Source organism: Ceratotherium simum, chromosome 3, assembly GCF_057802395.1.
Source record: "Ceratotherium simum simum isolate JZ-2026a chromosome 3, ASM5780239v1, whole genome shotgun sequence".
NCBI lineage: Eukaryota > Metazoa > Chordata > Mammalia > Perissodactyla > Rhinocerotidae > Ceratotherium > Ceratotherium simum.
This window is the reverse complement of record NC_141902.1, coordinates 80406482-80650274: the sequence shown is the minus strand read 5'-3', so window position 1 is coordinate 80650274 and position 243793 is coordinate 80406482. Positions and strand designations below refer to the sequence as shown.

At 40.0% G+C, this 243793-nt stretch overlaps 3 protein-coding genes and 2 long non-coding RNA genes across 14 annotated transcripts; 2 read left to right on the top strand and 3 right to left on the bottom strand.

Annotated features, from left to right (window-relative positions):
• Positions 1–901: 901 nt before the first annotated feature.
• On the bottom strand, positions 902–8216 carry LOC147917667 (uncharacterized). The gene is made up of 2 exons (XR_015551619.1): positions 4012–8216; positions 902–3239 (listed from the first exon to the last, which is right to left on the bottom strand). It is a non-coding gene; the product is annotated as an uncharacterized LOC147917667 (long non-coding RNA).
• Positions 8217–15225: 7009 nt separating this feature from the next.
• Positions 15226–117059, bottom strand: CERS3 (ceramide synthase 3). The gene is made up of 11 exons (XM_087428856.1): positions 116954–117059; positions 90938–91111; positions 80567–80681; positions 75265–75383; positions 69229–69286; positions 68235–68285; positions 63798–63890; positions 60794–60922; positions 57254–57360; positions 46092–46245; positions 15226–17725 (listed from the first exon to the last, which is right to left on the bottom strand). Exons 2-11 carry the CDS (start codon positions 91108–91110, stop codon positions 17570–17572), a joined length of 1155 nt encoding a protein of 384 aa, XP_087284982.1. The 5' UTR covers position 91111; positions 116954–117059; the 3' UTR covers positions 15226–17569.
• A 20620-nt stretch (positions 117060–137679) lies between these two features.
• On the bottom strand, positions 137680–155787 carry LINS1 (lines homolog 1). Of its 8 annotated transcripts, none has more exons than XM_087428852.1 (8): positions 155765–155783; positions 147928–148132; positions 144384–144884; positions 144177–144266; positions 143176–143317; positions 142146–142736; positions 140816–140987; positions 137680–138567 (listed from the first exon to the last, which is right to left on the bottom strand). In XM_087428852.1, exons 3-8 carry the CDS (start codon positions 144780–144782, stop codon positions 137682–137684), a joined length of 2280 nt encoding a protein of 759 aa, XP_087284978.1. In that variant the 5' UTR covers positions 144783–144884; positions 147928–148132; positions 155765–155783; the 3' UTR covers positions 137680–137681. The 8 variants fall into 8 exon arrangements, with proteins under 8 accessions (XP_087284978.1, XP_087284976.1, XP_087284977.1 ...); XM_087428850.1 differs by lacking the exon at positions 155765–155783 and adding an exon at positions 154815–155143; XM_087428851.1 differs by lacking the exon at positions 155765–155783 and adding an exon at positions 149033–149294.
• Positions 155263–208621, top strand: ASB7 (ankyrin repeat and SOCS box containing 7). 3 transcript variants are annotated; one of them, XM_087428859.1, is made up of 6 exons: positions 155263–155697; positions 155919–156013; positions 162806–162927; positions 164882–165143; positions 186362–186967; positions 202436–202637. In XM_087428859.1, the coding sequence occupies exons 4-6, from the start codon at positions 164933–164935 to the stop codon at positions 202576–202578; spliced, it is 960 nt and encodes a 319-aa protein (XP_087284985.1). In that variant the 5' UTR covers positions 155263–155697; positions 155919–156013; positions 162806–162927; positions 164882–164932; the 3' UTR covers positions 202579–202637. The 3 variants fall into 3 exon arrangements, with proteins under 3 accessions (XP_087284985.1, XP_087284984.1, XP_004431948.1); XM_087428858.1 differs by having other exon boundaries at positions 155263–155750; XM_004431891.3 differs by lacking the exon at positions 202436–202637 and adding an exon at positions 205234–208621 and having other exon boundaries at positions 155270–155750.
• Positions 208622–210947: 2326 nt separating this feature from the next.
• On the top strand, positions 210948–220941 carry LOC147917666 (uncharacterized). The gene is made up of 4 exons (XR_015551618.1): positions 210948–215104; positions 215192–215445; positions 218335–219946; positions 220776–220941. It is a non-coding gene; the product is annotated as an uncharacterized LOC147917666 (long non-coding RNA).
• The last annotated feature ends 22852 nt before the right edge of the window (positions 220942–243793 follow it).

The window sequence follows — 243793 nt, the reverse complement described above, 5'->3', positions numbered from 1 at the left end:
CTATGTCTTGACTGTGGTGATGATTCTACAGATGTACACATTTGTCAAAACTCATTTAACCATACACTCAAAATAGGTGCATTTTACAGTATGAAATTATATCTCAATAAACTTGTAATTTAAAAAGAAAAAAATAAAGTGCATTTGTTATTAGATGTGCTGATAGATCTTGTTATTTAATGTGTTTAAAAAGAAGCACATGTGTTATTATATTACAACTTTATTTTTTGGAATATTTTGATAACTTCATTTCAATACAATAGATTGCCTTTGTAACCCTATGTCTTTTATTTTATACATTAAAAAAAGAAAGAATCTTCGAACACCATAGGAAGGAAGAGAAAATAATTGAAAGAATAACAACATGGGTGAATACAATAGATTCTTTCTCTGTTCAAGTTTTCTAAATTGTGTTTGATAATTGAAGCAAAAATTCTAACCTCTGATATCGTTCTCAAAGTATACAGAGGAAATATTTAAGACAATTATATTGTAAATGAGAGATGGTAAAAAGACACAGAAGGAGATAAGATTCTCGCACTTCACTTGAACTTGTAAAATGTCAACACTAGTGATAAATTATGTCTGTATAATGTAACACTCAGAGCAAACAATAAACAAAACAGGAAAGTAAAAACAAGAAGGAATCCTCCAAATTTCTCTTTACAAACTCAGTACATACTTATACAAAAACCATTAAGAACACGAAATAGAGGGCTGGCCCCATGGATTAGCAGTTAAGTGCACGCGCTCTGCTACTGGCGGCCCGAGTTCGGATCCCAGGCGCGCACCGACACACCACTTCTCCGGCCATGCTGAGGCCGCGTCCCACATACAGCAACTAGAAGGATGTGCAACTATGACATACAACTATCTACTGGGGCTTTGGGGAAGAAGAAAAAAAAAAAAAAGGAGGAGGATTGGCAATAGATGTTAGCTCAGAGCCGGTCTTCCTCAGCAAAAAGAGGAGGATTAGCACGGATGTTAGCTCAGGGCTGATCTCCCTCACCAAAAAAAAAAAAAAGAACACGAAATAGAAAACTGTAGAAAAATATTTTTATGAAAATCCATGCTAAAATCTTAAACAAAATGTTAGCAAAAAAAAAGATCTGTCAGTAAATTAAAAAACAACACACTGTGACCAAGAGGAGTTGGCCCCCTGAATGCCAGGTTAGCCCTATAGTAAGAAACTGGTATTATCAGATTAACAGGGCAAAGAGCAATGACTAGATTGGCACCCCAAGAAATGCAATTCAACACCCATGCCTGATTTTTTTAAGTTAAAAAAAAGCCTTAGGAAGAGCTGAAAATCTATTAGAAACATGAGTGAAATGTCAGGTTACACAGCTAACGTACAAAAATCAGTAGCTTTTACAAATATTAAAAAAAAAGAAAATATAAAGGAAGTAAAAATGTTATTTACAATAATAATAAAAAAGATACATTACCTCAGTATAAAGGAAATGTTTAGGGTCTATATGAACAAAATCTCCCAGTTCTACCTAGAGACATAAAAGAGAATTTAACTAAATAGGAACACACAGCTTAGTCTTGGATAGGAAGATTCAAAATGGTAATTTGTCAACTCCCCTAAATTAATTATAAATTCAAAGCAACCTCAAAATAGTATAGTCAGGATTTGGGGGGGAACCTAACAAAAAACTCTAGAATTCATCCAGTTTCTAGTTTATAATAAAATAAATGTTGGGAATAAAATAAACTAAAATAAAAATGTTAGATGGGCCAGTGAAATTCAGAAATAAGAATAAAGATGGGTCACTAACCAAACCATATTAAAACATATTATAAAGTTATACAAATTAAAACAATTTGGTATAGGATAAGTACTTTGGTGAAGCAGAATGGAAGTTCAGATAGGGCCAAGAGACACAAAATACATATGGAAATTTAAGGGTAGCATTTCAAACACAAGAAAAAAGAAATAGCATTCAGCAAATGCCTTGAGGGACAGTTAACAAACCATTAAAAAGAAAGAAAGAAAGAAAAAAGAATCCCTCCCTACCTCGCCTCTTACACTAAAATAAATGCCAGACAGAGCAAAGAATCAATGAATCCATGTAAGTTGTAAAAAGAAGCATGAATGGTTTTATGTATGATTTTATTTAGGGAAGACTTTCCAAGCAGGAAGCAGACTCTGTAGACTGTTAAGGAAAAGATTGAAATATTTTATTACAGAAAAAAATTAAAATTCATATATGCCTCCTCTTACCCCAAACACTGCTTATGAAGTCATAAGACCAAAGGCAAACCAGGAAAATTTTATGTTACATATGATAGAAAAGAAGCCAATCCCCTTAATTTAGAGTGAGCTCATAGACACCTATTGTTACTGCCCAACGTGGGGCCTTCTGCTGGACACAAGACATGCCAATAGTCAAGAGGCAATGAGGTACAGGACTTTTTTATTACAGCTTGCCAGCAAGAGGGAAGATGGCCAACTAATGTCTGAAAAACACCATCTTAAGGAGCACAAAGTCTTACAGCAGTTATATAGGCTGCTGGGTTATAGGGGAGGGGGTTAGGAATGTTGACCTTCTGGTCTTACAGACTGGGAGTCGCCACACCAGATCTTTCAGTTTTCATTGATGATGGCTATTAGCATAGATTCTCTGGTCGGGGGTCATCACATTCCTAAGGAACTCAAAAGAACAAAGTTATCATCTTATTGTAGCTGGGAGGTACATGCACAAGCAGGGGGCGTAAAATCTACAGAGCAGTCAGATCTCCTGGAGGGTGCAGATCCAGCTGGGTTAGTTTGTCAGAGGTCATTCAAAGTTACAATAGGGTTTCTTTTCTACAATGGCTTGCCTCATGTCAACCTTGTCCTGAGCAGTATCAGTTCACCCTTTGCTGTTTTATCCCTCAATCTTGAGGGATATCTTGTTGTTCCATCTTAATGAACCAGTCTCTTAGTAAGACAGTGATGCAGGTGGGCTCCCAAAGTTAGGCCTATATTGTGGAAGCAAGTAACCAGGTAATTAATAAGACAAAAAGAAAAACAAAGTTATTGGTGGGAGCAAATTATAAACCATTTTCCGAGTTCAGAGGACAGCCAGTCAAGAAGATTTCTAGATGTCCGAGTCAAAGCATCTTTTGCAGCTTAAATGTCTCTGATGATGTCATCGGGTATTCAGGTAACTTTCTGAGTGGCTTACATTAGCAACAGGCATGAATCTCTCTTAAGTTTATATCAAGTCCACCAGCTTCAGTTTGTAAGCCTTCAGGAAAAAGGGCAGGTTCAGTTCGCAGTGATTCCAAATGAAAATGACAGAAAAAAATTGAAAACATTAGTTTGGAGATTTGTAGCCAGGTATTTCAAGAGACTAGAAGAATTCAGGATCCAGTCCAGTTAACAGATATAAAACATAAACCTCAAAGACAATTATCAGAACATCCACAAATGTGTATTACAGTTTCTATTGAAACATAATTTTTCTCTCTAAAATCACCCTCATTTTTACCAAGGATAGTTGAATTAAGACTAACTGGTTTACAAAATAAGTTTAGTTTCAATGAACTTGGCCCAATTATTTACATAAGTACAGCAAGAATAGCCACTGATTATATAGGCTCTTTTAAATCTGCTCTGCTGGAACTTTTTGTAAGGAATCTCAGATTGAACTTCAAAGGCCTCTCGAGGTCAGGAAAGCCAAGCCAAGGACTTTGTCATCAGACTCCACCTGAAATACCTACAGATTTGGGTGAATTCCTCTCTTCTCGAGGTCTCCCAAAATATTTTGAGGTTCCTTGCATCTGCTAGATAAGTGACATTCCTTACTTATCCAGTAGGTGCTGCTTGGAACACTGAACATAAGGTACCAGGCCAATAATTCCACGTGGCTTTATTCCATCAAGTCCCATCTTTGTCTCTCAAAAGCTGTCTTGTCACATTCCAGTCAAAGCTTTGGTAATATGGCATGTTATGAGGAGAACAGATTCTTATTCAACTTATGCAAATAACTATAATACCATGAAAATAACAATACTCACTCACTACGAGTTTCCAAATCCTGGAGGGATCAGGTAGGGAGAAAGAGATAGATGTTTCAATTCTGCTTACAAATGTATAATTTACCAAAGTGCCATAAGTTATAGCTAGCTCAGGAGAAAACAGAAAAAGTTTTTCTTAAATCTGAAAAAACAAAACACTAAAAAATCAGCAATATTTCAAATGAAAAATCATAAAAATTATAATCATTCTCATCAGTTCATTCAGTCCTGTGTAATCAATTCTTGATCTTAATCTTCTATTAGCAGTTTTATGAAGTCAGCAGTTTCTCTGTTAGAATTCTGTTGTTTCTTACTCAGTTCAGTTTTATGATCTGAAAGTTTATCAAAAGCCTGTATTCTAGAGTAAGTGCCACAGTCCTTTCCACGAATTTCTCTGAAGATGAAATATATTTTGCAAAAGCATCAGAGCAAAGAAATAACTGTGTGTAACCAACAAGACTCCAAAAAGGCAATTGACAAAAAAAATTTGGTTAATTTTTGTCACATACACTACTTTAAAATAATAACCAGAACCAGACTGATAACCAGGACAGATCAACATTTCAGTAATGTTGTACAATTTCAAAACACCTATATCAATAACATTCACCCACATAATACCACCTAATCACTTATTTGACAATGCTTCCCATATAATTTAACATACCAAATAAGCCTAATAAGTTTAGCCTCTTCCTCCTTATAGGAAGAGAACAAACTTCTTTGAGAATTCCCAGGGCCCTTTGAAAATTCTCAAAGAAAAAAAGGCAAAAAAAGACTTTATTTACGACGTGAATTTTGGGGAGCCTGTCAAAAACATAAACAGTCAAGGGCAAACAGAGCATTAACAGTCCAAAAAGCCTTAATAGAGAGACCTCAGTCTTTTGAACATAGGAAATTATTTTAAGTTTTTTCTGTCTTTTAGGTAGACTTACTCAAAGGTAAAGAAAAATCCTCTTATAACCTCTTTATCAAGTTCAAGAAAATTATCCTTTTAAGAGAAAGAAGACCAAATTTTAATTTTGTACCAGCTTACTTTTGATATTAAAACTTATTTACTTAATTGGATTTACTTTAATCCCAGCCAACTTGACCACGCATAGAACTCTTTTTCCAGAATTCCTCTTCCATAAACCTTCTATGACTTTCTTTTTACATTCAGAATTTGTCCCATGCCTTCCTTTCTTCCCTTCTAGTACTTTGGGACAAAGTTATCTTTCTTAACCAACCATTCCATTCTTTGTATCTTTTTTTATGGAAAATGTACATCTTACTTTCCTTGTATACAGAGCTGTTTTCCTTATTAATTTTTACTAACTTTAATCACATACATTAATTAGAATTTTTTAATCCTTATAGACTTTGACTTCTAGGTAAAACTAAGTAAACAGTTACAAACTTTCTTTTACATCAGCATTCTGTGGCTTGGCAAATTTATTTCTTGGCAAATTATTGGCAAACACTTTTCATAATTTCTGGAAACATGTTACTTTATAGTACAATCTCTTAATAAAACACAAGACATGTTTACTAATAGACCCAAAACACCTTTTAGTTTTTCTGTAATAAGCCAAAAGTAGATAAACTTAGATATGTTTAGCAATAATGTTTCAGTATTTTATCTTATTTGAAAATGACCCAGATACTCAACAAACTTTTATCATTAATTTAGCAAAAACTCTAAAGTTTTGTTACCAAAAAGAATTTGGAAGCTGTTTTTTCCAATATACAGATCGTAAAACATAATTATTGTACCCAAAAACTCTTACTTATTTTCATCCATCTAAAGCATTTGTTTCCAACAATTGTCAATCAAACCAACAAACTTAAACCAGCTTCCATTTACCAAAGATTAATTTATATCACGTTAACTTGAAAGACGTTTGGGTTAATTTCTATTACATTTAGAATTTATGTAAGTGCTTACTTTAAGCCGATTAAAGAGAGCTCTTAATTTTGACCATACCATCCGGAGGTAAAATATCACACATTTGTAACATACCTATAGACACATACAGAGTCTCCACAGCTATGGTTTTAAAATTACTGCCATGAATCAGGTACAGTAATACAAAGCTCCCTAGGTATGAATCCAAATTTTTGTTTTAAGCCTTTTTACTATTATTTGTGGAGAAGACACTCGAGATGCTAGATTTTTGGCCAGGGTGCTCTTATGGCCGTTTTTGGCCTTTTTACTCTTTTTTTTCCTTCAGTCCTAGGAATTGGTGTTGAGCTAGATAACACTTCCCAGAGAGGCGAGGTGATAATCCTTTCCCCGATAAAGGAACCGGGTGGAATCTGGACTGCTTCCAGAGCTGCTTTTAAAGGACAATTGCTCTTAATTTCTCAGAAATTGGGTTGTAACTGAAATGACATTATAGGTTGACCTACCTGTCCAACTTCATCACAAAGGTGCAGAGAAACCACTCAAGTTTTCCCCAAGATGAAGTTTCTGGGGCATAACCCATCCAATAGAAATGGTTTCCAATCAGTTAAAATGCATCCGAGGGGTGAGTCTCTGGGGATGCTTGGGGCATTCCCCATGGCGGTAAAGCCAGTGTCCCACTGACAGCAGCCCAGAGAAGGGTGCAGAGCCCCACTGTGGGCTTCAATACAGCTATAAGATTTAGTCAAGTCCCACTCAGCCCAGGCACTTAGTCCTCAAGCCGGCACGAGGCAAGCGAGGGAGGCAAGAGGCAAAAGCATGGAGTGGGCTGGTGGGCTGGGCCTCTCAAAGTCGAGATTGAGAGTTAAGTCCCTGGCAAAGGTTTTCAAGTTTTCAATTTTACAGAAGGTTCAGCTTCTGCTCAGGTCCAGCCTGAACTTAACCTCGACTTGGTGACAACAGAGGAGGTGAGGAACAGAAAAAGAAGGGAAAGAAGTGATCAGGCCTCGCCCTCACGGCTTCTTCCCAAGAGTTATCAAGATAAGGGTCACACAAACAACAGTTCCTGTGCCAGGGCACACAACCCCGGCAGGACAGTTTACAGAATAAATTACAGAACTCCTGTCCCCATAACTGACTCAGTAGGCGCCTAAAATACTCAACGCGTTCTTGTCAGGAGACAAAACAGTGTTCCAGATTTCAGTCAAATGACCAAGGGCCAACCTGGACTCACTCCAGGTGCCCCAAAACCAGAGGAGAGCTCCCAGGGGTGCAGCTTGGACTCTCCAAAACCAGAAGCCAGAGGAGAGCTTACAGGGGTGGAGCTCAGACTCTCCTAAACCAGAAGCTGCAGCCTTGTCAGTCAAAAGACTGACCCATGGGCCAACCTTAAATCACTCCAGGCGCCAAACAGATTAACAGAAACCAGAAACCAGAGCCGTCAAGAGAAGGCACCTCTAGGGGTCTCTGGGGTGATCAGGCCCAGAAACCAGAGGTGAGCTCCCAGGGGTGGAGCCTTGACTCTTTAAAGATTTCTTTCTTGATTCAAAAGCTCAAAAGGAGCCCAAAGTGGCCACTGTAACTTTAAATTATCCTGGGTTATCTTGCCAGCTGTTTACAGTTATGTCCATTTAAGGGGGCTTTTCCCAAGGTGGCGCAACGAACAAGGTAATTTCTAAAGAAAGTTTTTTATGATCACCGAGAAACTCAGTCCCCAAACAGCCAATTTTAAGCTATTTACCAACACAGACACAGACAAACCAGACATACCAGCGAACTAGTTCCCAGATTTAGGGTATAAAGTCCTACAACTGTTCCCACTCCAAGTGCACGCCCAAATGGTCCCATTGGAACCCAGATGGCCCTGCTGCAAACAGAAGTACCCCAGACAGCCCTGTGTAAACGGAAGGACCCCAGATGGAGGAGGAGAGAGTTCATGAGTGTCCTCAAGTGACTTACCCTATTCCAGATTGAGCCCGTGCACTCACCAGATGTAGCCGTTTTTCTTCCTACCACAATCAGCGTTAGGAGGCATCCGGCGTCAGTACGGGAAAACAGGTAGGGCAGATCCCCGAGACCAAGAGAGCCTCGGTGGCCGCTAGGGACTTACCCAACAGGTTGCCCATCCAAGGTCGGCTGGCCATGAGCAGGACTTAACATCCCATCTGGGTCACCAAATTGTTACCACCCAAGCGTGGGGCCTTCTGCTCGCCACAAGACATGCCAATAGTCAAGAGGCAAGGTGGTAGGAGAAAAAGGACTTTTTTATTACAGCTTGCCAGCAAGAGGGAAGACGGCCGACTAATGTCTGAAAAAAAACCATCTTAAGGAGCACAAATTCTTACAGCAGTTATATAGGCTGCTGGGTTATAGGGGAGGGGGTTAGGAATGTTGACCTTCTGGTCTTACAGACTGGGAGTTGCCACACCAGATCTTTCAGTTTTCATTGATGATGGCTATTAGCATAGATTCTCTGGTCGGGGGTCATCACATTCCTAAGGAACTCAAAAGAACAAAGTTATCATCTTATCGCAGCTGGGAGGTACATGCACAAGCAGAGGTCATAAAATCTACAGAGCAGTTAGATCTCCTGGAGGGTGCAGATCCAGCTGAGTTACTCAGAGGTCATTCAAAGTTACAACAGGGTTTCCAATGGCTTCCCTCATGTCAACCTTGTCTTGAGCCGGTATCACTATAAGGAAAAGAACACTGACCCAATAGAAAAATGGGTAAGCAAATCAAACAAAGGCAAATGCTGCATCTCCTTCACATTAAAGAGATGTGAATCAGAGCAACAATAAGATATTAAACCTTTAGACTGGCAAAAAGGTCAAAGGTTGATGATTCCCATTTCAGAAAAATGGCTATTCTCAAACACTGTCGGTAAAACTTAAATTTGTACAACTTTTTTGGAAGGCAATTTGTATCTATTGAAATGAAAACTGCATGTGTCTTTTGACCCAGAAATCCCACTAGTAGACATTTACCCTGCGGTAATTAGGAACAATAAGAAGAGTTAACATTTATTGAGTGCTTGCTATATGAAGGAGGGGTAAAAAATGCTTTATGTGAATCATTTCATTTAATCCTCAAAATGACACAATGCAGAAAGTTCTGTGCCCATTTTACAGATGAGTAAACTGAAGGTGAAGAGATCAAGAGACTTGCCCAAGGTTACACAGTAAGTAATACAGTAGGGATCTTAACCCAGGCAGCATGGGTTAGGTACTTCCTCCCAAGGATGTTCATGGCAATATTGTAAGAGCTAAAAACTAGAAACAATTCAAATGTCCAACAATATGAGACTTGTTAAATACTTGATGATAAATTTCTGAGGATTACTGGGCAGCTCTTATAGAAATGAAGTAGATCTCTACGTGCTGATATGGAAAGATGTCTATAACGCACTGATGAGAAAAAAGCAAAGAGCAGAACAATGTGTAGACTTAAAGTGCCAATTTTTGTGTTTAAAAAGTACATCGTAGGGGCCGGCCAGGTGGCGTAGTGGTTAAGTTCACGTGCTCCGTTTCAGCGGCCTGGGGTTCACAGGTTCAGATCCTGGGCGTGGACATACTCACTGCTCATCAAGCCATGCCGAGGTGGAATCCCACATAGAAGAGCTACAGCTCTACAACTATGCTACACAACTATGTACGGGGGCTTTGGGGAGACAAAAAAAAGAGAAAGAGGAAGATTGGCAACAGATGTTAGCCAGGGCTAATCTTCCTATAAATAAATAAACAAACAAATAAATAAAAAGTATATTGTATAGTGCTGCCAATAGCCTATAAGGATGGAGCCTTACCACAAATAGTTAAAGGCGCCCCCTCTGGGTGCTCACAGTTCTAGAGCACACACAGAAGGTGCTTCTATGTTTTTGTTTTCCCCTCATCCGGGCACATTAGAGCAAAGTTAACCTAAGTATTTACTGAGAACCCAAACCACCTGCCCTCACGCAGCTCACTGTCCCCATTAACATGACTACTCCATTGTCTTCAGTAGCATAAATTTATTATTCCAGAAGACTTTTGCCAGGCAAATAACTGTACTTGTCATTCTAGGACCTTCTCACAAGACTCATCAACTCTTCAACTGAAAGCATCAACAGATAGTTTACTGCATAAGAAACATTTGACTCTTTGAACCCCTCACCTCAAAATCTCAGTGTTGCTGCTTTCACCAGTCCTAAATTGTTATATCATGATCCTTAGCTGATCCTAAGCAAGCCTTGGCACTAAAGGACCCATAAACCAAACCTCAGAGTCTCAGTACGATCCGACCTTCCCCATCCCCCACTGAGCGTTGCCAAGCCTCTCTAGGTGCCCTGTCTTACTGCCATGAGCAATTAGCACGGGTCTGTCTTAGCAACAGGCTGTGTTGGGGATGGTTGTGGAGCCAGCATTCCACAACAGATTCATGCTAAAATAGGTATAAGAATGTTTCTGGATGGAATCACAATGAATGTTGAGTGTTTCCCTTTGAAAGAAAGACTGTGCAGAGAGCTTTTCACTTTTAATTTGATACATTTTAACATTGTTTTTGCATTATTGGAATTCTGTAACTATGCACGTGTATTACTTTTATTACTATTATTTTAAATGCCAATAGAGATTATCTGGTAGTGAGATTGTAGGCTTTCATGTATACTTAAAAGATATTTACGGTATTAAAAGTTTTTATAAAAAAGAAGGGGCTCTGGTCAATAACATCAGCTGTCTCAGGAGGTAAGGACTTGAAAGTAGCTAGCTTTTTCTTTTTCTTTTTCATTTTAACAACTTAAAAAAATTGTAATATACATACAGAAAAGTATACAAATCATAAGTATACAGTTTAATGATTTATCACAAACCGAACACACTCATGTAACCACCACCCAGATCAAGAAGCAGAAGGTCACTAGCACCCCAAAGCCCCCCTTGGGCCCCATCCAGGCACAGTCCCTCCCTCTCTAAAGGTAACCACTACCCTGAACTTTTACCATCATAGATTGGTTTTGTCTGTTTTTAAACTTTATAAACAATGGAATCATAAAATATGTATTCATTTTCCATTAGATTTTTCTGCAAAACATTAAGATTGTAAGACGAAGCCACATTGTTGCAAATACCAGTTTGTTCATTTTCAGTGCTATATAGTATCCCGTAGTATAAATATGCCACAATTTACTTATCCATCCTACTGTTGAGGGACATTTGGGAAGTGTTCTGTTTGAGCTATCACGAACATTGCTGATATGAACATTCACGTGCATTATTTTGGCGTTCATATGCATGCCTTTTGGATATGTACCTGGGAGTAAAACTGCTGGGTTATAATATGTGCATATATTCAATTTTAGGAAATGATGACAAACTGTTTTTCAAAGTGGCTATAACTATTTTCACTCCTCCAACAGTGTGTGAGTTGCTACTGTTCCGTGTGATACCATGTGCCATTTGGTACTATCAGCCTTTCTAATGATTAATGAGATTGAGCATCTTTTCATGTGCTTTTTGGATCTTTAGATGTGGTACTTTGCAAAGTGTCTGGTTAAGTGCCTTGCTCATTTTTTTTACTGAGTTGTCAGTTTTTGGGGGATTTTTTGGTAGGAGTTGTGTATAAATTCTGGATGTGAGCCCCTTCTTAGTTATAAGTGTTGCAAATATTTTCTCCCACTCTATGGCTTGCTTTTTCATTCTCTTAATGGTGTCTATTGAGAAATAGAAGTTCTTTATTTTCATTTAATCTGATTCATTAATATTTTCTTTTATGGATAATACTTTATGTTTTAAGAACTCTTTATTCAGCTTAAGGTCATGAAGATGTCCTCTTAGGTTTCCCTTTCGAAGATTTATTATTTTACCTTTCACATCTAGAAGTACAAAAAACCTGGAATTTATTTTGTGTGTGGTGTTAAGCAGGGGTCAAGTTTGATTTTTATCTTTAAAGATATACAAATGTCCTTGTATGCATGAGTTTGTTCCAGCACTTTATACACTTTTATTGTTCTGTCTATCCTTCTACCGATTTCCCACTGCTTTACTGTCTCTTTATAATAAGTCCTGGTTCTTAGTAGAATGAGTTCTCCCACTTCATTCTTTTTAAGGTTGTCTTGGCCAGTCGTGTTCCTTCGCATTTCTGTATAAATTTATACACACACGCACACATACACACACAAACACATACACAAAGTGTGTTTGGTTTTTTTGCATTTACATTTGCAATAACACTTTTTGTTCTTTATTTTGAGCCTTATAATTTTTATTTCTTGAAATATTACATTGGCTAAAATGAAAAATACAAGTTGAATATATTCAGGATGATGGGCATCCTTGAATGGACATACCTGTTTCAGTCATAATCCCAGGGGGAAAGCTTTCAATATTTCGCCAGTACAGCATTATATGAAGCTGGCTTTACGCTTTTTGAAGATGCTGTTTATCAGATTAAGGAAGCTCCTTCCTACTTTTCTGTTAATTTTTTTTTTTTTTAATAAATGAATGTTGAATTTTATCTAAGGCTTTTGAAGATAGGGCTTTTTCCTTTATTCTTTTAAAATGGTGAATAACATTGATTTTCAAATAGTAAACCAACCACGAGTTCCTGAAATAAATCCCACTTGTTTTAATGCACTATCTTCTTGACATGTTACAGAGTTCAGTTTGCTTTTGTTTATGAACTTTGCACCTATGTTCATGAATGATTTAGCCTATAGTTGTTGGGTTTTTTTCTCCTAAAATTCTCATCAGATTTTAGTATCAAGATTATGCCAGCCTTATAAAACAAGCGTGGAAGTGTTCCTTCCTTTTGTCTCTGGAAAAGTTTGTGTAATACTTGTGTTCATTCTTCCTTAAATATTGGAAGAACTCACTGGATAAGCCATCTAGGCCTAAAGATTGTTTTTGTTGGGGGGGGCAGATTTAAAATTTCAGATTTCATTTTGTTTTGTATAGAAGACTATTTAGATATCTATTTATTCTTGTGTGCATTTCTGACAAGTATTTTTCTGGGAAATTAAACATTTTATTTATTAAATCTTAAACATCTTCAAATTTATTGACATAAAGTTGCTCATAATATTCTTGTATTATCTGTTCAACATCAGCTTGACCTATAGTGACAGATCATTTTCGTTCCTAATATTGGTTATTTGTCTTTCTTGATCAATCTTGCTAGGATTTTATAAACTTTTTCTTTTAAAGAACGAACTTTTGGTTTTTTGATACTTTATATGATACATTTCCTATTTTATTAATTTCCTTTTTTACTTTTCTTTTGCTAAGGAAGATTCACCTGAACTAACATCTGTTGCCAATCTTCCTCTTTTTTTGTATGTGAGCTGCTGCCATAGCATGGCCACTGACAGAAGAGTGGTGTAGGTCCATGCCTGGGAACTGAACCTCGGTCGCTGAAGCGGAGAGCGCCAAACTTAACCACTAGGCCACCGGGCTGGCCCCTTTCTTACTATTTTTGATACATTTAGAGCATTGATTTTCATCAGCCTTTTTCTTCACTTATAAAATCTTTTAATATTATAAGTGTTCCTCTAAATTTGTCATTAGTTGAATCTTACATACATTTTATTATTTTTTATTAATAGTTCAGTTTAAAATGTTTTATTACCATTGTGATTTCTTCTTTGTTATATAGTTTATCTAGAAGTGCACTGCTTAAATTAAAAATACGTGGTGATTTTTCTATTTATCTTGTTGTTGATAGATTTCTAGTTTAATTCACTGTGATCAGTGATCATACTGTATGTGACTGAAAACCTTTGACGTGTTTTGGGATTTGCTTTAAAGCCTATCATATGGTCAACCTGGGTAAATATTCCATGTGCACTTGAAATGTTCCATGTGTATTCTGCAATTGTTGGGTGCACTATTCTGTATATGTCAGTTAGGTCAATTTCGTTCATTTCATTGTTCAAATCTTCTATGTCCCTATTGCTTTTTGGTCTGCTTGTTCTATCAGTTACTGAAGGGTATGTTAAAACCACTCAAACACAATTATGACTTTGTTACTCCTCTTACTCTGTAAAATTTTTATTTATACTTTTTAAAGCTATATTATTCAGTGTATACAGATTTATCTTTTTTGTATTTCCTGGTGGATTCATCCCTTTCACTGTTATGAAACATTCCTCTTAATACCCACAAGTTCTTCTTGCCTGTGTCTGACGTTAGAGTAGCCACGTCAGCTTTTTGAGGAGAGAGTTTGCATAGTATACCTTTCTCTGTCCTATTACTTTCCACTTTTCTTTCTCCTTATATTTATGGTGTATCTCTTATAAGTAACATATAGCTGGGATTTTTTTTTTTTTTTGCTGAGGAAGATTCACCCTGAGATAACATCTGTGGCAGTCTTCCTCTATTTTGTATGTGGGTCGCCGCCACAGCATGTCTGCCTATGAGTGGTGTGGGTCTGCGCCCAGGAACGGAACCCAGGCTGCCGAAATGGCGCATGCCGAACTTAACCACTAGACCTCAGGGCCGGCCCTACTTGGGATTTTTAAAAATCCAATCTGGTACTCTTTGTTTTTACATTGGATGTAACGACTAATAAATTTGGGTTTAAAGCTACCATTGTACTAACCATTGCAAAACGCGCACAATGTTTTCTATTTGTCTTGCCTGTTCTTACGTATCCTTTTCTCCTTTATTATTTTATTTGGATTTATTTTGGATTAAATATTTTATATCATTGCATTTTTCCATCTATTAGTGTATGAAACTGCTAGTAGGAATAAAAACCAGGTGGGGTCACACAGAATCCTGACTGCTCTTCAGAAGCACCTGGACTCAGTGAAAATACAGATTTCTGTTTCTCATGCCAGAAGTACTAAATCAAAATGTGAGGCAGGCAACAGGCCAGGTATGTTTTAAGCTCCACAGGTGATTCTGATGGACAGCCAGTGGAACCATCAATCTAGACCCCATTTCCTCCTCCACATTTGAGGGTAGGTATAGAAAAGGTGGCTGAGAAAATACTTTTAGGATCAGCCCCCTTTCCTAGCACTTTGACAGTGCCTTGTGCCACAGCGCCCAGATGCCATGACCCAGGTGGACTCCAGCCCACAGGTAACTGTCTGTCTACACTGGCCATGGCCAAGAGGCTCACCCCAGTCAGGCCCGATCTGCTACTTCTTGTCTGGTGTCTGGTACCCAAGGCCAGCTGCTCTAATGTCCTAACTTGCCTCTGTTCTCCTCACTGTTTCCTCTGATTCCTGGCAGGGCATCTCTAGAGGACTGCCAAATCTCTGTTTCCACTACGTGGTAAGACCAGTGATGCTCTCCAAGAAGCCACGCAATGTGTGTGCTGATTCCACTCAATCACCATGCATGCTGGATTCTGTCTTTGTTTTATTGCAAGTCATTACCATTACAATAATATTGGTGGCACGGTGGACTGCATTTTTATAAAGTCATCTGGTGTAGAGCCTTTATTTACTGTAGAAAGAGAAGTTACCTTTAAAATTAACCACAAAAGTCCTAAAGGATGTACAAAAACACCTCTTAAGAGGTAGTCTAGTGCTTCCAGCTGCATCAGAGAGAGTTGAAATGGTCATATCACAATTTTATCTGTAACATTCAAATAAGAAATAAAGAACTGGAGGATAAAGCAGCAAATAAACAATTTTTAACTTTAAGCAAGAAGATATTTGGTACAGAGACAAGACCAAAATATATCAAGGAAAAAAAAAGTCTGTTAACTGGAAACAAGAAAATAATATCTTAGTGTGATCTTCTTCCACCAATAATAATATTATTATTATTATTAATAATAATTCAACAGCTACGCCCCAAAATGAGTAGAGGCATTTGAGATTTATAATATATTATACATATAATGCATGTGTTATTGTACTCATAAAGCAAATATTATGCAGAGAAAACTTGACACATGTTTTTCTATTGTTCTAACAATTTCTCAAAAACAGATTTTGTTGAATAAAGAATTCTGAAGGGTTTTTGGTTTTGGTTTAGCCTAAAGGTTTTAAAAACATCTTTTTATTAAAAAACAAAAAACGCAGACACTTTTTCTGTGTACAGCCCTTCCCACTCCAGGGCCACAGCCACCCTGGTGGAGCCTGTGTGGATGCTCTACTAGGCCACAGTCCCAGCTCCCACTTGGTTTATAACACAGGTCCTGAGCAAAACAGGATGAAGGTGCAAAATGTGACCAAAAAATGTGAGAGACTGGGGTGGGGAGGGGGAGGTTGCATATTCTGCTCAGGCTCTTTCTCTGCAAGGCTCTGCCTCTCTCCAGTCAGTAGAAACCTAAGATGTCTCTGAGATCTGCCCTGCACACTGGGCTCAGGAGATGCACCCACTGTGGGGGCCAAGAGTGCTACTGACCCGCCAGCCCCTATCCATCCTCAGGTGGCCCCAGGAGCTATCACTGACGCTAACACCTGTCCTTGGACATTGCTCAGGGCTATTTTCCAGCCTTTTGTTTTGTTCTGTTTTACTGTGATGCAGTCTGCTTGGGTTGGGTAGCAGAGATGAAATAGTGTAGCATCCTCTTTCTGTTTCCAAGATTTCCTTTTGGTCAGGAGCTCACACGTAGGTCAGCCCCAGAGGCTCAGGCTTCCTGGGTGATAATGGTTCAGTGAGCAACCTGACCTGCTCTGACTCCCCCAGAGAGGCCCCAGGTGGACCCAACGGCCACTGAAGCTCAGGGAGGGGCTCAGGGCAGCAGCAGGGAAAACAGTGAGAGACCAGCAAAAGACAAGAAGGAATGGCACCCAAACTACCTCCCCTGGGCCACTGGGCCTAAGGGAGGAGAATTCCTGGGAATTTGAGAATTACCTTTGGGCTGCTAACAAATAAATAGTCATCAAATAAAATGGAAACAACCTTCTAGGTATTTGCATTTCCAGGTATCTCTAGACACATTTAAAAGGAATGTTTTTTAAGATCGTGTCTTTCATTCAGGCCCATTCAGTGCCATGTTTAGCCAGGTTTCTCTCTCCCCAGCAGAGCTGGAATCACAGTGAAACGAGGGTCAGGTAACAAGAACACCCCAGTTGGCAGCCTGCACGTTCACTTCTGATATTATCTCATGGGATCCTTCCTCCGACCCTACCTGTGAGGTAGGCAGGGCAGGGGGCACTGTCCCACTGGAGAGATGGAGCACCAAGGCTTGGAAGGTTTAAAACCTGCAAGTGGCCCGTGAGCCCTGGAAATCCAGTTCCTGGTTCGGGCCTTCTGCCACTGTCCCATCGCCACCTCTAGCTCATTCTTGGGAGATGAGCTATTCTCTGTGGCCAAACACACCCAGAAAAAGTGGGTCAACTCAGTGCTTCTTTAACCATCCTGAGGAGAGGTAAGGTGGGAAGGAGAAAAGCCTGCAATGAAGTGAGCTCCTAAAAAAGCCAAACGTCTGAAATGCGTGAATGAACACAACCAGAACTGAAACGGTTCTCTGGAGAAATCTTGAAATCTTTGGCCAGTCTGAGTCCTAACTGCAGTAAAATCCATGGGGATGCTTATATTTAACATTTTAACACAAGTTAACGACATTTTGTTAAACACATCTTGTGGGGGTGGGGAGGAAGGTGGTGGTCAGGAAAAGGGAAGGGCAGAATCTGGGGTCCCTGGGGTCCTATAGGCCACAGAGATGGGGGGAGCACTTCCAGCCTCCAGGAACCCTTGCAGTGCACTGTGCCCCAGGAGCTATGTGGGTTTCAAGCTAATGGCCATGCTGACCATTGGGAATGAGGGTCCTGTTGGCTCCGAGGCCGTTCTTCAAAGAGTCTTTCTCTTTGCCTTTGATATTCTCTTCCTCCTCTTCCTCCTCCTCCTCTTCCTCCTCATCCTCATTGTCACTCCTCACATCCTGCATGTCCTAGACAAAGGAAAGAATGGGCTGTGAGTGACGACCTTCCAGTAAGTCTTGAGTGAATAAGTAAACAAATGGGCCTAATTTAGAGGTATGGCTCCCTTCAAAGAAAACCCAAGATCCAAACAACTAAACATCCACCAAGACAGAACATGTCATGGGTCATAAAACAAACCTTAATAAACTTAAAGATTTGAAATTATACAAAGTATGATTCAGGTCATAATGGAATTAAGCTAGAAATTAATATCAAAAAAATAATAGGAAAATCTCAAAACATTTGGAAATTAAATAACACACATAAATAACGGATCAAAGAGTAAGTCTCAAAATATTTTGAGAAAATATTTTGAACTAAAATGAAAACACAACATATGAAAATTTGTTAAATGTAGCTAAAATAGTGCTTATAAGGAAATTTATAGCATTAAATGTCTATATTAGAAAAGACTCAAATAATTCGAGCTTCCACCTTAAGAAACTAGAAAAAAAGAAGAGCAAACTAAGCCCAAAGCAAGCAAAAGGAAGGAAATAATAAAGGTATGAAATTGAAAACAGAAAAAACAATAGAGTAAAGCAATAAAATCAAAACCTGTTGCTTTGAAAAGATCTACAAAATTGATAAATCACTAGCAAGATTGACAAAGAAAAAAAGAAGGCACAAATTGCCAGAAAATAAAAAGGGGATATGACTATCAATACTGCAGATATTACAAGAATAATAACAGAAAACTATGAACAACTGGATGCATATATATTTGACAATTTAGATGAAGTGGACCAATTCCTGAAAACTACAAACTACCCAAATTCACCCAAGATGACATAGGTAAACTGGATGGTCTTATAACTATGAAAGAAAATAAATTTGTACTTAAAAGTCTTCTTTTTTTTTTTTTTTTTTTTTTTAGATTTTATTTATTTTATTTCTTCCCCCAAAGCCCCAGTGGTTAGTTGTATGTCGTAGCTGCACATCCTTCTAGTTGCTGTATGCGGGACTCGGCCTCAGGATGAACGGAGAAGTGGTGCCTCGATGCGCACCCGGGATCCGAACCCGGGCCACCAGCATCGCAGCGCGCGCACTTAACCACCAAGCCACAGGGCCGGCCCAAAAGTCTTCTGAATAAGTATATCATCAGGCCTAAATGATTTCACTGGCAAATTCTATGAAACATATAAAGAAGAAATAACACCAAATCTCCATAATCTCTTCCAGAATATAGAAGAGGCAACACTTCCCAATTTATTTTATGAGGCCAGAATTACCCTGATACCAAAACCAGAAAAAGACAGTATAAGAAAAGACAACCTCAGATCAATATCTCTAACAAACATAGACACAAAAATCCTCAACAAAATAATCCAAATCAAAAGCACCAATGTGTAAAAATAATAATATACCACAATGACATGAGATTTGTCCCAGCAATGCAAGGCTGGTTCAATATTTGGAAATCAGTGAATGTAACCCATTATATTAATAATCCAAAAGGAAAAAATAGATGATCGTATCAATTGATGTAGAAAAATCATACAACAAAATTCAACATCCATTCATGATTAAAAAAAGAAAAACTTCTCAGCAAAGAAGGATAGAAGCTAACACCATACTTAATGGTTTAATGGTGAACGACTAAATGCTTTCCCCCTAAGATTAGGAATAAGGTAAGGAGGTACACTTTCACCACTCCTATTCAACATTGTACTGGAAGTCCTAGTCAATGTAATAAGGTAAGAAAAAGAAATAAAAGTCATATAGATTGGGAAGAAAAATAAAAGTGTTCTTATTAGCAGATGACATGATTATCTATGTAGAAAATCCTAAAGAATCTACAAAAAAACTCCTAGAATTAATAAGTGAGTTTAGCACTAAGGCTGCAGGATACAAGGTCAACACACAAAATCACACACAAACACACAATCTTGATTTCTAAACACTAACGTAGAATCCTGAAAAATGTCCTCAAAGATATTAGGTCCTAATCCCTGGAACCTGTGAATGTTATCTTATATGGTAAAGCTTTTGCAGATAAGACTAACTTAAGGATCTTGAGATAAGAAGATTATCCTGGATTATCCAGGTGGGCCCTAAATGCCATCAAAAGTGCCTTTATAAGAAAAGCAGAGGGAGATTTGACACAGAGGAGAGGCAATATGAAAACAGAGGTAGAGACTGGAGTGATGTAGATATAAGCCAACAAATGCTGGCAGCCACCAGAAGTTGGAAGAACAAAGAACAGATTCTCCCCTAGAGCCTCTGGAGGGAACACAGAGGAACACAGCCTTGCCGCACCTTGATTTGGGTGCAAAACTGATTATAGACTTCTGGCCTCCAGAACTGTGAGAGAATAAAGTTGTGTTGTTTTAAGCCACCAACTTTGTGTAATTTGTCACAGCAGCCATAGGAAGCTAATATGACTAGCAACATCCAACTAAAAACTGAAATTTAAAAATCAGTAACATTCACAATAGTTTCAAAAAATAAAATACTTGTTCACACAAAAATAAATGTTTATAACAGCTCTATTCATAACTGCCAAAAGTTGGCAGCAACCCAAATGTCCTTCAACCAGTAAATGGATAAATTGTGGTATATCCATACAATGAAATACTACTTACCAATAAACAGGAACAGACTATTGACATTTATAAGAAGTCAGATGAATCTCAAAGGCATTATGCTGAGTGAAAAAAAAAGTTAGTTTTAAAAGGTTACCTACTGTATGACCTAGTAATGTCATTTACATGACATTCTTGAGAAGATAAAACTATACAGATGAAGAACAGATAAGTGGCTGCCAGGAGCTGGGGTGGAGTAAGGAGTTATTTGGGGTTATGGAATTGTTCTATATCTTGATTATGGGGATGGCTACACAAATCTACACCTGTGTTAAAATTCATAGAATTGTATACCAACAGAAAAAATCAATTTTACTGATAAGTTTAAAAATCAAACTCAAAAGTATTCTTTTTAGAAAGCAAACACTCTGATTTTCCCAATGAACATTTGCTAAGTAAAATACTACTCATATGGGCATTTTGATTGTTGGGAATTTTCATTGTTGTAATTAGGATGTTTTCTATTTTCTTTATGCAGGGACTCCTTCAAGGACAGTTCTTAATTAGAAGTATATGTTTCTCCTCTTCTCTCACAGTATTTTCTAAGGAATTTTATGAGGAAAACTCCTAGAAGAATAACATTGTCCCTGAGGAAGGGAGATGGAACTACAGATCAGACTTCACGGCAAAAGATAAAAGATGGGATGAATTATTAAAACAATACCAAGAACTCAAGCTCTGGGCAAGTTGGAGGGGGTTGCACATGACCCCTCACCCTCTAAGCCTGTTCACAAACATCTCTATTAAACCCAGCCCAGGAAAGAAACAAAATATGGGAGGTAGAGGCTGTTTTCTCATACATAATTTTTCAAGATGACATCCATAACCATATGAGTTACTTTTTCCTTTTGTGAACTGCAGACTAAAACTGACCATCTCCGGAGATTCTCGGGTATATGTAACCGAATACCTCCTCTGTGTACAACCTTCATGCAAACACAGCTTTTGAGAAAAACCAATGTACACACATTCTGCTGGCTTAATCACAGAAATGTAACTTCATGGGCTCTTTTCTGTACATTCTGCTCTTTTCCACAACAACACAGAAAGGGTCTCAAAATAAACAAGCTAACTGTAAACACTGAGGAATAAACTTGACATCTCATCAGCTAAGATGCAGCAGAGGAAGGCGCCCTTTCTGTGATATGCTGGGAGCTGGGATCAGAAGTGCTCCCCCTGCAGACGGAGTCTTTCAGGAAAGGGCCATGTTTGGCTGACATTTGCTTTCACAGATGGTGCCCCTTGGCCTCCTTTCCTTTCTCAGAAGATTTTGGTAGGGAACAGGGGGAAATTTGAATCAGAACAAAGAAACTACTTTCTCTCTAGAAAAGCAGACCAGCGTCTACCTTCCCATTTCTCCAGGACTTGAATAACTGCTTTAGCTGAGAAGTAAACTGGTCCTTGAGGATGTTCCCCATTGCCCCAAGCCACATCATCCAGCACACTGACCTCTAGGAAGAGGCCCTGGACCATATGCAGCCTTTTGGAAATTTATGGCATCTCAGAGTCACAAAGGTTGGGGAGTACTACTGACTTAATGAGGAGCGGCTAGGGATGCTGGGCAGCCTACAATGTGTGTGACATCCAAACGTCCTACCAGACCTGCGTGTAGGTGAGAACATGTTTATCATTATCCAAGCCTTGAACCTAATTCCATTTTATATTCAAGCACAGCAATTTTAATTGGTTTTAATATATTCTCAATTTTCCAGGAATGCAAATATGTACATAAATCAGAGGAAGATTATACTTTGTTTTGTTCAGAACTTCACAATTTCAGAAAACCATGTCACTGACGGCAACACTACCAGAGGCATTTGAGTCCCCAGTACAACACGCCTGTGTCAGTCTGTGCTTGCAGCTGCCCCACTCATGGTGAGTCTACATACAAGCAAGCACAGCATCTGTCCACTTGAGTGTGTTCTTGAGTGTAGTCATACACACTACACAGGACATGCGTATTTCATCAGAAATGCCTTTTATCGTATCTCTTTTTTATTACAGTTGGGGCATTACATTGTTTTCTGGAAATATGATGATAGGTGAGTTATATTACCTAGAAATTTAATTTCTGGCTAGTGAAAGGGATGTGGGTCCAATAGGATGGAGAACCACTGCCCTAGACGATGAATCAAGCTCAGAAAGGATTTCCTGGTGGTAAGCGTTAGATGAATGTATAGGTGGTTGCATGTTATGCAAGCTTGAATAATGTAAATTAGAAATTGAGTGGTATTCAAATATTAGCCAACTCTCACTCTATATTCAATTTTATTTTGTATATGCATCTATAATATAACAGCAACAGCAATGACACTCTTAAAGGGCTCTTTTTTTCACCGCCCTAAAAATCCTCTGTGCTCTGCCTATTTATCCCTCTCTCCCATCCTAACCCCTGGCAACACTGACCTTGTTAATGTCTCCATAGTTTTGTCTTTTCCAGAATGTCATACGGTTGGAATCATACAGTATGCAGCCTTTTCAGATTGGCTTCTTTCACTTAGTAATATGCATTTAAGTTTCCTTCATGTCTTTCCACGGCTTAAGAGCTTATTTTTGAAATTGCTGACTAATGTTTCATTGTCTGGATGTACCACAGGTTTATGTATCCATTCACCTACCGGTGGACATCTTCGTTGCTTCCAAGTTTGGCAGTTATGAATAAAGCTGCTGTAAGTATCCGTTCTATAAATGTCCAAATGCTGAACACTGGACTAAGCAATTAGTATAAACAATAACATTTCCTCCTCACAGCAACCCTAGGACATACGAGCCATTCTCTTTACTTTAAAAGAGAGGAAACTGAGGCTCAGAGTGGTTAAGTAACTTTGAGAAGGCCACATAGCTATGAGAGGCAGCCAGGACAAGAACCTTGCTCTGAGCTTAGACAGCTTTGAGTCACAGTGCCCTACAGAGTCTTGCTGGAGCTGTCTGCATGAATACTTGGAGAGACAGGGCACCCAGGAGGCAGCCAGCCAGTTCTGTTTGAGGTCAGGTCTCTGTATAAGAAAGCCCCCTCTGCTCTCCTCCTCCTGAGCTGAGCACCAGCTGACTCTCCACCCCTTCTCTCCCTATTCTGACTTTGCCCTTGATACCATCAGCACTGACTTTCAGGCATAAAATCTGAAATAACGAAAATCATCCCTAAGTAATTATTTTTATTATGTGAGACAAACAATGTCATGTTTTATTCTATCATATTTCGTTTAAAAAATGATGGTTGTGGGGCTTGCCAGGTGGCGCAGCGGTTAAGTCCGTGCACTCTGCATCGGGGCCCGGGGTTCGCAGGTTCCGATCCCAGGTGCGCACCGACGCACCGCCTGTCAAGCCATGCTGTGGCGGCATCCCATATAAAGTAGAGGAAGATGGGCACGGATGTTAGCCCAGGGCCAGTCTTCATCAGCAAAAAAGAGGAGGACTGGCATCAGATGTTAGCTCAGGGCTGATCTACCTCACAAAAAAAAAAAAATTGATAGTTGAGATCCACAAAACTGATTTGGCAACCTATTAATGATTTGCCACCCAGTTTGAAAAACACTGGCTAAGGTATGTTAGAAGAAAATGAGGTTTATAATCAGCTAAAATCAGAAAAGTTTAAGATATAAACCACAATCCATATTCTGCAAAGCACCTTTTCACAACTGCAAATATTTCCTAGTAATTACAACACAATAGAAATCAAAAACAAGTCAAGCTTACTCTAGGGGAACAAGGAATTTACATACTTGCTAAAAGTCAAGCCACAGTGTTTTCTGGAACACTACCTGTCTGCTTTGACAGAACGCCAAGACTGCTTGCACAAGCAGCAATGAGTCCGTCTCTCGGGACAAGCCAGTTTCTTTTCTTGCATTGCTCTTCCCTTTTATTGTTCTCTGCACACCAGCACCCCTACTCTCCCCACTTCTTAGTTGTCACTGGGCTAACAGAACTTGTCTCATGCAAACTGTTGGCCCTGAACCCTCCCATGAATCATTAAACGGCCAAGAAAATACATGCACAAACAAGTATCCAAAACCTTTGAAGAGTGCAGGCTGGATCTGGGCTTCAGCAGCCAAAGGGCTGTAGCTACTTGGTTCACAGTTCCCATACCTGCCAAAGCGTACCGCAGCACGCATGCTCACCATTACTGCCCAGCTGGGCCTCCCTTGGGAGAAGGTTTCAGTGGCCGCCATTACAGAGAGCATATTACTATTCTGATAACTTTAGATAATGTTCTTTCTAGAATTAGCAACTGACCTTTTTCCAGAAATGACCTGCGTTCTCTAGAATACGTTATTAGCAATATTATTCATTCCACAATTGGAAGCGGATGAATATAATTTTTGCAAGGTCTTTTAAAGATTTTATTTATCTATTTTTTCCCCCCAAAGCCCCAGCAGACAGTTGTATGTCATAGCTGCACATCCTTCTAGTTGCTGTATGTGGGACTCGGCCTCAGGATGGACGGAGAAGCGCTGCGTCGGTGTGCGCCCGGGATCCGAACCCGGGCCACCAGCATCAGAGCGCGCGCACTTAACCACCAAGCCACGGGGCCGGCCCCTGCAAGGTCTTTTAAAAGTTTCCTCCAGCAACTCCCTTTGGTTACACAAAAGGATGGTGAAAAGAATAAGGAACAAGTTACTTGTGTAGGAGAGACCTTGTTACTAGTCAATAGAGGTTTTGGAGCCGCCACATCATTAAACGCACCAGTGCTGGCGAATGTCGTCAGCGTGGCACTCCAAGAGGGCAGAGAAGACATGCGTTCAGAGGATGCAGTGAAATCAGAGTACCTATGAAGGGAGACCTGCAATCAGTCTGAGGGCGTCCCATACACTAGGAGAAACAGAAAACTCTGAAACTGGGACCAAAGCGAACTTCCTCAGATTAAAGTCATGTTGAAGTGAAAATTCCCCTTCAAAAGGCAGGTTCTAGGAGCAGGGGCACAGAGCTGAACTGAATCACGTCCAAAGACATTCATCCAAGCACCGGAGTATCCCTAAAATAATGGACACACTTCCAAATACTCCTACTCATCCTTTCCTCTTGGGGGGGCTCATGAAAAAAATGCTTGACCCTGTAATCTCACATGGTAATTAGCTTTGGCTGGTGCCAAATCTCTCAGACACAAAGTACCAGGACCAAGACCACAGCCCTGGCTCCCTGTAGTCCTGAGTGCAAGTCAGAGCAGTACCTAAAGTCTTTCTTTTAAGTTCTGGGGAGTTTGAATCCAAGTTGCTAAAAACATGCCCTAAGATGGGCTTATTCGCGGTTCTCTGATTCGTAGAAGGAAAACACAGCCAATTTTTGTGACTGGTCTGTATACATAGAATGTCTTCTCTTGAATTTCAGAGCTAGACTCAAAAGTTGCTTTTTAAATTGTCCCAGTTCACCAGGGAAAAATAGAATATATTCTGTTTTCCACTGATAGTTTTTATTTTCATCACACTTGCTGCTATCAATGTAGCTAATTTCCTTAAGAAATGATTTCATTTTGCTAAGGATTACAGGCTTTTAAAAATGAGCTTCTAAGAGAAAAAGGAAATTTTAGGGCTAGATGGACTCTGGAGAGTGTCTGGTCGGGCATGTTCCTTTTCCAGATGAGATAAAGCTGCAGGACTCAGCCCCACCCAGCTCAGTGACACAGGGTAGTGGAGCAGAGCTCAGACTATACTACATGGCTCCTGATATAAATGCATGGACTGCTTTCATATTCTCTGTATTTCCTAAAAAGAAGTAAAAAATGCACCAGGGTCTGTGGTAATCACCAAATTGTGATGGATGTAGAAAATGATTTAATTTCATAAATGTAATTTGCTTTGGGGATTAAAACCATTAAAATTAGCATATTCTCTAAATTGCCACATTTTTCACCCTTTAGAAATAGTTTTACATTCAATAGGCTGAAAGATCCACAACTCTAACTGGACAAGGAAATGCAAAACCATTTCGAAAAAAAATCACTAGGATTTAGGTAAGCAACACTTAGGGAATAACCACGGCAAGGTAGAGGATTAAGTATATAGCCCAGAAAATGTGTATTAAAATTGAAATGTTAAAGTTTGTTTCAAATATTAGCATCCAACAAAGAACTCATATGTACCATTATGAAGGAAAAAAATCCAATGTGACAGAAAAGCAGGCAAAGGATATGAACAGGCAATTCACAGAGGAGGCAACACTGTTGACTAATGAACTAGACAAAATGCTCCATTTTAGGAATCAGGAAAACGCAAATTAAAATGAGATAAAAATCTCACGTTCGTTAAACTGAAAAGTCTGATAATAAACAGTTGGTGAGGATGTGAGGAAAGAGAAACTCTCACACACTTGGTTTGAAAAACTGGCCACATCTAGTAAATTTGACTGAGCAATTCCACCTACAGAGAAACTCTCATACGAGGAGACCTATATAAGGACATTTATGGTAGCATTGACTGTGAACAGGAGGATGAACAGCCTGGGGAATATTCATGTGATGGAATAATACACAGGAGTTAAATGAATTGATCTACAGAGTTACACATATCAATATGAATATTATTATAATGAATGAAGAAAACAAGTTGCACAATTATATATACACTAGACCATACCACTTAGGTAAAGTTTAAAAACAAGAAAACTCGGGGCCGGCCCCGTGGCTTAGCGGTTAAGTGTGCGTGCTCCGCTACTGGCGGCCCGGGTTCAGATCCCAGGCGCGCACCGACGCACCGCTTCTCCAGCCATGTTGAGGCCGCGTCCCACATACAGCAACTAGAAGGATGTGCAACTATGACATACAACTATCTACTGGGGCTTTGGGGGGGGGAAAAAAAGGAGGATTGGCAATAGATGTTAGCTCAGGGCCGGTCTTCCTCAGCAAAAAGAGGAGGATTAGCATGGATGTTAGCTCAGGGCTGCTCTTCCTCACACACAAAAAAAAAATTAAATAAATAAATAAATAAATAAATAAAAATAAAAACAAGAAAACAATGCTCTGTTTGTGGCTATATCCAAACATAATAAGCATATAAAAGCACAGGTGGAAGGACACCAGCTTCAGGGGCCCCCTCTGCAGAGGGAGAGAGAATAGGGTGGGGTGGAATACACCAGAATATACCATCTTTCTTCTCTAGTTTCTGTTAGACGATTTCATTTAGCACACACTAGGCACTCCGTATATATTTGATGAGCGAGTGAATGAATGAATCTAATACCACAGCCTTAAATACCAATTAAATGCAGATGATTCCCAAATTTATATCCCAGAGTGGACCTCTCTTCCAGGCGCAAAGTCAAATGATGGGTAGCCAGACAATCTCCTCTCAGCTGTCTCACAGTCTTATCAGACTCTAGTCTCCTCCTCTTTCACCACCTTTTCTTGGTCTTCCATTTTCCAGCAAATGGCACCACCATTCACTCAGTTGCTCCAGGCAAAAACCTCCAGATCATTCTCAAGTCCTGCCCTTTACAGGAGCCCTCATTTCCCAGCCATTGCACTCAGCTGAGCTCTTTGATACAGGCCCCTGCGCTCTTGTCTTCAGCGATTTCCAAGCTGCCTCAAATCTTTCTAGCCAGGCTCCAGATTCTGAGCTGGCTTGGCCCGTTGGCAAGCCCCTGCCTAGGATCTTGGAGTAGCATCAGAGCGCAGCAGTCAGCCGAGCTGTGCCACACAAGCTGGCCCTCTGAGACGCAGCGGCAGAGCTCTAGGTCCTGAAAGACCCCTGCTGACCTCTGCAGCAGGACTTGTGACAGACACTTCAGATAGTTCCTGTGAGACAGTGCTGCTTCCCCAGCTCAGAGGGGCCAGACTGCCATTGTTGGCAAGATTTCTGAATAAGAAAAATTTCAAAAAGTATCCCATCTGCCCAATCCACCAGCCAGCTTTCAAAGGAAATGCATAACATCATCACCTCCCCAACCGTTACACGAGGCTGTTCTATACCTGAGTTTCCCAACTGATGTGCCGGGAAGGGGTGAAAAGATATGCTGAGATATTGATCCCCTCAGCCCTTGGGGCAGCTCCCAGAGCCCTAGTCTCCTCCTGCTTTGCCATGACCGTTTACCCCAGCGTGCTGTACAAATATCAGTTTCTCCAGTGCTCTGAGGTGATGGAGGCTAGGAGACACTGTCCTGGACTGACTACAGAACTGATGAAATGTTTCAATAAGTAGCAATCTTGGCAGACTTCCTCATACGTAGGATGGCTTGAACTAGATATGAGAAGCTGTAGTCAAAGTTTGTGTAGTCAAACTTTGATTCTGACTCCCGGGGAGAAAAAGGTATGTGCGCAGGGCAGGAGGTGAGAATTAGCTGCCTCCAGGATATGAACGGTTCTGCTGGTTTAGACCAGCATTCAACAAGGTTAAGAGGGGAAAAAATGATGAGAGGTAAACGATCACTAGTGAATTAGAAGGAAGGAATAATGACTGCTCAGCATGGTCAACATGACCTTATCTGGTGTGCCCTTCCCAACCCAACTGCACATAACAATGGAGGAATTGAAGGCTGTAGTGCAGAGAGTGCTATAAAAGTCTTCATTTTCTCTTGGTTACAACTGAACAATTAGCTACAACCTCATTCTCTCAATCCATCAGAACTTTCCAAATGCAGCTGACTTATTTCAAAATGAAATGGCTGGCAATCATTTCTGGTTATCATTGAGTAATTTTAAACTGACAATATTTACATCTGAAGAAATGCTAACTAGTTAATTACGGAGAGCTTGGCTTCTCAAAAACTAGTGTGTTTGGCTATTCCTGCATAAACCTAACTTTTCTCTGTATAGGATGACACTAGCAGGTGGGAAAGCAAGGAATAATTTGGGGACAACACCAACCACAAAGTGGAATCAACCAAAAGAGAGAGAAGTTCACCCATTCATTCCAGGGATCTCAGCCTAGGCACTCCTGACATTGTGGCCAAATAATTCTGTGTGTTCTGCCCATTATAGGAGGTTTAGCAGTAAGTATCCTCAGTCTCTGTCCACTAGATACCAGCTGTGACAACAAAAAATGTCATCAAAAGTTGCCAAATGTCCCTGGGGGCAAAATCGCCCTGGCTGAGAATCACTGATTCAAAAATATTTCTCAAGCCCCTGTGCATTGTGCAAGACATCAGGGATATAATGATCTCTGTCTTCAAATAACTTACAGTCTATTGAAAGAGCCAAACCCTAAGGAATTAAACACGTAACAATAAATATATAATTACACATTTGTAAGTGTTACGAAGTAGAGAATACCACAATACGTAGATTAGGGATCTCACTTAGATAGGGGTGATGCCAGGAAGGCCTTGCTAAGGAAATGGAACTCAGAGATTGTAACCTGAAAGTTAAGTAGGAGTGGTTGGGAAACAGTGGGGTAAAGGACATTTTAAGAAGAAGAAACAGCATGTGCAAAGGCCCTGAGATGGGAAAAATCTTGCAGCTAAAACATGGTAAGAAAGATGGAGCATGACCTAAGATGGGGTCAGGGAGCAAGCCTGGATCAGATTATGGATTTCAGAGGTCAGGGTCAGAAGTTCAAATTTACTTCTAAGTCCAACTGGAAACCACTGTGTAGCACTGATTGAGGAGTTGGGTACATATCAGTGACCAAAACAGACAAGGTGCCTGTTCTCAGAAACTTCTGCTCTAATGGGGGAGCTGGTCTATATATAACAGTTTTCCCCATTGTGCAGAAATGGCTGGAGGGAGTCCAGACTGGGCATAGGCAGAGCACTTAGGAGGCTGTGGTCACAGTCCAGGAGAGAAATGCCAATGCTTGGATTGGCATGGTAGCATTCAAGATATAGAGGGGGTATTACTTAAGAAAGAACAGTGCCCACAGGCCTCCAGGTTTGGATGGGCCTTTCAAGCTCATCTAATCTAGTTTCTATTTGATGCTGATATGCCCTTTTTAATAACTCGAGCAGAAGCTGTACATACTCCTGCCTGTACATCTCCAGTAATTCATTACCTGCTTCCTTTTTTATATGGTGCTAAAAGATCTGCCTCCTTGTCTAAAAGGAGTCGGTGTACTTCCTTCAAACATTGATCAATTTTTCAAACATTTAAAGATAGTTAACTCCTCTTCAAGCTAAATAATCCCATTTTCTTCAGTTGCTGCTCATATGACACAGTATCAAAACCCCTCACCATCCTGTGTATCTTATGAGAACATATTCCCACCATAGCCATCTCCCTGCATCGTACTACATGTGTAACACAACCAGCATCACTCAATTAATACATGATTTACCACTTTTACCTCCATCAAAAAAAAAAACAGCGAGGGGCCGGCCCGGTGGAGCAAGCGGTTAAGTGTGCACGCTCCACTTCGGCGGCCCGGGGTTCGCAGGTTCGGATCCCGGGCGCGCACTGAGGCACCGCTTGGTAAGCCATGCTGTGGTGGCATCCCATATAAAGTAGAGGAAGATGGGCACGGACGTTAGCTCAGGGCCACTCTTCCTCAAGAAAAAAAAAAAATAGGGGAGGATTGGCATCGGATGTTAGCTCAGGGCTAGTCCTCCTCACCAAAAAAAAAAAAAAAAAAGAGTGAGTACAATAAATTTAAAGTCAAGCCCTGATGTCTAGGCTTTTGGCTTTATTTTTTGTGTAATCTTTTCTTATATTTTAAGATTCCAGAATATATTATATATATCTTTATCAATTAATCATGATATGCCTACTAGTGAAGGTAAGTATCTGACCCTGTTCTGTATTTCTCAAAAATTCTTGCAAGGATTACCAAACAAAATAAACTTTGACAATGAGAAAAATATACACCAATGCTAATAGGATAAAATGCTCATTTCAAATAAATGAATAATCTGCGCCACAGCACTTCCATACACCTCTGGGAATGACATCTGCAACCACAGCTTCAATAAAATTGCAGAGTTGTGTTTTTGAAATGCTTTAACTAAACTCTGTGCTTGGGAATCTGTGGCTTTACAACAATGTCAAAAGCCCAGGAGGTCATGAATGACTCATAATGTCCCACTGTTTTTTGAATGGCTCCACATCTAAATCCACAGTTGGCAATGAAATAAAGAACAATATAATAAGCATTTTATGCTGTTTTGAAAGCAAACTTTCAGCTTTAACTGTATGAAAAAAAAGAAGTGCATTCAGTCAAAGAGTTCAATTTTCTGAACTACTATCAAAATACATTCCTTTTTGTTATATTAGTTCTTATTCTCCAAACTGACAAGGTCACAGAAAAAGACAATTCAGTTTTTCCTTTTTTTTTCCTCCTCAAAGGAGTTGCATTAAATTTAAATTGGATTCTATGAAACTTGGCTATACATGGACATTTCCTAATAGTAATCTGGAACACGAATTCTAGACCAGTGCTTCTCAAACTTTAATGTGCATCTGAATCACCTAGGGTTCTTGATAGAATACAGACTCTCCTTCAGAAGGTCTCTGTGGGCCTGGGATGTTGCACCTCTAACCAGCTCTGGGTGACGCCCAGGCTGACACTCAGGGGCCACACTGCAGTTAGCAGGCAGTTTGTTAGGCCCCAGATCCTCTCTAGATTGCTGCTCTCCATAAAAAGAAGTTGAAGCAGAGAGTCGCTAACGGTCTTTCAAGTTTTAAAATTCCATGATTTCATATAATTTTGATTTCCTTAGTCTCTATGTCATCAGTCTTTTCACTCCAGAAAGGCAATATAAAATTACAAGTATGTCTTCTTTTCTATAATAGGTGGTTGTTTTAAAATAATTAGTTAAATCATCTTGTAAAATGAGTCATGTTTTTAATTTTCCAGATAATTGTACTATTTAAAGCATTCTGTTTTTCTACAAAGAATATCGATGTGCTTGTTTCAACAGTCTGAATTTTCATTTATAAGAATTTTTTTACCATAGAACACCTATGTAACATGAAAGTCTACTGCTCTTGTTAAAATCTGCAAGATAGGAGTATTTGTTGAGGTCACTTCAACAAACTCTACAAATGTGGGGAAGAGTACAGCTATCTCTGCTTTTTAGAAAGCAGTCATCCATGTATGCTTATCTAGTGGTGGAGAAGACGCACACAGAGCTGGCTTTCTCCACCTCATCTGGTGGCTCTCAACCTGAGAGGCGGAGTGAGTCACTTAGGTTGGGGGAAGAAGAGGACTGTTAAAAATTCCAATTTCTGGGTCCCATTCCCCATGGATTCTGATTTAATTGGTCTGAGTTAGGACCTGGGCATGAGTTTTTTTTTTTTTTTAAAGATCCACAGGCCATTCTAGTCCACTGTAGTCACCATAGCCAGTATGTAACAAGGTGATCTGAAATAAAAAGTGGGACTCCCGGGAGATCGTGTTCTGGGTGCGAGCAGTATACCTTATTCTGTGTTAGCCTTAAATATGATTACAATCCTCCCCTGATTAAAATATATATAAGGCGGGCCAGCCCCGTGGCTTAGCGGTTAAGTGTGTGCGCTCCGCTACTGGCGGCACGGGTTCAGATCCCAGGCACGCACCGACGCACCACTTCTCCAGCCATGCTGAGGCCACATCCCACATACAGCAACTAGAAGGATGTGGAACTATGACATACAACTATCTACTGGGGCTTTGGCGGCGGGGGGAATTGAGGAGGATTGGCAATAGATGTTAGCTCAGGGCTGGTCTTCCTCAGCAAAAAGAGGAGGATTAGCACGGATGTTAGCTCAGGGCTGATCTTCCTCACACACACACAAAATATATATATATATATAAGGCAAAATGATCATGACTTTTTCATGAGCTGGCTTAAGTAGAATACTCCTGAATTCCTTTAATAGGCCTTTTAGACACAAGGTCCTCAGAAATGTTTATGCACCTGTCACCAAATGTCATATTATCCCATTCTTAAATGAAAGGTTCAAATGATAAGCTGATTAAGCAAAATGAAGTAACATGAAGGAATGTAACTTTCGACAAAATTCACCACCTTCACCAGACAATCCCCAAATGGAATAAATGTGGGTTGGCCCATGTGAAAAAGACTTAGAGGTTTTAATCAATTTCAAGCTCAATATGAATTAACAGCATAATGTAACTACCAGCAACTCAGTACATAACTAGGCTATACCATCAGAAGCAGAGTTTTCACAAAAAGAGACATCAGACCTGCCTGATTTTCTATTAGTCAGACCTTATCTGGAAATCTGTGTTCATTTAAAGGAGAAGCTGGATAAAATAAAACAAGAGAGTGATCAGGTGAAAAGATTCAAAGCATGCCTCACAAGGTATAGTTAAAAAGAATTAGAAGTGTTTAGCCTGCAGAAACAGAGCCATAGCAGTGGTAGTAAGGCATGATGTTGGTATCTAAGGGTTACCATGTGGTCCCATGCCACTCTGTACAGCCCTCCATAACTGAGACATTGTCAAGATCACTTTCGAGGAATGCAGTAAGAAGTCTGTCATTAAAAACACTTTAAGCACCTAAGTTTGCAAATGATTTACTTGAGGACTTCTGGCTTTGAAGAACAATGGTAGTCTGATTCCAAATTTCCCCCTCACTCTCTCAAAATAAGTATAGAATCAACATAGACACATGCCTTTAATTTTCCTGGGAAACCAAGAACACTGTTTAAATTATTTATAAGAAGAAGAAAGAAATGTACAAATCCCAATGAGCTCTCACAGCTCTCTAGCTTGTGGCTCGGAAATGGGGAAAGGGAAGTTGGAAAAATGAGCAGGGTGGGAGTACAGAACTTAGAAGCAGCACAGATAATATCACCCCTAGAAAGGAAAGGGAAACCATAAATGCACAGGCTGGGACATGGTAGTTCATAGCCCTTATTAAGGAGAAGGGGCTCCAAAGTGTGCAAGACAGGAAGTGTGTCAGCCTCAGAGAAGCAGAGCTTGTGGGGGAAAATCAGGTATATAGAGAAGAGGTGGTACACTTGGAGATGAGCAGTGAAGAGAAATAAGGAAATAAGAGAAGAAAATGAAGAATTCTGTAGAAAAGAAAGAGAAACAAGACAATGGGCTGGCTTAAAGACAGCAGTTATCCCTAGAATCGTATCATCCTCCCTTGATCACCAACTGAGAGGCTTTCATGAGTGGAAAGAGCAGTGGGTACAGCCAGCATGTTATAATTGAGTATAACATCAGGGACCCCACGGGAACAGATCACACATGAGAATATCCCCACCCCTGTCCCATATGCAGCAGAACAGAAGTAGAATTGTTACTCTAGAGCCAGCAGCTACAACATCAAGTGTGGTAGCCACTCACCACATGTGCCTTTTGAGCACTTGAAATGTGGTCAGTCCAAATTGAGATATGCTGTAAGTGTCAAATCTACACTGGATTTCAAGGACTTAGTATGAAAAAAATAATGAAAAATATCTCATTAACAACTTTTTGTGTTGATTGCTAAATCACTATATTAGCCTTAAATATGATTATGATCCTCCCCTGATTAAAATACATACCAGAAAAAAAACAAATATCTGGCAAAATTGAAATAAGATAATATTTTGCTTATATCATGTTAAATATATTATTAAAAGTAATTTCATGTTTCTTATTATTTTTAAATGCTACTACTAGATAACTTAAAATTATATTTGTAGTTCACATTATATTTTAATTGGCCTAGAGGGAAAAATCAGGAATAAAGAAGGAACAACCTAACGGTTACACTTGCTTGAAAAATGAAACAGGCTGTCTCAGGAAGCATATTAACTATCGTTATTTAGAAAATAAGATATTGTGACTTCTCCTTCTGGCCATGATGGAAAAACAGGGACTAGATTATCCTAGCATGCTAAACAACTAGAAAACTGGATAAAATACATGAAAAAATAGTTTTTAGACACTGTTCAATAAGCAGTTCAGGTCCGTGATTCCCAAGAAAAGGGAAATGAAGGCGGCGGTGGGGGGCCCTTCAACCGCCCCAGCTCACCACCTAGAGGAAGTTTCTAAGCTGATGCAGAGCAAAGAACCCAAAGGGAGCTCAGTGGTGCCAGTGAGTTGAAGGAACAGAAATTGGAGTTCAGGGCCGGCCCTGTGGCTTGGTGGTTAAGTGCGCGCGCTGCAATGCTGGTGGCCCGGGTTCGGATCCCGGGTGCGCATCGAGGCACCACTTCTCCGTCCATCCTGAGGCCGAGTCCCACATACAGCGACTGGAAGGATGTGCAGCTATGACATACAACTATCTACTGGGGCTTTGGGGGGGAAAATAAATAAATAAAATCTTTAAAAAAAAAAAAAAAAAAAAAAAAGAGAAATTGGAGTTCACCAAAGCCAAGGAGGCCAGAATGTGTAGGGCAGAATGCTGGAGAGAAGGGAGCTGCACAGAGAGAGAGCTCTAGACATCTGCAGTGGGGTCCTGTTCAGTTTTTGGCTGAGTACTGACCTGTGCATGTGTGGGAGGAAAACACCTGAGGCCAGGCAAAGAGCTGACAAAACACCCCCTGGAGCTCGTACTGGGTTGGCAATTGGTTGTCTTCTCACCAGCCAGAGTGGAAAGAACTTGTAGTATACAGGCAGCAAGGAGAATACTAAGAAGGACTCCACTTAATAGCCATAGATTAAAGGCTCATCTTTTTTTTTTTTAGCCCTGAGCTAACATCCATGCCAATCCTCCTCTTTTTGCTGAGGAAGACTGGCCCTGGGCTAATATCTGTGCCTATCTTCCTCCACTTTATATGGGACGCCGCCACAGCATGGCCTGACAAGTGGTGCATCAGTGCGCACCCGGGATCCGAACCCGGGCTGCCAGCAGCGGAGCGCACGCACTTAACCACTACGCCACCAGGCTGGCCCTAAAGGCTCACCTTCTGGTCTCATCTTAACAAAGCTTAAAAGCAGGGCTTGAAAGGATCAAACTCATCACAAGCAACTTAATTACATATAAAACCAAAATACACTATTTTTACCACATACAAAAACACTATTTAAAGGAATACAACAAAAGCTAGCATCCAACAATGTAAAATTCAAAATGTGTGGCATCCAATCAAAAATTACCAGGTTTGCCAAGAAGTTGGAAAATATGGCACATAACCAGAGAAAATCCAATTAATAGAAACAGACCCAGGAATATCAGAGATGATGGAATTAGCAGACATAGATGTTTAAAATAGCTATTATAAATACACTCCATATATTCAAAGAGGTAGAGAAAAACATGAATATAATGAGAGAAGAGAGGAAGATATAAAAAAGACCAAATGTAATTTATAGAGATGAAAAATACAATATCTGAAATAAAAAAAAAATTCAGTAGATGGGATTAACTTCTGATTAGACACTACAAAAGAAAAGATCAAAAATCTTGAAGACACAGCAATAGAAATTATTCAAAATGAAGCATAGAGGAGAAATAAAAAGAGTGAAAATGAATAGAGCATCAATGACTTGTGGGCCAATGAAGCGGTAATTGAAGTCCCAGAAGAAGAGAGCAGAGAAGGGAAGATGGAAGAAATTTTTTAAAATTTGTTGAAATCTGAATTCAATGAAAACTACAAACTCACAGATTCACAAAGCTCAACAAACTCCAAGCAGAATAAATATAAAGGAAATCACATCAAGACACATTATAATCAAATTTCTGAAAACCAGTGCTAGAGAAAAGTCTCAAAAGCAGCCCAAAGAAAAAAAACACATTTATTTAGAGTAGCAAACAGAAGAGATAATAGACCTCTCACCAGAAAGTATGTAAGCCAGAAGACAATGGAGTCCTTAAAGTAATGAATGAAAGAAAAAAGGAAAGAAAAAACCCATAGTATCCTAAACTCAGCAAAAATAACTTTTTTAAGTGAAAGGAAAAATAAAGATTTTTTCAGACAAAAAAAAACAAAACAAAACTGAGAGCATTAATCACCAGCAGATCTGCACTGAAAAAAATGAGTGTCCTCATGAGGGAAAAAGGACAGAAAAAAAATTGATACCTGATGGATACTTGTGTTTATGCAAAGGAATGAAAAGAACCAGAAATGGTAAATATGTAGGGAAATGTAAAAGACATTGAAATTTTTTTATCATTTTAGAAAATAATTGAATGTTTAAAGCAAAAAAACACAATATAATATGGTGTTTATAATATATATAACTAATATTTATATGCAAATTTATATTTTCATATATAAACATATAATATATTATATATAATTAAAATGCATGACAACGATAACACAAAGGACAGGAGTAAATAAATAAATACACAAAGCAATAAAATGAAGCCTTTGAAACATCTATAAACAACACTGTTTCTGTGCTTGGGGAAGAAAACATGATTTACCCCTACAGAGAAGGAAATGGACATATGTACAGATAGGCTGTGATTCTCTGGGTGATTATTCCCCTCAGGGAACATTTGGCAGCATCTGGAGACATTTTTGGTTGTCACAACTAGGGGTGAGAGTGCTACTAGCATCTGGTGAGTAGAGGCCACGGATGCTGCTAAACTCCTACAATGCACAGGACAGCCCCCACAACAAAGAATTCTCCAACCCAAAATGTCAGTAGAGCTACTGCTGAGAAACCCTGAGACAGAGGCAGGCCTGCTGATTTCAAGGATGCCTCCAGAACTCATATCACTCATAGGGAAGAGAGGTGAGCCTGACCTCCAGAACCTCCTGTGGAGGCTGGGGGCCAGGGAGGCTGCCTTCTCCACTGGTGATTGAGAGCAAGCAGATGAGGCATTCAGAATCACCAGATCTGCCACCTCTGATGTTTGGCTCCCAACACCTCTCCGAAACCTCTTGGAAAGGCCCAGCCTGATTCCAAACCCCGTCATAGGGCAGCATCCAGGGGCTCAGGCAACTGCAGCCTACCCACCCCTTCCCACTCTAGAAGCCTCTAAGTGGCAGGTTTTCTCACCAGGCACCTCAGCAAAGTCTTTCAGTGTCTCCTGGGTGGGCTAGGGCACAGTTACCTATGTTCCACAGGTCAAAAAGGACTTACAGCATGAGAGAAAGAAGAGTCTTTGGAGTGAGGGGAGAATAGGAAAAAATAACTAGAATTGAGACTGATTCAGAAACCATGGAATGTCTAGTTCAGTGGTTATAACACCACAGATTTCTCACAGTTTAGAGAGTAATTTCATTTATATCTTGGTATTTTATCCTTACCACAACCCTGTAAGGAAGGTGGAGCAGTTATCAACTCCAATGAGAAAACACAGGGTAAAAAAATAAACAAAGGACTTCTCCAAGGCCTCACTTCTAAGTGTTTGGGAACCCACGCCCTCTGATTCCTAGTCTGCCTCCCTACAGAGGGTAAATGCAGTCCTTTTCGTGGAGACTGGTGTTAGGTTTGGGGTAGGGCAGGCAGAGATGGGGGGCCACATGGACACTGTGGTGCACAGCCCAGAAGCCCCTTCAGGACTGAGGCTCTAATCCTCCAGCTGTGGGAGGCTCACAGCTGTGTCCCCCTCTGGTATTATCCCTGGCTGAAGGGAGCCACCTTGCCCAGAGTTACGTCCCCTCTCCGGAGGGCAGCCTACATCTGGTGACAGGTTAATGTCAAGGTACAGAGGTCCAGCCGCTTTGCCTCAAGTGGTACATCTCTGAAGGGCCACCCAGCTCTAGAGCTCTCTACGAGGTTGGCTGAGGCCTTTGTTGCAACTGCATTACAGTTCAACTTCTCCCTCTGCCTGGTCCAGCTCCCTTCACTCCCTCATAGGTGTGGAACGTCATAGTACCCCCGAAATCCTCCTGCATATGCACGCACACACGCGCGCGCACACACACACACACACAAATACTTGCAACTGATATGAGGAAGAAACAATGGCTACAGAAAGTGAGCAAGGTTGGCTTCAGGTCTCCTCTATGCCTTCACTGAGTTTTACCCTCCCCCATTACTCTCTTTTTCTGGACAGCCAAATCCTGGGGCCTTCCCAGAGCTGAACTGTCTTCACATTCTTCACACTATCTTGCACCCAGATAAGTGGGTAAAGGAGATTTTTGGGGGTGCAGGTAGATTTAGAGGCTTCTACCAAATCATGATACAAGTAGTTACCCATTGTGGCTACTACGTAGGACCAGCTCTGACCTTAGCCTACACCCGAGTTGTGGCCAGGTCTCAGTGGAGGGCTCTAGAGACTGGGTCAGTCGGCCCAACCCAGTCAAATGAGTGAGAATAGCCAATCACATTCCTTGGAAAGACATGACCAAGGTTTTCTGGTTTACACTGAAAATATTACAGAAGCATACATATAGGACCCAAGTTGCTTGGAGCAACATTGAGTCTGAAGCCTGACTGAAAAGACAAATCTTAGGGCACGCATGCTGAATGGGCTGCATAGCAAGGCAGAGAGTACTCATGCCCAGTGCTGCTCTCTTTAGGATTTCCTGAGTCTGTTACACGTGGCAAGGAGATACCACTTGCAGAAAATAGCCCCATTGGGAGTCTAGAGTTCCATGATGACATACGTGCTATTACCAAAACAGAACATGAATAAAGCCATCTGCATCGTAAATCATTCAGGCACTGAAGCCCATATGATAAATCAAAATGAAAAGTTTTAAAAACTAGTTTATTTTACCCATATCTACAACTGAATTAGTTTTCAGGAATAAGGTTTCTTTTGCGTTATATAAAGCTCTATTCTGAGACTTATGTGGTCGGGGTGAGGAGGTGGCCACAGGAGGGGGGAGCCACGGAAAATCAGGGAGATTAACGGGGACACTCTCCTCTCACACCTGCTTGCACCAATCTTTCTGGCCCAAGAGCCCATTAATAAAACTTTCATATACTGGTGTGAATGTGTAGGTTTGTTAACAAGCCATGAATTGTGCTTATCCCCTTGTCTAGGCTGATACAGAAATAGAAACTCAAGTTCCATGTAAGACATCTGTGTGTATGTTTGTTTACGTGCGTGTATGTGTGTGTCTGTTTCTCTACTAATAAAATGAAGAATATGTGTTTCTTTCAGGAATATATAAAACTTCATTCCATTTTTGTGAAATGATTTTTAAAATCATGGATACAAGAGATGTCAGAGTTGTTTTGTTTTTGTTTTTGTGTTTTGGTGAGGAACATCAGCCCTGAGCTAACATCTGCCAATCCTCCTCTTTTTGCTGAGGAAGACTGGCCCTGGGCTAACATCCATGCCCATCTTCCTCCACTTTATATGAGACGCCTGCCACAGCATGGCCTGACAAGCGGTGCGTCGGTGTGCGCCCAGGATCCGAACTGGCGAACCCTGGGCAGCTGCAGCGAAGCGTGCGCACTTAACCACTTGCGCCACTGGGCTGGCTCCCAGAGTTTTTTTTTTTATCTCTTTTTATTCGGACCTTCCCCCATGCCTCATCCTCCTTTTCAAGTTCAGCAAGATATGATCAGTGGCTTGGGGGAACATCAGGGTCGACATTTGGGACAGAAGAAAGAAAGGCAGGATTTGAGAACTCGATACTATCCTCAAAAATGCTTACATTGGACAGCTCTCATTTGAACAAGTTCCTTCGTTTTACAGTGGCTTTGCTTGACTTCCTATGGATCAAATGACTTGAGTAGTCTGGTACCTCCAAAGAACTAGTATTTTAAAAACCATTGTTAGAAAACACGTATGGCACGACATTTAAGAGTATGCACAAAGGGAGATAATAAGTGATAAATTAAGTATGGAAAATCATTGTATAATTAAATAGTTCATGGGCAATTGCAGGGAAGTGAGGTTCCCCGTTTTTAAACAGACACCTAGCAGCTGAAATCTCCTTGAGGTAACAATCCACATTCAGCTGCTGGCATCCAGCTGCTTTCTGTGCCTAGTTCCAAAGAAACAGAGGGTGTATTGAAGAAAACTGAAACAATATCTTGTTTTACTTATTTAAAAATCCTAATATAACCTTTCTCCATCAGAGGTCAATTTGCCTGGAATTAAGAGCTGAAAAGACATGCTGTTGTCATCAGCAGCAGAAAGAGGTGTTGCAGCATCTGGATGTGTGCAATCACAATGACTATCCTAACAGAAAGAAGAAATAGTTTAGAAAAAAGCAATAGAAGAATTTCCAAATAGCTTGGAAGAAGATATTGAAAACCCCAGTATAAGAAAATGCCTGGATAATGTTATCTTGGTGTAGAAAAGAGCTATTTGACTGAAAAGGTCACTGTGTGGGTTCCAGTCCTGATTCACACAGCCTTAGGAAGCCTGTTTCTCCCTCTGGGCCTCCGTTTCCCCATTTGGCAGGTGAACCCCTCCTTTCGGTTCCGTGTTGCTTCCATCTCAGACTGTGAATGTGAGGTGGGGTCTTCTCCCAAGCATTCATCTTGGTGCCCTTGTTGAGCCTGTGGGTCTATTATAGAGGCCTCCTAGTCTAGGGCAAAGCAACAGCAAATTGGCTGGGGGCAGAGAGCTGTGAAGAGCCTGGTTTACTCGTGGCTCTGTCTCTTCCTCATGACATGTTTTCTTTCTTCTATTATCTTAAAACCATGCAGATGGCTGTCTATTCTACTTTGACTTATTTAAACAACTCTACCCTTTCAGGTTTATAAAAACTCAGGTTTATAATTGCTTTAAGCCAGAAAAATCCTCTAGTGGGCATACCCTTAATGAGATTTTCTAAAGAGTGACGGCTATGAAGAGCCGGAATTCATTGATGACTCGCACAGCAATGATAACAAAGATAACTCAGCAAAGTCAATGATAAGATGATGAAGTTTGTGAGAACTGAGCATAAGCCACACTAAATATGTATACATGTGTATGTGTGTACACAGAGAAACACATATAAACACATACACATGAAATATGTCTCTCTCGCGTTCTGAGGACATATGTTCACAGTAGAGGATGACTGGGGAGGCAGAAGAGCACAGCATTAGCAACATGGGCTCTCAAGTCTCAGGCTTCATGGGCGTGAATCCCCACTCCTGTGTGACGTGGGGCAAGTAATGTACCTTCTCACTCACCTTCATTCTCTTCCTCTACAAAGTAGAGACCACAATTTTATGTGGCTGTGAGTGGTAAACTGCAACACAGTAGTAAGGATTTGAGGAAAGGGTCATGTGTCCTGGCAGACATTTAGCAGTCTCTTCTAGTTCTAAAATTATAGGGGATTCTTTATTTTGAGGCTGAGCTGAATGTATAGTGTGGAAGAATATTAAAATTTGAAACTCTTTAAGCCAAGCAACTTTGCACAGTTATTTTTGTTATCATTACAAGGTTACAAATTCTGTTGTTTCTTGAACAGATTGTTAATCTAGTGAATCTGTAAAAATATTCAAATATATGGAAATATAAACTGATAGCATTTCTATACTACCCTATTTCAACCATCAGTCTTTGTGGTATCTCTATGAAGTCTGGTTCAGCAAGGGGCTCAACACTCATATTCACTATTACCTACTAACAAGAGAGACTTGGGGGCTTCTCAGACATTACAGATTTTGTATTTCTTCCCTAACACGCTGACATCTGAGAGAGTGTGTCAAAAAGGATCATCCAGAATGTGAGTCATGAAAGTCAACGGGCAGAAGACAGCTTGGAAAACTGTCCCTGGAGCCCTTGGCTGCAAGTCAAGGACTCTGACGCCTGACCTCAGCTGCAGCACGGTCTAAGAGAAAACAAGAGAGGCCTTGATGGGGAGCTGACTGCCAGGCCACTGGGAACACACAAGCTCTCTGTGATTTGGCACAAAGAACCTTGGTAAATAATAATAACGACAACGATAATGGCAGCTAACTTTTATCCTGTGTTTACTATGTGCCAGAAACTGTTCTAAGGGTTTTCTCCAATAAGGCTGGTACTAATAACATCACCTCCATTTACAGATGAGGAAACAGGGGCAATGAATAGAAGTAATATGCCCAAGGTCATACAGCCAGTCAGTGGGAGAGTGTAGTCTGAATCCACACAGAGGCTGGACTCTTAGCTATTACCCTAACTGCTTTACTCAGAAGTGATTTGGGATTACTAAATAATTACAAAGCATTTCCTTATGCTTTTAAAAAATTCAAAATAAGTTAAAGGATTTGTGCTGTGTTTTAGCCTATTATCTTGATTACTCAATTTGTTTATGTCCTCACTATTTTTTATTCTATACAAGTATTTTAAATTAATTTCTTCCCTGAATTTGAATAAAGCATAATTAGAAAAGGCGAAGTATTACAAGTTAAGAGATTCCTTTCTATCCTTGGCTTTGCCATAAAATTGTGTGAATTTGGTTTAGGCCTCAGTCTCCTCATGTTTATTAGAGGGTTCCTTCTTTAACTAAAATAGCTCAGCGCATGTAAAATGTCATTCTGTGAACTTAAGACACACTGCCTGTCGAGTGCAGATGGCTGGGGCAGGTTGCCAAGGGGCTAGTTTCTCCATCCTGGCTTTAGTGACTGCATGCTGCAGCCCCTCCCTCCATGTCTTGGCTATGTACCAGTCTAAGATGTCACAGAGAATGCTTGAGTTGGCCAGGACCCAGTATGATATTTAGAAAGAAGAAAATAAAAGCTTAAGGATGATCAAGTTCTCTTAACTAATATTAAACAAAAGCATGCTATGCTCTTTCTAATTCCCTCTGAAAGCACTTCTCATGTTTGCAAAGAGAATGACAGGATGAATGTGTCAGCCCATCACACTTCTCGACGTGATGTGTGGGCTGGTAGTTCCATGCAAATTCATGGAGACCATAAAAAAGATTAATAAATTACTTTGTAACTTTCCACCCAAAACGGAAGGTTTTTTCCCCCAAATTATTTATTCATTTGCATATTCAAAATTACTTGTTAAAAGGGCTACCTGACATAAGGAACTTGAAGGGACAAATGCTCAATCTGTTATAAGATTTAAAACAAATTTTTAGAGGCCTATGAACTTCTGCAATCCCATTTTTTAAATATCCAAGCATTAGTCTCCTTAGTAACAATCGAGGTGTGTATTAAATGCTAAAGATTTATTAAATAGAGTTGAAAACTGACTTGTTAGTTGTTCCTCTAAGAATCTCAACTCCTGCCTCTATCCCTCTCCTCCCCTCTGCAATGCAACCATGCCTTCAAATAGCATTCTTTAAAAGCAGGCTTTATGGCTTTGGAGGAATAAGCTGATTTCACAGCCAGCTTTGCCACTGCTGTGGAAAACAGAGTGCACATGCAAGCCAGCTGCAGTCACACGAACTGCAAGGACTGGGGCTGCGGGGCCTCCACTACTGCTGTCAAATTGCAATTGGAAACAGCTTTTCCAAAGTACAGCATGAGAAATCAGGAATTCCTGTCCACAGCTCCCCAACTCACTGGGTTTTTAATCAGGCCTGGCACAACCCATTAGAGATTAGAAATACAAAAATTGTGATGAAACTAAACAAGAGTATCTTCTGGTTTCCAAGTTTTGTTCTTCCTGGATCCCTTCCAGGCCTGTAACTATTGTCACTCAACAGTCAATAATGAACAGTTTCTGCCTAGGGATAGGAGCTCCAGGAAGGCTTGACCCAAAGGCACGACAGGTTCAGGTCAGCGCCCTCCTTCACCCCAACCCCTGGATGTGCAGATTATCTAAACACTCAAATTCCTAAACTTATCTCAGTTCTTTCAACTTTATTCGTCACTTAAGAGATAAAATAACTTTTGCAGAGATCATAGAAAAACTATTTAGAACATTAATGAACCAGAGACATTCAATGAAAGTTTTCTTCTTGGCACTCCAACTTTAAGGGAGAGTCCACTCTCAAGAAAACTAGCTCGAGTCAGTAATTTTGTTTAAAAAAACAGAACAACTTTCAGGATTTGTTTTGAGATTAATCTAAATGTAGTCCAATTTCCTATATCTCTGTCTAGATCTAGAAGGTAAGAGATGGTAGAAAACCCAGAGGTCAATTATTGAAACGTCCCTTTCATTTGTCAGCTCTTCAGCGATCTTTGAGACACATTTACTAAAGTAGGAAAATGAATTAATCAGAGAATTGATCAAAAAATGAGCTTATCAAATAAATTACCATATACCTGTTATATACAAGTCACTCATTCTGATGATGATATAATGCTGTGTTAGACATGGATGGTAACACCTGAAAATGGGCCAGCTGTAACTTTCACATTGAAAGATCCTTAATTAAAACTCCCTTAGATGTACGATTTCCATACAAAGGTGCTATGATCTGATTTTTTTTTACTTGTTTTAAAGGCTCAAGTCAAATTCCGTCTACTCAATGAAACTGTCCCTGGTCCCCTTGAGTCAATTAATTTCTCTTTTATCTTTTTTTCCATAGCAAGTTTCTGCGATCTCTCTTTAGCACAGCACATTCTGTACAACAGAGGTAGTTGCAAGTAGGTGAATATAGATGGTGGACTGTTTCCCCAAAGGTAGTGATTTTCTTATTCGTTTCTTATTCATTTCTGCAGCCCTCCCCTCCCCTGTTCTGGAATTAAAGCCCAGAAATGAAGTCAAAACAACACAAAAATGTCTAAAATGTATTATTGATTTGTTATTTTTTAGGGAAGAAGTTTTCAGGAAAAAAGTATTGGCAAATGATGGACAATATTTCCGAGTAGGAGAAAGGTCAGAGGAAGAGCACTATGTACAAATTGGATGCTCAGCAAAGGTAAACATAAGGCTTTGAAATATTACTCAGCTGTCACCAATATGCTTATCCCAAACTAGAGCAAATTTAGACTCATTAGGACACTCTTTAAAAAGCAGCAATTTTTGGATAAAAATTTCTTAAAAATAACTTGTCCTCTAATAAAAGCAATTTCATAAAAGCACCTTAGAGATCCACTTAATGAAAAATCTAATTACATTTTAGAGAAATTTTTATCAATAATGATCAAACCAAGGAAAAAAAGAATTCTGGTTAACCATAAATTAACTAGAATGTTCCATAGTCTGGGCTCACCTTCAAGCTGGCAATGATGTCTTGTTAAGGCAGTAAGACTTGGACAGCTCTTACCTTCAAGAACATACATCTTATGAGCATCTTCAGGATGAAGTAACTCCAGTAAAGGTGAAGGATTTGCAGGACCATGAGCTGGAGGTTGAGGAAGATGTATGAAAAGAAAGGCTCGAGGTAGTGCATAGGCAGAATCAGCGTGCAATATAAAATCCTGGAAAACCAAACGGAGGGGAGTATTTCCTTACAGCCAAAGTACTTGTGAATTTTCAGCGAGAAAACAAATACTTTTTTCTCCCAAGGCATACAACATTTATTTCATTTCTAATGATGTTCAGGAAATTCTCAAGAGAAAACAATATGATAATATTGCCTTTTATGTCATTATTGGCACGTCACAAAAAAATACAGTCTGCCTCCTGGGAGAAAAGTTAAAGCAAATGGAATTTTTATTGCCACACTGCCTGCACTGTAATGTCTCTGTACCTCGGTTTCCTCTTTGCAAACAGAAGAGCGTACACTAACACTACACATCCACCCAGGGGGAGGCAGTGGAGATGTGCAGAACAAATGAGATAACACATGTTTACACGCTGTTATTATTGCCTTAAGACACAATTTCATTTACTTGGCATCAAAGGCGAATGGGGAATTCTACAAAAATAAAATTTCCAGATAAAAGAGGCTTTTAAAGAAGCAAAAATTCCATTATTACTCCCACTTCCACTTATAAAGTGAATTGCATACTTTACTAATTTCCTAAACAGACTCCTGGACACAATCTGAACTGCTCTCGATGACTCAGGATGCACAGTGCCTTCAGATACTATTGCAGTATGAAGGGCTATCTGTTCCCTTCCCAAACTTCATACACTACTATAATTTTAGAGTTCTTGGATAGGTCTGTGTATAAGTATATTATTCCAATTACAAAAATAATTTATTCATATAAAATTTGAAAAATAAGGAAAAGAAAGAAAATTGTCCATCATACCGTCACTTTAAACAAATAATATTGTAACTTTTGTGTATTTTCTTCGTTTTTTCCTATACACATTTATTTTGATTTTATTTTTTAAATTAACATATAGTAAAATTGACTTTTTTAGGAAAAAGTATAATTTCTATGAAGTGGTTGAACATTTTCTACAATCAGTGCAACTAATTGGGATATTTGATCCATTTCTCTGCCCATTCTTCCATTTGCCAGTAACTACAAAATAAAGTTTTATTTTACTGGTTTTTCAAAGAAAAAAAATTGTTTCCTCTACAGCTTTATGAATTACAATACATGTATAGGTTTGTGTAACCACTACCACCATTGGGATACAGAAGAGTTCCATCATCCCAAAAAACCCCCTTGCACTATCCCTTTATAGTCACACCCTCCCCCACGCCTAACACTTGGCAACCACTTACCTGCTCTCCATTCCTTTAATTTTGTCTTTTCAAGAAGGACACATAGGGCCGGCCCCGTGGCTTAGCGGTTAAGTGCGCGCGCTCCACCACTGGTGGCCCAGGGTGCGGATCCCCCGTGTGCACTGATGCACCGCTTCTCCGGCCATGCTGAGGCTGCGTCCCACATACAGCAACTAGAAGGATGTGCAACTATGACATACAACTATCTACTGGGGCTTTGGGGAAAAAAAGGAGGAGGATTGGCAATAGATATTAGCTCAGAGCCAGTCTTCCTCAGCAAAAAGAGGAGGATGAGAGTGGATATTAGCTCAGGGCTGATCTTCCTCACCAAAAAAAAAGAAGGACATATAAATGGAACCATAGCGTGTGTCAGCTTTTGAGACTGCCTTCCTTCATTCAGCATAGCGCCTTTGAGATTCACCAAGTTGTTGTGGGTATTAATAGCATGCTCCTTTTTATCACTGAGTGGTATTCCATCGTACAGATGTACCTCAGTTTATCTATTCACCCACTGAAGAGCATTTGGGCTGTTTCCAGGTTTTGACATTTATAAATAGAACTGCTATAAACGTTCATGTACAGGTTTTTGTGTGAACATAAGTTTTCACTTCTCAAGGGTAAAGGCATGGGGTGGAACTGTTGCTTATCAAGTGGTAAGCATACATTTAACTTTATGAGCAACTGAAAACCTGTTTTCCAGAGTAGCTGTATTGCATTCCCACCAACTTGGCCTTGCCCTATAGAGATTTGTGCCACTGTAGTAAAAGCAGCACTTGTGGGATTTTAGGTTCAATTCTATTTAGCTTTAAATCAAAAACATTTTACACCGCTTGGACAATTTGGTGTATACAGTCTTTCCCCAATTGAAGGTTACTTCTTTAGAAGTGTATATTCCTAAATATGATATTATTGTTTCAAGCTGTACATTAAAAGTATATAAATTCAAGGTGTATATTAAAAGCTATTAAAACTTTGCCAAATTATTTTCCAAAATTATAACAATTTATAAGGCCACAAGCAATTTATGAAAGAAGTATTTCATTGAATCTCCAACCAGTATCAGGTAGCTTTAAAATCTGCTAATTTAAAAAACAAAATAATTTCAAATTGCATTATTTGCAGTGCTTTGACAGGCCCTATGTCTGCTTAGTTGCTGTATTTCCTTTTTTGTGCGTTATCACTCAAGATTTTTGTCTATTCAAAAAACAATTATATAAACTCTGAACTCTGGCCATTATCCATTTTACTTATGCAAATATTTTTTAGAAACTTTGGAATTACAGAAAAATATAAAGAGGTTAAATAAAAATCACCTAAAATCTCACAACTCACGGGAAACCCAGTACATTTTGGTGAACATAATTCAAGACCTCTCTCCTAAAATACATTCTTTAAGGTCTTTTTTTTTTTTTTGTCCATTCCCCATCACATGATTTTATATAACAGGGATCACACTAAGCTTGTGATTTTGTACCCTGCTTTTTTCACTCAATAATGTGTTACAGAGAGCTTTCCATGTCAATGAACATATCTATATAGCAGGAGTCAGCAAACTTTTTTGTAAAGGGACAGATGGTACATATTTCAAGCCTCTGGGCCATTCAGTCTCTATTGCAACAACTCCACTCTGCCTTGTAGTGTGAAAGCAGCCATAGACAATACATCAATTGATGGGTATGGCTGTGTGCCAATAAAACTTTATTAACGCAAACAGTCAGTGGGCTGGATTTGGCCTGTGAGTCATAGTTGGCCAACCCCTACCATATACCATCCCAATAGCTGCACAGAAATTCATTTTATAGATATCATAACTTATTTACCTAATCCCTTATTGATAGACATTTGTTTCCCAAATTTTCATTACATTATAAAGAACACTCTGAGAATTACTTGTAAAAACATTTTGATAGAATCATTTGATTATTTCCTGAGAATAGCTAAAATCCTGAATCAAAGAGTATACTTATTTTTCATTTTGGAGCAATATACGAAACTGCTTTCCAGCAAGACTGTACTAGTTCATTGTCTTGCAGCCAGTGTACAAGAACACTTGCTCCTCAGATCTTGACCAACATTATATTTTCTAAGTCTCTATCTAAAACATTGCACTGCTGATATTTACATTTTTATTTCTTATGAAGTTAATATATATAGAATTGGTTATTTTGATTTATACTTTGTGAACTGCTTGTTCACGGTATCTGTGCATTTTTCTATTGAGGTGTTTACTTTTATTATTGCCTCACAAGTGCTCTTTATATATTAAGGATTTGAACATAATTTTTTATCATGTTAAACATCATCACATAGTCTGATACAACCTTGTTTATGATTCTTTTCGGCAAATCAATTTTTAAAATATTTTTGTAATCAAATTTATCAATTGTTTCTTTTATATCTAGCTTATATGTTATGCTTTAAAAGACATTTCTCACCCCCATTATTATAAAACATATTTCCCTAAAGTCCTGGCTCTATGTAGCCTTGAGTCACTTCTTTGTGCATTTTCTGAATTGTAAAATGAAAGCGATGAGTATTCATTAAATAAACATTTATTGAGCACCTACCAAAGTGCTACCTGGCACTTCACAGGAGCCAGGAATATAGCAATGAATAAAATGGACCAAAATCCCTGAACTAGCTTACATTTTGGTGCCCAGGGATTAAGGGAAATAATATATGTAAAGCCTATTTGCCATTCGGATTTGCTGAGTCTTCAAGCAATTGTGTGCCGTATTCTGTACTCTCTCAGCCTAGAATGCTCGCCCCTTTTTCAGTTGAAACTTTTTTCATCCGTCAAAGCGTGGGCTCTCTGCAGCAAAAGTCTCCATGCTACTCTGATCACCTCTGAATTTATAACTTTCCTCTAGGCTCCCCACTACCAACTTCTTTAGAGCATTTGGCCTGATTTCAACCTCCCTTGCGGTAATAGTTGCTTGTATGAGTTGATTCCTCACTAGCTGGCAAGCTTTCCAAAGGCAGAGGCCATGACGTCTTCAACTTCATCTCTGTATCCTCCCTTTACCTGGGCCAGGCCCTTGCCCCTTCCTCAGTCCCCTACTGGGAATTTGCCAAGGTCAAAATTAAGAAAGGAATCTACTTACAAATATCTCCTTTACTCATTCTACCAAAGAATATGGATAATTACCTAAACATGTAATTACTCATTGTGATCCATGCAAAGAAAGAAAGAAAAGGACAGGGACATATTGCAGAGTCCTTACTGAACTAATATTTCCCTGTTCCCTCTAGTTGAAGGGAAGACACAGAAAAGAGGCTTCCAGGTGGAGGGAACTACATGTATAAAGGCCCTCAGGTGGGAGGCATCATGGAAAATTCAAGGGCTAAGAGAAGACCAGTGTGGCTTAAGGGAGAGAAGTGACGGGGAAGAACGGTATAAGATGAAGCAGGAGAGGTGAATGGAGCCATCTCATGTTGGCCTTGCAAGTCAAGGTCAGGGGCATGGTTTTCACTGTAAGAGCTTTGGAAGGCTCTGCCGGTTAGAAAGGGGAGTGACAGACTTGGCCCAGAATCATCAGATCTGGGTTCCAGAGCTGAGGCCACTATTGTCTTGCCTCATAACCTGCACAAGTCTCTGAGCCTCACATTCCTTGGACAGGGTATAACTAACCCTACCCGTCTGACTGGGAGGCTCCAGGGGGACATACAGCTAGCTTTGCAAACTGTAGAGTCTTAGAAACGGAAGAGACTGGCATTAACATGCAAATGCCTTCAGAGAGAGCTCAGCCACTACAGAGAGGAGAGGTCAATGGCATGGGCTCTGGAGCCTGCTAGATTCGGATCAGGGCTCCTTTGTGATCTTCAGCAAGTTACTCAACCTCCTGGGCTCCAGTTTCTTCTGTAAAATGAAAACACCACCACTCACCTCATCAGGTTGTTATGAGGATTAAATGAGTTGACAAATGGAAAGAGTTCAGCATACAGTAAGCACACAAAAGATGGTAGTTATAACTATTACTATTACTACCACTCTGAGGACGACTGCTTTTCCACCACCACTCCTTTTCCTCCGCAGAGGGCTCACATCAATAGTATAGTTAGAGCAACACCCAGGATAGAGTGCTGCTGAACCAGCTGGAATTTCTGCTGAGGGGAGAGGAGGAGGGACCTGCTTTGGAGAGGGAGAGCAGGCTCAGGAGCAGTGGGGACTCTGTGCTGACTGAGCGTTCTCTGCGGGAGGACAGAGGGGACTGGAGGCCCAGGAAGTGGAGAGGAGTTCAGAAGGGAGTGGCGGTTGTAGCCCTGGAGACAGCAGGTTGTGGGGCTGCAGTTACATTTTCAGGACCTCTTTCTATTGGTCTCAGTATCCTCACTAAAGGAAGGTCCACTCTCTCAGTCTCACTTTCTTCTCCTCCTTTGCTAAAAGAAGAATAGGAAGAAGAAAAAAATAAACACATCTGCCCTTCCCAGTTTTGTCCCTAACACCTGTGCCTCATGTGTGCAGGCACACACATGAACACACAAACACTTGCACAGTTATCTCACAGGCTGAATGGAATTTCCCTTTTCACACAGAATGCCAAGAGACTCCTGACTCCTCAGTTCCCAGAACCGCTCTGCTCCGTCCGCTGGCCTTGAATCTGTCCGGATGACACACTACTACTGTGCATGTGCATTGCAAAGCTCTGCCTTTTCCCTGTCTTCAGTTTTTTTCCCATCTTCACTCTTTCAATCACTAGAGCTTAGATGGTTTGAAAAAATCCCATTGTTAGCATAAATAGTAGTTGGTTTTGCTGGGCTAGATAAGGTAGCCACCAGAAAGTTGTATTTTTCTAAAGAAAGTTGAAAGTTAAAGGTCTTTTTTTCTTGCTAATTGTAGGTGTGAGCAGTAAGCCTTTTCAGGATAGCAAATTCTGGCTCTACAGGTGAGTAACTGCCTACTTTATATTTCAGAGATGTCTTATATTTCAAAGTGACTGTGTAGGTGAAGAAAACAATAAATGCTTAGGGACGGCAAATGATGCCTGCTCTTAATCATCCAATTTAGTAATTTGATTTAAAACATATCTGTTCTGTATTTCAAATGCCCTGTTTCTAGTCTTAGTTCTTTCACAACTAGTTGTGTGATCCTGGAAATACCTTAACTCTTCACCTAAAAAATAAATAGAGGTCTAAGTGCTTCAACAATGTCAATGACATGAAAGACAAAGAAGGGGTAAGGAGCTGTTCCAGATGAATGACAACTGAATGCAATATGTGATACTGGCCCAGATCCAGTAGTGAAGGGGAAAAGCAATAAAAGGCATTATTGGATCAATTGACAAAATTGGAATATGGATGGTAGATTGCTACATTTCCTGAAATTGATAACTATACTACTATTCTGTAAAAACAAATGTCTTTGTTCTTAGGAAATACACATTGAAGTATTTAGGACTAAAAGGATATGTTGTTTGCAACTTTCAAATGGTTCATAAAAAAATGTATGTGTATGTGTGCATTGAGAGAGAGAGAGAGAAAGAATGACAAAGTAGATGGGGGAAATGCTAACTGGTCAATCTGGGTAAAGGGTGTATGTAAGAGTTCTCAGTAATACACTTGAAATTATCCTGTAAGCTTGAAATTACTTCAAATAAATAAATGAATAAAGAGGTTGGACTAAATTATGAATAACGTCCCTTATTCTAAAATACTATGGTTCAAAGAAGGGCGATTGTTGTAGCTGTCCTTTATAAATTTATAAGCAGCAAAGGAAGTGCTAAGTGTGTGGGGTGCAAGGGAAGGACCCCTCTGAAGGCAGTCTGTTGAGCGAGACCTTGAACATATGCAAGGAAATTCATTGTCTCCCATCATGGGGAGTCCAACTGGAAAGTCTAGTTCTGAGACACACATCTGCAGCAGTGGCTCAAAGGAGCAGCCCCAGTTTCAAGAGAGCCATTCTCGCATTGCACAAAGCCCCTCCTTTCCTCTGGTGGCTGCACAAAAGGCATTGCCCCCAAGAGGGCGTGGAAACTGACCGTGGCACCATTAGACTCATGATCTACCCTCAATTTATCATTCAGCACAGAGGCCCCAGGTCTTTTGAGGACAGAAAGGTTGTCTGGAAATCTTGAGAGAAAGAACTGGAGTTGTACATTACACTCAGCTTTCTCTGTATCTCGCCAGCCTCAAGCATACTTGCTTTCCTCTGAGTTTCCTTTTGTTTAGGTACAACTGTGGCCCCTCTTCTCCTCGCCTCCTGCTCTTTCCTGGGATCTTATTTAGTCAATTCTCAGTCAGTGTCAGCGGGAGTTAATTACATTGATTTTCTAAACATTGTTACAGGAACAGACAAATGTCAGATGGGCACCACCCCAGTCAGCTTTCTCCCACTCAACCCTTAGTCTCACCACAAAATGTGCAATAAAAGCAGTTGGGAAGAACAGAGCAACTAGATTGTAAATTGCCTCCCACAGTACCTCTAAAGTGTCTGCATTTTGAAATAGATCTATTATTTGCATGTTGTTTGGTCCATAGTAAATTCCCAACAAATCTGGACTCATAAAATATCCTTGAAAAACAAGTCTGCAGAGTTACAAGTTTTAGACTGATGGTTGGAGCCAGGCTAACAAGGAATTGACTTTTCCTCTTTGGCACCACCAGATGATTGTGTAATACATTCAAGCTGATGGGAAGACTATTTAAGCTAGAGCAATACACTGCAACTGATCCTTTCAAAAACCATTGAAAATCCATCTCCCAAACTTCCAATAGCTTAGTGAGGTTTTCCTCAACCTTCCAGTGAGGATCAGTCAACGTCAGTACAGAAAAGTTTTTACCAGCAAAGATTTTTTACAGTCAAGTCTGTTAATACTGGTTTATTTGCAATCCAAGTCCCTGAAGACAGCAAACAGTGGTATTGGCTGCCCTCTGTAGCCAGGCTGGTGAATTCAGTGAAATATCAAGACCAAGAAAATGCCAAATGCATGTAACTAATTCTCCTTGAAATCCAGAAATGCTGGCAAGAGAATGAAACTCTTAACTCTAGGATTTTTAAAGTCGAGGGTGTGTGGGAAAGTAACACACCAACTCCACTTCACTCAACCCCAACATGATGTTCGATTGTTTACTGGGCAAGAGGAAGCTTGCTTGTTGACTTTGAGACATCATGAGAAAGTCTGAGGCGAATGTCCTTCATTGCTAAATCAAAAGTCAACCATAGCAGCAATACTCAAAAGCTTCTCAGAGAGTTTCCCAGATGGAGAGCTTCCATGGTGTGTGCTTTTAAAATATGTCCACAAATTCTTTGAAACTACTCCCATCAAGAAATGGAATCTAATTTTCCTTCCCTCAGATCTAAGCTGGCCTTAGTGATCCGGATCCAGTGAAGAAAATGAGGTTGGAAGTGACATGACATGACTTCTAAAGCTAGGTTATAAAAGGAGATAGATACAGCATCTGCCTCTCTCTGTCTCACGCTGCTTACCCTTGAAATCCAGCTGCCATGCTATGAGGAGGTCAGGCCAATGGAGAGGCCATGTGTAGGTATTCCAGCTGACAGGCCCAGCTGAAGTCTCAACCAACAATCAGCATTAACCAGCTGATTTTATATCTATTACCTCAACCACATGAGTGAGAAAGCCTTCCAGAAAATTCCAACTCTAGCTACCATCTGACTGTCCAGTCACCATCTGACTGTAACCACATGAGTAAAAACCATCTAGCTGAGGCCAGTCAACTCACAGAACCACAAGAGATAATAAAATAAATGTTATTGTTTCAAGAGAGAGGTCTGCAAACTATGGCCTGGTGGTAAAATCTGGCCTGCAACCCATTTTTCTACAGCATGTGAGCTAAGCTGATTTTGGTACATTTTTAAAGGGTTGAAAAAGAAACAAAACAAAACGAAGGAAAATATGCAACAGAGACCACATGTGGTCCTCGAAGCCTAAAATAGTTATTCTGTGGCCCTTTATAGAAAAAATTTGCTCACCCCTGCCTTAAGCCACTAAGATTTCAGAAGGTTCATTATGCAGCTACAGATAACTGGAACATAGTAAGCAGTGTTGATGGGCAAATGCTAGGTTTAGAGGGCCACGAAAGTCACACTGAAAAGCCACAATTCAACTGTTATCTGCAAGTCAACACTTATCCTACCAATAACTGCTGTCGTACAGCATTCAAATTTCACAAACACATTTGCTCAGCCAAAGCAAAAGTGAAGGTAATGTGATTCATCAAGCAAGAAGAGTATCTTAAACATGTATCTTAGATTTGATTCCAGATTAAACTCCAAATTCTGAGAGACTCAATAATTTTAGTAATAATAGCTGGCATTTACTGAGTCCTTACCATGTGCCAGACACTGTTGTAAGCTATTTTATAGGTATTACTTCCGTAAGCCTCCTGACAACCCTTATTTCCACTTTACAGATGAGAAAACTGAGGCACAGAGAAATGATCCAGCCTGTCCAAGATCACACAGGTAGTAAGAGTGGAGCCAGGATTTGAGTCCAGGACTGACTTGCATCCATGAACTTAACCACTGCACTTTGCTGCTCCTCTCCAGAAAATATCTAATCAAGACACCCAGTCCTGGTTTGTTTTTTTTTGTTTGTTTGTTTTTTTGAGGAAGATCAGCCTTGACCTAACATCCATGCTAATCCTCCTCTTTTTGCTGAGGAAGACCAGCTCTGAGCTAACATCTATTGCCAATCCTCCTCCTTTTTTTCCCTCAAAGCCCCAGTAGATAGTTGTATGTCATAGTTGCGCATCCTTCTAGTTGCTGTATGTGGGATGTGGCCTCAGCATGGCTGGAAAAGCGGTGCGTCGGTGCACACCAGGGGTCTGAACCTGGGCCGCCAGTAGCGGAGCGCGCGCACTTAACCACTAAGCCACGGGGCCGGACCCCAGTCCTGGTTTAAAGAATGCAGCTGGCTTCCATAGGGAGGGCAGCACCCTTGGACCTATCTGACCAGACTTCCCTGGGTGCTAGTCAAGGGTGCTGTCTATCCACTAAGAATCAGGCCTGGGACCTGGGTCTCCATCTCTTTCTCCTGGAACCTAGGATCTTTAATAGCTCTAATTTTTCTAGACTAGCTCCAAACTACGGTTGGTTATAAGCTGTTCCCTCCAAACCATCAAAGTCTTCCTCACATTTTTCCTCTGGTTTCTCTCAATCAACACATGGAAAATTATGCTTGCCAAAGGAATGACTGTCAGGGGAGACACAATATACGTTCTTCATTGCCAGCCCTTGGCTAAACAAAATCAACAGACTGATAAAGAGCCAATCAATATTAAAAGGATATCCAAACCATTGTTAGGACCAGTGATCATGGAGAATGAAATGAGCATCAGTTTCCTCATCTGTGAAGTGAGAGTGGCAATACCTACTTTTATGACTTGTTGTGTAGACTAGTGCAGTGCCAAGACATATAAAGGGCCTAATCCAGCATCTGTCTGGCATTCAATTAATGGTGGTTATAATTACTGTAATTTTAACATGGGACACGCCTCTCTTTTAAAGAGCTGATAATTGTCCAATGACATTTAACTACAAAAGCTGTTAATCACAAAGAAAGATCCACAATCATGAAATACGACATAGAGTAAGAGCTGCTTCTTACTCGTTGGGTTACACATTTTCCATCTCCCTTTGTAATAAGCCTTTTCCACATTGGAAGGTGTTGTTTTAATCATTTATAAACATTGCCGGTTCATATTCTTTTCTCCAACTGAACTTGGCACAAAGAACTAGAGATCAATGTAAGAAAGAAAAGGCAATGCTCTGACTTTGGCAACGTGCCAGGGCCACCTCAGCACAGTGACCAAAGCCATGGCATAGCATCTCGTCTACTCACCAGAAAGGAAAAATAATGAGGCGGCTGATGAAAAACACAGCGGAGAAGATGAAAAACAAGATGTTACAGGTTTGCCTCCATCTGGCATAAGAAAACATCTTAGCAGACTGAAAACAAAGAAAGAAATTGCATTCAGACAAAGTGATATTAGTATAAAAATTTTAAGTTAAATATTTATAAATGAAATGGTATGATGTCTGTGACTTGCTTCAAAATAGTCTGGGTGGGGAGTGGGGTGCGGATGGGGAAATAAAGGAAACAAAATTGACTATGTTGGTAACTGTTAAAGCTGGATGATGGGTCCATTAGGTCCATTATACTCTTCTCTTTATTTTGTCATATGTTTGAAATTTTCCATAATATAATGTTAATAAAAGATATGTTAAAATGACTGTAATACCACTCCTGTCTTTCACAAGCAGTACAAGTTAGCGTAATTAATTTTAGCATGCATTTTATTTGGGCATTTGTTTAATGTCTCCATTTAACTGTGAGGAGAGCTGGATTGAAGAAGGCTGGGATATGAGTGAAGTCCTGGGATGGGCTGGGAACACTGCAATCAAGGTGGCTACTGTAAGGCGGATGACAGAAGAGGTAGAGTTAGGAGGCAACTCTTGGTGCCCTGTCCTGGTTGAAATGAAATTTTGAGCACTTGATTTTCTCTGCTTACTTTATGCTAGTCCATACTGCTTATATTATCTGTGTTGAATAAAAAGAATTACACAAAGAGTTGTTTAATGTGGTATTAGAAGGTTAATTGATGAGGATTCTCCCTTGCATTATGCAGTGGAGCCCAAGGCTGAACGGGAAAGAGTCTGGAGTTGGGGATGGAAGGTAGGTAGGAGTTGCTGAGTGCAGATCACCCCTCTAGGGAGTGTGGCTTGGGCCTGGGCTGTTCCGGAACTAAAATTGCTCCAGAAGCTCAAGGCCCCTCTACAATAAGAGAGGCAGCATATTTACATTTCAGGAAGGGTTTACATTGCATTTTCCATACTTTTCCATTCTTATCACGGGGTAAGAATATTATCGCGCTTTGGGGTTGGCAGAGGGACCACGAGGGAATAGCCTGAACTGCTGAGATAGAAGGCTAGTATGCCAGGTAGGTAGGAGATGGGTATACGGGGAGAGGCCAGAAGTTCAGAGTGCCTGGAATGGAGTGGGGAGCCATTTGAAGGGTCAGAGGCCAGGCCAGGGCAGGTAGCTAGAGATGTGCACAGACATGAAGAGAGCCCACTTGTGACAGCAAAGTAGCACCCCTTCGGGCAAATACACACATAGCCTATTCTGGACTGTGCAAAGATGGATATCAGACAGTAACCCCTCTCCTTTGCTAAGCATCAGTCAGGATACTGTTAAAAGTGTCGGGTCCTGGATCCAATCTTGAACACGTGGAAAATTAGAGAGGATCAGGAAGATACATGAAGAAGGCAAAAGGTTGCTTATGAGTAAGAACTGTAGATGTTCAAGCTGTTTTTCCTTGCAAAGAGTGAGCTAAGAAATGACCGACCAACTGTCTTGAGGAATATGAAAGATTAATAGGCTCCACCTCTAGGAAGGTCTAAACAAGGGCAAAAGTTGTACCATATCTGGGTTCAATTAGAATTTGACTGAGAGGACAAACACTAAAACAAACCACTCAAGGAAGCTGTGGAATAGGCATCCCTGGAGAATACAAAAAAATAGGCCCCATGCCACTACTTAACGTTGTCTCTACCACCAGCTGATGGAAGGTACTGGCCTTGCTCATTGAACCTCAAATTAGATCATGACTTGTGAATCAAGAATGATTCATGATCACTAACAACACAAAGCTGTTCTCATAGCTTATCCATGAAGGGACCTCTGAGTTTGACATTTCATTTTTCTTCTATTTTTTACCTAAGGACCTCAGAACATTTTCAAACAGTAATGAGCTAAACTTCACAATATACCCTAAGGGGTAGATATGACTTCTCATATTACAGCTGAGGATAGAGAGCAAAGCATTAAGTGATTTGCCCAAGTCACCTAGGGAGTTATGTTGTGTCAATGACAGGGTGGGGGAGGGCAGGCAGGGGAGGGCAAGCACAACTCAGTGTGCTTATTCCCAGTCCCAAAATCTAACTCCCTTTTAACAACACAATGAAGCTGTTTTTACAGTGAACACACACCAAAGGTAATTGAACTGAAGGGTTTAGAAGCAACAGAGTAGCATAAAATCCTTAAGTCATGGCCAATGTGGTCTTAATTACCAGGCAGGGTTACTGAGATATGATAAGAGAAGGAGGTAATTATAACAGAGATGGCTATATTCAGAGAGCAACAGATGGAAAAACTGGCACAATCCTTCTTTTGCTAAACCATTTGCTGCCTGAAGCACATACAATAGTCTTGACCTTTAGAACAGGATTTACATGTCTAATTACAATTACACACAAGAAACAAAATTCTGTACACAGCTAATATTTTAACAGTAGCCAGTTGCTTTGCAATGGCTTCAAATGGCTTCTGTTTACATCTAGAACAGTGTTTGGCAAATTACAGTCCAGCCTATGGGCTAAAGCTGGTCAGCCCTTGAGTTAAAAATGGTTTTCACATTTTTAAAGGGAAAAGAAAAAAAAAAAGGAAGAAGAAGAATATGTGATCCTATGTGGCCCACAAAGCTAGATTTACTATCTGGCCCTTTACCAAAAAGTTTGCTGAACCCTGATCTAGAAGAACAAGAGCCTACTAAATTAAATTTAATTTCTTCCATATCAACCTATATTCAATTATTAGCTCTTCAAGAGGCAATCCTGAACATAAAATGGGTTAGCATCATTTTCCCCCGCTTCATTATAAATGAGTACAGTTAAATGATGAGCTCTGGGAAAGGTGGCTCTAAGGACAGCAGGAGAGCTGGCAGTTAAGAGGACCATTGGACCACTGCCTCAGGGTAAACAGGAACCAATACATAACAGAAACATATAGAGAAAATAATTTTAATTTTGCTTTGTTTCTTATATTTTGTGTGGTATGGGATTAGGAAGACTCTTGTTTTAATGCCCCCTGCTCCAAAACATTCCTTCCTTAGAAAATAAATGTCAAATATTTAAATAAACCTCAGCTCTCATTCCTTAAAGCTGGAGGAGGATCAGTGTGGGGCAGTGCAAGCATTCAATGGGAATTCAGCTTTGGCTTATGTGAATATATGGTGCCATCCAACATTAAGAATCCATAATGTCATAAATCCCAGTTTTCCTTTTAAAAGATTAGAGTTTATTCCTTCTTCAAATATCTCAGCTTACTTCCTGAGCTAGTATCTGCATGCAACTTTCATAAGTAGAATCCCACAAATTAACCTCTCTCAAGTACCATGGAGAAAGAAAGTTGGAAACTAAAAACTAAAAGGTTTCATTTCTTTGAGCTTGAAGGATCTCGGGACCCAGAGTTATCCATGGACTTTGGGTGTTTTCAGGACAAAGAGCACTGCTAATTCACTCACAGACAATTCTTCCTGTAAGGAGTCACAGAAACCCAGGACATGGTATTGTTATTATTTTTTTAACAGCAAATGTTTACCTCCAGCCAAATGTCAGCCACATCATGCACAATCATCACGAGGGTCCCACTGCGAATATAATTAGCACACCAAGAGAAGCTCATCAAACTAATAGCAGCCAGGTGGTGGATGACATGAGCTAGAAAATCCTACATAATTAGGGGAAAATGGAAATCATTAAGCAAATACAGTTATTTCCCAATCACTGGAAGAGCTAATAATAATAATAATATTTAAAAAAACCAATAACGTACATCTGCATGTTTTGAAATTTGTAAAATGCTTTCACTTTAATTCTTAAACACAATCCTTATGAGGGAAATAAGATAAGTATTATCCTCAGTGATGAAGTCACTTAACTTAGAGACAGCATTGAATAGTTGTCATCTAAGTCCTAACATCTCCTATTCTCTCCACTGCCCCAAACTGAATATATGAACACACAGACACCCTTCATATACATAAACACATAAGCATGTTTCTGTGTACATTTACATTGTTTATTCCCTGTCTAATTCCAAAAAGGAAAAAAGACAGACATATGATATAATAAAACTGCACAATCATTAAAATTGGAGTTACTGCATATGAAATAAGTAACAAATGAAAGTGGAATAACTATATTAGTAAATCTAGGCTAAGGAGAGCTACCACAATTGAGCATAAAAACGTACAAGTTTTCTGCAAAGAAGATATACAAATAGTCAATAAGCACATGAAGAGACATTCAACTTCATTAGCCATCAGGAAAATGCAAATAAAAACCACAATGAGATGCCACTTCACACCCACTAGGATAGCTATAATAAAAAAGATGAACAATAACAAGTGTTGGTAATGATGTGGAGAATTGGAACCCTTATACATTGCTGGTAGGATTGTAAAATGGTGCGGCTGCTTTGTTGAATTGTCTGGTAGTTCCCCAAAATGTTAAACATAGAATTACCATATAGCCCAGCAATTCCACTCTTAGGTATATACTGAAGAGAAATGAAAACATATGTCCATGCAAAAACTTGTATTTGAATGTTCATAGCAGCATTATTCATAATATCCAAAAAGAGAAACAACTCAAATATCCATCAAGTGATAAATGGATAAACAAAATGTAGTATAACCACACAATGGACTACTATTCAGCAACAATAAGGAATGAAGTACTGATACATGCTTCAACATGTCACATTTAACCTTGAAAACATTATGCTAAGTGAAAGAAGCCAGACACAAAAAACCACACGTTGTATGATTCCATTTACATGAAATGTCCAGAAGAGGCAAATCCCTAGAGACAGAAAGTAGATTAGCGGTTGCCAAGGGCTGGGGAGATTAGGAGAAATGAAGATTGAGTGGTAAAAGGTATAGGATTTCTTTCTGGGGTGATGAAAATGTTCTAAAATTGACTATGGTGATGATTGCAGAGCTCTGTGAATATACTCAAAACCACTGAATTATGCACTTTAGATGGATGAATTGTATGGTATATGAATATCTCAATAAAGATGTTTAAAAAAACTTAAAGATTTCAGTTTCCATGTAGCCAAAGTAAAAGAGTAAATATGACAATAATAACAGTCTAATTTATTGAGCACTGACTGTATATCAGGAATTGCTTTATATGGATTAACTTGCTTAATCCCCACACTAACCATAGAATATAGGAACTATTTTTAGCTTCACTCTGTAGACGAGGAAATCAAGTTTAGGGAGTTTAACCAACTAGCTCGAGAGATTAATGAGAGGTGAAGCCAGGGATTCAAACCCAGGCAACCCGACTCCAGAGCCTGTGCTTTACCACCTCCCAGCAGTTTTATGTCTCTGAAGATATGCACTTACAAACATATGACATGTATCTACATTTAAGTTTTGAAAAGGTGCTCAGTGCATCTGTAAATAACAAAGAGAAATTAACTACTGAAAAGTCAAAGGTGGGAGAAAGACGGGATCATTACAGCATCAACCTACCTGGGTATATCTAGGAAGACCTTCTAAAAAATGATTATTTTCAATTCTATGCCTCGAGAAAATGACTCAACCAAGTAAATTTCAACGTATTCTTAGCCTAAACTAAAGTTAGTAACAGTTTATCTATAGCTATTATTGAATTTTATGGAAAAGGAGATCATTTCTATCAGATTTTTTCACAGTATATTCTTATACTTACATTCTATAAGTTTTCTTTTAAGATCTCCAGTTGACTGCAGTTGACTGGGCTCCTTAGCAATGGATAATGTATACCATCACCCACACAAACATCATTTAGTCAACCCAACTTGGTTTTATCTCCTTAATATTGAATTCAACTTAATTTTATTTATCATACAAATTTTGCTTTTACATAAAGGGTAGCGTGTGAAGTATATGCCAAGGGTATTCATCATTTGATCTGTGTTGCTAATGTATATGATGAAATCTTGTGGCTGCATTGAGAATAATCTAATAGTTTTCTGTACCAGCAAACAGGAATCAGTAACAACCATACAGTTCCTAAAATGCCTCACTTTGTGACCTCAGAGGATGCATTTAGCATGCCTGTGACTCAGTTTCTCTGAAAATAAAGCAAAGCTAATAATGCCTGAAGCAAAGTTTCCTCACGAGGATCCTGAATGAATTAAGGAAAAAATGTTTTCAAAGTCTTTGAATACATCAAAAGAATTATACAAAGTGGTTTGTAATCAACTAAAAGATGAGTCTGCAAAATTAAAATTACTAGCAATTTTCTGCCTTGCACCGAAGCACATTAAATTCTGAAACCAAGAGAAAGAAATGGAAAACATAAAGGAAAGTTCTTTTCTTATTGAATAAGAATGGAGCTTCAAGGTTAAAGTTTCCATAATGTTTCACTACAAATACTTACCAAGGTACCAAAGCATGAGTATAATTTGCACTATTCTATGTGCTATAAAAAGCTATAATCTGAAACTAAACACACATAAAAACATAATTTAAAGATGAGCATTTTGAGTAGGTGGATGAAACTTTTTGGAAAAATGGATAAAGTAGCTTTGTAAATAAGACACTTACCTTCCTCTTGACATCAGAGCCAAGGCTAAATACGAGAGACCAATAAAAACTCATCTCCAAAATGTAGTACCAGTACTGGGATGGCAGCAAGGGCTGAGGAAAATGAGAGTATTCACTACTTTAATGTCACCATATAAATGACTCATTTTAAGGCATTAAAACTATGTATAGGGGGCCAGCCCCACAGCTTAGCAGTGAAGCGTGCACGCTCAGCTACTGGAAGCCCGGGTTCAGATCCCGGGCACACACCAACACGCCGTTTGTCCAGCCATGCTGAGGCGGCATCCCGCATACAGCAACTAGAAGGATATGCAACTATGACATACAACTATCTACTGGGGCTTTGGGGAGAAAAAGGGTTAAAAAAAGGAGGAGGATTGGCAATAGATGTTAGCTCAGTGCCGGTCTTCCTCAGCAAAAAGAGAAGGATTGGCACGGATATTAGCTCAGGGCTGATCTTTATCACAAAAAAAAAACCATGTATACCTATTTATATTCCACAAAGTTACCCAAAATAATGATGGTTTATATTTCAACTTCCAAGAAGGAGTCGGAGGTAATATTTCAAGGCATTTTAATTCTAAAAGAGTAGACAAGAATTCCAAAATCAAGTTAAATGTTTTGTTTAAAAGTTAATAAAACTACAACGGGTGTAACTGCCTTATTTTAGATGAGTAAGAGTTAAGTTAGAAAAACAATTTAAAAATCTTTACTTAAGAACAATGGCAAGTCTGTTCTGCTGGTCCCACAATTTATCTTGTTTTATGTTTCTTAAATACTACTCAAAATATGATGTCCTAACTTCTTTTCTAGTGACAGGCTGGTGATCAGAATTGGCCCATTCTCAAATGGGACAGTAATAAAATATGTACAATTATTTAAGTACTCTAAAAATGTCTTCAGAGAAAAAGAATAAAATTTCTACTGCTAGAATTTTCCTTAATCATTTTGTAGTGTGTGTGGGGGGGTGCTTATTTTAGCTAAGTTGAGACATTATATTACTTGGTTACATTAATGCCTCCAATGAATCTCACTTTCTCATATCCATGCCCTGATATAGTGTCCTCCCACATGTGCATGAACTTATCTTGGGCTTTGGTCAAGGTGACATAAGCAAATATGATGCAAGCAGAGACTTCATAAGCACCATGGAAGAAACCTGAGCTATCCTGCTGGAGGCCACAAAGTAGAGAATCAAGGTGCCTACTGCAAAAAATATAAATGAGGGTACCAGGGACATGAGCCATCCCCTAGCCAGCCTACCAACTGACTGGAAATGCACAAATGAACTCAGCTAACACCACATGGAGCAGAAGAACTGCTCAGCTGAGCCTAGCCCAAAATGCTAACCTGAATTATGAGTAAATAAATGGTTGTTATTTTAAGGCACTAAGTTTTGGGGATGGTTTTTTATACTCCAATAGATAACTGATACTCTTGAGAAATTAAGAGTAAGTTGGAGGCAGAAGATAATAAGATTAGGGTTTGGCCTAGATAATGCTTAAGTACCTTATGGTCTAACCTTCTTTGATTCTTCAATACTAACGCTAACACATTAAGAGGAATAATTTTCTGGTCAACTCATCATCCTCGATAAGGCAATAAAAGAATGAGACAGAGTGCCTGCTTTTTTCTATGACAAATAAGCCTGTATGAGACTAACCTTCCTAGTGAGAACAACTAAAAAAATCTGGATAAAATACAGAAATAATATCTGTTTGACGGCATCAGAGAGCAATCAAAGAGTCCAGAACCCGTTAAACCAAGATTTTAAAGAGAAGAAAAAGGTATTAAAGTGAATCCTTTATTTCAAGTGAATCCTTAATTCAAGAAATACTACAGACCCTAAGCAGGATAAATTCAAATAAAACCATACTTGTGTTATAGCATAAAGTCTACATTTGCCAATTTATAAGCAGAATGGAGCCCAGAGACTAAGAAGCAGAAGAAGTTAAGTAGGACTTTTGGCAATCTCATAGTGCTAGGAAGGAAACTGGTGTTCAGGGCCAGCCAAGGAAAAGCGGTCCTGGTAAACATGGTAATCTTTTATTTAAAAGCACTGTAGGAGAACACCCTAGGAATATGGGTAAGTTGTAAATACATCTGCCCTCACTAAGACTGTAGTCCATACTGAATCAGCTCAATCACAGATATTATGAAGGTGATCTGTCTCTACTCTAACTGCCTAACAGAAGTGAAAGTAAATCCTCTCAGAAGGAAGAAAACATCATCTTGAGCATCTATAATTTTTTGTATACAATGTCTGTCATTCAGTCAAAAGTTATCAAGCATAAGGAGACAGGGAGAAGAAAGAGAACAGACCCCACAGGTAATCAAGATACTGAATTTATCAGACTTGGACTTTAAAATAACTTTAAAAATTTGGTTAAAAGGTGAAAATTTTCAGTAGAGAACTCGAATCCATTAAAAAAGAAATAAATGAAAATTTGAGAACTGAAAAATACAATAACTAAAATTGAGAACTCAAAAGATGTGTTTAACAGCAGAATAGATACTGCTGAAAAAAGCACTAGTGAACGGGGGGACATGAAAGTGGAAAATATCCAGAACTGTGAAGGGTCTGAGATTTTACCCTACTTGCAGGTTAGCTTGCCACAGTTTCATGGGTGCTGGTGGAAGATATGAGACTCCTGGATCAGAGACAAAGGATAGTTTATTACTCACAGTAATAGCAGTTGCCAGAGTATCAATATTTGGGCCAGTTCTCCCAACCCAGTTCTCATAGGGCTAAGCAAAGAGGGTCAGACGACATCTGCACATGCAGTGGGTTGTGTTACAAGAGAAGAACCTTGAACCATGGAACCTGAATCTTTCATAATGGACAGTAACTTGCCTACCCTTTGCTCCAGGAGGAGACATCATCCCTGTCTTCCAAGCTTGTTTACTATACAAACATCTTTGAAAAGATAACACAGAACAAAAGGCAGTCAATGCTTCACTTCATATGACATGCAGAAATGCAAGAGACCTGGGGAGAATTGTCTCCCAATAGACTGAAACACAGAGAGGCAAGAGGATGGAAAATAATGGAAAAAGCATAAGAGACATATGGGACCAAGTATAAAAGTCTAGCATATTAGCACACATGTAATTGACATTGAGAAAGAGAGGAGAGAGAGAAAGGAACAGAAGCAATGGCTAAGAATTTTTCCAAAACTGACTGAAGACATCAAGCCACAGATTCAACAAGTATTATGGACACCAAGGATAAATTCAAAGAAAACTACATTTATGCATAACATAATAAAACTGCTAAAAGACAAAGACAAAACAGTAAAATCAGTCAGAGAAAAAAGATATTCTGTTCAAGGAAGCAAAAATGAAATGGACAACTGAATTCGTAAAGAAAGTGATGGGATCCAGAAGACAATGGAAAGGCATCTTGAAAGTGCTGAAGAAAAACTGCTACCCTAGAATACTATATCCAGCAAAAATATCCTTTTAAAAATGAAGGCAAAATCATAACATTTCAGACAAGCAAAACAAAGAGACTTCTTCAGCCAGAAGGATAATAATTCCAGATGGAAGCCTAGACATGCAGGATGCAAGGAATAGCATAGAAAGGGCAATTTGATTTAAAAAACAATAATACTAATGACTTGTACCATTTTAAATATTTAAAGGAGGAGAGTATATGGAGTATTCTAATGATTTTTCAGTGGCTGGAAAGACGTAAGAGCAGTAATTTGTACTAGATTCTAATAATTCAAGAATGCATTTGGGGGGCCGGCCTGGTGGCGTAGTGGTTAAATTCACGTGCTCCGCTTAGGCGGCCCAAGGTTTGCAGGTTCGGATCCCAGGCGTGGACCTATGCACAGCTTATCAAGCCATGCTGTGGTAGGTGGCCCACATAAAACAGAGGAAGATGAGCACAGATGTTAGCTCAGTGCCCACTTTCCTCAGCAGAAAGAGGAGGACTGGCAACAGATGTTAGCTCAGGGCTAATTGTCCTCACCAAAAAAAAAAAAAGTAATAAATGATAATACATTAAAAAAAAGAATGCATTTGGTAATCTCTAGGATAATTACTAAAAGAATAAAAGCATGCATAACTGAAAAGCTAATAAAAGGGAAGAAATGGAATAATAATTTTTTTAAAACTTGACTGTCCCATAAACAAGTAAGGAGAGAGTACAAGAAAAGGAAATGCCTCAGGTGGTACAAATAAAAAATAAACAGTAAGATAGTAGATTTGAACTCAAATACAAAATTACCTTAACCGTAAACAAACTAATAGAATGAGACAAGTGATGGATAACGAAGGAAGAAGGATGAGTAAGCTCCACTAGAGAAGGAGCCAAAGGACTGCACAGAAGTGGACAAAGAGTAGGAAGAGGGCACTAAGACTTCACCCAGCGGGTAATCTGTGGGGCCTGAGTGATGAAGTAAGGAAGGGACTATATCAGGAGGGACTCACCTGTCTGGGATAGCCATTCCAAACCTCCAATAGGTCATATACCCAAGGCTTCTGAAAAACAAGGAACCAAGAGAGAAAAAATGTTTGTCAGAGTCAAAGGCTGATTTCAGCAGAAAACTTAAGCTCTTCCTGATGTCATTATAGGGGCAAAGATGGACAGTAAGACATACTTTTGTCATATTCCTGTTGCTCCTGATGCACGTCTCTCTTTCTGTAGATTACATGTTACTATACAACATCTCTGTGACATTTGTAACTTCTAGTGAAGCTGGGACCAAAAACAGTGCTACCTCACAGAGGAAATTACTTTTAACAAGTGAATCTTCTAATGAAATTATTTCTGAACCAATTAGATTACTGCTTCTGTAGCAATAAAAGTATCTTGAGACATCCGTGGTTATAAAATATCTTAGAAATCTTGAGAGAAATCTCTAAAAGCTGGTTAACTTCTTTTTCTGTGAAAAATTTACTATTAAGTCTATACATCACTTAAGCAGGTAATCATTTAATAATTATTTACACAGACAATGCAAAGGTAATATGGTAAGGAGAGATTTGATTTCTGATGGATGAGTAATGAAAGTCTTCATGGAACAGGTGACATTTGATATAGGACTGGAAGGAATTTGACAGGTAGAGATAAAGGAGGGAAGGACAAGCCATTTCTGGCAGAGGGGATAAAATGTGCTAAAATTCAAAAGTGAGGATGTACTAGTACGTTCAGTGGATTGTCAGGTGTCCAGTATAGTTGGTGCATGGGTTGCATGAGTGGAGATAGGGAGAGGTTAGATTTAAAAATTACCTTTGCAAATGCAAAGCTTTAAGAAGGCTTCGAAAGACAGACTGAGGAGCTGCTACTTCTCTAGGCATTAGAGTGATTAAGGTTTAAAAGCTGGTTATTTTATTGAAAGTATTATATTCTAAGAAATTCACAGGCAAGAATTTTAAAAGTTAATGACAAATTTCAATCAAAGGTATAAAAAAGACCACTTACATCATAAAGAAATACAATTCCAGCAACAGTAATCATTAAGTAAAATGCAAATCGCCAGCTGCCAAAAGAAAGAGAAGTCTTGTAAAGGTAACTGATATCTAGGGGAGAAAAACATTTTGTATGACAGAGTCTGGAAAGAATGCACATTCTGAAGTCAGACAAATCTAAGTTGATATCCTAAGTTTGCCCCTTGTTAGATGGCTACAACTTTAGGTAACCTCAGGGAGCCTTCACTTCATCTGTAAAATGGGAATAACATTACCTCAAAATGTAAAAAAAATTGAAGATAATTCGTGGAAAGTATTCATTATAGTCCCTACTACGAAGTAAGCAACAATAAGTGAAAGCCGCTATTATTGTGCCTAGTCCAGTTCCTGACACACAATAAACAATGGTCTGATATTAGTATTATCTAATCATTTATTTTATCCCCATTAATTCCCAGTGGAAAGGTTTCTATGTGGCCAGACTTTAGTCTCATCTCTAAAAAAGCAGATTTTGAAAGAAAATCTTTTTCTCATATATGGAGAAAGACCTCAAGATAAAGAGACTTAAAACACATATCAATCAATGTAATGCATCGGTCTTATTTAGATCCTGATTCAAATAAACAAAATGTAAAGAAAACTATGAGATAATCAAGGAACTCTGAACACTGATTGAATATTTGCTGTTATTGAAGAAAAATTTTTAGGTATGATACTGGTATTGCAATTATGTTTAAAATAGGGTCCTTATCTTCTAGAGATAAATACTAAAATACTTACCAATGAAATCATACAATGTCTGATATTTGCTTCAAAAGTAATCTTCAATAATAATTGGGTGAAGGTGGTCAAAAGGTACAAACTTCCAGTTACAAGATGAATAAGTGCTAGGGATGTCATGTCCCACATGATGGCTATAGCTAACACTGCTGTGTGTATGATATATATGAAAGGTGTTAAGAGAGTAAGAAGCTCTCATCACAAAGGAAAAAATTTTTTCTTTTTCCTTTTTGTATCTATATGAGACGATGGATGTTAACTAAACCTATCGTGGTAATCATTTCACAATACATGTAAGTCAAGTCATTGTAATGTACACCTTAAACTTATACAATGCTGTATGTCAATAATGTCTCAATAAAACTGAAATAAAAAGAATTATTCACCAAAAAAATCTGTGGTGGAAAAGAGAAGTAGGCAGGAGCATAGATGACACAGGATTGCCTTGAGTTGTTAATTACTAAAGTTGGTGATGAATACATGGCATATACACAGTTCTCTTATACTAGTATTTCTACTTTTGTATATGTTTATAACTTTGCAAAATAAAAAGTTTTTAAAAAATTACTGCTATTTTATCTAATGATTGCTGAAGCAACAATAATATTAAAAATAATATTTGTTCCTTACATTTGTGTAATGCCTTATAGTGCTTTCCTCAACAGACCTGTAAGATAAGTAAGAAAGAGGAACATAGGCACAAACCCATTTTGTAGATGAAAACTCAGGCTCTAAAGGCTAGGTCATTTCCCCAGCTCACACAGCTAAGCAGGAAACAGCAGAGGCAGAAGAGCAGGTCTTTGGACTCTGAATCTAGCAGTATTTCCTGAACATTGTCACTGCCTCTAAGCTAGATGACAGTTTTTCTTTGTGGCTTGTTTTGACAGAGAAAAAAGTAGGGTTCAATTACTCAGAAAGTTGAACCATAAAAATACCCAAAGGGCATTTTACAAAATGAGCCAGTTGAGACCAATCTCAACTTGTTTTATTTACGGTTGGTCCAATGAAGGCCCACACTTAGATGTAGAGAGCATTTCCTTGGCTCCCTGGACAATCTTGGCCAAATAGGAAGCACAAAAAATAGGACATGATAAGACCTGCCAGCCACAAAGGAAGCCATATGTCTAGGGCACATCTCATATTATTTGTTTCTCAAACACTTACTGACCTCTTGACTCTGTGCCGGGCACTGTGCTAAGCACACACGTGTTATCACGTTTTACCTTCACAACAACCTCATGAAGTAGGTACTATGATTAGCCCTTTTTTATGGATTGTTGCTTGACTCTCACAACAACCCTAAGAGGTACATAAGATCACTACTACCAAAGGACACTGTGGTTGAGAGAGATGGTACAACTCAGGCAAGGCTGTACAGTAACAACCAGATGCAAGAGTAAAACCCAAGTTTCACATTTTTCGGGACAAGTCCTATCAGTTGTCATTACACTGTGCCAGGGGTTCTCAAAGTATGCACCAGGGACCCTGACATCAAAATATTTTCATAATACTAATAAAATGCTATTTTCTGTTTTCACTTTCATTCCCTCACAAGCGTACAGTGGAGAGTTCCAGAGGTTATGTGACATGTGATGGCATCATTGTTCCGACAGCTGATGAAACGTGTGCTTGTGTAGTCTTATGTTTTATAAATGTCTCAGTTTTAATTTATAATACAGTAAATATCAATAGGTATAATACACATAAGTAAATGCTCTTTGGGGTCTTTAATAGCTTTTAAGAGAACAAAGGGGTTCTGAAGCCAAAAAGTTAGAGGACGGCTGCACTTCACTAATAATAAGATGAATAATGATGCATTTGTCAATGCTGTTTTACTTGCTTCAAATGGACCTAAGGTACTAAAACTTTCTTTTTTCCCCAGGAAAGGCTGAGACGAACATAATGGTGAGGGAAAAAAACTCTTGGGAAAAAATCCAGAAAGTGATTGGTTAGGTTAAGATGCTAATAGTGAAAGAAGATGAGACTGCAGGGTGAAGTCAGGGAGGAACTGGACAGAGCAAACTCAGGCCAATGGGGAGAGAAGCTGACAGGGCCAGATCTTGGGCTCAACAGCGGAGTGGCTAAATGGAGCAGGTGGTGAACCTGTCTAGACCCAGCCAGGCATGGTGGCAGTCCACCCAGCGGAAGGAGAACTCCTCCCTCCATCACTGAGGAGCTCCCTTGCCTATATACATCAGGTACTTGGAAACTTCCAGGTATTTTTATAATAAACTTCTCATTGCTAGATGGAAATGCTTATTTTAAAAGAATAGTGGTCAGATAATATGGAATTTGATTTGAGAATAAAGGATCCACTATGGATTGAAATCCTGAATGCTGTGCAACAGGGCTTAGGGGTCATTGTTAACGAAAGTAACCAAGGAAACAATACACTGAACTTAAGGTATTCAGAGGCTAATTCATCCTGATATTATAGAAGAGTGTCTGCCTGTTGGAGAGTAATTTGTAAAAGCTCAGTGTTGGGAAATAAGTTTCCTGAGATTTCCAAAATGCCTGGGTCTAGGTATCTCCTGCTATGATTCCTGTAGCACATCCCAGAGCTGACGGAATAAAGTGCAGTCCCTATACAACTAAATAGTTTGACATTTTGCTTTAGTTTATTTAATCCATAATAACTTCTAACAGTTATCTGACTTTGAGGAAATTAGTGACATTGCAAAAGAATAAGATAAAGCTTAAATTTTATTTGTTGGCCCCCTCCTATTTCCTGAATACATTGTATAATTTTCTCCATTGTACCTTTGCCTTACTTGAAACATAGAGCCCTCAAATCCTGCTTTCTTTTCTCATGGAAATCCTGACCCATTACTCAACGTCTGGCTTAGGTCTTATCTCTACAAAGCCTCACTGATGTATCCAGCCCTACTGTCGCCATCTCCTCTGAATGCCCACAGTGTATCTAAACATGACTGTGGATGGCAGGTGTACATGCCCGTGTGCCACCAGGGTGGAATAACAACAGATATGTGGTTTTGTAAGTGATAGTCTCATCTCCTTGATGAGCTGATTAAGGCTAGTGACCACGCCTTCCACTTTTATTTCCCTCTTAAAATCCACAACTCCACACAGTCTAGGATAGTGCCATGTACAGAGAAGATAGTCAACATAACCATCTGCTTTGCCTGACTGATTGATAAGGGCAACTCAAAATTCCCTTAGCTTGAACTCTGTGGCCAACTTTCCATGGACACACTGACAGCCAGATTCCCAAATGTTGGGCCCTGTCGACCCAAACACTTAATTGACGTAGGGGGTTCCTGCTTGCTAACAGGTAAGCATTAGGTAGCAGGGGGTGGTTCAACAGAGCAGAAAGAGTATCAGAAAAGGAGTCAAAGACTTGAGTGCAACAGCCCTGCCAACAGCCAGGTGACCTTAAGCAAGTTCCTTAAACTAGATGCACGTGTAGTTTCTCATTTCTTTTTTCTCTCAGTTTTAATGAGATATAATTGACAGACAGCACTGTGTAAGTTTAATAGTTTCTCATTTTTTACACAGGGCTAGCCCCACCTTCCTTGACTTGTCTCGCATCATTGGTGGGTGGGTCAAACAAACATTATTTAAAAACTGTAAGGTACTATAATGTATAAGAAATTACCAGAGAATTTCATTGGAGTATGATTCAGCTCAGAGGAGAAGAATTAGTCCCTGCCTGGGGACTTTATTTATAAAGATAGAATCATTTACTAGAAAGAATAAATGAATGACAGCAGGAAAACAGGAAGATGTAATGTGAGACCAGTTCTATTTTGTAGTGTTTTGTGGTGATGGTTTAGAGAGATTCACTTATGCCAAGCTGACATCAGTGGCAACACAATATTAACCAATCTCTCAAGAGCTAAAAATCAGAGAAAGCTAGTTAGAAAACAAACCAGGCCATACACCTCGAGCCCCTATGCAAAAGGCAATGGAAGCCTACGATGAGAAATGAGGGTTTGTTTCGAGACACCCTGAAGATTTGGTCTGTGCCTCTAAACATCACCAGCGTCACAGCTGGATGAGAGTACTCAGGAACAATAGGTAAATTAAAGGAAGCCATTAAAGCTTAGCCTCCCACAGGCTCTGTTTATTTATTTGAGAGTCTTACATCAGCTCTCTATTCATTTCACCATCAAAACAAAAATACCTGATGAAAGTCACTAGGCAATGTGAGGACTTCAAGAAATGGGCAGAAAGAAGGAATAATATTGGTGTATAGAATCTGTCATCAAACACAACCCAACCAACGTGCATTTGTCTGGATGTAAAGAAGAGGAACAAAGACAGACAATGACCTAATCTACCCTTTTTGCATAGGTATCAGTTTCTGCCACCAAGGGAGTGACCTAAAGTACCGCAATATTCTACAAGAGGGAAAAGAAACCCACAAGAAAACAGAGCTCAAATGAAACCAAAAATAAGGGCAACACAGCCTCACTGCCCTCAGAACCTATTCAAAGTAGCCAGCTCTGGCAAAAATCCTACCTGGTGCCCCAGCCCACCCTGACAAACAGACTGGGAAACCCAGAGGAACTGGCCACCCAATCCATAGGCAAGGGCTGGGGATAATGAGCCAAGTGAGACAGACGTCCTCTCAGTTAGTGTTGTAAGAGGAGAACAGACATCCTCTAAGACATTCTCTGCTCTTACAATGTGATATAGTAATTATAATGTGATTGGAAATAGGTGATAAAGTCTTGTGACCTAAGGCCAACTTCTATCCTCGAAAAGGTAAACAACAGTTAAGACATTTTAATTATGTTTTCTGGACTTGAAGAGAAGTACATAATATCTCCTCTTCATCTTAGAGAGTTCACATGTTGGCCCGGGTCATAGAGAAGGAAACTGATGCAGAGAAGGTAAATAAGTGAATAGCCTAAAACACCCAATTGGTAAGTGACAGAGCTGGGCTCGAACCATTCTTCTGTTCCAACTTCCGTGTTCTTTCTGAGATGACCATTTTTTTTTTTTTTTGTGAGGAAGATCAGCCCTGAGCTAAGATTTGTTGCCAATCCTCTTCTTTTTGCTGAGGAAGATTGGCCCTGGGCTAACATCCATGCCAATCTTTCCTCTACTTTATACGGGACGCTGCCACAGCATGACTAGATAAGTGGCGTGTAGGTCCACGCCCGGGATCCGAACCTGCGAACCCTGGGGCCGACGAAGCAGAGCGCATGAACTTACCCACTACACTACTGGCCCAGCCCCTGAGATGGCCGTTTTGCTTCGCATAAAATTGTAGCATTTCAAAAGCTTTGACTGTCCTTCTTACCAAGCTTCCTGGAATTTCTTTATCCTGCAAGGCCTCTCTTGATTCCGCCGACTCCTAAACCATCTTTCCACCTGGCGCTCTGTCAAATTACACTTCTTTGCCAGTCCATAAATATCAGTCTGAAAAGGGATGAAGTGAATAAATGAGTGACGAAGAACAGAGTCAGACTTGCAGGCAGTCAAGAGACAGTGAGATTGGGTTACAAGAACTTGTGTGCTGGAGAAGAGAGAGATTCTTCATTAGACGTTGAGCCAGTGAATTTACCTGTTTTGCTTAAGGAATCTCACACACACACACACACACACACACACACACACACACACCACCCCCCAAACAACAGAGAGAATGTTAGTATCCCAGCACTCTGAGTTACTAAGAAAGATCAATTCTCCATTAGGTGGTAGCAACCCATACATTCAAGTTGCATATGTGAGTTCACTAGGCTCAATTTTATTTAGTGCTTCCTAGGTGCTGGGTAGAGTAGTACCGTTTAAGATGTCAATCGAATCCAACCTCCTCATTTTTCCTATGGGGAAAATGGAACCCTGAGAGTTTTAGTAACTTGTCCAAGACCTAAAATTAGTAGCCAAGTAATGACAAGAACTTAGGCTGTCATGCTTTCTGTTATTTCACATGATCTTTCTAATAGCTCCAACAGGAAAAACTCAAAGAGGTGTTGGCCATGACACTCACATTTAATCAAATGTAGAGCCTATTTCAAACTAATCCAAAATAAGTCCTATCACAAAAAACAGTGATTGCAGAATATAATAATGATGATTGCTTCTCTTCTGGGAAGAAGAAGTTATAGGTTATGATTTAAAACTGGAAACAATATGGATTATGGATTAGCTCAAAGGTCACAAACTTGAAGTTCTCCTACGGCCAGACGAGAAACAGAAATGACTGAGTGGACCAGGTCTGTTTCATTGTGGAATTTTAAGTTGTGTTCTTTCAACACAGGCATGTTTTGTATGTTAAACCTACAGCACTCACCACTTCCACAATGAAATAAGCTCTGTAATTTTTTTTTAAAAACTAGCCCTCTTAACCTTTCATTTTCCAATGTGAGTACAAGAAATATTTCAGTTTCCTCTTAAATTTACTCTGAGAAAAATAAAATTATAAAACTGACCCTCAGCTTCTGTGTTGAGGAAATAAGCAGGAGCCATATGGATGCAGCCAACAGGACAGCACATGCCCTGTCCCCAAGGTGCAGCTGTGACCAAGCTCTGGCTGATGCTCCCAGAGTGAAAGTGCAGTCCCAGAATTTTGATGTGAAGTTGCTAGGTTTTTTTAATGTTGACCAATATCTCAAAGCAAATTCAAACCACCTGTGGACCAAATTGTGAGGGCCAAACAGAGCCTGCCCGTGGGCCTGACGGCTGGACACCACAGTTTGTGACCAGTCATATAGCTTCTGCTATGTTTTTGAGCATAGTTCATACAATTGTTCAGATGCACAGGGCAAAGGTAGATGAAATTCATAAAGAAGCTCTCACACTGAAGACTAATTGCAGCTTCTACATGCCTACTAAACTGCTAGCCTGTTACTAAATCTGAGATAAGGAAAGCAAAATGAAACAAAAACAGGATATGGCCCATATTACACTCGGTTTGCCTATAAACTGCCCTCTCTAATACCTATTCTTTTACAGGTCAAGGGTTCACCTGCTTTTGTTTTTGTTGTTGTTGCTGTTTTGTTTTGGCATTTTTGAGGAGACTGAGTTGTCAACTGTTTATTGGTGCTACTTCTTGCAGGCCTTGTGCTAGGCACTGGAGATCTAAGCGAACAAGACTGATATGGGCCTCCCCTCCACAGGGTAAAGTCTGTCTGGTAATGAAGTCAGAAAAAATACCCACAAAGAATTCTAACAAAATGTGATGAGCATTAAATAGGGGGAGATTAGGGTGCCATGAGACCTAACTTCATGTAGACAGTTCCTGGAAGTTACACTTAAGCTGAACCCTGAAACATGCCCCAAGAAGGAGAGGATAAAGGAGGAGAGTGTCCTGGCAGAGGGACCAGCATGTGAGGTCGTCTGGAGACGAGATCATGGGTGAGCAGGGAACACTTGTGTAGGGTAGAAACCTACAAAGTGGAGAAGGGGGAAGATGTGGCTGGGGTCACTTTAAGGAGGGCCTTGTCTGGAATTTATCTTGTGGGTTACAGGATGTTTGCATTTTTAAAGTCCCCCTTGTGCAGTGTGTAAAGAATGAAGAAGCAGGAGTGAGACAAGGTAGAGACCGTGTTCACTTTGCTCTTTTGTCCTAGGCCTCTGCTCCTTTGCTCTCACACCGAGGGCCCTGCACCCCAGAATGGAGAAATTTGAAGGTCTGGATTCACTAACCCAGACAGATCATGCTCATCACACTCCCACGCAGGAAGAAAGAACACGGCATTATTGAGGCAATACAATATGGCAGGGAACTGAAAACAGAGGATCCAGTTCTGCAACTTTCTAGCTATGTAGCCTTGAGCATTACTCTGACCCCCTGTGGAAAACAGGGTAGTAACAATGAGTGTTCACTTCCTGCCTCACAGGAACAGTTAGAGGATCTGGGCACTCCTGGAGTGAATGTGCTCTATAAACTATCACGTGCCATGTCAGTGCTGGAGATTGTGGCTGACCCCAGAAAGGAGACCGTGGACTAAAAATCATTTAAGAGAAAACATTCCTTTACTTCTAAAATAATTTGCAACATGAACAGATCCCCCAGTCAGAGGACATAAGTCACATCCTTTTGCTTGGTTCACAACAGGACATATTCTGAAATGCTGAAGCTCTATATTCTGTATGTCCATCGACTGAAAGGACTGTAGGTCTAGCTTGACTGTTTTAAAAGTTTTATTCATTCAATCATTCAAAATATCTAGTGAGCCTCTACTCACTAGTGCCAGGCACTCTTTTAGATGCTGGAGAATCAGCAGTGAGCAAAACAAAGTCCCTGCCTGCCCTCATACTAGAATTTTCCCAGATCTGAGAACAATCCAATTTTATTATCCCATCATTTCTACAGGTATCTGCTTTAAAAATGCATCTGGAAGATAGCAATCGAACATGATTTGAAGCTTTTTTCTTTTCTGTTTTGGAGCACAGATGAATCTGGGTGAAAGTCAGTCTTGGCAAACCTGGCCTTGTACACTACAATATTATTGGGATAGAAATCCTCTTGCAAACAAAAGTCTTTAGAAGTATTTTCTTATTAATACATGAAACAGTATTTACTGAACACCTACAATGCATAGAAAATTGGTGCAAAATGTTATGGGAACAGAACCCATAATGTGTGTGTTAATGTGTGGAGGTATTGTGAGATTATTTTGTTTCCACATCTGAAATCACTATGAAGTCATGCACTTTGCCTTCCTCTATAATATTCTATCTTCCTAAGTTTTAGTACCTTTAATTTATGGGCATTTTACTGGCCAACTTGTTATCTTGTTCTGCTATGCAAACACTGCCTCAATTTTGTAATCCACAAGCAATATAAATTAGGAATCTTAATTATTTTCCTTCATCTTCTTGGTTTAGGAGATAAAGCTTTCTAATACTTTGGGGTTGATGTATAACATTTCTTCTTTTACCTGATGTAAATGTCCAAATTATATCTACATTAAGCCATACTCTTGTCAACTGAGTTAGAACAATTAATACAAACACAGCTCCAGCCTTTGAAATACAGTGTTAACATTTTGTTCACAGATAAAGAAATCACTTGGGCATAGTAGAAACAGCACTGGACAGGGAGCCATGGGCCAGGTTCCAGCTTTGGATTCAGCACTTCTTAGCCTCATGACCTTGGACAGCTCATTTCCTCTTATTAGGTCTTACTTTCCTCATCTCAATCATGAAGAGGAAAGATTACCTAATTTCTAAATCTCTTTCAGCTTTTATTAGTTTTTCTTTGTCACATGGCTATTTTCTCTCTATAGCAGAGAAACTTGATCAGGACAAATTTTCTACATAATTTTAAATATCCTAAAAAGCTGACTGGAAGCCTTTGCTACAGCAAGCATAGCAAGTAACTGATAGCATAGCACTGTTTTTTATGTTTTATACAAGATATTACCAAAGTTAGTTATTCTCAAACACAAACAGAGAAGGATAATAAGGACTCTCTGAAAGAGTCCTAATTTTTCATAAACACAGCTGAATAATTTCCCTTTTGAAAAATGTAAAATGATGCTCAGTGGTAATAAAAGTATTTAGATGAACAACAGCAGACTGTTAGAGCATATGGAAATAAAGAACATGTAGCAATGGCTTGTCAGACTGTCCTCATTTTAGAAAAAAAAAAAAGAAGTCAAATACAGAAGCTGAGGGCAGAACAAATTAAAAGACAGTGCAGGTTAGCCATGAACAATTGTGGACGCGATGCCTCGCGCTACGTGGTCAAATCTCAACGTGCCTCCTTTGTGCAGAGAGCCCACCAGACCAACGATAGTAATGGTCATGGTAGAAACAACTGAATCCAGCAAATAAAGTTCACGACTTTAAAAATCTATCTATCCTAAAACTGTGGTAGTATATACTCCTGACTTTTAAAATTACTGGTGATAGCTGTCTGTATTCATCATAAAGGGTATGCCACTTTTGGAGAAGTTTTTTACGTCATCTCTCATTTTAACTATGGAGGTATAATGAAACTAGACCTGTCTAGAAACTATTTTTTTTTTTACAACTATTAGGTTAAAACATTTTTCTATGGAATGTAAACATGCAGTGCACTACATTTCATAAAGTACATCTTGTATTGTGAATACACTTCTGACTCTCCTAAAAATTCTATTTCTGGGGAGTGGGCAGGAGCATAGCATACTTCTGAGTGTGTTGAGGCCTTGGATAAAATAAAATGCTCTATTCATGAAAGCCACCCCAATGGACACTTTCATAATGTGTGTAATGTATATTGATGGGGACAGAATCATCAGCAGTGTCAGATATGGGCTACTCTGCCTTACCAATGATCTTTTGAGATTAGTATACTTTGTATATATCCTATCATTAAAAGTTAAATTTTGATCTTTATACCCAACTTATGGCATTGATTGTTAGTGTTCAATACTATAGTTGAATGCAATAGTTCAACTATTAACATTTGTTATTTTACATTATAATATTTGTTATTTTATATTACACTTGGAACACTGTATAACCTGTCTATAGAGAAAAAAAAATGAGTCAAATCATTTGCCAGTCAACTGGAACAGATATCTTGACAGATAAGGTAAGCCATAGATGACTGAAACATTAAGAAAGGAGGTTTTTAAATCCAAAAACAAAGAATTTGTACTTACTTGAGATGGTTGCCTTGTGGAATGTTTGAAAAAATTCTCTAAGATGGTATTTGGTATAATCTTTCGAACTTTCTCTTTAATGCCAAGTGTTTTTGCTAGAGGTAGAGCAATAAACCTACAAAAATATGAAAGAAAGAAAGTTCCAAATCTGAGAATGAATCCACAATGACACCAGAAAACTCAAGCTGTAAGTTTAGATTCCAAATGAAAGATCAGTCATTGGTTCATGTTGTCATTGTGCTACCAACAGCCAACATCTGCCTTGCAGAAGTTCAAGGAAAGCAAATTTTGAAAGCTTTTATACAAGCACTAACTTAAAAAAATAAACTACTTTCACAGTTCTAAAATCCATTTTATGTAAATCCAAATATATTTATACACAGGATCAAGAAATTGGGAGAAGCCATTCTACTTAGAGTTTCATTTTTAAGACTCCCAGGGATTAAAATAAACAATAGTTTTGTTATTAAGTTTTACTTGGTGATATTACCTTAAAGAAATTACTATGTTCCTATTTGAAGTTCTAACTTACAAATAAAATGGCATGACTCTTTGGGAAACAGATATCTAGGAATGGGATTGATGGGTAGTATATCAAGTATACATTTAACTTTATAAGAAACTGGCAAATTGTTTTCCAAAGTGGCTCTAACAGTTTGCATTCCCACCAATACTGTGCTAGAGTCCCAGTTAATCCATATCCCTGACAACACTTGGTACTGCCACTCTTTTTACGTTCAGCAATTCTACTAGGTGTGTAGTGGTTTTCATTGATTTTCCACTCTAATTTTTACTATTTCCTACCGTCTGCTTGTTATGAGTTTAGTTCGCTCTTCTCTTTCTAGTTTCTTAAGACACAAGGTTAGATTATTGATTTGAGATCTTTCTTCTTTTTTAAAATAGAGTTTACAGCTATAAATTTCCTTCTCAGCACTGTTTTTTGATGCATCTCATAAGTTTTGGTATGGTGCTTTCTTTTTCATTCATCTCAAAGTATTTTCTAATTTACCTTGTGATTTCTCCTCTGACCTACTGGTATTTAAAAGTATGCTATTTAACTTCTATATATTTGCTAATTTCCCAATTTCCTTCTATTAATGACTTCTAATTTCATTTCATTGTGCTTGAAAAACATACTTTGTATGATTTCAATACTTTTACACTTACTGAGACTTGTTTTATGGCCTAACATATGGTTTCTTCTGGAGAATGTTCCTTGTGCACATGAGAAGCATGTGTATTCTGCTGTTAGTGGGTAGTGTGTTCTATAGATGTCTGTTAGGTCTAGTTGGTTTATAGTGTTGATCAAGTCTTCTATTTCCTTGTTAATCTTCTGCCTAGTTGTTCTATCCACTATTGAAAGTGGAGTATTGAAGTCTACAACTATTATTGTTGAGTTATCTATTTCTCCCTTCAATTCTGTCAATTTTTGCTTCTTGTATTTTGGGACTCTGTTGTTTGTTAGGCACATATATGTTTACAATTGTTATCTCTTCTTGATAGATTTAGTATTTTTTGTGTGTGTGTGAGGAAGATCAGCCCTGAGCTAACATCCATGCCAATCCTCCTCTTTTTGCTGAGGAAGACTGGCCCTGGGCTAACATCTGTGCCTATCTTCCTCCACTTTATATGGGACGCCGCCACAGCATGGCCTGACAAGCGGTGCATCGGTATGCACCCGGGATCCGAACTCAGGCCGCCACCAGCGGGGTGCGCACACTTAACTGCTGCGCCACAGGGCCAGCCCCAATAGATTTACTCTTTTGTATTATAAAATGTCCTTTGTCTCTAGTAACAATTTTGAAGTCTATTAAAGTCTAATGTTAGTACAGCCGTTCCAGCTCTCTTTTGGTTACTATTTGCATGGTATATCTTTCTCCATCCTTTTACTTTCAACTTATATATGTCTTTGAATCTAAAGTGTGACTCTTATAGAAAGTATATAGTTGGATCATGTATTTCTATCCATTCCTCCTATTTATGCCTTTTAGTTGGAGTATTTAATCTATTTACATTTAACATAAATTACATTTAATTACTGATAAGACAGAATTTATGTCTGCCATTTTGCCATTTGTTTTCTATATTTCTTATGTCTTTTGTTTCTCTATTCTTCCATTATTATCTTTTTTTGTGTTAAATATTTTCTAGTGTACCTTTTAATTCTCTTTTTTTTTTTTTTTACTATTTTTAAGTTATTTTTTTCAGTGGTTAACCTAGGGATTATAATTAACATGTTAATTTATAACATCCTAGTTCAGAATCATAACAAAATTATTTCAGGAATATACAAAAACTCCATTACCTCCCCCCTCTGTGCTGTTATTGTCATAAATTATATATTTATAAATTGTGTTCTCATCAACACAAATTTATGATTATTGTTTTATGCAGGTGTCTTTTAAATCAGATAGGAGAAAAATCTGCTACAAACAAAAAATTCATTTATACTTCTTTTTATTTCTTATGTAGGCACCTTTACTGGTGCTCTTTATTTCTTCATGTGGATTCAAGTTACTGTCTTGTATCCTCTAATTTCAGTCTGAAGGACTTCCTTTAGTATTTTTTGTAGGATGGGTCTGCTAGCAACAAATTTGCCCAGTTTTTGTTTATCTAGCAATGTCTTAATTTCTCTTTCATTTTAAAGGGTAGTTTTGCTTGGTTAACAGTTTTTTTCTTTCAGCACTTTTTATATGTCTTCCTTTTGGCGTTTTACCTTTGTGGTTGCCGTTAAGAAATCAACTCTCAATCTTATTGAGGATCACTTGTATGTGATGGGATGCTCCTCTCTTGCTGCTTTCAAGATTCTCTCTTCGTCTTTGTCTTTTGATAGTTTGTTTGTGATATATCTAGATGTGGATCTCTTTAAGTTTACCCTATTTGGAGTTTGTTTAGCTTCTTGGATGTGTAGATTAACATTTTTCATCAAATTTTGGGAAATTTTTGGCCATTTATTTCTTCAAAAATTTTCTAGTCTGTTCACTTTCTCATCTTCTGGAACTCCCATTATGCGTATATTGCTATTCTTAATGGTGTCCCACAGGTCTCTGAGGCTCCTCATTTTTCTTCATTCTTTTTTTTTTTCCTCTTCCTCAGACTGCTGACTCTCTCCTGCCTGCTCAAATATGCTGTTGATCACCTCTAGTGAATTTTTCATATGAGTTATTGTACTTTTCAACTTCCAAATTTCTATTTCATTTCTTTTTATAATTTATTATTTCTCTTTACTGATATTCTTGACTTGGTGAGACATCGTTCTCATTCTTTCCTTTAGTTCTTAAGCATGGTTTTCTCTAGTTCTTTGAACATATTTAAAATAGCTGATTTAAAGTCTTTGTCTAATAAGTCCAACATCTAGGCTTTGTAAGGGACATTTTCTATTGATTGCTGTTTCTTCCTGTGTATGGGTCATACTTGTTTCTTTCATGTCTTATAATTTTTTGTTGAAAATTGGGTACGTTAAATAATATAATGTGGCAACTCTGGAAATCAGATTATCCCCCTTCTCAGAGTCTGTTGTTTTTGCTTTTTGTTGTTGTTGTCCATTTGTTTAGTTACTTTTTTGAGCTAATCTGTAAAGTCTGTATTCTTTGTCACGTGAGGATACTGACATCTCTATTAGGTTAGCTTAGTGGTCACCTAATGATTAGAGCATGTTAATAGCCCTGGGCACACCCAAAGCTCTACAAATTCAAGTGGCCCTCTGATTTCCAACAATATGTCAGAGCTTTTCACAGCCCCCTATGGACATCTCATTTCCCACCTTTTCCTTTTAAGCTTTTTGGTTAATCTATTTTTTGCTCCAATTGTTATCCACCACTCCAGGCAGTTTCAAAGTTAATCAATTTTCTCTAGTTGTTTCAGACAAACACTCCCAGGGAAAATGTTTTTCTCATTGTGGAGTTCTGAGTCAGGTCAAATAAAGACAGCTCTGTGAATAGTGTCTTCCAGGGAACCACCAGACAGGTCGGATAATGACAGTTCTCTGATAATGATGCTTTGAAGGAGCTCCAATTCTGTTCTGCTCCCTTCAATTGCTGTTAGGCTGCTGGTTTCCACTGAAACTGAAGGCTGTGGTTTTTCAAGGCTGTCACAGAGGTGGAAAGGGCAGGACAGGAATAGGGCAAGTTAAAATGCCACAAAGTTTGCTGTTCTTTCTAAGAGTCAGCTGTTTTTCTTAAATAACAGTTCCTGGATTGCTGTATGTCTTTTGTTAATTCTGAATTCTGAAAAATTGATTTTGACAATTTTTGCTAGTTTTCTGATTGCTTATATGGAGGAGAGAATTTTCAGAGTCCTTACTCTAACATTTTGTTAACCTCCAGTGTGTAGTTGTTTTATTTTGCATTTTGCTAATGACTAATGATGTTGAACATCTTTTCATGTGTTTACATGCCATTTGCATATCTTCTTTGGTGAAGTACCTGCTCAAATATTTTGCCCATTTTTAAAATCAAGTCATTTCTTTCTTATTGAGCTATAAGAGTTCTTTATATATTCTCAGTTTGTCTCTCTTCAGATATATGTTTTGCATATATTTTCTCCCAGCCTGTGGCTTTTCTTTTCCTTTTATTTACATCTTTTAAAAATAACTATTAAGGCACTTTTTGATAACATATAATTCATCCTTTTCAAGGATATTATTCAGTGATTTTTTCAGTAAATTTACCAAGTTGTACAATCATCACAATGAATCAGCTTCAGAACATTTTCATCATTCCACTATGATCCCTCATGAATATTTACTGTTAATCCCTCTTTCCTTTCATCCCTGCCCCAGGCAATCACTAATCTATTTTCTGTCTTTATAGCTTTGCCTTTTCTGGATATTTAATATAATGGAATCATACAACATGTGGTTGCCTGTGTCTGACTTCTTTCACTGAGCCTAATGTTTTTGAGATCCATCCATGTATTTGGATGCATTTAGAGCTCATTCCTTTTTATTGCTGAATAATAATCCATTGTATGGATATACATACATTAACAATGTCTTCTGAAGAGCAAACATTTTAGCAATTTACCAAGAGAAATAAAAGCATATACCCACACAAATTCTTTTTTTTTTTTTTTTTTTTTGTGAGGAAGGTCAGCCCTGAGCTAACATCCATGCCAATCCTCCTCTTTTTGCTGAGGAAGACTGGTCCTGGGCTAACATCCATGCTCATCTTCCTCCATTTTATATGGGACACACCACAGCATGGCCTAACAAGTGGTGCATCGGTGCGCACCCGGGATCCGAACCCGGGCCGCCAGCAGCAGAGCACATGCACTTAACCAGTATGCTGGCCCCCCACACAAATTCTTGTACTCAAATGTTCATAGCAGCTTTACTCATAAAAGCCAAAAGCTGTAAACAACCTAAATTTCCATCAACTAGTTAAAGGATAAATAAATTGTGGTATATATTGAATATATTGAAAGACTACTCAGCAATGACAAGGAATCAGTGATAAACATTACTACATGGAAAAAATCTCAAAAGTGTTATGCTAAGTGAAAAAAGTTAGACACAAAAGACTACAATCTATACGATTCCATTTATAGGCAATCCTAGAAAAGGCAAATTATACGGAAAAAGCATATAAGTGATTGCCAGGAGCTAGTAGGTAGAGAGGGGATTAACTGAAGGGAGTACAGAGGAGTTTTTCAGCTGATGGAAATCTCCTATATCATGATTGAGGTGATATTACATGACTGTATACATTTGTCAAAATACATCAAATTTTGGATGAATTTTGTATGTAAATCATATCTCGATGATGCTGATTTTCTAAAATAATGATACGTCCCTATTCTTCCTTTAGTTCTAACAAAGGTTCTATCTTCTGCCAGGTCAGTCTCTTCTAGTACTTACTTAGAAGTTTCTGTGTTTAATTAAATGCTGAAAATTTTAGTTATGAATGATCATTTAGTCCCTTAATTCTTTTTTAACCATGGGAGTTGAAAAAAAATTTTCCTAAGATAATTTGACAAAATGTATAAGCCAATCCAACTTCCAGATGGACTAAGTTCTCCTGGAAGTGGCCCATACATTTCAGAGACATACAAAAACAAACTAATTATGTGCCAGATGTACACAGAGCAATGTAGATAGATCATAAAACATAACATTGTGTTTGAGAAAAAAAAGAAACAAAATAAGGTCTTATCATCATATCATTTATGTCAACTAAAAATACATGCACTTTATGGTTATGCACATATTTTACTGGGTCATATAAACAAGCCATCAAATACATTAGAACCCAGCAGGGAGGGAGTGAGACTAGGAAATGGGGATAAACGGTAATCAATGAAAAAGTTAATTCAACTCAATCAATCAAAAGAGGTCTTACATAGATTAAAGACAGCATGCTATGATTTGAGGATTATGATTAATGAATTCCCCCTTTGCACAAAATGTCCAAATAAAACAAAACTAAGATGTCCTTAAAACTAACAGAGTCTGAAAAAACATACTTGACAGGGCTTTAGATAAATAATGGAATTGGTTCACTTATCCAACCTACTAGTTGAAAATTTTTATTGGAGAAAACAATCATCGTTTTTACTAGTAGAATAACACAAATACAAAATGATTTAATATGAAAGCATTCTCAATCATATTCATTCAACGCTATCTCCTCAAATGTTAGAAATTAGGAAAAATAAAAAAGCAAAGCAGAATTGAGCTAAAGAAGATTTATGCAGTAAGGGAATATAACAAATCGCAAAGCCAAATGACGTATAACATTCCCGTCTAGAGGGTCATGTGAGGCATAAGTATATGGATATGTATATACAGTGGGTAAATATACATATCTATAGCACACTTGCTGATATGAGGAATACATCTATATTAAAATCATTAATTTAAACAAGAAAGAGAAATATGGTCCTGTTTGTTAACATGTCCAGGCTTCAAGGACAGAAATAAAATTTTCAATAGAACAGAGGAAGTATATAAGTACAGTTTTCTACTCAACATTATCCTTACTTTTCAAATAAATCTAGAAAATCAATCACTTCATCTAATGTAAGTGTAAATAAATATGAATAGGTTCTTAATTTAAAAACTATTTTGAAAAAGGAGAAAAGAAAGAAGCACAATAAATATTTGATAAACTGAACTGAAAAGAGAAGGGAAATGACAGGTCTTAGCTCTAGAAGGACCTTAGGGATTAACTCGCTTGAACTTTCATTTTATTGATATGGACTAGGAAAAAAAAAAAAAGTCCAAGAGGAAGAAAAAAGAATGTGAACTTCTGCTCCCATGTAAATGGTTCAAAGTTAGGTTAATTACCAGGGAATGAGTCTGTTAGGTTTGCCACTATTGCAGAACTGAGCCTTTGGAAGTCCCCATTCAGACCCCCGGACAGCCCCCTCTTCATCTAGCACTATGTCAGTTACCCGTGAGCCAAAAGCCAGCAATCCCAGACTGGCCCCCCCACCCCATTTTAATATTCTTTCATAGAATAAAGGGAAGGCAGACCTAGGCAGATATTAAGTATGTGAAGTTTAAATACCTCTCCTAAATAGAAACAATAGCCTACTGGCATAAGATTGATTCCCAGTTCCTAAGGATTCAAAAGCTCTTTGAGCAGAGTTTAATCAGAGAGTTTTATACGAGAGAACAAAATATCTGAGCAATGAAGTCTCAGATAACACTTAAGTTTAATGTGCATATTTTGAGACTGCTTCAATTGAGGACAGTTAGTAACAATCCTTTTTCAACTCCTGTAAATTGCTACACCTACCTTTATTTAAAGAACGATGGACATACTATCTCATCAAGCCCTTATGTTGGGTAGAGGTGGGGAATCCATTCGTTGTACAGGTAAGTAAAAGAAAAAAGATTACCTTCTGATTTTACCAACTCCACCTCTGCCTTGGACTCTTCTGGGACCATAATTTACTCCAAGATAATGTGTTTATTCCACAAGTGTTTACATTTGAGTAGCTTAGATCCCCTTTAAATCACACTTCAGACACATAAAACAAAGCTTAGAACAGTCTGGATAAACTAGTTAGAAACTGCTATTCTAAACCAAAAAAAACAAAAAAACATCAAAATATAAGCCACAAACTAAAACTTGTAAGGAAAGGAAATCCTAAATACAAAGCAAATGTCAGTCACTTTCAAATGATGTACTTGTTTGTTCTTTATCAATTCTGTCTCTCTACTCTTGCTTTTCTAGGAAGAGACATTACTTCCTGATCTTAAATGCCTCCTGGCTAGTAGTAAAGGATAAAAATGAGCCAGTAAAATCACAACTCCTGGTCACTTCATAGAATGAGAAGGTGTAACATAAACACAGGCTAGGACAAAATAAGGAAGCTTTCTTGTGATAAATATATCATAGGATATACTGAAACACAGTGTCAAATTTACATGAATTTTTAAGATAGTTCAGAAATTTTCACATTTGCTATTATCTCTTTAGGCTATATCTTCTGTATTCCCAAGAGATATTAATTTACTCTTTTTTGCCCTCAAGAGTATTTCACTGTAAAAGTCCAAAAGGTACTGCTATAAGGGAAAATAAAAAATCAACAATCCTGAACCTAGTATCATAACACATGGGTTCAAGTCCCAGATCTACCCTTTACATACTAACTGTGTGACCTTGGCCAGGTCACTTACCTCTCATTTTCTCAACTGAGATCATACCACTTGTGATTTTATATATCTCTTAAACTCTAAGTTCTTATTAAAATTCAAGGTATAAATAATATTTTATGTATAAGTGGTTTAATCTAATGCAAATGATATAGAATCCCTGGAAAAAATATAAACATATTTCAAAAAGCATGATTTCTCTTCCAAGTTAAATTTTCCTTCCTTCTATTGCATTAAAAGTGATATGAGACTAGTGGAGCAACACATAGCTTTCTGTCAAGTCATAGAATGGAAAAAGCTAAGACTGGGTTATTGGGAGTTAAAGTTATAAGAAGATAGGAAAGATGATCTAGACTATACTTAATCCCTTGAGAAGCAGCAAGAATGGTCCTAAGAATTAAAGGAGGATTAGATTTCTTCCTGATTGTTGTTGGCACGGCCAAGACCAAGACATAACAAGGTTGTCCTCCACAGCTGTGCTGTTTTAGCAACCAAAAGAATTTTCTAGTTCACTGTCCTGATCAAAATGTAAAAAAATGGAGCTGTCCACCAAAAAGTAGGAAATTTGCAAAGCAAATAAGTAGAGGACCGGGCTGCCAAATTCAAAGATCACCAGACACTATGCAAGAAAAGCAGGTATTTCAGGATAGTAAAGAGTAATTTGCTAATTTGGAATTGCAGTGGCACAAAATTCTACTTTATTTATACATTCTTTGACAAATTCAAACATGCGAGTAAAAAGTAGAATTAACTGTCAAAAAAGAAGAACATTTTCAAGTGTTCTCAGCTATGGTTTAGTGGTGTCCAGGGGTTTTCTCTTCCTTCCAATAGCAATACACATTGTTGGCCCCAGTAAAGTTGTTATTTGTACAAAAACCTTTGGGAGAGTCCATGAAACAGAGCTGGTCAAACTAACTCTTGAGATAAGCACCCTGCAAATGGTTATATACATATGATCTGCATTACAGTTAGTCTTGGACAAAATGATCTTTATCAGATTTTGTCTTAAGTTTTTCCAACCCGTGACATTTGAATATTTTTTTTGCTCCAAAAAAATTAATGTGCTAATAACAGTTTTTTGAAATAGAGGCAACTACAGTGATTATAGATGAACATTTATCCCCTGTTATCATAACACTAGTACAGTTTCAATAAAAAGGTTGGAAATAATATCTATTTAAATTAAATTAAGAAAAAGAAAAGAAGTTTACTTTTTCTGAGAAAGCAAATTGATTTTTTTTCTTTGAGTTCTTTATACTTTGGAATGAAGGGCTGCTATTAAAACTTTCAATAAACCTTTAAAATAAACTATGCTATAAAGCAATATTAAGTTTGGACTTTAATGAGGCATTTTTGCTATTTTATAGGCATTCTAAAATGATAACGCATCTCCTGGTCATAGACTCTTCTAACGCTGCTTTTATGGAAATGCATATCCTTTGTCAGACAGGATGGTATATGAAAGACGAACTAGATTCCTGCACTGTCATTGACACTAATAAGCTCTGTGATCTTAACCTCTCTTGATCTCAATTTTCTTCACTATAAAACTAAAGCACTTGAGGAGATCGTGTTTCTAATTTTTACTTGTTCAGCTTCTAGATAACACTTGGTGTGCAATTGATTTCATGAATTCCCTCAAGAATCTGTAGCCCATTAGTGGCAACCTCTGAACAATAGATTCTTTAAGAATCTTACCAAGATTCTATTATTCTAGACTTGGGGCAAAGAAGGAGAATGGGAAGGAAAGACACACAAACGCTACTTACTTTTCAAAGAAATGTCTAATAATCAGCAAGCCAAAAGCATATGGAATTGTCATATATAAATGAGAGGGTTTTGCAAAGACGAGTCCATCGTGATCTTCAAGATCTGACCATTTTATTGTTGGAGGAAGCCAGAATCTTTCCAACCAAAACCATTCTTTAAATGTCTGAAACATTCTAGAGAGATGGAAAAAGAATACATTAGGCCTGTAAAACAAATACTAAAATTGAGATAACACTGAACACCTTTACTCAAAATACCTAAACCAGAGAGTTCTGAAAAGAAGGCAAGGACAGAACACTATTATTTAATGGGTTTCATGACTCTTCATTGCATTAAACAAGAATTACTCTGCCAATACTCTCAGAACAATTTTGGCTGTGGCATGGCAAACTGAAGTTTCACACACCACTGTTCACACTTTCACAGTTCACATATTAATATTATGGGTATGTCTTTTCCTCTTGTATGATTCTGTGATATAAAAAATAATGTAACAATAATCTCTACAACTTCAACATGCCAAAGGTCAACCTCATGAAAGCTCCAAGTATGTATAAATCTTCACTAGTATTCTAAGAACTTCTCTAGGAGATAAAGAACAAGCACATTTAACTTCATATTATAATAAGGAGTTCAAATTAGTCCATGTCAATAAATATTTGAGATTCTATTGTTTGTCAAGCACTGTGCTAGGCATTGAGGATACAAAGATTAAAAAGACAGCATTCTTGCCTTGAGGACCTTATAGTCTTGTGAGCAAGGCAGGCCTGAATAGACAACTTTGACACACTATTTTTTAGGTACAGTAAAAAAGTATATACAGGGTGCTGTGAGAACAAGATGATGGGAACTGAGCCCACCCAGGAAGTGTCAGGGAAAGATAAATGGAACAGGTGATCCTTGATATGTCTTGAATAATAAGAGGAAATAAACCAGAGAAAGTCAGGAAAATGAGGAGGAGGGAACAGACATTTTAAGGAGAGAAAGGACTATGATTCAGTAACCAGAAAAGTAGAAGAGCACAGAATCAGATGTTCTAATCTCATTGTTTAGGCTGTGACCATTTTAATCTTGACATTTTGACCTTGTGGACATTTTGATTTCATCTTTTAACAGTCAATCAGAGAAAGGAGTCAAAATGTCCTCAGATTTACAAGGTGTTCAAAATAACTTATCAAAACCACTTGATTTGTAAACGACATGGTGCCTGTGGAACACTATCAGCAGTTTGGTATTACTACAGCATAGGAATCCAAGGTGTGGGATGGTGGGTTACACATGGGTGCCCAGACAGTATCCGTTTATTGTCCTGGCATAATTATTATAACGATTATTATAATATTATGCCTCCTTTCTTTCAGAAGTGTTCCTGTTTGGGCAATAAATAAAGTGATATAGTCACTCTCATCAAAAGGCTGGTGAGACAGGTAGGACTTGGTCATAGAAGGTCTGCAATCCATGCTAAGGAGCTTGGACTTTAGCTAATGGAGCCCACTGAAGAGTATTATGCAGAGGAATAACATGGTCAGATATTTTAGAAAGGTCACTTTGGCAGCCAGGTCCCCTGTGAACCCATTATTGTCTGTGTGCCGATTAGAGGATGATGTCCCCTCTGGGCAGACATAGCCTTTCTACCCAGTGGAAAGAGGGCTGGATTTCAACCCCTACAAGCCTCCTTGCCAGGCACATATATAGCCGCTCTATTGGCAGTGGTATGGAGCATATTTCAGGAGACAGAAAGACTGGAGAGCAATTAGGAGCTTAAAGTAAGAGATGCAGTGAGAAGTAGGAAGGTTTGCACTAGAACAGTGGGATCAGGGAACTGAATATGCTGATAACAATGTCCTTCACGAGATTAGTCATGAGATCAAAACTGGGGAGAGAGAAAAAAGGAAGGCCAAGAGAGAACTGACACTGGGCGAAAAAACCCCAGGAAACTCAAGGGAGCCAAGGTCAAAGAACAAGTGTGATGGGAGTGAGACTAAGGACCCGAGAGAACAGGAAGACTCAGTCAGAGGTGAGGATTAGAGTGGAGTACTCATGCTACAGATTTCCAACTTCAGACAAGGAAGAATTCAGAGTGTGGACACCAGTATCCTTCAGAAAGATCCCCACCAAAACCAATAACTGAATCTTGGTGAGATAATTCCTTACATCGTTTCATCTCCCATCTGCTGCTCAGAGACACACTCATCCAAAGTAGCACTAACTCGGGCCTGTGTGGAGAAGGCAAAAGGTTGCCTTCTTGTTCATGTATTAATCATTTTACTATAATTTCTACCCTGGGGGAGGGTAAGTCCTGTTAATACAGTTGCAAAGTTGTGCAAATATGGTGGAGCAAAGACAATGAAGAAAGATTTAGTGAATAGTTCCCGTCTATCAGGCTTTGGGGCTACAGAAGGGAAAGGGATGACCCCAGACTTCAGGGAGCTTACAAGTGAATCAGGACTGATGTGGGTCTGGATGCCAGAGGAGGCAGTGAGAACTGAAGAGTTGTTAGGAAGGAAGAATTAACAGGCTCTGGTAAGGGAACCAAGGATTCAAGCTTGGTTGCCTGGGCCATCTGACATAACTGACCAAAAGAGGAAACTGAGAGAGGAAATCTGCTTTGCAGTGAACAGTTATGGCTCAGAACAAGAGCAGGCACAAGTCTGAGTCAAACTCCAGCTAAAATTCAAACTTCCTACAGATCGTAGAAACCAACCTAGGTCCTGGGAGTCTCTGTCATGGACAAACCTTGTACCAGGCCTTGTCCCTCACTGCATCAGAACGAGACATGCCTACAAGGGCAAACATATTTTTTCCTAGAAGTTTGCCTCAGCATGTTCATTACTTTATTGGCTCAATAATAAAAGGACAAATAACCCAATTTAAAAACGGGCAAATGATCTGAATCTATATCTCACCAAAGAAGATATACAAATGGCCAATAAGTGTCTGTGAAAAAATGCTCAACATCATTAGCATGAGGGAAATGCAAATCAAAACCACACCAGAGATACCCTTCACACCCACTAGGATGGCTATAATCAAAAGGTAACAAGTGTTGGCAGGATGTGGAGAAAATGGAACCCTCATACACTGCTGGTGGGAAAGTAAAATGGTACAGCTGCTGTAGAAAAGTCTGGCAGTTCCTTGAAACGTTAAACACAGGGTTACCATATGACCCAGCAATTCTACTCCCAGGTATATACTCGAGAATTGAAAGGATTCATGCTACAACATGGATGGCTCTTGAAAACATGCTAAGTAAAAGAAGTCAGACACAAAAGGCCACAGATTGTATGATTCCATTTATGCAAAACATCCAGAATAGGCAAATCTACGGAGACAGAAGTTAGGTTAGTAGTTCCTCAGGGTTTACAAGGTGGGTGTTGAGGGAAACAGGTAGCGACTGCTAATGGGTATAGAGTTTCTTTTTGGGGTGATGAAAATGTTCAAAAATTGAATGTGGTGTGGTTGCATAACTCTGTGAATTTACTAAAAAACATTGAATTGCACACTTTAAATGGGTGAAATGTATGGTATGTGAATTATATCTCAAAAAAAAAAGAGTTACAAAACCTCCTTCTCAGCTTCATCCCCTTTTAACCTTTATACCTTTTAATCCATGACTCATCCTGAAATTCATGCTAAAGCTCCCTATTATTTCATTTACGGGGCTTAAGTTTTACCTCCCAAATTCACCTAAGTCAAGCTTGTGCCCACGAACCCAGAAAAATAAATAAATGAAGGAAAGAATATATCCAGATTCAGACTTCAGCATGATTTCAAAGTTCATGACTTTCTGGAGAAAAAAGAATAGCATGCTTTAAAATGCAAAAACAGACTAACTCCCCTGAAGTGGAAGTGGCTCTCCCAGATGACAGCCCTTGAGCATTAGGGTGTTCAGTAGACATCCACAAGCCCACATTTTAGCTCTGGGCAGTGGGCTTGACAATCCAGGCTATCCCTCCAGCCAGCCTCTCTACCATCCCTTTATTTTCTCTCAAGATGAGAGTAGAGGCTAAGCAGAGAGAGAAACGAGGTTAAGAAAACTGGGACGGGCCCTCTCCTCTAATCCTCTCTGCCACTTCAGTCTATTAGCAAGAAATAGGTCACACTCCCTTAGCTTCCCAATAGCTGCTCCTAAGGCCACAAGCCTGTGCCAGGACCTCTGGCATCCTTCATAGTCACCTTTCCCTGACCCTAGTGTACTGGATGTGCCATTTTGGAGATAGCCCAGCATTCCAGCCCTCAGAGTAGCAGGAGAAATCACCACTGTGTGTGCAGTTGGTCAATGCCTTTCCCACTGTGAAAGTCAAGGTGGACAATTTTCCATCTGCTGGTGGTCAGCCTGGGGCGGCCCAGGCTTCGCCAAGTGGATGCTCTTCTCAGGACTTTGAGTCTGGAGCAGACAGTGATATCCAGCAGCAGCAGATGGCCTCCTGCCTAGGTGGTGGCTGCTGCTGCTGCTGAAAAAATAGTTGTCATCGTCTCTCAGCTCTCAGACGGTCTTCCTGAAACCTTGGTTTCTTGGTTTCTATGGTGATCCAGGTCTAGTCCACCACCCTTCCTCTGGTGCTGTAAGTCACTTCCAATACAGTCTTTTGTTTAAGATAGTAAGAAAGTGGTGGATTCTGTTTCCTACTACAAAGAATGCTGAGTGATACACCTAGCATTTTCCCCACCCTCCTTTAGGAGAAACTGACAGCTCCAACTCAGTTGTCTGAACCTTAAATTTAGCACAAGTGCCTGTTCTTAGGATTTTCTTCTAAAGTTTAAATGGAGAAGCAGGAATTTCCTTGAATGACTAAGGAAGGGCAGACAGCATTTGTCAGTTTCTCCCTCTGTTTAGCCTCTGATCACATCTTGCCAACAACAGGCACTCATTTGTCTCTTTTCCTTCTTCTCTCCCATTTTTTTCTCCTGCTCTGCTTAAATTTCAAGTCTGACAGTGACACTCACAGTCACTGCTTAAGGCTTTTGTCATTGTTGTTGTACAATGTAAAAGAGGCTGCTGGCCTCCGTGACACAGCCTTAAAAAGATGCTGGGTAGATGTCAAAACATTACCTACACAGTGAGTGGAACAATACCTTTATGCTGTGTTAATGGTCTACGTATTGGAATATTTAAACAATACCCAGATGGAAAGAGAAATAGAAAATATTGAGATGGAGAGATACTTGCATTTTTAAAACCTCACAAATTATTACCCTAAAAACAAAACCTGAGCATTTGCAACAACGAATCTGTCATTCAGGGACCTGCCTGTGACTCAGTCACTTTTTGGACAGGCAGAGAAGCCCACTGACTTCCACATTAAACTCACAACCTATGTCTCATCTCTATTCATTTGGCTCAACTTTAGGCCTTTCTGGCAACTGAAAAATTGTCAACTGTTGACAGCTCTCCAGTCTCTGCTTGGTTCTCTCTCGGAAGCAAATGCATTTATTCACTCTTTGGCCATTCCCAGTCCCTCTTTTTCTTATCAACTAGTCAAAGTCCCTTTTTCTCATCTCTTGTAGATTCTCTAAGTACTGAAATTCCTATTTATATAAAAATATCTGAAGAAACAACAATTTTTTTTAATATAAAAGAAATCTGAAGCTATTTTTTAAAATAAGAAATATTGGGCCGGCCCGGTGGCTTAGCGGTTAAGTGCGCGTGCTCCACTGCTGGTGGCCTGGGTTCGGATCCCGGGCGCACACCAATGCACCGCTTGTCTGGCCATGCGGAGGCTGCGTCCCACGTACAGTGACTGGAAGGATGTGCAGCTATGGCATATAACTATCTACTGGGGCTTTGGGGGAAAAAATAAATAAAATTATAAAAAAATAAAATAAATAAATATATATATTTATATATATATAAATATATATATATTTAAAATTTATATACAAAAATATATAAAAATATAAAATAAGAAATATTTGCACGAAAAATACCTGCAGTTATTCCTTTTTGATTTGGCGAAGCATCAGTAATGGAGGTGGCATCATAGCCCAGCTGTGTTTTCCCACCTGCTAATACTGAAATTTTTAAACTCTATTTTCAACTCCACCTGCCAGTAGTTTGCAGGAAGACAATCTAACTAACGTAGGTTTTTATGACTCATTATTTTCTGATCTCATGTATACAGAACCCAGCAGGGTGAAGGAAGCCTGTTGAGCCATGTTCTCAGATGAACACCATTAAATTCAACCTTAGGAGTAAAGAAATAAAACCATCTGGGCCACAAGTTTATCACTATTTGAAACGACACTTTTGTAAAGTATTAAAAAATGTGGCACTTGAACTATTGCTGAGGTAAAAACTCCAAGTCAGGCTGAGGCTTTCGACAGCTTTTGGTAATTATCCATCCAATTCCTGCTGTATATACCACATCAGCTTAGAAGATCACTCTACAGAACATATCTCTGGGATAGAGGAGAGTGACAAGAAAATATCTCTACAGAATAGAAAATGTTCACAACCTCTGAGTATTGTTATGGTTGGAGGATGTGAGAGCTGGTGAGAGCCCTGGAGACTGGGTGACCAGCTAGATTACAGTGGGACCAGGGTTCTCTGGTGAAGAGAAAGTCAGCTGCAGAAGAGCAAGGACCTTGCCCGGCCTGTTCACTATTGTACACCCAAAGCTCGCCACATTGGGCCGGCTCCGTGGCTTAGCGGTTAAGTGCGCGTGCTCTGATGCTGGCGGCCCGGGTTCGGATCCCGGGCGCGCCCCGAGGCACCACATCTCTGTCCAACCCGGGGCCGGGTCCCGCGTACAGCAACTAGAAGGATGTGAACCTACGACATACAACTATCTACTGGGGCTTTGGGGGGAAAAAATGAATAAATAAAATCTTTAAAAAAAAAAAAAAAAAAAAAAAAAAAAAAAGCTCGCCACATAGCAGACACAAAATAAGTATTTGTTGAATGAACGGATGGAAGGTTTATTGAGGCTGGAATGGATTTGTGAACCATCAAGGAGGGTTGCTATGGCCAAAAATGATATCTAATTTAATTATCTACAAACAACTTCATTTTTATTAGTTGCAAAACAATTTTTAAAATTTAAATGCAGGGGGTTAGGTAAATATGTTTATCTACATTTAGTCTGTTTGTGTTTTCTTTGGAACTAACTCTATGAACTCTGCCAAAAAACTGGTTATGCCTTTAAGATAAAACACAAAGGAAAACATTAGCAGCTACTTGATTCCTGTGAACACCGTAAGGACTGAGCCAACTGTAAATTTCAATTCTAAAAGCATTTTAAATTATGCCATTTCAAATGGATGAGACAATGTAAATGATAGAGCAACTTAACTCTGAAGGGTATTTATTATGATTAAGTTAATGCATAAAAAGCCTATAAATGCCTGGGCTTATAGCTGTAAGAAAACTGAAGAGAAAAAGAAAAAAAACCCCTACACTTTACGTAAAGAAGTAATTAACTTACAACAAGATAAAAACAATTTTAAGTAATTCTCTCATACTAAAATTTAGAATTATATCAATTTAAAGCCTCGAAGAAATTCAGAACAGACTTAGAGACTAAAAAAAGAAAAATTCAGAGTATTTGTAGCAAAAACATGGGATTGCCTCAAAGATGTCATTGATGGGTATCAGGATGTCCTAAGTATCCATTCATTCTGCATTTTAGTTACAGGTCCCCTTACCCCCACCTTCAAGTTTTACCTGGGCACGGGGCCGCCCTGCCATGTGAGACCACATTTCCCAACCTCCCTTGTGGCTAGATGTGGCTATGTGTGACTATGTCTGGGTCAATGACACAGGAGTGCAATTGATTTGGGTAATCTCCCTAAAGACCAAGCTGCATGTCCTGATTTCTCTCTGTCTTCCTTCCTGACAGCTGGAAATGGGGATGACAGAACAGGAGCAATCTTTGAAGCCAGTTAGCACATTAGCCCTGGTCCACTCAAATCCGGACTGTTTCATGCAAGAGAAATAAACTTCTATCTTACGTTAAGTCATTGAATTTTGCAATCTTTTTGTTATAACAGCTTAGACTATAACTCTAATTAATACAGAGAGAAGAATAATAAGGAAAAGGTAAATAAGAACTATACTTTATATTGCTTCCAAGTAGATTATAAAATCTAGAGACATCTGCTCATCAAAAAATACCATTCAGAGAATAAAAAGGCAAGCTCCAGACTGGGAGAAAATATTTGCAATACAAAGGACTTGTATCTAGAATACATAAGGAACTCCTGCAACTGAATTAAAAAAAGTTAATGGACTTCTTCCATAAGTCCACTGGGGGCCTGGGTTTCCATTAATATTCTGCCTAGTGAGGGGCATCCTAAGTATTTGCTCCGCCTACCAGGCTTCTTGTAGGGAGCTTGTGCCAGTTATTAATTTATTGCCTCTCAGCTCCAAATTGACCCTTTCTGCCTGCTCTGTGAAATGGATCTGGTCCTTTTACCTGTCTCCCTTTGCCAGCTGGCCCTGAAGCTTTGTCAGTAGAGGGTGATGGAGAGACATTGCAAGAGGAAAGAGTTTTGCTTCCTGGCTCTGGTGTGCTCCCAGGGAAGGCTCCAGCAGCCCCCAGCAGCCAGCAGATTCTACTGGCACCTCCCTTAGGAGTTTTGTGGCAGAGTCTGCAGTGAGACACTTCCCAATGAACAGCTGTCCCCAGCACCCTAGAGGGCAGATTTCCAGCAAGTTGCAGACTGCTGGTTTCCAGCCAGTTCTGCTGGTACTGTAGTGACTCCTCTGTGCCCTCTCCATCAGGGTCTGCACATCAGCCCTGGGGGGGCCTCTTCCTTGCTGCTCTATCTCAGCCCCAGGAGTTGTGACTACTCCTATAGCTGTGATTCCTACACTCTTTAGAGTTATTCCTACTAGCCAATCCTTCATTACTACAATCCTGATTGGACCCAGACTGGCTTAATGGAAAAGTCCAACCATCTTTATGTGCTTACTCTAACACTAATTAACAAAAGCTATTCTGAGCAAGTCAGAAAGGCCTCTGAAATTCAAATCAGAAGGGAGAGGCTTCTCATTTTTATACTGTATACTTTCAGTACTGTATGTAGAGTTTATAGATTAAACGATGACTTGATATTTCAAGAAGTGTGCTTCTGCCCTTTTGCTCCCACTGATTCTAAAGGTTAGGTTAATGTTCCGATGATCCAGCTATCACTTTCTACTAGGGCAATGCTTTTTCATTGTTAGTAAACATAATTGGGATATTTTTCCAGCAAAACTTATAAACCCCTAAAATGCCAACTAGGCACTTGGCATCTGTATGGGGTCAAGTTCTCTTTCAAGCCGGGGCTATACCCTAGTGCTATTCTCTTCAAGCCGTGTTTCTCTTGGCTCTGTAATAAACTTCACAATAGGCCTTGATCTAGGTTCCTAACTTAAATAGCCCCTTCCTAACTTAAATATTGAGCCAGTGAAGTTTAATTCCTAGAAAAGCACAAGGCGGAGTTACTGTTTGCTGTTGTGTGCAGACGAAGCCCCACTTAGGGATGGCTCTGCCAAAGACCTATTGTTCAAAGTGACTCCAGCCCTCCAGCCGTGTTTGGAGGCAGCTCCCCATCACCCTCTCCCTCTGCATACTCTCCTGTCACTGAGAAGCCTGTAGCACGGCCCTGGGCCATTGGCATCTGGTCTGTTCTTCCAGGCTCACTTGTGCCACCTTTCTCCTCACTTTGTGATCCCACAAGCCGGGTTTGCTTTCTGACCCTTGAAAGCAAAAGAGTCAGTTCTTTGCAGGCTTGCGGCATGTTCATAGACTGTTCCTTCTGTCTAGAATGCTCTTTTCACCATCTCCATCCCACTCTCTCCTTCTTATCTTACAAGGCTCAATTTAAGTGTCTCTAACATCTTTATCAAGGCTGTCCACGACCCCTACTCCCCCATTGCTCTCACAGCTAAATAAAGTACTCCTGTTAGATGCTGCCATCTCTCCCTGTTCTTTTTCTTCATAACAGGTATCAAATTTGTAATTATATATTTGTACGTTGATTTGATTAAAGTCTGGCTCCCTCTTCCAACTTCAGGATTCACAGGGCAGGGACTACACCTGTTTTGCTCACAGTAGCGTTTGTAAGTTTGCATACAGTAGGTGTACAAACAGTAAGTGCTCAGTAGGTATTAGGGGAGGCAGTATAACACAGTGGTCAAGCACATGGACTTTGGAGCCGGACAGCCTGGGTCTAAAGCTTGGTTCTGACACTTAACTAGCTATGTGCCCTTAGACAACTAACTTCACGTCAGTTTCCCTACCTACGAAACAGAGATGATAATTGTAGCTCCCTGATGGGGTTGTTAAAACGGTAAAACGAGTAAATACTTGTAAATCGCTTTATTACATGCCTGTTAAATGATACTGGAGTCAAGCTATTAAATATCATGTTTCCCTTCTTTTTTTTTTTTTAATTGCCAGCTTTTTGTGTGTGTGTGAGGAAGATCAGCCCTGAGCTAACATCCATGCCAATCCTCCTCTTTTTTTGCTGAGGAAGACCAGCCCTGAGCTAACATCTATTGCCAATCCTCCTCCTTTTTTTAACCCTTTTTCTCCCCAAAGCCCCAGTAGATAGTTGTATGTCATAGTTGCACATCCTTCTAGTTGCTGTATGTGGGACGCCACCTCAGCATGGCCGGACAAGCGGTGCGGCAGTGCATGCCTGGGATCCAAACCCAGGCCGCCAGTAGCGGAGCATGTGTACTTAACCGCCGGCCCCCAAATTTCCCTTCTAAAGAGAGGAACTAACTGAACTTTCAGGTCCTAAATTCTATAACTGACACCTATTAAACTAGAAGAAGTTATTTAAAAATAATATTCAGTGCTAACTATGATATAAATGTGTCATATATATCATTTACATATAAATGTAAGAGGCAACATAAATGATACTGCCCTTTTGAAAACTGGATAATAAATTTTAGAAGTCACTAAAATGTTCAAGCCTACAAAGGATTACATGCAAAACTGGACAAAAAAATGTTTTAACTATAATTAATAAATAACACTTCACTGTTAGTAATAATGGTTTTTTAAAATCTGGAATGTTTAAGTACATTTTAAATGTTAATTCTATGTAATAATATTCAGCTAATGCTAAAAATTATGAAATTTATCAACATGGAAAATGTTTATGACATGTTAAAAAAAGAAAACCAAAACTCAAAATTATATCTATACTATAATCATATGATGGCATATGATCTCCCTATATTATACTATTTTTATACATACACATTTATGTGTTTGTGTGTGTATGTGAATACAAAAGCTATAAGGAAACATAAAAACAATTGATATGCTAAAACGGTAAAAATTCTGGGTGTTTTAAATTTTTTTATTATTGTTTTCCCAATACACACCTAAAAGGTGTTATTACGATGATTTATTTCACATTAATATGTTTTTTTAAGAGGCTAATTCTTTTAAGTAAATGTTTCATATACAAAAGCTAATAGCTGATTTGAAGTAAAGCAAGTTTGTCACCTAGGTAAAACTCATCACGACCTTCTTACACACACAAACAGCTAACTATTGAATTCTACTGTATTCTAACAATTTCAGAGAAAATAAAAAACGCACACCCTTAGTCAACACAGGCTCTTGAGATCTATCTATAAACTGACTTCGGATTCTGGGGGTAATAAAGATAAGACAGAAAACGCAGTTTAAGGAAGCAGTATTCACCAAAACGTAATTCTTCTGGATGCCTCTTCACCTTTATCTAGGCCAGTTCATCTCTGCTCTGGCCATTATTTGACAGAGATTGCCACAGCCCAGCTCAGGACCAAGAGAGATAAATGACCAAGGAAGTTTACTTAGACTGGTAACATGGATAAGAACTTGCAGAAAAACAGGTATGACTGAAGTCAGAAGAATGTAAAGCAAAGTTACAGAATAGATAAGTCTTAGAGGAATGCAAAGAAAAGGGGTCCAAGATGATTGGGAGGAAATCCAGGCGAAAGTTACATAGGATTGATAATTCTGCCATCAAAAGTAGAATTCCCTTCCCCAGTTTTTCTTTTTTTTTTTTAGTTAACTTTAGAAGCCTAAAATGTAAATTAATAGCTGGATAACTAGGCAATGGTGTTGCAATGCAAAGAAATTTTAACCCAATTACCATCACGTCAGCATTTCCTTTCCAATTGCTATTAAGTATTTTGCTTCTTTCTACCAAGTCCTTCCCTGCAAGCTCTCCTCCCTTGCCTGGTGAGTCACCCATCTTGCTTCACAGATTACCCTGTTATTAGTCTCAGGCACATGTGAGTGATGTCGGCAAAAGCAAGGGATCGGGAACCTCAGCTGCCAGTGACTCACAGAGAAGCCTGAGGCGAGGCCCCTGATTCTGTCTCAAGTTTTCCCATTTGAGAGACTACAGAATTGGCTGAGTGTCTGCAAAGACCTCTTGTGCCTTGCTGAAGGGCGCTGCAGGAGCTTTCCTGCCATTTAGTTCCAGGTAAAAAGGGTCAGTGAAACTTCACACATCACACCAGGTAGCTCACTGTCTTTCAAACAGCTGAAAAATTTGAGAAAGATCTATGGCTCTGGAGTCAGAAAGCCCAGGTTTGAGGGCCAGCCCTATTACTTAATAGCTAAGTGGTCTTTGGCAACTCAATCTCTCCGAATCTTCATTTGCTCACCTGTTAAATGGTGCTAATTCTACCTACTGCAAAGACCTGCTGTAGATTAAGAGTGATTAGGTATGTACAAATACCTGAACACAGCAAAGTGCTGGATCAATAGTAATATTATTTTATTATTCTAACCTTATTGGGTGTGGGCAAGAATCTGATGTCAGGCTGGTTTAAATAATAAGATTAAATACTAAGTTTAAAAAGACTCTCCAAGGGAGAATAATGGGACACCCTCCTGCTCCTTCACGGCTGCCATCCCCCCATGATCTCCACATCTCTCACTGCTGGGAAAAGATAACTGGTTTTATGTCCTTCTTTCAATAAGAGAAGCCTACATAATGGGCACAAACTGTGCTAAGCAGAAAACCTGGGGAAAAGTCCTGGAGAGGATGTTTTGCACAGTGTCTAGTGCCAACCTTTTCAAGGATCAGACTCAGCTCGGGGGATGCCCAGATCTCCCCTCGCAACACACTGGGGCAAAATTTCCAGGACAGGACATGTGGGAACCCAAGGCCTATTGGCTTATCAAGAATAGGGGTTTGCAAATCTGAATGCCCATCTTCACCCGCTTCCAGCTGCATGACCTAGGTAGAGTAAGTGACGTCCTCTAAGCGTTGAATTTCTCATCTGTAAAATAGGTATAATAATTTTTATTTTTGTAAAGTCTAGATCAGGATTAAATAAGGTCATGTGTCTAAATCACTTTGTGCAATGCCTGGTATAGAGTAAGTGCCCGATAAGCTGTAGGTGTTAGTATTGTGGTCACTATTTACATTTTCTCATCAATGGCACTGTGGACTTCCAGGTGGTACCACAGTCAGCCATCATTCACTGATTTCCTACAATACCTTGATCACTGTTGAGATTACCCATACCAAGTGTTGGTGGGGCAGCAGCTTTTCTGAGGGATGAGTGTCACTTGACAGGGTAACTCACTTCCTCAGTGACAGCAGGATTTCTCACATCAGGGAACCCGTCTTGGGCAATGTCACAAAAGGAATCATTTTATGAAACAGAGTAAGACCTACAGAAGGGTATAGGGCCACATCTTGATCAAGATGGAATCTGGAGCATCCGTCTCTCTCACAGATGAAGAGGAGGCCAAGTTACTTTTAGGAAAGGACTTGGGGTTACCAAGGCACACTGAAGAAACAGCCCCAAATTTTAACATTTTAAAATATATGTTTATGTAATACTTAAAGGCAGCGTTTCTGGTCATACAGCCTGCTGCCCCTGCAGAATGAAGCACCCCTTGGGAAATAATGAGATGACAAAGATTCTAGTAATCCTCAGATGAGGGTGGGGTGCAGTGGGTGTGAGAGCCTACAGTAGAGGGCAGGAAAGTGGTGAAGGGTGCAGAAAAATAATCTCAATTACATATTCTCAATGGCTTTCTTTTTTGACTCAGAAAAAATAAAAAAAGTTAGAACAATAAAAGGCATGATTTTCCTCTGGCAAGAAGTGCCAGCATGGGGCTGGGAGACTGGGTATCTGCTGGAATCATCACTGTTTTCTCCCTTGAGCAAATAGGGATGGGTCATCTCCCTTCCTTGGCCAGGGCAACTGCTCCCTCTGTCTACCGCCACCAGCCCTTGCTATTTATTCACCAAGGGAAAATAACTCATAAGATCTCAAACTGAAAAGAATTAGTCCTTCCTGTTCAGCCTCTATCTAATGCAAGAAGCCCCTTAAAGAAAATAAAAATGTGTAACACCCAGATTTTAAGTAGATGGGGGAAGAGAGAGAGACAGAGAGACAGACAGACAGAGACAGAGAGAGAGACATGCAGGGTATCTGCAAAGTATGGAACAGAGAGGAAAGATTTCCTTTATTCATTATACTTTTTTCTGGATTAATAATGAAATCTATGGCTTTAAATTTAGAGATATCTTGCCTGCAAAAGTATCTGGAAGAAAAACCGTCCTGGGTATATTGTATGAAAACATAACATATTTAAAAATAAATATTGCTGGGGATGGTGTAGTGGTTAAGTTTGCGTGCTCCACTTTGGCGGCCTGGGGTTTCACTGGTTCCGATCCCGGGTGTGGACCTAGGCACCGCTCATCAAGCCATGCTGTGGCGGCATCCCACGTACAAAATAGAGGAAGATGGGCACAGACATTAGCTCAGGGCTAATCTTTCTCAGCAAAAAGAGGAAGATTGGCAACAGATGTTAGCTTAGGGCCAATCTTCCTCAAAAAAATAAAATAAAAAAATAATTCACACGGGCCAGCCCAGTGGCATAGTGGTTAAGTTCACATGCGCTGCTTTGGCAACCCGGGGTTCACGGGTTCAGATGCTCGGTGTGGGCCTATACACTGCCCATCAAGCCATGCTGTAGCGGCATCCCACATACAAAATAGAGGAAGATTGGCACAGATGTTACCTCAGGGACAATCTTCCTCAAGCAAAAAGAGGACGATTGGCCACAGATGTTAGCTCAGGGACAATCTTCCTCACACACAAAAAAAGAAAGAAAACACTGTGCTAACAACAATACAGAGTTCCCTAGGTAAGTGCCACATCTGGCACGGGGTCAACTCCTTCCGCCCTGGGGGAAGGTGGGACATGCGCCAATGTGATTTTCTGGTTAGTTCTCTGTTGATGCTGGTTTGGGGTTTATGGGTTCCTAAACTTTCTTTTTAAAATTTCTTCTTCTTTTAACTAAGACTTATTAGATATTTCCTCAAAATTTTTCCAAAATTTTTCTGCCAACTAAAAAATATAGTTGGCAGAAGTGCTACTGTAAAGGACTAGGCTGAATTTTGTGAAGCAGGACCACGTGTGAACCTTAAGAAGAGAGAGTGACAGAATGGAATTGGAGCTGAGTTGACTAACTTGCCAACTCCACGTGCTGTATGAGGGGATTCAGAGTTCTTCTGGGTCATTCATGTTAGTGAAACTTAAATATAAATGTCTTAAGGTTGACCTAAAAGAAAGGAATGCTCTCAAAGAAAGTGAACAAAAGGATCATATGATATTCGGCTCTAAATATCCCAAGAATAAGTATTGTCTGAAATGTACATAAGAGAGATGCTACTTTAAATCTATGTGGATTCTCTTAAAATATGCCAAGAGATGCTGTCTGAGCCTCAGTGAAGTCTTACTGTTCAGGAGGAGGGAGCCCTGGATTGCTTCTCTTCCCTGTCAAGTGAAGCTGTTTCTCAGCAAATTTTTCTTTCTACTAGTTTATGAGTTTGGGAATGTCACTCATCTGCCATCTTATGAAATCTAAGCAATTTCAAACTTTGCCATGCTGTTAGGTGGATGTTTATGGGGTGTGGCAATAGAAGAGGAGTCACATTTACATATTCCATAGCAGTTCTGAAATTGCTCAGCCTTTGTCACTCTGTCATGCATCAGTCAGTGATACCATTAACCACTAACTGTGTACCAAGGGCACTGAGCTTGATGATCAGCAGCAGCCCCACCCTTACACCCTCACCTTATTTTAAAAGACCTCTGGCCCTCCTCTGGCCACACCTCTCTCCCATGGGGTGAGGAGTCCATAGGCCCAAGAGGACATGCCCACTGCACCCCATGCTCCATTTCTAGACTTGCTAGGGATCTACAACCCTAGAATTCCCTGCCCAAACAGCTCGGAGCCCACATCCAAGGTCTGCATGGGCCCTTCCCCAGTCTGTCCTCCTAAAAATGACAGCACAATGTACTTTTAGGCTTAGAGATGGCCAAAAGGAGACATCTGGGGAGGGGAAGAGAGGACCTATGCTTGGACACACACACAGGGGTTTCTGCACACATATGTACTAGGCTTCTAGCCAAGCAGGACAGGACTGGTGCTGGGAGGAGGGACGGGGCCAGGCTGAGGGCCAGATGCCTCCCTATGTATCTAGCCTGGGCCCCTCCAATGTTAGGGGCCCAGAGCCTGTCCACAGGGCCTCAGAGTAAGTCTGCAACTCTAGAAGTCCCAGGAATTCTGGAAGCCAAGGATCTGTTGGCTGTGCAGCCACCAGAGGGGCTGGTAGATTGACCAAGACAGAAATCCTCATATAACTCCTGACTGTCCAGCTGGACCACTCCTTCCCAGAGAAAGCACCTTCTTGGTTAACAGGAAGTAGTTATTCACTCTGGCTTACTAATGCTTCCCAGTCCTCTTCACCAGCAGGCTACCTCTTCAGTATTGACTCTCACTTGACTAGAAAGTAAGCAGGGGAAACACATTTCTGATTGACTGGTTTTACCTTCAGCAAAACTTTTGGTAATAAGGTGTAGAAAATTAAAGGCTGAAAGAAGGGAGGTGCATTGGTCATGATCCCCTTCTGAGTTCTCTACTGACCCACTAGGAATTGGTTATGCTGGGAGAGTGGGGAGGTGGGGCAAAGCCCCATGTAAGCAAGGACTGTTGGTACAGGGGAAAGTGTAAGGGATGTGAGTCAGATTTCACTGCCATTCACACCTGGTTTTGCAGAAAATTGGGAATAATAACATCACCTTTTCACAGACCATTACAGAAATCAACGAGATGATTAAAATTATAACAACTATAAAATATATCACAGTTTATAAAGTTTCTTCCACAAGCATTCACTCATTGAATTCTCACAACAATAATAATTATTAATACTCTCAATTTACAGGTGAAAAATGGAGCTTAGAGGAATAAAGCAACTTGCTCAAGGTGACACAGAGCCACACTCAAATTTAGGCATTGAGAGTAAAAATGCTACTTCTCTTTACATCACTTGATTTTCCCTTTCATCAAGTCAGTATTTGTGAACATGATTTGTGAACTCTTCACCATACATATGATCCTATTTTATTTTCATTTTTGATGATTTTACACAAATGTGATTTTTTTTTTTTTTTTTTTGTGAGGATGATCAGCCCTGAGCTAACATCCGTGCTAATCCTCCTCTTTCTGCTGAGGAAGACTGGCCCTGAGCTAACATCTATTGCCAATCCTCCTCCTTTTTTCCCCCAAAGCCCCAGTAGATAGTTGTATGTCATAGTTGCACATCCTTCTAGTTGCTGTATGTGGGACGCGGCCTCAGCATGGCCGGAGAAGCGGTGCATCAGTGTGCGCCCGGGATCCGAACCCGGGCCGCCAGTAGCGGAGTGCGCGCACTTAACCACTAAGCCACTGGGCCGGCCCCTACACAAATGTGATTTTGAAGGTTCTTGTCCTACAGGTAAGAGATTGGAAGCTGGAAACCTGCAGGACAGAGCCAACCTTCCTCCCTCCCGATCAGAGCAGCAGGGGTGGGGGAATGGAAGGAGGAAGGTGGGAGTGAGGCCAGAGCACAGGTGGCAGATACCATCCAAGATTCTGAGGCCCTTCACCACCTGGTGCTGTCCAATGAAACTGTCATTCAACAGCTCTCCTTTCAGAAAGAAAAGAATACGAATCTACAGTATTTCATACAGAATAATATGGTACTTGCCTTGCCCAAACACCACTCAACCTCAGAACATGAAAAACAATACCACATAATAAACTTTTGAATCACAGATGTAATTTACCAAGATCAAAATTAAGAAAAACCAATAGAGGTAAAATAAAAAAAAATGTAAATAATGATAATTACCTTGAGTGTATATGATAGCTTACTACCAAGGAGCTGAAATACCGTCTGTCTGTATGTATATATACGTGTATATATATATATTTATATATATATATATTTATAAAAGTGTCGTGTTTACTTTCACAACATCCCTGCAGACGCAGAAAAGGGAAAAGTAATTAATAGACTATACAATTATACCTGTAAGTTTCCTTCTAACTCTAAAACTTTAAGTCAGAGTTACATACCAGTGGTAGAACTTAGTGCCGGTCAAATTGGGCCTACCAATCAGTTTTGTTTGACCTGTAGAGTGCTTGAAAACAACTCGAGCCGACATTTAAAATTCAGGAATTTTCACACAAAAATCCAGATTTGTAGCTTCACCCGAAAAATCAGAAGATCCGGCAATAATCACAGGAGCTGCCAGCGTTCAGTGAGGCATAAGCTTACTAGCCTGGTCCACTCTAATTTCAGTTACCTGACTGGCTTTCTAAGGCATTTAACTTTGTGACTCCTCATGTCTCTAAGATTTATCGATATGAGTTATGTCTTCAAAGTCAGTGTAACTTGAGTAAAGATAATAAGGGCCTAGCATGGCCTGGTATAATGATTATGGTTATATTACAGCACACAGTTTTTCAAAGGGTCAGTTGTGACACATTAGTGCACTGGTTCTCAACCCCAGCTCTACAAGGGAATTCCCTAGGAGAGATTTTTAAGCTATGCTCTCCCCTTGTCCAGACCAATTAAATCAGGATCTCTGAAGATGCTGACCTGGCATCAGTATTGTTATTGTTGCTTGAGAAATATAATTATTGAAGTATAGCATACAAATAGCAAAGTAAGAAATAAAAGTGAACACATCTGTCTTATAACTAGCAGCCAGACCAAGAAACAGAATATTGCCAGCACCTCAGAGCTCCCTCCTAGTCGCTGCCCCACCTTCCCCAACTATCCTATCCTATCTTCTAGCACCATGGATTAATGTTGCCTGTTCTTGAACTGTATATAAATGGAATCACACTGAATGCATTCCTTTGCATCTGGATTCTTTCCCTCAACATTTATGACTGAAATGCATCCAGGCTGATGCACATAACGGTAGCTGACGCATTCTCATTGGTGTTTAGTATTCCACAGTACGACTATAACACAATCTATTTTTCCATTCTACTGTTGATAAAAATTTGGGTTGTTTCGACTTTGGGGCTACAACAAATAATGCTGCTATCTCTGAACATTCTTGAACATGTCTTTTGGTAAACATATATATGCATTTCTAGGGCATTTACATAGGAGGGGAAAAGCTAGGCCATAAGGCATATGTATACTCAGGCTTAATAAATCGTGTTGAACAGTTTTCCAAAGCTGTTGTGCCTACATCAGTGTATGAGAGTTCTAGCTGCTTCACATCCTCGCCTATGCATATATCGCCTGTCTTTTAAATTTTAGCCTTTCCGGTAGGTGTGTAGTGGTACTTCACGGTGGTTTTAATTTGCATTCCCCTAATGGCTTATAAGGTTGAGCATGTTTCATGTTTCTTGCCCATTTGGATATGCTTTTTTGTGAAGTACCTGTTCAAATCTCTTGCCCATTTTTCTCATTATGTTAGTCTATCTTTTTAAATGGACTTATTTATTTGTTCTGGATATGACTCCTTTTGGTTATATGTATGGCAAATGTCTCCTTCCCCATTGCAGCTTGTCTTTTACTCTTTTAATGGTATGCTTTGATAGAAAGAAGTTCTTAGTTTTAATATAGTCCAATTTACAGATCTTTTTCATTATATTAGTACCTTTTGTGTTTTGTTTAAGAAATCACAGCCTATCCCAAGATCATTAATATATTCTGTTTTGTCATCTAGAATAATGCTGTCCGATAGAAATATAGTGGGAGCCAAAATGTAGTTTAAAATTTTCTAGTAGCACATTTTAAAAAGTAAAAAGAAATAGCGACATTAATTTTAATAATATATTTTATTTAACCCAATCTATCCAAAATATTATCATTTCAACATGTGATCAATATAAAAATTACTGAGATATTTTGAATTCTTCCTCTATAGTAAGTTTTTCAAATCTGGTGTGTGTTTTACACTTAGAGCTTATCTCTATTTGACCAGCCACATTTCAGGGACTCAATAGCCACATGTGGCTAGCGGTACCATACTGGACAGTATAGATCTAGGAATTATATTGTTTTACCTGTCACATCCATATTAACATTTATATCTGTATAAATTTTTTAAGGAAAATTTTTTGTGTGTGTGTGTGTGTGAGGAAGATCAGCCCTGAGCTAACATGCATGCTAATCCTCTTCTTTTTGCTGAGGAAGACCGGCTCTGAGCTAACATCTATTGCCAATCCTCCTCCTCCTTTTTTCCCCAAAGCCCCAGCAGATAGTTGTATGTCATAGTTGCACGTCCTTCTAGTTGCTGTATGTGGGATGCGGCCTCAGCATGGCCGTAGAAGCGGTGTGTCAGTGCGCGCCCGGGATCCGAACCTAGGCCACCAGTAGCGGAGCAGGCGCACTTAACCGCTAAGCCACAGGGCCGGCCCCTATATCTGTATAAATTTTGAGGTTAGAATCAAGATTCTTTTTTTTCCACATGGATATTCAAATTGCCATCCTTTCCTTATTGTATCAATATTGTCATAAATCAAGGGTCCAAATATGTGGAGGTTTCTTTCCGGAATCTCTAGTGCATTCCGTTGGTCTATTGTGCTTTTGGCTTTAGTAATTTTTTTTTTAGTTCCCTAGTTGATTCTTATTTTGAGCCAGTACTGAGAACCACTATCAGTGGGTCACAAAGTTAATTAGTAGGTCATAACCAGAAATTTTATAGAGTTGAATGGAATAGATAAGAAACATTAATATGTATCAAATATTGTTCTGTGAAACTTTTATTTCACTTAATGTGTGTGCGTGCGTGTGTGTGTGTGTGTGTTCTAAGTTGAAAACTAGAAAGTATTTCTTACCATCAGTGATAGTCAAAAAAAGTTTGAAAACCTCAATAGCGTCATCTATGAAACAATCACTTAGGAAAAATCAACTTTCATATTATTTTACGGTCATCACTTAGAAATGCTCTGAAATTTTACTCTCCCACAACTGGTTATAGACCAGAATCCCACACAAAGTAGATCTCCACTGGAAACAAGTCAAGGAAAGCCAATTACAGCTAATGAAACAGGAGGAGTTCATTATGAGACCCTGCAACTTTGACCCAAAGTAGAATATGATAATGAGGCTATGATGTGAACATTACAAATGAAAATCACTAATCTGCACAATTTGAGTTTTGCTCAGCATCAGCATATTTTATGTTTTTAAAGTTTTAATTGGATGTCAAACAAGAAAACAAAATTTGAGAGGAAGAAATTGAAGCCAATTTAGTTATTAAATGACATCAAGTAATCTTCATTATTGAAGAAAATGCTCTCAGAATTTTTGCTTAAATCTTGAAATGATTACTTTACTGTTCAGCTTGTGTTAAGATCAATCTAATCAACAAATGTTTTTTGACTATCTGCTAAAATATATCTGGCAAAGAAACTAAAATAAAAGAAATAGACCTTGTTCTTGCATACAAGTACTCTGTAGAGAATAAATGGATTATGGCATATGATTCTTCCTCAGCAAGTACTTCATTTTAGAACACGGATATAATAAATAAAAATTATTTCAAGCCCCTTAATGTAATATTTTATCTCTTCAAATAACCTAAGTATATGCCTTAGCTGTGAAATTTAGTTTTTCCATTATGAGAAATGTATTTGGTGATCATTTCATAATATATACAAATATTGAATCATTATGTAACACCTGAAACTAATATAATGTTATATGTCAATGATATTTCAATTGAAAAAAAACAAGAGAACTGCTTCCATTTCTCCCTTCTCTAGTCCCGGCGACCACATATCACGTTTCAGAAGGCACAGCTACAAGATGGAAGAACGCAGCACAAGCTACGACAGGAGAAGAAATAAACCTTTGTTGCACACACAAAAAAAGTATGTATATTTTGGTTTTGTTTTTATTGTGCCTATGCACATGAGTGTGTGTGTACCAAATTTTGGTTAAATATCTTAGTTTCCTAGTATTTCCTGGAGACATAATTCAGGACACAATAAAAAGGAAACTAAGCGTTAGGCCTGTGGTCTGTTCAGTTTACTCTCCTAAAGAACGTAGCAAAAACCCCCTCCATAGACTTTCCAGTGACAAAGTGGGCAGAAAAAAATAAAGAAGAAATGGTTATTAAAACGAACCAAAACCCTTTAACTTTGTATTTGAGCAGCATGTAGATAATCACGGCCTAAGAAATTTTAAAGTCTCATACTTGGGAAAGGTGAAATGTGTCTCAAGGTCAAATCTTCTCACTAGAGCTATCTTCTATTTGTTAATGGGCTTTCTCAGATGTTAAGGTATGATAATAATGAAATTTGGAAATAATTTAACTTTTTAAAAATTATTATTATTATTTTTTTTGTGAGGAAGACCAGCCCTGAGCTAACATCTGCTGCCAATCCTCCTCTCTTTGCTGAGGAAGATTGGCCCTGGGTTAACATCTCTGCCCATCTTCCTCTACTTTATATGGGATGCCGCCACAGCACGGCCTGAGGAGTAGTGCGTGGGTCCACGCGTGGGATCCGAACCTGCAAACCCCAGGCTGCTGAAGCAGAGCATGCGAACTTAACCGCTATGCCACCGGGCCGTCCTGGGAAATAATTTAACTTTTAAAAACACAGTGATTGCTGAAGTTCACTTGCAATCAAACATCTGTCCACCACCTACAAGCTCCGTGGAGAATTTTGGCTGTTACAGCACTGTACCAGGTCAAAGATTCTTTTTTTTTTTTTTTTTTTTTAAAGATTTTATTTATTTATTTTTTCCCCCCAAAGCCCCAGCAGATAGTTGTGTGTCATAGCTGCACATCCTTCTAGTTGCTGTATGTGGGACGCGGCCTCAGCATGGCCGGAGAAGCAGCGCGTCGGTGCGAGCCCGGGATCCGAACCCGGGTCGCCAGCAGTGGAGCGCGCTCACCCAACCACCAAGCCACGGGGCCGGCCCAAAGATTCTTAATCTCTCCATTCACTTGCCATTTGAGGTTTTTATACCTAAGCTCTAATTTATTTTAACTAGGCTTTTAGTTTAGTTTACGTTTTCATCATTTAAAGTTCCCACTACAAGACACAATCTTAAAGCAACACATATAGTATGACCCATAAAATTACTGAGATTGATTGTTACATAGGGCTTAGAAAAATATGTCCTGCTACTTTAGAATGTCTTCTTTCATAGTGCCAATTGTCTGGTCTGTCTAGAGCTGACACAAAGACTTCTTCAATCACTCTGGGTCCACCCAGTAAATAAAACTACAAACTCAGGCTGCGTAGGATCAATAAGGTCAACGTACTGGGTGTGCAGGTGTTTCCAGGGAAAGGAAGAATACAATTGCATTTGATTCCAGAGGGAGCTTCCCTGTGTTCCTTTCCTCTCTCTCTGCTCTGATCTGTAGTACACTGGGATTCAAAATTAGGGACAGATTGCCAAACACCATTCTTGATGCCAACTTGCCTACTTGATAAACTTGACTCCCGGCTTTTAGCCAGTAAATAAGTCAATCACTCTTATCCCAAATCCATCTTTATAAAGGTGTATTCTTTCTAGTTCAATCTTTGTACTGCACTCCTAAATTCACATTGGGGAGGCCTTGGAAAGCCCAAGGCTGATGTACAGATGGGCTGGTGCCCAAGGTAAATGAATGGTTACACACACTACACTCTGTTCCATGAGATTTTGGAGCCAGACCCTCCTCCCATGTGCACCTAGCTTGCAATGCTTCTGCTATGGCTTTGGGGGCCCAGGAAAACTCAGATGAACTCCGTGTGTGTGTGTGTGTGTGTGTGTGTGTGTGTGTGTGTGTATGAATACATGCATAAAAACGTATCTTTCCTGACCTATAACTCTGCAATGATTAGCACAAAAAGCTGACTTTTGAAAAAGAAGTATCTGATGTTCTTGCTTTTTGCCTGATTTTACTATGCTTTGGGGGACTCTTAGCACAGGACGTTCACAATCCTGCTTCAGAGGCTGTGTCAAAGCCAGATCAGCTCCACCATGAATGATCTCAATAATCACAATGTGATTTTCAAAGAAAGTCAGGCACACTATGATATAATAAACAAGCACTAGTCAGCTCCTTGAGGGCAGGGTCTTGCCTCTCTTGTTCACTGCTGATAAGAACAGGATCTAGCCCACTGAAGCATCAGCAAATAATCGAAGAAATGAATATGATTTATGGAAAGCCTACCATTTGTCAGTCACGCAGAAGGCACTTTGCATACCTTGTCTTTCTATTCCTCATAATGAACAACGCTGCATGATGGATGTTATAACAATTAGCTTATAAATAAGGAAACTGAGGTTTGAAGAATTTCACTGACTTGCCTATGTCACATAATTAGTAAACAGGAAGCAGGGATTCAAATCTAGATCTGCCGGCCCTTCTAGCCCATGTTCTGTCGACCACACCATGCCTTCACCCAACAGTACAAGAAAATTATATGACTTTTGGTATTTTGCTATAAGATACTAAGTCAGCATATTTGCATACTATCATAGGTTCAGAAACTCCTCTACACAACAAGGACTCTGTGAAAAGCTGGTGGAATAAGATAGGAATATAGAAGTCTCCAATCATATATATCTCCGTGTGCAGAAAGGCAACAGAGTTCTGGCTTTCTCACTTCGCTGCTATGCCACTATAAGTCTCACTAAGCCTAAATTTCATCATCTGAAAACTGCATAATATGAGTCCTATCTCATTAAATGCATATAAGCACAGCAAGGACTCAAAAAATGTAGATTATTACTAATCCAGAGTTATCCTCAAACTTACATAAATTGATTTGATTGCTTTTAGAAAAGGCAGAAATATTTTTAATGGGAAGACTATATAATTATTATCTATATGAACATATGCCTATTTTCCCCTTAAAGAATTTGTCCCTTTGTCCAGTAATTCTACTGATGAAATTTTAAGTGGAAACAGCTTTTTTTAAAAAAAAAGACTTGTAGGGGGAGAGGAATGAAAAGGTGCTATTTAAAGTCTGAACCTCACTCACGGTAGAGAAGGCACTCGAACATTATGGATTAATGCATAAATTAATATTCATCACCTGGTGAGTCCCACAGGTTTCTTTCCCTTGCTCTGTGTAAGGCTTTTCAGGAAATAAAAGTGCTTAAAAGAACATCCTCACTAAACGTGGGCTTGGGGGTTAGAAAAAACAAAGTTCTGTTTTGTTTCTCTGAACGAGGCTGGCAGTTTTAGAATTAATCAGCTAATGTTTTCTGGACATGATATTGAGAGTATCTCCCTCAAAACAGAATCAGCTTAGAAAAGTTTGCCACTGTGTGGTGAGCAAGCTCTGCCTTGTTCCAACTTCAAGACATTCTGAAATGGTCTGCAATGGCCTTTGCCATGCCGCCTGGAGATCTGCGTCACTCTGTTCATTTCACCTTGAGTCAAGGCTTTCCTAACAAACCAAGCTAGGCTGACTGGGCATTCGGTTCATGTGATTTCACTCTCTGAAGAATTCTTTCTATCCCTTCAATGAATCAGTTTAAACTTGCCAAAGTGCAAGTGACACCAGTCAGAGGTAGAAGTTTGGACTCAGCACTAACTCTCCACTACTAAAGACTTCTTGAAGTAAAACTCATAGAATAAAAGGCTTCAGATCTCTTTTCTGTATCTCTCCCAGAACATCAGGCCAAAAATGAGCATTTTGATCTCTCTCTTTCTCTCTCTCACACACACACACATAGCCAAAGCCGACTTGGTTTTGAAACTTCTCAAGTAGTAACGACATCAAGGAAATGGTGCCTACCTTTCTGAAACTTCAGTCCACAAAAGATGCCTCTTGCTTTTGAAGAGCAATCACAGCCAGATTTCCAGAGTTCCAGCCAGCTTCCTTCTCATCAGAGAGCAACACACCTCATCTCTGTGTAAGCTCTGAAATTCTTTCCGAGATCCACCCTCTAAAGTTGCAAGTCAAGATTTCTGACTGAGGGCAATCAGTGACGTGAGGCAAAGTTAATGGATAGCACCTTCCGGTTCTTCCTGATGGGATGTTGTTTCCTGTTTCACCACTTGGAGAAGAGAAAACTGGAATTCAGTCAGACAGAGAATTACAAATGCATTAATTGCCTCATTGTCGTTACATTTTGGTGTACACAGTCATTAGTCAACTACTGAACAGGATGGTCTGTTTGTATTAAAAGGAAGGGGTTTATGCAGAGGACAGAAACCTGAAACACTGTCGACAACACCGCACTATCATCCGAGCTATAGTACTCTCCAGAAGCCTGTGAATACTGGTGAGGCTTTTTGCTAACTAAATCACCACCACCGCCGCCACCACCACCACACCACGAAACTCCTCAACTAAGGAGCATTAGTCCACAGAAATGCGATTTCTCCACCTGCTTCCTAGCAATTGAAAAAAATCGCTTTTTTGAACTACAGAACAACCAAAAAATAAAATAATCTGGCCATCTTTTCTTTTTAGAATAGTCAGATGTAGTTCGCTTTGTCTTCATTTGTGTCAGTCTCAAAGAACAATCATTACAGACGAAAGACAAACCTATTAGTAGCAGGATATGCGCATTGTTTGTCTGTGTCTGCTTGAGGCACTTCAATTTCAAGCCCAAGTGTGCCTACATTTGACAGGTTTATTTGAGATCTTGGACCTTTGGGGGCCATTTTCACTTTCTCTTGCCTGAAGATGAAACAACTCCAGGTGTGGATTATTTAAAGGTGCTTTGACAAGTAAGACAGCTTCAACAAGTTGATTCATGTACCCCTCCAAAGCCAAATCGCGCCTCCCAGGAGGTCCAGGCGGCACCACCTGCTCTGAAAGACTGATTCACAGCTCTCTCATTGGCTGACTTCACCTGCTGAAAGACATCTTTCTTCTTTTGTCAGCTAACAGATGACAGCAACTTAAAAACTAACTAGAGGCACAGAAGGGGAAACACCAGTTTCAAATTTGAAACTCCACAGTTTCTCAAATTTTGCTAATTAATTTAGTTCAAAGGAAGAGGATTGGCAATGGCCCTTTCACTTGGCACTTGTTCACTCAATTCTCTTTAGTCAGTTTTTCTCTTGCAGACTTTTTATTTTTGGTGAGGAAGATTAGCCCTGAGCTAACATCTGCTGCCAATCCTCCTCTGCTTGCTGAGGAAGATTGGCCCTGGGCTAACATCTGTGTCCATCTTCCTCTACTTTACATGGGATGCCTGCCACAGCATGGCTTGATAAGTAGTGCGTAGGTCCGTGCCTGGGATCCGAACCTGCAAACCCCAGGCCGCCGAAGTGGAGCACGCAAATTTAACCACTATGCCACTGGGCCGGCCCCTCACAGACTTTGTTTTTCTTAATAAATTCATAAATTTTAGAGCTCATCTAGCAGGAGGGCTGAACCTCCAGCAGAGTGGTCACTAAATGTGGCAAGTTCAGACCCTCATCATATCCTGCCAGGAGACTACTGAAGAAGTTTTGCCTGGTCTTCCTGATCCCAGACTGTCCATTTCTAGTCCATCCTCCTCCAATTGCAATTTGACTTATCTTCCTAATTAAAAATTATTTTCTTTATCATGTCTCTCTCTCCTGCTGATAAAGCTCTACCAGCCACCTTTACCCTGTAGTACTCCTTAGCATGAGAGACAGCCTGGTTGCAACCTACTCCTCCAGAATCTCCTTTTGCCCCTTCCTGCCACTTTCCAGGCAAAACGAACAGGGAGCTCTGGTGCCCTTCCATGGGCTGCTCTCTGCATTCTCTGCCTGACAAAAGTCCGACTCCCCTGCCAAGTTCCTCAGCTCTCAGCCCTCCCTCTTCTGTGATTATACCTACATTATAACACTTACTCCATTACTATAACTTAACTGGTTTTGTATCTGCTTCCCCCTACACTGAGAATCCTTAAGGGACATACCTTACACATCTTTATATCCCTGGAGCTTAACATAGTGCCTAGCTGTTCAATACTTGTTAAACAATTAACACTCAAAATTGTGAGCATCCAACACTCATTTCTACTCCACGGATATCTGGGGAAGAGAATACTTCTGAACTCTATTCCAAATTCCCTTTCTCAAAATTAAGCCAAAAGAGTAATATAGAGTGATATTTTTTGTTTTAGTCACTTGTATAATTAAATACATGTCATCTACTGATGAGATGTAATGTTCAAATCAAATACGAAGTATTTATACATAGCTCAATACCTCCTCTATCATCAACACAATTCCATCACCATCTTTCAAGATGTAGTTCCTCCTTCGTCGAGACAGGTGTAAAAATTAACTTGTTGCACAACCTATGCAACAGAGGACAACAGCTAGAGGGATGGAAGTGAGGAATTCGAAGGTTTGCTAGTTGTGATTTGGGGGAGCTGTGTCTCTACATGTAAGCCTAGTCTGTCTGTGCATGACTCCTCTGAAGACGATAAATAAACACAAATATGGTTCTTCTGAGGACTCCTAAGGTAATGACTTTCTTTTTCTCTTTCTCAATTGTGCCTCAAGATAAATTTATCAGTTCATTGCTTAACAGAAAAGAGAGAACCCTGGGAAGCATGATATAGCAAGATGCATGTGTGGGTGTCATTTCTTCTATGTAATACTTAATGATTTCATTTTATGAGAAAACTTTATGAGTGAGTTAAGACATTAAATAAGTTTTATATTTTGAATCCTCATTAATAGATATTATCATTTATTATAATCTTAACAATCTGTTGCATTTTAAAAAGTGAACATCACACCTCTGACAACTGAATGTAGGCAATTAAGCCTGATACTAATGGACAGGTTTCCTGGGGAGCTGTAGGGGGTGCATTACAAAACTGATGAGTTTTTACACACAGAGCAAGCTTGTGACTAAATGCTACTAAGTGAGTAAGTGTGGAAAACACCTACTGAGTATATTTCACAGAGTAAAGTAGGGGAGGGAGATAAGAGCAGTGTGGACCTGAGTGAGGCAAACCCCATCAAGATTCTGGAGAGCCACCTAGAACTCACAAGAGGAAAACAGAGTAAGCAGGACACAAGAAAACAGACTCTGGGCCCCAGCAGGAACCACAGAACCAGCTATTGGGCCCAAAGCTCTGCTCACCAGGAGCAAAGGGTGCGCAGCTGTGCAGAGCGTAGACATGGAAGAAAGGGAGGCAGGGCGACTTTCGATACTCCAGGTTGCATGTTATCTTCCGAACCAATCCTTAACCTAATGTTCTAGAGAAGAACTCTTCCCTCAAAGGAGAGAATCTCTTCCAAGAAACATAATGAATACAGTTTGGGCCATATTGATCTTAACATAACCAGTCCAATTTTCTGAGCTCTTACTATCAACAAACTGTTTTCTTGTAATTTTTCATCTTATCATTTTTAAAAACTTTTTGAATGCAAAGGTTTGCTCACAGACAGATATGCTAAGTCAAAATGCCACCAAACTGTGTATTCTTTAAATAGGTATGTGGAAAAGCTCCCATGGGATATAATGAAACAAGCAAATGTCTTCACAAATGCCTAGACCTAAACTGATGGAATTTGAAGACTACATCTTATTGACATAAAACAGTTCCCCCAATCATTTGCCTGAATCTCCACCATGGATTATAGATTATGGGACCTGAATTGCGTCTCCCTTACTCGCAACCCCAGGTTCCACACTTCCTCTGGCCCAGAGTTGCAAGGTTCCCTGGTAGATCACTTGAGAGGCTATCTTGGGAGAAAAAGAAAATTGAAGAGAAGATCATCAGAACTAATGGTTCTCATACACTCATACCTGAGTGCCCTCTCTCCCCCAAAGCTCCATCCCCTCTCCTGCTTTATGTTTCCCTGTGTGTCGTGTCACTTGAGCTCTTATTTACCTGTTTATTGTCTGTCTCTCCCATTAAAATGTCAGCTCCAGGAGGGCTGGGATTTTTGTCTGCCTTGTTCACTGCTGATTCCTCAGGAGTCAGAACAGTTCTTGGCACAGAGTCCACACTCAGAACTGAGAGTACATTTAGTTATTTAGTTAGTTACAATTGTGTCTTCCTTTCTACCACAACAGGTAGTCACTTTTTAAAAAGTAATTCACTGGCCTTTTTCAAAACTTAAGGTGGTATTGCATGTCATGAAGATAGCCAGTTTTACTTGGAGTTTGTTGGGAGGAGGGGAGGTTTTTCGCTTGAAGACTTAAGTCTGTCACATACCGAGTACTTGAAGCAAAGGATTTTTAGAACCCATTTGGCACGTGGTCTGGGAAGGCCGTGGAGCTATATAACAGCCAGATCCCACATTCTCATGTGAGCTGGCTCTCAACAGCCTCTAGGTTCACTGCCCCCACTGAGGGCCAGCCAGAAGGTCTGTGCAGACAGCCCCTGGCCACAGATGTGGCTGTCGGTGATGGAGCAGGCCACATCTCAACTCACCTCTTCCGGAAAGTTTTTATTGTTAAACCTGAGTCCCACTCTATGCTCACTATGTGGTCTTATTCTGTTGGCTATGTGATTCCAGACAAGTCACTTAACCTCTCAGTCCCTCATATTTCTCAAATGCAAAATGAGGAAAATAACAGCAACACCTTATAGAGTCGTAAAAACATTAAATGAGTTAACATATATAAAAGCACTTAGGAGAGTACCTGACACGTAGTGAGCACTCTGTGAATGTTAGCTATGATTATGATTATAATAATAATTATTATTTAATCTATAGGCTTTATGCCTACGTTACTTTGTAACAGACTTTATTTCATGCATATAAACTGTTTCTCCAATTAAATCTTGAGTACAAGGACAGTGTAGAGTCTCCAAGTAGCACCCATTACCATTTTCTGAACATGGTATTTATTCACTAACTCATTGCGCAAGTATTTATGGGGTTCATACTGTGTGCCAGGCACATGATGTCTTTTGAAGGCGCTAAGGAACTCAAGAATAAAAATACAGCATGGCTGCCAAAACTGATACAGACTCACACTTACACAGATGAGCAAAAGCCTTCATAAACCTATTATCCAGAGTGCAGAAGGAAATCTACATATGTGTACGTGGGGTGAGTATATTTATATGCTCCACACAGGTACAAATTGGGGCCACAGAGGAGATGGACTCTCAAACATTTACTATTTCATATCCCATATGCATGCAGGCATAAGCCATGGATTTTAAATGAGGAACTAAGACTACATAACATAGCATCAGGAAACACACAGAAGCCGGCAGATAAGTTTTCATCCTCAAAACCACCAGTCCCATGATTGTCTCAGTCTGTGAGGCAACTTCAACATCTGTGCTCCCTTTATCCAACATTGTGCTGGGCATCTAAATAAATATTTCCTGTGCTTTGAATGGACTTATATGAGTTGCACCAGCACTAAATAGGTAGGAAGAAATAGAAGGTAAGAGGGAGATGAGTGTTTGAATAAATATCTGGGCTGTCATTACTACATTATGTGTGACAAGACAAACAGGAAATAAAACAAATGTATTGTATAAGGTGCTTGAAATAGAAAGAGGACGACAATGTCCCTGACCTCAAGGAGATTACTATGTATCTTTTCCCTCCTACTCTGTTCTCTCTCCTATCACATACCCTAAATGCCACCTGTCAACAAAGCACTGGGAGAAGATCTGCTTGGCTAATCTGAGACACCCAAGAATGGGCACCTCTCTTCAGCTTGTGAATTCCTGGATGTCATTTTTTAAAAGCTTCTGAATTCTTGGGTATGATTTTTTAAGAAGCAGGATGGAGTGCCCTATGAAAAGCACAAGCTGGACTAAGTTTCATGATGTCAGCCAACTAAGACTCATTCCCAAGAAAAAGACACTCACCCTTCTGCCTTCTTATTAACAAAAGATTTGGTTACTCCGCAGGGCACTAAAAACACAGACCACGCTTGAGGTTGAGAGTGAGTGTGTGTGGGATTGAGGCTGGTGGAGAGGCACGGTCACTCTTTGGTCATTTCTAGACCCTCTCAAGGTAGAGGTCTAAACCAAGTGCACTTCCCCTCATCAGTGGCTTTTGTGCCACTGAAGCATCCATGGTGACCAGAGCATTCCAGTGTGACTAAAAGTGGTGCTGAGATCCCAATCCTGGGGGGGCTGTTTCCTGCCCCTTTCTGGTCCCCAAGGTAGAGCTGCCCTCCTGACTGCTGTGACCAAGTAATCTCAAAACACAGCTCTCAGCAAATTACTTCCTTGCTCCAGAATTTATGGCTTCTTTATGCTGGTTACATTAAATCTAAACTTTCAGGACTATCTATTTCCTAAACTCCCCTCTAAAATGTGATCCCCACCCACTCTATCCCACTTTACTCTCCACTCTACCCCAAACTCCCCTTGAGCTGAGCCAGCGGCTATGCTCACTCTGACCTTTGCTCACGTCCCACCTGTGATCTTTCATTATTCAAGTCCCATCCATTTCCTCTGGGAAACTTTGCCTCCCAAATTAACCTGAATCAACCTTTCTCTTCCTTGACTCTTTACACTTATTATCCAAATCACACCATTAGCCCCAGTTTATATGCAGCCCCGTTCTTCAATAGTACAGCATAAAATACTTCTGTAACACAACTTGATCACAGTGTGTGTATGTGTGCACATATACACATGCAGGTATGTGCCCTGTTTCCACTAGGCTGTAAACACCCTATGATCCCAGATCTTACCCTAGAAACACCACCAGGTTCACAGGAGACTCTCAAAAAATATTAGCTAAGGATCTGACAGCACTCCCCCTTGTTTGAAGCTATATGTACCTTCTGCTGCTGCTCCTCCTCCTTCCACGGTATTTTCATTCCTTCAACAATTATTTATTGAGTATCTCCTATGTGCCTGAAAACAGGGAAATCACAGTGAACAAGGCAGCTACAGTCCCTGCTTTCTAGCTACTAGAGTCTGGAGCTTTGGCTGTGGCTGGAAAAAGCAAGCACCTTCCCTGAATGTCAGCAGTCATTTGCTCTCCCTCTGTGGGAGACTATCCACAGGTCAACTGAACTACACAGCAAGTGCTGGGGTCGAACACTTCGGGAGACCCTAAAGGGATATGAGCAAAATACCACACGCCAAGTTGATTATAAAGTGTCCCTCATGGCTTCTACTGAGACCTCAAATGAGAAAAAATAATTCTTTTTTACGTCTTTCACATTAGGCTGGTTTTGAATTAGAAATTCAGATGTCACAGAACTGGTTTCACTGTTGGGTACTGTTTAGAAGGGTGCTATAGGACAGGGTGGTTTGTAATCACTTATCTCTTTTCAAACAGATGCCTCGTAACTTCCCTGAAATAAACCTGCCAAATATTGGTTCTCTTAAAAGAAACCAGGTATAAAAATTAAGTTTCACTAAAAACTAATAATACCAAATGTTTGCATGAATAATTAATAATTGTAATGTTCATTCATTCATACATTTATGGAGCTCCTATTATAGAAGTTATGATACCGGTAAGTATGGTTAAAATAAAAATAGTTTGCTTGATTGTGTTAAAGTGTATGCAAGGCCCATTTGCAAAACAGAATACAAGCCGTTTACAATTAAACTCTGCCTAAACAATAGAGGATAAATTGTACACTGGGAAATTATTTCCAACAACTACAGTTCAAACTTTTAGTTATTCAAATCCTTAAAATCAAAATCAACCAAACAACCATTCAACAAATACAAATATAAAATATAAAAATAACTATAACAATAAGCATTAAGGGCTTCAAATTTTAGTTAAAAAAATTTTTAAATCTTTTATCAAAGCTGAAAAAATCATCTGACTGTCTAAAACAAAATCCCTTTGGCCTCAGATACGCTCTGTATTAAGGTCCTAAGTTTTCAGAGAATGTAACATAACAACTAGAACAGACCAGAAAACTCTTGGACTGTTAAACTTCATTATTGGGTTTCAGCAGGGACAATGTAAAGCAAAGATCCATATGGCCACACATGGCAATAGAAGAAACCTAGAGGGGCTGGCCAGGTGGTGTAGTGGTTAAGTTCACGCACTCTGCTTCAGTGGCCTGGGGTTCGCAGATTGGCACTGGGCACAGAGCAACACACCGCTTATCGAGCCATGCTGTGGCAGCGTCCCACATATAAAGTAGAGGAAGATGGGCATGGATGTTAGCCCAGGGCCAATCTTCCTCAGCAAAAAGAGGATTGGCAACAGATGTTAGTTCAGGGCTAATCTTTCTCACCAAAAAAAAAAAAAGAAGAGATCTCTAAATCATGCATATTTTCACAGTAACAATAATGGTTTTGGCTTCCATAAGCAGCAACCACCAGAGTGACTGATCTGGGCTACATCTCCATTCATCTGAGTGGGGTTAATATCTAGAGAAGATGGAGCCAACCAAGCAATTCACAAAAACCCACGGAGGCAAAGGCAAAGATGGCAAACCGCTTGGCCCCGTAGCCCTGGGATGCGCCTAACGGACTCTGCAAGGTCGAGTATGCAAGGAGGCAGCAAGAGGGGCAGCGGCGACTGGGCCGGACACGGCGTTGGCCTGCGCTGAGACAGGGAACCAGGACAGGGCCCCGGGACAGGGCCTGCGCGGGGACGGGGACACGGCCTCTGCCTGTGTGGGGACAGGGAACGGGGACAAGGCCTGCGCGGGGACACGGAACCAGGACAGGGTCCCGGGACGGGGACGGGGACACGGCCTCTGCCTGCATGGGGACAGGGAACCGGGACAAGGCCTTCAGGGGACAGGAGCCCGCTGGGTCTGCGTGGCGCACCGCCCCCCGGCGGTTAGGTCGAGCCCGCCCTCCGCACACGCGGCCACAAGGCCCGGGAGCCGCGTTGTCCCCAGCACCTTTCTCCTGCCGCGTCCTGAGGCCCAGGCTCTAGACCGCCAAGCCAGGCAGGCGGTCAGCGCAGCGGTGCATCCTGGGACGAGCGCTTCTCGAGGCCTGTGGGCGGGACGCCTGGGTGCGGCCGAGAGGGAGCCCCAACAGGACTCCACGCTGCACCAGAATGACAACAGCTTTCTTTTCGGGGAGGTGCTTCACCAGGGCTACACTTCTCTTAATCGGCACATTGACCTTGGAACATAGGCATGTAACACAGGGGCTCAGTGACCTGCCCAAGCTACACAGCTAGTACATAGCACTGCTGGGGTTCGAATCTGGGTTTTTTATGATTCCAAACCCTGTGCCCTTGCTACTCCACTGCACAACCTCTCCAGGGGGTAAATAACATTGTCACTGGCCTACAGACTATTCACAACTTCCAAGGGTAGGCAGAGGAAGAGAAAACTGTTCTAGAATAATTCCATAAACCCAGGTCTGCAGAGGCCTCTCATTACAAAGTTGAATTAACAGAGATGGATCAATAAATAGAAGGTAGATAAAATGGGGCAATGAAAAAAATCTCCAGCAAAAGGGAAGGGGAGTATTATTTCTCTGAATATTTGATTAAAATATAAACCTATGAAAATCATTTATAGAGGAGATAGTATAGTGTATTAAGGAAGACAGGCTATGGAGCCAGACAGCCCTGGGTTTAAATGCTGACTCTTCAAATTACTAACTTTGAGATGTGTGACCCTGGGCTTTTTAATGCTTTTGAATAGCCTTTTTAAAGGCTAATTTCCTTATGAGTAAAATGAGGATAATAATTCCTCCTTGCAGGGCATCCTGAAGAATAAATGAGATAATGTCTAGAAAGTATTTAGCATATCTGGTAAAAATTAAGCACTAAGAAAATGATAGCTATTTTTACTATTTGAGTGCACTAAAAATTTAGAAAATTATATTCTTTTTTTTTTTTTTTAAAGATTGTATTTATTTATTTTTTCCCCCCAAAGCCCCAGTAGATAGTTGTATGTCATAGCTGCACATCCTTCTAGTTGCTGTATGTGGGACTCGGCCTCAGGATGGAGGGAGAAGTGGTGCCTCGGTGCACGCCCGGGATCCGAACCGAGGTCACCAGCATCGGAGCGCGCGCACTTAACCACCAAGCCACGGGGCCGGCCCTAGAAAATTATATTCTTAATAATAAGCAACTTAATTATTAAGTCTTAAGTCTTAATAAGTTCTTCATGAAATAAAAACAAAAAGGCATCAAGGAGAGCCCAGGTTGAGACGAAAAAACAAGGAGTTGGGATACAGGTAATATGAATACAGATGGATGAAATGAGATTGCAAGGAAGTGGAAAAACAATCATACCTGCTTTGGAGGTGATAATGAGTTGAACTGACATTGGAGAAAATTAAATCAGGTATGAAGAAGTAAAGAGTTCAGGTATTCTCCCAGAATACACAGAAGAAAGAACAAAGGTGAAAGTGCTAAGAGAGGAAGATAAGCATGGAGATTAGAAAGCAGAAACTCAATCTACAAATGATGACTTAAAAATGAAATGTAAATAATATTGAAGGAATGGCAAAAGAGAACATAGAAAAAAATATCTGGGATGGTATATAAGACTCATGTTCTCGGCAAGAATACTCAAAAGAGAACCAGATCTGGATAGAACTTTAGGAAATTTTTGAATTTCAAGGACAAGAAATTATTTTAGACACAGTTATCAGAAAAATCACAGTTAACCTAAAAATAATCAAATAAGGATGGTCTCAGCTTTCTCCTCCAGAACACCTAAGGATAGAAAACAATGGAGCAAAATGGCAACAGTTTAAGGAAAGTTATAACACAAAAACTATTCTCAGACAAGTTGTCTTTCAAGTTAACAAAAGGAATGGCAACCAAAAGACACACTTTGATATACAAAGTCTCAGAAAATATCCCCCTTTTGCTAGGAAAGTTGCTGAGAGGCATAGCCCAGCCATCCTTCCTGGAAACATTACCCAAGAGGAACCAAAATTGAGTTTAGCTCCTTGGACACATCGTGAAACAGAGAGTTAAGACTAAGTAATAAATTTAATGGCAATAATAAAATGGGATGTAAAAGGTAAAAGTAAAATTTGGAGAAGATATATAATGTACAAATTTATTGAGAATAGCAATTTGGTTTATGAAGTCAGATGAAATTAACAATGGCCAGAAAGCTGGAGGGGGCAGGAAAGTGAAAGTGAAGAAAATTCTGCACATAATGGAGTCTACACTTACGGCTCCAGTACTGGCTTTGATGACTAGAAAAACAAAGTTTCAAATGTGTTTTGAAAGCAAAAATAGGTAATTATTTGTACAGTTTAAAAAGTAGGTATGTTTTTCAACTAACTGCAAGACATAAATACAAATTACTAACAACCAAACTGCAACCCAAGAGAAGACAAAGGAAATACCAAGGAAGAATAAACTAGAATGGCAAATATGTAATTTATGACAAGAAAAATCATTTATAAGGTTAAAACTATGTATGCTATACTTCAATAAAAAGGAATAACTTTTCGACTATTAAATAACTTTTTGATTGTGTTTATAATATAAAATCCATTTATTTATTATCTGCTGCTTATATATCAGACCAAAGAAATCATACCAAAAGATTTAGATTAAAAATCACATAGTACAGTTGGGGAACCTCAAACCCTGGTCTTGGATGGTCCCCATGCACTTTTCTTTAGACACTACAGTGGTTTTTTTCACCAGCTGGTTCACAGCTCAAGGAGCACAGCCAGGGTGGAGAATACAGACTGCATAAGAGTTCCAGCATCATCTGTTCTACATATCTCTATTCCAGATGGCATCTGCTGTGTTTGTGAGTCCAGCCTCTCACAGTGAGTTTGTCACCAGTAATCTAATAACAACCGGAATGACACATCTCACTGGAGATGGGCCTTTGCCATCCCTCACAACAGAATATTAAAGAACAAAATAAGCAGTACTGTTCATTTACTTTTCACAATACTGGTAAAAGAAATACTTGTGAGGGGCTGGCCCAGTGGGGTAGTGGTTAAATTTGAGCTCTCTGCTTCAGTGGCCGGGGTTCCCAGGTTTGGATCCTGGGCATGGACCTATACACTGCTTATCAAGCTATGCTGTGGCAGGCATCCCACAAATAAAGTAGAGGAAGTTGGGCACCGATGTTAGCCCAGGGCCAATCTTCCTCAGCAAAAAGAGGAGGATTGGTAATGCATGTTAGCTCAGGGCTAATATTCCTCACCAAAAGAGAGAGAAATACTTCTGATGGCATCCTGGCGGCTTCTTCCCTCTCATGCCAATCCAGAAAGTGCAGAGTGCTGTTCAAGATTCATTCCCAAATCCCCATCTGAAGGTGCTGCCACGCTTTTTTGCCCATACAGGTCTTTCAGGGAATTGGGCTATTTGTGATTACTCTCAAATGTTACTCTCATTCCACTATTGGTTTGTAATAAAACTCATCCATATAGTGGAAAAGCTGTTGAGAATTAATTTTATTTTCCAGGTCACCACTCATTTTCCCTTCCATGTAATCACCAAATCATTCATTACACGTATTAAGAGTGACACACAATTAAGAAGGCATATGCCATATTCAAGGAAAGAATGCTACATGGCACCAAAAATGATTTACTTGTCAACAATCTAGTGAATAAGGGAAATCTTTTCTCTTATTATAGAAAAAGTAGCAAAGTCAGAAAAAAATTTTAAAAGACAATTTATAGGAAAATCGACAAAAATTCAATTCTATTTTACACCAGTATTTTATACTACTCTTATGTTTTATAGAAATGAACAAAAAAATACTCAGCAATTTAGAGATGGGAAATAAAATAATTTAGCTGCAGGGAAACCTGCTCTTCCTTATTATAATTTGTTAAATAACTTAAAAAACAAAGTCATAAGCAATCATAAATGTGCTGCTGGTATGTTCACTTTCTGGGCCTTGAGGGAGAAATGTGTCTGAGAGGAGGCCTACAGCACTTCAAAAAAAACACATGCTGTCATGACACCACAGACAATCCCAATCGCCACTCCTAGAAAATATCTTGAATGTAAATCCATGTTTTAAACTCTACAGCTTTCAACGATTAGGTAGACTCTTGTCTCAAACCAGACTGAAAACACCTGAACCTTTCTCAATGGAAAGGAAATCGTACGCTGATCACATTCTATTTCTCAGTTCTTCTAAATATCAGAGAACTGTACTTTCTTTGAAAACAAAGCAAAAGTCTCAAAAAGGAAAAAATGCAAGCAATCCAGGGCATACACAACGTTTTTTACCCAGTGCAGTCAGTAACTGAACTACAGTTTTAGTTAAACTACTTGGAAAGGTTAAAGTCAATGGCAAATTTAGAAAGAGATCACTGTTTTTCTGATATCTTAAAAATATGTTAGGGGCCGGCCCCGTGGCTTAGCGGTTAAGTGCGCGCGCTCCGCTGCTGGCGGCCCGGGTTCGGATCCCGGGCGCGCACCGACGCACTGCTTCTCCGGCCATGCTGAGGCCGCGTCCCACATACAGCAACTAGAAGGATGTGCAACTATGACGTACAACAATCTACTGGGGCTTTGGAGGGAAAAAAATAAATAAATAAAAATCTTTAAAAATATGTTAGTGAACTTTGTAATTAAGAGGGGATACTTGGTATTAACTGTACAGGCTTTGATCTGCTTTGTTCAGTTCCACCTTCCTTAGAATAATCAGAAAAACTCAGAATTGGCGTGCTAGTCTGATCTATGATAATATAGCCAGAAAAGGCATTTATCAACCACAGTTTTCGAATGGGTATTTTAATAAAGGGAGACAACTTTATATGCTGTCATAAATGACAACACCAATTAAAGTTCAGTATTTATGTCAAGTTTCCAGACACCTGCGCAGTCCACGTCTGCTGAATGCAGCCCGAGTGGGATGTGTGAGGTGGGATGGGAGTGGGCCCCACGGGCTCTGAGAAGAGGCGGGAGGAGCGGCAGCAGGTCAGGCCACATCCTAAAGAGGTGCTTGGTGATGGGAGCATTGCCTTAGGTGGTGGTGTTCAAACTGAGGCTGACTTGGATGGTATGCTTTTCAGCCTTTCTATTGTTTCAAACGTGTCACAAAAAAATCCCAGTATTCAGAGGGTACAGAGAACACAAGTTGAAAAACTACTTTTTCAAGTAGTTTTTCTGTGGTTTCTGCCTCCTCCTCTCTGTACTTTTGGTTCCAACTAAAATTGCTTTCTCAGATGTCACCAACAGCCTCCTAATGGTCAAAACACCCAGTGGCTTCTCAGAGATAGTAAACCCCACGTACATTTTTCTTCTCAAAGCCCTACCTAAACTCTCCTAGTTTCCTCATAGTATTTCTTGCTCTCCTGCCTCTGTAATTTCTTTCACTTTCCTTCTTCTATCCAGGCCTTTTTCCCCTTCTCTCTCTATTCTCAGGGCAATCATACCTTCTCCCATCATTTTCATAATACCTATATGTACGACTCCTACGTTTCACTCCAACAGTGTCCTTCGAATTTTCAACACAGGATTTCTGTCTGCTGGATGTCAACATGTGCTGATGACAGTGTCTAAAGTCACTCAGGTGGAAACTGAACTCATTTTCTTCCTCACAAGACTTTCTACTTCCCTATTTCTGTAAAAGCAGCAGCAGCATCTTCAGCCACACAAGTGAAAAACGGCTCCTGTCTCGGCCTCATCCTCTCCTTTTTAAAATTTAGATTTCTAAAAAATTATATATGCACACATTGTTTAAAGACTCAAAGTCTTTTAGTTCTGGAAGTTTTTCTAGAATTTCTTTCGTACTTTTGTCTCTCCATTTCCTCTTTTCTTTCTTTCTGGAACTTCTCTTATGCAGTTATTGAACCTCGTGGACTTGTCCTCAAATTTTCTTATTTCTTTCTCCCATTTTCCAATTTCTTTACCTTGTTGATATACTTTCTAGATTTCCTCAACTTTATTTTACTACATTTCTGTTGAGTTTTTCATTTCTGCTATCATATTATTTATTTATGAGTGTTTTTCTCCCATTGAATATTCTTTATGTAGTATCCTTTATAACCACTCTTCCCTGAGGATACTAAGAGATTAACTTCCTCCTTGATTGATCTGTCTTGTGTTTGTTTTGGGCTCTTTCATGTTAGGGACTTTCCCTAAATGCCTGATGATCCTTGGCTGTTCACTCATATGCAAGTTTTGAGCACTTAAATGCCAACTAGAAGCTCTATGCACATGGGTGAAGTTTGCAACTGTGGGCTTCATAGTAGACAGACTTGGCCCCAATAATTTCTTTGGAGAACCCCCAATGTATCTTGAGATCTTTTCCTTGGGTTGGTCAGAATCTCCAGAAAAGTCTCTTTTAGTTTCCTAGGGCAGAAGGCTAGCGATGGTGGTGGTTCTCAACATTCAGTATGTAAGTGTCTAATTAATTCCATTTTCAGGGTGGTATGCCTGTCCTCAGCTATGCCCAGTGTCCCCTAGTTCAAAGACTAGCTAAGGATTTGGCTTTCTTGGGCTGCTAAGTCAGTCCTTGTGTGTCTCATTGCTCCTGATTTTGGCGCCTTTACTCATGTCTTAGTGGGTCTCTGGAGGGAAAGAAGGCGTTTTCCATTCCCATTGCCCCTGACTCCAGTGGGACTTTTGAAGGACTCTTTCCAATCTTTCTACTTTGTCTGCATAGCCACTATATTGCTACCAAAGTCAATTTCTTCAAACACAAAACCACTCATTTACTCAAAAACCTCATTGGGCTTTCTACTGCCTACAGAACAGTTGAAACTCCTTAGCATGGCAACCAAGGTCTTGGATGATCTGACCCCAATATACCTTTCTAGCATGACTTCTCATCATACTACCCTCCATACATACCCAAGGCTGCAACAGTTTTAGTTTTAATAGTGCACCTGCATCACTCTCTGTCTTAAAGACAGGCAATCAGTTGTGGAGAGGAGGTTGGAACCAGACTGCCTGGATCCATTATCTCAGCTCTGCCGCTTTACCAGTTGGGTGATCTTGGGCAAGTTACTTAATATCTTCATCTGTAAAACAGGGATCGTAATGGTACCTGCCCTCCAACATTTTTGTGAGGATTAGTAGAGCACTTACAACAGCAGCTGGCATACAGGAAGTGCGATGTAAGCGTTTAAGATTTTAAGCCTCTGCACACCTGTCTGCCCCAGTAGATGATATCATGTCCTTGGAGAGGGATCTCTTCTCCTTTACTCAACATTTGTGGTGTGTTTATAAGGGGACAGACATGACGCTATTCACCAGGTACGACGTAAAAAGAGCTTGGCAAATGGAGGTTGTTGACTAATGATTAAAACATAATGCGACATTTTTCACAGAAATAGAACAAAGAATCCTAAAATTTATATGGAACAACAAAAGACCCCAAATAGCCAAAGAAACCTTGAGAAAAAAGAACGAAGATGGAGGTATCACACTCCCTGATTTCAAAATATAATACAAAGCTATAGTAACGAAAACAGCATGGTACTGGCACAAAAACACACACACAGATCAATGGAATAGAATTGAGAGCCCAGAAATAAAGCCACACATCTATGCACAGCTAATTTTTGACAAAGGAGCCAAGAACATACAATGGGGAAAGGAAATTCTCTTCAACAAATGGTGTTGGGAAAACTGGACAGCCACATGCAAAAAAATGAAAGTAGACCATTATCGTATACCATACACAAAAATTAACTCAAAATGGATTAAAGACTTGAATGTAAGACCTGAAACCATGAAACTTGTAGAAGAAAACATAGGAAGTATGCTCTTTGACATCAGTCTTAGCAATATATTTTCAACTACTATGTCTGACTGGGCAAGAGAAACAATAGAAAAAAATAAACAAATGGGACTACATCAAACTAAAAAGCTTCTGCACAGCAAAGGAAACCGTCAACAAAATGAAAAGACAACCTAACAATTAGGATAAGATATTCGCAAACCATATATCTGATAAGGGGTTAATCTCCAAAATATATAAAGAACTCGTACATCTCAACAACAAAAAAGTAACAACCTAATTAAAAAATGGGCAAAAGAGCTAACAGACATTTCTCCAAAGATATACAGATGGCCATCAGGCACATGAAAAGATGTTCAACATCGTTAACAATCAGGGAAATGAAAATCAAAACTACAATGAGATATCACCTCACACCCATCAGAATGACTGTGATTAACAAGACAGGAAAGAACAAGTGCTGGAGAGGATGTGGAGAGAAGGGAACTCTCATATACTGCTGGTGGGAGTACAAACTGGTGCAGCCACTATGGAAAACAGCATGGAGATACCTCAAAAAATTAAGAATGGAACTACCATATGTTCCAGCTATTCCATTGCTGGGTATTTATCCAAAGAACATGAAAACACAAATGTGTCAAGATACATGCACCCCTTTGTTCACTGCAGTATTATTCACAATAGCCAAGATTTGGAAGCAACCTAAGTACCCATCAAGGGATGAATGGATAAAGAAGATGTGGTATGTTTACACAATGGAATACTACTCAGCTATAAGAAATGATGAAATCCAACCATTTGTGACACCATGGATGGACATTGAGGGTATTATGCTAACCGAAATAAGTCAGAGGGAGAAGGTCAAATACTGTTTGATCTCACTCATAAGTAGAAGATAAAAACAACAAACAAACACATAGAGACAGAGATTGGATTGGTGGTTACCAGAGGAGAAGGAGGGAGGGAGCAGAGCGAAAGGGATGATTAGGCACATGTGTGTGGTGATGGATTGTAATTAGTATTTGGGTGGTGATCATGATGTAATCTATGCAGAAATAGAAGTATAATGATGTACACCTGAAATTTATACACAGTTATAAACCAATGTTACCACAATTAAAAAAAAGAAAAAGAAAAAAAACCCCAAAAACATAATGTGACTAACACTACAATCAGAAAAGAGCACAGTGAAGAGAATACAAAGCATGTAAGATCTAATGGTTCAGAAAAGATGGAAAAGCCTTCACAGATGCACCATTTAAAATGGGGCTTGACAAATGAATACGTAAGCCAAAAGGTGGTGCTGCTAAGACAGTGGGTGGGGGGAGAACCCAAGGGAGGCTAGAGAAGCAGGTTGGGGCCAATTGCACAAGGCCCTGCATAACCTGTTTGAGTCTGTATTGTGTTTCAACCAGCGTTTGTCAATTTCACCAACACAGCACACTGGGAGTGCCATAGATCATTTTGAGGAGTTAAAAGTATTTTGTTACTAATAACAGCTGAAACGCAGCTACTTGACAATTATTCTAAAAATAAATTAGAACATGCCCCCATATAATACTGAAGAAACCAGACACAAAAGAACACATACTCTATGATTCCACTTATATAAAAGACAAAACCAGGCAAAATTAATCTATGTTGTCTCAATTCAGAATACAGTTACCTTTACGGGTGGTTAGTGACTGGAAGGGGATCCAAAGGGGACTTCTGGGGTGCCAGGAACGTTGTTTCCTGATCTGGGTACTGGTTCTGCAGGTATGTTGTTTGTGAAAATTTAACAAGTCGTATACTTTTATGTGTATTTTACTGTATCTGTTATATTTTAAGTTAAAACAATAAATTAGATTCATGACACTGTGCTCACTTGGACACACATATGCTTTTACTTGGAGAAGAGGTGGAGTAACAGACTGGGAATTCATTGTGCAAATGTTACTAATTTTGTATTCCTTTATGGACTAACTCTGAACAGCTCTTGGATACTATGAACGGCCAAGGATGGTTACAACAGAGCCAGCATCAGTCACCTTCACCAATGGTAGGGATTCATGCGTGTGATAAACTGACTTACACCCAAGAGTCAGTTATACTTGGAGAAACTCTGAAATACCGACACTCAGCACATGTATAAGATGGCCTTTCCTCATTTTAGATATAACAAGTGGCTGATGGTTCCTTATTAACCTTACAGAGAAACACAGGTCAAAAACACATCTGTATAAGCATGACTTTTAATGCATTCAGCATTTATGTACCGTTAGGAACATAAAGAATCAGGTTTGTTTTGTTTTTTCTTTCCTTAAAAAAAGTTATTTTCACTAAAAAAAATTACGTGCCCAGTTAAGAACAAATAAATAGAAAAAGATATATAATGAGAACTCAAATCTTCTACTTCAAATCTGTTTCCCAAGGCAATCACTATTAGACTTTCTTATATATTCTTACATAAATATTTTATAAACACACAAAAGTATATATAAATATATGTGTGTATTACCCCTGCCCCATCTTCTTTTCTTAAACAAATGGGAGCCCAGTATGTTCACTTTTGTTCTTTAATGGAGATGTTTCATATCTGTAATGGATATGAATGGATACAGCTCATTCTTGCCACAAGTATATAGCATTCCACTGAGTACATATATCATGACTTATTTAACTACGTATTTCTAGTCTTTTCCTTTTACAAACAATGTGGCATTGAACATCCCTGAATATACATTCTTTGATGTGCTTTTTAATTTATTTAGAAACTGCCCCAATGTATGCCCCCAACTCTGTTACCAAACTTTTTGACCTCTACATTTCTATTAGGTTAAGATTAGCATCTCATTGTTACTTTAATCAGCACTCCTCTACTTAGTTCTACTGATCTTTCTACCTCTATCTGAATGAGTACTAGCCTGTTTTGATTACCACAGCCTGAAAATAAATTTTAATGCCTCGTAGGTTCAGCCCTCCTTATATTTCTCTACAAAAAGATCATTTAAAAAATATTTTAAGGACAACATTTCAGATTGTTTTAATGACAGACTCATCAGCATAATACAGTTGCTGTTCTTATCATACAAATCCAACAAACATGAGAAAACTTGAATTTACTGTCTTCCTTCAAAAAGATAGACTATAATTATTCATATCACAATTTTAAATAGGAAAATTACCTAGTAACTAAAAATTTTTTTAAAAATTAGACTCATGTTCATAAACCATATACATACATATGCACAGAGCTAATCACCACTCTTAAAAAAAACTAAGATTTTAAACTTTTTACATATCACATTACATGTAAATACCTCGGGGGAAATAATAACTGTACTGGGTTAAATAGTGTCCCTCCCAAAATTCATGTCCATCCAGAACTTGTGAATGTGACCTTATTTGGAAGTAGGGTTCTTGCTGATGTAATCAAATTAAGATGAGGTCATACTGGATGAGAGTGGGCCCTAATCCAATGACTGGTGTTCTTATAAGAGGGAAGCTGGATACAGACACACAAACAGGGAAAATGTCATGTGACAATGGAGGAAGAGATTGGAGTGAGGTAGCTACAAGTCAAGGAATACCATAGACTGCCAGCAATTGCCAGAAGCTAGCAAGAGGCGGGAAGGAGAGGCAGGGAAGGATTCTCCCCCAGAGCCTTGGTGGAAAGCATGGCCCTATTAACCTTGATTTTGGACTTCTAGCCTCCAGAACTGTGAGAGAATAAATTTCTGTTGTTTTATGCTGCCAAGTTTGTGATAATCTGTTATAACAGCCCTAGCAAACTAATACAATAACCATCCCAAATCTGTATAAGTTTGAACTACCATAAATTTCAGGTGGTGTGCAACAGTATCGAGTAACTTTTTATTTGATATATCTTTTTCAGTCACTAGGTTGCTTCCAAAAAGCAGCAAGACTTGATTTAGAAAACCCTTTTGACGTTTCTTTTGTTTACTATTATCTCATTGAGGCACAATTTATATTAGGAAAGAATAGTTCCTGGAAATAAAACGCCACTGTTTCACAAACGGTTCATATTTTTATTATATATTGCATCAATATGTTTTAACAACTTCAAAAGCGCTGTTGGATTATATGGGAAAAGATTTTTCTTCTGCAAACGGTAAATGGCTCCTTGTAGCTCTTCAAAGCATTTTACTGTTCTGTAAGATATTCCCACTTCAGAGACAATGTTATTTGGGGCTATGTCACAATCAACAGAGAAGGGAGTATTAGATTCTTTAGGAACCAGAGGCCTTGACTGAACCTCCAGGCTAAGTTCTTTTTTATTCCTACTTGTTCCAACTGTGTCCTGAATTTTCTTCATTGCTTCTTGGTATAAAGATGTCTGTTCACCACTTGATAAATTTTGGTCTGTGGATTCTACTTCAGAATCATCAGAGCTGTCATAATCTACCAGACTTTGAGAAGCTCGTGTGGGAGACAGACTATTAGCCTGGGGTGTGACGTGGGTCTCCTCGGACATCACGACCTGGTTCACTGGTTCAGAAGCAGCATCAGAAGCCCAGGAGACCCAAGCATGAGCATTTCTGTGACTACCAAGAGCAGCCAAAGGACTAGGTCCTGTTTGGTTGCTGCTTTTGTCTTGGACAAGTGAGAAGATACAACCACAAATGTTTATGCTATCTTTAGATTCAGTTACATCAAAGTACTTGCAAATGGTGAAAAAATTATCCCAGTCTTTTTGCAGTAATTTTAAATATCTAACAAAATATTCAAGAAAACAGGTTTCTGATGAAATCAAAAAGTCAAGAAGAACTGTAGAATCAAATCCTATATTTTTTAATAAGAATAAGAAAATACAGTGTGGATTATAGCCATTTTCATGTGTGTGATGGTTCCACATTTCTTTTTCTTGGGTCAAGCTTTCAGTACCTTCACATTCTCTAAAAATAAAGATAATGGAGACCCTAATTAATGACTTTTTATAAAAGTAACAGTTTTGACAGATATAATTCATATATTGAATATGAATTCATAATTGATGAATTGATGAATTCATATATTGATATGAATTCATAATTCATATAATTCATATAATTCATAAATTCACCTATTAGATAACTTTTTAATCTATGTATTATTTTATTTTATTTTATTTTTATTTTTTTGTGAGGAAGATCAGCCCTGAGCTAACATCTGTGCTAATCCTCCTCTTTTGCTGAGGAAGACCGGCTCTGAGCCAACATCCATTGCCAATCCTCCTCCCTTTTCCCCCAAAGCCCCAGCAGATAACTGTATGTCATAGCTGCACATCCTGCCAGTTGCTGTATGTGGGATGCGGCCTCAGCATGGCCGGAGAAGCGGTGCGTCAGTGCACGCCCGGATCCGAACCCAGGCCGCCAGCAGCAGAGCGCACGCACCCAACTGCTAAGCCACGGGCCGGCCCTCTATGTATTATTTTAAAAGAAAAAAATTTCAAACCAATCTCTTTCTCCACAAACTCTATAAAAATCTGACTCAATAAAATATAACAAAATCCACTGACTTTGGTAGTTCTAGTTTTTGTCCGCCCAACAAAAGTCCTCTGTCTTCCTGTCTCTTGATACGAGAGTTCTTCATTCCTACAGGTAACTAATTCCATGTGGTCAGGTGGGGCTGGAGCCTAACCTCCTTCCTTTCCTTCCCCACTGTCAACAGGGATGGGCATGTGACCCAGACTGACCAATCAGAGTACCCAATACTCCAGGCCACAAGGATTGGTTCCGACATGATTCTGTGACCCAACGGGCCAATCAGAGCTCCCCTGGGACTTTTGCTGGAGCTATTAAATATTATAACTGTAAGGCTGTTGTAAGCCTGGCACTACTAGTGGCCCTACCTGAGAATAAATTCAGAGCTGTGAGATAAAATGAAATAATCAATGACATGATTTGAATCCCTATATATACAGTTATGCCTGATGCTAACTTGAACCCTTAGAATTCCCAACTAAGAGCCAATAAATTCCTTTTCTTGCTTAGACTAGTTTGTATTGGGTTCTATCATTTACAACTAAACCATCTTAACTAATACAATTACATTAAAAAAATACATATGACACAAACGCATGCCTCTCTGGACACACTGAATTGAAGTTAAGAAAGTTAGAAATTCACATATAAAGTGAATTTAATTCAGACACTTCCTCTTTCCTGAAGAGTAAAAAGTCAACTTAGAGTACAACTAAGATATATTCTAACAGGCATGTGCATTTTCAGACTGAATTTGTATTTGACCGTTTTGGAGCCTAATTCAAATCACATGCAGGAATTTTGTGTTCTTGATTAGAATCTTTTGAAAATTGGCCCCAAACACTTACAGTCTGAAAGCAGCCACTGCCAGCAGTGTCATAATACAAGTAAGAACTGGCAGCACAACACTGTACCGACGATCATTAGTAAGAAATCCCTTTCTCTGAAGCCAAGAAAGAAATGGAAATAAAGCAAATACTTTAAGGTTTTAATAAAGCAGAAGCAGAAATAGTGTAAAAGGTCATCAGTTATTAACTTCATAACCAATTACAGATATTTGCCATAAGAAGACCCAAGTACATGACCCAAGTACAGCTGTTTTAATAAAGCAGAAAGAGGATCAGTATAAAATGTCATCAGTAACATAACTTCATAACCAATTTCAGATATTTGCCTCAAGATACTATCAGCCCCAGTTCAACTGTATAATAAAATGAAAATTTAGAACAGCTCCTTTGATTACTTACAAGTTTACACTCACCTCTACAAAGGCAAAAATCACCTTATAGAAGCTCAATATAGAAAAGTTAGTCTTTGAGGTGAAAAGAGTTTTTAAACATCAATTAAATTTAGATTCAGACAAGGGTACTAACTTACTCCTGATTACACAGGTAAAACAGATGAAGACTAAACCAGAACCTATGTTTTCTAATCCCAGTCTAGTTCCACCACCCTAGATCTGCCTAGCCAGCGAAGTTTTCATAATGAAAACTCAAATCAATCTCATTTTCATGTAGGGCAGGGTTAAAGAAAGGAATGGGAACTTATAAGGAAACCACAAGATTGTTAGGGATTTTTTCCCCTTAATGATGGAAAGTAAACAATACGTCCAGCACATTATTAAAAAGGTTTTCTGCTTTCCTGGCATGAAGTTAGTACAATTACTTTAAAATATACTAACCTGGTCAACTTCAGGTAGATGCCCAATGATGCTTTGGCAGCCTCCAGCATGTCATCGTCTTGTTCTATGAAGACTCGAGACAACCACTCACAGTGACTGTGTGATTGCAGAGAGGGCTGAAGGTGAGGCTTTAAGAAGGTCAGTAACTCAGACATGAACCTCTGTAAATCAACTTCAAAAAATCCAAATTTCAAAGAGTAGGCAACAGTTTATGAACACATTAACAGCTTGCCTATAGATAAATTTATAGTATCTAAAATATTTTAAAATGCCTTATCATAATTCACACTTTCAAAAAGTTTATGAGTTAAGGATTATCTTTACTTTGCAAATCAGGAAACAGCTTAAGAGAAAAAGTGACTCACTCAAAAGGATACAGTTAAAATGTACAGCCAGATCATCTATTTGCCACAACTGCCAAATAACTAATTATCTCTGAGAAATAAAAGTTACATGAATTCTTGCTAAAAGCATATAAATGAATGAGTGGTAGACAACAGAAATCATTTCACTGGATGCCACAGCTGTCTGTTATGAGGCAACAATGCCACCAAACAAAAATAATTTTGCCTTCAAAATAACAGAAAAAACTTTTTGTTTGTTTAAAGAAATAAAAGAAAGTACTACTATTAAGCACAAAAATCAAAAAGGTTTTGGGGCATTTTAACTGCAATTTAAAACTAAATTATATAACACATGCCACCTAGTGTTGCAAATTATAACTGCACAGAATTATATCTACTATGTAGTTATTATAAGCTAAATGATATCCAAAGCAATTCTGGGAAGTCATTGCTTACAATTCAAACCTTTTACTGAACTATATGCTGCTTCTTTAGAGACATTTACTGTTCATTTTTCTCAAATGAAATGCAGGACATGTCTTCCCCAACACTTATATTGAATATCACACTTATAACAGCTGTCTTTGGACTCTGAGTTAACATCCTGGAAATTAGATGCAACAATTTCTTTGTCAATATAACTTCTCACATATTAGTTTCAATTCAATTCCTAATTATCAATAATCTACATTAGTAGATATACAAATTTTATGAATGAAAATATGAATTAAATACTACAAATATCTGAATATGAATTGACATATCACTTTGAGGTGACTCAACAGCACCTTTTTTTTTAACATTAGTCATTAATTATGCTATACAAATTCAGTTTAGTCACAAAAAGTTGACATGTTTCTTAAGGTAATTTTAGTTCTTTTTTCTTTTTGAAGAAAATTTAATGAATTAACTATGATAACATGTAGCTTAAATTAGCTGAATAATAGTCCTGAGATAAGCATACAAAAAGGAGTTTGAAGAATTACCTTTCATTTGATTTGCTGAAGCACAGTTTTGAAACTTGATTTCTAAGGATTTAATAATAAGTAAGCTCGCTGCTCTAAGGACCACATGATCTGGACCAGGGACACGCTCACGTCCAGGTTGAACTTCACCGCCTCCAAAGCAGGAAGGTTTTCCGTGGACAGACAATGTCCTCAATAAGCCCAAATCCACAGCTTGCAAAACAGCATCAGCTAAAGCCAGCAAGTCCACATCTAAATGACGATCTGGCAGCACGAAGGCAAGGACAGATCCCCGACAAAGGTCTTCACCCACTTTCCGGAGAAGGCACTTCTTGATGAATATGATGAACTTCCTTTTGACAAAAGCTGGAACAGGCCAGGTAATAACGTCTAGCACACAAGAAGGTTTCAAAAATAAAATCCTCTGGCAAGTGAAATGTAACTTCAGGTGGATTCTGGAGGCTACAAGAAGTTCAAGCAATTCCAGGAAACATATCAAACTGTTTATTATTTTAGAAGTATCTTTGTGGTTTTCAAAATGCTGAGAAAATAAGGAATTGTAAAAAACTTCAAAAAGAGTGTGAAAAGGAGTCAGGAACTGCTTTAGAATTTCTGAAATTATAAAAATAGTAATTATAAACAACAGCAAAAACAAAGGCTTCTTAAAACATAATTTTATAATTCACTTTTTGTAAATGTTATCACTTTACAAGATGAAAAAATGGATTTGGATTTATTTACTTCTAACGTGAACAAATGAAGATACACAGACTAATAGCTAACAACCACGGTTAATATCCATTTTACAAATATCAATAGCTTGGGACTATGCAAGGAATATATAATAATGAAAAGCTTTAATTTTTTTCCTTGTAACTTTTTTCTTTTAAAAAGGTATCCTAAATCAAAAAAATATGAAGCAAGATTCTTTAGTTTTTCATACTTCAAAACAGCTCAGATGTTGTAAAATAAGTTTTACTCTTCATTATAAACATAGTGCACCTTGGGAGCAAGATAATGACAAGCATTTATGGGGGAACATAATTCGTACCTGTTTTTTGTGAACATGTATCTTTAAAGATTTCTTTTATTACAGCAGTAAGAGTCCAGAGGCAGTATACTACTTTATCACTTTCAGAGTATTCAGAAAGATTTTTTTGGCAAAAAGAAATCCAGGAATTATTTAATGTTATCTGTGAGAAAATTTTAAAAAGTAGTAAGTTATCATACAATATTTTCTTTACAATTCCAAATTACCTATTATACCCAATACAACTCAATATAACATTGTTTACTCCCTTGCAAAAAAAAAAGTATGATAATATTTAGTAAAACAAAAAGGACACAATTATCTTAATATTCTCTAAGTCAAGAAATTCAATATGCCATAGAAATAAAGAATCAAAAGGGAACATGAAAATATTAGCAGGGTTGTTTCTAGGGGGTGAAGTGACGTGTAATTTTTATTTTGTTCTTTATATCTTTTCTCATTTTCCAGATTTTCTACCGCGAATATCACCTCTTTGTACTCAAGACAAAAATGTTATTTTAAGAAAGGAACAAGCAATTATAGCTGAAATAAGTCAGTAGATGCTTAGATTTATTAACTAATTTAGAGATAAGAGAAAACTCGAATGCTCAATTTGTTTGTATTTTTTTCATTATGCTGAGGACCACTCTTAGAATTTATTTATATTAAATCTGTGAAAATGGCCTTGGTTTCAAGCAGGGGTTCCTAAACCTTTTTTTTGGAGGGGAGGAAGGAAGTCTACTTACACCTTTGAGAATATGAAGAAAGTATGGACTCGCTGACTTGAAACCTACCTTTTGGGTTAAGAATCTGATTTTTAGTGATTTACAACATATTTAAGACTAATCCCTGATACAAGTCACTATCATATTATTCCATTCTTACACTTTTGTGGATTTACACAAGTTACTATGTGAGCAAACATTTTATTAATACAAATATTTGAAGGGTAAAAGTGAATGCCAAAGAGCAATTTTAAAGAAACTATAAAAGAAATAACATAATTTGATTCTTTACCTTACCTTTTCTCTCAACTGGAAATAAAGAAGTAATGCAAGGCACTTGGCAGCCATGTGACATAACAATTTATCTGAGTTTTGGAACATACAGGTCTACAAGAAAACAAAAAAATTTACTCGCTATTGCTGAATGTTTTTAAAATTTTTATTTTAAAAATCTAGATCTTAAAAAAAACACACCAAAAACCTCACAAAAAACAAATGGCTTACTAATTTAGAATCAACATCGGACGACTTTAAAAGAATTTTAATTATTTCTCTGTATTTCTCCTTTGCATGGAACTCTGTTTCGACAGACAATATCCTGGTTACCATCACTTTGATCACCGTTAACTGAAGGAGCACTGTTTCTCGGGCACTGCTCATCTCAGGGCATCTCTGCAAACACACAGGTGCTACAGAAATGGTAGCGACACTGAGAGAGGATGGCTGACACTTGCCCTGGACACCAAGGGTGTCGGAGCATTCTGAGGAGGCGGTTGTAGAGCAATCTTGATCTGAAAACGCTGGGTTGAGATAAATGATGTAATCATGGCTGTCACTTTCAAGTGTGGCTCCAAAAAGTACCTTCTTGTATAATTGTTCTAAAACTTCAAAGAAAGCTTTCATTTTGATTACCAAAATATATCTTATAAGAAGGCTGACAACTCCAAAGTGTAAATATGAATCTTAGAAGTGCGACGAATCTCTAAGATGTTTCTTCAGTAAAATCTAAAATAAGAAAAATAATTTTAAAATTATAAGTGTTATATATGTATCATATTACAAGGGAAAGGCATCAGTTTCCACTTAACCATTTAGTCTCTCAAGTTAAGGTAATACTGATTGCTTAATTTCTAAAATGGAAAACTGGTAATAAGAACATTATTTTAAGACCGTAAAAATGAAATGTATGCTTTCCATACAGATTTAAGACCATAAAATTATTATTATTTTATTATTTTTTTTGCTGAGGAAGATTGGCCCTGAGCTAACATCTGTGCCAATCTTCCTCTCTTTCTTTTATGTGAGGTGACACCACAGCATGGCTTGACAAGCCGAGTATAGGTCTGCACCCGGAATCCGAACCCACGAACACCAAGCCGCTGAAGCAGAGCGCGTGAACCCTACCACTATGCCACCAGGCTGGCCCCTATAAAATTATTTTTAATTTTATCACAGCAGAAACTTCACCTTTCCTCTAAAATTTTTCAAAGGACTATCAGGGTTTCTCAGCCTTGGCACTATGAACATCAGGGACTGAATTAATTTTGTTGTGGGGAGTTGTCTTGTGCATTGTAGGAAGTTTAGCAGCATTCCTAGCCTCTACCCACTAGATGCCAGTAGCACCTCCCTTGGTGGGGCAAAACCACCCAGGTTAAGACCCACCAAGCTAATTGAGATTCACCTTCAACTTATAGATGAAAACCCAGTTAGACTCCTACTTGGTCAAACTATTATGGGTATTGCTGATTAATTCCCAACTCAAAATTATATGATGACAGAAAGAAACCTTGGTTATCACTTATAACATTAAATAAAAAATTTTAAAATGCCATCCCAAGAAAAAGACAAGATATTAAGCAAAAGCAATCCAAACTTGGGCATATTGTATTTGTAGAGGGATGCAAATTTAGACATTCTGGTTGTCCCAGACACCTCTGACATGACAGAGACCAGGAAAAGTGGGGAGAAAAGAAAGAACATTTAGGGTTAGACATGGCTTTTAAAGCAGAGAATGTGGGCCATCAACTGGTAGATGAAAATTAGAGGAAGCATGTAGAGCAAGCATGGCTATAGCACTATAGAGCAAGCATGGCTAGGAAAAATTTAAGACTTTGGCATAAGCAAAAGAGATTACAGAATACCCTTTCAATGGAAAGCTGGAACCTCTGGGAATTAACTGATCCTATGGGGCTCAGTCCTTTCATTGCCTTTGAGCTATTTTACACCTTTGTAAATTGTAGATAACTGATAGCAATGCAAATAATTCTTGCCTATAGACATGCAAATAATTGTCTGGTGGAGGGGCAACCCGTCCTGCAGTGAGAAAAGCCAGTTTTGCTTCTGTCTGTAAACTCACTTCAACATTCCTTTACTTCATATACATTCATAGTTCTTTAACTTCGCCCTTAAAACAGTTGTGACATTTGCCTAGTTCTTTCATTAATTCATGACTTAAATAAAATCATTGATACATGTTCATTTTATATAGGTCATGATTTTGTCCTCTTAAAATTTATCCTTTAACAAAATCCACAGACCTCCCTCGTCTACCCTGACCCATTTATAAATGCCCTGTCCATCTTTAACCTCCTTTCTCACTGGAAGGGAACTCTGAGGGCTGTCACTTATATTCAGTCTCACTTCTACCATGCAGACCACTAACCTGCCCTTGGTCTTTAAACCTCCCTCTCCCTTTCTTCCTCTTGCTTAGCTCCTAAGGAATTTCAATTCCTAATCTTGTGGGGAACAAGAAAAAGCTGCCTTGTTTTAGTCCTCTAGTGCTGAAATAAATATTAAGAAACCTATAGATTTTAATTTAAAGTCATGAATAAAACTTTTGGTAAGTTTTCTCTGAATCTTATTTTCAAAAAGTGGTGTGTATCCCACACGATTTATAAACATAACTAAATATCGGTAACCTTGTTACATCTGACAATGTTAAACTCTACCTGAGCCCCGTGCTTCCAGAAAGCAGAGCTGGTCAAGGAGCACCACAGCCTTACGTGTGCAAGAAAGGGCTAACCAGGAAGGACCATACTCCCAGACAGGACCCACCTCCATCCTTCATCACTGACCTCCCTTGTTTCATAAAACACCATGTTTTCTCCTTCTTTGCGAGGTTTCCCATTAATGAACATTCTCCCTGTTGCGAAAGCCTGAATAAAATCATCTCCTTAATTGTCTAGTGTATTTTGTCTGTCACACACCAGAAATTAATTTCTATATTCTACTTCAGAGTCTAATTCCCCATTGTAATTATTTTACTTTATGTTTTAGTTATAAGAATAACATTTCTTCCCAATAAAACTACTGACGTTTTTACATGTCAAATATTCTATGACAAGAGACTATTTTAAGTTTCAATTAATATCATATGCTCAACTCTAGTATTATAATTTTCAGTTACAAGTGGAATTATTTTTATTTCAATGCTATAGCAAGAAAAATACTTCCAATAATATTTCTACAAATCCTAAGTCCTTAAATTTTAGCACAAATGAGAATAAAATTGCTGCTATCCAACCATTTTTGACCTACAAAAAAGACCATTTAAAATGGTTCAACCATTTCAGCATGCAAAACCAAAGTGAATGTCAGTAAATAAATAAATAAGCAAGCAAGCATTCCAGGGGGAAAATGGGCTATTTTCTATCATGGTGGGACCCAGGTTCTCTGGTAAGAGTGGTTGTGAGAAATCAGATTGAAAAGTTATAAACTTTAAATTAAGAAATACAGATTCAAAATGACCCTTTATAGGCAGAGGAAAAAACAAAAGCATCAATTAGGGGTCATGAATGCCAGGTAGGTAACAAATGAATGAGGAGGGCAGGGGCGAGGCTGCTTCTTTTGTGACTAAGCATCCATCTTTCCTAAATACAATGTCTTTTAAAACATTAATGCTGGCCAAAGAAACCTGCACTGAAACAAGGGTCTGTGGGTGGCCCACTGACAACTGAGAATTGTAGTTTTGTTTTTTTAAAAAAAATACAAAGTATTAAAGGTAAGGACAAATCCCGAAAAAAAAAAAGAACTAGGGGATTTGACTGACCACACTTTTTTTTCTGAAGTGGCTGCTCCAAGGTTGGTACATCTCAAGCTGCATCACCACGCTGGTCTGGAAGAAGGTGTACCTTCCGACACCGAGCTTTTAAGAGGCACTGACAAAGCAAAGTGTCCGGGGAAGGAAGGGTGCTCAGAATGTTGAGAGGCTTTGAGGGCAGCTATACTGGATGAATGCGAGAGATCTGTCTAGCCTAGAAAGGAAACAGGTATTAGGAGAGCTCTAATTAGGACAAGAAATGAGCAGTGCCTCTCGGAGTTTCTTCAGAAAATGCCTCTTGGCAGAAGAGAGTGAACTCTCCTACCAGGGGGCCTAAGGAAGTACCCACTACAAGCATAATATTTGCCTCAAGTCTCTCTTTTTTTAAGTATTATAAACAATCTGAATTTTGCATTGCTATACCTAACAGAACCATGTGTGTCTTAATATAAAAATAATATACTTCCCACCTATCTTCACATAAAATTGATGTTTTAGGAATAATAATTGCTAAAGTTTATTGAGTGCCTACTAAGCACCAGACACTGTTCTAAGTGAATAAGAGTTTCACAATAACCTTTTGAGGTGGGTACTTAATTATCATACTCATTTTACAGATAAGGAAATTAAGGTACAGAGAGATTAAGTTATAGAGCTAGTTAGGTGGCAGAGTCAGGATTTGAACCTAGAAAGTCTAACATCACAGCCTGTGGCACTCCTTAAATCTCCTCTGGTGCTCCAAAAAGCCTCAGGATAATGGTTGAATAGAGGATCTCTAATAATCTTCCTAAGTGAAAATAGTAATTCACACAGCCCAATCTTTAACATTTCTTATATTTACTCCCATAATACTGTAAAACAGAACACCGATCCTTAGAATCATTTTCACACGCTTTCACAAAATCTAAAATCAAGATCAATTACTAATACAACTTCCCAGTGCAAACCAAGATTAATTTTTTCAAAAGATACTCAGCAACCACGGACTGAAACATTAATGAGGACACCCACTTGACTGGGTAGGCATGTCATCTGAAAAGATTCCTTTATAACCAATGTCAAATAGTGTGTTGCCTATATTTTATTCTATGAGTTTTATAGTTTCAGGTCTCACCTTCAGGTCTTTGATCCATTTTGAGTTAATTTTTGTGAATGGCGATAGCAGATGGTCCACTTTCATTCTTTTGCATGTGGCTGTCCAGTTTTCCCAACACCATTTATTGAAGAGACTTTCCTTTCTCCCTTGTGTGTTCTTAGCACCTTTGTCGAAAATTAGCTGTCCGTATATGTGTGGTTTTATTTCTGGGCTTTCAATTCTGTTCCATTGATCTGTGTGTCTGTTTTTGTACCAGTACCATGCTGTTTTGATTACTATTGCTTTGTAGTATGTTTTGAAGTCAGGGATTGTGATGCCTCCTGCTTTGTTCTTTTTTCTTAGGATTTCTTTAGCTATTCGGGGTCTTTTGTTGCCCCATATAAATTTTAGTATTCTTTTTTCTATTTTGTGATGAGAACTTTTAAATGTATTCTCTTAGCAACTTCCAAATATGCAATACAGTATTAACCATAGTCACCATGCTATACATTACACCCCAAGACTTATTTATTTTATAACTGGAAGTTTGTACCTTTTGACCCTCTTCACCCATTTGCCCCCCCACCCCCATCTCTGACAAACATCAATCTGTTCTCTGTATCTATGAGCTTGGTTTTTTTTTGTTTTTTTCTTTATCCATTCATCCATCAATGGACACTTAGGCTGTTTCCATATCTTGGCTATTGTAAATAATGCTGCAATGCCAGATTCTTGACAAAGACTGTAGTAGGCATCAGCTAACAGATACTGAGCCTCTAAAAAAGGGGTAGGGTGCAGTCTCAAAGATGGGAAACAGCGCAAAAGCAAGAGGTCACATTCATCTCAACAACCTGACAACTTGATTAGCGTCATCCTAGTTCACCTTTAATTGGCCCAAATGCAGGAATCAGCAAATGAGGTGCTGCTAGATAAATTCATTAAGAGCATGTACTGGTTTTAGACGAGTAATGAAGTAGTCTTGTTCTCAGAAGCCTAGAGTAATACAGGGACTGCAGCGTTTAACATAAACCTGATCAACAGAAAATACCCACACATATCTTTCCCAGATGGCTCTATCAAAATGACTGCTCCAAAGGCAAACTATTTTTACACAGTACAGATTGATGCTGGACATTAGAATCATAGTGTTTAAGTACCAGAAAAAACCTCAGAGATGATCTAGACCACTGGTTTGCAGTCTAGCTTCAGAATCTCCAAGACAGCTTGACAGAATATGATGGCGGGGTCCACCTCCAGAGATTTTGATTCAGTGGATCTGGGCAGGGCCCAAGAATTGGACTGGGGACTATTCTTTAATGACCACTGACCAATCTACTCGATTTTCCTGATAAGGAATCTAAGCTCATTAGGTTTATATTATATTGTGCTAATGCTAAGCATTTTTTTTTAATGGAAAATCTCCAGGGTAGCAATATAAAAAACAAAACTTCTCTACCCTTAGTTGCTAAAATATGGTTCTACATTTTAAGTGGTGCTTCAGAATGAAATGTTTCTTTACTCATTCTCTTTTACCAATCTATGCCCCTTTCCCTCCTCCTCCTGGCCCCCACCAAAAAAACCTACCACCAGTGGCAGGGTAGAGTTTGGGGAATGTCTATAGATATGACAACAGCACCACCTATTTTACTGAACTCCTGAATTCAGAATACTGTACCAAAGAGACAAACTTGATTTTCGGTTGATAAAGTAAGGTTACCTAACCTACCTCAGCAAAGTAGCACACACTCAAAGATTTGCAAAAAGTACAGTTTATATGATGAAGACATTTCTACAATTCAAGCAGGAGGATGCCAATACTCCTTTATTTAGTCACCTCAAAGGTTCCTTCTTGACTCTGGACCTTGATACAATGCTGTTCCCTCCACTTAGAAAGCTTTTGTTTTCAGCTTAAATATGACTTTCTGTGACAACAAACTGCACAACATTAGAAGAAATGGATAAATTCCTAGAAATATACAACCTACCAAGACTAAATCAGGAAGAAATAGAAAATCTGAACAGACTGATTAGTTGTAAGGAGACTATTCAGTAATTAAAAACCTCGCAATGAACAAAGGTCCAAGATCAGATGGCTTCACTGGTGAATTCAACCAAACATTTAAAGAGGAATTAACACGCCTTCTCAAACTCTTCCAAAAAACAGAAAAGGAGGGAACATTTCCAAACTCATTTTATAAGGCCAGCATTACCCTGATACCAAAATCAGACAAGGACATCACAAGAAAAGATACTTACAGGCCAATATCACTGATGAACATAGATATAAAAATCCTCAACAAAATATTAGCAAACTGAGTTCAATAATACATTAAAAGAATCATATACCAATCAAGTGGGATTTATTCCATGGTTGCAAGGATGGTTCAACACCTGCAAATCAATCAATGTCATACAATACATTAACAAAATAAATGATAAAAATCATATGATCATCTCAATAGATGCAGAAAAAGCATCTGAAAAAATTCAACATCCATCTAGGATAAAACACTCTTAACAAAGTGGGTATAGAGGGAACGTGCCTTAACATAATAAAGGCCATATACAACAAGCACACAGCTAACATCAACTGTGAATGGTAAAAGGCTGAAAGCTTTTCCTCTAAGATCAGGAACAAGACAAGAATGCCCACTCTTGCCACTTTTATTCATTATAGTGTTGGAAGTCCTAGCCAGAGCAATTAGTCAAGGAAAATAAACAAAAGGCTTCCATATTGGAAAGGAAGAAGTAAAACCGTCACTATTTGCAGATGACATGACATCATATATAGAAAACCCTAAAGATTCCACCAAAAAATTATTAGAACCAATAAATGAATTCAGTAAAGTTACAGCAAACAAATTCAATATACAAAAATCTGTTGCATTTCTATCCACTAATAATGAACTATCAAAAAGAAAAATTAAAAAAAAAATCCCATTTAAAACTGCATCAAAAAGAATAAAATACCTAGGAAAAAATTTAACCAAGGAGGTGAAAGACCTGTACACTGAAAACTATAAGACACTGATGAAAGACACTGAAGACGACACGTGTAAATGGAAGGATATTCTGTGCTCATAGATTGGAAGAACTAATATTGTTAAAATGTGCATATTACCCAAAGCAATCTACAAATTCAATGCAATCCCTATCAAAATTCCAATGGCATTTTTCATAGACATAGAACAAACAACCCTAAAATTTGTATGGAACCATAAAAGACTCCAAATAGCCAAAGCAATCTTGAAAACAGAAGAACAAAGCTAGAGGAATTAGGCTTCCTGATTTCAAACTATATTATAAAGCTATAGTAATCAGAACAGTATGGTATTAGCATAAACACAGGCACATGGATCAATAGAACCAGAATAGAGAACCCAGAAATAAATCCATGCATATATGGTCAATTAATTTACAACAAAGGAGCAAAGAATATACAATGGGGAAAGGACAGTCTCTTTAATAAATGGTGCAGGGAAAACTGGATAGCCACACGCAAAAGAATGAAACTGGACCACTATTTTACACCATACACAAAAATTCACTCAAAATGGATTAAAGACTTGAACTATAAAACTCCTAGAAGAAAACATAAGTGAAAAGTTCCTTGACATCATCTTGACGATGATTTTTTGGATTTGACACCAAAAGCAAAGGCAACAAAAGCAAAAAAAACAAGTGGGACCACATCAAACTAAAAAGCTTCTGCACAGCAAAGGAAACCATCAACAAAATGAAAAGGTAACCTACTGAATGGGAGAAAATATTTGCAAATCATATATTTGAGAAGCGGTTAATATCCAAAAAACATTAAAAAATACAACTTAATAGCAAAAAAACAAACATTCTGATTAAAAAATGGGCAGAGAATCTGAATAGACATTTTCTAAATAAGATATACAGATGGGTAACAGGCACATGAAAAAGTGCTCAACATCACTAATCACCAGGGAAATGCAAATCAAAACCACAATGAGATATCACCTCAGACCTGTTAGAATGGCTATTATCAAAAATATAAGCAACGACAAGTGCTGGCAAGGATATGGAGAAAAGGGAACCTTTGTGCACTGTTGGTGGGAATGTAAATTGGTGCAGCCACTATGGAAAACAGTATGGAGGTTCCCCCCAAAACTACAAATAGAACTACCATATCATCCAGTAATCCCACTTCTGGGTATATATCTGAAGAAAACAAGAACAATAACTGAAAAATCTCTCCACTTTTCCTTAGGATAAAGCCCAAACCCCTGAACATGGCTTAGCAGGCCCTTCAAGATGTGACTCTTCTCACCTCTGTGACCTACAAACTAAGCTCCAAGCCTTCTCTGAGGTCCTCAGAAACTCTGTGCCCTTTAAGGATTCCCAAGCTTCGCTTAGTCCATTCTTTCTGACTAAATCACATTCAGCCTTCTCTCCCCAACTCTCAACCTTCAACATGGAAACCTCCAGTCTGGGGGGAACCTTCCACATATCCAAGTCAGGAATAGAGGGCCCTGCCAAGTGCTCCCTCAGCCTATACCACAGTATTTATCTCACTGCATCGTCTATAACTATTTTCTAATTTGGTTCCCCCACACTTGACTAGGAGCTCCCTTGGTCAGGCCGGAGTCCCGTTTGCCTACATAAGCCAACAGGTAGCTCATGTGGAAGGCACCGAAATGAGTATTCTTGAACAAATGAATGATGGTGTAAAAGAAAATATCAGGGGGCAAATTCAAAGCATCTGTAGTGAATCCATCTGCCACAAAACTTCTTAATATATTTTACTACATAAAAGCAGTTGATATATTGAAATACTTCCTTTATATAAACAGGTAGGCCCTTCTTCGAAGACATCGGTGGTAGCCAAATGTGACTTAGTTTAAAATAATATCAACTCCTGCCTAGACAACAATAGCCTTCCACATTTGCAGCAAACCCCACTCCCAGCTACAGTCTTCTCCACTGAGCAGCCAGTGATCTTTTCAAAACATAAATAAGATACTATAACTTCCCAAGCATGGCCTACAAGGTCCAGCCTGTCCCACACCCCAACCTCATTACCAATCACTCTTCCTCTTACTCTACTAGACTCGCTCACCTTCTTTCTTGCAGTTCTTGTAAACGGCAAACGTTATTCCAGCATCATAGGGTTTGCACTTTTGATTCTCTCTGTCTACAAAATTCTACCCCCCAGCTCTTGGTATGGCTGGCTCCTCTTCATTCAGATCGTTTGCTCAAATGTCATTTCCTCAGAGACCTTTCCTGACTATCTATAATATCCACCACGTCCTAGTCGAACTCGATTCTATTACTGTGCTTTATTTTCTTTATATAACCTATCCCTATTTGATAATTTTATGAAAGCTCCACGAGGGCAAGTGATTGCATCTATCTTGTCCACTGTTGTCTCCCTAACAGCTAGAACAGTGCCCGGCCAGTAAACACTTGCTAAATGAATAAATGCACTTAATGAACAGGTCCATCTGGCATATTTTCCACTCTCTTTTCCCCTCCATTCACAGGAATCCGTGAGGGTCGATATCCTTGCAGGAAAGCCCTTGAAATGTCACCGCCATCCCAAAGAGAGTCCTCTCTTCCGCGCTAGGCGAGGTATACCTAGCCTGGTAGCTAACGGGCCTCCGGGACGGAGATATGAGCCATGGACCTGGCACTCGAGTCAGAAAATCGCTGATGAGGGGCGGCGACACAAGGCGCCCCTCTCCTCGCTTCCTGAGGACTGCCGCCTCCCCAACCTTAACCCCTTGGACCAGCCTCTCAGTCGGCCAGACACACGCCTCCCCAGTTGCCGAACTCAGCGGCCGCTCCCAGTTACCTGCCAGGGATCTGGCTCCTGCCAGGGATCTGGCTCTACACACTCAGCCTTCCCACCGCCATTCCAGCGACCACCGGCCCCTGCCCGGCCACCGTAGTTCACGGAGAGTACACGCTAGTCCCTCCCCCCGCATGCGCAGAAGCTCCATTAGCGTACACTGTCTCTTAGCAACCGCTTCGAGTCCCTCCGCCAGGGGCGGAGCATCGGAAGCCACAGGGGGGAAGCCGAGGGGAAAGTAAGTAGGGCCAATTGGAGGCGACTCCCAGCCTCGATCGGCACGCCTCCTCTAACTGTCGCGAATGCGCAGGCGGCTTTACGGCAGCCAAGGGGTGGGGGCTGCCTGGGGTAAGGAGGAGAGAAGGAAGCAACCAACCAACCAAGTCGCCCCCGCCCCCCACCCCCACCTACTCCGGACCTGGTTTACGGCTCCGGGCTCAGGCTCCAGTGCGGCCGCTGATTGGCTGCTGAAGGCTTGGTCCCATCCCAGTGACCCCAAAGTGCTGGAGGGAGGGGGCGGGGGTGGCCCAGTGCAAAGTGCATCCCGAAAGCCCCCTGCCTGGAGCCCCTGCGGCTGGCACTTCGAACCCTGTGTGACCCGGGACCTCGCTGTCCCCAGACCTCCCGTGTCCGCCCGTAGCTGGGAGTCTGGCCCGGAGCGCGGCAGCCCCCTGCTCCGAGTCCTCAGACCGGGACTGCCCCCCCCAACCCGAGTCGGGACTTCCTCCCTGCACCCCTGCCCCGAGGCTGCCCCGCGGCCAGGACCGCCGCCCCCCGTCTGCTCGGCTGTCTGGATGCTCGCCGGGCTGGGGCCGTGAGGCACCGAGGAGGATCAGGAACACCCGTGTCCGGCCCTGTCTGGGGTGTTTCTTCAATGGAGAAGTTGGTGAGTGTGGAGGAGGCTGAAAGGAGGAAGAGAAGCAGCAGCTGAGGAGACAGGTAAAGTCACTTACCTCCCCTGAGAGGAAGGGGGCTGACCGAGAGGGAGGAGAATCACTGCTTCTTCCTGCCTGCCCTTACTACTCTCTTCCCATGCTCCCCGTTCCTCGGAGCCCCCTCCTCCTTGGCCCCAGGGCACTACACCACTCACTAGTTGCTGATTTCCAGGTTTGAGCTGGCTAGAGGAGACGAGAGAGCAGGAAGGGATTTGCCCACCCACCGGAGAAGCAGCAGAGAGCCTCTGACCAGCATCCTCTATAAAGGTAATAAGCCAGTCCTCCCCTCCCCCCTTTGTTTATTCCTGGCCCCTACCTTATTAAGCAGTGCTTTATTTTCAGGGTGATTACCTGGGAATGCAACCTTTTCTTGGCCCCCAGTTTGCCAGTGTAAACAAAAACACTGCCCGTGCTGTAATACTTAACATTTTAGTAACTTCTCTACCCCAGAAGCGTGTTTTACCCCCTTCTCTCCGTACAGTGTTTCCGTGTTTTGCGTTATCTTTTGGTACACTGTACCATTTACGCTGCTCTGAGACTTTGAGACCTTTTAGTAGCTCCCCCCTGCTTTACTCTCATAGGAATTCCTCAATTCCTTGTTAATTGCTTGTTAATTCTGAATGACTCTGCTTTTTAATTAAACCACAGTTTTCTCTTTTCTTCTTATTCCTTCCTATCACCTTTCCTCTACCTCCATCAGAAAAGCTTTTGCGTTACCTAACTCAAGGGTTTGATAGAGGAAGGTACAGTAATGGCTTGAAATTTATGAGTTTCGGAAAACAGTGTGACTTTTTTTCCGAGTAAAAAGTGAATCTGTATACTTTAATAATAGGAGAGATATGAAAGCAATATTCGCCCCTGAAGCGCTTATGTATAATTAACTCTTTGGGCTTTTGTGTGTTTCTGTGTGACAGATGTGGATGGGCCCTGAAACTGTTCCAAAAAGATAAACAATACTTGTTACACCTGATATTTTCTAGGAGAACTTAAAACTTTACATAATATCTTGTGAATCATTTGACACTCAAGAATTTAAAAACAAAGGAGTATTATGGTGTGTTTAGAATCTAGGGCTTTCTTTTTGCACTCTTCATAAATAATATTTTTCATTTCAAAACGCTTACAGAGAATTTGTTAGATTGAAATTTAGGCATGTAATTCATGTGACCACATTTCTGCTGCTGTATTTTGTTGCTGCCTCTAAAGATGCACTAAAGGTAAGTTCAGGACATTCTTGTAATTCCTAAAGAGGGGATATGATCTGGAAAGTTATATAAGAGTTAATTCAGAAATTAGCCAAGTGAATGACTTTTCTAATATCCAATAACAGGAGTATAAAGTGACTTGCTAATCTCAGTTATTTTAATGTCTCAGATTGTTTAGGGAATTTTAGGTACAAAGAGGTACTTAAAATAGCAGAAGTTGTTAGGAAATCTTTGATTTACTCTGTTCCAGTGGACTTTCTGCCTTCCACAAAAAGAAATTAATGTCTTTCCTGATTCTTCTAATTATCAAGATACTGTTAAAGGTGCTTTAAGAGGCTCTGAGGTTTTGCATATTCTTGAGACCTGGAACTGGACACCAAAGGGAGAATGTATGCTGCTGAGTGGGATTTAGAATCAGTATCCACCAATGACTATTCCATGGTGAACATTTCGGGTAGGCTTTGTATGTGTTTATAGGGTGCACTTCATTTCAGTAAGACTTCTGCCTAGAAGTCTATAAAGTTAAAGGCAATTTTCATTATTTAAGTATGTGGGTCACCAGAGAGATGCCTAATGATTTCTTAGGACTTTTTGAAAAATGCTAAAGTATTTGAAGTATGTTTTTAAAGTAAAAATGAATTACATATTTTCTATTCGGGCCTTCTCAATTAAATATTTTTTCTGCTTTAGATTTAACTCTAGCATGTTTTCATTTCCAAGGGGTATTAGCACTAAGAAGGTAAGGGAGTGGGTCTGTGGTGAGTCAAGCATATAAGGTAAAGAGAGGACACTGCTTTCCCCTGGTTTCCAGCCAGCTCCTTCTCATTGCTTAAATAATATTTCATTGATCCTCTCAGCTTTTACTGGTTTTTCTAAGATTAGGGAATATATATAAATTGTCAGCATCATCTGTTCCTGATATTAGCATGATCGAGAGCATTTGGTCTAGGTTATGGCAAACATTTAAAATATTTAATTTGGGTACTTATTTACCAGCATGGCCAGTTAGGTAGTTTATATTTTTCAACCTGGTAGTTAACTTTATGTTAATTCTATTGCCAGTCACATGGTTTTGAAAGAAAAAAAATCAAAAAACACATAATTTTTTCAATAACCAAATATATATTTATAATCACATAGGGAGAAAACTGATTTTAATTGAAGATATTCAGTGATGTATCTTGAGTATGTTATGGCCAATACTTATTTTCTTTATACCTAAAGTGATGCCATTCACAATTATTTACTATTATGACATGTACAGTATCTCTTTATTTTGTTCACATTTAACTTTGGTAACACAGAAGTACGTACTATCCCTGAAAAGTCTAAAGTCAGATAAAGTTAGAAGAGCATATCTAGTACCTGACTTTCAGCCTTTCATTTCCTTCTCAACTGAAGGCACTCACTAAGTAGAATGATTGTCTCCTTTCTTGCAGACTTGCTAGGCACTGACATGAGGCTGCTAAGATAATACTGCCAGACGTGGGTTAATAAGATAGTATTGACAAGACCTCATCATTTAGAGTACTTGTGATTTAAGCTTTGAGTTGGGTCACATAAGTGAATTACAAAATTTCCTCTATTGCATCATCCACATTTCATGAAAATTGTTGGTTTTTCTGTTGGAACTCATGAGAGTTATAGACAAGTTGTGCATGATTATAAATCTTTGTTATATGAGGCCCAGTAATTTGGAGGAAATATGAATACCCTCACTTGTTTTGGAACATAAACACTATGCTAACTATGTTGAGTGATACTAAAATAACACTTCTACTTTATTTTGGGTTCCAGGCTCTTGATTATACAAGTAGAGCTCATCAATGTACAGCTCATCCATGTTGCACACTCTGGGCCTTGTAGTGTTTCTGCATCCATCTTCCCCCTTAGGACTTGTGAGCCATTGGTGGTTTGTTTTTTTTTTTCTCAGAGCCAATATCCTTGGAGTTGCTGATTTTATTTCCTTACCAGCCTGTATCTCTGTTTATTCTGCAAAGAAATGCTTATTTCTTTTTTTTTGAGTAGCAAGCTGTTACCTTGTTTCTAGTTTGTGTGAAATCTGAAAGCACAGTTCTAATTTGTATCACGTAATCAAAAAATGTGTGGTCTTTTAGTGAAAATAATATGCAAAAGCTGTTAATGACTAATCATTTATGCCAAAGGAAATTGGGGACATGTGGACAAATTTGGTGAAAGTTATATAATTTTAGACAGGTCTTAAATATATATTTTTTTATAGTTATTTTATTCTTCACTCTATTCTATGAATATAGACTTCTTTTAATTATGTGAATCAAGAAGTTTTGGTTTTAACTAAATGAAATTCACTTGGCCTCTATATGGAAATTAAATGCTAACATTTTAATTCCTAAATTTACAGTTTCTACTACAGTTAACAGGATTAAAGCTTGGAGGCCTACATTATTTTCTTTTCACTCCATGTAGAGTAGAAAAGATGAATTTGTAAAATTTAAACACACTATTAACATTGGGCGATAAAATCTCATATAAAAATGATATACATTGGGGAAGTGGCTCTTTTTGATATATAATTCTGAAGTCTTCCTTGTTTGTATGTTTTTTTCTTTTTTCTGACTGGGAAACCCAGAATGGAATTTCTAAAGATTGCACCCTCAGAGTTTTAGTAGTTCTGAGTCATTATTAATTTTAAACAACTTAGTTTGTACATATATTTATTTAGAAAATTGCCTCCTTAACCATATTCTTTTATTTTATAAGTGACTTCCATGAGCTATCAGATTTCAAACTTGCCCTCCTTCAGAGGAAATAGACTTTTTTCCATTCTCACCTCTGGACTTCCTCCATGGTTTTAAGTAGGCACCTTTACCACTGGATATTGTATTTACTTTTTAAGTTCAATAGTTTTTTTTTTTCTTTATTTATACATATGTAGATAGCTATACTCTATTAAGTACAAACTCTCATAAAATAACACCGAGATAAAATTAGTTACTTGTCTGATGCTTTGGACTATTAGGGTATTTTGGTAATAAGTTATTGTCCTTCATAATTTAAGGGATACAGCTGACAGGGATCATGTGTGTGTGGTGTATGTGTGTCTGTGTTTTTTCTTGTAAAGGTGGATACATGCAAAGAGTGCTTTTTTGGTTTAAACCTATGGTTATTATTTATAGCGCTTAGTATTGTCAGAAAAGAGAAAAAGGATCTTAACATTTCTAGGATTATTCAGTTTATTTTAAGTATGCAGAACTGTGTATTAAAGTTCTGCCCAGAGGTAATCCCAGTCGTCAGGGCCTAGCAGTGTTGCATGCACACGTCAGGCACTCAGTAGATTTTCATTCATCTGCCTGAAGTAGCCGGTATGGGATTATCACAAGTTACTATTGTTTATGCATCTTTCTTGTTGAGAGAAGTAGTTTAGTCACTTCATCTTTTAAGACGAAGCCTTTTCTTGATATTGTTAACAAATTAATACCATTTCATATTCTCCTTGCCTCTCACCTTGCATGTCCTCCTCCCTGGTACCTCCATGGAAGTGGTGATGGGTAGGTGGAAGGCAACAACAATAAGAACAAGGATTCTTAAAGCTTAAAACCATGGGGGAGACATCTCCACTTCTCTTGGCAGGGAGGGGGTGCCGAGGACACACCTAGAAGTAAGGATCCAGTGATACTCATTCTTGAAATGTAGGTGTAGCTCATGTGGGAAATAATCACATGTTCATTTGTGGAAATGCTAGAGGCTCATCATTGGAGACACTGGTTTGCATTTTTTAAATAAATTTTTTATTTTAGTATAGTTTTAGATTTACAGAAAAATTACAAAGATAGTACAGAATACCCATATACTCCTTACCCAGTTTCCCCTGTTAACATCTTACGTTAATAGATACATTTGTCACAATTAGTGAATCAGTAATGAACATTATTATTAACTAAAATCCGTTCTGTATTCATATTTCCTTAGCTTTTACCTAATATCCTTTTTCTGTTTCAGGATCCCATCAAGGATACCACATTACGTTTAGTTGACTTGTCTCCTTAGGCTCCTCTTGGCTGTGACAGTTTCTCAGACTTCCTTGTTTCCTTGTTTTTGATGACGTTAACATTTTGAGGAGTACTGGTCAGGTATTTTGTAGAATGCCCCTCAACTGGAATTTGTCTGATATTTTTCTCGCGATTAGACTGGGGTTATGGGTTTTGGGGAGAAAGATCATAGAGGTAAATTGCCATTCTCCTCATATACTTACAACATGACTTGGCACTGTTGATATTAATTGTGATCACCTGGCTGAGGTAGTGTTTTTCAGGTTTCTCACTGTAAAGTTGCTCTTTCCCACCTTTCCATACTGTCCTCTTTGGAAGGAAGTTTTTATGCATGGCCCACACTTAAGGAGAAGGAAGTTATGCTCATCCTCCTTAAGGGGGAAGAGTCTACACAAATTATTTGGAATTCTGCACAGGAGATTTGTTTCTTCTCCACCCTTATTTATTTATTCAATCAGTTATTTATATCAGTATGGACTCACTGATATTTATTCTGTACTTGGGTTAGAATCCAGTAGTATGTTAATTATCTTGTTCAAATTGTTCCATCTTGGCTATTGACAGATCTTTTAGTTGGCTCCTGTGTCCTTTTGACATACCCCATTATTGCATTTTTCTTCAAGCACTTTTTTCCTTTTTGGCACTGTAAGATGCTCCAGGCTCATGTTGTATATTGCCTGCCCCAGTCCTAGACTCAGCCATTTCTGTAAGGATGGTTCTGCATTGTTTATGGCTTGCCTTATAGGAGCTGTTCTTATCGTGTCTAATTCGTTTATTTAGAAATAATAGGGAGCATTTTAAATCAAATATTATTTCCAAGTGCATGTTGGCAAAGTCTTTGGCCTTCCTTGAAGAAGTTTGGCAAGGAAAAATAAGGTGTGAAAAGAGGAAAGAGTCAAAGTGGACTATATTATCTTGGATGGTTCAAAATTCTGGCTGTGCGGCCAGCAGCACCTGCGACTGCCGCTTTTCCCCGTACCAGCTCAGGTTGCCAAGTGGCCCGACCTTTCCTTGTTTAAGTGACAGAGGGCTTAGCACACCTGCCCCACTGGGATAGGGGTGACAGTTCTCCCAATGAGAAATTCCAGGAGTGATTCTGGTGTAATGTGTGGAAGTCCCTTTACATGTGTTCTTAACCTTAGTGGAATTCACAGACCTAGGATTTAATTGACATGGAGAAAGATCCGTTTTATTTTAGTTGTAGAGAGAGAATCTTTTCAGAAGTCATATGGGGAAGCTGGCAAGACTATTGTTATTGTTTTACTTAGTTGGATGTATGCATAAAGGAATAACAGTTTCAAAATGATTAACGTGATACCTTTTGGGCATATGAACAACCAGCAGTTAAAGACATAATCTCCTTTTAGTTGTCATGGATTCCGTGTTGGCCCTGGCCACCTACTGTATTGAATGCACACACATTTTCATTTTGGTCCTATTTAGAATGAGCAAGTGACTAACGGTGTCAGTTAAAAGGCAATTCAAATGAAGCAAGTCTGAAAATACATTCTGAACAGAGCAAAAAGAAGAATCTGTGTTTGCATCCAAATTCCAAATGTGTGGTTTATTATTTTCTTCTTCAAAAAACTGCCTTTTTAGAAAAAAAAAGTTCCTGAAATTAATCATATTCTATACCACTTTGGAGATTAATGTGGGTCTTGAGATCATTTTCTCTAAGAATTCATCTCAGTTCTTTCTCTATTCTGTAAGTTTGTGGCAGAGTGCTGAAATTTAAGCTCATCAAAAGGTAGACTATGCAGGCAGCCATGATTCTTTATTATTTTTAGGAATTTTCCCATGATTGTTATTTCATTTGTTTTTAGGTTAAGAAAGCTTATTCATGCCACCATCTGGACACACTCTGAACCCCCTCCCCACAATGCTGTATGTGCAGAATGACTATTAGGCAATCCACCTATCAGGAGAAGGGACATTCTTCTGTAAGGTAAGTGACTGAGGGTCATTGGTCTTCTCTGTTCTTCTGGGGGAAAACCCATTTAGCTTGTACTTTTCTCCTTCAAATCAGCTAACGTATACTAAACACAGCACTTGCTAAAAGAAAGTCCAGGTTTGTTTTGATTTTATTTGAATCTTTTTCTTGCATAGTAGGCCTCATGTAAGTGCCAAGATAATCATCCCATTAAAAAAAAAAATCAGCTAAAGGTGATTGTTTTGAGTATATAGTAATAGATTCCATTAATTCCTTTTAATGGTCTTCAACATCTTCTAACACTAAAAATAAGCAAAAACCTATTCCAAAAGGATTCTTGGTTTTAAAATTTCTGGGACAAGAGACTTAATTTTAGTGTCGGTTGAAAAAGTAATTAAGTGAAGAGATGGGGGGAAATCATGTTTATGAAGAAAACAAATTGTCAGTAAATTTCTCATTTCCCAATTTTCTCTGAGGAAATAGCTCTTTGTAGCAGTAGCCTGATATTTTAAATTACATTACTTAGTAGTGATACTTAGGAGTTTGTAATAATCATTTTCTCTGTATAAAACAACATAGGATATTTGATTATGCTCTTAAGCTGTGGTGGTTTGACCTAAGTTAGGCTTAAGTTTACCTTTTACAATCTATAATGAGAAGTTTTATAAGATAAATTATTATCGGTAACAAGATCATCCCACGATGTCTAACCTACATATGAGACCAAAAGGACTTTATCACATAATTTTTTTTATTTTTAGAAATGGAAGCCTGCTAATTAAGAGATGAGTCTAATCTGTTCCTTAAAATTAGCTCAGATGGAATGGACTCCTAGAAGCATGTTAGTTTAAGTTTCTGTATGTATTTAAAAGCTTAAAAATGTACTAAAAAAAAGTTTTTGTACACAAACGTGTAAGATGCAACTTATCACCAGTTCTGTTTGGACTTTTCCTGTTTGCATGAAGGAGATCTCATTTTATATTCAGTTTGAGTACACACCTCTTTTGTGACCTATTAGAGACTGTGGGAATTTAATATACTACTTTTCCTTTAAAATAATTTTTTTTCATGTGGTTAATTAACAAGTTGTTTAGATTCTTATAGTTTTTAAATATTTTGTATTATCTTGTTACTTTGAATATTTATAGAGTAAAACTTCTGGAAAACTGAAATTAGAAAAATGTAAAAGAGATGTGGCAGAAAAAGTGGAGTAAATTGTGCATCAAATAGTATAAAGTGGGGAGGATAGAAAGAGAAACAGAAATAAACAGAAGGAAAGTAAATATATTCTACACATTTTAGTCTAATTTACTTAGCCCCGCCCACTTCCTCTTCCCCCTAACCTTCCACCCTTTGGGGCTAAAAATAAAATATTGTTGAAATACTTGAAGGAACCGACCTTAAGTTTTTTGCCTTTTTTTTTTTTTTTTAACTACTTCTCATAGTTAAAGGGCTTTAGTCTTCATAGTCTTTGAATTGTTCACTTGATACCCCATATTTACTCACTTATCTGTGATAGAATCTTTGGTTGGTTTGTAACTTAAATCTCCTCCATGTGCATTAGGTAAATCCAAACTCTTGAGACAGATACTTCTCTGACTTCTCTGTGATCTTCCCTCTTCTAGCTGCCCAGCATCACCTTTCCTTTTACCTAAAATACTACCGTTATGGTCATAGGATGTTTGCTTTGAGTTTTCAAAAGGCTGCAGAAGAAATTTCCTGTTTCAGCAATTCAGGGCTTTATGCCTGGCTTTCTTTATGAAATCTTTTATAGTCTTAGGAACATTACTGAAAGTTTTGGTACTGATCTGTTTTGGTCATAACAGATACATGCTAATTACTTGTAGTAGTATGAACTATCATTTCTGAGGTTTACATGATTTAGCAACAGAAAATTCTGTGATGTTTAATGGACACGCTGTCAGGAGCCAGAGATTCTAAATTTCATGTATTCTATCTGCCCTTAAAGGCTGATCCCTGTGACCTAATGAATCCTTTGTAAAAAGTGGACTCAGCTAGGATGTTACACCACCATTGTCGAAGGAACCCTGAACTCCAGGAAGAATTGCAGATTCAGGCTGCAGTGGCTGCCGGGGATGTTCACACAGTGCGAAAGATGTTAGAACAAGGCTATTCTCCAAATGGCCGGGATGCTAATGGCTGGACCCTGCTTCATTTTTCTGCAGCAAGAGGAAAGGAAAGATGTGTTCGAGTATTTCTAGAACATGGAGGTGAGTGTACTAGAAGCAAACCTCTTTTGTGCAAGGAGAAACTTAAAATGAAATTATATTCAGTTTAAAATATGTATACCTATGTATGTAATTTTTAATGCTTCTCTTTTATTAATACTTACCTTCTTATTCTCTCTCCTTTGTGAAGACATGTCATAATTATGCTGAGTTTTGTTTAAAACCAGATTGGTTAGAAGATCACTTTGGTGAATGTGCTTTTTTCCCTCTGTAGCTGTAGTTTATATACAGCCAGGTTTTCCCAGGTTATTTCAGCTAAAAGCAACCCTTATTCAGGTTGTCCAGTTGCTTTTGTTGCAGAAGCAGAAATGGCTGTGGTACCACAATTAGAGAATTGCACAAATTTCCCCTGTTAGAATTGCTCAAGCAGGCAGACCTAGCACTGCCTGGTTCCTGTGCCTAGCACAGGTTCCTTTAAATATCATGGCCTTAATGGTACCCTGTCTTTCGAACTTACCTCCTTTTTAAACAATTTTTGGATGCTTTCTTTTATGACTGTTTTAGAGCATTTGCCTTTTCCAGAATTGTTCACAGTTTCTGGGTATCTTACAAGAAGATTGATTATCTGAGGTCTCATTTTGTATAAATATATGCAGTTGCAAACTACATTTGACATTTTATGTTTCTGCTTCAAAAAACTGTCCATTCCCATAATTTGTAATTCCCGTAGTCAATAATAACTAATAATTGTCCTAAACTAATTCACTTTTTTCTTCAGTTGAATTTCCATTTGCTTTATTTTCCTAAAGATGGATTATATCTATTTTATCATTTGTACCCATAATATCTTTGTAAATTATCATGTGAAGCAGCTTGGTTGGGACTCAAGTTCCACATGTGCCATGCTAGGGCCTGAATTGCTCGTTAACAGTCATTTACTTTCATTTCTAAGGTGTACTTTTTTACAAGCCTACGCAAACTTACTTTCAACCTTACTTGAAGTGCAGAAAATGTTAGAAGTCCCACAGCTCTCGTAAGGATGGTGTGTTATGTGAAGTTAGGACTACGAAGGCTATGAGCAGGGACTGGTTGCAAGGTGATGTTAAACCTGAGACTAGGAGTCATCACACATCCCAGGGGCCCTGAAATAGGAATTATAGCCCCTAAATAGTTAACTGTTGACAGGACCCAGCCATTTGCTGGCCTGTGCCTTCTCCGTAGCTCTCCTCCACCCTCCCTGCCACTCTTGCTCATACCTCATTTCACCTTAGAACTTGAAAACCTCAGTTCTGAAGTTAATGAAAGGGAAATGTAAGAGGAATGCCAGGAGAAAGATCTGAAAAAGCTGAAGGGTGGTTGTGGGATCAGAATATTTAAAATTCTGGCAGTGCTTAGTAAAATTAAGACCAAGATCAGAGCTCACGTTGTTTATTCCATCTAGTCCTGTTACTTTCTGCTTCTGCCAGTCTCACTTGTAAAAATTAGTTTAAAAGAAAAGGTTTAATTGCTCAGGTAATATATGAATTTGTTTCTTTGAAACAAATAAAACAAATTTCAAATAAATTACAAGTAAAGCCAAAGTCCCCTTTGGCCAACTCCCAATCTTGATCTGCCTGCCCCTGCCCAGACCATGGGTCTGAGTTTGACTTGGTCCTTATCTTTCTAGATCATTTCCTGATACTATTACATGTACTCATAGGAAATATGTCATATTGTGTTGTGTGTGGCTTTAGAACAGAAGTTATAACATACTGACCGTGTTATTCAGCAACTGTTGTTTTTCGCTCACCTATATAACTTAGGGTTTTTTTAATATTAGAGGTTGGCAAACTTTATCTGTAAAAGGCCAGATGGTAAATATTTTAGGTTTCGCAAGGCCCACTATCTCTGTTGTAACTACTCAACTTGGCTTTTGTAGTGTGAAAACAGCTATAGATAATGTGTAAATGAATGAGTCTGGCTGTGTGCTGATAGAACTTTATTTATAAAAACCAGTGGTGGGCCAGATTTGGCCTTTGGGCCACAGTTTGCTAAATCCTATTTCCTCACCCCCCAGCTGTGTGTATGCATACATATGTGTGTGTGTACGGTCATGCATTGCTTAACGACAGGGATACGTTCTGAGAAATGCATCATTAGCAAATTTCGTCATTGTGCGGCATCATAGAGTGTACTTACACAGACCTAGGTGGTATAGCCTTACTACACACCTAGGCTATATGGTACTAATCTCATGGGGCTGCCGTTGTATGTGCAGTCCGTTGTTAACCGAAATGTTGTTATGCTGTGCATGACTATATATATATATTTTTTTACAGCTTTCATTGCAAAAGAATTCACCTTACGATTCACCCATTTAAAGTGTACAATTCAGTGGCTTTTAGTACATTCATGGAGTTGGGCATCTATCACCATAACCAATTTTAGAACATTTTCATTACCCCAAAAAGAAACCTTGCACCTGTTCTATATTAGTACGTATAGATTTACTCTGTTCTTTTCAACTGCTGAATATAGTATTTATTAGTATGGATATACTATCATTTGTTTAAGCTATACTTTCTTTTTAAGAATGGCTGAAATTTTCTCAGCAGGAGATTTTATTTATTGAGAAGGTAACACATACATATACTCGGTTAAAAGCAAAACGAAAAGTGTTATGGGTTGTTCAGTGAGGGGAAGACATCTGCTCTTTAGCACCAGTCCCCTAGTCTCCTTCCCCGAGGCAGTCACTCTTCCTGGCTTCTTTTGTGTCCCTGCAGACATAGTGTGTGCACATAGAGGTACATATTTTTCTGTCCTCCACCTTCTAGCCTGCTCCCCTTTTGTTAATAGTCTGTTCGGAATCTTGATTTTTTCATCTAACGGTTTAGCTAAGTGATAGTTCCTTGTCCACTATATGACTCTATCTCACGTTCCATTGTATGGATGTAATTTATTTAAACATATCCCCCATTGTTTGACATTTTAATTTTTCATTTTTCTGCTACTAGAAACAATATTACAGAGAATGTCCTTGACTGATCTTTTTATATATGTGAGAGTTTCTCTTGGATAATTCCCAGAAGTGCAATTGCCAAATCAAAAGGATGTTACCTTTTTTTTGATGGGTATTGACAAATTGCCCTCCTCCAGAGAAGGTTGTGATGGCTCTGTCCTTTCTGACCAGGTGGGGCAGTGCTGTACCCAGCCTTTGCCAGGAGTGTATTATCAGATGGTTTGCTCTACGCCTGTAAGATTGCTTGCCTCTCTTTTTTTCCAAAAATGACATACAAGTAACAAAACATTGTAAGACCGGGCTGCTTTGCTTGTCTTTTTCTTATTGATTTATAGGAATTGTTTACATTTTCTCCTTTGTTAGTTGTATGTTGCAACAGTCTTCTCCTAGTTTGTAGCTTTTTCACATTCTCGATGTTGTGTTTGTTGTTCTTGGGCAGAAGTCTGCATTTTAATGTAGGTGAATTTTGTTTTTCTTTTGCCTTATGGTTTGTGCTTTTTGTGTCTTGTACGATATTCCATAGGGTTATTATTAGCCTGTATTTTCTTTTAAAAAGTTTTGTGGCATTTAGGTCTTTAGTCTGTCCAGAGTTGGTTTTGGTGTATAATATGAGGTGGTCGCATACAATTTCATATTTTTCCCCCATGACGGTAGCCTGAATTGTCTCTTCTTTCGTCATTGCTATGTCCTGCCATCTCAGATATAAAGTTTTCATGTATGTGTGGTTCCATTAGTTCTGTTGTCTGTTGGTGTATCCCTGAGTCAGTATAATACTATCATAAGTGCTACACTAGAGTCAGTATAATACTATCATAATTGCTATTACTCTATAATAAGTTTTGATATCTGGGGGGTGCAGATCTCCTCTTCTTGTTCTTTAAGAGTATCTTGGTTATTCTTAGGTATTTACATTTCCATATAAAATTTTAAAGCAACAAAATTAAATATTTTGGAGAAGCCCCTCGTTTGTTCTTGTATAGCACCTTTTACTTGCTCCTATTACCTGAGTAGAATAAGAGATTTAGGGAATATTTTTTTCTAGCATATCATGCATCGATTTGAGAACGTTAGTAGGAAAGGGAACCTCCTCCTTCCCCTTCCCCTTGGCCATATATGATGCTTAGACGTGCTCTGTGTTTAGTCTGGGCCTGGCTTCTGATGTCTAGACTAGTGTATCCAGCCGCTTGCTCAGCCTCTCCACGCTCATGGCTTACAGCACAGCACGAGCTGCTGCTCCAACCGTGTTCTTTTGCAGTAATGGCACCACGGCCTATGACTGCTATGCCAGAAATCTAAAAACCATCCTTGACTTTCTTTCTCCTAAATAGTTGATAAATCTTTTCACTTCTTTTCATTGGAAGCACTGCCCTACCTTTGGGCAAGGAAATGTCGTTTCTCACCAGAACTCTTATGATGGTCTCCTTCATTCCTGCTTCTAGTCTTGCCCCCTCCCAGCCAGTCTCCAAATAGTGTGATCTGTTAAAAGTGAAAATTAAAATATTTCCTTTTTACAATCCATCAGGTTTCCTATTTCCCTTAGCATAATATTCAAAGTCCTTAATGTGACCTACGTGACCCTGCAGTGTCTGGCTCCTCTGCAGAATCTTTCCAGTTTCATCTTTGAGCTGTAGTCCCTCTATGATCTTTCGGATTCACTGAGCTCAGAGGCTTTGTGCTCACCCCACTGCTGCTGCCTTTACCTTGCTCATGCCTGCCTCTTCCCGACTCTCACTTACTACCTTCTCAGGGAAATCTTCTCTTACAGCCAAACTTGGTCAGATCCCTCCATTGCATGATAGTAGTGTTCTCTACCTTTTTATTATAGCTCCTGTCACAAGCATAATGAATTATTGTTGCAGTACTACAGGCGGACCTTGTTTTATTGAGCTTCGCAGATACTGTGTTTTTTACAAATTGAAGGTTTGTGGCAACCCTGCATTGAGCAAGTCTATCAGCGCCATTTTTCCAACAGCATTTGCTCACTTTGTGTCTCTGTGTCACATTTTGGTAATTCTCACAGTATTTCCAACTTTTTCATCATTTTTATATTTGTTAGGGTGATCTGTGTTCAGTGATCTTTGATGCTGCTCTTGTAATTGTTTTGAGGCTTCACGAACTGCGCTCACATAAGACAGCAAACTTAATCAATAAATGTTGTGTGTGTTCTGACTGCTCCACCGACCAGCTGTTCCCCCATCTCTCTTCCTCTCCTCGGGCCTCCCTATTTCCTGAGACACAACAATATTGAAATTAGGCCAATTAATAACCCTACAATGGCCTCTGAGTGTTCAAGTGAAAGGAAGAGTCACATGTCTCTCACTATAAATTAAAAGCTAGAAATGATTAAGCTTAGTGAAGAAGCATGTTGAAAGCTGAGATGGGGCAAAAGCTAGGCCTCTTGTGCTAGTTAGCCAAGTTATGAATGCAAAGGAAAAGTTCTTGCAAGAAATTGAAAGTGCTACTCCAGTGAACATACAAATGATAAGAAGGCAAAACAGCCTTATTGCTTAGATGGAGAAAGTTTTAGTGGTCTGGATAGAAGATCAGACCAGCCACAACATTCCCTTATGCCAAAGCCTAATCCAGAGCAAGGCCCTTACTCTCTTCAATTCTATGACGGCCGAGAGAGGTGAGGAAGCTGCAGAAGAAAAGTTTGAAGCTTTTTTGAAGTTCATGAGGTTTAAGGAAAGAAGCCATCTCCGTAACATAAAAGTGCAAGGTGAAGCAGCAAGTGCTGATACAGAAGCTGCAGCAAGTTATCCAGAAGATGTAGCTAAGGTAATTAATGAAGGTGGCTACACTAAGCAACAGATTTTCAATGTAGATGAAACAGCCTTCTATTGGAAGAAGATGCCATTCAGGACTTCCATAGCTAGAGAAGAGGTCAATGCCTGGCTTCAGAGCTTCAGAGGACAGGCTGACTCTTCTTGGTAGCAGCTAATATAGCTGATGACTTTAAGTTGAAGCCAATGCTTATTTACCAACAAAGCCCAGAGGACAGCACATCTGTTTACAACATGGTTTTCTCAATATTTTAAGCCCACTGTTGAGACTACTGCTCAGAAAAAAAGATTCCTTTCAAAACATTACTACTCATTGACAATGCACCTGGTCACAATGTACTTCAGGCGAGAGCTCTGATGGAGATATACAACAAGATTAATGTTGTTTTCATGCCTGCTAACACAGCATTCATTCTGCAGCCCATGGATCAAGGAGTAAACCTGACTTGAAGTCTTACTATTTAAGAAATACATTTCATAAGGCTATAGCTGCCATAGTGATTCCTCTGATGGATCTGTGCCAAGTAAATTGAAAACCTTCTGGAAAGGATTCACCATTCTAAATTTCATTAAGAACATTGGTGACTCATTGGAAGAGGTCAAAATATCAACATTAACAGGAGTTTGGAAGAAGTTGATTCCAACCCTCACGGATGACTTTGAGGGGTTCAAGACTTCAGTGGAGGAAGTAACTGCAGATGTGGTGGAAACAGCAAGAGAAATAGAATTAGAGATTGAGCCTGAAGATGTGACTGAATTGCTGCCATCTCATGATAAAACTTGAAGAGATAAGGAGTTGCTTCTTATGGATGAGCAAAGAAAGTGGTTTCTTGAGGGCCGGCTCCGTGGCTTGGCGGTTGAGTGTGCGCGCTCTGATGCTGGCGGCCCGGGTTCGGATCCCGGGAGCGCCCCGAGGCACCACTTCTCCGTCCAACGTGAGGCCGAGTCCCACGTACAGCAACTAGAAGGATGTGAACCTATGACATACAACTATCTACTGGGGCTTTGGGGGGAAAAAACTGAATAAATAAAATCTTAAAAAAAAAAAAAAAAAAAAAAAGAAAGTGGTTTCTTGAGATGGAACCTACTCCTGGTAGAGATGCTGTGAAGATTGTTGAAATGACAACAGAGGATTGAGAATACTCCATAAACTTAGTTGATAAAACAGCAGCAGGGTTTGAGAGGATTGACTCCAGTTTTGAAAGAACTTCTACTGTGGGTAAATGCTGTCAAACAGCATCACGTGCTAGAGAGAAATTGTTTGTGAATGGAAGAGTCAATTGATGCAGCAAACTTCACTGTTGTCTTATTTTAAGAAATTACCACAGCCACCCCAACCTTCAACAACCACCACCCTGATCAGTCAGCAGCCATCAACATCGAGGCAAGACCCTCCACCAACAAAAAGATTACGTCTTGCCAAAGGCTCAGATGATGGTTAGCGTTTTTTAGCAATAAAGTATTTTTAATTAAGGTATGTACATTGTTTTTTAGATAAAATGCCATTATATACTTAATAGACTACAGTATAGTACAAACATAACTTTTATACACGCTAGGAAACCAAAAAATTCTTGTGACTTGCTTTATTGCGATATTTGCTTTATTGTGGTGGTCTGGAACCAGATCTGTAATATCTCTGACATATGCCTGTATTCTATTTAATGACTATATCTCCAGTTAGTCTTCAAGTTTCATGAAGGTAGAACCCATATCTGTTTTTTTCTCAATGAGAGAGAGGGAGAGAGAGAGGAAACAGACACCAGTTACCTAAGATAATTCTTCCCCAGCTTTACAGATCAAAAATGATTCTTTCTTTTATTAAAAAATACTGATTGAGGGGCCAGCCCAGTGGCGCAAGCATTTAACTGCGCGCGCTCCGCTGCGGCAGCCCGGGGTTCTCTGGTTCGGATCCCGGGCGTGTACCGATGAACTGCTTGGTGAGCCATGCTGTGGCAGTGTCCCATATAAAGTGGAGGAAGATGGGCACAGATGTTAGCCCGGGGCCAGTATTCCTCAGCAAAAAAAGAGGAGGATTGGCAGATGTTAGCTCAGGGCCGATCTTCCTCACAAAAAAATATATATATATATTGATTGAAAATGGGCCAGTCTTATGGTGGGATTAGAAAAGTGCCGGAATTCATCATACCTGTTCTTTTCCTAAAACCCACAGTTTCTTTACAGTTTGTAAACTTCCAGTCAGATTGGCCCCCTTCTGTTAATAAGCTTATTTTTTGATAGACATTAAGGTGAAATGAAGTCAAAGATTCAAATACAGGAACATGAACAAAATAACCCATGAGAAACAAGGATTCATTTCTCTCTCTCTTTCTCTGTCTCTGTGGTGCATGTGTGCATGAGAGAGAGAGCATTCATATAGGTAGATAAGGTGGCCAATTGGTCCCCTATGAATCACTTATTCGTATATTTATTCAGCAAATATTTATTGAGTACCAACATGTACCAGGCTCTGGGCCAGGCATTAAGATAGAGAAATCACAAAACATTGTGTGAGCCTTCTGGAAATTCATAGTCTAGTGGTTGGATAGATTTATAGCCAACATTTATTGAGCAGTTAGTAGAAGCCTAATTCTTCACAAAAGTTCCATGACTGTAAGTAGTTTTTTCTGTTGAGAAAACTGAGCCACAGAATGGTAAGTAATCACCCAAGGTCATTCGCCTTACAAATAGTGGAGCTAGGGTTTAAACCTGTTGACTTAACCATGATTCTGTATGACCTGTAAGAAAACAATGCAGTTCTAACAGAGTGAGCTAAGTGCCTTGTAGAAAAGGTCCCTGCCGTTGCTGGCGTGGAGATGGAAGGAGTGGCAAGGAAGGCTTACTAGAGAAAACATGGTTTGAATTGAGATCTTGAAAGGTGAGGCAGGGATGGGGCGCTGGAAGGATGGAGGTGTGGGATTATTCCAAACACATGGACACTGAGTGTGAAGAGTTGAAGAAGAAAGGTAGCATGTTTGGTTTTAGGAACTGAAAAGAGTTCAGTATGATTGGAGCATATTCGGTAATTTATTCTAGGGACAATGGTGAATCATTTGACATTTGACAGAGAGGAGTGGGAGAAACAGATTTTGCGTTTTAGAAAGTTTATAGGTTACAGTGTGTGAACTTACGGAAAGGGCCCAAGACCTCAGGCAGGAAGAGCAGGTGGTGCCTGCTGCCCGGTGAGGACTGCAGTCTCGTCCTCCTGCAGCCCACCCTCAACACGTGTTTCCTGAGTACCCGCTGTGTGCCAGGCACTGCCAAGCACTAGGAGTACAGTAACAAGGTCAAGTCCCCGCTGTCACAGCACTTACATTTCTAAGTGGGGAGAATGGTAAAATATACGCTGTCAGGTGGTGGTCAGCGCTGTGAAGAAAAGTGAAGCAGAGAAGGGATAAAGAGGTACAGGATTCTGTTTTAAATAAGATATTCAGTGAAGGCCTTCACTGTGACATTTGAGCTGAGGCCTGAAGGAAATGAAGACCAAACCATGTGACTATCTGGAGAAAAGTGTTAAAGGTGAGGGGAACAGCAAGTGCTGCAAAAACCCTAGGATGGAACATGCTTAGCATTTTCAAGAAACAGCGTGGAATACGGTGGCTGGGGCAGAATGGTGGAGGTGTGAAGGCAAACGGGGTTAAAGAGAGAGTCAGTTGACATGTCTATACATCCTTGAAAGCTCCAGAAAGACTTCAGACTTTCTTCTGAGTGAGAATAGGAAGCCATTCAATTCTTCTCAACTGAAGAATGATAGGAACCTACTTCACGGCTCACTCTGGCTACTCTGAGGAAGATAGATTGTAGAGGAGCAAAGGAGAAATGGAAAGACCTGTCGGGAAGCTTTGGAACAGTCCAGACGAGAGATGCTGGTGGCTCGGTCTGTCTAGATGATAGCAGTGGATGTGTTGAGAAGTAGTCAGATTCTGGATATACCTTGAAGGTGGAGCCAACAGGGTTTGCTGATAGATTGGATGTGAAGTGAGGGTGAAAGAAATCAAGAATAACTAAGGTTTGGGGCCTGAGGAACAGGAAGAAAAGAGTTGCCATTTATTGAATGAGCCTGGGAAAGTCAGCCAAACGCAGTTTTTAAACACTGGGCCATAGACGTTTAATACAAGCCACTCACCCAAGTAAAAATTCGTTATCTCAAGTATATTAAAGGATTGTATCTTACCACTGTTAAATCTATACACTTGCACTGTAAAACCACCAAAAGGTGATCACACAGAGCTAATAAAACTCAGAGCTAAGAGGCTGCCTGTGACTGTGCTTTGGTGACAGTGATGTCACCACAGGGGGAAGCCTGGTTGGGGAACAGCTGTGTGAGGCCATACTTGCTGCTGCTATGGGAGAAATCCAGTTTCACTGAGAAAATAGGCAAGTTTGAGTTGGATAACTGTATTCCAAAAGGGAAAACAGTGAGCCTGTCTTTCTAGTTTAATCTAAATATGTGTTGTCTATAGCACATGTGGTCACTTACATTTCAATTAAATTAATTCAGTTTACAGTCACACTAGCCATGTTTCAAGTGCTCAATAGCCACATGTGTCTAGCGGCTACCATGTTGGACATCACAGATATGAAACATTGGCCTGTGCTGATAAATGATATTTTGCTGCATTACTTTCAAACATCCTGCTTCAAAACGATGAACACTTATGGTTTTTTAATGTCCAAAGATATAAGATTTTCTAAACACAAATGGGATTGATATAATTGTACTTCTCTGTACAAGTGTTAGTAATATATCTGACCAGGTTAGTATGCTCTTGGAGTTATGGGGCAGAGTCTCTATTACCAGAGTGGGAATTATAAGAAACTCATTATTATTTTGATTTGGTCACCATGTTGGACATTTCAGGAAAGTAACATGAAGAGACCATGTCTTAGTGCATGTTTATCTTTGGATTCACTGTTTATGCAAACTGACCTGAAATGCAGTCAGCTGAAGCTCTAGAGGTTAAGTCTATAAAGCAAATCCCTAGAGGAACTTGAGCAAAGCATCTCAGGTGTCCTCTTGATACAGTAGATAAAATCCTCTTGGTGAAACACAGGAAAAATAACTGAGAGATAAGGGAGTAATCAAAGAAATCCAGAGAAGAATGGTGAGAAATTATTTTTAGCTTTTCTAAAATGAAAGATTTTGCAAATGGTAATCCCAAATGTGATGAAACAGGGACATCGATGGTAGGAATTTATGAAAGCACTTGTGGAAGCAGTTTAGTAAGTAGTATGTATTAGACCCTTAGAAATGGAAGATCTTCTTGCCCAATAAATCTAGTTCTATTAATTTATCCAAAGGAAGCAGTCTTAAATGCAGGAATTTTTTTCTGTATGAAAATTTCACCTCTCGTTATATAAACATATAAAAATGGAGGCATTCTCGGGACCCAAATATAGAGAAAAAGTTAAATAACTAGACTATAATTACAATTATGTGTAGTTTAAGAAAATGTATAGAGGAAAAGCTGAAAGTCCGTCATCAGTGTTGACAGTAGTTATTAGGAAGTGCTGTTTTTTGCCTTGCTTCTTTTCTAAATTTTTAATTTTTCATTAATGAAAAAGTATTTCTAGGGGAAATCCTGTTTGGAAACATTATACCATCTGACTTCCCAACTCTTTATTCTGTGGTGAATTATTAGCCAAGTTTTAGGTGTTTGTCTGGATTTTTTTTTCCTCCCTCACTGTTGCTTTTCATTCCTGTGTTAATACTTACAACACACTGCATAAGTGTTTTATAGACCTCCATGTGGTGCCTGTGCCTATGTCACTTAGCTAATTGCTTTCGGCACTTTCCAAAACTTTTTTTTTTTTTTTTTTTTTGAGGGAGATCAGCCCTGAGCTAACATCCGTGCTAATCCTCCTCTTTTTGCTGAGGAAGACTGGCTCTGAGCTAACATCTATTGCCAATCCTCCTCCTTTTTTTTTTTTCCTTCCCCAAAGCCCCAGTAGATAGTTGTATGCCATAGTTGCACATCCTTCTAGTTGCTGTATGTGGGACGCGGCCTCAGCATGGCTGGAGAAGCGGTGTGTCGGTGCGCGCCTGGGATCCGAACCCGGGCTGCCAGTAGCGGAGCACGCGCACTTAACCGCTCAGCCACCGGGCCGGCCCCCCAAAACTTTTAAAAAGAGTGATCACGTGTAGAATGAGCTAGGGTACAGTACTTTTTGCGAAGCTCTGACTTTCTGGCTTTTAGGGTTTTGTAATGTCCAAAAGTATTTGAGCTTCTAAACACAAATGGGATGCACACAATAGTACCTCTGTACAAATCCTGGTTATGTTTTTGACCAGGTTAGTGTGTGTATTCCAACCCTTAGAGTGACCAGTAAAAAAAAAGTAATGCAAAGAAGTACAGCTAATAAGTCAATAGAGAAATTAATATGGAATGCTAAAAAACGTTCTAATAGAACAGCAACAAAAAAAGCAGTAAAGGGAAGAAAAGGAACAATAGAGGAGACAAATGGAAAATAAATAATAAAATGGTAAATCTAAACTATACCAATAATTACATTAAACATTAATGGATTAAACACTCCAGTTAAAAGCTAGAAATTGTCAGAAAGGATAAGTAGACAACTCAATTATATGCTGCCTACAAGTGATATACATTAAAGGTACAGACAGGTTGAAAGTAAATTAATAGATAAAGATATACCATGCAAATGGTGACCATGTGAAGGCTGGAGTGGCTATATTAATATCATATAAAATTGATATGCTATTACTAGAACATAAGTAACATAAGCTATTACTAGAACTAAAGAGAGACATTTCGCAATGACAAATGGGACAGTTCATTAAGAGGAATAACAATCATAAAATGTGCACACACCTAGTAAGAGCTTTAAAATATATGAGACAAAAAAATGACAAAGGGAGAAATGGACAGTTTCACACTTGTAGTTGGAGATTTTATCACCTCTCAGCAATTGATAGAACAACTAGATAAAACAAATCAATAACTAGAGAAAATCTGGAAAACATTATTAACCACATTGACCTAATTGTTATTTTTGAAAATCGTACCAAACACCTTCAGAATATACATTCTTTTTTATGTACATGATACAGACATCAAGATAAATCATATGCTGGCAATAAAGTCTCAGTAAATTTAAAAAGACTGAAATCGTAGGAGTATGTTCTCTGACTGCAATGGAATTTTATTAAAAATCAACAGTAATGAAATATCTAGGAAAGCTTCGGTTATTTGGAAGTTAAACAATATTTTGAACTGAATGATAATGAAAATACAGTATATTAAAACTTGTGGGAAGTACTAGAGCAGTGCTTAAAGAGAAATTTATAGCTTTAAATGCTTATAGTAGAAAAGAACAATCTTAAATCAATTATTTAAGTTTTTACTTTAAGAAACTTGAAAAAGGAGAAGAAATTGAAACCAAAATGGTGCTCCCATCTACCCTCTCAGCCCTCCCACAGTCTTTGTGGCACATTATCATGAGGGCTTGGAGCCTCCTTGCCAGAGGGGGCTGACTTGATTTTGGAGCTCAGTGGAAATGCCCCATGCCTGGAGCATTGTTGAAAATAACCATGGGCTGGATCTAGGTTTCACACAATCTGGAAATGTCAAGAAAACAGCTGCCTGAGGCCAGGATACTGGTTGGGGCAAGCAACAGAGTAGCCTCACGTTTAATAGGAGACCTGCTGAGTGAGACAGCTATGTGGGCTTTGATAAGCTTCTACATATTCCTTGGGATCTGGAAGGCTGCATGCATGCTTAAGAGAGGACCTCAGTTGTCTGCTCCTTCGTAGCTGAGCGTGGGGCCAGAAAAGAAGAGCTGGGGCACACTTACAAATTACCTGATTATTGAATGTATGTCCCAACCTCTACACATATCTTCTTGGCAAAGGGCAGAAGCTTTACAGGCTGAGGATGCTTATGCCCAACCTCTGACCAGTCATTGGCCAAACATAAGTTATTTTTGCCAACCATAAGTTATTCCTAGGAGCAGCTTCAATGTTAATAACAACAACAAAAACAACAATAGAGTAGAGACATAAGTGGCTACATACTCTTGGGAAGACAAACTATATAGAATTAGTCTAGGCAATTCACTAAAATAAACAGCAATAGCAACCTACCTGGAAGGGGCAAGGATCAGAATCCAGGGTTGCTACGATGTAGTCTAAAATTATGAGACATGCAAAGAAGAAGGAACTTGTAGCTCATATACAGGAAATAAAACCAGCCAATAGAAAGTATCTCTGAGGGGGCCCAGATAGTACTCTTAGTTAAGAATATTTTAGAGCAGCTATTATAAATGTGTTCAAAAAACTAAGGAAACCATTGTCAAAGAATTAAAGGAAAATACAATGACAGTGACTCATCAAATAGAAACTATCAATAAGGAGATAGAATTTATGTGTATATATATCCCCAAATAGAAATTCTAGACATGAAAAGTACAATAACTAAAATGAAGAATTCACTACAGAAGTTAACAGCAGATTTGAGCTGGCAGAAGGAATCAGTAACCTTAAAAACTGATCAGTAGAGGCCAGCCCGGTGGTATAGTGGTTAAGTTCGCGTGCTCCACTTCGGCAGCCTGGGGTTCATGGGTTCGGATCCTGGGCGCGGACCTCTGCACCACTTATTAAAGCTGTGCTGTGGCAGGCGTCCCACATATAAAGTAGAGGAAGATGGGCACAGATGTTAGCCCAGGGCCAATCTTCCTCAGCAAAAAAGAGGAGGATTGGCAACAGATGTTAGCTCAGGGCTAATCTTCCTCAAAAAAAAAAAAAAAGAGAACTGATCAGTAGATATTATTCAGTCTGAGTAACATATAGAAAAAAGAATTAAAAAAAAAAAATGAACAGAGCCCTGTAGACCAGTGGGACACTACCAAGCATACCAATATATGCATGAGGCATAATGGGAGTGCCAGAAAAGAGAAGAGAGAGAGAAAAAAGGACAGAAAAAATATTTGAAGAAATAATGGCCCAAAATTTCCTACATTTGATGAAAATGATTAAGCTACACATCTGAACAAACTCATGTAGACACATTATAGTCAAAATGTGGAAAGCCAAAAACAAAGAAAATTTTGAAACCACCTAGAGAATTGACTCATTATATACAAAGGATCCTCAATAAGATTAACAGCTGATTTCTCATAAGAAACAACAGTGGACAGACGGCAGTGGAATGACATAATTCTAATTGCTAAAAACAAACTGCTCTCAACCAAGAATTTCATGTCCAGCTAAATTGTCCTTCAAAAGTGATGGCAAAATAAAGACGTTCCCAGATAAATGAAGAAAATTTGTTGCTCTGAGACCTGCCTTATGAGAAGTACTAAAAGAAGTCCTTCAGGCTGAAAGACCACATGTAATTAAAATTCACACAAAAAATAAAGATCACTGGTAAAGGTCATTATGCAGGTAAATATAAAAAACATTGTATTTGTTTTCTGTTGCTGTGTAACAGATTAGACAAACATATGGCTTAATACAACACACATCTATTACCTCACAGTTTTAAGATGTTGACCAGACTCTTCTCAGGCTTGACTGGGGAAGAATTCACTTCGAGGCTCACTTAAGTTGTCGGCAGATTAATTTCCTTGTGCTTCTAGGACTGAGGGGCTCAGCTGTTTGCTGGCTGTTGACTGGAGGTTGCCTGTGGATTCTTGTCCTGGGGGCTTTTGCATCCTAGCTGCTTACTTCATCAAGGCAGCAAGGAGAGTGTCTATAGTGACTCTGCTAGCAAGACGGAATCTCATATAGCATAACATAATCACAGTAGGGACATTCCATCAGTTTTGCCAGGTTCTGTTAGTTAGAAGTAAGTCAGAGGTCCCACTTAAACTCAAGGGGGGTGGATTATGCAAAGACATGAACATCAAGAGGCAGGGATTATGGGAGGGGCCTGCTTAGAACCATTCTGCAATAGACAGTTAAATATATTTTCCCCCCTTTTCATCTCTTAAAAGACAACATAAAACAATAATTATAAAACTGTTGTTGGGTTTTTAACATAAAAATGTAATATATATGACGGTAGCAGCGCAAAAGAAGGGAGAGGAAAGGAGGCTGTATGTTGAAACAGTTTTTGTATACTGCTAGAGTTAAACTCAAAATAGGGATGAAATAATAAGAAAAGAAATCAGTGGAATTGGAAATGGGCTAATGAAACCAAAAACCAAAATCTGGTTTTTGAAAAGATCGATAAAATTCATAAATCTCTAGCTAGACTGATGAGGAAAATGGAAAAAAAACCCCACAAAACTAATATCAAATATGGAAAAAATGTTTCCACTACAGATCCTACAGACATTAAGATGATAATAAAGAATATAATGAACACGTTTATGCCATTTAGAAGAAATGGATAGATTCCTTGAAAGACACAGATTGCCAAAGCTGACCCAAGAAAAAAATAGAACAGTTTATTAGCCCTATATCTGTCCGAGAAATTTAGTTCATTATTAAAACTTTCCAGTAATAAAACTTTAGGCCCAGCTGGCTTCTTTGTTGAATTATTTCAGATATTAAAGAAATAAACAACAGCAACACTACCCAAAGTCTTGGAGAAGGTAGAGGAGGGAACACTTCCAAACTTACTGTGTGAGGCTTGTAGTGCCCTGATACAAAACCAGATAAAGACATTGCGAGAAATGAAAACTACAGACCATTGTCCATGACAATAGATAGAAAAATCCTTAACAAAATACTAGCAAATCCAACCCATCAGTATATAAAAAACAATATAACATCATGGCCAAGTAGCATTTATCCCAGGAATGCAAGATTTGTTTAACATCTGAAAATCAATATGGTGAGTAATTTACCATATTAGTAGAACAAAAGTAAATACCAAATGATTATTTTAATAATACATTTGATAATGCACATGACAATAGAAAATAAGGATTTACCGTGACGACTCAGCAAACTAGAAGCAGAAGGTAACTTCCAAAACCTAAGGAAAGGCATCTCTGAAAAACTGCCACTAACATCACAGTAAATGGTGAACTGCTGAATGCTTTCCCTCTAAGATAGGAACAAGGCAAGGGTATATGCTTTTACCACTTTTATTCAATATTCTGCTGTAGGTTCTAGCTATTGGAATAAGGGAAGAACAACAAAGAAGAGTCCTATGGATTGGAAAGGAAGAAGTAAAACTGTCTTTATTTGCAGAGAACATAATTGTGTAGGTAGAAAATTGTAAGAAATCTACAAAAATGTACTAGAAAAAGTGAATTTAGCTAGATTACAGAATACACAGATCAATGTACAAAAATCAATTTTATTTTTCTATACCAGCAATTAACATTTGGAAAATGAAATTTAAAAACAATTCATTATGAGAGCACCAAAACTTATAATATTTAGTAATAACTTTAATGAAAGATGTGTAAGACTTGTACACTGAAAATTATAAAACATTTCCAAGGAAAATTAAAGAAGACCTAAATAAATAGATATTCCATGTTCATGGCTTCGAAGAATCGGTGTTATTTAGATCATTTTGGGGAGATTTCATTTTTAGAGTCAGTAGAGTTGTAGTCAAAATTCCAGCGGGCTTCTTTGAAGAAATTGACAAGTTGATTCTAAAATTTATTGGCCAAAACAGTTTTTATTAAAGAAGGTTGAAGATGTACACGACCTGCTATCCAAAGTTAACTATAAAGCTACAGTAATCAAGACAATCTGGTCTTGGTGCATGGATAGACTTTTAGATCAATGGAACAGAATAGAGTTCAGAAATAGACCCACACTTGAATGGTAAATTAGTTTTTGACAAAGACACCAGGATAAATCATTGGAGAAAAGATAATCTTTTCAACAAATTGTGCTAGAACGATTGCATATCTATATGGAAAATAATGAGCCTTGATTTGACCTCACTCTGTACACAAAAATCAACTAGCAATGGATCATTGCCCTAAACATAAGCGTTAAAGGTATAAAACTTCCAGAAGAAAACATAGGAAATCTGTGTGACATTGTGTTGGGCAAAGATTTCTTAAACAGGACACAAAAATCACAAAACATAGAAAAAAATGACAGTTGACTTCATCAAAATTAAAAACATTTCCTCTTCAAAAGACAGTATAGAAAATGAAAAGGCAAGCTCAGACTAGGAGAAGATGTTTATGAAACATATTTGACAAAGGGCTTGTATCCTATATACATAGTTGAGTTGTAAACTCAATAATGAGGAAAACAACCCAATAAAAATGGGTAAATCATTTCAGCAGACACTTCACAAAAGAAAGTGTATGAATAAGCCCAATATCACTAGTCATCAGGGAAATGTAAATTAAAACCCCAATAAGTTACTACTTTACACCCTCTAGAATAGGTAAAGTTAAAATTACTAATGATGCCAAGCATTAGTGAAGATGTAGAACAATGAGACTCTCATATATTGCTGGTGGAAGTGTAGTATTGTATAGCTACTTGGAAAAATAGTTTGGCAGTTTCTTAGGAAGTTAAATGTACATTTAACGTGTGACCCAGCAATTCTTTCCTAGGTATTTACCCAAGTGAAATGAAACCATATATCCACATATAGACTTGTATATGAATGTTCACAGTAGCCTTATTCATAATAGCTTCAAACTGGAAATAACCCAGTTGGCCATCTGCTGGTAAATAGATAAATAATTGTATATCCATATTATGGAATACTATTCAGTGGTACAAAAGAATGACCTTTCGATACAACGACAACATGGATGAATTTCAAAAACATCATGCTAAGTGGAATAAGCCAAACACAAAAGTCTACATGCTATATGATTCCATTTGTATGAAATTCTAGAAAGGCAAAACTTCAGTGGTTGCCTGAGGCCCAGAGTCTGGGCAAGGAATTGACTGTAAAGAGACAGGAAGGAACTTTTTGAGATGATGGAAATGTTTTGATTGTGGTGATGCTTACATGACTATATAATTTGTCAAAGTTAATCAACCTGTTAAAATGGGTGAATTTTATTGTTCCTCAGTAAAGCTGTTAGAAAAAAGGAAACCATATTGTTAGGGAATGTTTATTTGCTTTTATTTATATGTACTTTCAAATTTTTCAATAGAGTTAAATGGATTTCTTGAGACTGTGCTACAACTTGTTTAAAATAGGTTGCACCTGGAAAAAAGAAATCTTGCTCTGGGGACAAAGTGGGAGGTTGATGGGGCTGTCATCTTAGTGTGGGAAAGCTTTTCTGATGAAGGGACATTTGAGGAGACGTAGATGAAGTGAGTTCGGTTCAAAATTTTCTTTGCATGTGCTTTGCACATCTACTGAATTTATATCTAGGTTTTTTATAGTTTCTGTTGCTATTACAAATGAGATATTTTTCTTATCTTATTGCATTGGCTACTAATAGTCATTAAATTAATTTTTATTTGCATCTTCATTTGTTTTAGATCTCCCATTTGTTAATTTCTCGAGGATAGTAACTCTAAGGATTTTATGCATTGTTACCCTAAAGCTCTTTATTCTATGCTGTGTTTCCAGCATGTGCTCAGCTAATGTATTTTAATGGTTTTTACTGAGACTAAGAAGATCATTGCTATACTTGTTAATCTTTGTTTTTCCTAGCTCAGACTAGCACCAAAACCTAAGCAGAACCTGAAAAAGACCTAAAGTGGAAAACCAAAGATGCAAGTGCAATTTCATGTAATGTAATTTTAATTTTACTGTCAAATAGAGCAAGTATAGGATGCACATAAGAATGTTGGCTAGCACGTTTAAAGGCACCCCTGGTGTATGAAAGGTGGGAGATGTGAAAGAAGGTATTCTTAAATTTCACTGGCAGATTCAGAGAGAATGTCTGGAAGCAGTTGATTGGTCAGGTATAGATTGGAAATGGATGTCTTGGCAAGATTTACTGTTTGATTTGAATAGAAGGAGTTCTTTTAGATTTCTCGCCTGTCTGCGCTTAGTCCACGTTAGGTAAGTGAGGTACCCGAAACAGACTCCAGGGCTCAGCTCCTCTAAAATAGAAACATTAGTAGCTTATGTTCATGCTTTACCAGTAGATGGCAGCAAAATGCTTTGTTAAAATGTTCTTGCCTTCATTTTTTTAAGTCATATAGTAAATAGGTACTGTATATTTTCCTTTTAGTGAAGACCAAGGCAGATATGATACCCTTGTTTATTTAATAGGGTAAAAGTCATATTACTATTGTGTACTGTCAGTTTATATTAAGTGATTTTATAAATCCATTTGATATAGCTTACCTAAAACATGTTATTTTTTCTAGGTTTTCTTAGCAACTACTTCTTAACTGAATTTTTCGTTCTCCATAGTATTATTATTTTACATGTAATTTTTTACCTCATAAATTTTTTTAAATAATCTAGCTGTCATAATGTTTTAGAACTAAATAACATTTTACTAAACAATACACAAATGTTTAATCATATAGCTTTGGAGATTTTTTTGTTTGCTTGAAAAATACTTGTGAATTTTTCTCTTTTATGAACAAACCAAAAATTAAGGGTGACTTTTATAAGAAGAAAGCATTTTAATCTTAGGCAATCAGGTCTGACTGATTTGTGTTCACATGGAATTGTAGGAAGTGATCTGTATAGTATGGGGGAGCAGTTCTTGCCCCTGTTCTGCCCACTGCCCAGGAAGGCCAGTGGGATGAGAGCTACACAGAACTGACCCTCGACTTTAGAAAGATCTGGGCGGGTGACAGAAGTTTGTGACTTGAGTCGCATAGGAGATAAATCATTGTAGTTTCTTTCTTTTTTTTTTTTCTCTTGCCAGAAATCAGTCACTTTAGGAGAGGGTTTTGGAACTGTTTTAGAAAATAATATTTATACAGTGCTGAGGTTTCTCCTAATTTTTCATGCAAAAAAATTGTGCTGTTTAATTCTTACAAACTCCAAAGTTCTTGTAAAACTAAGAATTCAGAATAGACTTTTATCTTATGAAAACATGATTTATCCAGATCACTTAACATATATCTTACATGCTTTGGAATTTTTACAGACCACAGGAAAACTTTTTTTTTCCTACCAAATACATCCTAAAACAACACAGTCTGCCAGACCACAGTACATCCGTAATTTAGAACAGCAGATGTTGCTACACATGCTTCTCTTTAAGACCAAGAAGAAGCACAAGAGAAAATAAAACAAAAAGTTAAAACAGAGGAGAGACATGAAACAATACAGAGATGAAGGAGTTGAGTAGCCAAAAGCAGTTGGTTAAATTAGAAAGAGGGGGAATGTGGTGATCTGACCTCTGTGTTTTGTATACATCTTTTAAACACTTTGTAAGTCATTCTCATTCTGTTAACCCAGGTTTGATAACTTTCTCCTAAAATTTATTTTCCATTAAAACTATACTTCAATTAAACTGAGGAAAGAAGTACTTGATGTTCATTATAATGTTTAATTATTTCACATTTTGTAGAATTGGCTAAAATGTACTGTGCCATGGTAGAGTTTGTTGTTGTGTCTTAGAGTCTGCTAATGTTTTCATTTTGATTTTAACTCTAGCTGATCCCACGGTTAAAGACTTAATCGGAGGCTTCACTGCTCTTCATTACGCGGCCATGCATGGTCGGGCCCGGATCGCACGCTTGATGTTAGAATCTGAATACAGGAGTGACATTATTAACGCGAAAAGCAATGATGGCTGGACTCCCCTCCATGTGGCTGCTCACTACGGTAGGGACTCATTTGTCCGACTCCTACTGGAGTTCAAGGCTGAGGTCGACCCACTGAGTGATAAAGGTACGACGCCACTTCAGCTTGCCATTATCCGAGAGAGATCAAGCTGTGTGAAAATCCTCCTGGACCACAATGCCAACATCGACATTCAGAATGGTTTCCTATTGCGATACGCCGTGATCAAAAGCAATCACTCTTATTGCCGAATGTTCCTTCAGAGAGGAGCAGACACAAACTTGGGTCGCTTAGAAGATGGACAGACTCCTTTACATTTGTCTGCCCTTAGGGATGATGTGCTTTGCGCACGGATGTTATATAATTATGGAGCGGACACGAACACAAGGAACTATGAAGGGCAGACCCCATTGGCTGTTTCAATAAGTATTTCTGGAAGTAGTCGACCGTGTTTGGATTTCTTACAAGAAGTCACAAGTATGTAATTTATTATTACTATTATTGCACTTTAAAAAAAGTTTGCATCTTCTGAGGAGCTTAAGGTGTTTTTACAACTTAAAATGACCAGGTGTTAATGATTCCCATTAGCCCTATTGGTAAGTAATACCTCATTCATCTGAAATAAGAAGAAAACTCTATTTCACAAGACTTCGTAAAAATTCAGTTGTGTTACTGAAAGTAATAGGGGTGGATAGGCAGGGTGAGAGAAGAAATGGAGGAAACGACAGAGAGAAGAGAATTTTTAAAATTAACGAAGATCTATCTTAGGACAAGGCGGTGGTTACTGGTCATAAACATAGTCTTTCTGGACTTTCATGGACTTCAGATTGAGGGATTAGAAGGAGAATTTTGGGTTTTAGATTACATAGCTATGGAAGTGCCTAGAATTTGTGCTTTATTGCTAGGCTGTTGTTCATGTTTTCTTGTTGCTTTTCTGCTTCATTACCATGTCAACCCACATGAAATAGAACAGCAGTCTTATTTATGTAGGTATCCTAGTAATGCAGGTTAAGGATGCTAGACATTGTAAGAAAAGGTTTGCTATCAGTGGAAAATTTGGTCCCACTGTCCCCGGCCCACATGGCTTCCATTTTATCTGACCTGTTGTTGTGTGGGCACTTTCTTTTTAAAGCCTAGAAGTGTCTGACCCGCCTTGTGCAGTGGTGCCTGTGTTTGCATTGTTTTTCTGATGGGGTTGTTAGTTTGTGTGGATGGAGCCACCCTCTCTTGTCGGGCTTCCTTGTGACCAGTTGAGTACGTCTCTCAGAGCTTAACATCCAACTTGAAGCTCAAGTCTATAAATAAAATGTTTGCTTTTGCTGTCTGCTGCACTTTTTAATGAATTCCCTTTTCCTCACCTGATTTTTACCTTTCAGTCATTATTAGGGAAGAAGAAATACATTCTGGGAACCAGGTACTGGGGGGTAAGGAGTTTACTTGACCTACTGGTAAATAATCTAGTCTCTCCCTTGGAACTGAACTTGGGAGTAGAAATGTTATGAAGAAATGAAGTGTAATTTGAATTTTGTGTATTCATGAGAAAGAAAAGATGAAATTATTACCACTAAGTGTATTTAGGCTAAAGCATAAAAAGAAATCACACTCAGGGTCTCATGCATCTGCCCAGCAGAACTTTCTGTGATGATGGAAGTGGTCTCTCTGTGCATCCAGTATGGTAGCCACTAGCCCCAGGTGGCTGTTGAGCATGTGTTATGTGGCTCTTGCTACTGAGGAACTGAACTTTTAGTTGTATTTAATTGTATTAATTTAAGTTTAAGTGGCCAGAAGTGCATGGTGGCTCCTGTGTTCTACAGCACAGATGTGGCTGCCTTGGGAGAGGTGTTTTGGGCTGTCTGGTAGGTGGTCCCTTGCAGAAAGCTTTTGAGGCACACACACATACCCAAAGATAGAAGATCTATCTTTGGGTGCCTGCTGGTTCCTTACCAGCTGACTCTGACTCTTCAGATCCGGGCTGCATTTTGGGAAAAGATTGTAGTGAAATTTCAAATGCTGGTTCTCTCAGCAAATTTTCTAGCAGTCTTCATTTGTAGACTGTTAGGGGTGTTGGTATTGTGAAAGGTAGGATTACTCTTGAAGTTAGGATTCTCTCATGGTATATATAGCCTATAATGTGTATCTTATTCTTAATAAATTCTGAATATCTTTTTGTTGTTGTTGCTTTAACTTCTACACTAGAGACTCTTGGTTAAGTTAGTGTGGCTGCCTTCAGGAAGGCATATTACAGACATAAATGCCCCAGCCCCTTTTGTTAAATATTTTGCTCAGTGGTTAATGGCATAGACTAGAGCTAGACTGCCCAAGCTCCAGTCCTAACTCTACCACATATTAGCTGTGACCTTGGGCGGGTTACCCACCCACTCTTGGCCTCAGTGTCCTCATCTTAAAATTTGGATAATTATATCTATCTTATAGGTTTGTCATGAGGATTAAATGAGTTAATATTTATAACACACATAGAACAGTGCCTGGCACATTTTAAGTGTTGTATGTGTTCTTTAAAATAAAATATTTAATTAAATGAGGGTGAATGAACAGCAAGGGCTGGTTTGCTACCAACACAGTGAATCCCTGAGGTTCTTATTCTACCCTCGCCTCCTATTTTCAACTCTGTTGACTGTTGTATAGTCTTTATATGGAGACTCACAGCCAGGGGAATGGAGAAGCTGCCTCTTTGTCCCCAGCCCTCAGAGCTGCTGAGTTCCAGAGTACTGCTGGAGAGCAAGAATGTTGAGTTAAAAAAGATGCTCATGTAGTTTTAAAATTAGGAGCAGACAGAAAAATTGACAGAGACTGCCTCTTTGTGTTGGAGTTCTCCACTGTGTGTAGAGCAGAGTCGCACACCTGGTAGGTCCTCAGTAAGTGTGGGCTGGCTGATGGACTGCATCTGTAAAGGATGGTGGCTGAACAAACGTCTATGTTTTTCAGAAGCGAAAGACCATCTGTCTGTCTTTTGAAGGCTGCAGTTATCTTTTGCCTTCAGATGCCTCAACATAGTTTATTACTTCTTGATTCTCTAGTAGTGTTTCCTGCCAAAAGCACATTAAGTGTTTCTGTCTCACCTGTGCATATTTACTAGCTTTTTCTTTTCCTAGTGAATAATTATGTGCTAGAAGGACCAACTGTAGCTGATGCTCTTGGGAGTTCTCTCCTGTGCTCTCTCCTGAAAACCAGAGTGAAAGAAGGTTGGGTAGTTTAGGGAGCAGCATTAAGTCAAATCTGTGAGCTCCTTCTGGCCTTTGACACCACCGAGAGCCAGCGCTCCGGGCACGGAGCCGTTGGCTTCTAATCTGAGAACTCAGACTCCTGAGGGGTAAGGACAGGGGAAGTGCCACTTCGTGGTCTTTATTTAGGGCCATTTTACTGTTCATTGCACCATTTTGACTAGAAGCAGCTTATTTAAATTGGAAGAGCTCAAGACAGTCATAATCCTGGAATCTAGATGCTATTGAAGCTTTTTAAAAATATTGCCATAAAAACTGATGCACACTGTATAAAAACAGAGCAGATCAAATGGCTTACTTATAAGGTAGTATCTATTGGTACCTTGTTGATCGTGAGTAGAGGCAGAAGCCACGAAGAGCTGCTGTTACCGTTTACCCACAGCCAAACTTCCAGAAATTTCTGCCTGCTAGAATTGCTGCAACTCAACATGGTCCCCTCCAGAAAGCCAGTCAAGTGAAGGAGCAGCTTCTTTGTGCCCTGGGACAGTAAATACAGCTAAGAAGAGCCAAAGATCCTACCTGAAGGAGGAGGATCACTTTGCAGAAGGAAAGATATTTTCTGCTTACTTAGAGAAGCCAGTTTTTGTTCTTTTACTTGAAAGAAAAAAAGAGAGTGGGAAAAATAAAAGGGACAACAGAGGGAACAGTGAAGGTGTGACCGATGACGAGTAGAAATGGTAGTGAGGACAGACAGCAGTGGACATTCTGATGGAGGTCTATTGAGGGCAGAGGGCCCTGGGTCAGGAGGTAAACTGCCCCTTGCACCAGGGCCAAGACTTGGGTGAGGCGAGCGAGGTGCCTAGGGCACAAAATTTAAGGAGACACTCATTCTCAGCTTCCTGCAAATGCAGGCAGTTAATTAAAGTAGAAAAACTTGTATGTAGCATATGCACAAACCTTACAGAGCTAAGAGGATCACGGCAGCTCTGGCATATGGGAATGAACTAGAATTCTCTAGCCGAAGGTAAAGAGCAGAAGATTGTAGGAATGTTTGCCCAATTCAAAAGAGAAAGTGAACATTTATGCACAAGAGAAGGGCAAGCCCAAGAACACGTTGTTAAAAGAGGTGCAATATTAAACTTTCGAGAAAGACTATCCTATAAGTAAAGCTTGCCCCGAGGATATTGTTAAATAGTAATACAAGGGTTCCCTTTTGTCCATATTGTCTCTAACACTTGTTATTTCTTGTCTTTTTAATTATAGCCATTCTGATGGGTATAAGGTGAAATCTCATTGTGGTTTTGATTTGTATTTCCCTAATAATTAGTGATGTTGAACATCTTTTCATGTGCCTGTTGGCCATCTGTATATCTTCTTTGGAAAAAAGACTGTTCAGATCCTCTGCCCATTTTTTGATCAGGTTTTTTGGGTGTTTTTGTTGTTGAGTTGTCTGAGTTCTTTATATATGTTGGATATTAACGCCTTATTGGATATATGACTTGCAAATATCTTCTCCCAATTGGTATGTAGTGTTTTCTTTTTGTTGGTTTCCTTTGCTGGGCAGAAGCTTTGTAGTTTGATGTTGTCCTATTTGTTTAGTTTTGCTTTTGTTTCCCTTGCCTGAGGAGACATATTCAAAAGGATACTGTTAAGACCAATGTCAGCATACTGCCTATGTTTTCTTCTAGGAGTTTTGTGGTTTCAGGTGTTACATTCAAGTCTTTAATCCGTTTTGAGTTAATTTTTGTGTTTGGTGTAAGATAGTGCTCTACTTTGATTCTTTTGTGTGTGGCTGTCCAGTGTTCCTAGCACCATTTATTGAAGAGACTTTCCTTTCTCCATTGTATGTTCTTGGCTCTTTTGTCAAAAATTAGCTGTCCATAAATGTGTGGGTTTATTTCTGAGCCCTGTGTTCTGTTCCATTGATCTGTGTGTCTGTTTTTGTACCAGTACCATGCTGTTTTGATTACTATAGCTTTGTAGTATATTTTGAAGTCAGGGAGTGTGATACCTCCAGCTTTGTTCTTTTTTCTCAGGATTGTTTTGGCTATTTGGAGTCTTTTGTTATTCCATATAAATTTTAGGATTCTTTGTTCTATTTCCATGAAAAATGTTGTTGGGATTTTAATAGGGAGTGTATTGAATCTATAGATTGCTTTAGGTAATATGGACATTTTAACTATGTTAATTCTTCCAATTCATGAGCACGGAATATCTTTCTATTTCTTTGTGTCATCTTAGGTTTCTTTCAACAGTGTCTTATAGTTTTCAGTGTACAGGTCTTTCACCTCCTTGGTTAAATTTATTCCTAGGTATTTTATTCTTTTTATTGCTATCATAAGTGGGATTCTATTCTTAATTTCTCTTTCTGCTAGTTTGTTGTTAGTGTATAGAAACACAGCTGATTTTTGTGTGTTGATTTTGTACCCTACAACTTTACTGTATTCATTTATTATTTCTAATAGTTTTTTGTGAATTCTTTAAGGTTTTCTATATATAAAATCATGTCATCTGCAAATAGTGATAGTTTTACTTCTTCCTTTCCAATTTGAATACCTTTTATTTCTTTTTCTTGCCTAATTGCTCTGGCTGGGACCTCCAATATTATCTTGAAGAGTGGCAGGTGTGTAAATTGGTGCAGCCACCATGGAAAACAGTATGGAGATTCCTCAAAAAATTGAAAATAGGACTACCATATGATCCAGCTATTTCACTTCTGGGTATTTATCCAAAGGACACAAAAACACTAATTTGAGAAGATATATGCACCTCTATGTTCATTGCAGCATTATTCACAATAGCCAAGACTTGGAAACAACCTTAGTGCCCATTGATGGATGAATGGATGAGGAAGATGTGGTATATATACATACAATGGAATACTGCTCAGCCATAAAAAAGATGAACTCTTGCCATTTGTGACAACATGGATGGATCTTGAGGGTGTTATGCTAAGTGAAATAAGTCAAAGAAAGACAAATACCGTATGATTTCACTCATATGTGGAAGATAAATACATACATACAGAGAACAGATTAGTGGTTACCAGAGGGGATGAGGGGTGGGGAGGATGAAAGAGATCAAGGGACACATGTATATGGTGAGGGATGGCAACTAGACTTTTGGTGGGGAACACAGTGTAGTCTATACAGAAGGCAAAATATAATGATGTACACCTGAAAAAAAGAATAGAACTCACCCTGAGCAATTGGATTGTAATTTAGTGCTCTTTTTCTCTTATCATCTCCTTGCCCCACAATGTAAACTCCTCTAGTCAATGTATGGATGGAGGAGTTATTCAGAATATGAAATCTTTTAAGAAAGAGAAATTCCGTGAGAAAGCTAAACCTCCGGCAGTGACTAGCAGGAATTTAATCTTATAGGGAAAAAAATTATGGGATTTTAATCATCTGCTGCTCTAGAATGTTATTCAGAGAGAAATAGTGAAGAACTTACCCCACTTCTGAATGTCAAGCACAAATTATGCATGAGGTAGGTAAGGACTTTCCTTAGTCAGCTCCCTCTGCAGGAGAGGGGGAAGGACTGAAAAGAGCCGGTACTTGCAGTTCCTCGTGCAAATGGTATGGAAATTGGAGGCAAGTTTTAGAGAACACAGTCAAGTCAGAGTAGAGATAGCAGTAAATATGGTGGCTCCCAGCTGGAGAATGTCCCTTAAAAGGAGGCAGCTTCCATGTTTGATTGGCTAGATTATTTGTAGAAAAGGTGCCATGTTGTGCTGCCTGCCTAGGAAACTCTTTAATTATAAGGCTTTGCCCTTCATGTAGAAGAGGGAAGTGTATAAAAGGCAAAGTGGGATCAAAGACTTGTACAGGCAGCAAGGTCCAGGGCTGTTGGAGGGCTCAACTTGTTACCCATCCCTGCCTTTGCCAGTGGTATCCTCATTGTACTCACTGTGTGTGGAAACTACCTCTGCAGAGCTGCTATCTCATTAAGGCATTAGATAGGCAAGATTTTCCTATTACCATCTAATATTTTCATTAGTTTTAACCTAGCAATCATAGTTATTTTAAATTGGCTGTCTGATAATTCCAACATCTGTGTCATATCTAAGTCTGGTCTGATGCTTGCTTTGTCTCTTCTGACTGTGTTTTTTCTTGCCTTTTAGCGTGCCTTGTAATTTTTTATTGAAGCCAGACGTGTTGTATCGGGTAATAGGAACTGGGGTAAATAGGCTTTAATGTCAGGTTTTATGTTAACCTGGCTAGGAGTGGGGCCCTATGTCATGTTTGTTGTAGCCGGGGGTGCCAGAGGCTTCAGACTCCTCCAGTGTCCTTGGTTTGCCTCCCCTCTCAACTTTGGGCTTCCCTCAGCACTCCTCCTCAGAGAAAGTCTGCGTCTTGCAGCTCTTTCAGCTGTAATCCAGTGTTGTCACCTGATGTCACACTGGAGCCCTGTTGGTGTGCTGGGAAGGTGTAGGGGAGGCCAGCAGTCTCTAATCTTCTAATTAAATCTCAGTCTTTCTGTGAGCCTGTGTCCCTGGGCTGTGACCTTCGTGTTTCTTAGTTTTGCCCATTCCCCACCCCCCAGCCCCCTTCCATACACACCATGATGAGATAGGAAGACTAAGGGGGCTGGAGTCAGAGAAGTGTTCATTCTCCAGGTGGGATAAGACTGGTAATGGTAAAGTCTTTTCCCTTGGAGAACAGGCCTTTGTTATGGAGAAGTTTCTGGGTGTATGTGACAATGGCTATTCTTACCCGCCCCCTGCCAGAGGCATGAGGGGGGTCTCTATTGACTCTTCACTGTGAGAACCTCGTGGGGTTCCTGAAAGTAACAGTCAGAACATGTAGGGGCTTCCTAAGACTATGACTGTCACTCTCAGGCTGTTGCACACACAGTGTCTGGCAATTTGTCCAAATTACCATTTAAGTGTTCCTGCCAGTTTACGGCTCCAGCGGCTTCTACTCCAGGTACACAGATCTCAGCTGTGCCTCTGGATTTGTTTCGCTCTCCAGATTTTGTGGTGGCGATTTGCCCAAGATAAGTCATTGATTTTCAGTTTGTTCAGCTTTTTCTTCTTGTAAGGATGGGAGTGATGACTTCCAAGCTCTTTACATGTTAGAACTGAAACTAGAAGTCTGTTCATTAGTTTTATCATTCTTACTTGAAATGTGAAAAATGTCCTATCCATGGTCCCTTGGTCTGGGTGGGGTTTTGCCTGCTGGGCTTCAGAGGCACATGTCTCCCTTCTAGCATCCTGAAGGTCTCTCAGCTGTGCCTGTGTCAGAGGTGTGATTAAATCAGCCAAATCTGGTGGTAGAGCAGCTAATGGGCTCCTGGCCCAGTGTCTGAATTGCCTGATAAACTTGGGCAGTCTGCTTAGCCTCCCCCTGCCCCATGGATCTCAGTTTTCTCTGCTGAAAAATGGGGGAATTAGACCATAGTCCCTGGGGTCCTGCCCTTTTAAAAAGTCTTACCAGTATCCACTCTTAAAGGGGATGATTTCCTGCTGCTTGTGATTTGATTTGATTTTTTTGATTCATGTAGAACAATGGTTTTTATAGTGTGGACTCTTGGGGGTCCTCAAGACCATTTTAGGTGCCCATGAGGTCAAAACTAATTTCATAACAATACTAAGATACCATTTGCCTTTTTCACTGCACTGACATTTGCACTGATGGTGCGAGAGCAGTGGTGGGTAAGACTGCTGGCGCCTTAGCATTAATCAGGTGGACCCAGAGGGTACTAGTAGTAGTCATGTTCTCCACCAGCTGGCAGTCTCAGTGAAGGGTATTCCATTTCCGTTGAGGAATGTCTTTGACCAAGCAGTAAAGTTAATTTGATTAACTCTTAATCCCTTTGAGTGTGTACCTTTTTAATATGCTGTGGGATGGAAATTGAGAGTATCTTACTGCATACCGAAGTGCTGTGATTGAATTGAGGAAGAGCACTTCTGCAATTTGTTTGAGCTGAATCAGCAGCTTTTTTCTTGGAACACTGTTTTTACCTGAAAGATTGACTGACAGCCAAACTATGGGTATTTAGTCTTGGTTATTTGACAGACATTTTCTTGAAAATGAATAAAGTTCACTTATCACCTTAAAGAAAACAACGGACAGTATTTATGGCAAGTTACAAAATTTGAGCTTTCAAGTGAAAATTAGAATTTTGAAAAGCTTGTATTTGCCACTGTGACATGGACAGTTTTCCAATATGCAAAGACTTTTTTGAGATCAGTGGAGATATTAACAAAAGTGATTTTTTGATGTCATTATAATGAAATGGGTCAACATTTGGAAGATTGCGTAACCCAGTGAATCAGTGTTTTACAAACAACTAATACACAGTGTTACTAAATCATGCATGGGTTAAAGATCCATTCAAAGGGCAAGATAGAGCAATGGATTTTCATGTGAAAGAGTACAAAAAGTTCATTGATTTGGTTTCAGATTCCACATTGCAACTAACCTTTAAAAAACACCACTTGTCGAGTTTTGATGGACTATCGGAGAAGATCCATGATGATCTAAAAAGGCTATTAAAATATTCCTTCCTTTCCCAAGTACAAATGTGAGTGAGGCTGGATTTTCTTCAGCTACTTCAATCAAGACAGTATGTTACAACAGGTGAAATGCAGAAGCAGATCTATGAATCCAGCTGCCTTCTATGAAGCCAGACCTTAAGAGATATTTGCAAAAATGTAAAACGGTGCCACTCTTTTCATGAAATCTTTTTTGTTTTGGAAAGCACTGCTTTTTTTTTCATAAAAATTTATTTCAACTAACTAATTTATTAGTTATTTTTAAATGAATCAATAAATATTTTTTAATTTCTCAATTTTCATTTCTAAATATGGTAAATATAGATAGATATAACCCACACAAACTTCTTTGAGGTCCTCTAATTTTAAGAGGTCCTAAAACTAAAAAATTGAGACCCAGTGATGGACAATTTCTACTTTCAAATTGTGAAGGACACCCTGTTAGCCTAGTGTTTTAGAGTTTGATGAATCTCTAATATACTTCTGTTCACAGTTATAATCTGTGGATAAAATGAAATGTTTTAAATTACTGCTGGCCCTATGCCAGCATATTTACTACCTAGGATCTGTAGAGATCAATGATTCTTGAAATGTGTCTATAAAATTGTAGTTCTATCACATGCTGTAGGGAGAAAACAGGTTCATTATTCAGATAGTTTGGAGGACTAGGACCCTGGATTCTAGATCCCAGCTTCAGAGATTCACCATGCACAGTAGTGTATCAGAGGTGCCAAGACATCCTTGAGTAAATTAACTATTTAACTTAGTTCACTAAACAGCTTACTTTTATACAGCATCTTTTATTCCTGTGACAAGCTCTGGTATAGATTATTCTTAAGGCAGAGAACGTGCTAGTTGGGTTTGAGTTTAATATCCAGAGGAGTCTGAGTTGATGCAGTGATCTGTGTTACTAGTAGCTGCCATCCAAAGACTTGAAGAAACCACTAGTTATGCTTCAGCAGTGTGTAAAAGGCAGGTCTAGGTTGTATTTCGATTTGTATTTTTTAAGGAATTAAATGGCTCATATTTCTAGGAGAAAAAGATTAGATAGATGAGAATTGAATTGGGTGAACTGTTTTATGGGAGGCTTAATCTGTCAAGTACTTAAGCTTATTGCTTTCTAGAACGTCAGTCATAGTAAAAATACTGTTTTATAAACACTGCAGTAACCTGAAATATGTTTCTATTTAAATTTCAGTAAAGTCAAGTACTGTGTTTTAGCTGCAGAAGTTAAACTTTAAAAACAAAATTTCAAACTTTGAAAAAGTAAGAATACAAGTCATAACTCCTTTTTTTTAATTGTAAGAAAATGAGATTTAGGCTATGGCTTTCTCAGCTAAATCCAGTACAGCGACATGCATGTGAGCAGATGATCACATAAAACAATGCCTCTACATCAAGTGCCCTTACTCCTGTGTTCCTTTCAAATGCTTCTTTAATCAGTTTCTTTGATTTTTCCTTTGTAGGATGACTTACCAAAACAGTGTTACCTAGTGTAACTCTTTGGAGAAATAATTTGTGTAACACATTTAACTAAGGCTATATTTGTTTGTTTGTTTTTGTGAACAAGATTAACCAATGCCAATCCTCCTCTTTTTGCTGAGGAAGATTGGCCCTGGGCTAACATCTGTGCCCATCTTCCTCTACTTCATATGGGACGCCGCCATAGCGTGGCTTGACAAGCAGTGCGTCAGTGCGCCCCCAGGATCCGAACCTGCGAACCCTGGGCTGCCGCAGTGGAGCGCACGCACTTAACTGCTATACCACCAGGCCCTCCCCTAACTAAGGCTACTTTTGATTGTTGATTTTTTCCTAATTAAGGATTTTGCCAGACATCTACATTTTCAGTCCCAATTATTAAAATCACTTTCAGAAATAAATAAATAGTATACAGTTTTAAGTCAAATTACACCACATTTTAAGGTTCTTTGATATAGAAAGTATTACTTTATTCTGTAATTTTTTCATTGTATTTGTATTACTTTCTATTTTTGGTGTAGGCTTCTGGAGATTTCTTGTCATTTGTTAGAAAGCAATATACGGTTTTGTTTGGCTTAGTGCAAGTAGAAAATACAAGTCAAAGCTCCTTTGCCTCTGAAAAAAATGTAACTAATGGATAAATGTCATCAAGGCTGATACTGTATACCTTTGGATTCTATCTAAGAGTTAAATCAGAGTAGCCTTTTATTTTACATACCATAATTTTTATTTTAAGATGAGCTAGAATCTGCCTTTGTCCTATAAGATTTGTGTAACACATTTCGTACTTGGTCCCTGTGAAGGGAATTTAGAGGCAAGAGCAAAGGGATAAAATGTGTTTATTGTAGGATTTTAAAATGGGAAGCTGAGATAAAACAAAGAGGTATTGGGAGACCATTCAAGATGTTGACCTAAGATGAGAAGTGCTCGAAGGAACAAGTCAGACTGAATAAAGCAATCCACAGGAAGCTGAATCTTCCTTTTTGCTTCTTCACTCCTGCACCTCCACCTCCAGTCTCTACCCCTCTCTCCCCGGAAGAAGAACCTGGAACTTTGCTTTGCTTTTATTTTGTTCACTTGGGTTATGTAAAAATGTTTTCCTCTCTATCTACCTTTACAAATATTTTATCCAAATAAATAAATTTAGTTTATGGTAAATGCAGTAATGCAATGTCAAAAGGAAGTGGTTTCAGGTATTTAATTTTCTGAATTATGCTGCTTCCCTGGTTTTGTAATTTATAATAGACCAGACCCTTCAAAAGCTGATTTCCTATTTTATACCAGCCCAATTATTACTAATGATGGGCTTCTTTACCAAGTGGAAAGACTCATAACCCTTTGAACTATTATGTAATTCCATTGTAGTTCATTAGTGTGAATGTCTTGTAGTGTTTCTGCATCACCCAAAGTGTTTATAATTCCTTAAATTACACTCTCTAGTGTGATGTCCCCCAGGTCTCCTCTGTTACAGTCTCACGGACAAGGCAGTTGTTACTTAACAGGGTAGGAGTGATTTTCTAAGACACGTGTTAAACATTGTGCACGTGTGTGTTGATTTTTTGCTTTCATTCCCTTTAGTCTCTTGCTCTGCCTTCTTTTCCTCTGCAGTGCCCCCTCCTCTTCCCTTGCCCCTTCAATCTTTGGGACAGTGCATTTTCGAGTACATAGTAGGTAAATACTTTTAAGTGATGTGTTGACAAGAAAATAAGTACCTCTTTTTCAATCATAATCTTCTGTTCCTAAAATGATATTCCTGAAAAAATAGCTCCTTAGTCTTAGAGATAAGAGTACTTACAGTGAGTAGTCCTTATTACTCTTTATTATTTAGCACACTTTTGACTCAATGCTGCTACATGGCAGGATGAGTTAATATCTGTATGTTTATGTATAATGACGTTCCTTCATCACCGCACGTCTTTTTATACAGTTATTAAACTTCTCACATTTCTGCCTGATTCAAGTCATGCAGTGATTTCCACAATATGTTTTCCATCAATTTGCCCAGGACTATTTCCCAATAATGGATTACCAGTTGCTCCTTTACTGTTAAGCTATCAACTAGTTTCCTTACTATCTTAACACCAGGAAGATGGAGACTTCTTCAGCTTCCAGGAAGGAGACCTCTACTTTTCTTGGAAGGAGAAATAAACATTATCCTTAGCATTATTTAAAAATTACTATTTTAACATTTATTTACCAAATACTTATATAGCTGTTACTATGTGCCAGGTATTATTCTAAGCACTTTACCAAAATTAACTCTTTATGCTTGTAAAAGCATTTGATGTAGGTGGTGTTATCCTCAGTTCATAGATAAGGAAACCGAGGCAGGAGACTGAGTAGTTTGCCCAGGGTCACACTTGTTGTAAGTGGTGGGGCTGGGAGTGAAACCCTGGCGGGCTGGCTCCAAAGTTGAAGCTTTTAACCACTATGAAACACCTCTACCATTAAAGGTCGTTCTGCAGACAGGAATTACACACAGTCAAGAAATCTTTGAAAGATCAGATTCTCCCAAAATATGGAAAGATTGCCAGAGCACACTGCTTAAGGAGAAGAAAAATTAGTAGCAAGTTGAGTAAAACTTTCCGATATTTAGGCATAAAAAGTGCATTTTTCTCTGGGAAAGGCCTGTGCAGAGATAACTTCTGAGGATGGTAGTATTTCTGTAGTTGCGTCCCTTGAATGAAAGTTGCTAGCTTGTCTTTGTCCTCTTGCATTTTATCATAGACAATGAGGAGAGCCAGTGACACTTCCAATATTCTGCCTGGGAAATCTTCTTAACTACATCATTAGGGTATTTCCTAGTTTCCACATTATGACAGATGACTATTGTGCCAAATTTTCTACCACGAATAGAAGGCTCCCCTTTCCTCCAGCTTCTAGTAACATTTTAAAAACTTCCCTTTGAGCCCTGACCAACAGCTTCCTCAAAGCCCTTCCCATCTGCCTGGTACCAGTGACAAAGCCACATATTTTAGATTTTTTTTTTTATGGCAACACCCTACTTCCAGGTCCCAGAATCTCACTCGGTTATCTGATGTTGCAAAATTTAGTGGCTTAAAACAGTAATAGTCATTTATCTTGCTTCTATGCTCTATACAGTGTCATCTGGAGTCGCTTGACTGGGGCCTCTCCACTTTCAAAATGGTTTACTCAGATGGCTGGCAAGTTGGTGCTGGCAGTTGGCTGGGAGCTCAGCTGGGACTGTTGGGCAGTGTCTTCAGTTCCTTTTTGTAGACTGCTTGGACTTTGTCGCATGGCGGTAGCTGTGTTCCAAGAGTGAATGTCCCAGGAACCAGGCGAAAGTCATATCCCCTTTTATGACTTAGCCATAGCAATCACATAGCATCATTTCCACTGTAGTCACAAGTTCACCCAGTTTCAAGGAGAGGGAACCTAGACTCCATCTCTTAACGATGGGAGTATCTAGTCACATTGTAAAAAGGACCATGAGGCATAGGAGATATTGTGGTCATTTTTGGAGAGTGCAATCTGCTGCAAAACAAGACTATCAGAAAATCCCCCATTACATAACCTTTTGTCTTGATCCTTCTTTTTTTCTTAGCTAAGCAAATTCCAGTAATTTAGTTTTTCTACTTTGTTGGATGATACGTTTTCAGTTAAGTATGCATGTATACTTATGTCAACTTTATCCGTTATCTATTTTTTGCCTAAATACATCGTGGTTGTTCTTTTTTTTTTTTTTTTTTTTTAATTTTTTGTTTATTGCAGTAACATTGGTTTATAACATTGTAAAAATTTCAGGTGTACATCATTGTACTTCTATTTCTGCATGGACTACATCATGTTCACCACCAAAATACTAATTACAACCCATCACCACACACATGTGCTGAATTACCCCTTTCACCCTCCTCCCTCCCCCCTTCCCCTCTGGTAACCACCAATCCACTCTCTGTCCCTATGTGTTTGTTTATTGTTGTTATTATCTACTACTTAATGAAGGAAATCATACGGTATTTGACCTTCTCCCTCTGACTTATTTCACTTTACATTATACCCTCAATGTCCATCCATGTTGTCACAAATGGCTGGATTTCATCGTTTCTTATGGCTGAGTAGTATTCCATTGTGTATATATACCACAGCTTCTTTATCCATTAGTCCCTTGATGGGCACTTAGGTTGCTTCCAAGTCTTGGCTATTGTGAATAACGCTGCAGTGAACACAGGGGTGCATGTACCTTTGCAAATTGGTGTTTTCAAGTTCTTTGGATAAATACCCAGCAGTGGAATAGCTGGATCATATGGTAGTTCTATCCTTGATTTTTTGAGGAAAAAAATACTGTTTTCCATAGTGGCTGCACCAGTTTGCACTCCCACCAGCAGTGTATGAGAGTTCCCTTTTCTCCACATCCTCTCCAACACATATTGTTTCCTGTCTTGTTAATTATAGCCATTCTGACGGGCGTGAGGTGATATCTCATTGTAGTTTTGATTTGCATTTCCCTGATAGTTAGTGATTTTGAACATGTTTTCATGTGTCTGTTGGCCATCTGTATATCTTCTTTGGAGAAATGTCTGTTCAGGTCTTTTGCCCATTTTTTAATTGGGTTGGTAGTTTTTTTGTTGTTGAGATGCATGAGTTCTTTATATATTTTGGAGATTAAGCCCTTATCAGATGTATGGTTTGCAAATATCTTCCCCCAATTGTTAGGTTGTCTTTTCGTTTTGTTGATGGTTTCCTTTGCTGTGCAGAAGCTTTTTAGTTTGATGTAGTCCCATTTGTTTATTTTTTCTATTGTTTCTCTTGCCCGGTCAGATGTGGTGTTTGAAAAGATGTTGCTAAGACCGATGTGGAAGAGCGAACTGCCTATGTTTTCTTCTAGAAGTTTCATAGTTTCAGGTCTTACATTCAAGTCTTTAATCCATTTGGAGTTAATTTTTGTGCATGGTGTAAGGTAAGGGTCTACTTTCATTTTTTTTTTTTTGAAAAGAACCTGCCATCTATTAGGAAAGTCAAATTCTTTTAAAAAAAGAATATTCACATCTAATTCGTATTCTGGTTTTCATTTGCAGATCAAATACTTGTAAGCATTTATTGAAAAATGACAGTGATAATTTATTCTCTTCCTAATGGTAGCCCACGAATGGTGATGAAAAATAATTCAAAAACAGTTTGGAAAGTGATTTGCTGTTGACATGGGTGTGTTTTGCAATGAGTGGACTGTTTTATACTTTAAGGACAAGCCTATTAAATATTCATTCATTCAACTAGTATTTGTTGAGTATTGTGTTAGACGTTGGGCTTTCATTGGCAGCCAGAAGTGGTCCTGCCCTCGTGGAACATGTCATATAGTGAGGAAGATGGGCGTGAGTAGGTAATCACCAAACAGATGTAAAATCATAACCTTGTTAAGCGCTATGGTGGGAAGGAGCTCTGAATATCTGATGGGCACCTGACCTCATCTCCCCTAATAAAGTGCCCTTTTAGCAGAGATCTGGAAGATGGAGAAGACATAATCTTGCTGAGAGATGTGAGTGTGTGTGTCACAGCCACGCACAGATCCTTATGCAGACATCTGCAGATAACACATACATGCCCGTAATTTACAGACATTTCTAGGATAGCAGTGGCTTCTGCTGTACTTCTATTAAGAGACCATGTGTTAACTCTTGGAAAGCACATGTTCATACACACTTTACAGAACAGTGGTCTGAGTTTTAAGGAGACTTTTTCATTTGTGAAGAATTACTTAATTTTGAATAATGATGATCACTATAAATAATTATAATTCAAATAAGGGATGAAGTACTAAGTATAGCAGTGGTTCTCCATGGCCTGGGGACCCCTGGAGTTCTCCGAGACCCTTTCAGGGTATCTGAGGTCAAAATGATTTTCATAATAATACTAAGACATTATTTATCTTTTTCACATTCCTTCTTTCATGAGTGTAAGTGGACTTTTCCAGAGACTAGATGATGTGATTTCATCACAGCAGATTGAATGCAGAAGCAAATATGCGAATTCAACTATCTCATCTGTTATGCCCGCCAGACCTTTAAAAGCTTTGCAAAAATATGAAAGAATACCATTCTTCTCACTATTTTTTTGTTGTTGTTTTCATAACTATGTTATGTTAACATGTAAATGTTTGTTTTATTATTATTATTATTATTATTTTTTGGTGAGGAAGATTGGCCCTGAGCTAACATCTGTGCCAGTGTTCCTCTATTTTGTATGTGAGATGCCGCCACAGCATGGCTTGATGAGTGGTATATAGGTCCACGCCTGGGATCCAAACAGACCGCAGGCCGCTGAAGCAGAGTGCGCGAACTTCACTACGCCACCAGGCCGGCCCCTATTTTTATTATTTTTAAATGAGCTAATGAGTATTTCTAAAATTTCTGTTTTAATTTCTAATACCGTAATTATTGATAGATATAATCCACATAAACAGAAGTTCTTTTAGGTCCTCGATAATTTTTAAAAGTACAAAGAGGTTTTGAGACCAGGAAGTTTGAGCACTGCTGAAGTATGGCATTCTGCTTGACTTTGAGCATGTTACTTAATCTCCCTGAGATGTAAGGAGTCTGTAAAATGGGGATAATGATCAAAGTACTTCCCTCATAAAAGGATTAAACGAGTTAGTATATGTCAAGAGCTTATAAGAATACTTGGCACAGAGTAAGCATTGAACATATGTTATCTTTTATTATTATTACCATTTAATATGAAAGCAGAATTTGTGTGAATCCAAGCGCTACTGGGGCACTGTTGCTAAGGATTTTTGCTTGTGTTTGTGGTCATCTGTATTGTTTTGGTAAAGCACAGTATTCGAAAGTGAAAGAAATTGGAGTTTGTAGTTTTTCTTTTTGAGTTGGGTTATAGCAGAGGTTATTGGCAGATAGATGGTCAGGGTGTGAGGTTTGAAGAGACAGATTCAGACTAGTTTGGGGTTCTTTTTTCACCCTTCTCCCTGCCCTCCCGGTCTACGCCCTCGTCCAGGATGCCTTCATCCTGACAGCCAAGGTTCTGCTTTGTCCAGAGTCACGGTGAGCAGGTGGGCAGATGTCTTTTGGGAAAGCTCCCCAGAGATGGTCTTACATGTCTAGGCTCCAGTGTCCTACACAGTGAGCTGAAAGGAGGAGTCATGTTAGAGGGCGTCCTGTTCGGTCCCCTCAGAAAGATGGAAAAACTGAGGCCCAGGGAATGATTTGCTCACAGAGGTTCACCCAGCATATCAGAGGCCTAGCCAGGATGAGAACTGGCATTGTGATTTGTAATGGAAAGAATAGCAGGCTCAAAATCAGAACTGGTTTTAGTCTCAGTCATCTGACATTGAGCAATTTACTTAAATCCGCATACTTAGTGTCCTTATTTGTAAAATGAAGGTGAAAATATCACCCATCTCAGGGTCGTGAAGAGGATTAAATGAGATATCACATGAAGTTACCCAGGACGCATCCTCTTGGTAGGAGTATCTCTAATCCTTTGTATGTAAAGTCCGTAGACAGACACTTCCCAGTGAAATGAACAATTCTTTTCAGAACCTAAAAGCCCACCTTGTGTATTGTGCTTTGTAGCTTTGTAACATTTTCTTTTTTCTGTCTTTTTAGGACAGCCCAGAAACTTGCAGGACCTGTGCCGAATTAAAATTCGACAATGTATAGGCCTTCAAAACCTAAAGCTACTTGATGAACTACCAATTGCCAAGGTCATGAAAGACTACTTAAAACACAAATTTGATGATATCTGATATACACAGAACTGTGAGCAAGATTAGGAGTTATATTCCAGATACTTAAAAGGCTTTTCGCCTTGCACAAAGTATATCCTATGCAATTTCTGATTTGCTGTGAAGTCAGAAAGCAGGTATACACTTTTAGGTTTTTTGTTTGTTTGTTTGTTTGGTTTTCATTGTAGGGGAGGGATTTTTTTATATATATAAACACACACACCACATGCTTGAAGGTCTTAATTTGGTTTCTTGGTCCAAGTTTAAGAGGTCCAAGCTTTCTATACAATATTGCATTTACAAAAATTGTTTTTCCAAAATGACACAAGCAGGTTTGGAGTGGAGAATTTACCCTTTCCAAATTTATGGTTTCATTGGCGTGCACGATCTTATAAACCAGCAGAGCACTTGTTAGAGTTTGGAGGCACAGCTTCACCCAGGGGAGTCCTGGGTTCTACTGGAAAATGCCCTAAGAAATTTTTAAGGTAGTGCTGTCGCCTCATTCATTCTTAATGAGTACAAATTGGCTGTTTCAAACTGTTCTTCTCCTGATTAACGTAGCTTTCAGATGACATAAATCCAGTACCTCTGCTTTCCTGTTGGTGTGCTCTTGTTTTTAACTTATTTTTTTAACAACTGTAGTACACTACCCAGAGACATTGGGTCTCAACTTCTGTCTCTAGTTGAATTGTGCTTTTAAAAAAATTAATGGGAAAGAAAATAACTTTATAAAGCCAGTGTATTCTGTTTTTAAAACAGTGCCTCCAGTGCAATACTCTTTCTGGTGTATTTTATCCATTATTTCACTTGACGTTCCTCATTCTGTAGCCGGCTTTGACGTGCCCGTGAGAACAGGAACCGCCACTTCAATTTTAATTGCACAACTTTAGTATGTCAGTCACAATTTCCATTTTAAGCTTGTCTTTTACTTCACTTTAAGCAGAAAATTTCATATCCTGGTGATAGGGTATTCCCTAAAAATAGCCCAAAATATTGTTAAACCATTTGGCTTTAATGCTTAAATAATTTGAGGTGGTTTCATGGTGTTTTTTTCTTCCCAATTAAAAAAAAATTTCTAAAGAGTAAAATTTCTAGTGGGTGCACATTTGTAAATCTGGTTAATTCCTAATATGCTAATTAAACATTTTCTATCTATTTTAAGGCTATACACAGTGAAGCTCTTCGGGACATTATTTTATTTTCTGGGTTGATTGGGCATATGTTTGCAGTATAAACATGGATATGATAAAGTGTCAACAATGGAAAAGGTTCCAGAGGCATCAGGGATCTATGATGATGCCCTTGGAGATATGTTCTGTGCTTGATTTGTCATCATATTAGTTTCAGAAGAACCTTTTCAGATATCCCAGTATTGTTCTTAGTGCTTTGGGAAATTTCAAAATATTTACACACTAGTAATAAATTTGTTAACCAGAAGTTTACAAGATGAAGGGCTTCTCTTGTCTGAATTTCTAGTTTTAAGTCATTAAGTATAAAACTATTTTCACCTGAAAAGTATAACTAAGCCGAATTAGGAGTCTACTCTGGCTTTCCCTTTTTTCAGAGCCAACAGTGATATTTTCTCAAGCACAAAGTTTGTTCTCTTGGGTGCAGAGTGGCTATGGCATTGGAGTATCTGATTTGCTTGTGCCTGGGCAGTGCACATGTTTCTGAAGAATGGGGAGCTTTGGAAAAAGGATGATTTGGGAGATCACTGATGGGGTACACAGACTCTTTTGCAGGGAGCCAGTGAAAGTGTGGCCAGTTTTGTAACCATCCCAAAACTGTAACTGGAGTCTGGTGGCTAGAATGGTCTTTTTCCCCATAAAAGTACCTCCAAAAAGTTATCTTCCGAGAGAGAGTCCCTTGTGAAGATAGGAGCTGAGCTGTGTTCTCATTCTTTAAACCCATACCCAGGTCAGAGCTAAGACACTTGAGCAGCATCAGGGACATGGCATGGCCAGCAATGAATTGAGTGTCACTTCTCCCTAAAACCCCAGGCCCAGGGAGACGAGGAGATGGGAGGGCACCTGGGGTCCTGCACTCCGAGCAGTAATGTTAGTGTTATGTTCACACAGGGCTTATTTCCTCATATGTGTGTTTTAATTTATTCAGTTAGTTTAAAATGATTTTCTTTCCCCAGCCATTCAAAGGTTTCCAAACTAAGTTAGCCACTGGGTTTGAGTCAGGGAATTCCAAGTAAAAAGATCAGATTAAGGTAAATTCTTTGTTCTATATTGCTGCTGTGACTTCAGAAAAAAAATTATGAGAGCTCATCCTGGAATTGAAATTTCTATTTAATGAAGAAGTATATAATTCCATTATTTATTGTTTGAGGTTTGATTTATCTGGAAGCTTAAAAAGAATGTTTTATTTTTGTTGTTAATAAAATCCCAATCACATATCATTTAACAATAACTAAAATGTCTTGAAGTTGGTAACTGGTGGAAAACGGGAATAAACATGCAGGTCCGCATTTGAATTTGTTTGGAGAGAAGCATTCTGTGGTCACATAATGAGTAGAGAGAACAAGTATTTTCAGAAAATCAAATGATTGGTTTTTCCAGAATCTTGACTGAAATGTGCAGAATAGTATCAAATTTGTCACTGATCCTTCTATGTTTCTTTTGAAATTTATTATTTAAGCCTATTACTGAACCTTTAGAAAAATATATTTGGCAAGTACACCAAAGAAACCAGCTCATAAACGATTATGATCATTAATGAACTGCAAACCTCATCTTTTGAAAACAGAAGAATTTTTTTGTGTAAATATTTGTGTTTATAAATGTACAGCAGAGTAAGAGTGTTTTTTAGATTATTTAATTCTCATATTTCTAAACTATTTACTACAGAATAATCCACGCTTGTTAGTTTGGAGGACTTGACTGTTTTGTTTTTTAATTCATTATCAGTCATGCTTGGAACAGCATTTCCGCTAGAGAATTCAGTGTTCTGCCAGTAGCAAGAGTACACATCTGGAGCGTGAGGGAGTCTAGTGTGATTTGTCAGATGCACACCCTAAGAGACAAGAATGTGTAGTTTAATTACCAGAGTGGACCATACAAAAATTGAGATTCTAACTTTCCTGCAGAATTGCTCATTAGCCCAGAATGTGATTGGGATGAGGCCCTTTGCCTACAAATTTAGCTTTCATGTAACTCCTAGTGTGTTATATCATACTGTATTTTGTTCTTCCTTTGTAATGTAAGTTTTGCTTTGGGTCAATTTGAATTAAAAAAAAAAACTTAAATCTGGTTTAAAACATACTGGAATTGTGTTTTATTTCTAGTCTGCCTTAACTTTTTAATATTTCCAGCTATTTGGTGAAAAGAAACAAAAGTCTTTCACTCATCAGCATTTTGGATAATTAGGAATTGTGTAAGAGTGTGATACAGAAAACAGCACCATTTTAGATCAGATAAGGCAGTTCTTACCCCTCCTCCCCCTTTAATGCATTCTGTAAATACCAACCAACAAAAGACTATCGCATCCTTAAGTGTGCTGATCCAGCCCTGAGCCTTCTGGGCCCTATTCACCTCTGCCTCATGCCTGCCACACCTTGATTGAGGGCAGAGTTTGGACCACAGCTTTTCTAAGCACAGAACAGTAAATGCAGTTAAAACAATGAATTTGAGATAGTTTATTAGCCTGCAGGAGATAGAAGCAAAATAACTTTGATTTCACACTTCCTCTGTATAACATAAGCAGAGCTCAATTGAGGAGAGACCTCAAACTAGTATGAATGGTGGTATGCTAAGGAAAAGGGAGGATAGACGATTTAGCACCCCACGCAGAAATTCTCTGTTTCTCAACTGTAACCTTGTTGCAGACTTGTCCAGGGTTTGGCACAAATGAAGGCCAAGAATGGGACATTTGAAACTATTCCTAACGATCAGCAGGGGAGTTCAGATGTGAAAAATAGCTGTGTTGCTTGGAAATCTTGAGGTCATTCCTTTTCCAATATGATGTAAGTAGTGTATTGTTTTTTCAGCTGAAAGACAATTTACAAAAGTGGCTTACCAGCTATTGATAAAACAGATTATCTACTTGATAAAAAAATATTTCCACATTTCATGTGGTTGAGTTTCAAAGATGAAAGAAAAGACTTGTATCATCTGCTTGTATTTATGTAACGTAATGTAACTCTATGTTCTCTTAACACATCTTACAAATTTTGATGTTAGAATTTACGGTAGCTCATATACTAATAAAGATTTTAAATATACACTGCCGGATACTGATATTTAGGCTTGAGTTGATGTAGACTCCTAAGATATAAAGGTAATTTGTCTTTATTCTATCATTAGTTATTCTGTCATTACCAAAATCTCTCTTAAGTTTTAGATAGTCAAAACTAAGGGATCAGCCAGCATATGGCGCCACTGGATCTCACGACTTTTCTTGTATGCTGCTGGTAAATAGTGTTCATAGTTTTGTAATATATTTCTCTAAGATCATGGTACATTTTTTAGGTATTTATCTTCCAGAAGAACTGTCTGATTCCTGGGCGACAATTAACATTCTGAATCCCAATGGCAAAGACCGAGGTGATTTGCAGAAGATCTGACCATCACTGTGTGAATAAGACCCTGAACTAGCGCTGTTGCTGCAATGCTTGGTCTCTTGTCCTACAGGAGCATCTTACACCAAGTACTGAGATGGCTCTTTCCGTTTCATTCATTCACTTATGCCCAGAGGGCCTTGTGCTGAGTTTCAGTTGTGCTTCCACAAGCTAAGTGATTTATCAATTCTGAAGGACCCATGAACCACTAGGAGTAAGGGATCAGATTAAATCATGGAATCGTTTGTAGTTACTATAAATATATTTTAAATTAAATCTTAGTTTGTTCCAACATCTTAAAAATTACACTTAGAACCCTTTTATGTTTCCTTTTAACTGGGAAATTGTTTTTAAATTAATACAAATGTAATTTATTTTGTGTTACATTAAGTAGTAACGAACTGATTCACTTTTCTGTGAAATATCTTATGAATCAGAAAAGAGGTGGCTTAATGTGGACAATGGGATTCCGTTGATGTTGAGAAACTCGATTATGTGGCGAGTAGACTGACCTTTTGTGACTGACACAGAGGTAATCCAGCTGCAGATATTTCCTATTTTATCTGGCAAATGCAGTCATATTTTTCTTGCTGCTCAGTCTTGAGCTAATGTTGCTTTTCTTCCTCAGAAAGTTTTGGGTCAGGTCACTGCTCAGTTTTCTTTTTCTTTACTGAAAAAAAAGAACACTTGTAGGGCATGGACTTACTGTACATGACCATTTTATATTTCTCTAGAGGTTTTCTAGATTTTCCCTCTGTTATATCCGGCCACTTAACCCTTTAGTGAGATACACACACGTGCCCAAGATCCAGCCTGGGCCTCGCCAAATTGCTTTCATGTGCCGATTTTAAAGTTCCTGGATTGCTTGTCTTCCCTGCCTTACCTGGGTAGAGGTATAGCTTGATATCATTTAGGAAGAATACCTAATAAAGTAGTCTGGGCTACATCTGTTTCTCATCTTGGGTAGCACCAGAGAGGAACAAATTGCATTTCTTCCTGGTTTATTACCAGCATTTTTTTTTTTTTTTTTTTTTTGCTTGAGGAAGATTGTCCCTGAGCTAATGTCCATGCCAGTCTTCCTCTATTTTATATGTGGGATGCCACCACAGCATGGCTTGATGAGCGGTGTGTAGGTCCACGCCTAGGATCCCAACCCGTGAACCCCAGGCCGCTGAAGCAGAGCGTGTGAACTTAACCACTATGCTACCAGGCCGGCCCCTTACTGGCGTTCTTAAAAAATCATTTGCTGTGAGTCCATTGCACAGCAAGCTCCTTGAGGACAGACCCTGGGTCTTATTTACCTGAATCTCAAACAGTATTCGCTGCAAGAATCAGTTTCCCAGAACTTTAGGTACATGTGGCAGTTGGTCCTCAGCCAGTAATTTTGATCCTTCAAGCTTGCAAGGAAACCAGGGCTAAGTGGATGACAGGGGCAGCATTTCCCAGTTCCAAATCTCAGGTAAGTAGAGACCTCCTAATTCCTGCCAATATTGTCTTTTGCTGTTCCTTCCTCCTTCCCTGTGCCCCCACTCCTCTGCACTCCCCTCTATCATAGTCACTGGGCCGTGGACCCACGTGATCAACTGTGCATGGGCATGGGCGCTGTGATGGCGAGCTTCCAAAGAGACCACTGGACTTTTGGTTGCAGGGAATTCTTTCTACCAGGAGTCTCCCTCCTTGAGCTCCCGCAGCGCGTTGAGCCTCTGAAGGGTTACAGTTCTCTTTGAGGCAGGGTACACTCCATACATGTCCAGCTCAGAGCTTCCCGACAGGGAGCCCCAGCTCACTGGTGGGTCACAGCTCTGCTTGGACAGAGCTGTCAGTTCTCTGGGCGGCTAGATGGGCACTGGGCCTGAGCCCCTGGCCCATCACCACCCCATATGCTCTTCTCCACTTTTCTATGTACAGCATGAATGGTATTTTTTAAGTAGTAGGAAAGCACTGGCATGGTTGGTCGTTCTTTTCTTTAACCACTTCGCCCTCTGTAGTGCATACCTGGCACAGCACCTTCACATAGTGGGTGCTTGGTCAGTATTTTTCCAATGAATTAATCTAGTCCAAACCTTTCCTTTTACAGGAGAAGGCTGAGCAGTGAGAACTGAAGTGATTCAATGGCTGTGCATGTAATGACTGGTGGGGTAGGGCATAGAAGCCAGGCCACCTCAACCTCTACGTTCTTCAGCTGTCCTGGGATTAGGGGGGCTCTGCTCTCCCTCACATCAGTTGTTTTCCATGGAACAGAAGTTGTCCTGTCCTATTGTTAGCAGAGCAATAATGGGATGAGATACATTTTGGCAAGAGTTGGCAAGTCTCAGGATTTTATACAGATACTTTCTGGATTTAAACCCCAGACATCCATAAAACTGCCTCTGATTTCCTACAAAATGTTTTCTGAGAGTTTGATCTTAGCCTCTGCCATGCCTTTTTGAATAATCTTGACTGAAAGGAAACAGCTTTACATTCTGGGGTGCCCTTAGGAACTACGGGGCCCCCTGGTGAGTGTAGCAATAGGAATTACTGCTGTATGCTGTGTTTGTTTTGCACTGTGTGTATGAGGTGGGTCGAATAACTGAATATATGAGCCTGGCCAAAGATGCCAGTGGCATTCGTACTTAGCTTTTTTTTTCAGCTTTCATTATAGGTGGCTAAGCAATCACTATACCACCATCCTTTCACCATATTTTATGATCCCTCACAATCATAATATATATTTCCACTGAGAGTTAAAGAGACTTTTGAAGGAGTAGAGAGAGGAACCTGTTTATTTTGTCTTAGAAATAAAGTTGAGTTGAAATAAATATCCTTAGATCACAGCTAATTGTTGTGCACACTTTAAAATAGACGTTTCTTATCTGGAGGCTTCTCCTGGTGTTTTTTTTGTAAGAAGCTGATTGACGAATTAACCTATCAGTTTCTTGGAGCTTTAGGTCATTATCTCTGGCAAGTAGAAAGTAAGACTTGTTTATTTAGATATGGAGGGCTGAGTCTGGCTGCCGACTTGGAGAAGGTCGTGTTGTTGGTTTACCCTAATTCATCAGCCCCTGAGACTAAGGTAATGATGCTTTATTCCAGAAAGTACTGTCTACTCAAATATACTATCCATAGAAGATTTTGAGCTCCCTTAGTTAAAATCACAGTAGACGTGTTAATAACAAGGTAGCCGTTTTTCTTCCAACTTCCTGTCATACCCAATACAGAATAGATTTGAAAGTCACCACCACCACCTCCCCATCTGGCAGGTGTTCCTAGGGTGTGAGGTGTAGTGGTTTAGGGCCTGCAAATGCTGGGGTAATAGCAACAGTGGAGAGAGGAAAATCCCTTGCCTCGTACCTCTTCTTGTGGGGAGAGCCAGCCCTGGGAGAAAGGGGCCAGATATACAGCCACGGTGCGATGACAGGCTGCAAGCTAAAGCAGGAGCCTAGAACTGAGACAGGCAGAGCTGGTAGCAGTTGCATCCTTACCTTGGAGCCCCTTATAGAATGAGAGACACTGCCTTGCCTGGGCCTGCACAGCTTTGCCACTGTGTCCTACACCCACTGTGGGCTTGGGAAGCAGCAACTTTGCTGCAGCCCATTCAGGACACTCGCCTTTAACCTGATGCCTGTTAAATCTGTCTTCAGGCTTATCTGTCCTATGAGGTGTAAGTGACAAATGTGTGTTACCACCCACCCCCAGAGCAGTGTGTGTGTGTGTTAGTAAGTGTTAAAATAAGCCCTTAGATGAATAGGGATGAGGTTCTGACAAAAGAAATGTGTTGGGGAGGAAGCTGGCTTTCCTCTCCAGGGAGTAAGGCAGGCCTGTGGTGCCTCGGCAGAGAGGTCAGCTATGATTGTGTGTCGTGAGCAGCGCTTCCATGTTAAGGGCCTGTGGATATATAGGAACTTGGGCTCATCAAGTCCAGAAGGAGGTGAGAAACTAAGCAAAGGAGGTGTGGAGGGGCTGGTGCTCAGGTGTGAGCGTTGGCTGGTAGTTCTGCAGCTGGGGAGAGCAGGGGAGGGGCGTCCTGTCCTGCTGGGCTCTCAGCCCTAACCCAGGACGGTCGTTGGGGCCACTTCTTGGGACGGCTTCTCCAAGTCTTGGGGATGCTCTTCCTGTCCAGCCTCGGGTCCCTTGGCCCTGGCTGTGTCCTGGTTGGAGGGGTTGCCCTGCAGTTCCTTTTCCTAAGGGGAAACTGCCACTGGAAGGCAGGGATCTGGCCTTAGGCTTTGTCGCCCAACAACTAGAACAACACCTGCGTGTGGTCAATGGCCTCGCAGATGTTCAGTGAGTGAGGGAGCAGGTGTGAGAGCCCCTTCAAAGCTCTGGTCCCAGGCAAGAAAACCGGAAGGGAACCAACATTCAATTTGTCCACAGTTGTACTCTCTTCAGCTACTTTACATATACTGTCATTTAATTCTCACCACCACCCTGCGAGGTAGTTGTTTTGATCATTTTCACAGACGAAGAGGCTGAGGTTGAGTCTTCTCCCCCCTCCAGTTTGCCTGTCGGGCTCTGCCCCTCCCTGGTGCTCCCCACCCCGCTTCACCCCACCCCCTCAGGGCCTCCTCACCAGGGATGCTTCCCCAAGCCTCCCAGCTGGCCTTACTCCCCCTTCCTCGGGCTCCCCCAGACGTCCTTATTGCTTCTGCGGTCACCGTGTCAGCCACTGTCTTGTTCTTTCTGTGTCCTTTTCTTTCTCAGGGTTCTTAAAGCAGAACGTAGGAAACCCCTCTTAGGGCGTGCACGTGTGACTTTTCCAGGGAGGAGGGTCTGGGGCACTGTCAAATTGTCAAAGGGGTCTGTAATCCCCTGGCGTCCAGAAGCAGCATGTGGACTGAGCCCTGTGGTGGTTCCCCAGCATCTGTCTCCCTGCCGCCCCGCCTCTGGGCCCTGCCCGTGTACTCAGCCTACGTCCGAGCGCGCCACGCTGAGCCCAGTGCCGGGAGTGTGAGCGCATGCCTCCTCCTGCCTCCTGGGCACTGAGTCCCCACTTGCCCTGACTGGGCTAGGGTTCCGAGTCTGCTCCCTTGGCCCCCTCTCTCTCCCACCTTTCTCTTCCTTTCCTCACTTAACTGTTTCCACATGAGTCCTGAACGTCTGTCTTCAATGAGAAGGTCTTAGGGAGCAGAGAGAGTTTTTAAGCTAGAAGAGACCTGGGGAATCCCGCGCCGCAGTTGAGGGAGAGGAGAGGACACGCAGACAGGAAGAGGTGGGCTCACAGCAGGTGGTGATGCTGGGCCGGGCTCTGGGTTCTTCGTGCTGTCAATCGACTTGCTTTCCTTTGCCCACTCTACAGGCTCCCATGGTACCTTTGAAGAAAGTCTCTCAGAGCTGGGAGGGGAGCAACAGCAACACTGAGTGTCCTGAATGGTGAGCCATGATGTTAGTGCCCACGAGGATGTTCACCTGCCTGAGAGGACCCCTGGAGGGTCACTGCGTAACCAGAGTGGGCCCCGCAGTGCCCCACAGCGAGCAGGGCGGGGGTGCTGGCCCCTCGGTTCACAGCCTTTGTCGGGTTGCCTCACCCTTGAGCCAGGCTGGCTCCTCAAGGTGTGTAACCCCTCATTGCGTCCTCTTCTGACACCTTTGTGCATTAAGATAAAAGGGCCAGTATATAGGCTCCTGTGTGGAACATCTAAACCCTGTATTATATGAAGATCCCGGCGATTCCTTTGAGAATTCTGTAGAAGCACTTACTTATAAAGCCTATAATTAAGTAACAGGCTAGCTTCATGGAAATACTTGATGTTTAGGAAGTTATTAGGGGGTTCAAAGAAAAAAAACCTGACCTGAGATGAACTGATACCATTACTTCTTTCTCCATTTAATAATTTTTTAAATTAAAAAGTACTTAATCACCTTCTGTTTTAATGGACAATAATAAAATACCTGCTTAGTAGAACTTAGTAGAACCATCTTTGCATGGTATGTAAGTTGCCATAGTCCTCCAGTCAGACTGTACCCCTGGCAAATGTATAATAAAGCTCCTGAGAGGAGTCCGTTGGTCTTCCTAACAGCAGAACCCCAGTTTAGTTCTGCATGAGAGATTCCTTGTGTAACATTCACAGGCTCCACTCTTGTGTTCTTTACTGAGCATGTTCACAAAATCCTGAGAAAGCTTAGAAATGATCCAGTGGAGGGTTGCTTGCTCGTTCAATACATATTTTTTGTGTGTCTATGCTGAGGGACCAGAATAGTGCCAGGAGCCACCCAGTGTGAAAGCCCAGAAGATGGATAAGAGGTGAGTGGGAGAGAAAGGAAGCAGGGCTCGTGTTGGGGCACCAAGCTGTGTGGAAATGGGGTAGGGCTGTGCTTGGCCAAGGACTTCTATGTTCTAAATTCAAAATGTGCATAATCCCTGGAGTGTGGAACAATGGGACTCCACTGTATACATCAGGACAAGTAGGTCTCAAACTTGAGTGAGCATCAGAATCCCCTGGAGGGCTTGTTAAGGTATTGCTGAGCCCTACTCCCAGAGTTTCTGATGCAGTAGGTCTGGGGTGGAGCCCAAGAATCTGCATTTCTAACAAGTGGCTAGGTGATATGGATGCTGCTGGTTCAGAGACCACGCTCAGAACCACTGCATTTGGCTATTCAGGCTCTTCCATGGCGAAAGAGAGAGAGGAAAAAAAAGAGAAAAGTCCAGTAGTTACTAAGAGATGTTACAGAAACCATCTACCTGCTTGTCCATGAGTTGTGGATAAAGTAGCTCCACTGACTCTCAGAAGCCACGTGTAAAATGAGTCCCCTTATTTTATGGGTCAGCCTTGAAAAGTTCTGTATGTGTCAACAAAGACCACAAACCTCCCCTGCCACATTACAAGCTGACTCTATGTCTGGGCCTTTATGTCACCAATTATCTTTTGCAACTACTTAATTTAAGTTGAGCACAGACAAAACCAGTAGCCTGTAGTTTTGTTATCCTGGTATTATTGTTCTTCAGCCTAGTTTAGCAGCTCGTAAATAATATGTCTGGCAAACATTAATAATGAGAGCCAGCCTGCTGCAGGGTGGAGAGACACTGACTCGAGCTGCTTCAACCAGCACGTGCCTTGGCACTGCCTGCGAGGCAGGCTGCCAACAGTGTGTCCCAAAGATGGAAAGAAGCGTCAGCGGTGTTGCCCTAAATGCTGACAGTGGATGGACGACACCTTGCCAGGTCGGGCCAAATGCATTCTGAGCTCCCCTGAGCTCTCCAAGGGAACCACAGCACCCACGATTCCTTTCCCAGCCCCTGGATGCAGCCTGGGCTTCTTGGGGGCTAAGCTGGTGTTACCCGCTTTAAGAAAAAAAATAAATTAGCCAGCAGATGAGTATGTATAGCTTTGCATCAGATGCTGCTACTGGTCCAGAAACCACTCTGAGAGCCACCAACATGGAGTCATCTCTGGATGGAGTCTGCCTGCTAAAAGGAAGAATCAGTTCCCCCTTTTTTTTAAGGTATAAGATTTTAAGTTTTATTGAGGTATAATTGTTATACAAAAAACTGCACATATTTAATGTATACAATGTGCTGGGTTTTGATCCTTCCCACTGGAAAATGGAAAAACAGACAACTTGAAGGAGAGGGGATACATGCAGTTTCTCCTCATGGTACAATAGGTCACTACACACAGCCCAGGGCTTGGGACAAGTAACGAGTGGTGCTCTCAAGGCTCCAGTCTGAAGGATCACATGGCCTTGGGGGTGGGGGAGCCGGTTGGGACACATGTGGCAAGGACAGTAGTGGTGTTCCCAAAGGTTCTGAGGGCACTTCCCCAGGGAGGTCCAGCCTACCCCTGGTTCCAAAGCCTGGCCTGGCAGGTCTCGGGATAGTGGCTGCAGGCAGCCTGCCCTGTCAGGTGTGTAGCCGCCGCCTAACAACACTGCAGCCTGCTAAGATGTAAGGTAGAGGGGGACCAGAAATCCTGCCTCGGGCAAAGGTGCTTAATATAATATTTACGGTCTTTCAATCCTTGGAAGGATTTCGACAGTCTTATTCTCCAACCCCTGTATCTCCTAATTTGCCTAAGTAAATATTTCTCTAAAGGGAAATGAGGCCAAATCCCTGGCCTAGTGGTCCAGGATCACAAACAGTTCCCAGACTGTTGTAATACTGGTTTCATTTGTCTGTTTTTTGGGTTGGGAGAGACCACGTGAATATGACAAAATTTAGATGTCTGGGTCGTGAGTACATGGGTGTTTGTGCTATTGTTCTCTGAGCATTCATTTAATATTTTTCACAAAAATGAAAAATCGTCTCGCCTGCTTGATTGTAAGTTCCTTGTGGGCCAGGTCTATTTTATCTCAGCTTTTGGATTCCAGCACAGAGGCTAGCACACTGCAGACATCTACTCATTACGTGGAAGTTTTAATCTATTTGAGTTGAGGAATCTGACTCCTAAAATTCATCAGTTAGCTTGGTTATTAACATGGAGAGGTTTCTTTCTTTTAACACAGTTGTATCCAGTGCCTACCACATGCTGCAGTCAGCCCTCTAGTTATCGAGGAGGAATGGGATCATGAACCTGCCTTCCAAATATTTGGACCCTTGGAGAGAAGAGAAGATAAACGAAAATTACTAACACGATGGAAAAAACAGTAAGGGCCACAGAAGAGCCAGAGATTAAAGGCTGCTGCGGAACACGCCTGATTTTGGCCTCTGAGATCCAGCTCCACGTTCTTTCTGACTAGCTTCCTAAAGACAGAAAAGATCTGTGACGAGGGCATCACACGGCCTGTGTTTATCTGGCTTTGCTGGTAACTGGCTGTGTGAGTGGACAAGTCATTTGCCAAGGATTAGAGGAGATGAGCTAAGGGCTCCTTGACCTACCATCCTGTATGATTCTGAAGTTACAGTGAAGTCAGGAGGGGAAGAACAGACGCCTGAGGCAACAGACCAACCGTGAGCTCCTGATGGGCTGTTTGTTTGTTAATATACCCCCTCCCCTCCCCTCCCCACCCACCTATTACCTCGGCTTATTAGAGGTGGTTGATGAAAAGACTGGAATCCGTGCTCCAGGGTCTGCACTGCTCTGGCGGAGGGTTTAGCACCATAGAACTCACTTTGTAAAAGTGCACCAGCTGTGATAAATAAGCTTAAGCCTCAGTAACCACTTTTACCAATTACGCTAGGCTGCTTTGTGACAGAAGGTAATACCAAGTAAGAATTTTAAAGAAGCCTCATTTTCCTTGTCTAATTAAATTAAATACTTGAAAGGTGATTCACATGTTGATTTTCCCCCCATTAGCCAACTGAAAATTACAGGGTCTTTTAAGAGTTGGAGCCACGTGATTCGCCTGCTCAGCCTCTAGGGTCAGGGAGCCCTCACCCCTGGACTCTCTCCTGCCGGCATCCCACCCACCCATTTCTGTGTGTGCAGCTGTCATGGTGGGGCTCTGGGGCCGCCACTGCCCAGGAGAATTTAGGGAGAGCATGCTCGTTAGTTTTTTAATCCTTCCACAAAAATCTGTACAGGATGCCTTTGTTTCTAGGTTTTTGATATTCCCAACAGGCAGCAGTTCTCTCTAGAATGAGAAACAAGAAGGAGAGCCTCATTCTTTCCAGTTCTTTTTGTCTCACACCAGTAAGAGAATCACCTGGATTGAGAGCTCACCAAGTCAGTCCTTAATCTTCCTCCACGGTGAAGATCTGGATTATTTAAATGCCAGTAAATCCTGGCAATTTTGTTTCAGCGGTGCCACCAGGATGCTGTAATATGAAACTTTCAATACTTTTCTTTCTTTATTTTCTGTTTTTACGCTGTCTGCTCCGTGTTTCTGAGATAAGACATATACATGCATTAGAAAATGTAACATGCTCTATTCATTTATTTCCTTGGACACGTAAGAGGCCCTGGGGAGCGTCAGGGAGCCTGGCTGATGGCACTGAGTGTGAGGGAGCTTACACCACGACGTTTGAAGAATCGTCACCTGTAAAGCAACAGTGTTTGGTCTCGTTTTCATGACTGGATCAAATTATTCACCAGTATTCATGTTCCATTTCCAGGTCACACCTTCTGACGCATGTAATCATTGTGTGCATGTTTTGAAAAGTCCTGGTTATTTCAAAGTACGTATATACCCTTAAAATGTAAACAATAAATATATATTAGGTAAAAAGTGTTCCCTGTTCTTTGCCTCCCAGTGTTAACCATGTAGTGTAGATTCTTCCAGCTCTTTCTCTCTGAATCTATGTGTGCATTTAGTTTTACAAAATGATCTCTCTGTAGCTTATCTCTACTCACAGAGACCTTTTCAAATTACCATGTGTAAATATACCTAATTCTTGTTAATGGCTATATAATATTCCACATTCATTTTCTCTTTCAACCAATGTATATTAAGCACCTTCCCTATGCCAGTGCTTCTCTAGGGACTGGGGATATGGCAGGAACTAGTTCTTTTATATTGTTTATTTCTCTCTGATTTCTTCTAGAATCTAAAGTATCCAACCTGCCTCCAAACCCATATCATTAAGAGCTGTTATTTTCTCAGGCTGAAATTTGCTTCATGTGTATTTTTTTATTGTCTGTCTACATTAAAATATAAATTCCATGAGATCAATGATGATGTTGCCTGTCTTGTTCATTGATAAATCCCAGCACTAAAACAGTCTTGACACATCCCAGCAGCTCAAAAACTATTGACTCTATGCATAGCTGGATGGACAGGTGGATGGACGCATGGATGGATGGTTCTTGTACTTCCCATAAATAAAGGGAGCAGGGGGAGAAGTAGAACTGCTCATTGATGACCTTCATTGGGTTTACTTAAACTTCCAGCTCAATCCTGGCTACTTAAGACAGAGATATGATTTAGTATTATTTATATTCATTATATCTATGTACAAGTGTGTATTTACCCGTTCTTTTGTTAAAATATTGACTACTTCCATACAGGTGGGCAAACAAGCATTCTCTGAGCTCTCCCGTGCTCCTGCCCCCACTGCCCCCGCCCTCCTCGACCTCGGAGACCTCACCCAGATCCAGCAGCTCCAGAACTGGTCCCCTGACCCAGCAGGAGCTCTCCAGCACCTGGCTCTTGTGTGAGGACCAGCATCAGTTCTGATTGGTCAGTGCCCTTGTCTTGCAAGTTGCTCAGTGTTTTGAGTATCATCTCTGCCTTCATGGATAAAACAATGTTCTGGTTCACTTGTTCAAGAGACTCACTCAGCTTTAACCTTTAACAGCACAAATCAGATATATCACTTCCCTGCTCAAAACCCACTGATTGCTTCTAACACACCAAATCTAACACACCAAATCTGTTTATTGTGGCTTCAAAACCTGCTTTGACCCATATCCCTTCACTGGAGCTGCTCTGACCTCTAGTGTTCCCTGACACAAAGAGCACACTCCTGCCCCAGAACCTTACTTTGCACGTACTGTTCCTCTACCAAGAATACTCCTCTCCCAAGCACACATGGCAGCTTGCTCAGTCATTCCAGGCCTGCCCAAAGGGCACCTTCTTGGAGAGCTTGCCCCCTGCCCCTTGGCCAAAAGGTGAGGCTCCTTGCTCCCAAGCCCTTTGATACCCTTTATGTTTTTCTTTACAGTATTTGACCTATGTATATGTGCCTGGAATGTAGCAGACCCTCAGTAAATATGTATCATATATCTGTATATATCATATACACATACTGTATACCTGGAATATAGCAGACCTTCAGTAAATTATATATATATTTGTAAGTATATATAGTAAACATATATATATACACACACACACAGATACTACATACCTGGAATATAGCAAACCCTTAGTAAATATTTGTGGAATGAATAAATAAGTGGATATAAATAAGTGGATAAAAGGAAATGTCGCATAATGAGTCATTTTGCTTCAGTGTCCAGAGGACTGAAGACTCAACATGAGAACATTTTCTCATCATTCACATAACCAAGAACAGGACATGGGCAGTATTTTATTTTACTTGATGTTTGAGCTATCGTCATCGTCCATGCGTGGCCCTCCCCCGCTTTATTTATTCGTTTGTTAATAGTATGTAACAGGCATCAAGCCTCCACACAACCCAAGGACTAGAATACTAACAGTCACTGTCACTGACATCTGTGCTCCCCGCTCCTCCTGAGAAGTCACCACTAACCTGCATTGGGATTTTATAATCTCCTGCTTCCTGTTTCATCAGTGGTTGTTGAATGGCACATATGTGCATGCCGGCAGTATTCTCCACTGTGCTTTTCAGAAGACAAAGTAGTGAAATGCATGGCTTCTAATTACAATGAATTTTTCTCCAACTTTTTAATTCTTAGTTTTTAAAATATTTTTCCTTTTATTTTTTCTCTTTATTTTTCTTTTGCTTCCCCAGCTTTTTAATATGAAAATTTTCTCATAACAAAGATGACAAAATTATACAATGAATACTTTCATGTGGATCCAACAATTGTGAATTTTTTAACATCATTGCTTTATCTCTGTGTGTATATAACATACTTATCTTTTTTGTGCCATTTAAAAGTAAATTGTAGACATCATGACATTTCACCTTGTCTTTAAGAATAAAGACATTCTTCAATATAAACATGATGCCAATATCATTCCTAAGAAAATAGTGGTAATTCCATAATCTTATGTAATATCCATTCCATATTCAAATTTCCCCAATTGCCATAGGAATGTCTGTTATAACTATTTTGATATTATGTTTAGTCAGGATCTAATCTAGGTTTACACATGCATTTCGTTGTGTCTGTGTGGTCTCTTTTAGTCTAGAACAGTACCCCCCTACCTTATTTATTTACTTATTTTTAAAAGCATGAGATTGACTGAAGAGTCCAGAAGAGTTGCCTTGGAGAATGCCCCGTAACCTGGATTATGTGACTGTTTATGCCTGGTGTCATTTAGCTTCTTCATCTACCTTTGGTATTTCCTGTAAATTGGAGATCAGTCTGGCAATGAGGCTGGATTCAGGGTAAACATTCTTGGGAAGTATATTTCATAGATGAGGCTGTGTACTAGAACATGTTTTAAGAGTTTCATCTCTAAGGGCAATTGAAAGTAGACAGTTCCCAGGCCTTGAGCAAGACTACTAATCTACTCCAGGATTAAACAGGCAAGAATCATTTCTACCCTAGGAAAGCCTTAATGAGGAAAACATCTGGCCTCTTAGCAGAGGCTGGGAAATGCTTGTGTCTTTTCCAGGAACTAGCAGTGTGTGGGGATGTGCGGCACTTTATCCGACTTACATCTTCCTCCCTATATGTTTACTTCAGTTGGAGTGAGGTGAGGCAGCAGGCCAGCCCGATGAGGGGAAGGCCTGGCCAGGCCTGTTTGTTTTCCTTTGGATGGAGGATTTTGTTCCTCATTTCTTTACACCATGGTGGTTTATTTCCACCCCCCTCTCTAATCCCATATTTCATCTCTCGGGCCAACAACCGAATAACAAAGTAAATAGATAGCCCGAGTTGGTGTGTCCCACAGAGTTGGAGCTGAGGAGACCCACTTTAAAACTCCCTTCCTTAGGGTTTAAATTCTGTGACTCAGACTTGTTTGTGTTTGAACACAAACACCCCCACACACACCCAAAAAAAACGCTCACAGACATGAGGGTGGGAAAGTGGAGGACTGAGGATCGTTATGTCCCTATGTTCCCACCCAACCTAAGTAACCATTTCTAGATGCCATTTTAAAATTGTTTCTTTCCTGTAGTCAGAGGCTCATGTATTAAAGAAAATCGTCTTTCCTGACGTTGTGAACTGTCGGGGACTAATAAAGATAGAGCATGAGGATGTGAAGTGTCCCCGCTCTGTGTGAGGGCACTGAGCTCCCTGGTCGGGGAAGGAGGCCTGAGTGCCGGCTCTGCTTTGCCCTGAGCCCTCCAAGTGCAGCCTTCCCCTCGGGCTGTCCCTTCCTCCCCTGCACCAGACTATTCCTCAGGGCCCTGCTGGCTCTAATGGCCTGAAAGCTGTGATCCTTGAAAACTATTTGTAGTGCTGGCACATGGGTGCATGCATGTGTATGTGTGTGCTTACTGTATGCTCTCTGTTTGATGGAACCCTTCATAATGCTCTGTGAGGTAGGTGCTCTCTTACTGCAGGGTGAATATGAAGAACCAGAGGCACGGAGGGGCTAAGTGACTTGCCCAAAGGCACACTGCAAGGAAACGGTGGAGATGGGCTGGTGGCCCACGTCTGTCTGTGTTAGACACTCTCAGAGCCTCCCCAGCAGGCCCACCAGCAGTGAGTTTGGTCTAACTGAGCCCTTGGCTGACGTTACTGTCGTGTTTCTAAACCGTCCACCCCGAGGCCAGGTGTTGGACGTCAAAGCGCAAGTCGCTGTGGGTTTGGTTTTGATGGAAGCCACCTTGACACATTTCACTGTGAATCGTTTTCTCCACTCCGACCGGGGCTGCCGAGGCGTCTGGTTGACTCCCTGGCATTGCTAACGTTGCAGGGGTGTTCAGTTCCTTGTCAGCCCGTCCAGTGAAAGGCGAGCAACAGTGGGAAAGCCCAGCTTCCACACCTAAACCAAGCAGCACCACCCAACCGAAAACCCATGGCCTTCTGGCTTGAGAATCTCCATGCTGCATAAAAGCAGCAGATATGCCCCGAGAAAACTAGTTGTTGGTTTTTTAGAACCATCCTAATTGTGTCACTGTGATGGATTGAGCCACAACCAGCAGGGTTTAGATGTGTTCAAGCACAGACAGGCGGTGGCGTATGATAAGGAGCCCCTCTGGAGGTCGTGTGTGCGCTTCAAATAGGGGTGACCTCCTGTGGGGACTCACAGCACTGATGTGGAGGATGGAGTTGGAGAGCAGGAATTGGCACCTCTGAGCCAGGAGCATCACCTTTGCGTGCTGGCTCACTCTTGCAGGGCTCCAAGCCTTCTGTCTGAGAAGAGTCGGCCAGGTCTGTGGGCATCACAGGGGTTTGCTAGGCCCTCCGTGGGGTGGGCCCAGCCCCAGTGCTGTCACGTGTGTTTGGAGAGCAGGATAGAACATGGTTGCTCCCCTGCTGGGTAAAGTGAGTCCTGATGAGGCAGGCTTTCCTGGATGGATCTACACATGTGGTGTCCATATTTTCTGAACCCTAAATCAAGACTTATGGTCCCTCAATGGGTTTCTATGCTATTTGAGAGTCTGGGAGGCAGCTTGGGAAAGAATATTTTGTAGCTTAAATTTGAACTTCTGGAACATTTTGACAGCTTATGAGGACCAAGGTTTAGACCATTTGGAATTATAACTTTTCTGGAGAATCCAGGATGTTGGTCACTGTTATAGTTTGTTCAGACTGCCATAACAAAGTACCATAAACCGGGTGGCATAAACAACAGAAAGGTATTGTCTCACAGTTCTGGACACTAGAAGTCTGAGATCAAGGTGTTGGCGGGGTTGGTTCCTTCTGGGGGCTGTGAGGGAGAATCTGTTCCAGGCCTCTTCCCTAGCTTCTGGTGGTTTGCTGGCAATCTTTGGCATTCGTTAGCTTGTTGAAGTGTCACCCTGATCTCTGCCTTCATCTTCACATGGTATTCTCCCTGGGTGCATGTCTTTCTGCATCCAAATTTCCCTGTTACATAAGTCATATTGGATTAGGGCCTACCCTAATGACCTCATCTTACCTTGGTTAAATCTGCAAAGACCCTATTTCCTAACAAGGTCACATTTAGGACTTTAACATAGGAATTTGGGGGATGGAACACAATTCAGCCCAAAACAGTCACCAAATTAAACCTCACCTATCTGTGGCCTCCTTGGTCTGGTCAAGCTCCTCAGTGTCTTTGGACACTGGATTTAGATGGGAAGGATGAGGGCTCACCTTTCAAAGTTTGCTCATCAAAGTGATAGGAGGCTATGAAAAAGTAAGGATACAGGACTAGCAGTAATGGGCACATATGTGTGGCTTCCGGGAGATAAGAAGAAGATGGGAGTGTTGGGATGCAGAAGCTACTGCCCGAGGAGAGTAAGCTCTGCTCTCTGGCTACCTGACCCCCTCCTTTTTAACAGTAGGTCAGGAGGCTTTCCCTTTAGCCCCAGGCTGGACTCGGGCACATGGCCACACCTGCGAATGGAAGGCTGGGTTTTCCACGTTGGAAAGAGAGCTCCCTGAAGGCTTCCAAGAGCTGCCAGAGCCACCCAACCACCATCAGCGTCCTGGCACTACATCCCTGCCTACCGTGCCCCTCAGTCTGTAGGAAGAGAAGACTAGGGGCGGGAGGGAAAGGTCAAGGTTGCATTGGCAGCCTTGTGGGGAGCCTTTGTGTTTTCCCCGGCCCAACCAAGTGAGGCAGGTGGGCACTGGCTATTTCTCCTGGAGCCCAGGGTGCCTGGGAGAGGGAGACCAGCACCTCTCTGCCCAGCTGGCCACTTGCTGAGCTACAGGACCACCAGCCCACATGGCATGATATGGAATTTGGAGAACACTCAACCTAGATATTGGAATCTGAGATTTGTGTGAGGGCTTAAGGGCTCACAGCACACTGGCCTGGGGAAAAGGTGGAGGCCACCTACCCCATTGCAGGTCCTTGCACCAGACAGAAGCGCAGTCCTGATATATCCCTGATCACGACCCTGGCCCCAGCCTCTGGGGCTGGAGAAGGGAGACAGGTGGAGCTGTGAAGGAGAGACAGCTCCTGGTCCCTCCACCTCCAGGTGGAGGAGTGCTGATTGGGCTGAGTCGAGGCAAGTTAGGCAGGAGACTGACATTTCAGTCTGGACCTCACTGTTTTAATATCTGGAAGGCACCAGAAAGTAATGAGCTCTGCCAAGGGCCCTTTCCCAGCGCATAGTTGGGGGCAGAGATAGAAAGAAAGAAAACAGTCTCATGAGCTGACCCCCACCCAGGGACCCCTTTTAAACAGAGAAGTGCTGTGCAGCAGGGAGGGGAATCATGCACACCAGTTTCTCCCAGAAGAGTGTTAAGGAGAGCTGATTTGCATCATGGGTGCCATGTCCTTCCAGAATCTTTGGTTCTGCGGAATTAGATGCACCTGCATTCAAGTCCTGACTGCACACCTCCTTGCTGCATGGCATCAGGTAGCCCCCTCGGTCCTCAAGACTCAGTTTCCACATCCGGACAGTGGTCACAGGGCTACTGTGAAGATGACTAAGAGGCTGTGTGTCAATGGGCACCATCAAATGACAGCCAGTAAGCTAAGCAAACTATAGGCAGCCAAATGCCCAGCCTTGCTCTGCTGTGGTCATTTCTCCCTATGCAAAAGCCATACCATTAAGTGGGGGTACAAAAGACACTTCCTAAAATATGTGTGACTCTAAATCCTGTAACCATCCAAATACTCCTCAATTTTTTTTCTTTTGAAGAATTATCCAGTAGAGGTTGGAATTTGTTTATTAGTGACTCGTTGTGCACATCTGCAAAAAGGGGAGACCAGTTGGAGACAGCAGTATTTTAAAAAAAGCACAGGTCCCCTATTTAATGTCGCACAGTCACTACAGCATGATCTGTTGGGCCCGTGGATTGCCGAATATTCTAGAGTCTAAGCTCTAGATTATAAATGATTGTGAGTTGCACCATCAATTTAATGGCTTTTCAGGGGAAAAACACCATCATCTTCAAGGTACACGTCGATTTAAGGGGCATTGTGATTTCAGAAACATTAAAATGTGGGTAAAATGCAAACGGGGAAATATGGTGTGTGAATGCTGAGCATCCAGGGGTGGGCAGGATGGCCACTGCCTCATGGGAGGAGGGACAGAGCAGGGGACAGTTTGGGGGTGCTGTTGATTTGGGGGTCAGAAAGGCAGCTCTGTGGTGGGGCTGGGGGCTTCATAGCACTAATGCCACCTCAGAAAGAACACGGGTTCCCTTTGTCTCCATACCCCACTCAGGAAACCTTCTTCTGGACTTTATTTTTTACTTTGTCAGACCTTGAGGTTTATTTTTATTTGGTTGGGTCTGGACAAAAGCATTGAGGGAAAGGAACAAAGGGGCACATGGTTATCCCCCACCTTCCCGAGTGGTGCTGTGTATGGCCTCCTCTCCCCAACCTGCGCTCCCCCCCCGGGGCTGCCTCAGGCTTGGGTTGCTTTGAACTGATATTATTTTTCCTTCATTTGACAGCCTGGCCTTCCACTTCTCATCTTCTCATATGTGTGGTTTTTTCATTTTAACATTCCTGAAATGGATTGTGGCTTAAAATTGATGGCATCTTAGAGTTGATGACATCCATAACTGACCCACCTGGCACTAACATGCCAGGTTTGCATCCTGAAATTGCCCTTGGGGTGAAGTTTAAACTTTGTTGGGCTGTGCCCAGCTCTTCTCAGCTGTATCCCGGCTACTTGCCCGCACGTACCCTCTCTAACCTCACCAACTCTGCATCCAGTGTTGCTGCGGCACGGTGTGGCCTGGGTCCCCACTCCGCTTCAGACTCTCTCTCCCCCGGTCCAATCCTGGGCATACTGCAGGCCTCAGCTGAAACCTTCCATCCTGCCCGAAGCCTTCTCTGACCCCCAGATGAGGTGACCTCTGGATTCTCTTTAGTGTCTGCTTATGGGACTCTACCACCCCAGACTGCGAGCTTCAAGGACATGGGCCCTGTGTGTCTTGTTCATCTGGCACCTGGTGCTTAACATAGAGTTCTTAAGAGAATGGATGAACAATGACCATTGTCTTATAATGCTTGGTGAAGAAATGTTTCAATGATTGATTGAATCAATCATGTTTGATTGATTAAATGAAGAAATGATTAAAATGTTGCAAAGGCAACTCCGAACAACACAAGCCATTCTCTAGAAGCCCTCACACATCATCATCAGATTGGTGGACAGAGACAAAAAGACTGTCCAGGAGGTGGGGGTGAGGATGGTGTCATGGGCACAAGGAATTGCACCCCACTTTCCTTCTAACTGCCATGCTTCGTACAATGTGTATGCCCACGGGGACCCTCGCCCCAGCCTCTTTCAAACCCACAGACATTTCATAATGTCCTCTCTGTGTCATTTGCAAATGGAGAAACTTGAGGTGCAAGGCCAAACCTTGCAGTTAGGGACACAGAGAGTCATCTGGGGTGTAAATTCCTACCCGTGACTGAAGGCATTTCAGATATGTGTCTTGCCTTCAAGATTTGACATGTGCCTCCCACGGGTGGGAGCAGGCCAGGAGCCTTGGGAAATCCACAGCAATGGATCTGCTTTCTCAAGTTCATTCCCCCCAAAAATGAGGCCCTTCTCTTTCACTGGTGTTTGGTAATGAAGCCGTTAATGTCATTGAACTACCTGGGGACAACCTGAGAATTTTGCCTTCCTCAGAAAACTGAAGTCTGATGATTTTGCAGCATCGATAAATCAAGAGCGCTTTAAACACTTGCTAGTATTTGATCGTCAGGCAGGAAAGAATATTTTAATGAAGGATTCGGTCTGTAATTTTAGAAACAACAGACATTTCCAGCTTAAGTATTGCATTAGCCTCAAACTCCAAATTTCATTTCTTTGTGGAGTCTTTTATTGTGGATTCTAACAGTCTTCTCTAAATATCTAAGTCACTTGGGGGCCATCTTGGAAGGCAGGGGTCAGATTCCTGTGAACCCTGCTGTGGATGAGATTTTACCAATGGGCCCCCAAGCTACTAAGGGGCCCTGGGGGAGCAGGTCTCCCCTCAACAGCCCCCTCAACAGGTTCTACTCTCAACAGCCCCTTTCGTCCTCACCCCTGCCATGCAGAGCTGCAGTCTACACTGCTTTCCTCTCCCTTTTCCTTGCTTAAAACACGAACCACCCTTTAATTTTGGAGTGTGGGGTTTGTGGAGTTTGGGGTGTGGGCCTTTTTGGAGGCGTTGGGGGGCTAGTGACAGTGCCTCCATCTGCAGAGAAAAAAGGATAGGAAGGGTTTCCTCTATCCAAACTCAACAAATGTTTGTGATTTTGTCATGCAGATCTGGAAGAGAATCTGGGCTCATTGTTCCAGAGAGGAGACAGTCAGCCCCTGCCGTGGGAGGTTGGCTTCTCCCTTTTTATTCTGGAAGCTGGCCTCGGGAGGTGCTCAGGTTCTGGCCACAGAGTGGGCCCAGGCCAGCCTTTTTGGAAGAACTGCCTCAATGAAGCATCTCTTCTAGGGCAAGAATGGAGGTGGTGTCTTTATTTCTTCTCTTACTCTTGGATCCTGACCCTCCTGAGAAGAAGGGAGGGGTGACGGCCCTCCTGAGCTCCCCAAGTGCCCCTGTATATAAGGAAATGGTGATTCTGCCTATGAGCTCCATGGCTTTAAAAACGTTAATCAGCTTTTGCCCAAACTGGGCTTCCCTTGGCTGACATTGGGAAGTTGTCAGCACTTAGTGGAGGGTAGACGTCAACATAATCCTTCAGTATCTGATTCCATTTTAAATGAGAGCTTCTGAATCACTCTTCGGTGTCGCCAGGAACATCACTGGACTTTGATTCCTTGGCTGTTATTCTCTGAGAGCTGACCTTCTGGAGGAGAGAGCCGACTTACGGAAAGCAGTGTTCAGGCCTCGTGTGCTGGTGGGAGGATTTTGACAAAGGCCAGGGCCTTGAAGGATGACAGATGACAAGGAGGCGCCTGCCCCTGGGTTCCGGCGGATGGTCTTGTTGAGTTCAGGGCGTGAGGGGCACTTCCTAGGATGCCCCCATGGGGCTGTCCAGGTGCGCAAAGAGATCTGGAGGGTGAGGCCAGGAAAGGGGAGGGCTGCCCGAGGATGGGAGAGCTGGAGCCCATCCAGGAGAAACAGCAGTGTGTTCCTTCCTTGTCAGACAGCTGGCGGGAAAGTAGTTGTGGGCTTTCCAGAGAGAAGCCCCGGACTGCATCGCATAAGTAGAAGGTCAGCGCGGATTCTGCATTCGACATGGGCCGTAGACCCCCACCCAACCAGAGGCTGTTTTAAAGAGTGCTCTCTCAGGACAGCTTGCTTCCTGTCACGAGGCAGGCCTAGGTGTGGAGTGAGGGGTCCCATGGGCTCTCACACAGCACCTGCAGCCCCCTAAGGCTCCTGGTGTGGCCTGGGAGGTAGATGAACAGTCCTAATAGGCCTGGGGTGGCCTTCCTGACAAGGCACAGGCCGCCTGGACCACTGGCCCATCGCTCACCTCCCTGGAATGCTGCAGGGCCTGCTGAGCTCACCCAGAGCAGGAAAGGCCCAGCCGGCAGTGCCTGCCCTGTCTGGCTTGGCCATCTTGGGTTTTTAGGGGGTTTCCCCTCTTTGCTTCTCTAGGTGATTTCAGCCAGACAGCTAAGGTTTTCTGTCTGAATTTCCTCCTCGGGAAGGAGGGTGGGGGTAGAAGGGAGCTAACATTTCCCGAGCCCTCACTATGCTCCAGGGACTTTGGGGAGCTTATCCTTTGAAAGCCTCCTGGTTTTCCTGTGGGGTGGATGTCATTATCCCAGTTAGCAGGTGCGAGAACAGAGGTAGAGGCAGGCTGGGTAACTGAGCCATCAGGGTGCACCTGGGGAATTGAAGCCCTAATATGGCATGTAGCCATCTCTGCCACAGCAGGGGCAAGGCCTGGAGGGAAGTGGGTGATGGTAAGAGAAGGCTGCTCTCTAAGGGCCAATTATTGGAGGAGAGAGAGAAGGCAGAGACTGTCAGGATCCCAGTCATGGGGAGACGTGTCAACCATGTGGGCCCAGGCTAAGTGCAAGTGGGGCCCCTGGACGTTGTGGACTGTCTCCCAGCTCCAGCTTTCTGGGCTGGCGCCTGTGTCCTAGGAAGCAGGTTTAGAGCAGGGAACCTTGGCGGGGAATGGTGGTGAGCAAAAGAGAAAGGGAGTGTGTTAGGGAATGGTGGTTACAGCAGAGCCAAATGTGGGGTCCTTTCAGGCCAGGGCACCCCAGGGGGTCAGAGGGTCCTTGGCAGTAGCACCACAGAGCCTCCCCTGGAGACAACTGGGCCCATGGGCAAGTGAACACTAGATCTGGGTGGGAAAGTGGGCAGGCCTGTGGTTCTCACTGAAGGGTCATCCATAGCTCCTCTATTGTCTTCCCCGGCCAGTGGCTTGGACATGGTCACCCACAAGGACACCAAGGAAAGGCAGGCATCTATAACAGGTGAAGTTGATTCTGGGTTTGAATTATGGGAATAACAGGGATGATGAAAATTTTGGAAATCTGGACAAGCAATTTGGATTTTAATCCTGTGTTTCACAAGTGAGTAAAGCAGATGACTAATCATCTGCTAGAATGATTAGGCTAGCTAGACTAATCATCTCCCAGAATGCCAGAGCCTAGAATCAATCTTACTCCTATCTGTCTGGCTTCTGGTATATTCAGAAGACATCATTTTAGACCAGTGGTGAAACAAAAATTCTCTATAATCCAAGTAGGAAGTGATTGAGGCGTGAGTAAGACTTGGTGAGGGCAGAAACAATGGAAAGGATTTTTTTTCTGGAAACAAAAGAAAATTGGTTTAAAGAAAGGAATATTTGCTTATTGCTACAGATAGCTCTTAGATATTTGTCCTTGGGAGAAAGCGAAGGTTTAATTTCACAGCATGATAGTCAATAGCAGTAAATTGTATCTTTTTACCCTTCTATACTCCCTTCCACCCCATCATGCACACGCAGCCAAAAATGATATAATACGTGAAGCCAAAAATTTGAGTGGGAGAGAAACTTAATAATGATAATTAAATGGATAAACATATGTTCTGCCAAAAGTTCAGCAATGTTGTAATCAACTGAGTAAGAATTTCTCAGAGATAGTCGACATGAAGCTTCTTGGTTCGCAAGGAAATGGCATGAGCTTTCAGCTGGAGCAAGACAAGCCAGAGACAAGAGTTTGCTGCTCTGGCTTTATTCAGAAAGTCTCAGGAAGCACTGAAAGGGTGACGGAAAGGGAGACATGGAAGGAACAAAACGGAAACCTTCTGGTGGGCCCCAGGCTTTAACGTGGCCTGCCAAAGAAATCCTTGCAGGAAGCAGTGGACAGAGAGGCATTAATTACATCACTGAGCTCAGGATTATAAGAGCAGGAAGAGCAAATTACAGGAAAAGTGGGTTGTGCAGCCTCTTAATGCTGATGCAAGTGAAGAAGGTAGCCCTATTAGCAACAAAAACTTCCAGCTTCTCCCCCAAGTCGGCCTGTCTGGCGGGAATGATCTACTCTGCCAGCCAGGAGCAGATGTCACAGCAGAGGGGAGGGAGGGAGCGTAGGAGAGAGAGAGAGACTATCAGGGAAATAAGGAGGAACCCTGGGATGGGTGAGAGGCCTGGGACCTCTGACTATAAATGTGCCCTTGGAATAAATCAAGCAAAGACTGAACCAGGTGTAGGGAGAGGCAGCCAGCCCATGAGCCTGGGACAGACGCTCACCTCCAAACTCTTAGTGATGCTGCAGGGGTCCCACCCAGGGCCCTAGTCAGCCATTGCCATGGGTCCCAAGTGCTGCTGTGTTACATGTTCCATCAGGCCCTGCTCTACTCTTTGACCCAGAGCACGAAGACTGGGCTGCTCAGGCCTGTGCCCCAAGCTGTGGGAAAGTGTTGGGATGGAAGCTCAGGGTCTATGTCCAAAACCACCAAACCTCAAAACTAAGGCAAGCCACCCTTCACCACCCCTTCACTGCCTCTCTGCCCTCTGACTCCTCCTAGGAAGCCACAGGGAAAGGGGATCATGCAACATTTGCCACCCTGGCCCCCAACTAGGGAAGGAGCCTGCAGCAGGTTCAGGGCAGCAGGAAGACGTCCTCTGAGTTCCCTAGTGACACTGATGCCATAGAACCTGAACCTTTGCTATGGAATGAATGTGTCCCCCAAAATTCGTATATTGAAGCCCTAACCCCCCAATGGGATGGCACTAGGAGGTGGACCTTTGAGAGGCAATTAGGTTTAGATAAAGTCATGAGGGTGGGGCCCTCAAGATGGTATTAGAGCCCTTACAAAAAGAGGAAGAGACACCAATGCGCTTGCTTTCTCTCCACCAGGTGGAGACACAGCAGGAAGGCGGCCATCTGCGGGCCAGGAGGCGGGCTCTCACCAGGAATCAAATCTGCCAGCACCTTGATCTTGGGCTTCCGGCCTCCAGAACTGTGAGAAATAATTGTCTATTGTTTGAGCCACCCAGTCTGTGGTATTTTGTTGTAGTAGCCCAAGCTGACTGAGATATTGTATCGTGAGCCTCAAACCCACCAGGGGCTTCTGGGGCATGTGGTCACTGTGGTGTGTTCCCAAGTCAGATGTCAGATGAAAATCCACCTATCTTATGGCCAGTATTCCAAGACATGGGTAACATCAGGTGAGGGGATGTTGTTAACTGCCTGCCACTGGAGTAGGATGGGGGAGGCCTGCAGACCCCAGAATGTCCCAGGGGAGGTGGTCTCCTAGCATGCAGGCAGCTCCTGGTGCCCCCCAGGCTCATTATGCAGAACAAGGACCTGATTTGTTTATACCTCCCTTTTCAGACCCCTACCTCATTCTGACTGTGATTTGGGGCATAGACACTGAATACCACAGAGCCAGACTGGAATCTCAGCCTAGCCTTTTCTACATAGGTGACCTTGAGCATATCAATTTACCGGGGTGTGTAGAGGAGAGATCCCAAGCTTGTCTGGATCCAACACTCTGCTCTCTCGGACCACATGGGAGGGTCCATTTTCCTGCCTCCCTAGGCAGGGCCATAGGACTCCTCTGAGTCCAGGGGCTATGAGGGAGGTGATATGGATCACTTCTGGGCCAAATCATTAAATTGCTTGTTCTGTTGGCCTTTTCCTCAATTCATTTGGAGAAATGCTCCAAAGTGAAGAATTGGTTCAGGTGTAGACCTGAGCTTAGATTGACCCAACCAGCCACTGAGATTGCCTGAGATTGCCCGGTGTGCACGCACGTACACACACACGTACATGCACATCAGTTACCAAATGAAACCTAATGGGGACAGTCCCTATTTGAGTACTACTAGGTTGTCCTGTCTTATACCTGCCTAGCTGGTCATGCCAGTCAGTAATTTTTAAATGCCTGAAAGCCCCTGGGAGAAATGGCCTTGGGCGGGTTAAGACCGATACCTCCACAATAGCCAGCGGGTATGGTGAATTCACGGGGCCAACTAGAGACTGCTAAGGTCCTTCTCTTGTGATTAGAATATTCTCATCAACTCCCAGAGAATATTGGCTCCTGACACTGAAGCTCTCGGGAAATGGACCTGTACCCACCCTTGGTTCACAGGGCACAAATAGAGCCCACTTTCGCACAGAGGTTCTAAACCAGGGTCTATGGATTGACTTCGGGGTCCTTTCAAATTCATTGTAAATTGTATGTCAACAGGAATTTTCAGTCTTTGGATTTTCAAAGGGATCTATGACCTCCCCAAATCTAAGAACAAGTAGATCAAGAGGTTAATGCATTCTAGGGAAGAAGGATTTTTGGTCAACTGTACAAATAAACAGAAAGATATTCTTTGCCAATTGTTGCATAGACAGGCTGTGCAAAGCCAATTCTAGTCACTTGATTAACGTTGTTACTTTCCTTGTAATTCCTGGACTGAAAGCCTCCCCTGGTACCACTTTTCCTAGCCAAATGGGGCTTTCTTCCAAATGCCTGGAGGTGCCTCTCAGATTTTGGAGGCTGGCCAATGCCACAACTCTGAGAACACACTTAACCTTTCCAGGCCTTCAAAGGGTCATGAGAGAGTAGCTTATCACATTGTCCCCTTTTCCACATTGTTTTGTGGATTTTTACACTTTCTTTTTTTTCTATCTCATTTCCAAAAAAGGATTTGAGGTATCTGATTTGGTCAAGATGCAGGGTGTGAACACTTTGTGTATGTTACAAATGTCATTTCGGCAGAATATTCAAGTGGGGCTTGAGATACTCAAGAATCAGTTAATAAAATTGTCTAATTCACTGAGGATTAACCAGAGAAATGTTTCCATTTGCTTCACTATTGACAGTCTGAAATGCGTGTGTTTGCTCTCTGCTGTGGGAACCAGTGAGCGTCTCCAGAACTGTTCTTTCCTTGGATGGTTAGGGTGGCTCCTCTCAGATCTGATGACCATAGGACTGCCATTCTAAGATTGCCTCCCCTCTGGGGACAAGAGCTAGGACCATTCTGGTTTGTGATTGTTGTCATTGCTGTACTCTAAGTATACCCTTGACCTGAGTTTTTGTTTTAGTTGATTTCTCTTCCTGTTGTAGGAGAGTCTTACAAAAATGACCTGATGAATTGAACGTTTTGATTATGCTCCAGTTTATTAAGGTTTTTTCCCTGTAGTGAAACCCCTGAGTCGTAGAGGCCAGAAGCATGAGGGCCTGCAGGAAGCATCCAGCCAGGCCTTGACAGGAACATACTTGCTGGAGATGAGTTTGAGAAGGATTCATGTTTCTCCATGTTGGAGCTGGGGCTTCTCCAGCTGCTAGGGAGGGAGGCTGTATTTGTCTTTGGCCAAGGAAGTCTCCTCAGCCTTTCCCTTTTGGATGTCTTTCCCAGGAGTGCAAATGATTGTGGTTCTCAGTCCATAGGTTCTGATGGACCCCTGTACTGCACACTGCATAATCATGTCTCTATTCCCAGCTCTGCTTGAGGAGGTCACAGCACCTTCACTCTAAGAACAGGAACCCAAGTTGATTGTCATTTCTCACCTGGGTGTTCTGGCTGAACACCAACCACTGCCAAGTGGAGTGTGGGCGGCAGAAGTCATTGCAGCTCTTTGGGTCATAGGTGTCATCTGAGCTCCCCAGCCCAGAGCCCTGATAGAGCTGGCCCTACCCTGGGGCCTGGGAGCAGAATCAGTGGAGACACAAAGAAGGGGCAGTCCAGGGGGTTAACTGACAGACAGCAGGAGTCAGGAGCAGAGCTTGAGCCAGAGCCCAGGGCCAGGAACATATAACCTGGGCAGATAACCCCTCAGGTGGACCTGGGTGACCAAACAGAGCTGAGTATCCTCATGGTGCCTTTGTGGATGGTGGGTGGGAAGTCTTCTGCGGGAAGGGCCAGCAGCCAAATAAACAACCAACATGATTGTTCTAACTACTTATCAATCCGTTGGGTGAAAGTCCATTGGGTAACTGGATCATCACCATCATAGAAGCAGTCTTTGAAGGCCAATGTTCTCATGGAGTAGATAAGGAGACAGATACCCAGAGAAGCTGTGTGAGGTGCCTGGAACCCTCTGGCCACTCAGTGTGGCAGAGCCAGTCCTCCGGTGCAGTCCTCCTCGCTCCTTCCTGCACACAGGACAGTGCAGTCTGCTCCATCAGTCCATTGACCCGCATCTGGTTGGGACCACTTTCTTGTCTTTATAGCACAACAAATTGAGTGCCTTGGGCATGAACCATTTCTCTAGGGGGTTAGGAATACTTTGGATGGGTTTTCTTAGACTTTTGGGGTGTTGCTCACTTTAAAGTAGGAAATTTTAAGGAAGGATTGGATGGGGCTTCCTAACTTGCAATATCACTCTTTGTCATCCCTCACCAGGAATTTCATCAACTTTCATTTCTTAAAGGTTACTGAGTGAGTCACATCTTCAACTTTCACCAGCTAGCCCCTGAATGAGTGCTTGCTAAGAGACAGTGTACAACTTGTGGGGACTTGGGCTTCAGACTCGGGCCAGAGAGCCTGGGCTGGCCTGGCTTCCACCCTCACACACCTCCCTGGATATCTGTGACACCCTACGTCGTTAGATAAATGTGGTGAAGCTGTTCTCTGACTCCATATCTGCCATTCCTTGACTAGGAGACAATGACATTTCCTTTGCTACTTCTCAGTGGCTCACGTACTTAGTCACTTTATATGGCTAAATAAAAATGAATCTCTGCCTACACAGTCTCTGTGTAAAGTGGTGGGACCTACTGCTTTAACTCCACAGACAGTCTTAGGGGTTAATGTCAACTCCACACATGTTTATTGAGTATGCACATTGTGTCAAAAGGAATAAAAAAATTATGTAGCATTAATGGAGTTCCTACCACATGCCAGGCGCTGCTGGGCATTTTACCCTACCATGTGGCATCTAATCCTCACAAAACCTTCTAAGGTGCTGTTATCACCTCTACTTTAGACACAAGGAAACTAGACTTGGCCAGGGGAAATGATTCTTCCCAGGCAACATGGGTAAAGTGGAAAAATAAGACTCAAACTCGGGTCTGTGTGACTCCAGGGTCCACATCCTTCACATGACCCTGTCAGCCTCCTAGTGATAGATGATGGTGGCTATGAAGGTTCAGAGGGCGTGATGGCTTCAGGAGGACATCCAAGCAAGCCAGATCTTAAAAATGGGTAGAACTCAGATAAGCAGAGAGGAAGGGGGGAAAATTCCAGGTGGGATGGAAAAGTAGGGTCAAACACATATAACTGGTTTGATGGATGGAGACTGAACAAGTCTGGCCAGAATCAAGCAGCATTTCTCAACAGGGGCACCACTGGCATGGGGATGGGACAATTGTTCAGTGTATGGAACTGTCCTGGGCATTGGAGGGCAATTTGCATCCCTGGACCCTGCCCACTAAATGCCAGTCAACACCCCCATCCTTGTGACAACGAAAATGTTTCCATGCATTTCCAAACACCCTCTAGGGCCTGGTTGGGAACCACTAGAGTGAATGAGAGTTGAAAATCAGGGTGGGATTTGGGATCAGACCGAGGAAGTCCCTCAAAGCCAAAGGAACAAGTTTGGCCTTGACCGTTAAGACAATGGGAAATCGCTGAAGGTTTATGAGCAAGGAAGAGTGTGTGGGACAGTAAGGAGGAGGAACTGGAGTGGAGGAGAAACTGAGAAAGGGAAGATCCCAAACTCAAATGAGAGAAGACTGTCAAGGTAGCTGAGAATACCTGTGAGTCACCTGCTGCCTATCTTATTGTGGTCAGTCTTGTGTGCTCGTGAGAAAGGGTCCAGCGCCACAACCAGCAGAGGTGATAACAAGACAGAAGTGCAAGGTGCTCCCTAATCCATCTCCAGAGGAATCAGGGCTCTGTGCTCAGGACACGTAGGGATCAAGACTCTATAATAAAGAGATACACTACCCTAATATTATTAATAGAGGGGAAAGAAGAAAGGGAGTGAGGTAGAAGAAACATGACTGGGAGGCTTGCTGATGATTATTTCTTTTCTGTTCTAGCTTTATTTATTTAAACTATCTCTGAGCCTACATCCCTTTATCCAAGAGGTCATCAAACTTTATATTGTAAACTTCATCCCAGAATTAATTTACAAACAAGGAACACGCTCTACCAGCCATGGGTACTTCATCCAGAGATCTCAAGGATCTCATGTCCACCCTAATAGGTTCCCAGAAATCTTAGCCCTCATCTCCAGGTGGTGAAAATACCAGACTCTGTGGGGTAGAGGAGGAAGCCCTCTGAGGTCCATGCGTGAGATACCTGGAGCCAGATTGGAGAGATCTGAGGAGACAGCTCTCTCCATATGTGTCCTGAATGGGGGCGGCTCCACTGGGGAGTCAAAAGTGAAACCCAAATTCTTGGTGTCCTTTGGGACCACCGGGCATCACTCTTTGGCCTGGAAAAGATGCTGCAATTGCTTGCATTCCAGTTATCGGACGGCTTTAAGAATGATATGTAGTTTTGTTTATAAGGAAAAACGCCAAGCCCAAGAAAATTCCCAGAACAATGATTGTAACTCATGATGAGACAGAACATGTGAATTTTTTCTGGCGTCTTGGCCTAGGTTGTTGATATAGAACCTTGTGGGATTTTCTTTTTCATCCTCTGAGGAACTTATGCTTTTTTTTATCAGTAATACTGATTTTTAAAAATGAAACTTCATGGCTCTTTTGGGAGAATTAAAAGGAATGCTAACCTGAGATCAGTGTTCTAAAGAATCTCCTCTGCTCCATTTCCGCTGGGCTGTAAATCATCATTTCCCATCCAGAGTGGGGGGCTGATTTTGCAGTGTGTTATCACACTGACACTGGATTTTAACTCAGCGGGTGGGGTGATGTGATCCTGGCTTAATAAAATTTAAAATTTCCCAAGTCCTGCTAACACCCACAATAATATGACAGCAGAGCAAATTTTGTTATGTATTTATTGAGGAACACCACCCAGGATCATATTCCAAACTTTCATCAATTCTGAAAATTTTGGGCCATTATCTCTTCAAATATTGACTTTTACCCACTCTTTCTCTCCTTTCCTCTAACTAAAGTTAAATGCTTTTTGGTCTTCTAACTCCTTCTTCCATATCTCTTAACCTCTCTTTCATATTTTCCATTTTTTATGTTTCACTGTATTTCATTCTGGATGATTTTTTGACTTAACTTCCAGCTCCAAAATTCTTTCTTTAGCTTTTTCTAACCCTTTGTTAAAAGATATGAGTTTAGAGGAGGATTCTGGGAAGATGGCAGAGTAGGAAGCACCAGGAATCTGTCTCCCCACCCAGACGACAATTGCACTGGCAAGATCTGTCTGATGTAACTATTTTGGAACTCTGGAGTCTGTTGAAGACTTACAATGTCCAGGGGAAGACTTGGACAGTAAATTGCAGTTAATTTTGGTCAACTTCATCTCAGCACAGTGGCAGCTACCCCTCCTCCACCCCCAACCACGTGTCAGGCAGCCATGGATCTGTTTCTGGAACAGTTTGCATACAGCTTGCAGGAGCCAGGGTGGGCAAACAAGACTCTGTCCTCTAAATATCAGGAATCTGTGCTCTGATCACTGATTGCTGCTGATCACAAAGGCCCAGTCAAAGAGGTGAGCAGCCATTGTTGTTGCACCTCCCCCATTGTTGGAAGGCCCTCCCCCCTCTAGGTGAAGTGACTTCCAGAGGTTTTAAAGGGCTGGTACCCTTTTCCCCCCCCACTCACTTTTTGCTTTTCCCCCTTTTGGGAGCCAGACATTAAGGACTAGGGCATTCAAAAACAACCACATATATGGGGAAAATTAGAAAGTGACCATGAATGCCCAGGGAAAGGCTCATAAAAGACCTGAGAAAACCTTAAGTTTACAACCCAGGCTGATACTCCACACAGAGACAGCCTACAACAATTGTAAAGTCAAAAACAATAATAAAAAGTAGCAATCATGGGGGAAGGGGGGGAATCTGGTTTCCAGAGTTACCACATTATTAGATTCAAATGTTCATCGTTCAACAAAAAATTACAAGGCATACAAAGAAACAGGAAAGTATGGCCCATTCAAAGGAAAAAATAAATCAACGGAAACTGTTCCTGTAAAAGACCTAATGGCAGATATACTAGACAAAGATTTTAAAACCACTGTCTTAAAGATGCTCAAAGAACTAAAGGAAGATGTGGAGAAAGTCAAGAAAACTATCTGTGAACAGGAAGGAAATATCAATAAAGATAAAGAAAACCTAAAATGTAACCAAAAAGAAATTCTGGAGCAAAAAGTAAAATAACTGAAATGAAAAATTACTAGAGAGAGTCAATGGCAGATTTGAGCAGGCAGAAGAAAGAATCAGCAAACTTGAAAATAGGGCAATGGGATTATGGAATCTGACAAACAGGAAAAAGATTGAAGAGAAGTGAACAGAGCCTACAGCACCTGTAGAGCACCATCAAGTAGACCAATATATGCATCATGGGCATCTCAGAAAGAGAAGAGAGAGAGAAAAGGGCAGAGAGAATATTTGAAAGAAATAATGCTGAAAACCTCCCAAATTTTATGAAAGACATGAATATAAACACCCAAGAAGCTCAATGAACTCCAAGTAAGAAGAACTCAAGGGACCCACACCAAGACACATTATAATCAAACTTTCAAAAGTCAAAGACAAAGAGATAATCTTGAAAGCAGCAAGAAAGAAGTGAATCCTCACATACAAGGGATCCTCAATAAGATTATCAGCAGATTTCTCATCAGAAACTTTGGAGGCCAGAAGATAGTACACCAATATATTCAAAGTGCTAAAAGAAAAAACTGTCAACCAAGAATTCTACATCTGGCAAAACTGTCCTTCAAAAGTGAGGAAGAAATTAAGACATTCCCAGATAAACAAAAGCTGACGGTGTTTATGACCACTAGACCTTCCCTGCAAAAAATGCTCAAGGGAGTCCTGCAAAGTGAAATGAAAAGACAACTAGACAGTAACTCAAAGCAGTTTGGAGAAATAAAGGTCTCAATGAAGGTAAATACAGGGGCAATTATAAAAGGTAGTATTATTGTAACAATGGTTTGTAACTTCACTTTATGTTTTTTTACGTGATTTTAGAGACTAATACATTTAAAGAAAAAACATTACTAGTATAAAAGCTAGTACTACTATAACTTTTGTTTGTAACTACAAATTCTGTTTTCTACATAGTTTAAGACACTAATGCTTTTAAAAGAATTATTAGTTTGGGGCTGGCCCTGTGGTGTAGTGGTTAAGTTTGTGTGCTCCACTTTGGTGGCTCAGGGTTTGTGGGTTTGGATCCCAGGCATGGACCTATGCACCACTCATCAAGCCATGCTGTGGCGGCATCCCACATACAAAATAGAGGAAGATGGGTACGGATGTTATCTCAGGGCCAATCTTCCTCAGCAAAAGAAAAAAAAGAATTATTAGTTTATGTTTTTTGGGTACACAATATATAAAGATGTAATTTTGTGACATTTGCAACCAAAAGAGGGAGGGATAGAGCTGTAAAGTAGCAGACTTTTTGTATGTTATTGAAATTAAGCTGGTATAAATTCAAATTAGAGGTTTATAAATTTAGGATGTTAAATATAATCCCCATGATAACAACAAAGAAAGTAGCTATAGAATATATACAAATGGAAATAAGACAGGAATTTAAACATTTCACTACAAAAAAAAAAAAAAAACCCACAACAATTAAACACAAGAAGACAGTAATGCAGGAAACAGTGGGTGGGGGGAGTTATAAGGCATATTGAACACAAATAGCAAAATGAGAAAAGTCTCTTCTTACCAATAATTACTTTAAATGTAAATAGATTAAACTCTCCAATCAAAAGACAGAGATTGGCAGAATGGATAAAAACACATGATCCAACTACATGCTTTCTACAACAGTCTCACTTGAGATCCAAAGATACAAACAGGTTGAAAGTGAAAGGAAGAAAAAGATATTCCTTGAAAATAGTAACCAAAAAAGAGTAAGGGTGGCTATACTAATATCAGAAAAAAATCAAAAAAAGTTACAAGAGGGGCCGGCCCCGTGGCTTAGCAGTTAAGTGCACGCGCTTCGCTACTGGCAGCCCAGGTTCGGATCCTGGGCGCATACTGACGCACTGTTTGTCCAGCCATGCTGAGGCGGCATACCACATACAGCAACTAGAGGGATGTGCAACTATGACGTACAACTATCTACTGGGGCTTTGGGGAGAAAAGGGGAAAAAAGAGGAGGATTAGCAATAGATGTTAGCTCAGGGCTCGTCTTCCTCAGCAAAAAAAAAGAGGAGGATTGGCATGGATGTTAGCTCAGGGCTGATCTTCCTCACACACACACAAAATAGTTATAAGAGACAAAGAAGGACATTATATATTAATAAAAGTTTCATACAACAAAAAGTTATAATAACTATAAATATTTACATACCTAATGACAGGCATCAAAATATATGAGGCAAAAACTGATAGAATTGAAGGGAGAAATAGACAGTTCTGCAATAATAGTTGGAGATTTCAATACCCTACTCACAATAATGGATACAGTAACAAGACAGAAGATAAGTAAGCAAGTAGAGGACTTAAACAACACATTAAACCAACTAGATCTAATAGACATATACAGAACTCTCCACCCAACAGCAACAGCTATTCTTCTCAAGTGCTCATGGGATATTTTCCAGGATAGACCATATGTTAGGCCAAAATTAAGTCTCAATATATTTTAAAAGATAAATATCATATAAAGTATCTTCTCTGACTACAGTGAGATAAAGTTAGAAATAAATAACAAAAGGAAAACTGGAAAATTCACAAAATTATGGAAATTAAACAACACACTTGTGAATAACCAATGGATCAAAGAAGAAATCACAAGGGAAATTAGAAAATACTTAGAGATGAATGGAAATGAAAGCACAACATACCAAAACTTATGGGATAAAGTGAAAGTAGTGCTAAGGGGAA

Excerpts from the sequence above, each read along its gene's own strand:
- CERS3 (XM_087428856.1), bottom strand. The coding sequence starts at position 91,110 with ATGTTTCAGACATTTAAAGAATGGTTTTGGTTGGAAAGATTCTGGCTT. Across the intron at positions 69,287-75,264 it reads AAGAAATTCCAGGAAGCTTG|CTGGCGATTTGCATTTTACT; the intron begins GTAAGAAGGACA and ends TTCTTTTGGCAG. Across the intron at positions 57,361-60,793 it reads TGGCTGACATTTGGCTGGAG|TCTGCTAAGATGTTTTCTTA; the intron begins GTAAACATTTGC and ends CTTTGTTTTCAG.
- LINS1 (XM_004431892.3), bottom strand. The coding sequence starts at position 144,782 with ATGAAAGCTTTCTTTGAAGTTTTAGAACAATTATACAAGAAGGTACTT. Across the intron at positions 144,267-144,383 it reads CCGATGTTGATTCTAAATTA|ACCTGTATGTTCCAAAACTC; the intron begins GTAAGCCATTTG and ends GTTTTCTTGTAG. Across the intron at positions 142,737-143,175 it reads TACATGTTCACAAAAAACAG|AAATTCTAAAGCAGTTCCTG; the intron begins GTACGAATTATG and ends TTATAATTTCAG.
- ASB7 (XM_087428859.1), top strand. The coding sequence starts at position 164,933 with ATGTTACACCACCATTGTCGAAGGAACCCTGAACTCCAGGAAGAATTG. Across the intron at positions 165,144-186,361 it reads AGTATTTCTAGAACATGGAG|CTGATCCCACGGTTAAAGAC; the intron begins GTGAGTGTACTA and ends TTTTAACTCTAG. Across the intron at positions 186,968-202,435 it reads TTTCTTACAAGAAGTCACAA|ATGTGGTGTTTGAAAAGATG; the intron begins GTATGTAATTTA and ends TTGCCCGGTCAG.